Here is a 248,024-nt window from a genome sequence, read left to right as displayed (position 1 = left end):
TTGCTACAAACAGGGTGGATAACAGGAGACAGTGGATGTAGTTTATATGGATGTCCAAAAGGCATTTGATAAGGTGCTACATAAAAAGTTACTGCACCAAATAAGATTCCTTTAGGTTGGGCTGATGTATCTACCTGAAAAGGGGAGAGGCCATTTTAGTGAAAACTGAGGGAAGCCTATTTCTTTTGGGAGGGAGATAAGCAAGAACACAAAGGCCTACTTCAGTTTAGTGTTGGAATGAGCAAACAGCCAGAGACTCTGGGATCAGTGTCAGAGGCCCAAACGTATACTCTCACTAATAACTTGGTGAAGGGACCAGATGAACTGACATGACGTTCAGTGATGGCTCGAGTGCAGAGAGCAGTAGAATCAACAGTTCACTGAGTTTTAATAAGAACTATAGGAACCAAAGCGGAAAAATGCTAGACCAACAGGGCCGCTAGCTAAAGCTCTCAACAGAAAGAGTGGGGTACGACACTTCCTATCAGCCTCTTACAATGCAGTCCTAACATCTCTACCCCAGAGTCTCCACAACAGTTAACACCTCCATTCATGCAAAGATAAGACTAATGGCTCTCTCATTATCTCTAAACGACCCTCCAATGATCGCTATACCTTTAAACAACTCACAGAGTTTATAAACTGGAAAACTACCCACCATGGATCAGCCTCTCGGATGATTGACGAAACGTCTTCTCGACAACACAGCAAGTCCAGTTGCCTTGATTAGCTACTGCTTGATATACAATGACCAGGATAACTGAAAACCTTCGTAGAAATTCGCAAAGCCGACACTGCCACTTGGAAGCAGTAATTTAATGCTAAACTCATACCACTCCTTTGCAGTGTCAATCTACATCTCCGTTCCCAGAATGTGAACTAAGGAAGCAGAGAGCTTTGGTTTAGACTCAACAAGCCAGAAAGGAAGGGAGTTAAATAACACCACAATGAATCACTAATTGGCTTGAACATGTACCCTCACCAGTGTGATGGTCAACCCCACTCGGCTGTCTGCCTGTGAGGGTGACCAGACCGTGGCAGAGTCCGTGGCTTTGACAGGGCCCCGTCCCCTGGACAAAGCTCCCAAGGCACCAGACACCTGTGCCCTCCAGAAGTCCTGGATGAGAGATGTCCAGGATGTCATGAGCTGATATCTCTGCGCCATACTCCTCAGTCCACGAGGTAATGGACCCTACCTTGCACCAAGAATAGACCAGGCACCCATTCACCAAGTGGGGAGGAGGGGAAGGGGGAGGTGACTGGAGTAAGGTGGGAGATGGTAGTCACTGGTTTAAACTGCAAAACATGGAGCGCTGGATGAACTTTCATCGGAGATGGCAAGCACAGTATTTAGGAGACTCTTGATAGCCTTCTCTACTACTAATGGTCCCACATAACATATGGCCAACTTTCAAACCACAGGAGCAGAATTAGGCCATCTGGCCCATCAAGCCTACTCTGCCATTCAATCATGGCTGATCCTACTTTTCTCCTCAACCCCACTCCCCAGCCTTCTCCCCGTAACCTTTGATGCCCTGTCCAATCAAGAACCTGTCAATCTCTGCCTTAAATACACCCAATGACCTGGCCTCCACAGCTGCATGTGGCAACAAATTCACCACCCTTTATCTAAAGAAATTTCTTTGCATCTGTTTTGAAAGGTAGCCCCTCTATCCTAAGGCTGTGTCCTCTTGTCTTAGACTTGCCCACCATGGGAAACAACCTTTCCAAATCTACTCTGTCTAGGCCTTTCAACATTCGAAAGGTTTCAATGAGATCCCCTTTCCTCCTTCTGAATTCCAGTGAGTACAGACCCAGAGTCATCAAATGTTCCTCATATGATAAGCCTTTCATTCCTGGAATCATCCTTGTGAACCTTCTCTGGACCCTCTCCAATGCCAGCACATCTTTTCTAAGATGAGAGGCCCAAAACTGTTCACAATACTCAAAGTGAGGCCTCACCAGGGCCTTATAAGGCATCAGCATCACATCCTTGCCCTTGTACTCCAGACCTCTTGAAATGAATGCTAACATGGCATTTGCCTTCCTCACCACCTTCAGGGTGTTTCTGCACAAGGACTCCCAAGTCCCTTTGCATCTAAGATTTTTGGATTTTCTCCCCGTTTAGAAAATAGTCCGTACATTTATTTCTACTACCAAAGTGCATGATGTTTCAAAGGAAGATCTCTTGATGCCAGCCAGATTTTCTCCCCTGGCGTGAGCGGCCTTGCCTGTCAGCTGAACCGACCAGCCTGCCGAAGAGTGGTGGCTGGAATCCTCTTTGGTATTCAGAAGGGGAACATGACAGTGGAGGGTAACTGCAGGCTAATGTGGGCATTTTCTGCCCAAATCACTTAGAAGCTCCAACTGAACACTGATTTCTTGAGCTTTCGGTAATGCCACCCCAGCCCTCCTTCACCATTCCCCATCCCCTTTTTGCTCCCTCACCTTATCTCTTTACCTGCCTATTGCCTCCCTCTGTTGCTCCTCCCCCTTTTCTTTCTTCCATGGCCTTCTGTCCTCTCCTATCAGACTCCCCCTTCTCCAGCCGTATCTCTCACCAATCAACTTCCCAACTCTTTACACTACCCCTCCCCTATCACCTTGTGGGTTTCTCTCTCTCTCTCTCTCTTCTCCCCACTTTTTAAATCTACTCATCTTTTTTTCTCCAATCCGACTGAAGGGTTTCAGCCCAAAGCATCAACTGTACTCCTTTTCATAGATGCTGCCTGGCCTGCTGTTCCTCAACCATTTTGTGTGTGTTACTTGGATTTCCGGCATCTGCAGATTTTTTCGTTTGTGATTGGGAGCTCTAGGACATGGGTTTGGAGGAGAAAAGGCATCACAGGGTTATCTCCAGCTCCTTCTTCACTCTTTCTGTCTGGCCGTTAGATTGGGGGTGGAAACCCGATGAGAGGCTGGTTGTGGTTCCCAAAAGAGAACAGAAAGTCTTCCAAAAACTGGACATGAACTCTGGTCCTCAGTCAGACACTATGTCCTGCGGGAAGCCATGCAGCCTGAACACATGCTGAACCATGAGGTTGGTAGTTTCACAAGCCGACAGGAGCTTGGGGAGAGTAATGAAGTGGGCAGCTTTGGAAACCAGTCCACAACAACTGGAATGGAGGTGTTTCCATCTGATAGAGGCAGACCGGTGATGAAATACACTGAGAGGTGGGACCAGGGGCAGTGAGGCACAGGCAGTGGGAAGACAGGGTACTGATGTGATGTCTTCTTCTGTGGATAAGTGTGGCGGAGACAAAACCATCAACATCCTGGGACAATTCCAGATTCCGTTGATTTTCTGGAAGGCCAAAGGATGGGAAGAGTGACCCCTCTCCAACACACTTGGGCGCACAGTGGCAGGGGCAAACACCTGAGCCTGGATCTGACTGTTGGGTAACCCTTACCTCTGCTTCTGTTCCCCAACCCAGCAGAGCAGTAAGGAAGGATGCGCTCTGGAGTGACATTGTCCTCAGTGATTTCAGACTGGTGGGAGAGAGCATCAGCCTTGGTACTCTAACTCCCAGGACAGACGGTGAGGGTGGACTTGAACCGGGTGAAGAAGATAGCCCAGTGGGCTTGATAGGATTTGAGTATCTTGGTGTCACGGATGTAGGGGAGGTTCATGTGATCTGGCCACCTGAAAGGGGTGACACCCTCTCAAGCCAGTGTCACCATGCTTCCAGGGCTTCCTTGATAGGCAGAAGTTCTTGGTTCCTGACATCATAATTGCATTCTGCAGGAGTTGAGCAACAGGAAAGAAAAGCAGCTGATTATCTACAGGAGGGTGCTGGGAGACTACCGCTTCATAGGTGCAACTGATTATCTACAGGAGGGTGCTGGGAGACTACCGCTTCATAGGTGCAACTGATTATCTACAGGAGGGTGCTGGGAGACTACCGCTTCATAGCTGACATCTGATGCAGCAACCTCAACGATGGACATGATGGGTCTAGCTGTTGCTGCACAGGGACCATTTTAGTTCTGAGAATGTTTGTTCTGCTTCACAGGAACATAAGGTCCTCTTGGTGAATGCATTTATAGGGGCCACAGTGTAAATGAAGTTTCAGTTGAAGCGGCAATGAAAGTTTGCAAACCCCATGAAGCACTTCATCTGTTTGACCATAGATGGTTTGGACACTCTCTGCCTGCCTGAACTTTACTTGTGTCTGCACGAACACTGGAAAGGGTGAGATATAGCTCAAAAACAACAGCTGTTCCTTGTGGAACTCACACTTCTCCCGCTTGGTGTAAAAATTATTCTCGAGAAGCAATCTAAGAACCCTCCAGACGTGCTGGATGTGTTCCTGGCAAGAACGGGAATAGGTAAGAATGTCATCCCAATACACAAAAACAAATTGATTTAACATGCCCCTGTGTACATCGTAGACCAGAGCATAAAAAAGGTCCGCGGCATTGGCCAAACCAAAAGGCATCATAAGGTACTCATAGTGGCCGGTGGAAGTGTGGAATGCTGTCTTCCATTCGTCCTCTTCTCAGATGTGAACCAGGTTGCAAGCATTGCATAAATCTGTTTTGGAGAATATGGTTGCTCCCTGGAGATGTCCAAATGCAGAGGCAAGCTGGGGAAGAGGGAAACAATTCTTCACTGTGATGTTGTTGAAGGACCTATCAATGCAGGGAAGGAGCTTCCATCCGTCTTGCTCTCAAAAAAGAAGCCCACCCCTGCTGGCAAGGTTGACAGACAGATAAACCTCTTCTTTGTATTCTTTCACAGCCACCATTTCAGGATGAGAGATGGAAAAGAGCCACTCTCAGGAAGGACGAGGGCAGGGTAAGAGGTCAATGGTGTAAGATGGAGGGAGAGCTGTTCCTGATGGTTGCCTCCTAGCATGGAAAGGTAGATCTTGCCTGGGCCCAGAGGCTGACCTTTCAGGGCCTTGACATCGATAGTCTCTCAATTGTTAAGTGGCAACTCCCCATCTTTGGCTGGAAAGATATTCATGAAGTTCCCAGCTGCCACAGAGTCAATAAATGCCTGATGTTCATGGGTCTGAGACCATCACTACAAGGAAGTTGGGAACATTATACGATTAGGGAATAAAAGGCATATAGGGAGAACCAACCCATCAGAATTCTTCCTGCTGATGGACATCCTTTGTACTGGGCACTTGAGACATGATGCCTGGAAACGTCCTGGATCACCACAGCAGAGGCAGGAACCCGTAAATTTGTGGCAATCTCATTCCTCCTGAGAGAGGTGCATCGCCCCACCTGAATAGGCTTCTCCTTGGACTGTGTACTGCACGATGATGAGGGAGAGGATGAACTCATGGTGAAGAAAGAGCAGGAACTCTGGACCACTCAGTTGCCCAGTTGCTGATTTGAATGGCCAGACATCAGGTCATCCACACTGTTCTGTTCATCATGCACTGTGATCTCCTGCTGAAAACAACCCCCCTCCCCCACCACCCCATGTTCAGCCCAAACTGGAAAGCAGTGATGACACATTTCTAGTTTCACCCCATCTCAACTGCAAGTATATGGAACTTTACTGCAGAGACCCTCACTCTCCCTTTCCCTTGGTGCAGGTCCAGGAATCGGTGGGTTGCTTCCTGTACTGGAAGATCAAACACCCTCTTGAACTTGTTGGAAAGACTGGGCTGCAGGAGAATCTCGTTCTCATAAAATGTTGAACAGCCTGAATGGGGGGTCCTTCTAGGAGATTCACTATGTAAAACCAGTTTACAGGCACATCACTGAACCAATCTGACTGGGCTCACACTGGGTAATAAAGTTTCTGCAGCTGTCAGGGTCTCTGTAGTATCTGCCTGCTGGAGGAATACTTGGTTCTGATCTGGAAGCTGCCAAGGGAATTGGAATATTAGTGGCTGAAGGTGATGAGACGGCTTCAGAGGAAAATGTGGGAGATGCTGGGAGAGGGACAGTCCTGGCTGAAGACAGCTGCCACTGAGTATCGGTAGTGAGAGTGGTAATGGTTGCTACCTGATTCTGGCTGCCAGTAGTGAGCTGCTAAACCATAGCAGTGAGAACAGGAATGGCTACCTCCTGATTCTGGCTGTCTGCGGTGAGTTGCTTAGTCGGTTGAGTCTGCTGACACGATGTTCCGTGATAGTCCAAGTGCAGAGGGAGAGTCAGTGAAAGAATCAACTGAGTTTTAATAAGAACAGTACAGAACCAAAGGGAAGATAATGCTAGGTCAACGAGGCCCCTAGCTAAAAATCTCAAACTGAAATCTAAAGCCATCACTGCCACTTGGAAGCAGTAACTTAATGCTAAACTAATATGGCTCCTTTGCAGCATCAATCTACATTCTTTCCCGGAATGTGAACTAAGGAAGCAGGGAGCATAGCTATCACTGTGCTTCGGTGAAGACTCGACATGCCTGAAACAAAAGGAAGGGAGTTAAATACAATCACAATGAAACAGTAATTGGCTGGAATGAGCACACTCATAGAGTGATTGTCGACCCTGTTCAGTGGCCTGCCTGTGAGGGCGCTCAAACTATGCAGCAGAGCCCTTGGTTGTGACAGGATAAACCTGCTGATGATACACAGGTGGAAGGTCAGTAACAAGAACAGGGCCTATGGTAGGACACTGAGAGCGGTGGACAGGTTTAGTGAGTGGGCAGGGAGTTGGCAAATAGAATGTTATTTGGGAAAGAGACAGGTTCTCCACTCTGGGAGGAAGGATGAAGAAGCAAATTATTGTTTAAATGGAGACTACAAAATGTTGAAGTAGAGTGATCCAGGGGTCCTGGTGCATAAGCACAAAGAGATGGCATGCAGGGACAAGTGGCCAGGAAGTTTGATGGAACCTCTAGAGACGAGGGTGGGGAGGTTTTGATGTGGCTTTACAAGGGCATCAGTGAGGCCAAACCTGGAGGACTGTGTACAGTCATAGTATCCATATCTAAGGAAGTACATGCTTATGTTGGAGGCAGTGGGGAGCAGACACCCGGAATGAAGGGGTTAATGAATGAGAGAGGATGAACAAGACGGGCTGAAACACAATGGAGTTTAGACGATTGAGAGGGGATCTTATTGGAACATCAGATTCTGAGGGGGGCTGATGGTGAGGGAGCTGAATGCAAAGCCCATTGAAGCAGATGAACTCTGCCTGGAGAAGAGAGGCTGAGAGCAGAGGCATGGAAAATGGATGAGGTGCGGTCAAGGTTTTTCTTGAACAATGGTGGAGGGAAAGCTCAAGTTCAGGGTGACATCTGCACAGTAAGTATCATCATTAAATACAAAACAAATACACAGATGAAGGATTGAATAAAGTCTTCCCAGGAAGCAGGGTGGGATATGCAGTCATCAAGATGGCTATGGGCTTTTAAAGGATGTTAGTAGTTCGCCTCCCCTGAGATGGAGACTGAAATCTGGAGAAGGAAAGAGTCTGGATGCCCTCCACACAAGTCATTTTATTAGGTTAGTGAGGGCAGGGTGGAAATTGGCAGCAAAGGTGATGGAATTGTTGAGTTTGGCCACTGAAACACAGACTCTTCCACATATCCCACAAAAAGGCAGGTGTAGCCTGGACCCTCCAATGATCCGGAGGAAGTGAATAGAGATGTTGTTCAAGATGAGGCCAAATTTTGCCAGGCCATTGAGCGTGCTGGTAGAGGGAAAATTGTTTGAGGAAGAAGCAGTGGGCCCTCAGACCACACGGATGTGGGACAAAGGAAAGGAGAGATTGTTTATCCATGGTGATGATGAGCAGGTTTGGATGAGGAAATTGGAAACTGTCAAAGTGGTAGAGGGCACTCAGTGTGGGACATAAGTGGTAGAGGACTGGCTGGAGAGAATGCAGTCGGGGTCTTGGAGTAACATCCACAGATCCTCAGGTCGATCAGGTGGTTAAAAATACACACTGGACATTTTTGTCTATCAGCAAGGCAAAGAACATTAGAGAGCAGGGAAGTCATGCAGCAATTTGCAGGCCAAAGCAGAAGTACTGTCTCCAATTCTGTAAGAACAAGGCTGCAAAAGACAGAGTGCCCAAAATCGCGTGGAATGGGGGTGTTTTATTGGGAACTGAGGAAGCAAAGTGTCCATTCTGTTTGCATTTAGACTTAACCCCACCTTTCCATATATTATACCTCTTCAAATGTCTTTTAAATATTGAAATTATATCTGCTCCTACCATCCTCTCTACATAAACTCATCACTGTGTGTGTAAAAACTGACCCTTTAAATCTTTCACCTCTCACTTGAAACCTATGCTCTCTCATTGTAGATTCTATTACCCTGGGGGAGAAAGATTGTTTACCCAATCTATGACCTCAATGTTATAACTCTAAATAAGGACACCCCTCAGCCTCCTGTGCTTCAGCCAATCCAATTTCTTCCTGTAACTCAGGCCAGAGAAAGTGCCAGACTACACCCTATACTGGTAAATGAGCGTGATTAGGGATTGGAGATATTTGGGAACATTGATCATAACTCTTATATTTTCAGAAAGTTATAGGTAAGGATAAGACTGGACCTCAGGGAAAAGTGGGAGAAGGCCAATTATAATTATTATGCAGTAAACACACACAAAATGCTGGTGGAACACAGCAGGCCAGGCAGCATCTATAAGGAGAAGCGCTGCCGACGTTTCGGGCCGAGACCCTTCGTTAGTCCTGATGAAGGGTCTCGGCCCGAAACGTCGACAGCGCTTCTCCCTATAGATGCTGCCTGGCCTGCTGCGTTCCATCGACAGCGCTTCTCCTTATAGATGCTGCCTGGCCTGCTGCGTTCCACCAGCATTTTGTGTGTGTGGCTTGAATTTCCAGCATCTGCAGATTTCCTCGTGTTTATTATGCAGGAGTTGGGTAGAGTAGACTGGGTGCAGCTGTTATTGGGTGAATCCATGTCTGACTTGTGGGGAGTTGTTTGAAGACAATTTGGGCAGAGTTTAGGACCAAATGCTCCCATGAGGAAGAAAGACAAAGATGGCGAGATTCAGGAATCTTGGGTGCCAAGAGACATTGTAAATTTAGTCAAAGAGAAAAAAGGAGACATTTCTAAGGTTTCAGAAGCTGAAATTGGATGGAGCCTTCAAGGAAGATAAAGGAGACAGGAAAGAATTTAATTAGGGAATTAGGAAGGCTGAAAGGGGCCATGAAATGGTGATTAGGATTAAATAAAAAACAAAGGCATTTTATACAAATATTAACAACAAAAAGTAACTGGGAAGGACAAACCACTCGAGGAGAAAGGTGAGAATTTATGTCTGGAGCCTAATGAAGTGGGAAAGCTAAATGAGGACCATGGGAGCTGTACACACAAAACGCTGGAGGAACGCCAGGCCAGTCAACATCTATACAAAAAAGTACAGTGGACGTTTCCGACCGAAACCCTTTGGCAGGACTACCATGGGAGCTGCTTTGATTGTTACAATTGTATCTACTTCTACCAATTTATTCCATATAAACACCACCCTCTGCATTAAGAATTTGCCCCTCAGGGTACCCTTTAAATCTTTCCCTAACACCTTAAATCTATGTCCCCTAATTTTGAACCCCACAAACATGGGGAAAAGACTGATCACTCACCCCATCTATGATTTTATAAACCTTGAAAAAGGTTACCCCTCAAGCCCATGCTCCATGGAAAACTGTCCCAGCCTTTCTCCTAATAACTCAAGCCCTCCAGTCCCAGTAACAGCTTCCAGAATATTTTCTGTCCCCACACCAGTTTGGTGACATTGTCCTGTACCCAGGCCCCTAGAACTGCAGACTGTACTCCAAATGCAGTCTCACCAGCACCTTGTACAGCTGTAATATGATGGCCAGAATCTTGTACTTGGAGATGGGATAAAGAACCCATGTCTGTGCTGGATGACTCTGCAACTGCCCTGCTTCATTCCTCGGCACTGTTGGTGTCTGTCATCTGACCTCCTAGTCTCTCAGGGTGATCCTCTCTGTCTGGGATCTGAGTGGATATCCCTATTATTGGCTCCGTATGCCACTCACGCATCCTTCATAAGTCAAGTGTTATTTCTGTAAATATTTTAAACATTTATTCTGTAGAAATAAATAGCAGCGGTCACAAAAATCACGAATAATTTTATTTACACCCAGTAGTAATACAGTATATCACTGTTACTACTTCATCACTGGTTCTAAACCCTGGAACTCCCTCCCCACTGACTCTGTGGGAGCATCTTCACCAGTAGGATGGCAGTGGCTCACTCCCACTGTCTCAGGGGTATTCAGAGGTGGGTTATAAATCTGGCTCGCCAGTGATCCCCACACATGGAGCCTGACCATTAGACATGTTCCCATGAGGGAAACAGTCTAGTCCCCCATCCAACCATCTGAAACCCATTAACCCACAAAGGTTAACTGATCCCACTGGATGTTGCCCTGTCAGATGTCAGCACGCTGGTCACCGGGTCGATAGTCTCTGTTGTATCAGCCTGTAATGGTTCAGGTCCTGCTGAGAGACAGATGGTTGGAGGGTGCTGAGGGCTCGGTCAAAGTCCTCGGGCAACAGGGCTAACTCTGAGTCCTCAGTGTCCAGGCCTGCAACACACAGGGGGCCAGTAAATCTAGGGCGAACATCTGAGACAACATGGGTGGTGGGAGAGGGGCAGTGGGAAAATAGAGGAGTAAAGGGATAAACAAGGAGTAATGTGGATTAAGGTGGTGGAGCGGGGCAGAGAGAAAGATGGAAACAGGTGGGGAGTTGGGGATTCACAAACCTTGGTCGATGCGGATAATTTTGCGTTTGACAGCCGACATCATGGCCTCACTACAGAGGGAGTGCAGGTCGGCTCCGCTCAGCTGGGGTGGGCATTGCTCTACCACGTGGGGCAGGCTGACAGCTGCGTCCAATGTGAACCTGTCAGAGAGAAGAGAAAGAGATGAACAACAGCATGCTTGCCACCCGCCCTGCCCAATTCCCTCAACCCTGGCTGAGTCTGGACGATGGTGCTCCCAACTCCTCACCATACTGCCCTCTCCAACCAATTCCACCCCAACTCTCTGCTCCCAGTCCTCAGTGGCAATGCTGGGCTGACATTTCAATGCAGGACACATCAGAGCAGTGCACAGATCTTGAACAATGCCAGAGTGCAAGGGACTGGAGCGTCCCCTCTGCTTCAGTACATGAGACCTGTGCTGAGGCACTGAATTGAGAGAGATCCCCACAGCCTCAGTGCACCTCCCACAATGCAATGTTAAACTTGGACTTTGAGACCTTTGATAAGACACCAAAGATGCAGTGGGCAAGCCAGCTGATGGAACAAAGATCAGTAGACTATGGGGGATATAAAACTGAACATTTTGGAAACACCCAGCAAGTCAGCAGAGAAGAAACAAAGTTAATGGCTCAGGTCACAGCTCCTTCATCAGATACAGGCAGATGAGGTGAACAAGCCCTGATGTGACAGAGGTGGACAAATGGTAGGTCACTTACTTTGATAAAGAGTAGGATGGAGTATTGTTTAAATGGAGTGTGCAGAGGGACCTGGGTGTCCATGTATACCACTCACTAAAGGGTAATGATTAGGACAGCAAACGGTACCGACTTTTATTGCAGAGGGATTTGAGAGGATATCAACTATATCATCTACTGCAGTTCCTCAGGATTAAGGATGCTCAGACTGGGTCTGTTCTGGAGAAATGGATCAGGATATCTCCTGTCCCACAGTGGAGCGCTCCCTCAGCAGAGTCCCTCCCACATTGAATGGAACTATCCTCCCTATCCCAGCATGTCACTGCACTTTTCTCCTTATTTCAGACAACCCTCTGCAAATGCCACTCTCTCAAATACTCATGGGTGAAAGGCATCAGAGGGATAGAGATGGCACTGGAGATATCTGATGGGCTTTTTCACATCCCTCAAAGGGAGGCGTCACTGGTCTCCAGGCGGTCCTCTATTAACCAGAGAATAGATTGCTCAGCCCCATGCTAGTCTGGAGAGCACACAGTGCCGGGGCAGTCACAGTACTTACTTGCGTGTGATGGCCTGGAGCACACGGAGCTGAGACTCCCGGTCTTCATTTAGCCCTACATACAGCAGTTTGTCCAACCTGCACCAGAGACAGTGGAGACTGAGCATCAACAGCTGGGAACCGAGAGTCAGACGGCACCAGAGACGGAGGGGAACGAACGCCAGACGGTGGGGACCGAGCGCCAACGGCTGGGAACCGAGAGTCAGACGGCACCAGAGACGGAGGGGAACGAACGCCAGACGGTGGGGACCGAGCGTCAACGGCTGGGAACCGAGAGTCAGACGGCACCAGAGACGGAGGGGAACGAACGCCAGGCGGTGGGGACCGAACGTCAACAGCTGGGAACCGAGAGTCAGACGGCACCAGAGACGGAGGGGAACGAACGCCAGGCGGTGGGGACTGAGCGTCAACGGCTGGGAACCGAGAGTCAGACGGCACCAGAGACGGAGGGGAACGAACGCCAGGTGGTGGGGACCGAGCGTCAACGGCTGGGAACCGAGAGTCAGACGGCACCAGAGACGGAGGGGAACGAACGCCAGACGGTGGGGACTGAGCGTCAACGGCTGGGAACCGAGAGTCAGACGGCACCAGAGACGGAGGGGAACGAACGCCAGGCGGTGGGGACCGAACGTCAACGGCTGGGAACCGAGAGTCAGACGGCACCAGAGACGGAGGGGAACGAACGCCAGGCGGTGGGGACCGAGCGTCAACGGCAGGGAACCAAGAGTCAGATGGCACCAGAGATGGAGGGGAACGAATGCCAGACGGTGGGGACCGAGCGTCAATGGTTGGGAACCGAAAGTCAGACGGCACCAGAAACGGAGGGGAACGAACGCCAGACGGTGGGGACCGAGCTTCAACGGCTGGGAACCGAGAGTCAGATGGCACCATAGACGGAGGGGAACGAACGCCAGATGGTGGGGACCCAGCGTCAACGGCTGGGAACCGAGAGTCAGACGGCACGAGAGATGGAGGGGAATGAATGCCAGACAGCGCCAGAGATGGCAGGGCTTGAGTGCCAGATGGTTCCACAGATGGCAGGGACCGAGTATCCGTCAGCACCAGAAACAGTGGAGACCGAGGATCAGACAACGTCAGAAACGGTGGGGACCGAGTATCAGACATGTCAGAAACAGTGGAGACCGAGGATCAGACAACGTCAGAAACGGTGGGGACCGAGTATCAGACATGTCAGAAACAGCGGGGACCGAGTATCAGACATGTCAGAAACAGTGGAGACTGAGTATCAGACAACGTCAGAAACGGTGGGGACCGAGTATCAGACATGTCAGAAACAGCGGGGACCGAGTATCAGACATGTCAGAAACAGTGGAGACCGAGGATCAGACAACGTCAGAAACGGTGGGGACCGAGTATCAGACATGTCAGAAACAGCGGGGACTGAGTATCAGATAATGTCAGTAACAGCGGGGACCGAGTATCAGACACGCCAGAAACAGCAGGGACCGAGTATCAGACAGCATCAGAGACGGAGGTGAATGAACATCAGACTGCGCCAGACAATGGAGACAGCCGGATTGCCAGAATACCCTCCAAACACCCCAGCCGTTCCATGCTACCCTCTTCCACCCCACCCCAACCCTTTTCTACTTCCCACTTCTTGCCTCTAAGCTCATTGCCCTTCTCTTTCCACCCCACACCATACTCCTTCTCCCCATTCCCTCAACCCCTTTATTCTCTCCCGTTCCTGTTGGCCCACTAAGTGTTTTGTGCTCCACTCCTCCGACACTGTGACACCTGCTACCCACCGGACCTCTCCTGCGCCCCTACTCACTCCCCCTTACTGACAGTGATCTTATCAATCCACTCAACCTCTCCCTCCTCTTCTCTGCTCACTCCCACTTCCCCCACTGACCTTTTTGACTTCCTGACCTGAACCAGTCCATGCACCGGATTTCACTAGTCCTCAGTAAGCAGCCAGTACTGCCACTGCCGGATCACCCCACCCTATCACCAGACCTCTCTTCACCCCCAACCACAGAGGACTGTGGCTGATAACCCCTCCCATCCTTTCCTCAGCAGTTCTCAGTGCATTCCTATACCTGCTGACATACCCTGCCCTTCCTGTCACCCCAACTGCCTCTGTTATCCTTCCCTTGGTCATGTCCACTCCTTCAGCATCCCAGGCATGCTCTTCTCCCCACTGCCCCCGTCAGATCTCTGCAATCCAGTTCCCCCAAATCCCCAGAGCCTCTGCCCACATCATAACCGTGCCACACCTACCGGCCAGGGCGGAGGAGGGCTTGGTCCAGAAGGTCAGGTCTATTGGTGGCTCCAATTACAAACACGTCAGACGAGCAGTGAAGACCATCCAGTTCAGCGAGGAGCTGAGACACCACCCTGTGATAGGAACAGACTTGTCAGTCCGCTGCTGTTCCACACCAATCCCATCCAGATCTCTGCAGTTCCACATCAGAACTCAATGTTCCTCTAGCTTGAATTTAGCCTGACCCTAGCCGTAGAGGAGACCAAGGACAGACAGGTTGGTATGGGAATGGAGAGAAGCTCTAGGCACCCACAGCAGATGGAGTGCAGATAAAGCTGTTATCTATCTTTGAACATAGATGTCCACAATCTTCTGACTGCTATCTCTCCATTTGCGCACATCTCCTGACTGGACACAGGACCGACAAGTCCAGAATTCTTCTCTAAATACCATACTGAAGTGTATAGTTTTCATGCTTGGACAGCACCTGGCCTTGCAGTTCAATTCACTACCAGATATTGCCATGATTAATTTTAGTGAGCCTCTGTGCCCGGTTCCGTGTGGTTTTTCTCCAGGTGTCGGGCACGGAACCCGCTTCTATGACACTAAAAAATGACAATCATAAGGAGGGCACGTGCACCTAATGCGCCAAACAGCTGCCCGTGTCTTTCTTCTGAGTTTCAATTGGCTCAAACTTCTTGGCAGCTGTGGTTCTATCCTTACACAGACAAGCGGAGAGTATTGCAGACAGTGATAACGTGTTGGGGTGTTGGAGGCGAGTCGCTCAGCCTGACCTGCTCTTGTAGTCACAGGATTTATGGTTGACCTGGTTAAATTTGTGCTTAGTAACCTGTGAATGTCGATTGTGGGAATGTTGGGGATGGGAATGCTATTGAACATCTGTTGGTGGAGGTAGTCCCTGCCGGGCACTTTAATGACCTGTACATTACCTGCCACACATCAGCCCGTGTTTGAACGTTGTCCACATCTTGTTGCATCCAGAACTTACTGCTTCGTTAGGGAAGGGGCAGATATGGGAGGTGGGGGACAGGGGAGGAAGAGGGAAGGAGGCTGCCCATTGATAAGACAGAGACAGCACAGGGGTTGTGCAGTAACAGTGCTCAGTCAGGTTTGTGGGACGGAAGGGACAGGGAGGCGTAGTGAATGTACCTGTCCGTGACACCCCCAGAATCTCCACTCCGACCTCGATTGGGGGCCAGCGAGTCCAGTTCATCGAAGAATATGATGCAGGGGGATGCAGTCCGTGCCCGGCTGAACACTGGGGGCCAGAAAACAGGAGAAGTTGGAACCGTTTGCTGTACACTACTCCGGCAGCCCCAGCTTAGCCCAAACCCCCATACCAGGAACTGCATGCTACTCTGCTCTTGTCACCCCAGTTCAGCCTATCCCCAGACACCCGCCCCCTAAAGCTGGACCCTGGTCCTCAGACCCACATGTTATAAAATACTCTACCCCGGCTCCTGTCCCTACCCTACACCTAACACCCCCGAGGGGAACCACACTCACCCCACAGCATGTACCCCTGCTCATAGCTCTGACCCCCATCATGCAATGTTTACTGTACATGGTCAGAAAACACCCTCTGGCACATCAGCACAGGATCACCCCCAACCTCCACTATCCACAGGGTCAATCCCACCACCAAACCACCACCAGTAGGGATACCCCACCCTACACCTGCAGCCCTGTTCCCGGCTCATCTCTCCCTCCTCCACAAGGCACATCACAGGCTGACACTTCCTCCTTTGCCCTGAGCCCCAGCTTACCTAACCACTCTGCACATCCGCTGTGTCCTTTTCCTCTCCCACCACCCAACCCCAGCCATCGAGCCCCTTACCCTCTCGTACGTTCTCCTCGCTCTGCCCCACGTACATGTTGATCAACTCTGGTCCCTTCACACTAAGGAAGAGAGGGAGAAAGATGAGCACAGTGCGAGGGAGGTGGGATAAGGGAAAAACAGAGGGAGAAGGTACAGGAGTCTCAGAAGATGGAGGGGAGGGGAGGGGAAGAATGGAGATGGTGGATTGAAGGGAAAGGAGAGATGAAGGAGTGGGAGCTGCAGGAATGGGGTGGCTTAGCAGTCCCCTCTGCAACCAGATCCTCGATTCCTGACCAAAAGATTGCAATAAGGGAAGTCAGCACGATTATCCTCAACACTGGTGCCCCACTGCACCCCCTACCCTGTTCCCTACGCACTCACAACTGTGTGGCCAGATTCTGTTCTAAATCCATATACAAGTTCGCAGATGCACCACAGTAATGGGTCATATCTCAAATAACTATGAGTCAGAGTACAGGAAGGAGAGAGAGAGAGAGAGAGAGAGAGTCCTGACAACAACTTTTACCTCAATGTTACCAAAACAAGAGAGCTGGTCCTTGACTTCAGGAAGGGGCGGGGGGGCTATGTACACCACCTGCAATGGTGCTGAAGTCCAAAGGGTTGAGGGTTTCAAGTTCCTGGGAGTAAACATCACAAATAGCTTGGCCTAATCCAATCAGGTAGACACCATGACCAAGAAAACACACTAGCACCTCTACTTCCTCAGGAGGCTAAAGAAATGTGACCTGTCCCCTTTGATCCCCACCAGTTTTAATCAGATGCACCATAGAAAGCAACATATCCAAATGCATCACAACTTGGCATGGCAACTGCTCTGCTCCTGACTGCAAGAAACTATAGACTCATAGACACATCACAGAAAACAGCCTCCTCTCCAGGACCGTGTACACTCCTCTCTCCCTCGGTAAAGCAGCCAACATAAAAACAAGCATTGCATAAAATCATTTGTGGCAACGGAGGGGATTTCACAGGTCCACTGCCCAAGTAGAAAAGGGAGCAGCGGGCTGCTACAGCAATAAAGAGCTTTGACCAGCAACTAATCGGCATTTGGGATTGATTAGCAAGAGCACATTAAAGGAAGGCAGGGGCAAGCGCAGCAGCCGCTGTAAGAGTGGACAGAGTCAAGCTGGTGATCTTGAGGTTTCAGCTCTTCGAGTCTTCAGCAAAGAGAGGCTTTAGTCAGAGAAAGCAAAGAAAAGCTCTATGTTAGGTGCCAGGCAGGATAGTGGAATGATCCCCATTCCATGGGAGACCTCCAGTATCCCTGACGACAACAACCGCGAGAAGTGCATCCAGCTGCAGTTTCTAATGATCTGTGGTAAGAAGCTTGGCTGGAACTGGATGAATTCCAGATCATTTGAGAGGCTGAAGGGGACATAGAAACATCGACTGTATACTCTGTTGCATAGATACTGTCTAGCCTGCTGAGTTCCTCCCCTTTAGCATGTTGTATATGTTACAGAGGCAATGTGAAGTGAGGAGAGACTGGACAAAATTGAAAAAGGTGAATACAGGACTGAAGGTGTTAGATTTGAATGTGCACAGTATACAGAATAAGGTAGATGAACTTGTTGCAGTTACAGACTGGTAAGTATGATGTTGTTGGCATCACTGAATCATAGCTGAACGAAGATTATAGCTGGGAGCTTCATGTACAAGGATACATATTGTATTGAAAGGACAGGCAGGAAGGCAGATCATTAGACAGAGGTGACATAGGGTCAGAAGATGTTGAATCATTATGGACAGAGCAATGGAACTGCAAGAGTAAAAAGACTCTGATGGGAGTTGTATGCCAAAAGGGCAATGTTGCAATAGTCATGACAGATTTCAATATGCAGGTAGATGGGAAAATCAGGTTGATGCTGGATTACAAGAGGGGAATTTCTAGAGTGCCTACCAGATGGCTTTTTAGAGCAGTTCATGGTTGAGCCCACTAGGGGATCAGCTATTCTGGATTGGGTGTTGTGCAATGAACCAAAATTGATTCATAAACTTAAGGTAAAAGAACCATTAGGGGTAAGTGATCATAATATGATCAAATTCACCCTGAAATCTGAGAAGGAGAAGCTAAAGTCAGTTGTATCAGTATTACAGTGGAGTAAAGGGAATTACAGAAGCATGAGAGAGGAGTTGGCCAGAATTGATTGGAAAAGAACACTGACAGGGATGATGGCAGAGCAGCAATGGCTGGAATTTCTGGACACAATTTGGAAGGCACAGGAATATATACATCCCAAAGAGGAAGAAGTATTTTAAAGGAAAAATGACACAAATATGGCTAACAAGAAGTCAAAGTTAACAAAAGCCAAAGAGAGGGCATAAATTAGAGCAAAATTTGTGGAATGTTAGAAGACTGGGAAGCTAAAGATGGAATACAAAGGTAAGCTGACTAGTAATATTAAAGAGGATACCAGAAGTTTCTTCAGATACATAAAGGGTAAAAGAGAAGTGTGAGTGTATATCAGACTGTTGGAAAATGATGCTGAAGAGTTAGTAATGGTGGGGGAGGGGGGAGGAATAAGGAAATGGCAAACGAACTGAATAAATATTTTGCATCAGCCTTCACAGTGGAAAACACTAGCAGTATGGTGGAAGTTCCAGGTGTCATGAGTCATGAAGTGTGTCAAGTTATCATTACTGGAGAGAAGGTTCTTGGGAAACTGAAAGGTCTGAAGGTAGATAAGTCACCTGGACCAGATGGTGTACAAGGTTCTGAAAGAGGCTGCTGATGAGATTGTGGAGCCATTGCAAGAATCACTAGATTCTGGGATGGTTCCCGCAGACTGCAAAATTGCAAATATTACTCCACTCTTCAAGAAGGGAGAGAAACAGAAGAAAGGAAACTATAGGCCAGTTAGTCTGAACTCTTCAGTTGGGAAGATGTTGGGTGTTGATTATTAAGGATGAGGTTTCAGGATACTTGGAGGCACACAGGCCTTAGTCAGCATGGTTTCCTCACGGGTAAATCTTGCCAGACAAATCTGTTGGAATACTTTGAAGAAATAACAAGCAGGATAGACAAAGGAGAATCGGTTGATGTTGTATACTTGGATTTTCAGAAGGCCTTTGACAAGGTGCCATACATGAGGCTGCTAAACAAGCGACGAGCCCATGGTACTACAGGAAAAATTCTTGCATGGATAAAGCAGTGGCTGATTGGCAAGAGGCAAAGAGTGGGAGTAAAGAGAGCCTTTTCTGGTTGGTTGCGGGTGACGAGTGGTGTTCCACAGGGGTTTGTGTTGGGACCGATTCTTTCTACATTATATGACAACGAATTGGATGATGGAATTGATGGTGTTGTTGCAAAGTTAGCAGACAATATGAAGATAGGTGGAGGTGCAGATAGCTTTGAGGAAGTAGAGAGGCTACAGAAGGACCTGGACAGGTTAGAAGAATGGACAAAGAAATGGCAGATGTAATACAGTGTTGGAAAATGCATGGTCATGCACTTTTGGTAGAAGAAATGAAAGGGTTAACTATTTTCTAAATGGAGAGAAATTACAAAAAAACTGAGATGCAAAGGGACTTGACAGTCCTTGCGCAGGATTCCCTGAAGGTTAATTTGCAGGTTGAGTCTATGGTAAGGAAGGCAAATGCGATGTTAGCATTCATTTCAAGAGGACTTTAAGCAAGTAATGTTGAGAATTTATAAAGCACTCGTGAGGCCTTCTGGAGAACTGAGAGTAGTTTTGGGCCCCTTATCTTAGAAAGGATGTGCCAAACTGGAGAGGGTTCGAAGGAGATTCACAAAAATGATTTCAGGATTGAACTGGTTGTCATATGAAGAGTGTTTGATACAGGCTCTGGGCCTGTATTCACTAGAATTCAGAAGAATGAGAGGTGACTTAATTGAAACCTATCGAATGGTGAAAGGCCTTGATAGAGTGGATGTAGAGAGGATATTTCCTATGGTGGGAGAGTCTAAGACCAGAGGACACAGCCTCAGAATGGAGGGGTGTCCTTTTACAACGCAGGTAAGGAGGAATTTCTTTAGCCAGAGAGTGGAGAATCTATGAAATTCTTTGCCGCAGGCAGTTGTGGAGGCCAAGTTTTTGTGTAAATTTAAGGCAGAGCTTGATTGATATTTAATTGATCAGGGCATGAAGGGATACAGGGAGAAGGCAGGAGATTGGGGCTAAGAAGAATATTGGATTGGCCACGATGAACTGGCGGAGCAGACACGATGGGTCAGGTGGCATAATTCTGCTCCTATATCTTATGGTCATATGATCACAGATACCTCCTACCCCAGACATTCTCTTTTCTCTCCACTCCTACAAGCCTGAAAGCAGGTACCACCAGGCTCAAGGACAACTTCTATCTCAATGTTATAAAACTACTGAACTATCCCTTAGTACAATAAGATGGGCTCTTTATGTTACAATCTACCTCAATCAGCTCTTGCACCTTCCTGCTTGCTTGCACTGCACTCTCTCTGTAACACTTTCTTGCTTTGTACTACCTCAATGCACTATTATAATGAATTGATCTGTATGAACAGTATTGAAGATGTGTCAGAGTTACGGAGTCATAGAAAAGTACAGCACAAGCCCTTTAGCCCATCTAGTCCATGCTGAACTATTTAAACTGCCTACTCCCTTCAGCCTGCACCCAGACTATAGCCCTCCATACCCCTACCATCCATATACCTATCCAAGCCTTTCCTAAACATTAAAATTGAGCTTGCATGCATCACTTGTGTTGGCAGCACCTTCTAAACCCATGACCCTCTAAAGTGAAGTTTCCTCTCATGTTCCCCTTAAACTTTCCACCTTTCACACTTAACCCATGACCTCTAGTTGTAGTTCCACCCAATATTGGTGGAAAAACAAAGGCAAGACCTCACCAAACCCCACCTCAATCTTCTTCATTCCAAGGAATGAAGTCTTAACCTACTCAAGCTTTCCTTATAACTCAGGTCCTCCAGCCCTGGCAAAATCCTTGTATTTTTTCTCTGTTCTCTTTCAACCTTATTTACATCTTTCCTGTTGATAGGTGAACAAAACTGTGCACAAGACTCAAAGTTAGACCCCACCAAGGTCTTATACAATTTCAACATAATGTCCCATCTCCTGTACTTGGTTCATTGATTTATGAAGGCCAATATGCCAAAAGCTTTATTAACAACTCTATATACTTGTGCCACCACTTTCAATTAATTATGGACCTGTGTTCCCATATCCCTTTGTTCTACTGCACTCCTCAGTGCCCGACCACGCACTGCGTAAGACCTACCCTAGTTGGTCCTACCGAAGCGCAACACCTCACACTTGTCTGCATTGAATTCCATTTGCTCATTTCCAGCTGGTCCAAAACTGCAAGCTCTGATCATTTTCCTCACTGTCCACTACACTCCCAAACTCGGTGTCATCCACAAATTTGCGGATCCAATCAACTACATTATCATCCAGGTCATTGATATAGATGACAAACAACAACGGATCCAGCACCGATCCCTGCGGCACTCCACAAGTCACAGGCCTCCAGTCAGAGAGGCAATTATCTACTACCACTCTCTGGCTTCTTCCACAAAGCCAATGTCTAATCCAATTTACTACCTCATCATGAATATCAAGTGACTGAACCTTCTTGACCAACGTCCCATGTGGGACCTTGCCAAATGCCTTACTAAAGTCCTTGAAGACAATATCCACTGCCTTGCCTTCATCAAATTTCTTGGTAACTCTCTTAAAAAACTCAGCAAGATTGGTTAGACATGACCAACCATGCACAAAGCCATGCTGACTATCGCTAATCAGTCCATGTCTATCCAAATACTCATATATCAGGTCCCTCAGAATATCTTCCAAAAACTTCCCCAGTACTGATGTCAGGCTCATCAGCCTATAATCTCCTGGTTTATTTTTAGAGCCTTTCTTAAACAGCAGAACAACATTTGCTATCCTATAATCCTCCGGTACCTCACCTATTGCTAAGGATGATTTAAATAGCTCTGCTAGGGAACCCTGTAATTTCTGCACTTGCTTCCCACAGGGCTTGAGAGGTCCCTGCCAGGCTCTGGGGATTTATCCACCCTAATTTGCCTCAAGGCAACAAGCACCTGCTCCTCTGTAACCTGTATAGGGCCCATTACCTCACTGCTGCTTTGCCTCACTTCTATAGACTCCATCTATGTGTCCATCTCCTGAATAAATACAGATGCAAAAGATCCATTTAACATCTCTATCTCTGTTGGCTCCATGCATAGATTACAATTCTGATCTTAAAGATTCTACCCCGAATATAAAAGTAAGGATGTAATGTTAAAGCACTAATGAGGCCTCATGTGGAGCACTGAGAGCAATTTTGGGCCCCTTATCTTAGAAAGGATCTTAGAAACTGGAGAGGTTTCAAAGAAGGTTCACAAAAATGATTCCAGGATTGAATGGCTTGTTGTATGAAGCGTGTTTGATGGCTCTGGACCTGTACTCGCTAAAATTCAGAAGAATGAGGGTGACCTCATTGAAATCTATCAAATGGTGAAAGGCCTTGATAGAGTGGATGTGGAGAGGATGTTTCCTTTGGTGGGAGAATCTAGGACCAGAGGACATAGCCTCAGAATAGAGGGGCATCCTTTTAGAATGGAGATGAGGAGGAATTTCTTCAGCCAGGGAGTGGTGAATCTACAGAATTCTTTGCCACAGGCAGCTGCAGTGGCCAAGTCTTTATATATATTTAAGGCAGAGTTTGATAGATTGCTGATCTGTCAAGGCGTAAGGCATACAAGGGAAAGGCAGGAGATTGGGGCCGAGAGGGAAAATTGGATCAGCCATGATGAAATGGTGGAGCAGACTTGATGGGCCAAATGGCCCAATTCTGCTCCTATATCTTATGGTCTTCCAGAGAACCAATTTTATCTCTTGCAATCCTTTTGCCCTTAACATATCTGTAGAAGAGTCCCTTAGGATTCTCCTTCACTGTGTCTGCTAAGACCTCAATATCTTTTAGCTCTCCTGATTTCTCTGTTAAATGTTCTCTTGCAATTCTTATTCTCCATAAATACCTCATTTATTCCTGCCTGCCTGCACCTGCTATACACCTTTTTTCTCTTAACCAGGGCCTCAATATCTCTTGAAAGCTAAGGTTCCTAAAACTTGTTATCTTTATCTTTTATTCTGAAGGGCACATACAAGCTTATTATCACAACCTTATGTTTCCATATGTGGAAAGTTAAAATCTCCTACTATAACAATCTTATTTTTCTTGCAACAATCTGTGATCTCTCTACAAATTTGTTCCTGCAGATCATTGAGTGGTCTGTAATATAGCCCCATTAATGTGGTCATACCATTATTATTCCTCAGTTCCACCCGTAAAGCTTCACTAGACAAGCTCTCCAGTCTGTCTGATTGAGCACTGCCATGATATTTTCCCCGACTAGTAACACCACCCCTCCTCCTTTAATCCCTCCCGTTCTGTCACGTCCAAAACAATGGAACACTGGAGTATTGAGCTGTCAGTCCTGTCCTTCTTACAACCAAGTATCACTAATGGCTACAATTCCATGTGTTGGTCCAAGCCCTGAGCTCATCTGCCTTTCCTATGATACTTCCTGCTTTGAAATATACATTGACTCCTGATTTTGAGGTCTTAACAACATCTATCTCCACAACCTCTCCACTACCTGTTCTGGCACTCTGGTTCCCGTCCTTCTGCAACTCTAGTCTAAACCCCTCCCCCTTTACAGCACTAGTGAAGAGTTCTTCACTGTATCTCAGTACATGTGGCAGTAATAACACCATTTTACCCAGCTTTCCAGGGCCCAGCTCACCTGAGGAAGGTCCTGGCACACTCGGTGGCAACAGCCTTGGCCAGTAGTGTCTTGCCTGTCCCAGGAGGACCGTACAGTAACAGTCCGGTGCGGCGTAGACCTCGACTCAGCAGCTCGGGGTGCTCAATGGGAAGCTGCACTGTGTCCAGGATCTCTCGCTTGACCACCTCCAGTCCTCCCACATCCTGCCATTTCACTGCTGGAATCTGTGGACAGGGAGCAGCATGGTAGGTCAGGTCTGCCATTCTGCCCCAACTGGCTCCTAGCCCAAAGTTCTTTTCTACAGCAGAATGCAAGAGTCTGGAAGAGGGTAGGAACAGATTTAACAAGAATTCAGCCCATTAAAAGAGACAGAGTTGTGTAATGTACAAACAGACTCTTGGACCCTACAAGTCAATGCTAGCCATCAAAGACCCATCTGTACTAATCTCATTTATCAATAATTAATCCACACCCTTTTTTGATTCAAGTATTCATCCAGATACTTCAATGTTTTCAAGTGTCTCTGCCTCCAAACCCCCTCAGGAGGTGCAAACCCCTCTGGGAAATGAACCCCTTCCCCTAAAGCCAAACATGTGCTCTGGTCTTATACAATCTTGCTATGTTGAAACATTTTCTACTGTCTGCCTTATCTCTCCTTCAAATCATTTCAAACACCTCCATCAGCTCCCATCCCATCCTTCAATGTTTCAAGGAAACAAACCCAAACTATCCAGTCCCCTACCCATTTCCCCTCAGGGATGGTGATTTGTAAGGAGTCAAGGAAGATCCCCCCCACACCAACCTTGGGAGCTCCGATAGCCTGTGAGTGCTCTGCCTGCAGCTCCTCCAATGCTCTGTGCATGTCTTCCTGTAGGATGGTCACCCCGGCTGCACACAGCTCCAGCTCCTCCTGCTCACTGGGAATAATTCCTGGAAAGCTAGGAATGTGAGAAAGTCATAAAAGTTCTGAGTGGAGCATTGAGCAGGTGGGAATGTGGGAGAAAGGAACAGGAGAGAGAGTGCTGACAGAGTTCTGATGGGATAGAAGTAGAAACGGTGAGGACTGCTTCCTCCTGACCCTCTCCCACCCCTACCCCACACTCCCCTCCCTGACACAGATTACGTATGAGCTTCATCCACCGATTTTAAGGATCCCATCTCTCACTCCCTTCCAACCCCTCATCCCCACCTTGTCCCCTGCAGCTCCAATCTACACCCCCCCGTCACTCACCGGCATCGGCGCAGACGTCTGCATGCAGCACGACCAGCACGGTTCAGCAGCGTGCACAGGTCACTGAGGACGTAACCCTGGCAATGGAGAAAGCCATGTCAGTACCCAGATAAGGGTTACACTCTCCAACCCCAATCCCAGCTGACCCCATGCCTTCTGATCCTGATGAACCCCAGGTGCTCCATCTCTGATACAGAAACATTCCTGCTCTGATCCCATTTCCTCCGTCACCGACAATATCTGACCTCTCATCCCCTAATGACTGACTCAATCCCAGCTGACCCCATGCCCTCTGATCCTGATGAACTCCAGGTGCTCCATCTCTAATACAGAAACATTCCTGCTCTGATCCCATTTCCTCTGTCACCGACAATATCTGACCTCTCATCCCCTAATGACTGACTCAATCCCAATGACCCCAAAGACCCATACCCCAATGACTGATGCCACACCCTCAACCCCAATGACTGATCCCATGCCCTCTAACCCCTGCCCTTCTCTTCCCCCATATTCCATCAACAGGCCCTTTGCCTCGCTTCGTGGCGACTCACCGCAGTCAGCTTGGCGAGCTTGGCTAGGTTCACGTCCTTGCCCAGGGGCAGGCTGCTGCTGAGTGCCCTCACCATCTGTTTCCGCTGTTCTTCCAACAGGGCACCTACCGCCAACTCATGAAGGAAAACTGCTTGTAGATCAGCTGACACATCCCTCGCTCGCACTGCTGTCCCAACCACCACTACCGGGTAGTTGCTGCAACCAATCAGAGAGAGGACAACCAGGTAATTGGGGGCGGCTCGAGATTGGGCCAAGGATAGTCTGGAGCAACCGAGATTATTTTCCATTAAGAGTAGACTGTTGTGGGGTGAGGGGGGGGGGGGGTGGTCCAGACTGTGAGGCTCCCATTGGCAGAGGGATTGAGGAGAGGTCTCAGGCATGAAGGGGAAGAAAATTACAAGTGACATGAGCACTGCCTGTTGATGGAGGCAGTTTCAATGGTGGCATCCAAAGAAGAAATGGGATACAGTCAGGAAAAATTTAAAGATGCGGAAAAGAGACAGGGGTGAAAATGACAAACACACAAAATGCTGGAGAAACTCCATCACCTGCCTATGAAACCCCTTCCTTACCTGGATCACCTGTAGGCTATTGCTCCACCTCTTCCCCACTTTTTTTAATACTGTCCATCTCCCCTTTCTTTCCAGTCCCGATGAAGGTCTTTACCCTAAATGTCGACTGTTCATTTCTCTTCATGATGCTACTTGACCCACTGACTTCCTCAAGCATTTTGTGCGTGGCCCCAAGTTTGTGGCATTTGTACTCTCTCTTAAATGAAAGTGGGTTGTCTTGTAGCAATAGCACAGACAAGATGGGCCAAATGGTATCCTTGTGCACTGCAATTACACTGCTACCTTGTGAATGAGCAAAGACACAAAAGGTGGAAAATGTAAGAAAGATAGAAACAGGTGGAGCAGTAAAAGACAGGTTGGAAGATGTTGGTGTTCCAATGGAGTTAGGTGTCCCTGCACACAGCTCACTGAAAGTTGATGTGCAATACAACAGGTCATTTCGAAGGCAAACAAACAGTTGTCCTTGATCAAAATAACAGAACTACTGTAGAAACTCTGCAGATCAGGCAGCATCTGTGCAGGCAGACATTTCAGCAGGATTGCAACAGGATTGGCATTCATCATCTGCTGTCTCAAAGCTGGCCTTTACTACAAGGATGGAGTACAAGAGCAAGAATACCTTGGTTCAATGACAGTATTCATGGCCCTGGGGAATCCATATCTGGAGTATTGTGTGCAGGTCCTCTCACCCTTTCTAAGGAATGTGGTTGCAGCATGGGTGCAGGGAGGGTCCAGCTGGCCAATTGCTGGGATGGCAGGTAAATTAGAGTCACAGAACACGTACCATAGAAACAGGCCTTTTGACCCATCTAGTCCATGCCAAACTATTAACCTACCTAGTCCCATCAAACCGCATCTAGACCATAGCCTCTCAATCCCCAGACACTTCCCATTCATGTACCTATCCAAATTTCTTTTAAATGTTGAAATCGACGTCGCACCCAACACTTGTGCTGGCAGTTCCATCCACCCTCTCATCACCCTTTGAGTGAAGAAGTTCCCCATCATGTTCTCTTTAAACATTTCACCTTTCATATTTAACCCATGATCTCTAGTTCTAGTCTCACTCAACCTCAGTGGAAAAAGCCTATCTATACCCCTCATAATTTCATATACTTCTATCAGATCTCTCCCCAATCTTCTACATTCTAGGGAATAAAATCCAAACCAATTCAACTTTTCTCTGTAACTCAGGTCCTTAAGTCCCAGCAACTTCCTTGTAAATTTTATTTGCACTCTTTCAATCCTATTTACATCTTTCTTGTAGTTAGGTGACAAAAACTGCACATAATACTCCAAATTAGGCCTCACCAACATCTTAAGCAACTTAAATATAACATCCAACTCCAGTAGTTAGTACTTTGATTTATGAAGGCCACTGTGCCAAAAGCTCTCTTTATGATCTTACCTACATGGAAGCCACTTTCAGGAATTATGGATCTGTATTCCCAGTGTGTTCTACCGCACTCCTCAGTGACGTATTGCTCACCGTGTAAGACCTACCCTGGTTTAGTCCTCCCAAAGTGCAACACTGTGCACTTGTCTGCACCAAATTCCATCTGCCATTTTTCAGCCCATTTCTCCAGCTGGTCCAGATTCCTCTGCAAGCTTTGATAGTCGTTCTCACTGATCACTATACACCCCCAATCTTAGTGTCATCCATAAATTCTGATCCAGGTTACCACATTTTCGTCCAGTTCATTGATATAGATAACAAAGAACAATGGACACAGCACCGATCCCTGTGGCACTCCACTAGTCACAGGCCTCCAGTCAGAAAAGCGATCATCTACTACCACTCTTTGGCTTCTCCCATAAAGCTAATGTCTAATACAATTTACTACTTCATTTTGAAAGCTAAGCAACTGAAACTTCTTGACCAACCTCCTATACGGGACCACGTCAAAGGCCTTCCAAAAGTCCATGTAAACAACATTCACAGTGTTACCTTCATCAATTTTCCTGGTGACTTCCTCTAACTAACTAAGGTTGGTTAGAATGACTTATCATTCACAAAACTATGCTGACTATCCCTAATCAGTCCCTGTCTATCCAAATACTTGTGTATCCGGTCCTTTAGAATACCTTCCGAAAACTTTCTCGCTTCTGATGTTAGGCACACTGGCCTATAATTGTGTGGCTTATTCTTAGAGCCTTCTTAAACAACGCTGCACTAGCCTCCCACCAAGTCAGAGGGAACATATTGTTGGTGGGGATTTATCCACCCTAATTTGCCTCGAAGCAGCAAACTCTTCCACCTCTGTAATCAGTTTAGAGTGCGTGAGCTCGCAGCTGCTCTGGCTCAAATCGACAGACTATGTCCACCTCCCAAGTAAATACTGATGCAAAAAATCCAGATCTGCCCTCTCTTTTGGCTCCTTACATAATTACCACTCTGATCTTCCAGAGGACCAATTTTGCCCCTTGTTATGCTTTTGCTTCTAATATATATGTAGAAGCCCTTAGGATTCTCCTTCACCTTGTCTGCTAGAGCAATCTCATCTCTTCTTTCAGCCCTCCTGATATCCTTAAGTGTTCTCTTGCATTTCTTTACTCAATGTACCTCATTTGTTTCTGCCTGCCTATACCCGCTATGCACCTCCTTTTCCTTAACCAGTGCCTCAACATCTCTCGAACACCAGGTTCCTATTTCCTGTTATCTTTGTCTTTTACTCTGGCAAACTCTGTATTCTCAAATTTCAATTTTGAAAGCTTCCCACTTACCAAGTACAACTTTGATTTAAAAAAAGCAACCTGTCCCAATTACATTTGCCTGATCCTTTCTGAAAGATCATCAAAATTGGCCTTTCCTCAATTTAGAATCTCATCCCGAGGACTATCTTAATCTTTTCCATAATTCCCTTCAAACAAATGGCACTATGATCACTAGATGCAAACTGTTCCCCTACACAAACTTCTGTCACCTGCCCTGCCTCATACCCTATGAGGAGATCTAGTATTGCATGCTCTCTAGTTGGGCCTCCTATGTACTGACTAAGGAAGCTTTCCAGAAAACATTTGACATCTCTCTTCCATCTAGTCCTTTTACAGTATGGGAGTCCTTGTCATTAAGTGGAAAGTTAAAATCACCTAGCATAACTTTCAGAACTTGTATCTGGGCTAGTAAAGCAGATGAGGCCGATATACTCCTCAGTTTAGAAGAATGAACAGGCAAATTTCTTCCAAGGCTTGTCAGGGTAGATGTGGAGCTAATGTTTCCAATGGTGGGGACTCTAATACCATCTTACATCGTGGCCTGAGCTGAGAAGTAACTGCTTCATCCAGGGAGTAGGGAATCATTCAAGAGGAAAGGGCCGCTGAAGCTCAATGACACAATGTATTCAAGAAAGACTCCAGGGTAACCAACCAAATTCAGGGAGAAGTGATCAGAGCTGGACAAATGTTTGGGGTGGGGGTTGTGGGATTGGGTGGGTAATAATGGAGGGGCTTGGAATGGGATTGGGGCTGTGGGACTGAACTGGGGATAAATGGTATGGAAGTGGGGGGGCACAGAACGGGAATGGGAGGGTGTCTGGGGACAGGAGTGGGGGGTGTGTCTGGGGACGGGAGTGGGGTGTGTGTCTCGGGACGGGAGTGGGGGGGGGGGGTGTCTCGGGACGGGAGTGGGGGGGGTGTGTCTCGGGACGGGAGTGGGGATGTGCGTCTTGGGACGGGAATGGGGATGTGTGTCTCGGGACGGGAGTGGGGATGTATGTCTCGGGGCGGGAGTGGGGATGTGTGTCTCGGGACAGGAGTGGGGGGGGGTGTCTCGGGACGGGAGTTGGGGGGGTGTCTCGGGACAGGAGTCGGGTGTGTGTGTCTCAGGACGGTAGTGGGGGGTGTGTCTCGGGACGGGAGTGGGGGGGGTGACTCGGGACGGGAGTGGGGTGTGTGTGTCTCGGGATGGGAGTAGGGTGTGTGTGTCTCGGGACTGGAGTGGGGGTGTGTGTCTGGGGACGGGAGTGGGGTGTGTGTCTCGGGACGGGAGTTGGGGGGGTGTCTCGGGATGGGAGTGGGGTGGGGGTGTGTGTCTCGGGATGGTAGTGGGGTGGGCGTGTGTGTCTCAGGACGGGAGTGGGGGTGTGTGTCTCGGGACGGGAGTGGGGGGGGTGTCTCAGGACGGGAGTGGGGGTGTGTGTGTCTCGGGACGGGAGTTGGGGAAGGTGTCTCGGGACGGGAGTGGGGTTGTGTGCCTTGGGACAGGAGTGGGGGTGTGTGTCTCGGGACGGGAGTGGGGGTGTGTGTGTCTCGGGACTGGAGTGGGGGTGTGTGTCTGGGGACGGGAGTGGGGTGTGTGTCTCGGGACGGGAGTGGGGTGTGTGTCTCGGGACGGGAGTTGGGGGGGTGTCTCGGGACGGGAGTGGGGTGGGGGTGTGTGTCTCGGGATGGAAGTGGGGTGGGCGTGTGTGTCTCAGGACGGGAGTGGGGGTGTGTGTCTCAGGACGGGAGTGGGGGTGTGTGTGTCTCGGGACGGGAGTTGGGGAAGGTGTCTCGGGACGGGAGTGGGGGGGGTGTGTCTCGGGACGGGAGTGGGGGTGTGTGTCTCGGGACGGGAGTGAGGTGTTTGTCTCGGGACGGGAGTGGGGGTGTGTGTGTCTCGGGACTGGAGTGGGGGTGTGTGTCTGGGGACGGGAGTGGGGTGTGTGTCTCGGGACGGGAATTGGGGGTGTGTGTCTCGGGACGGGAGTGAGGTGTGTGTCTCGGGACGGGAGTGGGGGTGTGTGTGTCTCGGGACTGGAGTGGGGGTGTGTGTCTGGGAACGGGAGTGGGGTGTGTGTCTCGGGACGGGAGTGGGGTGTGTGTCTCGGGACGGGAGTGGGGGTGTGTGTCTCGGGACGGGAGTGGGGTGGGTGTGTGTGTCTCGGGACGGGAGTGGGGGGTGTGTGTCTGGGGACGGGAGTGGGGGTGTGTGTCTCGGGACGGGAGTTGGGGGGGTGTCTCGGGACGGGAGTGGGGTGTGTGTGTGTCTCGGGACGGTAGTGGGGGGTGTGTGTCTCGGGACGGGAGTTGGGGGGGTGTCTCGGGACGGGAGTGTGGTGTGTGTGTCTCGGGACGGGAGTGGGGTGGGTGTGTGTGTCTCAGGACAGGAGTGGGGGCGTGTGTCTCGGGACGGGAGTGGGGGGGGGTGTGTCTCGGGACGGGAGTGGGGTGGGCGTGTGTGTCTCGGGACGGGAGTGGGGTGGGCGTGTGTGTCTCGGGACGGGAGTGGGTGTGTGTGTCTCGGGACAGGAGTGGGGATGTGTGTCTCGGGACGGAATGTGGGGGGGGGGGTCTCAGGACAGGAGTGGGGGGTGTGTGTCTGGGGACGGGAGTGCTGTGTGTGTCTCGGGACGGGAGTGGGGGTGTGTGTCTCGGGACGGGAGTGGGGGTGTGTGTCTCGGGACGGGAGTGGGGGTGTGTGTCTCGGGACAGGAGTGGGGGTGTGTGTCTCGGGACGGGAGTGGGGTGGGTGTGTGTGTCTCGGGACGGGAGTGGGGTGGGTGTGTGTGTCTGGGGACGGGAGTGGGGGGTGTGTGTCTGGGGACGGGAGTGAGGGGGTGTGTCTCGGGACGGGAGTTGGGGGGGTGTCTCGGGACGGTAGTGGGGTGTGTATGTCTCGGGACGGGAGTGGGGTGGGCGTGTGTGTCTCGGGACGGGAGTGGGGTGGGCGTGTGTGTCTCGGGACGGGAGTGGGGGTGTGTGTCTCGGGACGGGAGTGGGGGTGTGTGTCTCGGGACAGGAGGGGGGTGTGTGTCTCGGGACGGGAGTGGGGTGGGTGTGTGTGTCTCGGGACGGGAGTGGGGTGGGTGTGTGTGTCTGGGGACGGGAGTGGGGGGTGTGTGTCTGGGGACGGGAGTGAGGGGGTGTGTCTCGGGACGGGAGTTGGGGGGGTGTCTCGGGACGGTAGTGGGGTGTGTATGTCTCGGGACGGGAGTGGGGTGGGCGTGTGTGTCTCGGGACGGGAGTGGGGTGGGCGTGTGTGTCTCGGGACGGGAGTGGGGGTGTGTGTCTCGGGACGGGAGTGGGGGTGTGTGTCTCGGGAGGGAGTGGGGGTGTGTGTCTCGGGAGGGAGTGGGGGTGTGTGTCTCGGGGCGGGAGTGGGGGTGTGTGTCTCGGGACGGGAGTGGGGATGTGTGTCTCGGGACGGGAGTGGGGGTGTGTGTCTCGGGAGGGAGTGGGGGTGTGTGTCTCGGGGCGGGAGTGGGGGTGTGTGTCTCGGGACGGGAGTGGGGGTGTGTGTCTCGGGACGGGAGTTGGGGGTGTGTGTCTCGGGACGGGAGTGGGGTGGGCGTGTGTGTCTCGGGACGGGAGTGGGGTGGGGGTGTGTGTCTCGGGACGGGAGTGGGGTGGGGGTGTGTGTCTCGGGACGGGAGTGGGGGTGTGTGTCTCAGGGCGGGAGTGGGGGTGTGTGTCTCGGGACGGGAGTGGGGGTGTGTGTCTGGGAACGGGAGTGGGGGTGTGTGTCTGGGAACGGGAGTGGGGGTGTGTGTCTCAGGACGGGAGTGGGGGTGTGTGTCTCGGGACGGGAGTGGGGATGTATGTCTCGGGACAGGAGTGGGGGGTGTGTGTCTGGGGACGGGAGTGGGGGGGGGGTGTCTCGGGACGGGAGTGGGGATGTATGTCTCGGGGCGGGAGTGGGGATGTGTGTCTCGGGACGGGAGTGGGGGTGGGGTGTCTCGGGACGGGAGTGGGGGGGGGGTGTCTCGGGACGGGAGTGGGGGGTGGTGTGTCTCGGGACGGGAGTGGGGGGGGTGTGTCTCGGGACGGGAGTGGGGATGTGTGTCTCGGGACGGGTGTGGGGGGGGTGTGTCTCGGGACGGGAGTGGGGTGTGTGTCTCGGGACGGGAGTGGGTTGTGTGTCTTGGGACGGGAGTGGGTGTGTGTGTCTTGGGACAGGAGTGGGGTGGGGGGGGGGGTATGTCTCGGGACGAGAGTGGTGCAGGTGTGCTGTGGGATTCAAGGGATACCAAAGCACATATGGAGAAGGAAAAAGGATAATGGAAGTGCCTTACGTGGGGATGGATTGCACACCCTTCATGAAACGCTGCAGTGCAGAAATCAGACGTGAGTCCTGTCCCACTCCATCGCGTTCCCTCCCAACTATTGTAATGTCACACAGCAGTAGAATGCATGGACGATGATCCTCAACCCGTGAAAAGGCAGCTTCCAGTTTCGCTTCAGAGGCTCCAATAGAGTCGGCACAGAGGCATACACAGTCCACCTGGGGACGAGAGGCACAATGTCAGCAGAAGGGGACAGATGTGTAAGCATATCACAGAGGTGAAGGAGTAACAGGAACCAGTGGTATACAACAGGGATCAGTGGAGACCCTTACTGCTTGTCATACTCGTTAACAAACTGGATATGAATGTGGGAAATATGGTAAGTCTGCTGATGATATGAACATTAGTGGTGTTGCCAACAGCACGGCAGATAACGTTGGACTACAGAATCATATTAACAGTTGGTATAATGGGATTTAATTCTGATCAGTGTGAAACAATTCACTTTGAGAGGTTTGAAGGGGTAGGACACACACAGTGAGGAGTCTTGGGATCAGAGGTAACCCTGCTTGGTACACACACAGTTTCTGAGGAGGCACAGGTTCAGTAGATACACAGTCCTTGGGGATAGTGTAGACACATAGTCGCCGGGACAGTACAGACACATGGTCAGTATATACACAATCATTGGGGGCTGTACATACACACACACTGCCCAGAGACAGGCAAGAGTCCCTCGGTGACCCAGGGCAGTACACACACACGATCTCAGACTGACACCACCCCCTCTCCTCACAATGATTACTCACCTTCACCAAGTGTAGGTTCATCCTGCTGCACACAGCCCGCACCACCGTGCTCTTCCCACAACCGCTCGGTCCCCACAGTAATACACTGCATGGTCTATCGAGAAGGGGTGGCCTGAATGCATGAGGAAGGACAGTAAACACACATCATTTATACTCTTCCCTCTCATCACACACTCCTAGGGTCTAATACAGACTGAAGCTCCTTCTAGCATCCCATCACACACAGCTGGGGTCAAACACAGAGTGAACATCCCTTTACACTGTCCCATCACATTCCCAGTGCTGGGAAAGGATTGGTTAGACTCAGTGAAATGCTCCCAGTTCCCAGGCACTCCATAATTTCCTGTCAGACTTGTCCTTTTCTCACCCTCCCACTTCCTGGAACCTGTCAGGGGCAGTGGGCTCCCAGGATCTGCATCTCACCTCACTGCAACGGCTTCTTCAGTCAATGCTGCTATCTGCCTCCTCTCCATCTGGCCTTATCCTTTCCAAATCCCTTTGTTTAAATATTAACTGTCCTGTCCTTTCCTGACCTCGTACAATGAAGGACTTGTGAATACACTGGCAATGCTAGTGGTTCGACGGGAAATGGGTAAGTATCAGAGAGGGCAGCAGTGGGCCAGTCTCACAAAGAACTTTGATGGACACACTTGACCCAACTACTTCCTGTCTCACTGTTAGTACGTATCAGGTTATCATCCCATTCTACAACTGTGCTCAGAACCAGCTCCCCCAACCTGGATGTGCTGTACCTGGCCCAAATCAGGTGCCAGTCTCTATCTCTAAGCTTATTGCCCCTGTGGATGGAGAACCACCCATTCAATACAGCAGCCACAAAGCAGGATGCAGAACACAGCACCGATGCTAACCCACTGCGCAGGTACGGCTCGATGATGTTGCAGAGAGTATCGACAGTGCTGGACAGCCCAGGAGGAGAGACACTGTCCCAGAACGGGTGACCACCACTCATTACAGCACAGGGAACGTAGCTGTTGCCACAGCCATCCTGGGAGGAAAAACAGATGTCAAAACACACAATCAGTCAGCGGGGCAGGATATCACCTACACAACACAACCCATCAGCAACCTGTGAACACTGATCTCAACGCCGTCTTATCTTACCCCTGACCTCAGTGTGGCCTTGGCTTTGTCAAGAACATGGGAGCTGAGTGAGACTACCTTCAATATAAAGGGCGGCCTGGGAGATGAGACCACAGTGACACAGGCTGGGTCCATTCCCCTACCCCACACTACTGAATGTAATGACCATGAATGTAAAAGGTTTGCACTGTTTCTTCTTCTGTATATTTTTATATTATAAATAAAGTCTTTTTGAAAAAAAATAATCTTCCCTCTGTTTGAACATAGAATGTCAGTGGCTGGAAGCAAATCTCTCAACCTTGGTATCACTGTCTGAAACCATGGCAACTGGTATTTCAGTTCATCAACATGAGGATTAGCACCAGGAGCAGGGGTCCCAGGTCTCAACTCACACCACTGCTGGACAAGACAGAAGCAGAGAGGTAGGAGCTGCAGGCAAGGCTGGGGAAGAGCCTTCTGGGTGTTGGGGGAGGGTGGCAAGAAGGGAGTGTCTGGGTGTATGGAGGGAGGCCGTTCCATGGGACAGAACACCAAGTCTGTGTGTCTAACCAGATATCTTCTGCAGTGAGCTGCAGATGGAGAGCCAGGTACTCACCAAGTAAACAGACGTGTGCTCTGTATCGGCCAGGTAACCAGGTGCTGCCTTGGAATCTGCCCCTCCGCTCACCGACCTCACCCTCAGGTAGATCACAGGCCATCTGCAGCAAAGGTTATCAACAGTTCAGAGGAGCACTGTTTACCAGGGATGAAGGACAAGGGGGTGGGGGGAGGCCAAGATGTCATGTACAACCTCTGGGCAGCACAGGGAGAGCTCTGCTCCACATACACAGCTTTGATCCTGACCTCCGACACTGTGCACAGTTTGCACTTTTTACCAGTGACCATATGGGTGTCCTCCCACCTCCTAAAGACGTGTGGGTTGGTCGATTAATCAGCCACTTTAATGTGCCCCAGTAGGTAGAACCAAAAGTACATACAACAGTACATCACAGAAACAGCCCTTCAGCCCATCAAATGTGCCATCTGCCCACACCTGGTTTGTATCCCACCATTCATCACTTGTTCACGTGTCTGTCTAAAGGACTCTTAAATGTCACCATTATATTTGCTTGCCCCATTTCCCCAGGTAGCATGTTCCATGGGCCAGGTCTCTATGTAGCATAAATCATCCTGCATATCTTTAAACCTTTTCCCATTCATCTTAAACCTACGTCCTCTAGTACTTGACATTTCTACCGAGGGAAAAAGACTCTATCTACTCTATGTCTTTCATAATTTTAAAAACTTTTATCAGGTCTCCTCTCAACCTCTAACACTTCAGAAACCAAGTTTCTCCAACCTCTCCTTAAAGCTAATACTCTCTAATCTAGGCAGCATCTCTCTGAGACCAGAGATGCAGAAGTCGGAATCTGGAGCAACACAAAACGCTGGAGGAACTCATAGGGTCAGGCAGCATCAGTGGGTGGAAATGGACAGTCGACATTTCTGATCAATACCTTCATCAGGACTTAAAGGGGGAAAACAGCTGGTACAAAAAGGTGGTGTGAAGGGGTAGAGCAAGAGTTGGCAGGGAATATTCGGGTAAACCTTCTCTGCACTCTCTCCAAAGCCTCCACATCCTTTCTGTAATGCTGGACACAATACACTAAAGTATCCTACCCAAGTTTTACACAGCTGCAACATAACTTCCCAACTTTTATGCTCACAGCTCCTACCAACAAAGGCAAGTATTCAGCATGTGAAGCCATTTTCAGAGAGCTGTGGACTTCTACATCCTTCCCCTAGTACAGCAACCCGAACTTACAGAATATTGCATATGTGGTTCTTTAACATCTCATACATCAGTTACATGACAACCCAACTCCTGTATTTAGCAGGAGACTAGTCCGATGAAGACCAGTGTGCCATATGCCTTTCCAGCACCACATCTGCCTACGTTGCCAGTTTCAGGGAGTTCTGTACTGCACCCCTAGGTCCTTCTGTTCTAGAATCTCATCCAGAGCACTGCCATTGACTGTGGAATTCCTGCCTTGGGTTAACTTCCCAAAATGTATCACTTCACATTTGTCTGAGTTAAATTGCCCCTACCATTTCTTTGCCTGGGGAGGAGCTAAGATGGTAGCAGAGGGTGACTTCTTTGAGCTCATCTATGAAAGAGCTTAAATTGCGTTCTTTAATATCTCCTCTTTCTTTTTCAAAGTGACTAGGGTTCTGTCGGAGTCTGTGATCTCCAGCTGCACTCAGTGTGTGGTTCTTCATAGCAGTGGGTTCCTGCCCCCAGAGCTTGCTGACCAGGCCTTTCCAATATCTCCAGGAGCAGCCTGGGAAATGTGCGCCTTTGGGATGCAGCCTTGCATGGCCCTGTGGTCTCGATTCCTCACCAGTGTTGCCAACTGAGGTGTCACTGGAGATTGGAACATCCAGACAGCAGGTATGGCTGTCAGTGGCCTCTGCACGTGAGCAATTGGGCTCTCTCTCTCTTTTTCTCGTTAGGGGGAGGAGAGGGAGCCTGCTGGTTCTTGAGGTGGGTGAGCTCAACTAGACTGTAGACTGTAATATCAAAACAGCGAGTTGTTAGTCTCCGCTCTTGCTGTGGAGAGGGTGACACCTCTCTCTCCATTGCTAGTGAGAGAGCCTGTGCATGTCAAAATGCTGGGTTATGGACGACAGTTTTGGCAAACCTAGATCATGGTCTCTTTGGGGCTTAGCTATTTCTTGCATGGAGAGTGTTTGTGGGGGGGGGGGGTGTGATGCTTCCTGCTGGAACAAGTTGGGGGAGGGGGAGGATTGATGTTCTGTTGCTGCTTGTGCATGGGAGGGGTGAGGGGGCTTTGGGGTTCTACCATTTCTATATCATTCATTCTTCGGGGTTTCCTTCTGTTTTGTGGATGTTTGTGAAGAGTAAGGATTTCAGGTTGTATACTGTATACATTCTCCGATACTAAATGGAACCATTTTTCAGGCTGAAACCCTTCATCAGGATTTTGTGCGTGTTGCTTGAATTTCCAGTATCTGCAGATTTCCTCATGTTTGCATTATTAAGATGTCAAACAACAATAATCCTGATCCCTGTGACACACCGCTAGTCGCAATCCTCCAATCCACACACAAACCCTCTGCACCACCCTCTGACTACTTCCACTCAGCCAATGGCCAGCTCACCCTGGATCCCATCTGATCTCACATTCCTGACTACCCTACTATATGGGACTTGTCAAAAGTGTTGTTAAAGTCCTTGTAGACAACATCTATTTCCCTGACCTCAAAATCTTCTTGGTCACCTCCTCAAAGTCCCAGTCAAATTTGTGAGACATGATTTTCCACCTGGCTTTGACACTAGTAAAACAAGTTGATTAAACAACTTAACATTCTCTGATATGTTACGGCCACTGAAACTCGCCACTGGAGGTGGGACGTTCTGATTCTGTACCACTCTAACTACATAAGGGAAGACAACAGACAAATGATTGTTAATCAAACCTCATTGAAACGGTTTCTGATTCTGTTTACAGACAGTTCTCAGGATTAAAACCCTTACACGACCCAGGCTGTATTGTGAATAGCACTTTTTTCCTCCAGAAATATTTGCTTCATCTGGCTTCAGCAAAGGGGCTACTCACCAGCAAGTTTCTCTTAAACACAACTGAGAAACTCCTCCGCTTTTTGACCCTGATTCTATCCCTATCGGGGAGAGGAAGTCCCCCACAAGCACTGTTGTGTGCAGCTTCTCAACTTCTTAGCAACTTCCTTGCACATTTGCTCAGTGTCTGTCCCACTAAGTAACAGCTTGCAGAATCAGGCTACTCAGACCAACTCATCCATGCCGACCACGGTGCCTCCAAGGCTAGTCCAATTTGCCCACGTTATGTCTCAATCCCTCTCCAGCCCCATCCATATGCTTACCTAAAAGCCTTTGGAATGTTGTACCTGCCTCAGTCACTTCATTCCCACCCTCTACATGAAGTTGCTGCCCCCCCCAGGTCCGTTTTAAAATCTTTCACTTCTCAACTTAAACTGACATTCTCATTTTTGATTCCCACTCTCTCTGGGAAAAAGATTACATGCATTCCCCTATTTATACCCCTACAACATGACCCCTCGATCCCCTATGCTCCTTGGCCAACTTCTCCCTTTAACTCACACTCCCAAGTCTTGGCAGCAGCCCAATAAATCTTCTCTGCACTCCTTCAAGTTTACCGATGCTTTTCCTATAACAGGACGTGAATAAATGTAGATCAGGACAAGGATATGATCCCATTTTTATAGCTGTCTCAGAACATCCTCTCTCCAGCACTGAAATGTTATTCATTGGAACAGACTGCCCCTCCCCATCACTTTTTCTCCTTCCCCACTGTAGAGCCGGAGTCATAGAGAACAGAAGCAGGCCTTTTGGCCCTCATGCCAACCTTTCCAACTACATTCATCTTGCCACATTGGTAGCATATCTCTTGCTACTTAAATATCTATATTAATGCTTCTTAAATGTACTGACTGTATGTGATTTCACCATCTCCTCTGGCAGTGAGTTCCAAATATCAACCACAGTGTTTGAAAACCTTATCCCTTGGGTCCCCTTTAAAACTCCCTCTCACCTCAAGTCTATGCCCTATTCTTTTTGATACCCATACCAAATGAGCCCACGTCCCCTATGGTGTATGAGTTACAAATGATGACACTGACTACACTCACAAAATGCTGGAGAAACCCAACACATCTCTGGAGAGGAGTTAACAATCAATGATTTAGGCTGTTATCATTTATCAGGACTGGAAAGCAAGATGGGAGAGGTTAAGGAGTACAAGCTGGCAGGAGATAGGTGAAACCAGGTGAGGGAGAAGGAAAGTGGGTGGAGAAGAGAAGATGAAGTAAAAAGCTGGGAGATGATAGTTGGAAGAGGTAAGGGACTATAGAAGAAGGAATCTAATAGAAGAGGACGGTGGAAAATGGAGAAAAAAGGGGAAGGAGGTGATAGGCTGGTGAGAAGAAGGGAGTGAGAGAGGAACCAGAATGGGGATAGAAAAAGAAAGAAGGAGGAGAAAAACTACTGGAGGTTAGAGAAATGATCACTTATGGTCCAGAACACAGGAAGTGCTTTGCATGGTGCTGAGCAACACTGCCTCTACTTACCAGATTTGTTCAGCTAAAAGAAGTAGTATTCTTGAAATATTATTACAATTAGCTTATTTACTGCCCTGTTCTGAGGGAACTTAAATTTCCTGCTACCTGTTTGAATTATTTCCGGTTTGAACTCTCTGTAATTGTTTACTGAACTTCCTTTATTGAACATGCCTCTGCCCCTGTGCTCACTTTAAACTCGACGGGCCCTATACCCTGTACCGTTTTATTCACTGGGCTTCTAGCTCTTGCATCAATACTTTGGTCAGTGAAGTGGAGGGTGAGATGAAATTCCAAAGGCAGGGAGTAGTGAGAGCAAGGAGAGATTAAAACACAGGACAAAAAGTTAACAGACCGGCAGCTGGGTGAATGAAAAACAGATTCACAGGTTCAGACACACATGCATGGACACATGGTCAAATGCAGAGAGGGGGACACACAGGCAGCAGACAAAGATGGACACACAGAGATATGGGCAAACAGATTTCCACGTGCAGCATGACCCTTACCTGACACGCCTCTCGGTACAGCTCTCAATGAACTCTGGTTTGCCCTTGGTCTTCACACACAACATAGCTCCTTCGTGACCAACCTGTGGTGGAAATACAAAGCTGCACTGACTGTCCATGGATTGGGTGTTTGCTGACAGGATGGACATTCCTCATCCGAGTACAGTTCTGGCACCTCACTGGGCAGAGAAGAGGTAACTAGTTAATTTGAGGTCACACACAGAACTAATGCAACCCCAGGAGTGTTGGGTACCAGCATCAACAGTAACCATGAGGATGTTGACTCGGGGATCCAGAATGTCACTAAGAATGGCAGACTCCAGGGTGCCCAGTAACAGGAGGAGGAAGGGCCAGAGTTTGAACACCCACCTGGAGGTCCTGAAGTGCTGGAAGATCAGTCCATCATAGTTTGCCCGTGAGTCATAGGTGGGAGAGTGCACCACCTCCACGTGTAGTTCCTCTGCCACAGGAGGCTCACACAGTTCAGAGTGACTCTCCCCCTGCTCCTTCTGCAATTCTGGCCCCTGGTAAAAGCGCTGAAACACGGAAAAAATACCTTTAGGACATATTCTATTGAGGGAGGGAGAGTGGGATGTGGGTGCATGGGGTGAGAGATGTGAAGTGGGAAGTGGGAACGGAACACTTGGCCATAGGATATGGAGGATGATAGTGGAGGGTTGAATTTGTGATTGGTACCCTTCAGGGATCTGTGTTTGGATTCTTGTTTGTGAATGTCTGAGGTACGATTAATCAATCAGAAAACAAACTTTTGTAGTGTCACACACACAAAATGTTGGGGGAACTCAGCAGGCCAGACAGTGTCTATGGAAGAGACGACATTTTGGACCAAGACAAGTCCTGCTGAAGGGTCTCAACCCAAAACAGCAACTGTACTCTTTTCCATAGATGCTGCCTGGCCTGCTGAGTTCCTCCAGCATCTTGTGTGTGATACTTGGATTTCCAGCATCTGCTGATTTTCTCTTGTTTGTGATTTGTAGTGTTGTTGCTAATGATGAGTTGGTAAGATGAGCAGAGAAATGTCAGACAGAATTTGAACACTTAAAAACATGAAGGATGATTTGGGAAGGACTGATTAGGATAGGTACACAGAATGAATGGTGTGACCCTTGGAAGTATCGGGGAACAATGGGATCTGGGTGTAGACGTCCAAGAATCTCAACCACACAGATTGAAACAAGACCTTTGGTCCACTATGTCTATAAGAAACTATTCATTCTAACCCCATTTATCAGCAGTTGGTCCCTAGCCTTCTTGATACTTAATAAATGTCGTGAGATTCTGCACCTCCATTAACTTCTCCAGCTGTCCATCTGAGATTCCAAGCACCCCCTACACTCCCCCACCCCACCCGGTCTAAATTTATACCCTTTGGACACTTTCTGCCATTGGGAAAAGATTTCAACTCATAGAAACATTCCGAATGTTAAAAGGCCTCAACAGATTAGACATGACAAAATTATTTCCCATGGTAGGGGATTCTAGGGCAAGAGAACATGACTTCAGGATTGAAGGATGTCTTTGTAGAACCGAGATGTGGAGAAATTACTTTAGTCAGAGGGTGGTAAATCTGTGGAATTTGTTGCCACAAGCGGCTGTGGAAGCCAAGTCATTGGGTGTACTTAAGGCAGAGATAGATAGGTTCTTGATTAGCCAGGGCATCAAAGGGAACAGGGAGAAGGCAGGGGAGTGGGGATGACTGGAAGAATTGGATCAGCCCATGATTGAATGGTAGAGCAGACTCGATGGGCCAAATGGCCTACTTCTGCTCCTATACCTTATGGTTCAACTATATCTCAATGCCTTGAACAATTCTGCATATCTGCCTTAAGGGCAGAAGGTAGGAGATAGCTCAGTGCTGACTGGATTCTTTTTGATCGCTACCAGAGAAGGGATCTGAGTGGCCTATTGTTTCGTGGTTTGCAATGGCATGCAGGTTGGCCTATCTGCCCCGTTTGGTGTCCCTCTCTCAATGATGCCATAGGATGGTATCGTGGTTCAATGATTTTTATGGATTGAACTACTGCATTAGGTGGCTTTTTCGGACTTATGGTTTTTATATTCTATGTTTTTTTATCACCTGTAACCTTTTCTGTTCTGTTGCACGAGGGGAGGGTGTTTGGGGGGTTGATGTTCTGTCATATTTTTTTGTGAATTGATGTTCCTGTTCTGTTTAGTGCGGGGGGTGGGGGGGGGGGGGTTGATTGGGACGCCGGTCTGTTTTGTGCAGGGTGGGTTGGGTTTGGTGTTTCTCTTTGAACAACTCATGTTCCTTCTTTGTTTCGTGGCTATCTGGAGAAGACAAATCTCCAGACTTGTATATGGATACGTGCTTTGATAACAAATGAACCTTTAAATCTTTGAAATACACCAAGTGACTTGCTTCCACAGCCGTCTGTGAGAATCATTCCACCAAGGGCACAGTGACCTCCTCCATCTCTATAACTGCCTACACAAACCGCTTTGGGAAAATGACTATGTGTTTTCATTCCGTCAAAGGAAAAATGTTTAAGATCAAAGTTGAGAGACTTACAAGGGACATTAGGGGCAGATTTTTCATGCAAAGGGTGGTGTATCTTTGGAACGAGGTGGTTGAGGTGGGCACATTAACAACATTTGGAAGGCATCTAGATAAGTACATGGATGTAAGAGGTTTAGAGGGCTATGAGCAAAGAATCAGAATCAGAATCAGACTTTAATCTCCAAGTACCTGTGCACATACAAGGAATTTACTTCCGGCAGATGTTGTCTCTCTGCTCATAACAGATGATAAATATAGATGAAAATATAGATTAGATGGGACTAGCTCTCTGGGCAACTCCAGTTGGCATGGATGAACTGAGCTGAAAGAGCCCATTTTCATGCTGTTTGACTTTATGATTTATGTTCCAGAACAACTTCTGCTGCTTCCCTCAAAAGCTTGGAATATGTTTCAGCAGGTCCTGGTAACTTATCCATGGCTGAAGATGATGGAACATTACAGAAGTCAATGAGAGAAGCTGTCAGGGTCAGGGCAGGACTAGTCTAGAGATTTCAGTAAATTTTAAATGCACCTACCTTGACTCTCAGTGCTCTGTGGGAGGTAGGCACTGGGGCCCCCTTGGAGATGTTGAACCACATAGTGTGGGAGATTGCTGCCATGTCCTGCCCCAGCTCCAGACTGGCCCCCTCACCCCCCTCCAGCACCAGCACACAGGCCAGGAATTCAGTTACTGGCCGCCAGACAGTGCTTGGCCCCTGAACTCCTGCTTCCAGCCTAGGAGACTTGAGCTCTGACCCGAGCTGATCTGCTTCTGTAGGTGGCTCTGGCATCGAGACAAGGACCCACTGGCAGTGGAAGAGGCCCAGACGGTACAGGGTCCGCCTGTTAAGCAGAAGACAGCTATCCAGGTCCAGGGCCCTGTCACCAAGCCTCAGCTCACTGCTCGAGGCCAGGCCTGGCAGGTCAGCCACCGTCACCTCCAGCCTGCACTCCAAGGCCTGCAGGAAGGACTGGAAATCAGTGGGCCTGTCAGGCTCCAGACTGAGCCCCGAGGCCCAGAGACCACGGACGTAGTGGGCAAAGTCAGAGAGGCACAGCGGTTGCAACAGGTGGAGTGGCTGTGCTGGGGGCAGCTCACCAGGCTCCCTGAAGTCAGTCAGCAGCAGGCAGGTGGACACACTCAGGACTCCCTGCAGCACAGGCTGACACTCCAGGACCACCAGCTCCAGAAGGCGGGCCAGAACCGTCTCACTATCTTCGCCCAGTAAGGGGTGGTAAGGTACGATGGGAGCGTCACCCTGCCGCAGAAGAACTGGCTGCCGCTGGCAGGCCAGGACCAGTAGCCCATTGGCAAACGCAGGGGAGCTTGCCCAGCGCAGGCTGACTCTAGTGCGGGCTCCCAGTACCACCCGGCTCAAGCTCTGCACTGACCTCACCAAGGAGGCCCGCAGCAGGGCTGGGGCACCATGCCGTGGGGACACCGGCCCTTCCTCCACACCCTTTCCCAAGGTTTCGTCCTCACTCACCCACAGCCCATAGTGTACAGGGAAGAGCTTACTGGTGTATATCTGGAATGGCCCAATACTGGGGCTCAACCCTTCACTCTGGGGCCCGAGGGGGTCCTCACGCTGTACCTTGAACTCAGTGGCCCCCTCTGCTGCTGCTCCAGACCCGGGGATCCGCGTACCCCTCGCCTTGAACTCAGTGACTGCCTCCCCTGCTGCTCCAGACCCGGGGATCCGCGTACCCCTCGCCTTGAACTCAGTGACTGCCTCCCCTGCTGCTCCGGGCCCGGGAACCCCCTCACTGTGGACCGTGGGCTCAGTGACTCTCTCCCCTCCGATCCCGGGGACGCCGTCATCCCGGATCCCGGACGCGCCCGCCTCCCTCAGGGGCTCATCCTCGAAGACGGTGGCGGCGGTAAAGAGCGCGGGCCCAGGTCCATGCCCGGAATGCAGTGACAACACGCAGGCGGTGCCGCTGTCTGGACCGGGCCCCGGAGTGAGGGCAGCAAAGGTGGCTTGGGGAATGAGGATCTGCAGCGGGTGCATGTGAGCCGGGAAGTTCCGGCAGAGCCTCAGTTCGACCGGACAGCTCATGGTGAGGGGCTCAGAGCCGCGGTCACAGGCACCACCTTGGTGAAGGGGGCGAAGCTTCAACCGACATCTTGGTGAAGCAGCGCAGGCGTAGAGTGGACAGCTGGAACTATTCGCACGCGCACAACTGCTCCTCCCGCTGGGCTCGTGCATGAAGTGAATCAGGTTTAATGTCGGGAAATTTGTTAACCGAGCGGCAGCAGTACACATGATAATATAGAAAAATAAGTAAGCAAATCAATTTCAGTAAGTATATATAGTTATATTAAATAGTTCAATTAAAATAGTGCAAAAACAGAAATAATATAAAAAAGTGAGGTAGTGTTCGTGGGATCAATGTCCATTTAGGGGAAGAAGCTGTTCCTAAATCGACGAGTGTGTGCACCTCCTACCTGACAATGGAATGAGGGCATATCCGGGGTGATGTGGGTCCTTAATAATGGACGCCGCTTTTCTGAGGGTATCTTGGATATTATGGAGGCTAGTACCCAAGATGGAGCTGACTGTATGTGTATCATTCTGTGCAGTACCACCCCCTATGCCATACAGTGTTGCAGCCTGTCAAAATCCTCTCCACAGTACATCCATAGAAGTTTTCGAGTGTTTTAGGTGACAAACCAAATCTCTTCAAACTCTTAATGAAATATTGCCGCTGTATAGCCTTCTTTATAACTGCATCAATATGTTGGGACCAGGTTAGATCCTCAGAGATCTTGACACCCAGGAACATGAAGCTGCTCACTCTCTCCACTTCTGATCCCTCTGTGAGGATTGGTTGTGTTCCCTTGTCTCACCCTTCTTGAAGTCCACAATCAGCTCATTCGCCCTACTGATATTGAGTGCAAAGTTATTGCTGCGTAATGGCTCAACTAGCTGGTATATCTCACTCCTGTACATCCTCTCGTCTCCATGTGAAATTAGGCTGCTGCCATGTTGATAAAGGACCTGAATGGGCAATGGTGCCATTGTTGTAAAGGAGGCTGTTGAGTGGGCAACGAAGGAACACCTTCTTTAAATGTAAAGTGTTTCTCTTTATACATAAAGAGAATGTATTCCCCATTCTTGTTCCCCTTGTACCCATTCTCTTCTCCTCAACGGCCTAGAACTTACCCTCCTCTTTCCTTTCTCTCATTGTTCACTCTCCTCTCCTATCAGATTCCTTCTTCTTCAGACCTTTACTTTTTCCACCAATCACCTTCCAGCTTCTCATTTCAATCCCCCTTCAGCTGTCACCTACCAGTTTGTATTCCTGCTCTCCCCCATCTTCTTATTCTGGCTTCTGTCCACTTTCTTTCCCATCCTGAAGGGTCTTGACCCAAAATGTTGACTCTGTCCATTAATGCTATCTGACTTTTTGAGTTCCTCCACAATTTAGTGTGTGTAATTCTTTATACACATGTTGCAGGAACTTTCAAATATTGTTCTCACGCACTTTCCTGTATTTTCAACTTGGGAACACAGAGGTGTAGACACCGTCTTGGTAAGGGAAACTGGTCAGTGGGGCAGAACTATGGGCGCCATCTTGGTAAGGTAATAAGGTGATGGAAAAATGCAGCATCTGGAGAGGCTGTTTGTGTGTAAAGGGAGGCCTAGGAAGTGGGAATCTTTTAAAAATGAGATTGGGGGAGACCAGGACCAGCATGCTATTTTCAGAGCGGAAGGTAAAGCTGGCAGGAGTGGCTTGGTTAACAAGGGATATGTAAGTTCTGGTCTGGGGAATATCGACAGGTGGAATCTCTTGGGAGTATAAGGGATGTATGAGTACATTTAAGTGGGAAGTCAGGAGGTCAAAAGGAAGACATGAAATATTTCTGACAGGTGAGATCAAAGATATGGCATTCAGCATAAGGATTTTCACCTGCCCTCGAGCAGAAGATACAAAAGACCGAAAGACAGCTTCTATTCCACCATTACAAGACTTTGTATGAACCTCTTATGCTAAAAATGAACTCTAATCTCCCAAAAGACTGTACATTGTGGTGGCATTGCACCTTGTTGTCAGCCTCTACTGCAATTTCTGTTTTCCTTTAGTACAACCTCAGTGTAATTATGCATGAAACCTTAAACAAAACCTTTACAATGTATCTCAGAGAATGTGACTATAAACCAATTACTAAATATATCAAGAGCAAGAGTAATGAGGAAAGGTATAGCTCCCCTTTGGCTATTTCCACTCTTTGCACCTAGATAGAGGGACTCAACCCAAAACGGTCTATTTCCCCCCATTGCTGCTGCTTTTCAGCTCCGTGGTGGGTTGCTTTAGCTTCTGCAGTCCCTTAATGCTCAACACATAGTTGATCACTCTGACCCATTCTCTCCCTATTCACCTTTCTCTCTTAATATACTTGGGGAGTCTCTTGGGATTCTCCTTTGCATATTTGTCAAGGATACCTCTTGCCCTTCTTTTACCCTCCTGATGTCTTTCGTGTGCTCCTGTACCCCTTGTAACTCAAATGATGCACCGATCGCAGTTGCCTTGACATGCCTCCTTCCTTTTCCCTACTAGATCCTTGATATTCCTCAGCATCTACAGTTCCCTACCTTGCCAATCTTGCCCTTCACTCTAACAGGAATATGCTGTTCCTGAACTTTGCCTATCTCATGTTTAAAAGCCTTCCACTTGCCAGGCATACCTCTACCTGCCACTGGTCACTCCCAACCAACCATTGCAAGTTAGAAACATAGAAAACCTACAGCACAATACAGGCCCTTTGGCCCACAATGCTGTGCCGAACATGTACTTAATTTAGAAATTACCTAGGGTTACCCAAAGCCCTCTATTTCTCTAATCTCCATGTACCTATCCAGGAGTCTCTTAAAAGACCCTATCGTATCTGCCTCCACCACCATCGCCGGCAACCATTCCATGCACTCACCACTCTCTGTGTAAAAAAAAAACTTACCCCTGGCATCTCCTCTGTACCTACTTCCAATCACTTTAAAACTGGGCCCTCTCATGTTAGCCATTCAGCCCTGGAAAAAGCCTCTGACTATCCACATAATCAATGCCTTTCATCATCTTGTACACCTCTATCAGGTCACCTCTCATCCTCCGTCACTCCAAGGAGAAAAGGCTGAGTTCACTCACCTTATTCTCATAAGGCATGCTCATAGTAATTCCAGTAATTCCAGTCTAATGGCACATTGTAAGTTGCCCCCAGTGTGTGGGTAAGGCGATGGGTGGGGTGGGGTGGTGGTTGAAGGCACATGATGAGAGTGAGTGAGTTGCAGGGGAACAATAGGCGAGGATGGTGTTTGGATTACTCTCCTTTGGGGCTGGAAAGGGCCCAATAAGCAAAATAGCCTCCCTTGGTTGTCAGTTTACATTTTGTCTCCGGGTTGGGAGAGGTTCTGTGATGGGGGTTCAGGGACCCTTATGTGAGGTACAGAGACTTCTGGTGGGGCTTCTGTGTCAGATTCTGATTGATTTACTTACCCCATCTCATGTACATCGAAACAAACAGTGAAATGCTTTGTTTGTGTTAACAACCAACACAACCTCAAGATGTGCTGGGAGCAGCCCACAAGTGTTGTTGTACATTCTGATACTACACTGCATCCCCACTATGTTCAGCAGAACAACTCAACAAAAACAAAGCAGGCCAAGCCCCTTTCCTCCCCTCCACTCACCCACCCACACAGACAGGCCTCCAACCCCAGGACAGGCCACTTCCAGATCTCCACCCTCCAATCCAGTGGACTCGCAGATACTGGGCTGTCGACTTCCTCAGTGGGCTGGCAGACTCAGGGCTTTGGCCATCGTGCCATGAGCTCCAGACTCACTGACTTCAGGCTTCAATCTTCGCCGAAGATGAGGTCCTGAATTCTAGACACACCAACCTAGTGGGTCTTCACAAGCCTTCGTGCCCCCTGCCCCCACTGATCTCTGATCCCTGGACCCACCGACCTGAGGGGTTTCACTGACCAATCTGGGGATTTACCAGACCTCATCCTCACTTGTCTTTATTCATGGTGCTTGCTGACTCGACATCTGGTCATAGGGATCACTGACCTTTGACTGCAGGGCACTCCAACCTGGACATCCTTGTACCTGACCCCGAACACCCCTTGCTCTGTCCCCAAGACCATCCCTATGAACCTACCTAAAATATCAATCTGACCCATGACCTCAGCAGACATTGCAGCTGAGTGTCATCCTGTCCCTCACTCAAAAATGAAAACACAGACACACACGTCCTTCAGTGAGGTTTTTATTGATCAGTGTGTAGGGTCACATGCCCTCTGTCTCCACAGTGTCGGCTGGACAGTCTCCATCTGTCCATCCTTCTCCCTCAGCGTTCCCCTCTGCTTTCTGCTGCTTACTGGCACTGAGCGACCTCAAAGGAACTTTGTTTCCATTCTCAGTGGCTGCAGCCTGGTGTCTGAGAAACAGATACAGGTTTCACATAAGGACATAGACGACAGGTCATGGCGATAGAATCATGGAGTTGTACAGCACAGAAACAGTCCCATTGGCTCACCTCATCTTTGCCCATCTACACTAACTCAATTTGCCCACGTTAGGACCATATCTGCCTATGTCTTGACGATTGAATTGTCTGTCTAGATGTCCCATAGAACTGATTCTATCTCTGGCAGTGAGTTCCAGATATCAACCACTCTCTGGGTAAAATTCCTGTGGAGAGGATTTGAGTGTGTAGGGGGGATCCGGTGGGTGAGTGCGTGCGTACGTGTGTGTGTGTGTAAACCCCATCCCCAATGAGGGACAGTTTGTTTGGGATGCACTGCTTTATAGTTTACCTGACAGTACATTATCTTTGTACTACTACGGTGTGACCACAGCACCTTGCCCACAACCCACCTGTTTTCGATGTCCGCAATGCTCTCAGGCAGGGGGATATGTGCCGTTTCAGGGAGCAGGAAGGCCACAGTTCCGGCCATGACTGTGATGCTGGTGAAGATCAGGTACGGCAAGGAGTGCCAAAACTCATCGAGCAGCATGACCAGTGGAGTCAGGGAGGCTCCCATCCGTCCCATGAACATGGAGTACCCCAGCCCGCTCTGTCTGTGGAGGGAAGAGGACAGACATCAGCGCCTCACTCTGTGGGGGACAGGGAGAGGGAGAGGGAGGGTGGTACCTTCCTGGGAGAAAACATTGCCAATCTGCACTCCCTCGCTTGCCAGCCTCTTCTACCTCGGTCAGAAGACCAGACCTGCACAGGTTCCTCAGTGAAATCCAGTCTCTCCTTTTGCATTCTACAAAGGCCTAAACACCATTTGCCTTCCTGAACTGCCGACTGTGCAGTAAATGTCAGTGACTGGTGGACAAGTGTACTGTGATAGCTCTAAACTGCAGCACCTCACAACCTTTCACTGTTTACCCCCTATCCCACAATCTCTCCAGCCTGTAGCTTTCAGCCCTCCATCCAATGTTTTATGTATCTTCTTCCATGAGGTAGTACTGAGGAATGGAAGGATCTGGTGTGCAAGTGCTAAGATGTGTGAAGGTGGCAGGGCTGCTGGCTATGTGGTTAGGGAGCTGCCTGGGACACCAGCTTCCATTTCATACAGAAACAGAGGGTGCAGGGACAGCGTGTCAGTTATTAGGAGAGACTGGATCCACTGGGATAATTTTCCTCAGACTGGAGGACACTGAATGCGTTATACAGAATTCTGACAGACTGATAGGGTAGATAGTGGGAAGTCTTTCTCCATAGTAGAGGTGTCCAGAATTAGATTAAGAGGGAAATAGATAGAATAGAATCCTGTTGTTGGAGAAAGATGCACATATAAAATTGCTGGTAGCAGAGAGCACCAGTTTACTGCTGAATACGCTGTGGTTTTACTTGGTCTGACCATGTCAACAAGGGTTAGGGAAGATCAGGACAAGGTGTTGCCTGCCTCTCATGCCAGTATATCTGTGGACTTGCAGCTGCCTGAGGTGCGGAAGGCCCAGTTGAACTGGGTCATTTATGTCTGAGTTAGTGGCACTGTGGTACAGTAAGGCTACTGTGACTGCAGATGGTGTGTCACACAGGTAGATCACCATAGCCACAGGCAATGCTGTGGTACAGGTAAGATCATCGTGGCCACAGCAGAAGTGGTCTAATACAGTCAAGTCTGGGGTGTCTGACTGGATGAACAGCCAGGAGTGAATGGGACAGGGTGAATGGGATTCCTTGAAGTGGGCCCTGCTACCAGTGCTGGAGCTGTGACCACACAGAATACTGAAGAGCAAGTGTTGTAGGACAGCACGCAAACTGTGATCTGGGTTGTCCTGTGTTCGGACAGCGTGGGTCATTCTGTGAAGTAGAACAAAATGGTGAGGCTCCCCTCTCCCCACTCCCTCAGTGCGCTTCCTGACTTTTGTTGTCATGTTTACCGTGCTTACCGAATCGGTGTTGGGTAGAGTTCAGTGGTGAAGAGGACAGCCGTGGTGAACGCTGCCTCAGCACAGCCCTTGGCGACAATCCCGACCAACAGCTGAGGGATGGGCAGACCTGGAAGGTGCAAAAGAGTCAGTGAGGGAGACAGGCGGGGAGATGAAGACAGTGGGCCAGGGAGACAAAGGGATGTGGAGAGGGGATACAGCAGGGGAACAGGGAGGTAAGGTGGGGAGACGGATGGGAAACAGGTCCCCCTGGGCCAGACTAGAAATCACTCAGCTTTGTTCACTTTACCTGGTTCTGTATGTTCCTTTTGGCCCAGCCACTGCCCCCCAATGCCCAGCCACCACCCCTCACATGCCCAGACACTGCTCCACTTACACTTTCTGTGCCTCCTCCCCATAGCTCTGAGGAAGGATTGCTGACTTGACATGTTTCTTTCTCCACAGACACTGCCTGACTGCCCAGGGCGAGTTTCAGTTCAGGCCCCAACGCCTGCAGCCAATCATGTTAAGTAGACAGATCGGGGTGTGGGGGGGGGGGAACTGGACCGAGTGTGGAGAGGAGTGAGATATCAAGGGAGGGAAGGTCAGAGACTGAAGAGGGGAAGGAAGGATGCAGAAAGAGGGGTGGGGAAGGAAGGATGCAGAAAGAGGGGTGAGGAAGGAGAGAGGAGGCGAGGGAGGGAGAAGGGTGGGACAAGAGCTATGGGGTGAGAGAAAGGAGTAAGGGAGACAAGGCATGAAGGGGGAGAGAAAGAGGGGGAGGGAGTGAAACAGGGAAAGAGTGGATAGGTCATGCAGTGGGGGGGGGGATGAGGTGGGAAGACTGAGTCCGAGGGGAGCAAGTTGGTGGCTGTGAGGAGCGTCTGAGGGAGGGGAAATGGACCCCGAGGGTGGGGGAAGGGTGAGGGACCCTGAGGAAGGGATACTTTGAGAGTGGAGTGGTGGATTGAGAGAGTCTGCAGGGAGCAGATTGGAGGGAAGGAGGGAGGGAGCCCAAGCTGGAGGCAGTTTGAGGAGCCCACATCAGGGACTGAGTCCAGTTCCCACCCGACACTGTGGGGTGGTGGGTCGAATCAGAGAATGGAGACACTGGGTTTATGTGCTACAACACAGGCCATTCACCCCACCAGGTGTATACTGGCTCCCAGGGAACAATCCCATCATTCCCACTCTCTGATTTCACTGATGAGGCTATTGGGTGGGATCTTCTGGTGGAAGGTGGGTCCCCTCACTTACCTTTGGGAAGGACATGTCTGAGCGTCATCAGCAGCCCAGTCAGCAGGAGGAATCCGCCCTGGGTTTGGCGCCGTCCCACAGTGCTCAGCAGCAGATAGGCCAGCAGCTTGCCAGGCAACTCGATGGCCCCGTAGATGAAGTGTGTCAGGTACATGTCGAGTCCGAAGCCTCCCACTGAGTAACTGATGGAGTAGTAGGAGAAGGCAGCTCCGAGCCTATGCTTAGTGAGACAAACATGGTAAGGACAGAGAGCGTGTAACAAGCAGACCACTTCCCCATCTTGTCACCGAGTTCCTACATCCCACAGCCCATACACTCTCCCCATTCTTGGTAATCCCTCCGTCCCCTAGATCTCTGCCTGTCTCTGTAACATCCTCTGGCCCTCTACAGCCCTCCCTATGTCAGTAACCCCCTCCAATCCCTTCAGCCCATTCATCAATAGCCCCCTCCAACCCCTTCACCCCACTCATCAATAGCCCCCTCCAACCCCTTCACCCCACTCATCAATAGCCCCCTCCGACCCCTTCACCCCACTCTGTCAATAGCCCCCTCCAACCCCTTCACCCCACTCAATAGCCCCCTCCGACCCCTTCACTCCACTCATCAATTGCCCCCTCTGACCCCTTCCCACTCATCAATAGCCCCCTCTGACCCCTTCACTCCACTCATCAATAGCCCCTCCAACCCCTTAACCCCACTCATCAATAGCCCCCTCCAACCCTTATACCCCACTCATCAATAGCCCCCTCCAACCCCACCCCACTCATCAATAGCCTCTCCAACCCCAACCCCACTCATCAATAGCCCCCTCCAACCCTTTCACCCCACTCTGTCAATAGCCCCCTCCTACCCCTTCACCCCACTGTTAATAGCCCCCTCCGGCTCATTCACTTCAATGGCCAGTAGCCCCTCTGACCCTTTCACCCTACTCATCAATAGCCCCTCTGACCCCACCCCACTCGTCAATAGCCCCCCAGCCTCTTCACTCCACTCAATAGCCCCCTCCAGTCTTTTCACCTCTTTCATTTCTCTTTAACTGCTTCAGTCCCCTCATCTTACAGTCGCTAACCCCTTCCCATTCTCGATAGAACCCTCCAACCCTACACACATCCCTGTAACCCCCTCCAACCCCTACACCCTTCTCTGTAGTCCCCTCCAACACCTACACCCTTCCCTGTAACCCCCTCTGACCCCCACACCCTTCCCTGTAGTCCCCTCCAACACCTACAGCCTTCCCTGTAGCCCCCTCCAATTCCTACACTCTTCCTGTAACCCTCCAACCCCTACACCTTTCCCTGCAACCCCTTCCATCACCTCCACCCTTCCCTGTAGCCTCCTCCGACCCCTACACCCTTCCCTGTAACCCCCTCTAACCCCCACACCCCTGTAACCCCCCTCTGACCCCTACACCCTTCTTTCTGCGGCCCCTGCACCCTTCCCCGTAACCCCCTCCAACTCCTACATCTGTCCCTGTAGCCCCCTCCAACCCCTACATCCTTCCCCATAACCCCCTCCGTCACCTACACCCTTCCCTGTAGCCTCCTCCAACCCCTACACCCATCCCTGTAACCCCCTCTGACCCCTACACCCTTCCCTCTGTGGTCCCTACACCCTTCCCTGTAACCCCCTCCCGCCCTTACACCCTTTGCTCTATAATTTTCTAATCTCTGCCTATCTTTGTAACTCCCTCTTCCCCCTACACCATTCCTATCTGTGTAACTGCTGGCGGTCCCTTCCCTCTCTGACCCCACCAAGTGATGTTCATTTCTGGGTGCCCTCACCAGACGATTCCTGAGTAGACAGTGATTCTCCTCATTTGCGAGGTGTTTATAAGGTCGCAGATGGAGCTGGGTGTCCGTGGACGATCCATTCTCACAGCCTTCTCTAGCTCCTGAAGCAAATAGTGAATGGCAGCTCCAATTATTGCTCTCGATTGGAGCCCCGTTTCCACACATCCTGCTATGGACACATTATCCCCAGATAACAGGAGCAATTCCTAAGAACTGGTGTATATTCAGCCCATCAAATCCAAGCTAGCTCTTTGCATAACAATGCTATCTTCCCCATTCCCTATCAATCATCTTCTGCTTTGGCTCTGCCTCCCAAGCAGTGGATCCCACACCCAGTACAGAACCCCATCCCCTCCAACCCACCATCTGAACCCTCTGTCCCTGCCCCATGGGTCCAGTGGGAACACGTTCTCTCCACTCACCCTGACCAAAGCTCCATCCCTTCCCTTCTCCCCTGCCTCCCCAACAACTGCCCCAGCTTTTGCTCACCCACGGTATCTTAAACCTCCCACTCTCTCCCAGGACAGCCCCCTTCCATCCCTCCCCCCACCGTTCCCAGCGTGGGAACCAGACAGGACAAGAGTGACCACCCAATGATGGATTGGGGCCAGCTTCAGCTCCTAGTTATCCTTCTCTCTGCCGTGGTCCTGAGGCCCAGCGTCTGTGTGATTCACTCCCCAGCCTGTCCTATTCCTCACTCCCACGGATCCTCCCCCACCACCTTTCATCTCTGTGTTTCCTCCCTGTCACAGAGCATCCTTTCACCTGCTCTGCATCATTCAGATATCCCCCTCCTCCAAAAACACCTCTCCCCATACTCAGGACATAAGAATGGTTGGGAGGGGCTGGGCACCTCCCCCCACAGCTGGATGTCCGACAGCCTCTCGTTTGTCAGTTGGATTATTGCAAGGTCATCGGCAGGCTTCACCCTCCTCTTCCTCAGCCCTGATACATCTGACCCAGACCAGTGGGCCTGTTTACTTTCACCACTGCCCCACAGGGTGATTAAAACCCAGGCTCTGTCTCTGCCTCGCGAGGATCTGGCCCAGAGCAGGGGTCAGCCAGAACACTCCCAGGTCCAGGGATGTTGAGTACGTGCTGGTTATCCCGGGTACTGGGCACTGGTTGAGTATCCCCAGGGCAGGGGCTTGGTAAATTGGTTTATATTGTCAAATGTTCTAAGTGAGAGCATTTCACCACATCAGTACAAGAGAAAACAACAATAGCTTTCAGTCACTGAGTGCAGGTGGTGGTAAATGCCACAACGAGGTGAATTGTGACGCCTCATACAAGGAAATTGTCTTATGACAGGGAGCTAGAAGCTGTCCTTGAGCTTGGTGTCATGTGCTGTCAGGTTTTAGTATCTTCTGCCTATTGGGGGAGAAGGAGAGAGCGTGCACAGGTAAATAGGTGCGTTGATTATGTTGGCTGCTTTACTGAGGCACGAGAAGTGCAGAGTGAGTCCGTGGAGGGGAAGGCAGTGACAACTGCTGGGGCTTCCTTTGGCAGGGGGACTGGGTATGGATAGGGTGCTGCTTCCCCACCCTCTCTGCTTTCACTCACCTGTAAGGAGAGGCAGGAAATGGGGATGCTCACGCTGTTCCACCGGGCACACCTCTGCAGCCCACGCTGGGCCTGCTCCAACTGTGCGGCTGCCAGCAGCCATCTGACCGACTCTGGGATCCACCTGTGCATCGAGGAAGGGAAGGGTGAGTGCTGAGCACGGGGTCACTCCACTGAGTAAGAAACCTGCCTGGCCCTCCCCCCCCATCATATCCTGCGAGCCTGTCCCTCACCATGAGGGACCCTCTTCGTCCCCAGGTATACCCCCATCACATCTCGGAGAACCACCCCACCCTACAGCCCTGGGATCCCACCCCACCACAGGCCAGGAAATCATAACACCCCACTCCCCCCTCAATGCCCACCCAGTGCTTGTGAGTACAGTCCTCACTCCTTAGCAAGTCCTCCTCACTACCGGGGAAGCCTCCCCCATCCTCACAGCACTCTAGGTGACCAACCCCCTCTAATCACCCATCACACTGGAAGCCTCTGCCCCATGGTGAGTCACCCTGTGTCGGGGCGCTGTGGGTCATGTTGAAGTTGTGTCGGGTGTGAGACGTGTCGGGAGGGTGTGGGTTGTGTTGGAAGGGTGTAGGATCTGTCAGGAGGGTGTAGGTGTAGATTCTGTCGAGAGGGTGTGGGCTGTGTCGGGAAGGTGTAGATTCTGTCAGGAGGGTGTAGGTTGTGTCGGGAGGGTGTGGGTTGAATTGGGAGGGTGTGGGATGTGTCAGGAGGGTGTAGATTCTGTCGGGAGGGTGTAGGATGTGTTGGGAAGGTGTAGATTCTGTTGGGAGGGTGAGGGTTGTGTCGAGAGGGTGAGGTATATGTCGGGAGGGTGCAGGATGTGTCACGAGGGTGTAGGTTCTGTTGAGAGGATGCAGGATGCATCGGGAGGGTGTGGGATGTGTCAGGAGGGTGTAGGTTCTGTCGAGGGGGTGCGGGTTGTGTCGGGAGGATGTAGGATGTATGGGGAGGGTGCGGGTTGTGTCAGGAGGGTGCGGGTTGTGTCGGGAGGGTGCGGGTTGTGTCGGGAGGGTGCGGGTTGTGTCGGGAGGGTGCGGGTTGTGTCGGGAGGGTGTGGGTTGTGTCGGGAGGGTGTAGGAAGTGTCGGGAGGGTGTGGGATGTATGGGGAGGGTGCGGGTTGTGTCGGGAGGGTGTAGGATGTATGGGGAGGGTGCGGGTTGTGTCGGGAGGGTGTAGGATGTATGGGGAGGGTGCGGGTTGTGTCGGGAGGGTGCGGGTTGTGTCGGGAGGGTGCGGGTTGTGTCGGGAGGGTGCGGGTTGTGTCGGGAGGGTGCGGGTTGTGTCGGGAGGGTGCGGGTTGTGTCGGGAGGGAGCGGGTTGTGTCGGGAGGGTGTAGGAAGTGTCGGGAGGGTGTGGGTTGTGTTGAGAGGGTGAGGGTTTTGTCGAGAGGGTACAGGATGTATTGAGAGGGTGCGGGATGCATCGGGAGGGTGCGGGATGCATCAGGAGGGTGGGGGCTGTATCGGGAGGGTGTGGGTTGACCCGAGTACTTACAGATGTGTGACTGGGACACTGGGTGACTCACCAGCACAGGGCAGCAATCAGCAGACAGGGAGTGGAAACGGTGAAGACAAGCCAGTGCCAGTCCCGCAGCAGGTAGGCGATGAGTGCCAGCGACATGTTACCCACACTCCAGGCTAAGCTAGTTATGGCACCAAGCTGGACACGGTGCTTCACGTCCGTCCATTCTATTGCTGTTGGAGGGGTGGGGGAGCATGTGGAAGAGGTAGCCAGGGGATCGAGGTTAAGGGAGGGAGACAGGGGGTTCAGGGTGAGGTGGGTGTGGACAGGGAGTGGAGGGGTCAGTACAGGCAGTGGTCAATGTGATCAGTGTCTTTAATTCCCCACCACACCCCCACCCCATTTGCAGTCCATGCTTCTGTCCCTGTTCCCATCTCTCATCTTCATCCTACTCATCTGACTGCAATCTCCATTCCTGTCTCCCTGCCCATCTCTCATTCCTGTTCCTGTCTTCCTGCTCATTTCTCGAAGCTGTTCCCATCTCCTCACCCATCTGCCATGACCGTTTCATCTTCTCACCCATCTGCTCTCTTCCATCTCTGTTCCAACTCCCTGCCCTTCTGGAGTCCCTATTCTCATCTTCTCACCTGTCTCTCCATCTGTGTCCCATCCCTGATCCTGTCTCCCCATCTGCCTCCTGTCCCCAATCCCTTCTCCACGTCTGTCTCATATCCCCAAACCCATCTCCCCATCTGCCTCCTGTCCCCAATCCCTTCTCCACGTCTGTCTCATACCCCCATCTCCATCTCCCCATCTGCCTCCTGTCCCTAATCCCTTCTCCATGTCTGTCTCATATCCCCAAATCCATCTCCCTGTCTGCCTCCTGTCCCCAATCCCTTCTCCATGTCTGTCTCATACCCCCAACTCCATCTCCCCATCTGCCTCCTGTCCCTAATCCCTTCTCCACGTCTGTCTCATATCCCCAAATCCATCTCCCTGTCTGCCTCCTGTCCCCAATCCCTTCTCCATGTCTGTCTCCCATCCCTGATCCTGTCTCTCATTTATCTTTTGTCCCTGATCCCATCTCCCCACCCGTCTCCTGTCTCTGATCCCGTGTCCCTACCAATCCATGGTCTACAGCCCAGCCCTTTCCCTGGTGCCCCCCACCCCAGCCCCCTTACCCAGAGTGATGGAAGTTGTAGAGATAGCTGACAGTCCCATCCCACACAGGAGCCTGGAGATGCTGAACATGGCAAATGTGACAGAGAAGGAGGCAATGATGCCAAACGTAGCTGTCATTAGGCAGCCCAGAAGCAGAACCTTCCGACGGCCACACCTGGGGTAAGGACACAGCCCAGGTCATGCTCAGCTTCCAACCTTGGCCCCTAACCACAACCCCATCCCGTGATCCCAACCCACACCTGGAGCCAGGTCACAGCCTGGGTCACATTCAGCCTCGAGCCAGACCCTGACATGACCACCAAATCCCACTTATTCACAGTCACTTTTTAGTTTGGTTTCAGAACTTGCTTGGCCATAGAAGACAGAAGGTAGTGGTTGATGGGGCTTGTTCTGACCGGAGGTATTCTGTAGGGCTCTGTACTGGGACCTCTGCTGTCTGGGATTTAATGTAGGTGAATGACTTGGATGAAAACATGGATTGGTGGGTTAGCAGATTTGCAGACAATATGAAGACTGGTGATAGTATGGACAGTGTAGAATGTTCCTAAAGAATACGAGCAAGATACAGATTAGTTGCAGGTACAGACTGAGAAATGGCAGATGGAATTTAATCCTGTCAAGTGTGAGGTGTTGCAATTTGGGAGCTCAATTGTAAAGGAATATTATAGTTAATGAAAGGATGCTTAACAGTGTTGATGAACAGGGGGATCTTTGGGTTCACAGTCTGAGGGCTGGTAAAGGAGGCAGATGCTATGGATGCCTTTATTGATTGAGGCATTGAGTTTGACTAAGGAAATCACACAGTTTCAGTTCAGTTGCACTTGGAGTATTGTGTACATTTCTGGTCATTCCATTACATAGGCTGTACAGATTGTGGAGAGAATGTAGAAAAGCAACACGCACAAAGTGCTGGAGGAACTCAGCAGGCTAGGCAGCATCTATGGAAAAGAGTAAACAGTTGATGGTTTGGGCTGAGACCCTTTGTCAGGGTGCAGAAAAGGTTCACCAGGATGCTGCCTGGATGAGAGGGAGATGCTGGGCAAACTTGGGTTTTCTCTGGTGCGGCAGAGAACGAGGGGAGACCTGATAGGTTTATAAGAAGCATAGATAGAGTAGACAGACAGCATCTTTTCCTCAGGGATGAAATCTCAAATACCGGAGGCAAACAAAATGGTGGGGTAAGTTTAAAGGAGATGATTTACACAGGGAATGGTGGATGCCTGGAATGGGACCACATCATGAACCCTTCTCTAGTTTGTGTTGTAACCCCATCCCACTCCCCAAATTCTCCTCTCCCCTTCAACTGCCCCCCACACTGCCAATATTCCCTCCATACCTGTCAGAGAGGTATCCAAAAAGTGGTCCTCCCAACATGACGCCCAAGAAGAAGGTGGTTCCGGCAGCCTGGTTCAGTTGCCGCCGCTCACACACTAGGTCCCACTGTGGGAATACACAGGCTGTGGGACATCCATCACTTCACCCTTTCCCCCCTCCATTCCCCTTTCACCCACCCCCTCTCATCCAGTCACCCCTTCACCTTACTCTCACTGGCCCCTTACCCTCATACCTCAGTACCCCTCACTCCACAATCCTACCCCACACCCCCTCACCACCATCCTCCTGACCCCCCTCAACCCCACTCCTTTAACAAACCCCTCACTTCACGCACCCACTTCTCCCTCACATCCCTGGGTTGAGGGGCCAGGGGGTGAGTGAGTGGTGGGGTGGTGAGAAAGAGGGGTGTTGATAGGGTGGGATGTGTTTGGGTCAGGTGGGTGTGGGGTTATCAGGCTGGGATTCTAGTGGAGCTGGGATGGGAGTGGATTGGCTTTAGCTTTGGGTCAGGTACGGTGTGGAGATGGCAGGTGTCAGACATCATTCAGCACAGATTCAGACCCTTCAGCCCAACCAGTCCACGCTAACCAAAATGACCATCTTAGTCCAAATTGCCTGCATTTGGTTCACATCCTAAACCTGTCCTACCCACATACCTGTCCAAATTCCTTTTAAATGTATTTGCCTCAACTGCTTCCTCTGGTCTCCCATTCCATTAACAGACCACTCTCCGGGTGAAAACGTTCCCTCAACCCAATCCCAGTCCACAGAGCCCAGACTCAGCTCCACTCTCCAGACGGCACTCCCAGTTCCCCTAACCTGGGCATTGCTGAGACAGAGGGAGGCTGTGCATCCTGCTGGGGAGAGAGCTTAACTTTATTTGTCACATGTACATCAATGCATGAACACCATTGTTTCCATCAGTGACCATCATAGTCCAAATAAGTGCTGGGTAGTCTGCAAGTGTTGACATGTTTCCAGCGCCAACGACTTTCTAACCATAACTCTAACATTTTTGGAATGTGGGAGTAAACCAGAGCACCCAGAGGAAACTCATGTGGTCATGGGGAGAGCATACAAACTTCTTACAGACAGCAGTAGGAATTGAACCACGATTGCTGATTGCTGGCACTGTAATAGAATTACTCTAACCTCTATGCTACCGTACTGTAGAAGTAGTGATGCTCCAGCAAAAGTTCCAAGGCTGCAGTTCCAGCCTGTCCTGGGGTGAACCCAGTGTTGTTGGTGGGTGCCCCGGTGAATCCAATTTCCTGTTGTGCTTTAAAGGAGCTTTTTTTGGTACTGTCCTTTATTTCTTTAGACCCTAACACTACTTGTTCCGAGTCAGTCTCTCCCAATCAAATTCCCCCAGCCCCAGCACTACTGACCTTCTCCTGCTCCATCAATTCTGTTTCAGTTTGAGCCATGGTTTCGCACTGAACCAGGTCACATTGAAGGCTGCTGGAAGCCTCCGTTGTGTGGTCACCATGCCCCAGAGACCCCAGTTGAACTGAATCATCCATCAACTGTCAGACTGCACATGACAGGACTCATCCCAATTTGGCCTGGAATGGCTACTTCACATTCCCTGTGTCCAGTCTGCATGGGTAAAAGTCTCCCAGGTCAGTGTAACCCCACCACACCACCCCTTATCTCCTATTTTACAGCCACCATTTTCTACTCCACCAACCTCTGCCCTTCACTCTTCCCAAGTTCCACCCAAACTGTCCATGGTGGCTGTCCGGTTGCCAGTCATTTTAATTCCCCCCAATTCCCACAGTCTCCTTCACTGCCTGGTGAAAGTAAACACAAAGTAAAGGAACAGCCTCTCAGATTCTGCTTGGATAGTCATCTTCAATAGGACCCTACCACCAAACACATTTTTACCTCCCCCAATTCCGCTTTCCGCAGAGATTGCTACCTCCATGATTTCCGTGTCCTGTCATCCCTCTCCACTGATCGCCCTCCTGGGACATATCCCTGCAAGCCACAGAAATGCTACACCTGCCCATTCACCTCCATTTACGTCCCCAAACAGCGTTCCTGCTGGACAACCATTTTACTCCCTATCTTCATTCCTGTTCTGACATGTCGGTATGGCCTCCTCTTCTGCCAAGAATGAGACCATTCTCAGGATGGATAAGGGCACTCTCAGATTGGAGGAGTAACACCTCATATTCTGTCTAGGAAGCCTCCAACCTGATGGCTTGAACATTGATTTCTCCAACTGCTGGTAATTTTTTCCAACCCTCTTCCCTTTTCTTCTATTCCCCACTCTGACCTTTTACTCCTCCTCACCTGCCTATCACCTCCCCAATGCCCCCTCCTTCCCTTTCTCCTATGTCCATTCTCCTCTGAGTCCCTCCAGGGTAACAATCTCAGGATTGTTACCTGTGCCACGTGCGAGTGAGGCAAGGAACAGAAGGATTATACAGATTAATACGTGGCTGAGAGGAAGGTGCAGGAGGGAGGGCTTCAGGTTTTTAGATAATTGGGCTTTGTTCCAGGGAAGGTGGGATCTGTTCCGACGGGACGGTTTACACCTGAACTGGAGCGGTACTAACATTCTTGCAGGAAAGTTTGCTAGTGCTTCTCGGGGGGGGGGGGGGGGGTTAAACTAAATTTGTAGGGGGCAGGGATCCAGAATGCAAGAGAGGATAGCGAGATGAAGAATAAAGGACAGGTGGGGACTATTAAGTGTGTAGTAGAGAAAGGTGAGGCGGAACAAGTGATAAGGAGGACACACGTACAGAGGGATGGTCTGACGGAACATGGAGTTAAATGTGCAGAAAGAATAAGTAAATTCAGGAAGGACAACAAAATTCAAGGAGTGTATAGCCCGATGGGAGTTCAGGGAGCTGGGTTAAGCACAATAGGCAGTGATTTAAACAGAGAGGAGAAATGGGTTAAAAATTCTATATCTGAATGCACCAAGTGTCAGAAATAAGGCAGATGAGCTTGAAGCTCAGGTGCAAATGGGTAACTATGATGTTCTTGGGATAACGGAGACATGGCTGCAGGGAGCTCAGACCTGGGAAATGAATGTACAAGGGTATACGTGCTATCGTAGGAACAGAAATGTGGGCAGAGGGGGTGGGGTGATCCTGTTGGTGAGGAATGAGATTCAGTCCTTTGCAAGGGGGGACATAGGATCAGGAGAAGTAGAGTCTGTGTGAATAGAACTGAGGAACAGTAAGGGCAAAAAGACCCTAAGGGGTGTTGTCTACAGGCCACCAAACAGTAGCATGGATATTGGGTGCAAGTTGAATAGGGAGCTAACATTGCCATGTGGCAAAGGTAATGTTTCAGTAGTTACGGGGGATTTCAACATGCAGGTGAACTGGGAGAATCAGGTTGGTGCTGGACCCCAGGATAGGGAGTTTGTAGAGTGCCTACGGGATGCATTCTTGGAACAGCTTGTAAGAGAGCCGACCAGGGACAAGGCTATTCTGGATTTAGTGTTGTGTAATGAACAGGATTTGATAAGCGATCTTGAAGTAAAGGAACCATTAGGAGGTAGTGACCATAATATAAGTTTTTATCTGCAATTTGAGAAGGATAAGAGCAGATCGGAGGTGTCAGTGTTGCAGTTGAACAAAGGAGACTATGGAGCCATGAGGGAGGAGCTGGCCAAAGTTAAATGGATGGATATCCTAGCAGAAGACAGTGGAATAGCAATGGCAGGTATTCTTGGGAATAATGCACAAGGTGCAAATCAGTTCATCCCCCAGAGAAGGAAGGATTCAAAGGGGGGAAAGGGGCCACAGTGGTTGACAAAGGAAGTCAAAGATTGCATAGCATTAAAAAAAAAGGAAGTATGACAGAGCTAAGGTAAGTGGGAGGTCAGATGATTAGGAAATTTTTAAGGAACAACAGAACTTAAAAAAGGCAATACGGGGAGAAAAAATGAGGGACGATCGCAAGCTAGCCAGGAATATAATGGAGGTTAGCAAAAGCTTTTTTTTAGGTATGTGAAGAGAAAGAAGATAGTTAAGAACAATGTTGGGCCCTTGAAGAATGAATTGGGTGAAATTGTTATGGGAAACAGAGAAATGGCAGAAGAATTTAATGAGTACTTTAGATCTGTTTTCACTAAGGAAGACGCAAGCAATCTCCCAGATGTATGGATGGGCCAAGGACATAGGGTAACAGAAGAAATGAAACAAATTGACATTAGGAAGGAAACGGTGATGAGAAGACTGGGACTGAAGGCTGACAAATCCCCAGGTCCAGATGGTCTGCATCCTTGGGTACCAAAGGAGGTGGCCCTGGAAATTGCGGATGCATTGGTAATCATTTTCCAATGTTCCTTAGATTCAGGATCAGTTCCTGAGGATTGGAGAATGGCTAATGTTATCCCACTTTTTAAGAAAGGAGGGAGGGAGAAGACAGAGAACTATCACCCTGTCAGCCTAACATCAGTAGTGGGGAAGATGCTAGAGTCCGTTATTAAAGATGAAATAGCGGCATATCGAGGTAGCAGTGATAGGATTGGGCCGAGCCAGCGTGGATTTACCAAGGGCAAATCATGCTTAACTAATCTATTGGAGTTTTTCGAGGATGTAACCAGGAAGTTAGACAAGGAAGATCCAGTGGATGTAGTGTACCTCGATTTTCAGAAGGCATTTGATAAGGTCCCACATAGGAGATTGGTGGGTAAAATCCGAGCTCATGGCATTGGGGGGAAGGTATTGACATGGATAGAAAACTGGTTGGCAGATAGAAAGCAAAGGGTAGCGGTGAATGGGTGTTTCTCCGAATGGCAGGTGATGACTAGTGGGGTGCCACAGGGCTTGGTATTGGGACCACAGCTGTTTATGATTTAGACGAAGGCATTGAGAATAACATCAGCAAGTTTGCTGATGATACAAAGCTGGGTGGCAGTGTGACATGTAATGAGGATGTTAGGAGAATTCAGGGTGACTTGGATAGGCTGAGTGAGTGGGCAGATACTTGGCAGATGATGTTTAATGTGAATAAGTGTGAGGTTATCCACTTTGGGAGTAAGAACAGGAAGGCAGATTATTATCTAAACGGTGTAGAGTTAGATAAGGGAGAAATACAAAGAGATCTAGGAGTCCTTGTTCATCAGTCACTGAAGGTGAATGAGCAAGTGCAGCAGGCAGTGAAGAAGGCTAATGAAATGTTGGCCTTTATTACAAAGGGAATTGAGTACAAGAGCAAGGAAATCCTTTTGCATTTGTACAGGGCCCTGGTAAGACCACACCTGGAGTATTGTGTATAGTTTTGGTCTCCAGGGTTAAGGAAGGACATCCTGGCTGCAGAGGAAGTGCAGCGTAGATTCACAAGGTTAATTCCTGGGATGTCCGGACTGTCTTACACAGAGAGGTTAGAGAGACTGGGCTTGTACTCACTGGAATTAAGGAGATTGACTGGGGATCTGATTGCAACATATAAGATTATTAAGGGATTGGACAAGATAGAGGCAGGAAATATGTTCCAGATACTGGGAGAGTACAGTACCAGAGGGCATGGTTTGAGAATAAGGGGTAGGTCATTTAGGACAGAGTTAAGGAAAAATTTCTTCTCCCAGAGAGTTGTGGGGGTCTGGAATGCACTGCCTCGGAAGGTAGTGGAGGCCAATTCTCTGGATGCTTTCAAGAAGGAGCTAGATAGGTATCTTATGGATAGGGGAATCAAGGGATATGGGGACAAGGCAGGAACTGGGTATTGATAGTAGATGATCAGCCATGATCTCAGAATGGTGGTGCAGGCTTGAAGGGCCAAATGGTCAACTTCTGTATCTATTGTCTATTGTCCTTTTGTTTCTGCCTCTCGTCTTCTCCACCTATCACCTCCCAGCTTACTTCGTTAACCTCCAACCCCCACCCACCTGTTGCCTTCCCCTCCCTCCATCTGGCATCTTGCTCCCTCTAATGAAGGGTCTCAGCCCTAAACATCAACTGTTTATTCATTCCCATAGATGCCACCTGACCTGCTGAGTTCCTCCAGCATTTTTTATGTTAGTCTACAACTCACTGGCATGAACAATACTTTTGTTTCAAGTAACCTGCTCCCCCTTTCTGGCTTTTTTCTCTCTATCTGAACTACCCAGTTTCTCCAGATGCTGCCCAACCTGATAAGTTCCTTCAGATGTTTGTGTGTTGCCCCGGATTCCAGCCTCCAGAGTTTCTTGTGTCTCCAGAAAAAACTGCTTTAAATTCTGTGTCATAATCTCATAAATTTAGTATGTTATTGAATACTCTGAGAAACTCAAAGTACTTAGCAACTTGGTGAACCTCTTCTGCACCCTTTCAATAGCCTTCCCGCTGCCACCCCACTTGCCTCCGTGTCCAGCACATAACTCTTCGTATCTTCCACCATCTGCAACAGGATCCACTACCAAGCACGTTTCTCTCCCCCACCCAACTTTCTGTTTCCCACAGGGATCGCTCCCTACTTAATTCCCTTATCCACTCGTCCCTCACCACTGATCTCCCTCCTGTTACTGATCCTTGCAAGTGGAACAAATGCCACACCTGCCCCTACACCTCCTCCCTCACTACCATTCAAGAACCCAAAAGGTCACCTGTGAATCTGTTGGGGTCATATATTGTGTCTGGTGCTCCCAGAGTGGTCTCCTGTATTTCAGTGAGACCCGACGTAGATTAGGAAACTGCTACACCAAGCACATATGCTCCATCCACCAGAGTAAAAACAGGATCTCCCGGTAGCCACCTATTTCAGTTTTACTTCTCACACCCATTCTGACATGTCAGTCTATGGCCTCCTACGATGTCACGATGAAGCCACACTCCGGATGGAGGAGCAACACCTTAATATTGTTTCTGAACACTCTCCAGCCTGATGGCATAAACATCAATTTCTCAAACTTTCGTTAATTGACCCCCCCTCACTATTCCTGTTTCCCTCTCTCAGCTTTTCTCCTTACCTGCCCATCAACTCCCTCTGGTGCTGCTCCTTCCCTTTCTTCCATGGTTTTCTATCAGATACCCCCTTCTCCAGCTCTTTGTCTATTTCACCAATCAACTTCCCAGTTCTTTGCTTCACCCTTCCTCCTCTCCTGGTTTCACTTATCACCTGCCATGTTGTACTTCTCCCTCCTCTCCCCACCTTCTTGCTCTGACCTCCTCTGTCTTTCCAGTTCTGATGAAGAGTCTTGGCCTGAAACGTCAACTGTTTTCTCTTTTCCATAGATGCTGCCTGGTCTATTGAGTTCCTCCAGCATTTTGTGTGTGTTGCTTTGATTTCCAGCATCTGCAGATTTTCTCTTGTTTGTTATATCCTACAATCTTCTACACTATTCACTACATCACTAATCATTGTACCAACTGCAAACTTACTAACCCACCTATCAATGTTTTCATCATGTAGCATCACTTAGGACACCTAGTCATGGATGTTCAGCCAGATTAAGTGTCATCGACCACTATTGCCTGTCTTCCATGGGCAAGCTAATTCAAGATAAAAATGGCCAAGTCACCATACATGACCAGCCCCACACAAAGTCATGTTGGCAGTCCTAAATTAGGCCATGATTCCTCAAATGCTTGTAAATGCTATCTCTAAGAATCCTTTCCAATAGCTTTCCCACCAATGACATGAAACTCACCAGTTTAGAAATACCAGGATTATCCTTATTTTCCTTCTTGAATAGTGGAACGCCATTATTGAAGATAGTGGACAAGGCCCAAGCAATCTCATCTCTTGCCTCTCTGAATATTGAGGTGTGAATATTCTATCACACCTTTAGGACTTAACCATCTTAACATTCTTTAAGAGACACAACCTTTGCCTTTATTTCAGAATTCCCTAGGGGTGGTGAACCTATGGCACACAAGTCTAAGATTATGATAGGCATGTAGTTCCACCCTTAGATTCTTTGAACTCCACCTGTAATTAAAAAAAACTACCAAATGAAGCAGCGTATGATTTTTACAACCTGGGAGCAGTGAAATGTTTTCATAGGAAATATCTCACACCTGCTTGGTGCCAGCTAGACAGTTGGATGATACATTTTGAAATTCTTGAAGACCTGGTGTACACACCAGTATTTGGATAGTAACTGGTTACAATAACAATGCTATTTAGAAATTATCTTATTTTTCAATTGTCTCTTCAAAATATTAACAATTTTTATATGTTTTCTAAAATGCTTCATTTATTTCAATCTGTTATATTTTAATCAATAGAAACAATAAATACACTTAAGCAACAGGACTCACCCTTTTTCCTTGAAAAAAAGTCCATAATTATTGTTACTAATTCGTTGATCAATGATAACTTCTGCTCAAAATTACCACTGTACATGAGATGTTTTTTTAGATTATCGCCAATTTTGGTCACATGCTCTTGAAAAGGTTCACCACCCCTACCCTAGAAATAAACAAACTGATTTCATAATCCTCCATGTCCTTTTCCTTGCTAAACATTGACACAAAGTACTCAATTAAGATCTCACTCACACCCTCCCCCTGCCTCCAAGCTCATGTTCCTTCCTTTATCCTTGAATTGTTCTGTCCCCTCCCCAGTAATTCTCTTGCTCTTTGTGCATGTATAAAATGCACTGGGATTCTCTTTAATGCTACTTGCAAAGTATTTTTCATGGCCCCTCTTAGATCTGCTGAGTTCTTTTCTAGCTTCTTTACAATTTCTGAAGCATTTGATTTGAATTAGCTCCCAACTTCCTTTACAACTCCTCCCTTGGAGTGTCAGACACCCTGAGCCAATAGGCTGGTCCTGGACTTATTTCCACTTGGCATAATTTACTTATTATTATTTATGATTTTATATTGCTATATTTCCACACTATCCTTGGTTGGTGCAACTGTAACAAAACCCAATTTCCCTCGGGATCAATAAAGTATGTCTGTCTGTAAACCTTACATATGCTTCCTTTTTCTACTGCACTAGATTCACTACTTCTCTCAATATCTAAAGTTCCCTTATCTTGCCATCTTTGTCCTTTTTTAACTGGAACATATCTGTGCATTTGCTCTTTAAAAACCCTCCATATGTCAAGTTGGTTGCATCAAAGTCTGGTATGGGAATTCCAAAAGATGGTGGACTCAGCTAGTTCCATCACTACATCAGGGAGGAGATACAGAAGTCTGAAGACCGAGCTTCTTTTGCTCTGCCTTTAAATTTCTCAATGCTCCATGAACACAACCTTGTTATTCCTTTTAATGGCGCTATCTATTTATTTTGGTAATTTATAATGTCTTTGTAAAACTAATTTCACATTATTGAAGTCAGCAGTAATAATTATGATTCTGATGTCTCAGGAAAGCAACATCAGCCAGTAAGGACCCATGCCATCAGGGCTAAGCCTTCTTCATTTCCGCCATCAGGCGGGAGTACAGGAGCTTTTAGATCTTCACCAATAACAGCTTTTTCTCCACTGCCATTAGGATCTTGAACCAACCTGACCAACCCTAATGGTATCTCTCACCATATTTCCCCTGACTTGCACTCATGCCATTATGCTTTTCTTTCGTTTACTTTGTCATGTAAGTTTAATGTAATTTGTGTCAACTTGTTTATGTTAATGTTTGTACTGTATTGTGCTGCTGCTGCTAAAAGCTGATTTTCATGGCATTTGAACCCCAGATGTTTTTTTTGGCAACAAACTTGAACTTGATCCTGATAAGGTGGGTTAATGTCCCCCCGCTGCCCTGACCTTCTTCAGTATTAACAGCACAACATAATTTCCCCAAACACTGTTGCCAGTCACACACCTCTCCCCCGCTTCACCTCATCTTTCCCCTCCTTCCTTTCAACTTCTCCCACCCCTTGTCCCCCTCCCTACCTTCCCCTCACCCCTTTTCCCGCCTTCCTCAGCTCTTCTTCCCCTTCCTCCCTCCCCTCTCCCCTCCATACCTCAGTGGCGATGGTAGAAGTGAACTGGGACGTGTCATAGTCCCAGCCGTTGGTACAGCCGATGGCATTAGACAGGTTGTGCTGGCTGTCTGGGTGTGCCTCTAGCAGCTGGAGCTGGGGGCTGGGGTACATGCGGCAAGAGCTGTAGGTGCCGTCGGACTCCAGAGGGGAGGTAGTATGCAGCCGCTGGGCCTGGCTCAAGTTGGCCAGGCTGGGGTGGGGGGATCGACAGTGATGGGTAGGAACGGCCGATAGGAAGATATGCAGCAGGAAGTGCCAGGGCAGAGGCAGGCGGGCAGCCCACAGCAGCACCAGCACCAACAGCTGGAATCTGCCAAAGCCTCCCAGCCCCTGTAAGATGCTATCCATATACATACTGGTGCACAGCAGCAGGGAGACTGAGCTTGCAAGGACCCTGCACACCGCCTGACTCCAATAATCTGCCAATTATGTGATTGGGGTGTGGTGAACAAAGCTGGTGTTCAGGGAACACAGTCCTTCACTATCCAACTATTAACCAGACTGGGCTGGGCAGACCCAGGAACATCCCCTTGGAACCCACACTCACCAGTGCAGTGCACCAGCGTACAGTGATGACAGGACTAACAAATTAATGCACAGCACATGATCCAGACATGCCAAAGCTTGGGAGGGGCAGTAAGGAGAGGGAGATGGGTGGGGGGGGGAGTGGTGGGAGAGGAGGAGAGTGTGATGTGCGAGAAAGAGGGAAGTGGCAGCGAGGGAGAGGGACAGGAGCACAAGGAGGAGGGAGAGCAAATGGAGCACGAGGAACTGATGGGAGGGTCATGGGAGAGAGGAGGAATGGAGGAGAGGGACGGGGTGCTATGAGTGGGAGAGTGAGAGAAAGCAAGAGAGCGAGGTGGAGAGAGGGTCTGGCAGATAGGATGAGGAATAAAGACGGAGAGAGGGTAAGGGCTGGGTAGGAGAAGGAAAGGATGGGCGGAAGGAGAGCGAGGACAGTTGGAGGGGTGTATTGGAGGCCTGTGACCAGTGGTGTACCACAAGGATCAGTGGGGGCCCTCACTGTTCCATTTGGATGTGAATGTTAACGTGTGATTAGTAAGTTTGCAGATGGCACAAAAATAGTTACAGTCATAGTTGTACAGCTTAGAAATGGGCCCTTTGGTCCATCTACACTAGTCCTAGTAGGACAATATCACTCTACGCAGTGGTACTCAAGATGCATCTTAAATGTAGTACTGTACCCCCTCTGGCAGTGTGTTCCAGACAGCAGCCGCTCTCTGTGTAAAAATTATCAGTCAGATTCCCTTTAAAACTCCCTCCTCTCACCTTAAATCTGAAGCGCTTGATTTTCATACCCCTTCTAAAAAGATTTCAATGATCTGCCCTATAAATACCTCTCATTACTCTATCTATTTCTACCAGGTGACCCCCTCAGCCACCTTCGCTTCAGGATAAACAGGCCCAGCCTATCCAATTTCTCCCCGTGACTACAGTCCTCTGTCCCAGGTGATTCTCCTCTGCACCGTCTCCAGTGCAACCCCATGCCTTCTATAACATGGTGACCAGAATCCCGTGTGTATGTGCAGTGGGTCGTCGTCTCCTTGCTGCGTTGTTTCTGCTGGATTGCACTTCTCTCCTTCTGTCCAAGCGACTCAGTCAGGGCTGCACCATCTGTAGGACGTCCCGTGGCCTCTGTCTTCCCAGCTGCTCAGAACTAAAGGAGCCATTACATTCGCACAGGGATACACTGGAGTGCTGGAGTATGGATCAATGAGATCAGGCTCAAGGTGTAGTCGCAAACATTGGAACAGCAGGGCTGATGTGACAGGGCAATGAGCTCCTGCTCCCGGGGTGCTGGTCAGGAGCATCCACGCCTCCCGAACCCCACCTGCCCACCACTACCTCCCGATAGACAGGGTCTACCCCAGGTCATCAACCCTACCCTCCCCCCACCACAGCCAGGGTCACTGGCCAACCCCCTGACCCTCCAAGCCAAACCCTAACCCTGCAGGGTCACCAGGCTGACCCCTGACTCCTTAAGTTCACCAGTTGCCCCTAAACACCCCAGGTCACCACCACAGAGTCAGTGGGCTGACCCCTGACCCTGGCTTGGGTGACGCTCTCCCCTTCAACTGGGTTTGTGAGTGATGACGTCCTTATAGATACGTGTGAGTCTAGGTGTCTCGGTGCCACATCGTGACCGACAGGAGGCTAGGTCCAACCACAGAGAGGAGCAAGCAATCAGGGTGTTTAATTAAAGTTCAGTGCCAGTGACAAGTGATGCCAATGGCCTGGGCCAAGCCAGAATGCCTGCCACTCACACCCACTGTGCCAGGGCAGGGACAAGAGCAGCCAGTGCTGGGAGGAGTCCATCGGATGCTCCTGGTGAGACACAGAGGGCTGGCCACCGCTGTGCTGCAGAAATCGAACGCATGCCATCGGTCGGAGCCGGGAATACAGGTGCCATGCAGCATACATCACCCCCCATATCTTACAATATAACTGCAAATGTGTAAACGTTAAGGTAACTGCTTTGTAGAAGCCGTTAAATATTCCGGAGGAGTTCCTGGAACCCTGCTTGTACCAGCCGTCCTTCACCAATCCAGGGCGTAGAGGCTTCACGGGCAGAAGATTCGCCGCTCGGCTGAACTGGTCACTGAGCTGGGGACACAAGATGGAGCATCAGATGGGATAACTCAGACCAGATCACCACAAGCACCTGATCTCACACATTCTCCACACGGGTCAAATGTAGCAGGGAAGTTTACAATGAACGACCAGACCATTGATGTACAGGAAATGGAGAGCAGGACCTTATTCTCTAATAGTGGATGGTAAGGCAAGGCAACATAAGGCAAGCTTGCTTTCATCTGTTAGGGCCTCGTGTATAGAGTCAGGAAGTTATGTTACATCTACACAGTCCAGGAGGGATGCGGAGGCTTTAGAGAGAGCGTGAAGAAGTTCACCAGGGTTGTTTTGATTTGAGGATAGGAGCCATATGGAGAGGTCAAACAAATATTTTTATGCAGAGCAGGTGGGTGCCTGGAATGGGCTGTGGGTGGGTGCTGGTGGAAGCAGATATGATAGTGGTGATCAAGAGGCTGTTAAACAGGGGATGAGGGAGATGGTCAGTATGCAGTTTAATTTGGTATCATGGTTGCCACAGTGCCTGTTCCTGTGTAGTATTGTTGCATGTTCCCTATTGTGTGACGATGAAAGTATCAGCCCACCACCCCGAGCAGGGTTCTGAGCCCAACCCCAGACATCACCCCCACCACCCCTGTACCTGGCTGCCCGCTGCCTGGCTCTGCTGACCACGCACTGGGCCCTGGCCTTGGAAGAGGGGGCTGGGGGACTGAGCTGTGGCCTGGGACCAGCCCCAGACAAGGGTGTGTGCTGCCTCCAGTTCTCCAAGGTTGCCCTCCTGACCCGGCAGGGTGACGGGCTGTCTGTCCTCGACTGGGGACGCATCCTAGCTGAGGCGCTGAGGCTGCGGGAAGGGAGGGCTGGACTCTCGGAACAGCGCAACGTCCCTCCCTGGGAGCAAGGGCTGCCCGCTGCCAATATGGCTGCCTTCATAGCATCCTCAGTGGGTGAGGCAGGAACCAGGGCGGGGAAGCTGGTCCTGTGGGAGAGCACAGAGAAAGAATGTAAGGCTGTAGAAATGGGGAGGGGGGTGTAGGGGCTGGAGGGGTTACAGGGACGGGAAGGAGTGTAGGGGATGGAGGGGGTTACAGGGATGGGGAGGGTTGTAGGGGCTGGAGGGGTTACAGGGACAGAAAGGAGTGTAGGGGTAGGTGGGAGTTAGAGGGACAGGGAGGAATGTAGGAGTTTACAGGGACAGGAAGAGGTGTAGGGGTAGGTGGATGTTATAGGGATGGGGAGGGGCATTGTGAATCATGTTCTGAGCTGTTACAGAAACCAGTTAATTGAATTTTCACACTGTAACTGATATCCTGTCTGTACAGAGCCGCCCAACTCTCCTCTTAGTTCTGACTCAGTCTCAATTCAAAATGGACAATTCCTTCCCCCACAGGTGCTGCTCAACCAGCTGAGTTCCTCCAGCAGGCCATTTGTTGCTCCAGGTTCCAGTGTCTGCAGGCCCTGATGTTTGTATTTATCCCAAATGTAAGCTGATTTTTGAGGATAACACAGGAAAAATCCCTCAGCCATGAAGATTAAACTTTAAAAACAAAAGGTATTCCCTGCTCACTCAGTTTACAGAACTACTGGTCAGTCACAATGCCTGGTGCAGGACACCAGGCTCTGATGCACACTCGGGGAAGCTGAAGATGTAAATATTGTCCCCTCACTGGTCACTACTGTCCACAGACATTCCCTGTCCCCTCACTGGTCACTACTGTCTCTCTATGTTCAAAGTAATTCCCTGTCTCTGTCCCATTTCCTACACACACACACACACACACACTGCTCAGCCGCTGCTTAGAACTGTATCAGGTAGAACAAGGACATGGCTGGGGTCTCACTCTGTTGCTGAGTACAGAGATGGGGGAGTGTTGGTTGGAATCTAAACCTTCCTGGGTTCTGGAACAGTTCCATAGCAATGGAAAAATGCCACTGTTCAGCCAAGGAAGAGAGAACTCAGGAAAGGACAGGCCAATCAGTTTAGCATCTGTCACTGGTGAAAGCAGGTTACAAAGGACAATTGTCATTGTGAATGGGAAGGAGCAAGGTGGATCCGAGCAAATGTAGATGTTGGGTATTTGGAGATCCAAAATCCCACATAAGCAGTTGGTGGCAGATCTATTGGTAACACCGTTAGACATGGGCGAGCTATCAGAAGCCAGAGGGTGAATAATGTTATGTCTTTCTCCAAGAAGGGCTACGAGGCCAAGCCAGTGGAACTACTGGCTGGTGAGTGGTGTGAAAGTTAATGGGGGGGGGGGGTTTCTGATGTATGGAGTTTTGACAAGGTTCTGCATGGTATGCTAGTTTGGAAGATGAAATCACCCGTGATCCAGAGTGAGTAGGCATATTCGACACAAAATTGGCTTGGTGGTAGGGGACAGAGGGACAGAGGGTTTTTTTAAGACTAAGTGCCTGTGACCAGTAGTGTGCCCCAGGGATCAGTGCTGGGTCCACTGTTGTTTGTCATATATTAATGACTTGGATGAAATGTCGTTTGCTGGTGACACCAAAATGGATGGTGGTGTGCGCAAGATTACAACAGAATCTAGATCAACTGGGAAAATGAGCAAAGATATGACAGATGGTATTTAATTTAGACAATTACGAAGTGTTACACTTGGGAAGTTAAACCAGGGCAGAACTTGCAGAGTAATTGACAGGGCTTTGGGGAGTGTTGTAGAGCAGACGGAGGGATATAGGTACACAGTTCTCTGGAAGTGATGACAAGAGTACACAGTGTGGTGAAGAAGTCACTTGGGTGATTTGCCTTCAATGGTTAAGGGACTGAGTACATGAGTTGGACATCATGTAACAGCTGAAAAAGATGTTGAAACCTCACTTGTGTGCATTTCTTGTTTTCCTAGAGAATGGCATGAAGCTGAGGGTAGAAAAGTGGCTGTTTTTCCTCAGGTGGAGGAATAGGGAGAGTTTGATCCAATTTTCTAGGTGAATAGAGATGGCACCAATTTTAAGGTCAGTGTGCGGTGAGCAGAGCTGTCAGTGGTCTTTCAGTCTGACTCTGTGCACGACCCTGTGAGCCTCCAGCAGCCAGAATTTGTTCTCTGTCCATCCCACTGATTCAGGGGCACAAACACTGGGAGGAGACTGGAACAGGACAACGTCTGTGTCAGGAGGCCTTTTATCTTCAAACTTCTGTGCAAAGCTGTTGTTGGGATTACATAACTAATGGAGATGCTTCTTTCCATGATAAAATCAGAACATGCTGGAAACACTCAGCAGGTCAGGCAGCATCTGAGAGCTCCCATCACCATACTACAGGCTCTCCAGGGGCTGGACTTGAGGAGTGGCAGCCAGAATCCCCTTCAAGCTCTTCTCTGATAACAATGCCTACTCTGCACCCTTCTCCAACCTACCTCCCAGCACTGATCCCTCCAACACCTCTCTTCCACCAGTTTGGCTGCCCTAACCATACCAGTGTCCCACATTTATTCCTGCCTCACTGTCCCATTCCCATCCCCACTCACCCTGCTGCCAATCTGTGCCCATCCATATCTCCCAACACACTTGCTCTGCCCCACCAGACCTGTGGCCCGTCCATCACCGCCCCCCCCCCCACCCCCGCAGCCTCTCCCAGGCTGTGCTGGTCCGTACCTGTGCCCTGTTCGTGTTGGGCTGTTCTGTGCCAAACTCCTTTCCCAGGGGCTCCGCGGGGTCTTGGCGGGGCTGATAGGCCGTGGGATCCTGCTGTGTGGTCTGCGGCCGGGGGTCCGGTGCAGGGAGGTGTCAGAGGCCGTGTCCTCCTCAGAGGCAGTGGGGGGCTGCTGGTCGCCAGGAATGCGGGAACCCTGCCTGCGGCCTGCCAGCAGCCGGGCCAAGCTGGAAGGGGGCCGGCTGCCCCTTTGGCCCAATCGCTCCCTCAGTGAGGCAGAAGCTGAGGCTGAGTGCTCAGAGCCTGTATCCTCCTCGGGCAGCAGCACAGGTATGCGGCTCGGCCGGGCAGGCTGGCAAGGAGAACGAGGGCCACGGGCCCTCCTCCCCCGGCCTAGTGTTGGCTGTGGGCTGGCCGGCCCATTTTGCAGGCTCTCCCCCCCTGGCTCCAGGGCCTGGAAGAACTCATAGTGGTCGTGGGGCAGGAGGTGCCCACCCGACGACATGACGTTGAGGTGGCTCTTCTCAGCGATGTGCAAGAAGGTGCGCTCCACCTTTGTGAAGGGGCAGGATGCAGCGGCTGGTGGTGGGCCCAGTGGCCTGGCCTCCGATTTGATGAGGGAGGAGAGGGTGCCGGGCTCAGACACGTCTAGCTGGCTTCCCAAGGGCTGCACCCTCTCACCCTGTGGGGTCAGGGCAGCCAGTGTGCCCTGCTCGCCCTCCTGGGCCACCTCGGGCAGTGGCGATCGCTGGGCATCCCCCGGTGAGAACAGCACTAGAGTCCTGGATCCCTCCTCGGGCTCAGCCTCACCTTCCAGCCCCCGACTTGGCCCTGGACCCAGCCCTGGCCCCCGGCCCTCCTCTGCCAGCAGGGTGGAGGCTGCTGCCTCCTGGCTGCTCCCACTGCTCCTGCTGCTTTCCTCTGAGCTCAGCTCACCCTGCCCTGTGCCAGCCCCCTCCTCTGGAGCCCCTCCACTGGCCAGCTCTTCGCCCCTTGACCCCGCCTCATACTGCACCAGGTGCCAGCCCACAGGGGTGACCCAGAGCTGGGGGGGGCTGGCAGAGGCTCCTGATACCCCAGGGGGTGTCCAGTCCACAGCGGGCATCACCATCTGCAAAACAAAGACCCTGTGTTAATCATCTACCACTTAACCATCCCACCTCACCCCTAATCCCCCCCCAACACCCTCAACCTGACCCAACCTCTTACCCACAGCCTTGACCCAACCCTGATCTCTAACCTGTCAAATCTCACCCCAGCCACGATCTTCAACTCATCGCTTCAACTCAAGCCTGACCTCTGACCCACAGCTCACCCAGTCTCTCGAGCCCACACAGTCAGTGCTGTGTGTGTGAATGGTCAGAAGCCAGGGCGAGAGCTGAGCAATAGAACACGAGCCCAGAAGTGATGTGGAATTGTGTGAGACCCCAGGGAGCCCACACCCACCCTGGGACGGTAATGGATGAGAGATGTGGGATAGATGGGAGTAGGTGTGAGGAGATGTAGCATGGGTGAGGGTAAGGGATGAGGGTGTGGGATGGTAGTTCTCCCTCTGTTACAGTGGGGTGGGAAATTACCAAACAGGCTGGAACTATGAGTGGGGTGTTTTTCCTTTCTCAGTTCCGTAGGGAGAGGCAAGGACTCTCCAGTGTCTGTAGCACTACCCACTCCCTGATCTCCCTCCCAATGAGGGAGAGACTTTGCTGGGTCTGAGGACGCAGGGGTTGGAAGCCAGGAGCAGTGCCCATCACTGGGACAGTTAGAAAGGAGGATCTGGGGAGAGGGTGAGGGTGTCAGAAAGCTTTTTCGGGATCCTGGTGACAAGGGATTACAACCACAAGGTGTAGGCAGAGAAGCTGGAGAAATGTTCCTCATATGGACACAGTGCTGAGGGATTGGATCACAGACCGTAATTCAATTGGTTTTAAAATAGTTATGTAAAAAGATAGCACTGGTCCGCAAATTAAAATCCTAATTTTATGGAGGCTTTTCCAGGGGCTCTAGCAAATGGAAGGCTTTAAAAAGTAGGGAGAGTTCACGGTCAGCACCTTCCTGCTAGAGTGAAAGGCAAGGCTGGCAGGTATAGGATGAAGGATACGAGGCTCTGGTGAGGAAAAAGGAGGAGGCATATATCAGACAGAGACAACTGATACCAAGTGAATCCCTTGAGGAGTACAAAGGATGTAAGAGTACACAAATGGATATCGAGTGGGCAAAAAACTGACATGAGATATTCTTGGCAAATAATGTAAAGCAGAATTCAATTTTAGGAGTAAAAGGGTCATCTATGTGTAGGAGACAGATGAGAAGCTAAATAAACTTTTCTTGTTTTTAGTTCATAATCAGGTTTATTATCACTGACATATGTCATGAAATTGTCATGGAAACTAAGTAATTCAGAGAAAGGAACAGTGATGCCCTAAAACATATCCACATTACAAATGATGGCAGAGTAAAGGTGGATTAATCTGCAGGAACTGACCCAATGTATCCTAAGACATTGAAAGATTGGAGAGAAGAAATTGCTGGGCCCTGGCAGAGATACTTGTATCTCCATTAACCACAGCTGAGGTATCCGAAGACTGAAGGATGGCTAATATTGTGCCTTCATATACAAGCATGGAGACTACAGGCTGGTGAGCCTAACATCAGTGGTGGCAAAGGTACTGCAGTGGATTCTGAGACAGCGCCTGCCAGCATTTGGAAAGGCAAGGACTTATTTGGCATAGTTCATATGGCTTTGTGTGAGAGATTGTGTCTCATGACAGTTTTTTTTTGAAAAGGTAACAAGAGCAATGATGAGGGCAGAGCAGTAGATATTACCCAAATGTACATGAGTAAGGCCCACAAAGTTCCACATTTTAGGCTGGGCCAGTAGGTTCGATCACAAGAGATGCAAGGTGGTAAGAGGAAACAGAGGGCTGTGGTGGAGGCTTTTTCCTGGATTGGAGGCCTGTGCACAGTAGTGTGTCACAGGGCCCTTTGATGTTTGCCATCCATATTAATGATTTGGATAAGAATGAGGATGGAATGATTCAGTTTGGAACACAGAATATGAAACAGTACAGCACAGGAACTGGCCCCCTTCAGCCCAGACTGTCTGTCCCCAAACACGATGCTGAATCTCTTCTGCCTGTACGTAATCTGTATTGCTCAATTTCCTGAACATTCTCTATCTAATAATCTCTTACATATCACTCTTGTATCTGTTTCCACCCCCTCTCTCTGCAACCCATTCTATAAATCTACTGCTCTGCAACCCTTTCTATAAACTTGCCCACATATCTCCTTCAAATATTACGCATGCTCTCTAGTATTGGGCATATCTGGAACAATTGTTTATCAATGCCTCTCATATTCTTATAAATGTCTATCCAGTCTCTCCTCAACCTCCAACACTTTGGTATCCTGGTGAACCGTGTCATTTCCAAAACCATATACTTATTGTAATGGGATGACCAGAACTGTACACACAGTACTCCAAATGCAGCCAAATCTAAGTTTTATACAGCTGCAACATGTTTTTCTTACTCTAATGCTCATGCCCTGACCAATGAAGGCAAATATGATGTTTTCCTTCTTTATCAGCCTACCTATTTGGGTAATTCAGTGAGTTATGAACTTTGGGCTCCAAGATCGCCAATTTTGTGGGTGACCCCAAATTGATGGTGTAATTGACAGGTTGTCTTCTTGTAAACTGGGAAAGTGGGCAAAGGAATGGCAGATGGAATTTATCTCAGACAAGTGTGAGGTGTTGCATTTTGTAAACTAAACAGGCCAGGACTTACACAGTAAATGGTAGGACCTGGAATGTGCTATAAACCAGACACCTAGGGTTCAGGTGCATAGCTTGCTGGAAGTGGTGACCACAGACATCGTGGTGAAGAAGGCATTTGACACTTGCCTTCATTGGTTAGGGCAATGTTACAATTGTACAAGATTTTGTTGATACCACACACACAGAGTACTGTGTGCAGTTCTGGTCACTCAGCTATAGGAAGCATCTGGTTAAGCTGGAAAGGGTGCAGGAAAGATACACGAGGATGTTATTGGAACAGAAGGGCTTGACTTTCAAGAAGGCACTGATTAGAAGACTGACTGGCAAGAGACGTTTTCTGCTTGGCTACAGGTGATTCGTGGGGTTTCATGCTATACGTCAATAATTTGGAACGAGGGAACGTCACGTGATGACGTAGAATCGAGACGTGGAAATCCAGCTCTCCCGTAAAAAACCAGTAAAATAATGTTAAAGTGAAGAAAAGTTAGTAAATACTTTTTAAAAATTACTTATAAACTACTCAGGATTGTCTTAAGATATGTCTCCTAAACAGAAGCAGAAGAAAACTACTACTTTGAAGACAACACAAGTTGGAAAAGAATCAAGGCCAGCCGCCATGAAAGAGCCTCAGGCTCAAGTGCATTTTACCTCCGGCGATACAGAACAGGAAACTGCGGCAACATCAACCGTTTCCAAAAAAAAAAGAGCAACAGGAATTGCGCATGCATGAAGGAAGGGGCATGCGCAAACATGAGCAACCCAAACTACAAATCCCACCTATGATTGGAACTGAAAGTGAAAGTGGATATGAGGTGGAATCAGATTCTCTGGATAAATCAGATGAAGATGAAGAGACAAAGAAGAGCAACAGGAAGAGGTTGGAGGTGATATTGGAGACATTAAAAAATCTTTGGTGCAAATAATGCATGAATTAAAAGCATTAAAAGTAATAAAAATATGAAGATTATGTTTGATAAAATGATGAAAAGACAGGACAAAATGAACAAGAAAATTAAAAACTTGGAAGAAACAACGGGAGACACCATTGATAGAGTGAATAAAATGGAAGATAATATTTCTGCCTGGACATCAGAAAGAAAATGGTTGTTGGAAAAAGTGGATGTACTTGAAAATTTTAGCAGATGAAATAATATTAAAATTGTTGGACTTAAAGAAGGTATAGAGGGAGAGGATCCAATAAATTTTTTTCAAAAATGGATTCCAGAAATTTTGGAAAAGGAAGAAGGAACCCAGTTAATTGAAATTGAAAGGATTCACAGAGCCTTAAGATCAAGACCTCAAGTGATCAAAACCCACGATCAATCTTGAAAAAACGCTTAAGATAGTAAGATAAAGAAAAGATCCTGAAGGCGGCTGCCCAACGTGCCAGAAAGAGAAACGAGCCATTGATGATAGAAGGGAAAACAGTTCTTTTCTACCCTGATATAAGTTATGACCTTTTGAAGAGAAAGAAGGAATTTAACCCAGCAAAAAAAGTTTTATGGGAAAAGGGCTATAAATTTATATTGTGCACCGGGCAACCCTGATAATTTTTTTGGATGACGGGAAAAGATGATCTTTTACTGATTATCGGGATGCGGAAGAATTTGCTCAAGAACTTCCAAATATTCGCTAATCACAGCCAAAGATTTAAAAGTGAAACTGGGATTAAAGATAAAGACAGGGACAGTAAATGGAGTTGATGGATGTTTAAGGACAGAAGAATATTTAAATATATTCTTAATTATATGATACAGGGGAGAAAGGTAAAAATTTGAGAAATATTAATCAAGAGTAGTGATATTATTTTTTCTTCTCTTATATATACTTTTTTATGTTACGGGGGAGCTGGGGGAACTTCAGATCGATTGCTATGGGATTCACGTGTGTAATCATGGCGATTGCCATGACCCGCACAACGGAGGGGGGTAATGTTGTGTTTTTTTATTCACAACATTAGTAGGGGGGTATTTTGTTATTTTTTTTCTTTATGATCTATTTTTCTTTAATCTTTCTTTCTTTGCCTGGACAATCGGGGGTGGGGGGGAGAGACACATAGCAACATGGAGAATTTTAAAAAGGTTCCCCAAGGCACTACAAAAGTTGAAAAGTTAGGTATTACTATAGACTGGAGTAACCCTGTTAAAAATAATGACTAATTTACTGAATTTTTAAAGTTTTAATGTTAATGGGCTTAATAGACCAGTGAAAAGAAAAAGAATTTTAACATACATTAAGAAAATGAAAATAGATATAGCTTTTAGCTGCATTCCATTTGAAAAAATTACTTATAATTTAAGAGATAAATATGAAATATTTCTGAAAATTTGGTGCCCTTATTTACAAAAGATAGGATTAAATATATAGGTGCTCCAAAGATAAAATTATTGGTTTTTGGGGAAATAAATAAATAAATATACTAAAGCTATTATGAACTCTGTGGAGCATGTGGGGATCTTCCGATATCCAGGCATTCTTTCTTTCTTTCTTTCTTTTTTTCCCTCTTTCTTCAGGGATATGTTATGGGGGAGGGGGAAGGGTTGATAATTTTTTTTCCTTCTGTAACCATTTGAAAATTCAATAAAAAAATTTTTTAAATGATTTGGAAAGACAGAATTGATGGCTTTGTGGCTAAGTTTGTAGATGACACAAAGGTAGTATCGAGGAAACGGACTGCAGAAGAATAAATTAGGAGAATGCATATAGAAGTGGCAGGTGGAATATAGTGTAGTCAAGGAGTTTGGTAGAAAGAATAAAGGCATAGACTATTTTCTAAACAGAAAAATTCAGAAATCAGAGGTACAAAGGGACTTGGGAGTCCTTGTACAGGACTCTCTACTACAGGTTAACCATGCTAAGGAAGGCATATGCAATGTTGTTAATTCATTTTGAGAGGAATAGAATAAAAAAGTGAGGATGTAATGCTGAAGCTTTTTAAGGCATTGGTTAGACTACACTTGGAGTATCATCAGCAGTTTTGGGCCCCATATCTAAGAAAGAATGTGCTGGTATTAGAGGGGGTCCAGAGGAGGTTCATGAAAATGATTCCAGGAATGAAAGGGTTAACATGAGGAGCTGGCTCTGGACCTGTACTTGGAGCTTAGAAGAACGAGGGGGAATCTCATTGCAACCTATCAACTACTGAAAGGCCGAGATAGTGTGGAAGTGTAGAGAATGTTTCTTATTCTATTTAGAGAATTTTATTTAGCCAGAAGGTGGTGAATCTGTGAAATTCATTGCCACAGATGGCTTTGGAGGCAAAGTCATTGAGTATATTTAAAACAAAGTTTGATTGGTTTGTGGATTAGTTAGGACATCAAAGGTTATGGGGGAAGGCAGAACAATAGGGTTGAGAGGGATAATATATCAAACATGATGGAATGGTGCAGCAGACAATGGGCCAAAAGGCCTAATTCTGCTCCCAGGTCTTATGGCTATGGCTGTTTTCCCTGGAGCAAAGGAGTCTCAGGGGTGATCATATGTAAAGTCATGTGGGGCAAGTGAACAGCTACAGTTTTTTCCCCAGGATAAAGAAGTCCAAAACTAGGCATAGGTTTAAAGTGAAAAGGAAAATGTTTAAAGGGAACTGGAAGGGCAGGTTTTACCACACAGAGGAGGATGATGGTTATGTGGTATGGGCTGTCAGGGGAAGTATAGGTGGTGAGTACATTTACAGCTTTTACAAGACAGGTGAGCAAGGTTCCCAACCTGGGATCCAAGGATCCCTCGGTGAATGGTAGGGGTCCATGGCATAAAAAAGGTTGGCAACCCCTGGTTTAGAGGGATATGGGCTAAACACAGGCAAATGGGATTAGTTTGGTGGCACCTTGGTTGTCATCGACCAATATGCCGTTTGAATACAGTGGAGAGATATGCGGTAGTTGGACAGGGTGGGTGAAGGGAATATGTTCCTAGCAGAGTTGGAGAACGTGGACATGGGTTAGAAGGTGGTGAGGTGTGCTGAATCTGGGGGTAGAGGGTCAGGCTGTGGGACTCACTGTCTGAGTGCGGAGCTGATTCCCTTGTGCTCTGCTACAGGTGATGGAGAGCAAGATTCATGGGATTGTGGGAAGAACAGGATTACTGTACACAAGGTCATTAGTGAATATGTCTGCTGACAGCACTGTTGAAATTACAGTATGCCACAATGCTGGTGGAGAGGGAGTTCCAGGCTTTAGACTCAGTTACAGAGACTGAGTGGCGAGATATTTCCCAGCTGGGAGGGGAACCATCTTCTCTTGCCTGAGTTTGGGAGGATCTGACCGGGTACTGGTGGTGTGGAGAGGGGGTGGATGGGGAAACGATCGAGCAGCTCTCTTGGATAGTGTTGAGTTTGAGAGTTGTTGGAGCCGCACACATCCCGGCCAACGGGTGGTGTCCATCACCCTCCTGACTTGTGCTTTGTGGATGGGGTGTCAGGAGGTGAGTCACTCACCACAGGATGGCCAGCCTCTGACTTGCTCATGTGGTCAATATTATTTTTGAGGTATTGTGTACTACAATGAGACCGTTAGCATACTGAGAGATTGTGAGAGCCCCTAGGCTGGTTTCAGAGCTGACCACTTCCACAAATCCACCTGTCCACCAATATCCCCTATCCACCCACCCTTTGCCACGTCCAGTTCCCTGGCTTTCTTTCCAAACAAAGATTTGGAACAGCCAAACTTTGAAGGTGCATGTGTTGGGGTTGGACCTGACTGGGGCCTGTACACTGCAGTGTTGGGTGTCAGGGGACATGATGCTAGGTACTGTGCCCAGCCAACGCTTCCAGAGGTCTGGTTGTCAGACTCTCTGCTATCTCACCAGATGGTGTACAGAAAGGGTGTTTCTTTCCAAAGACCAGATGGACAGTGTCCCTGGCCCTGAGCAAAGGGCCCACTGTGGGTGCAACCACCACACAGCAGGTATACTCTTCAATGTCCCAGAGAGGCGAGGTTGGACATCACCCCAATTTCACTCTGCAGCTAACTGTTCCTGTAGCTGGTGTCAGAGAACACTGAATGACTGCCTACCACCTCATCTGGAACTTGCATGGCTATGCCTCGCCTACAAGGAGCTGGGGATCATTCAGCGCTGCGTGCTGCCTGGTAAATGGCGAACAGCGAACGTAATGTGGTAAGTTGCCTAACCTGGGTCTGTAGGTGACAGAGCCTCAGTACTCGGCTCTGGCTGGGCCTGTGGAGCCAGGAACAGCTGGATCACTCTCAGCACAAGGAGAGAATGGATCCCATCCCATCACAATGAGCGTATCTGACCCAGAACTTCTTCTGGAGGTGGCCCACACATGCACTGACCTTTAGAAACTCTCTCTGTGCTGTTCCGCCAACTGTTTTCTGTGCAGGAAGGGTCCTGCACACTCTCCACCTCCTGACTCTTGTTTGCTGTACAGACACCCGAGATGGTCTGTTCTACCACTGGGGTGTGCCCAGTGGAAGAAGGCCTGTCTTCACAGGATTCCTTCCACTTTACATTGTGGACTTGGGGTGGAGAGCTTAGGACAAAACAGTCCCATGCAACAGGTTTATAGGTTGGATCACAGACTCCCAGTGCACTTGTCAATTTGACAGTCTGGAATGGTCAGTGTTCCACAGAGTGGTCAAAGCTCCAGTTGTGGTTTATCTCAAGGGGCTGTTCTTCAATTTCTGGCTGAACTTCAGCCCCAAGCTCCAGCCCCAAGCTCCAGATCATTGGGCACAATACCAGGGCAGAGTGCAAAACTCCCTCTACACTGTCCCAATACACACTTCCATGGCACAAATTAAAACAGAGCATGAAACTCCCTCTACACTGTCCCACCACGTACTCCCAAGGTCAGCCACAGGTAAGCTTCCTCTTTACAGTCCCATCACACACTCTTAGGGCACCGGTCAGACAGACTGAAGCTCCCTCTACACCACCCTATCACACACCCCCAGGGTTAGAAACAGAGTGAAGTTCCCTCCTCACTGTTCCACCACACATTCCCAGAGTTAGACAGAGTGGAACTCTCCCTACACTGTGCTCTCGCTGGGGTAGTGGCAGGGGTAATGACTGAATGGGTTGGAGTAAATCCCTGTGTGCCTGCATTTTGCCCTGAAGGTGTGTACTTGCTGTCCACTCTGGGTGTGGACACTCCCCCTTGGTTGCCCAGCAAAGGGCTGGGCCCCAGTGGAATGGGCCTTGTGGGTCTGGCTCCCTGTGGGAAGGGTGGGGGACTGACAGCATCTCTGGATGAGAGCTCTGCTGAAAGCAGCAACAGTTACACCTGTGCGAGGAACGCGGAGACTGTAAGAATGAATTTGTGCCTTTGCTGCCCTGCTGTGTGGAGTGGGGGGCTGCTGGTCCATGCACCCACCCCACAGCCCCTTCGCCTGGCCAGTGAGGCTGCTCTGTCACCACTGCTCCCGGTGCCCAGGTTGGCCCTGCTGTCTGCCCTGTGGTCTGAGCGTGGAGCTGGGGGTCAGTACACCGTGCCCATCATTCACAAAAGAGACAGATGAGACTACAAAGAATCAGAGGCAACTGCAGACGAGTCTGATCTCCAAGCTTTAATGACATCTGGGGAAATATACAGCTGCCATTGCAGATGTTTACACTCCATACAAGGGCAAAAGGCACAAATTCAAGTTTAGAGTTCCGTCTGAATCCTCGCGCCACTCTGCATAAAGCCGCTCAGTTAGAAATTACAATTTACAATCCTCAGCCAGTATTTACAGCACGTTCCATGCAGAAGGATACTGCCCGTCCACAGACAGTTCCGTATAATACAGTGGCTCGTGGTAAAGCCAGTGAGCAGCCTGAGTTACATGCAAAGACCCCCCACTCCCCTTTATTCACAGTAGTAAGAATTCTGATTAAAACTGCATTATACAATGAATTCAGTGCGCTACGCTTCAAGTTAAAAAACCCATGGGCGTAAAGTTGTAGTGTAGTGACTAATCTAATTGCCCACAACTGTGGGAACACTTGTAACATGGTCTTTCCCAGCAATAATTGGCTCCATATCCCTGCTCCCAATCTGTGGAGAGCCCCTCGGTCAACATCAGCCTAAAGAGGGGTGGGGCTAGCCTGTTGTCTGGACAGTCGGGGAAAAAAGGTGGGCTCTTCGCTGGGTGAGGGGAAGAGGCAAACCAGGGCGATCGGGTGAAGCCGTGAGGAGGGTGATCCGGTGAGGCAGAGAGCAAAGTGGTGGAAGAGTACTCAGGTCCACGTGGACTGGAAGCTCAACACCCAACGCGATACAGGCATCACTATCCAACACAGAAAGTCGTCCAACCAGACCAAGGCAACAGTCAGCTAACATTTGCACTAGTCCCCAGTGACTACCTCCAATCAGTCCGACCATCTACCCCTGATATTCAGTAACAATCCCTTCACCAAGTCTCTCACCATCAATGTCCTGGGGGGATCACCGTTCATTTAACACAACTGGACCACCTACTCAGAGACTGTGACCACAGCAGCTGAACAGACACTGGGGTTCCTGTGGTGACTGACACCCCAAGGCGTTTCCCCATCGCCAAGGCACAAGTCAGGACAAAGTAGCTGTACCCTATCCACACTCCCTCCCCACACCAGTGGTACACAGTGACTGCAGTGCTCACCATCCAACCCTCAGCCCCTCTCACTGGGTCTAAACCCTGGAACAGCCTCACCACCAGCACCAGGCGCCATGTAGTGGCTCATTCCCACTCTCTCCAGGGTAGGGTGGGAGGAGGACAGCAGTCAGTACTGGCCTTGCGTACACCGATTCTACCACTGTTGACTGTACCAATGTGTGATAGAATCAATAGAAAGCTAGCAGTATTGGCCGCTGCTGTTCTGCCCAGTTTTCTCTGTCATGATCAAAGCAGAGCGCTCCCTACCTGTTACGGCCTCCACCTAACCCATCTCCCAGAAAAGGGTGGGTATCCTCAGCTATACACCTAGGACTGTCTGAAAGTGGTGTCGGTCTCTGCTCTTCCCATCCTGTCAGGTAGAGCTCCAGACCTCACCTATCTCTGGGGCAAGAACAAACCCTTCATGTCCACTCTAATCTCTGCTCCATTGCCTGCCCTCAGACCCTCCGTGCTGAGGGACTTCACTCCTCAGGCCTGCCCGTGGTGTCCCTGGTATATCATACAGACCCATGCCACCTCCGGCGTTTTGTGTTCTGACTCTCTCTTCTCTCCCTGACCAGCAGGGAGCTGTGCTCCTTCACCCCACCCTCCCTCCCAGGGGAGTTTGCACGTGCTCCTGATGACTGTGTGGGTTCCCCCCAAGTGCTCTGGTTGACTCCCACATCACAATGACACACAGGCCGCTGTCAGCTGTCCCGAGTGAGTAGGAGAATGTGGTGGGAGATGGCGGGGAAGTAGGAGAATAAAAAATATTCTGAGTGTAGCATTAGTGTCAGCACAGACATTGAGGTCTGAAGCAACCACTTTCAGTGACTAGAATACACCAGCCCCCAGTCTTTCTCTAGATTGAATCTAGTCCCACCTTTCACCCCCAATCTGGCCCCTTGGCTGGAACTCCACCCTGCCCATCTCCCACACTTACAACATTGGTAACTCCCATTTGAACCCAGGTGTTTTGTGTGTAGCTGAGAGGGCAGAGGATGGCGCTGAGCTCTTACAAGTGCTGTACCACCAGCTCCCTCTGTCCCAGGACCCTCACTGACCACCCTCCCATCCCAGGACCCTCACTGGCCACCCCCCCATTACTAGGCCCCTCCCTGATCACCCCCCCCCCCCGTGCCATGCTCCTCACTGACTACTCCCCCATTACAAGGCCCCTCACTGACCCCCCCCACATTACCAGGCCCCTCACTGACTGCCCCCTCCCCCGTTACCAGACCTCTCACTGATACCTACACCAGCATCCCAATTCTGTCATCAAAATTAGCCAGTGAACAAACTTCGAGTTCCAGAATAAGCAGTCTGACCTTCCCTGATTTATCCTCGCCTCTCCGAGCACTGACTAATGCCAACCCTCAGATGTTTTCAACAACGTGCCCATCTCAGACATCAGGCAGACCAACTCTACGCACAGGGTCACAAGTGGCAGCAAAGAACACTGGTGCTATAAGAACACCAGACAGTGACCATCTGCAACAACAGTCTCAGTGGCAAGCCCATTGCTGAGTCTCCCAGGGTCAGCACACGGGGGGGGGGGAGAATCACTGTTTACCACAAACACCGGACCCATCATGCAGGCTGGGCAGCCTGTGGGAAGTGACTGACCTCCCTGCTCCCCAAGGCCTTTCCTCTTTCTACAAAGCACAAGTCAGGAGAATGATGGACTGACTCCCCATGGCTCCAACAACTCTGGTACTCACTTCATCCAGGACAAAGTAGCTGAGCTGCTTGATCGGCTTCCCAAACACTACCACCACCTGACAAAGCTCATCTATTCCCTCTCTCCACCATCAGTGTACCTCAACTAGACACATCTCATCGTCACTTTACTAGATCCTGGAACTCCTTCCCCACCAGCATCGTAGCAGCACCTTCACCAGAAGGGTTACAGAGGTTCAAGGAGGTAGCTCACCCCCACCCTCTCCTGGGCAGTGAGGGAGGGACAGTGACGACTTCCTGGAGCGAGGTATGCAATGGTTTGAGATGGAGGAAAACAGGATGAGAGCAGCACACTCAGCAGCACCCTCTGCCAGACGTTCCTGGAGAACATGTCTGCTCCCAGCCATGGGACAGGATACACCAAAAACCCAAAATTCTGCAACAGCCCAGAAGGGCAGGGTGATATAGAAGGAATTGGTTCACCCAGGAGGGGCCATGGGCGGACATAGTGGGTGGGGCAAGGGAAGTGCAGAGGAGGAGAGATGGTCATGGGATGGGGCCACACAATTATAAGGGTGGGAATGTGGATGTTCAAAGCAAAGGTGGGAGGAGAAGTTGAGCTGAGCTGGGGGGGGGGGGAGAACATACACAGCTTGGCAGGTGTGAGGGGTCACAGAGGTTACTATGCTGGGTAAGTTGTAGGGACTGCAAGGGGTGGGGGCTGTGGGAAAAGGCATGAGGAGTGCAAGGAAGGGGAGGGGGGCATGAGGGGCATGGCGTACATGGATTTAGAGGGTGTGGGCGGGGGCACAAGCAGTTGGGGAGTGGTGAGGGGTGGGTGTGGACGGGGCAAAGTACGAGAAGCGGGTGCAGGGGATGTGGATCGAGGGGTGCCACTCCACCTACACTACGTATACAGTGACCGGTGTGTTCCCCAGACAGTCGACAGGTGCTGCCTGGATATACAAGCAGAAACTGAGGGCCAGCCTGGGGGCACTTTTACCCACCCACCTGCCCCACCACTACCAGCCCACACCAGGTCCCTGCCCCAGCCTGGGACATGGTTACCCACCCACCTGCCCCACCACTACCAGTCTGCTCCAGCTCCCTGCCCCTGCCTGGGGGCGAGATGGGGGCTCAAGTCTTGGACAGGAAGCGGGCCCAGACCTGCTGCAGTTGGCTACGGGAGATGCGGAGCACTGAGGGCATGAGGCGGTGGTTGCCAGAGATGAGGGGCAGGTGTCTCCGCGAAGCCGGCTGGCGGGCAGGGCTGCTCTCCGCCGAGCGGCTCCGCTGCAGGAAGGTAGTGCTGGCATGAGGGTAGTGCTCCGTCTCCAGGGAGGAGGAGGAGAAGACGGAAGAGGCCAGTCTGCGCAGTGGGCTGTACCGCGGCACCGTCTGTGGGGTGGAAGATTCCTGGTCAAACTGAAACACAAACAGGGTCGAGGCTAGAGTCAGATGCACAGCCACAGGGGCAGGGAGAGGGCACACAATCAAAAGCAAAATGTATTTCACAGCTTGTGACTGACAGCTCAGACACAGGAAGGGGCTGACATGGTGGAAGGGAGAGCAGGACTCTCATCTCAACGATCCACGACAAGGCCTTTAGGGGTGACAGATGTGGCAGCGCGTGGACAATCCATCACTGCAGGATGGGGCAAGTCATCCCCCAAGTCTCTGCAAGTGAGGTTAAAGGAGTTCAGAAAGAAAACACAGGCCAGTCATGGCACTGGTAGTGCACTTCAGATCCTCCCAGTCAATAGGAGATAGAGGTGGATGAGAATGTACAATGCATGCTCAGTTAGTCTGCAAATAACATTAAAACAGATGGTATCACAGTGAAGATAGTTATTGAAATTGCAGGGAGATCTTGATCAGCTGGATAAATGGGCTGAGAAATGACAAATTGTGTTCCATTCAAACTAGTGCGAGATGTTGCCTTTTGGGAAGTTAGATCAGGGTCGGACTTCACAGTGAACGGTAGGGCCCCGGGAGCTGTTGTATAATGAAAGACCTTGGAGTCCAAGTACACAATTCCCTAAAACTGAACTCTCCGGTAGACTGGGTGCTGATGTTAGCCTTCATCACTCAGGCCATTGAGCATAGGACCTGTGACGCTATGTTGTAGTTGTACAAGATATCAGTGAGGCTGTACTTGGAATATTGTGTTTGGTTTTGGTCACTTGGTTATAAAAAAAATCATTTGGCTGGAAAGAGCTGAAAGAATATTTACATGAATGTTGCCAAGACTCAAGGGATTGATTTACAGGGAGGGGTTGGGCAGACTAAGACTTTATTCCTTGGAGCATAGGAGACTAAGGGGTGACTTTATACAAGTATGTTAAATCACGAGGGGACGATGTTTAGGGTGAATGTGTGTAGCTTTCTTCCCAGAGAAAGAGAACTAAAGAAGGGTTAGAGTGAGGGGGAAAGATTTAAAAGGGCCCTGATGGACAACTTCATCATGCAAAGGATAGAAAGTAGATGGAATGAGCTGCCAGAGGAAGTGATAACAGTGAGTACAACATATAAAAAGAAATATGAATGTCTGTGGATAGGAAGGGTTTAAAGGGATACAGGCCAAACACGTACAAATGGGACTAGTTTGGGTAGCCTGGTCAGTATGGACAAGTTGGGTTGAAGAGTCTGTTTCTATGCTGTATTACTCTGTGCCTAGGTTTCAACTTCCCCAACGTTAGCTGGGGTCACCTCAGTGGAAAGGAATCACTGAGGTGATATTTTGAAAGTGCAAACTAGAGAACACACTGTGGCAGTATATTAATAGTCCTGTCATCCTAGAAGCTGTGGCCAGGCAAGTGGATAAAGTATCAGTAGGCAAGCTGTTTGGGGATAGTGACCATAACTACACAAGGTTCAAGGTAATTAGAGACAGTGGGTTCAGAAATTAAGGGCCTGAACTGGGGGAAGGCAGATTTCAACCTCTTAAGACCAGGCAGGTCTTAGTATGAAAAAGAAGCATATGCCAGGTAACCAGTGAATGATTGGGGCTCAATAAACTAAAGTGGCTATCTGTGTGTGGAGCCCCAGGAAGTGGGCAAGGTCTTAAATGAGCACTTCCATGCTCATTACAGAAAAGGACATTGCAGCTGGAGATTTTTAGAGTATCGACATCTCTCTCCCTAAAATCTCCAGCTGCAATGCCTTTCTCCATAGTGAACACAGAAGAGCACAGTATCATTTAAATGAAGGTTTTAGACACAGGGTGCTTAAATCCGTGGGTCTATGGTATATGATTGAAAGTCCTGGACCACAGGGACAAGCAGGACCTTTACAATTTGTTATATACATTAATTATTTGGATGTGCGAAGTATGATTCATAGTTTCAGATGGTTGAAAATTGGTGCCGTTGCTGACAGTGGGGAAGATGGTTGTAAACTGCAGAATGCAATGAAATCCTGGTCAGTGTGAGGTGATGTACTTTGGAAGGACTAAAGATAGGACATGGACAACAATGTTAAGGTAACAGACAGTCTACGAAACACAGAAGGCAGTGGTACAGGTAGATAAGGTGCTGGAGAGGAGGGGTAGATAGGTCAGAGGAAGGGAGGGAGAGAGGGGTGGGTCAGAGAAAGAGAGAGCATGAGATCAGGACAGAACCCAGGTCTCTGGATCTCTATACACCATGTGTGTATGTACAGCATGCATGTCTCTCATACACACACACAGATGGAGAGCAAGGCACGGTGTCCCAGCAGATACAGCTGCTGCCCCACAGCTCCAGAGATCCAGAGCCCTGGGTTCCATCCTGATCCTTAGTGCTGTGTGTGCGGAGTTTGCTCGTTCATTCCATGACTGTATGGGCTTCCTGAGGGCTCCTGTTTCTACCCACATCCCAAAGGAACATGAGGTTGGTGGGTTAATTGGGGGCTGTAAATTGCCCCTCATGTGGGCGATTTACACACTGAATACGGGAGAGAGTTGATGGGAATCAGGGCTGGTTAGCTTGTCAGGGTGCTGCCTGCCCTGCCTCTGGTGGTCTGTGGTGGGGTGTACCTACCTGTGGGTGGGAGGTTCGGGTACCTACCTGGTACTTGGGGGTACAGCTCGGACTCGTGGTGGGGTTATGCGTGGTGTTTGTGGATGTGGTTACCTTCCTGGTACTGGGAGGTAGAGAGTTCTAACCCTCAGGGAGGTTTTGGGTGGGGGTTGTGGTTGTGGGTGTCGGTGCGAATACCTACCTGGTGTTCGGAGGTGGAGAGTTCTGACTCACGGCGTGCGGTTTGCGGACCCGGCTGTGAGTGGTGGAGTGGTGAGCGGCCGGGACTGCTGGCTCGTAGCTCCCTCCCACTCTCTGAGGTGGAGGGGCAGTGGGCTGTCCTCCTGCTGCCCTCCTCCTCCAGGACCCTGGGCCGGGCAGCCTCTGCCCCCTCCAAGGGCCGCAGTTCCTCGGGTTCCTCATCGGTAGTACCAGAAGAGCTGGCCTCCACGCCCGGCTGGAAGTCCTTCAGCTCGGTCTTATCGATGATCACCCACTCCTTGCTGTCGAAGTCTTCCTCCTCGGCCAGTGGCACTGACCGGAAGGCAGTACTCAGAGCCTCCTGCTCCGCTGAAGCAGAGACCTCCAGCCGTCCACTCACTGGCCTCTCGGCCCCTGCCTGCTCCTGGCCCGAGCTCAGCAGCACCACCTGGGCCTGGCGGGATGGGGAAGCCAGGAGCTCCACCCGGGACCTGGGGAACAATAACACTGGCTCAGCCTAGGATAACACCTCCAGCCCCAGTCCCGAGTGATGGGACAACAATCCCCAGACCCGGACGTGGGATGTGGACCCCCAGTGGGACAGAGACCAGCTTTCCCCAGCAATGGGGCAGGGACCCCAAGACCTACCCATGGTACATGGACCACAGCGGGACAGGGACTCCCAGCAACTCCACTTTCGGCTTGCAGGATGAGGAACAGGTCAACATCTCTTGCCTTGGCCACCCAGACACGCCTGCCAGAAGCTGTGGTCCAGGAGCAGACAGTAGCTGTCAACGCTCTCTTTCAGGGCAACAACAGCAACATAATCCCAGAAGTCTGCCTCCCCATTCCCTCACCGCCTCTGCACTCAGCCCACATGGGGAGTCTGGAGTAAGTCACGGTTTGGTGAGGGCTGAACAGTCACATGCAGTGGGTGGTGGGAGAAATGCTGGGGTCCAAGGGTAAATGATTGGTTGAGGTTTGGTGTTTCCCTGGGCCAGTTGGGGGTGGTGGTGGGAGAGGGGGGTGGAGTAGGGAGATTTCAGTGGGAGGGAAGAAGTAGGCAGGGAGGAAGTCAAAAGGGAGGGTGGTGCCCAGTGAGTGTGGGTTGCAGTGTTCCCTGTCAGTGGGGAAGGTGTGTTCTGGGGGGGGCGGGGGGGGGGGGGTCAGGTACGGATGGTGCAGAGGATTCTTGGCCCATTTTCGGAGGGTCCAGGGTAGATGACTCTTGGTAAGTGGGGCTGGGGGGAGCTGACCACAAACTCACCGTTTGTCCACAGCCTCGCCACGGGCATCAGTGGTGGAGAGCCGGTCAGATTCAGGACTGTTGACGCGGCGATATCGCAGGGCGGTCTGGCTGCTGTCAACGGCCCCTCGGACTGGGGAGCTGGGGCATGGAATACGACTGGGCTCGTCCTCCAGCACACAATGCGTCTGTAGAGAAGAGAGATCGAGATGAGGGGGGACAGGGAGAAGCGGGAGACGTGGGGGATGGGAGACAGACTCTATCCCCAATAATATTAATCCAGTTCCCTTACACCATCCCTTGGTAACCCCTCTCCCCCATGTGGAGATGACTGACCAGTGGACCTGACTCCTGACCTTGCTCATGCTGATCCGCAGTTTGTTGCGATTGATGTCGGTCTCATCCCAAGCGTCCGTTTCCAGGGCCAGATTGGGAGGTGCCCCGGAGAGGTCCGTGGGCCTGCCGGGGATCATGGCTGGTGCATTCTCCTGGTCACTGAGGTGCTCGTCCTGCAGGACGTCGTCTGTGTTCTCCCGCTGAACGTCCCCAGGCACTGGAGTTACATTGATCACTCTGCAACACAGACACACAGCTGTTACCCCAACCCATGGAGCACCCAGTCCCAGAGACCCACCCAACTCTCACTGTGACTCAGGGACCCCATCCCCACACCTTGCACAACCCTTCGATCTTTAACAGGGACCCACCATGATCCAGTAGGCCTTGGCCCACAGACCCTGCTCCTGTGGCACGGACGACCCTTACCCAGGGGCTCCTGTGCACCGAGTACCCTGCACCACACCTCCCGCCATAACCTCCACGTCTTGATCTTCGCGACCTCATACCCAATCTCCTATTTGAACCTTCCACCCGCTCCAACCCCGACAGCCTGATTAAATGAAGGACTGACCCGAACATAGCAGCGGTCTGTTTGGTGTGCAGCTGAGCTTGGGTGGGGGTGCTGGTGGACAGCAGAGCGTCGGTCCCCCCCTTCTCCCAGTCGAAGGCCTCGTTCTCCGTGATACAGCGCTCCTTGGTGCTGCTCTCCAGTACCGACATAATCAGCTGCCGGGGAAGGCAGGAGCATCAGATCAGGAGCCAAAGACAGGTCCCATACCTCCGAGAGATCTCCCCATACCCCTGAGGGATCGCCCCGCAGCTCCCGAGGGATCTGTAGGATAGGGAAGAGTAGGTGCAGGAAGGAAGTCCAAGCCCGGCTCACTGTCTGGGGGTATGGAGCAAGCCACATGTGACTGAGGCGGGGAGAAATGACTGCACCCATAGAGTAGTGAAGGAAGCCTTTGAAGTCAAATCATGAAATGTATTCCAAGAGGAGTTGGGTACGGTTCTTAGGTCAGGGATATGGGGAGAGAGCCGGAACAATGGACAGAATGTGGGTGATGAGCAGAGCTGATGTTGAATGGTGAAGCAGGCTCCAGGATGTGCCTTTCTCTACTCATCTCCCGAAGGGAGAGCTGGAGCTGTGGACATTCCACTGCAGCCAGCACCTACAGCATGCAGCTGTCAGGCAGCCACAGTGCGTGGCGGAGCCACCTTCAAGGGTTTGCCCAGGTACCTGATAATCTGGTTTGGTGAAGTAATCCAAAGTGGAGACGTGGTCGAGGAACAGGTGGAATTCTGAGGGCATGTGCTTCAACAGCATCCGATGGTCATACTTCTCCTTAATCAGCCCGACCTGTTCCTGTGGGCAGTCAGGGGGCAAGTCTCAGCACCTCCAGTAAAGACACACACCCACTCTAGCCTGCACACGTATCTCCTAACCCCACCCTTGCACGTGCTCCCCCTGATCCCACCACCATAAGCACACACACTGACACATGTGCAGACTCACCTCTTTCTCCTATCTTCAAGGAGCAAGTGTGATGGACACTCCTCACTGGCCTGGGTGAGCATGGCTCCAACAACTCCGGATTGCAACACGGTCCAGGACAAAACAACTGCTCAATCGCTTCCCCAAACACCCCTTCCCTCTGCCTTCCCAAACAGCCCCTCTCAACACCACAGTACACAGTGTGCACAACCTCCAAAATACACTGCATGTACTGACCAGGGCATCTCTGATAGAACCTCTCAAACCCAGACAAGGGAGAGGATACAGGGACACACCCTGACCTGTGTTCCCTTCCCAGTGCCACACCTTCTCACTGGCAAATATCCCACTATCAATGGGTGATTCCCTCCCCCAAACGCCTTCTCTGGATGACCTGCAGCAGTTCAACCTTACCCTCGTCCAGGCAGGGAAAGACCACCCTGGCCAGCAGCTCCATCCTGAGGTCAGGACAGTCCCAGACATCACCACCTGGGTGACGATAAATGCCCATTGACTTGTCAAGATAAATGCCCTCTGTCAAGGGTAGGTTCCCCCATTACCCATTATTGGAGAGGTGCAGGAGAGAACACACCCACAGACAGGAATGGGTGAAGGTACCTTGTCCTTGATTTTTCTCCAGGGTAGCTGACCGACGGCAAACTCCACCAGCATGTAGAACAAGGACCATAGGTCATCGTGTCGGCCCATCTCCTGGTGAAAAAGGACAGAGGGAGGATTAGGGTCAAAGGGAGGAGAAACTGCCCCTTGCACTATCGACCCCACATACAGTAATCATCACACTGGCACTGACTCTGGGACCTCACACCAGTGAGGCTTCAACCACTGACGCTCAGACTAGTGACCCAATGAACTCCACACCATCTCCGAACCACGCATCATTGACCCCGCAATCGCAAAACATCGCCCCAGCGAACCCGGGTCCCCAGCTCTGGTGACCTACACCTCCTCCCTGCCGTACCCGGTTTTTGTGAGCGTTGACAGATGCGTAACGAACCGTCCCTCGGAATCCAGCCACGGCACGGGGCTGCAACAAAGAACAGAGAGATCAGTGTGCGAATGGTTGGTCCACTTTCACCATGGGGTCAAATAATCACACCCCAGTCTGACCCCATCTTCATAATCAGTGTTCACCCATTGTCTGTCATCCCCAGGGTCAGTGACCCCAAGATCAGTGTCAGTCTATCCATCCAAGGTGTCAGTGTGCGTCCACCCATCCCCGGGGTCACTGTTTGTCCCTGGTGTCAGTGTGCGTCCACCCATCCCCGGGGTCACTGTTTGTCCCTGGTGTCAGTGTCCGTCTGCTCGTCCCCGGGGTCACTCTCTGTCCCTGGTGTCAGTGTCCGTCTGCTCGTCCCCAGGGTCACTGTTTGTTCCTGGTGTCAGTGTCCTTCTCCCCATCCCCAGGGTCACTGTCTGTCCCTGGTGTCAGTGTCCGTCTGCTCGTCCCCGGGGTCACTGTTTGTTCCTGGTGTCAGTGTCCTTCTCCCCGTCCCCAGGGTCACTGTCTGTCCTTAGTGAGAGTGTCCGTCCGCCCATCCCCAGGGTCACAGTCTGTCCCTGGTGTCAGTGTCCGTCTGCTCGTCCCCAGGGTCACTGTCTGTCCCTGGTGTCAGTGTGCGTCCACCCGTCCCCAGGGTCACTGTCTGTCCCTGGTGTCAGTGTCCGTCTGCTCGTCCCCGGGGTCACTGTCTGTCCCTGGTGTCAGTGTCCGTCTGCTCGTCCCCGGGGTCACTGTTTGTTCCTGGTGTCAGTGTCCTTCTCCCCGTCCCCAGGGTCACTGTCTGTCCTTAGTGAGAGTGTCCGTCCGCCCATCCCCAGGGTCACTGTTTGTTCCTGGTGTCAGTGTGCGTCCGCCCGTCCCCAGGGTCACTGTTTGTCCTTAGTGAGAGTGTCCGTCCACCCGTCCCCGGGGTCACTGTCTGTCCCTGGTGTCAGTGTCCGTCCGCCCATCCCCGGGGTCACTGTCTGTCCCTGGTGTCAGTGTCCGTCCGCCCATCCACAGGGTCACTGTCTGTCCCTGGTGTCAGTGTGCGTCCGCCCATCCCCAGGGGTCACTGTCTGTCCCTGGTGTCAGTGTGCGTCCGCCCGTCCCCGGGGTCACAGTCTGTCCCTGGTGTCAGTGTGCGTCCACCCGTCCCCAGGGTCACTGTCTGTCCCTGGTGTCAGTGTCCTTCTCCCCATCCCCAGGGTCACTGTCTGTCCTTAGTGAGAGTGTCCGTCCGCCCATCCTCAGGGTCACAGTCTGTCCCTGGTGTCAGTGTCCTTCTCCCCATCCCCAGGGTCACTGTTTGTCCCTGGTGTCAGTGTCCTTCTCCCCATCCCCAGGGTCACTGTCTGTCCCTGGTGTCAGTGTGCGTCCACCCGTCCCCAGGGTCACTGTCTGTCCCTGGTGTCAGTGTCCGTCTGCCCGTCCCCGGGGTCACTGTCTGTCCCTGGTGTCAGTGTCCTTCTCCCCATCCCCAGGGTCACTGTCTGTCCTTAGTGAGAGTGTCCGTCCGCCCATCCCCAGGGTCACAGTCTGTCCCTGGTGTCAGTGTCCGTCCCCCCATCCCCAGGGTCACAGTCTGTCCCTGGTGTCAGTGTGCGTCCACCCGTCCCCAGGGTCACTGTCTGTCCCTGGTGTCAGTGTCCTTCTCCCCATCCCCAGGGTCACTGTCTGTCCTTAGTGAGAGTGTCCGTCCGCCCATCCACAGGGTCACAGTCTGTCCCTGGTGTCAGTGTCCGTCTGCTCGTCCCCGGGGTCACTGTCTGTCCCTGGTGTCAGTGTGCGTCCGCCCGTCCCCAGGGTCACTGTTTGTCCCTGGTGTCAGTGTGCGTCCGCCCGTCCCCAGGGTCACTGTTTGTCCCTGGTGTCAGTGTGCGTCCACCCGTCCCCGGGGTCACTGTCTGTCCCTGGTGTCAGTGTCCTTCTCCCCATCCCCAGGGTCACTGTTTGTCCCTGGTGTCAGTGTCCTTCTCCCCATCCCCAGGGTCACTGTCTGTCCCTGGTGTCAGTGTCCATCTCCCCATCCCCAGGGTCACTGTCTGTCCTTAGTGAGAGTGTCCTTCTCCCCATCCCCAGGGTCACTGTCTGTCCCTGGTGTCAGTGTCCGTCCGCCCATCCCCGGGGTCACTGTCTGTCCTTAGTGAGAGTGTCCGTCCGCCCATCCCCAGGGTCACAGTCTGTCCCTGGTGTCAGTGTCCGTCCGCTCGTCCCCAGGGTCACTGTTTGTCCCTGGTGTCAGTGTGCGTCCGCCCGTCCCCAGGGTCACTGTTTGTCCCTGGTGTCAGTGTGCGTCCGCCCGTCCCCAGGGTCACTGTTTGTTCCTGGTGTCAGTGTCCTTCTCCCCATCCCCAGGGTCACTGTCTGTCCTTAGTGAGAGTGTCCGTCCGCCCATCCCCAGGGTCACTGTTTGTCCCTGGTGTCAGTGTCCGTCTGCTCGTCCCCGGGGTCACTGTTTGTTCCTGGTGTCAGTGTCCGTCTGCTCGTCCCCGGGGTCACTGTTTGTTCCTGGTGTCAGTGTCCGTTTGCTTGTCCCTGGGGTCACTGTTTGTTCCTGGTGTCAGTGCCCTTCTCCCCATCCCCAGGGTCACTGTCTGTCCCTGGTGTCAGTGTCCTTCTCCCCGTCCCCAGGGTCACTGTCTGTCCCTGGTGTCAGTGCCCTTCTCCCCGTCCCCAGGGTCACTGTCTGTCCCTGGTGTCAGTGTCCTTCTCCCCGTCCCCAGGGTCAATGTCTGTCCCTGGTGTCAGTGTCCGTCTGCCCGTCCTCAGGGTCACTGTTTGTCCCTGGTGTCAGTGTCCATCTGCTCGTCCCCAGGGTCACTGTTTGTCCCTGTTGTCAGTGTCCGTCTGCTCGTCCCCGGGGTCACTGTTTGTTCCTGGTGTCAGTGCCCTTCTCCCCATCCCCAGGGTCACTGTCTGTCCTTGGTGAGAGTGTCCGTCCGCCCATCCCCAGGGTCACTGTTTGTCCCTGGTGTCAGTGTCCGTCTGCTTGTCCCCGGGGTCACTGTCTGTCCCTGGTGTCAGTGTCCGTCCCCCCATCCCCAGGGGTCACTGTCTGTCCCTGGTGAAAGTGTCCGTCCCCCCATCCCCAGGGTCACTGTCTGTCCCTGGTGAAATTGTCCGTCCGCCCATCCCCGGGGTCACTGTCTGTCCCTGGTGTCAGTGTCCGTCTGCCCATCCCCAGGGGTCATTGTCTGTCCCTGGTGTCAGTGTCCGTCCGCCCATCCCCGGGGTCACTGTCTGTCCCTGGTGTCAGTGTCCGTCCGCCCATCCACAGGGTCACTGTCTGTCCCTGGTGTCAGTGTCCTTCTCCCCATCCCCAGGGTCACTGTCTGTCCTTAGTGAGAGTGTCCGTCCGCCCATCCACAGGGTCACAGTCTGTCCCTGGTGTCAGTGTCCGTCTGCTCGTCCCCGGGGTCACTGTCTGTCCCTGGTGTCAGTGTGCGTCCGCCCGTCCCCAGGGTCACTGTTTGTCCCTGGTGTCAGTGTGCGTCCGCCCGTCCCCAGGGTCACTGTTTGTCCCTGGTGTCAGTGTGCGTCCACCCGTCCCCGGGGTCACTGTCTGTCCCTGGTGTCAGTGTCCTTCTCCCCATCCCCAGGGTCACTGTTTGTCCCTGGTGTCAGTGTCCTTCTCCCCATCCCCAGGGTCACTGTCTGTCCCTGGTGTCAGTGTCCATCTCCCCATCCCCAGGGTCACTGTCTGTCCTTAGTGAGAGTGTCCTTCTCCCCATCCCCAGGGTCACTGTCTGTCCCTGGTGTCAGTGTCCGTCCGCCCATCCCCGGGGTCACTGTCTGTCCTTAGTGAGAGTGTCCGTCCGCCCATCCCCAGGGTCACAGTCTGTCCCTGGTGTCAGTGTCCGTCCGCTCGTCCCCAGGGTCACTGTTTGTCCCTGGTGTCAGTGTGCGTCCGCCCGTCCCCAGGGTCACTGTTTGTCCCTGGTGTCAGTGTGCGTCCGCCCGTCCCCAGGGTCACTGTTTGTTCCTGGTGTCAGTGTCCTTCTCCCCATCCCCAGGGTCACTGTCTGTCCTTAGTGAGAGTGTCCGTCCGCCCATCCCCAGGGTCACTGTTTGTCCCTGGTGTCAGTGTCCGTCTGCTCGTCCCCGGGGTCACTGTTTGTTCCTGGTGTCAGTGTCCGTCTGCTCGTCCCCGGGGTCACTGTTTGTTCCTGGTGTCAGTGTCCGTTTGCTTGTCCCTGGGGTCACTGTTTGTTCCTGGTGTCAGTGCCCTTCTCCCCATCCCCAGGGTCACTGTCTGTCCCTGGTGTCAGTGTCCTTCTCCCCGTCCCCAGGGTCACTGTCTGTCCCTGGTGTCAGTGCCCTTCTCCCCGTCCCCAGGGTCACTGTCTGTCCCTGGTGTCAGTGTCCTTCTCCCCGTCCCCAGGGTCAATGTCTGTCCCTGGTGTCAGTGTCCGTCTGCCCGTCCTCAGGGTCACTGTTTGTCCCTGGTGTCAGTGTCCATCTGCTCGTCCCCAGGGTCACTGTTTGTCCCTGTTGTCAGTGTCCGTCTGCTCGTCCCCGGGGTCACTGTTTGTTCCTGGTGTCAGTGCCCTTCTCCCCATCCCCAGGGTCACTGTCTGTCCTTGGTGAGAGTGTCCGTCCGCCCATCCCCAGGGTCACTGTTTGTCCCTGGTGTCAGTGTCCGTCTGCTTGTCCCCGGGGTCACTGTCTGTCCCTGGTGTCAGTGTCCGTCCCCCCATCCCCAGGGGTCACTGTCTGTCCCTGGTGAAAGTGTCCGTCCCCCCATCCCCAGGGTCACTGTCTGTCCCTGGTGAAATTGTCCGTCCGCCCATCCCCGGGGTCACTGTCTGTCCCTGGTGTCAGTGTCCGTCTGCCCATCCCCAGGGGTCATTGTCTGTCCCTGGTGTCAGTGTCCGTCCGCCCATCCCCGGGGTCACTGTCTGTCCCTGGTGTCAGTGTCCGTCCGCCCATCCACAGGGTCACTGTCTGTCCCTGGTGTCAGTGTGCGTCCGCCCATCCCCAGGGGTCACTGTCTGTCCCTGGTGTCAGTGTGCGTCCGCCCGTCCCCGGGGTCACAGTCTGTCCCTGGTGTCAGTGTGCGTCCACCCGTCCCCAGGGTCACTGTCTGTCCCTGGTGTCAGTGTCCTTCTCCCCATCCCCAGGGTCACTGTCTGTCCTTAGTGAGAGTGTCCGTCCGCCCATCCTCAGGGTCACAGTCTGTCCCTGGTGTCAGTGTCCTTCTCCCCATCCCCAGGGTCACTGTTTGTCCCTGGTGTCAGTGTCCTTCTCCCCATCCCCAGGGTCACTGTCTGTCCCTGGTGTCAGTGTGCGTCCACCCGTCCCCAGGGTCACTGTCTGTCCCTGGTGTCAGTGTCCGTCTGCCCGTCCCCGGGGTCACTGTCTGTCCCTGGTGTCAGTGTCCTTCTCCCCATCCCCAGGGTCACTGTCTGTCCTTAGTGAGAGTGTCCGTCCGCCCATCCCCAGGGTCACAGTCTGTCCCTGGTGTCAGTGTCCGTCCCCCCATCCCCAGGGTCACAGTCTGTCCCTGGTGTCAGTGTGCGTCCACCCGTCCCCAGGGTCACTGTCTGTCCCTGGTGTCAGTGTCCTTCTCCCCATCCCCAGGGTCACTGTCTGTCCTTAGTGAGAGTGTCCGTCCGCCCATCCACAGGGTCACAGTCTGTCCCTGGTGTCAGTGTCCGTCTGCTCGTCCCCGGGGTCACTGTCTGTCCCTGGTGTCAGTGTGCGTCCGCCCGTCCCCAGGGTCACTGTTTGTCCCTGGTGTCAGTGTGCGTCCGCCCGTCCCCAGGGTCACTGTTTGTCCCTGGTGTCAGTGTGCGTCCACCCGTCCCCGGGGTCACTGTCTGTCCCTGGTGTCAGTGTCCTTCTCCCCATCCCCAGGGTCACTGTTTGTCCCTGGTGTCAGTGTCCTTCTCCCCATCCCCAGGGTCACTGTCTGTCCCTGGTGTCAGTGTCCATCTCCCCATCCCCAGGGTCACTGTCTGTCCTTAGTGAGAGTGTCCTTCTCCCCATCCCCAGGGTCACTGTCTGTCCCTGGTGTCAGTGTCCGTCCGCCCATCCCCGGGGTCACTGTCTGTCCTTAGTGAGAGTGTCCGTCCGCCCATCCCCAGGGTCACAGTCTGTCCCTGGTGTCAGTGTCCGTCCGCTCGTCCCCAGGGTCACTGTTTGTCCCTGGTGTCAGTGTGCGTCCGCCCGTCCCCAGGGTCACTGTTTGTCCCTGGTGTCAGTGTGCGTCCGCCCGTCCCCAGGGTCACTGTTTGTTCCTGGTGTCAGTGTCCTTCTCCCCATCCCCAGGGTCACTGTCTGTCCTTAGTGAGAGTGTCCGTCCGCCCATCCCCAGGGTCACTGTTTGTCCCTGGTGTCAGTGTCCGTCTGCTCGTCCCCGGGGTCACTGTTTGTTCCTGGTGTCAGTGTCCGTCTGCTCGTCCCCGGGGTCACTGTTTGTTCCTGGTGTCAGTGTCCGTTTGCTTGTCCCTGGGGTCACTGTTTGTTCCTGGTGTCAGTGCCCTTCTCCCCATCCCCAGGGTCACTGTCTGTCCCTGGTGTCAGTGTCCTTCTCCCCGTCCCCAGGGTCACTGTCTGTCCCTGGTGTCAGTGCCCTTCTCCCCGTCCCCAGGGTCACTGTCTGTCCCTGGTGTCAGTGTCCTTCTCCCCGTCCCCAGGGTCACAGTCTGTCCCTGGTGTCAGTGTCCGTCTGCTCGTCCCCGGGGTCACTGTCTGTCCCTGGTGTCAGTGTGCGTCCGCCCGTCCCCAGGGTCACTGTTTGTCCCTGGTGTCAGTGTGCGTCCGCCCGTCCCCAGGGTCACTGTTTGTCCCTGGTGTCAGTGTGCGTCCACCCGTCCCCGGGGTCACTGTCTGTCCCTGGTGTCAGTGTCCTTCTCCCCATCCCCAGGGTCACTGTTTGTCCCTGGTGTCAGTGTCCTTCTCCCCATCCCCAGGGTCACTGTCTGTCCCTGGTGTCAGTGTCCATCTCCCCATCCCCAGGGTCACTGTCTGTCCTTAGTGAGAGTGTCCTTCTCCCCATCCCCAGGGTCACTGTCTGTCCCTGGTGTCAGTGTCCGTCCGCCCATCCCCGGGGTCACTGTCTGTCCTTAGTGAGAGTGTCCGTCCGCCCATCCCCAGGGTCACAGTCTGTCCCTGGTGTCAGTGTCCGTCCGCTCGTCCCCAGGGTCACTGTTTGTCCCTGGTGTCAGTGTGCGTCCGCCCGTCCCCAGGGTCACTGTTTGTCCCTGGTGTCAGTGTGCGTCCGCCCGTCCCCAGGGTCACTGTTTGTTCCTGGTGTCAGTGTCCTTCTCCCCATCCCCAGGGTCACTGTCTGTCCTTAGTGAGAGTGTCCGTCCGCCCATCCCCAGGGTCACTGTTTGTCCCTGGTGTCAGTGTCCGTCTGCTCGTCCCCGGGGTCACTGTTTGTTCCTGGTGTCAGTGTCCGTCTGCTCGTCCCCGGGGTCACTGTTTGTTCCTGGTGTCAGTGTCCGTTTGCTTGTCCCTGGGGTCACTGTTTGTTCCTGGTGTCAGTGCCCTTCTCCCCATCCCCAGGGTCACTGTCTGTCCCTGGTGTCAGTGTCCTTCTCCCCGTCCCCAGGGTCACTGTCTGTCCCTGGTGTCAGTGCCCTTCTCCCCGTCCCCAGGGTCACTGTCTGTCCCTGGTGTCAGTGTCCTTCTCCCCGTCCCCAGGGTCAATGTCTGTCCCTGGTGTCAGTGTCCGTCTGCCCGTCCTCAGGGTCACTGTTTGTCCCTGGTGTCAGTGTCCATCTGCTCGTCCCCAGGGTCACTGTTTGTCCCTGTTGTCAGTGTCCGTCTGCTCGTCCCCGGGGTCACTGTTTGTTCCTGGTGTCAGTGCCCTTCTCCCCATCCCCAGGGTCACTGTCTGTCCTTGGTGAGAGTGTCCGTCCGCCCATCCCCAGGGTCACTGTTTGTCCCTGGTGTCAGTGTCCGTCTGCTTGTCCCCGGGGTCACTGTCTGTCCCTGGTGTCAGTGTCCGTCCCCCCATCCCCAGGGGTCACTGTCTGTCCCTGGTGAAAGTGTCCGTCCCCCCATCCCCAGGGTCACTGTCTGTCCCTGGTGAAATTGTCCGTCCGCCCATCCCCGGGGTCACTGTCTGTCCCTGGTGTCAGTGTCCGTCTGCCCATCCCCAGGGGTCATTGTCTGTCCCTGGTGTCAGTGTCCGTCCGCCCATCCCCGGGGTCACTGTCTGTCCCTGGTGTCAGTGTCCGTCCGCCCATCCACAGGGTCACTGTCTGTCCCTGGTGTCAGTGTCCTTCTCCCCATCCCCAGGGTCACTGTCTGTCCTTAGTGAGAGTGTCCGTCCGCCCATCCACAGGGTCACAGTCTGTCCCTGGTGTCAGTGTCCGTCTGCTCGTCCCCGGGGTCACTGTCTGTCCCTGGTGTCAGTGTGCGTCCGCCCGTCCCCAGGGTCACTGTTTGTCCCTGGTGTCAGTGTGCGTCCGCCCGTCCCCAGGGTCACTGTTTGTCCCTGGTGTCAGTGCCCTTCTCCCCATCCCCAGGGTCACTGTCTGTCCCTGGTGTCAGTGTCCTTCTCCCCGTCCCCAGGGTCACTGTCTGTCCCTGGTGTCAGTGTCCATCTCCCCATCCCCAGGGTCACTGTCTGTCCTTAGTGAGAGTGTCCTTCTCCCCATCCCCAGGGTCACTGTCTGTCCCTGGTGTCAGTGTCCGTCCGCCCATCCCCGGGGTCACTGTCTGTCCTTAGTGAGAGTGTCCGTCCGCCCATCCCCAGGGTCACAGTCTGTCCCTGGTGTCAGTGTCCGTCCGCTCGTCCCCAGGGTCACTGTTTGTCCCTGGTGTCAGTGTGCGTCCGCCCGTCCCCAGGGTCACTGTTTGTCCCTGGTGTCAGTGTGCGTCCGCCCGTCCCCAGGGTCACTGTTTGTCCCTGGTGTCAGTGTGCGTCCACCCGTCCCCGGGGTCACTGTCTGTCCCTGGTGTCAGTGTCCTTCTCCCCATCCCCAGGGTCACTGTTTGTCCCTGGTGTCAGTGTCCTTCTCCCCATCCCCAGGGTCACTGTCTGTCCCTGGTGTCAGTGTCCATCTCCCCATCCCCAGGGTCACTGTCTGTCCTTAGTGAGAGTGTCCTTCTCCCCATCCCCAGGGTCACTGTCTGTCCCTGGTGTCAGTGTCCGTCCGCCCATCCCCGGGGTCACTGTCTGTCCTTAGTGAGAGTGTCCGTCCGCCCATCCCCAGGGTCACAGTCTGTCCCTGGTGTCAGTGTCCGTCCGCTCGTCCCCAGGGTCACTGTTTGTCCCTGGTGTCAGTGTGCGTCCGCCCGTCCCCAGGGTCACTGTTTGTCCCTGGTGTCAGTGTGCGTCCGCCCGTCCCCAGGGTCACTGTTTGTTCCTGGTGTCAGTGTCCTTCTCCCCATCCCCAGGGTCACTGTCTGTCCTTAGTGAGAGTGTCCGTCCGCCCATCCCCAGGGTCACTGTTTGTCCCTGGTGTCAGTGTCCGTCTGCTCGTCCCCGGGGTCACTGTTTGTTCCTGGTGTCAGTGTCCGTCTGCTCGTCCCCGGGGTCACTGTTTGTTCCTGGTGTCAGTGTCCGTTTGCTTGTCCCTGGGGTCACTGTTTGTTCCTGGTGTCAGTGCCCTTCTCCCCATCCCCAGGGTCACTGTCTGTCCCTGGTGTCAGTGTCCTTCTCCCCGTCCCCAGGGTCACTGTCTGTCCCTGGTGTCAGTGCCCTTCTCCCCGTCCCCAGGGTCACTGTCTGTCCCTGGTGTCAGTGTCCTTCTCCCCGTCCCCAGGGTCAATGTCTGTCCCTGGTGTCAGTGTCCGTCTGCCCGTCCTCAGGGTCACTGTTTGTCCCTGGTGTCAGTGTCCATCTGCTCGTCCCCAGGGTCACTGTTTGTCCCTGTTGTCAGTGTCCGTCTGCTCGTCCCCGGGGTCACTGTTTGTTCCTGGTGTCAGTGCCCTTCTCCCCATCCCCAGGGTCACTGTCTGTCCTTGGTGAGAGTGTCCGTCCGCCCATCCCCAGGGTCACTGTTTGTCCCTGGTGTCAGTGTCCGTCTGCTCGTCCCCGGGGTCACTGTTTGTTCCTGGTGTCAGTGTCCGTCTGCTCGTCCCCGGGGTCACTGTTTGTTCCTGGTGTCAGTGTCCGTTTGCTTGTCCCTGGGGTCACTGTTTGTTCCTGGTGTCAGTGCCCTTCTCCCCATCCCCAGGGTCACTGTCTGTCCCTGGTGTCAGTGTCCTTCTCCCCGTCCCCAGGGTCACTGTCTGTCCCTGGTGTCAGTGCCCTTCTCCCCGTCCCCAGGGTCACTGTCTGTCCCTGGTGTCAGTGTCCTTCTCCCCGTCCCCAGGGTCAATGTCTGTCCCTGGTGTCAGTGTCCGTCTGCCCGTCCTCAGGGTCACTGTTTGTCCCTGGTGTCAGTGTCCATCTGCTCGTCCCCAGGGTCACTGTTTGTCCCTGTTGTCAGTGTCCGTCTGCTCGTCCCCGGGGTCACTGTTTGTTCCTGGTGTCAGTGCCCTTCTCCCCATCCCCAGGGTCACTGTCTGTCCTTGGTGAGAGTGTCCGTCCGCCCATCCCCAGGGTCACTGTTTGTCCCTGGTGTCAGTGTCCGTCTGCTTGTCCCCGGGGTCACTGTCTGTCCCTGGTGTCAGTGTCCGTCCCCCCATCCCCAGGGGTCACTGTCTGTCCCTGGTGAAAGTGTCCGTCCCCCCATCCCCAGGGTCACTGTCTGTCCCTGGTGAAATTGTCCGTCCGCCCATCCCCGGGGTCACTGTCTGTCCCTGGTGTCAGTGTCCGTCTGCCCATCCCCAGGGGTCATTGTCTGTCCCTGGTGTCAGTGTCCGTCCGCCCATCCCCGGGGTCACTGTCTGTCCCTGGTGTCAGTGTCCGTCCGCCCATCCACAGGGTCACTGTCTGTCCCTGGTGTCAGTGTCCTTCTCCCCATCCCCAGGGTCACTGTCTGTCCTTAGTGAGAGTGTCCGTCCGCCCATCCACAGGGTCACAGTCTGTCCCTGGTGTCAGTGTCCGTCTGCTCGTCCCCGGGGTCACTGTCTGTCCCTGGTGTCAGTGTGCGTCCGCCCGTCCCCAGGGTCACTGTTTGTCCCTGGTGTCAGTGTGCGTCCGCCCGTCCCCAGGGTCACTGTTTGTCCCTGGTGTCAGTGTGCGTCCACCCGTCCCCGGGGTCACTGTCTGTCCCTGGTGTCAGTGTCCTTCTCCCCATCCCCAGGGTCACTGTTTGTCCCTGGTGTCAGTGTCCTTCTCCCCATCCCCAGGGTCACTGTCTGTCCCTGGTGTCAGTGTCCATCTCCCCATCCCCAGGGTCACTGTCTGTCCTTAGTGAGAGTGTCCTTCTCCCCATCCCCAGGGTCACTGTCTGTCCCTGGTGTCAGTGTCCGTCCGCCCATCCCCGGGGTCACTGTCTGTCCTTAGTGAGAGTGTCCGTCCGCCCATCCCCAGGGTCACAGTCTGTCCCTGGTGTCAGTGTCCGTCCGCTCGTCCCCAGGGTCACTGTTTGTCCCTGGTGTCAGTGTGCGTCCGCCCGTCCCCAGGGTCACTGTTTGTCCCTGGTGTCAGTGTGCGTCCGCCCGTCCCCAGGGTCACTGTTTGTTCCTGGTGTCAGTGTCCTTCTCCCCATCCCCAGGGTCACTGTCTGTCCTTAGTGAGAGTGTCCGTCCGCCCATCCCCAGGGTCACTGTCTGTCCCTGGTGTCAGTGTCCATCTCCCCATCCCCAGGGTCACTGTCTGTCCCTGGTGTCAGTGTCCATCTCCCCATCCCCAGGGGTCATTGTCTGTCCCTGGTGTCAGTGTCCGTCCGCTCGTCCCCAGGGTCACTGTCTGTCCCTGGTGTCAGTGTCCATCTCCCCGTCCCCAGGGTCACTGTCACTCCTGGTGACAGTATCCATCTCCCCGTCCCCAGGGTCACTGTCAGTCCTTGGTGCCAGTGTCCATCTCCCCGTCCCCAGGGTCTGTGTCTGCCCACATTCCCCTCCCTGGTGGAATCCCTCAGTACTATAAGGGCTGAGACAGTGACAAGCCATGTCCCCCTCCCCTCGATATGGTCATGCCTTCTGTGACACCTCGTCCTGCCCGTTTCCCCAACCCCAGGTTCAGTCGTCAACTGCTACATGTCAGGACACAGGGTGGGGAGGAGGGTCAAATTATAAATGAAACAAAGGGACAAGGACCTCCGTCTGCAGCCAACCAATATACACTGACCCTTGAAACATCCTGACCCCTGACCGTACACCAATATACACTGACCCTTGACAAATCCTGACCCTACCCCAATATACACTGACCCTTGACAAATCCTGACCCGACACCCCAATATACACTGACCCTTGACAAATCCTGGCCCCTGACCGTACACCAATATACACTGACCCTTGACAAATCCTGACCCTTCCCAATATACACTGACCCTTGACAAATCCTGGCCCCTGACCCTACCCCAATATACACTGACCCTTGACAAATCCTGGCCCCTGACCGTACCCCAACATACACTGACCCTTGACAAATCCTGGCCCCTGACCCTACCCCAATATACACTGACCCTTGACAAATCCTGGTCCCTGACCGTACCCTAATATACACTGACCCTTGACAAATCCTGACCCCTGACCGTTCCCCAATATACACTGACCCTTGACAAATCCTGACCCCTGACCATACCTCAATATACACTGACCCTCGACAAATCCTGGCCCCTGACCGTACCCCAATATACACTGACCCTTGACAAATCCTGACCCCTGACCCTACCTCAATATACACTGACCCTTGACAAATCCTGACCTCTGACCGTATCCCAATATACACTGAACCTTGACAAATCCTGACCCCTGACCCTACCTCAATATACACTGACCTTTGACAAATCCTGGCCCCTGACCCTACCCCAATATACACTGACCCTTGACAAATCCTGACCCCTGACCCTACCCCAATATACACTGACCTTTGACAAATTCTGGCCCCTGACCCTACCTCAATATACACTGACCCTGGTCAAATCCTGGCCCCTGACCCTACCCCAATATACACAGACCCTTGACAAATCCTGACCCCTGACCGTACCCCAATATACACTGACCCATGACAAATCCTGGCCCCTGACCCTACCCCAATATACACTGACCCTTGACAAATCCTGGCCCCTGACCCTACCCCAATATACACTGACCCTTGACAAATCCTGACCCCTGACCATACCCCAATATACACTGACCCTTGACAAATCCTGGCCCCTGACCCTACCCTAATATACACTGACCCTTGAAAAATCCTGGCCCCTGACCCTTCCCCAATTTACACTGACCCTTGACATACAAATCCTTACCCCTGACCGTACCCCAATATACACTGACCCTTGACAAATCCTGGCCCCTGACCGTACCCCAATATACACTGACCCTTGACAAATCCTGACCCGACCATACCCCAATATACACTGACCTTTGACAAATTCTGGCCCCTGACCCTACCTCAATATACACTGACCCTGGACAAATCCTGACCCTAGCCCAATATACACTGACCCTTGACAAATCCTGGCCCCTGACCCTACCCCAATATACACTGACCCTTGACAAATCCTGACCTGACCATACCCCAAGCAAACCTTCACCATAGGCCCAGACCGAACTCTCATCCTGACTCCTGATCTCTGCCCTGACTGACACCTTGACCAAACCCGCATAACCTATCGTGACAAAAACCTCGACCCCAACTCCAGCCCCTAATCCCAATTCCCACCCAGAACCTGCCTGAACATCACTCCTGACCCTGCTTAGTGATGACACGAGATCCCTAATGACCCACCTCCAACCACCAACTCCTGACCAAGCCCACCGACCTGCAGCCTGAGAACTGGTATCCCCCAACCACTGGCAAATGGCCTCACCCTGAGTCCTGGCAAACTGCGCTTACTGTGAGTGGGGGAGAAGGCATGGTGAGGAGCCGAGTGTTAACTCACCATGAAGCCTAGCACTGAGTAAAAGAGAGCGAGTTTGAATGTAGTGGCCAGTTTGAAAAGGGCAGTCTGGAGATTAAAGTGTGGGTTTTGGTGAACGGTGGGCGAGCATCGACAAGGAGAGATAAGGAAAAGATCCTTTCCCGTTTCCTCATTTCACTGGTTGTTAAAAGGGACAGTCGTATGGACTGATTGCCCCTCCTGTGAGAAGTGTCTGCAGGCAAATAGTCCAGTTACAGCTTGCCTTAAACATCATGGACCAGTTGGACTGAAAACTTGTACCACCCTTGGTACAAGGGTAATGTTGTCCCACTTTTCAAGAAGGGAGGGAAGGAGAAAACGGAGAACTATCGCCCTGTTAGCCTAACGTCAGTCGTGGGGAAGATGCTTGAGTCCATTATTAAGGACGAAATAGTGGCACATCTAGATGGCAGAAATAGGATTAGGCCGAGCCAGCATGGATTTACCAAGGGCAAATCATGCTTGACTAATCTGTTGGAGTTTTTTGAGGGTGTAACAAGGATGTTAGACGAGGGTAAGCCAGTAGATGTTGTGTACCTAGATTTTCAGAAGGCATTCGATAAGGTGCCACATAGGAGATTGGTGAGTAAAATCAGAGCTCATGGCATTGGGGGCAGGGTTTCAACATGATAGAAAACTGGTTGGCAGATAGAAAGCAAAGGGTAGCAGTGAATGGGTGTTTCTCAGACTGGCTGAAGGTGACTAGTGGGGTACCACAGGGCTCTGTATTGGGACCACAGCTCTTTACGATTTATGTCAATGATTTAGATGAGGGCATTGAAAACTATATCAGCAAGTTTGCTGACGATACTAAACTGGGTGGCAGTGTGACATGCGAAGAGGACGTTAGGAGAATACAGGGAGACTTGGATAGGCTGAGTGAGTGGGCAGATACTTGGCAGATGTCATTCAATGTGAATAAATGTGAAGTTATCCACTTTGGAAGCTGGAACAAGAGGGCAGAGTATTGTCTGAACGGTGTCGAGTTAGGTAAGGGAGAAATGCAAAGAGACCTAGGAGTCCTAGTTCACCAGTCAATGAAGGTGAATGAGCAAGTGCAACAAGCAGTGAAGAGGGCAAATGGAATGTTGGCCTTTGTTACAAGGGGAATTGAATACAAGAGCAAGGATGTTCTTTTGCATTTGTACAGGGCCCTGGTGAGACCACACCTGGAATATTGTGTACAGTTTTGGTCTCCAGGTTTAAGGAAGGACATTCTGGCAATTGAGGAAGTGCAGCGTAGATTCACTAGGTTGATTCCTGGGATGGCAGGGCTGTCTTACGCAGAGAGATTGGGCTTGTACACGCTGGAATTGAAGAGATTGAGAGGGGATCTGATTGAAACGTTTAAGATAATTAAAGGATTTGATAGGATTGAGGCAGGAAATATGTTCCAGATGTTGGGAGAGTCCAGTACCAGAGGGCATGGATTGAAAATAAGAGGTCAGTTATTTAAAACAGAGTTGAGGAAGAGCTTCTTCTCCCAGAGAGTTGTGGAGGTGTGGAATGCACTGCCTCGGAAGACGGTGGAGGCCAATTCACATTTCTTGCTTTCAAGAAGGAGCTGGATAGATATCTGATGGATAGGGGAATCAAGGGGTATGGGGACAAGGCAGGGACTGGGTATTGATAGTGAATGATCAGCCATGATCTCAGAATGGCGGTGCAGACTCGAGGGGCCAAATGGTCTACTTCTGCACCTACTGTCTATTGTCTACCCTAACATGGCAACCCACCACACCCTAGGGCACAGAGTAATATAGCCTCTTTAGCTTTCCTGATTTCTTTTTTAAGTTCTTTCCATTATATTTCTTAAAACCTGTTGAATAAATACTTTAAGTATATATGTGCATGGGGTAACTTGGGAGAAGATAGGACCATTCAAGTGCAAAAGGGATTTGGGTGAGGTAGTAAATGGACACCTCACAGAGAAGTACATGAAGTATAGTGAGATCAGACAGGGGTGTGCTTACATTCTCGAGCATAATGAGATGATAGTGTGAGAATCTTGAGGAGCATTAAGGAGGGGAGTCCCCTGGGCCTGACAGGATTACTGGGAAGAGATTACTGGGACCTTAATAGAGATTTTTCTATCCCAGAGGTCTACAGTAGCCAATGTTTTTTTCCCTCTCTGTTTAAGGAGGACAGTAGAGATAAGCCAGGAAATTACAGGCTGTGAGCCTTACATCAGTGGTAGGGAAATTACTGGAGAGTATTCTTAAGGATATGATATACTCATCTTTGGGGAAGTATAAACTTATCCAGGATAGTCAGCATGACTTTGTCCAGGGCACGCCATGTCCTGCAAACGTGACTGAGTTTTTGAGGAGGTAATGGAGATGATTGATGATGGTAGGGCAATGAATGAATGATAGTAATGGTATAGATTTCAGTAAGCCTTTCCTCATGGTAAGCAGATCCAGAAGACTAAGCCACATGGGATTCATGGAAACTTAGTAGACTGGGTTTAAAATTGGCTTAGTCATAGAAGCCCGATGGGCAAGTGGTGGAGGGGTGTTATTCTGATGGGAGATTTGTGACCAGTGGTATTCCCCAAGCATCAGTGCTGGGACATCTATTGTTTATTGTATATGTATAAGATTTAGGTGAATATATAGATGTTAGAAAATGGCAGGAAAAATGGTGGCATTGGGGATAGTGAGGAAGATCGCTAAAGGATTCAACAGAACTTAGACCAGTTGGAAATGTGTGCAGAGTGGCAGATGGAGTTTAACCTGGTTAAGTGTGAGGTATTGTACTCTGAGAAATCACATACAAGATAAAAGTATACAGTAAATGACAAGACCTTTTATTCATAGAGGGATCCTAGGGTGCAAGTCCATAGTTCCCTGGAAGTGGCAACACAGAGATAGAGAGGTAAAGAAGGTATTTGGCACACATGCCTCCATCAGCTGGACTCCTAAATCTAAAAGTCGGGAAGCCATATTGCAACTTTATAAACCTTTGGCCTAGTCACAATTCGAGTATTGTATGCAGCTGCAGTCACCACATTACAGGAAGGATGTGGAAGCTTTGTAGGTGGTTCACTAGGGTGCTACCTGGATGAGAGGGCTTGTACTGTAAGGAGGTATTGGACAGATGAGGATTGTTTTCTCTGGAGTATTGGAGGCTGAGGGGAGACCCAAAAAAATTATAAAATTATGAGTGGCATATTTAGGAAAGACATTTCCCCAGGGTGGAAACACCAACTGTTAGAGGACATGGGTTCGAGACAAGTTGAAAGGAAATGTGTGAGGCAGCTTTTATGCAGAATGGTGGATTCCTGGAATGGACTGCCAGGCGTGGTGGTGTACACGCACACACGGTAGAGGCATTTAAGAGGCTGTTAGGCAGGTACATGAATTTACAGGAAATGGAGAGATGCAGATCATGTGCTAGCAGAAGAGGTTTAATATAATTTGACATTGTGTTCAGCACAGACTTGAAGGGTTAAGGGCCTGTTTCTGGACTATAGTGGTGTTCCACCTAGACCTACCCCACAAACTCTGGCCACTTGTCCAATCTGTACGTAGCTACTGGCTCCACCCACACCAGGATCCACCCATCAACTCTGGACCCACCTCCACTAACTACATCCATTCCTCCCCCACAGTCCACATTCCTCTGAAATCAGTAATGACTGTCAGTCAAAATTGCGACTCCACCCACTCCCCTACACCTACCTGTGATCTCACCCTTGTGCTTCTTGGCTTGTAGAAGTCTACCACCACAACATTGACCTGTACACTGCCAACCCCTCACCCTCTCATCTGTAACCCAACTCCCAATCCTCCCTTCAATAATCCACCTGGAGCCCAAGTAACACTCTTGTACCTTCCTGATCCAACTGCCCTGTCCCATCTGTAACTGACTGCAGCCTCCATTTTCTGCCTGTATCTTCTCCACTTTCCTCCATCTCTCACCCTTCCCTTCCTTCATGTTCCACCTGTATCCTGACTGCAGCCATTCCCTTTTGCTCTATTCTGTAGCATTTCTCTTGCTGAGATTCACCTGTGTTTTGACTGCACCCAGCTCTACGTATTGTGCTGAGATCTTCCTGTTGTCTGAGTGTAGCCTGCACATTGTACAGCACAGCTGAGGTTACCTGAAATGCTGAGGCTGCCTCTGGGTCTCTGGGAGATCCCCGTCTATTAAAACATAGTGAAAGAACTGAAATTCAGTGCGAGGCTGATGGAAACTCACAGCTCACTGCACAACCTTGGACACATGCAGGGAATGGGAGATCTGACCATCAAACTAAGACTTCAAGGAACATAAGCATGAGTAATCCAACAGAAACTGTAAAACAAAAAGGAGAAACAAAACAGAACAAGCAGCAAAATTAATGAGAGGATTGTGCACAGAGGCAGCGGGACACACATCCAGCAGCAGGGAGAAGGGTCCTGCAGCAGGTTGCTACCTCTCCTGGCAGCACTCTTTCACAATATTCTCAACACACACACCTTGCATGCACACACTGTGGTTTAGAACAACCCTGCAGATGCTGCAAATTGATGTAACCAAAGGCTGAAAACACTCAGCTGGTCAGGTAGAATCCGTGGAAAGAGAAGCAGAGTTTCAAATCAAAGCCCTCTTGACAGGACTTCTCCATTTATCTTTGCTTTTCTTTCCTGACCCGCTGAATTTTTCCGGCTTTTTTCGTCCTTATTATGAATGCAGTAGTTCCCTGTTCCACTTCATACAGAGAGCCTTCATAAAACAATGCAGCATTCCCTCAGTACTGCCCCTCCCGCGACATTGCCCTTTTTTATTACAAAATACAAATTTGCATGAAGTAGGCTCGTCCAATGTCTCAGCCAGGCAAAGAGTTTTGTTTCCAAATCCTGCTAGCTCACCGGCCAAGCCTCCTCAGTGGAGTTCAGATAGACCAAGATAGAGGAGCGTGGTGCTCCATGCAAAGGGTCTTAACCCCTCCAGAAAGCAGTCCACCCATCAAAAGACCAGTACACTTTTCCCAGATGACTCTTGCAGAGAGGGTGCCGAGAAGATCTGCTAGCACTCTTGCATTATCTTTAAGTCAACAAGGTCAGTGACCGTGAGGAGGACATCACTGGTGTAAGCTGAAAGGATGACCTTTACGTCTGGTTTGCCTGGAACCAAACCCATCACTCTTAAGGAGAAGGCACAGGAATGTTTCCACATAAACATGGGGCGCTCCTGACACACACTCCTCCCAAACTGCAAGGGCACTGTCAAGGCCCCGTTGTCTTTAACAAGGCACTCCACAGCAGTGTACAGCAGCCCAGCAGAATCAAGAGAGATCTATTTCCATACAACATTCTCCCAGGGCTCAACAGGCTGGATGGATGTAGGGAGATGGTTTCCTCTGAACGAAAAGTCTGGTGGGGAGGTGGACCCCATCTTAGATTGAGATGTCAACTGTTGAATGACTGACATAAGGAGAAGCTCCTTCATTTGTAAGTGTGAAATTCGTGGTGTGGAGGTTCAGCCACTGAACACTTTCAATGTTCAGTGGAAGGGGATTCAAGGATATGGGGTTGATGCAGGAAACTGAGAAAAAGGTGAAAGATCTCTGATGGCATGATTGGATAGTAACAAGAGGGGGAATGGCCAATTACTATGTCTAATGTTCCTCTTTACAAAGGACCGAGCGTGGTACTCAGTGACAGTCAACAGGACTGAATGCAGTCCTTGACAGAGGCAGGAGGAAGGGTGGATGTGGCTGCCATGAACCAATTCTCCCAGATGGACTCAAGGGAATTCTGAGAAGGAAATTAAGACAGAAAGCTTAGATAAGGGACTCAGTTAGTGTTTCAAGATACTGGCAGGGGCCACAGCAGAGCAGCAGTGAAATGAGTTTCTAGGAAAGATGAGGAAGGTGCAGGATAGATGTATTCCAAAAACAAAAAAAAATTAAATCGTAAAATAATACAACCATTGCTGACAAGGGAAATCAAAGCTAATGTAAAAGCAAAAGAGAGGGCATATAAAACAAAGCAAAAATTAGTGGGAAGATAGAGGATTGGGAAGCTTTTAAAAACTTACAGAGAGCAGCCAAAAGAATCATCAGAAGGGAAAGAATAAATATGAAAACAAATTAGCAAACAATATCAAAGTGGATAGTAAAGCTTTTTCAAGTATGTAAAAAATAAAAGAGAGATGAGAGTGGATATAGGACTAATAGAAAATGAGGCCAGAGAAATATTAATGGGGGATAAGGAGATGGCAGATGAACTAAATGAGTATTTTGTATCAGTCTTCACTGTGGAGACACAAGCAGTGTGCCAGATGTTGAAGGGTGTGAGGGAAGAGAAGTGAGTGCAGTTACTATTACAAGAGGGAAGGTGCTCAAAAAGCTGTAAGAACTTAGGGTACATAAATCACCCGGACCGGATGAACTGCACACTAGGGTTCTGAAAAAGGTAATGGTAGAGATTGTGGAGGCATTAGTAATGATCTTACAAAAATCATTGGACTCTGGCTTGGTGCCAGAGGACTGGAAAAGTGCAAATGTCACTCCACTCTTTGAGAAAGGAGGGAGGCAGCAGAAAGAAAATTATAGAGCAGTTAGCCTGACCTCTGACCTCACTGGTTGGGAAGATGTTGTAGCCAACTGTTAAGGATGAGGTTATGGAGTATTTGGTGACACAGGACAAGATAGGACAAAGTCAGCATGGTTTCCTTAAAGGAAATTCTTGGCTAGCAAACCTGTTTAAATTCTTTGAGGAGATTACAAGTAGGACAGATAAAGGAATGCAGTGTATGTTGTATATTTGGACTTTCAGGAAGCCTTTGACAAGGTGCCACACATGAGGCTGCTTACCAAGTTAAGAGCCCTTGGTATTATAGGAAACTTATTAGCATGGTTAGAACATTGGCCGATTGGTAGGAGGTAGTGAGCGGGAATAAAAGGATCCTTTTCTGGTTGGCTGCCAGTGACTAGTGGTGTTCTACAGGGGTTGGTGTTAGGATTGCTTCTTTTTATGCTGTGTATCAATGATTTAGATGATGGAATAGATGGCTTTGTTGCCAAGTTTGTAGATGATACGAAGATTGGTGGAGGGGCAGGTAGTGTTGAGGAAACAAAAAGGATGCAGAAGGACTTAAGACAGATTAGGAGAATGAGCAAGAAAGTGACAAATGAAATACAATGTTGGAAAATGCATGGTCATGCACTTTGGTAGTAGAAATAAATGTGTGGACTATTTTCTAAATGGAGAGAAAATCCAAAAATCTGAGATGCAAAAGGACTTGGGAGTCCTTGTGCAGAATACCCTAAGGGTTGACTTGCAGGTAGAGCCACAGATGAGGAAGACAAGAGCAGAGCTGAGGCTTTATAAAGCACTGGTGAGGCCTCACCTTGAGTATTGTGAACAGTTTTGGGCTCCTCATTGAAGAAAAGATGTGCGGGCATTGGAGAGGGTTCAGAGAAGGTTCACAAGGATGTTTCCAGGAATGGGAAGATTATCATACAAGGTACATTTGATGGCTCTGGGTCTGTACTCACTGGAATTTAGAAGGATGGGGGGGGGGGCGGGAGGAATCTCATTGAAACATTTTGAATGTTGGATGACCTGAACAGAGTAGATGTAGAAAGGATGTTTCCCATGTTGGGGGAGTCTAGGACAAGTGGGCACAGCGTCAGGATAGAGGGGCATCCATTTGAAACAGAGATGCAGAGAAATTGCTTTAGCTAGAGGGTGATGAATCTGTGGAACTTGTTGCCAGAGGTGGCTGTGGAGGCCAGGGTGTTGGGTGTATTTAAGATGGAGCTTGATAGGTTCTTTATTGGACACAACATCAAAAGCTATGGGGAGAGGGCCGAGGAATGGGGCTGACGAGGGCATAAAAGGATCAGCCATGACTGAATGGCGAAGCAGACTCAATGGGTCAAATGGTCTAATTCTGCTCCTATGTCTTATGGCCTATGGTCTTACACTGTTATGTTGCCTGGATTGGAGGGCTTGAGTTATCAGGAAAGATTAAATAAATGGGAATAAATGAAGCTGTAACATGACAAAATAGTGGTATATAAAATTAAGCAAGGTGTAGATAGGGTAGATATGAAGTGTCTATATCCCTTGATAGGGGTGTTTAAAACTAGAAGGTGCAGGTTTAAGGTGAGAAGGAGGAGGTTTAAAAGAGACCTGAAGAGAATGTTTCTTCAGTTGATATCTGGAATGAGCTGCCAGTGGAGGTGGTACAGGCAGGAACAGTAACAACATTTAAGAGACATCTAGACTGGAATGCAAATGATCAGGGTATAGGCAGATATGGAATTAATGTAGGAAAGTGAGATTAAAGTAGTTTTGATGCTCAGCATAGATGTGGTGAATTGGAGTCCTTTTCTATGCTGCATAAAATCCAGCAAGTTGAAAAACTAAGAGAATCTTTACTGTAAGAAAAAGTGAGTCCAAAAGTAGGGAAATTATGAATGAGTTAGGGAAGTCACTGCTGAGACCACATCTGAAGTACAGTGTATAGGATTAGCCATCATATTTAAGGAAGGATATAGATGTTTTGGGAGCAGTTCAGTTTAGTGAAGAGATATCTGGAATGTTTGAGTGGTCATTCAGAAGAAAAGTTGGATCGGATCTGTGAATGTGAGAGCAAGGGAGAAGAGTTCCTGATAATCAATGAGTGAATGAGCAGACAGACAAGGAATGTCATTCAAGTTACCAAAGCCATCTCATTAAATGGTTCATTGGGCTGGAAGGGCGAGGGGCGACTCCTGTCTCTAATTTGATTGCTGGTATTGCTTCATATTCCCATTTCCCTGCCTAAGGTCAGGGTTAACACTGCTGCTGAAAGATGTCACACAGACACAAAGTGCATCAGTGAACTAAAGGGAAGTGGAGCCCTGAGGCCATTAACAGAAACTGCTGCAGTTACAGGAACACAAGTGACCATTCTCAGCTGCACGCCACCATCTCCTCCATATGTGCTCACCACCACTCCCTTCATCCAGACCTGCACAGGCATCTCTAACCCGGGCCTCCCAGAATGGTCCCTCAGCACCTGTGGGTGACAGGAGGAAAGTCCTTGTGGGGAACTTTCTCAGTCCCACACTGAGCATCTCCTCTGACTGGGAAACAAACAGCCTGGGAAGTAAAGTACTGGAGATTCTGAGCACACACATGAAGGATGCTCGCTAATCTGCAATACACAGCTCCAAACCTCAACATCCACATTGCTTCCCTTCTCCATTTCTCACTCATTACCAGCTGTCCCAGGACACCAACATTCTCCCAGTCACAGACACCCACTGCCCTTCCTCATCACTTCAAAACTCAACCCCATCAAATCAAACAGTCCCAGGACACCAACATTCTCCCAGTCACAGACACCCACTGCCCTTTCTCACAACAGTCCCAGGACACCAACATTCTCCCAGTCACAGACACCCACTGCCCTTTCTCACAACAGTCCCAGGACACCAACATTCCCCCAGTCACAGACACCCACTGCCCTTTCTCACCGTCTCAAAACTCAACCCCATCAAACAGTCCCAGGACACCAGCATTTCTCCCACTCAGAGACACCCTCTGTCCTTTCTCAGCATCTCAAAACTCAGCCCCACCAAACAGTCCCAGCTGAGAGCAACAGACACTGTCTATCCAGCGGAGGATCCCGACACTGGGGGGGGGGGGGGTCACGCACCACACACTCAGACCCTCACTGGGGGGTGGATCTCTCACACACACACACCTCCCCCCAGACCCTCACTGGGGGGGTGGATCTCTCACACACACACACACACACCGCCCCCCAGACCCTCACTGGGGGGTGGATCTCTCACACACACACACGCACCGCCCCCCCAGACCCTCACTGGGGGGTGGATCTCTCACACACACACAGACACACACCACCCCCCCTCCCAGACCCTCACTGGGGGGGTGGATCTCTCGCACACACACACCGCCCCCCAGACCCTCACTGGGGGGTGGATCTCTCACACACACCATCCCCCCTCCCAGACCCTCACTGGGGGGTGGATCTCTCACACACACCACCCCCCCTCCCAGACCCTCACTGGGGGGGGTGGATCTCTCACACACACCACCCCCCCCCCTCCCAGACCCTCACTGGGGGGGGGTGGATCTCTCACACACACACACGCACCGCCCCCCCAGACCCTCACTGGGGGGTGGATCTCTCACACACACACACCGTCCCCCAGACCCTCACTGGGGGGTGGATCTCTCACACACACACACACACACACCGCCCCCCCTCCCAGACCCTCACTGGGGGGTGGATCTCTCACACACACCATCCCCCCTCCCAGACCCTCACTGGGGGGTGGATCTCTCACACATACCCCCCCCCCAGACCCTCACTGGGGGGTGGATCTCTCACACACACACAGACACACACCAACCCCCCCTCCCAGACCCTCACTGGGGGGTGGATCTCTCGCACACACACACCGCCCCCCAGACCCTCACTGGGGGGTGGATCTCTCACACACACCACCCCCCCTCCCAGACCCTCACTGGGGGATGGATCTCTCACACACACCACCCCCCCTCCCAGACCCTCACTGGGGGGGTGGATCTCTCACACACACCACCCCCCCTCCCAGACCCTCACTGGGGGGGGGTGGATCTCTCACACACACACACACTGCCCCCCAGACCCTCACTGGGGGGTGGATCTCTCACACACACACACCGCCCCCCAGACCCTCACTGGGGGGTGGATCTCTCACACACACACACGCACTGCCCCCCCAGACCCTCACTGGGGGGTGGATCTCTCACACACACACACCGCCCCCCAGACCCTCACTGGGGGGTGGATCTCTCACACACACACACACACACACACACACACACACACACACACACACACACACACACACACACACCGCCCCCCCTCCCAGACCCTCACTGGGGGGTGGATCTCTCACACACACACACACTGCCCCCCCTCCCAGACCCTCACTGGGGGGTGGATCTCTTACACACACCATCCCCCCTCCCAGACCCTCACTGGGGGGTGGATCTCTCACACATACCCCCCCCCCCCAGACCCTCACTGTGGGGTGGATCTCTCACACACACACAGACACACACCACCCCCCCTCCCAGACCCTCACTGGGGGGTGGATCTCTCGCACACACACACCGCCCCCCAGACCCTCACTGGGGGGTGGATCTCTCACACACACCACCCCCCCTCCCAGACCCTCACTGGGGGTGTGGATCTCTCACACACACCACCCCCCCTCCCAGACCCTCACTGGGGGGGTGGATCTCTCACACACACACACACTGCCCCCCAGACCCTCACTGGGGGGTGGATCTCTCACACACACACACCGCCCCCCACCCCCAGACCCTCACTGGGGGCTGGGTCTCTCACACACACGCACTGCCCCCCCTCCCAGACCCTCACTGGGGGGTGGATCTCTCGCACACACACACCGCCCCCCAGACCCTCACTGGGGGGTGGATCTCTCACACACACCACCCCCCCTCCCAGACCCTCACTGGGGGGGTGGATCTCTCACACACACACACACTGCCCCCCAGACCCTCACTGGGGGGTGGATCTCTCACACACACACACTGCCCCCCCTCCCAGACCCTCACTGGGGGGTGGATCTCTCACACACACACACCGCCCCCCCAAGACCCTCACTGGGGGGTGGATCTCTCACACACACACACCGCTCTCCCAGACCCTCACTGGGGGATGGATCTCTCAAACACACACCGCCCCCCCAGACCCTCACTGGGTGATAGGAAACACACACACATACACACACACTTTCAATGGGGGCTGGGTCTCTCACAACCCCCCCCCCCAGACCCTTACTGGGGGATGGGTCTGACACAGACACTGCCCCTCACTGGGGGATAGGACACACCCCCCCCCCCAGACCCTCACTGGGGGTGGGTCTCCCTCCCTCTTTCTCACACACACACACACACACACACACATACACACACACCCGACCCTCACCGGGCGATAGGAAACACACACACACACACACACACAGACTCTCACTGGGGGGGATGTATCTTACACAGACACTGCCCCTCACTGGGGGATAGGACACACACACCTCTCCCCCCCCCACAGGGGGCTGGGTCTCTCTCACACACAGAGACTCTCACTGAGGGATGGGTCTCTCTCTCCCACACACACACACACACACACCCCTCACTGGGTGATAGGAAACACACACACAGACTCTCACTGGGGGGGATGTGTCTCACACAGACACTGCCCCTCACTGGGGGATAGGACACACCCCACCCAGACCCTCACTGGGGGTGGGTCTCTCTCCCTCTCTCTCTCTCACACACACACACACACAACCCTCACTGGGTGATAGGAAACACACACACTGACTCTCACTGGGGGAATGTGTCTCACACAGACACTGCCCCTCACTGGGGGATAGGACACACACACACACACCTTCACTGGGTAATGTATCTCACACTCACGTAATTGCTTTGTCTGTCACTCACCGGCCGAACCTCTCCGTTTGTGTTGGTGTACTGGCGTGCAAGGCCGAAGTCCAGCATGTAGCACTTTCGAAAGGTGGAGGGAAGACGCCCCATTGCAAAGTTTGACTGTGGGATGGGTGAAAGGGAGAGTGAAATTCATGCTGCACTGTCTACCCATCACCAATATCCACCTCTTCTACAGCTGCCCCGGGAACACTCAGTCCCACAGCACTGTTACAAAGGAAGCAGCCAATAGGCCCTTTGAAGCTGTCCTGTTTCTGTGCACAATCCTGTTGGTAGCAGCCCTGCAAACACTGCCCTCTGACACATCCCAGCTTCCCCTGAAATGCTGTAACCAAATCTGCCCCCACTCCTCCTCTCCGCAGTGCATTCCCAATCCAACCACAGGTTTGCCTCCCATCACTTTTGGCCCTTGTACTGCCACCTCCACTCAACTCATCTCCGTCTGACCTGCTGCCCAACCCCTACACCACTGGGATGTGTTTTCTGCTTCAATCTCTGCAATAGTTTCAGGGAGAACCACCCCAGGCTTTGCAGTCTGTCCACAGAAATTAATTCCCTCATCACTGAAATACCTTAGTGAATTTCTTGGTCACACATCCAAAGTCTCCCCACAGTTCCCAAAGTATGGGCCAGAAATGGACACAAACCTCCAGTATTTATCAGCAACACATAAAATCAAAGTCATACAGCACAGACACAGGCCTTTCAGCTCACTCAGTCCATGCTAACCTCTTTGCCCATCAAAATCACCCCCATTTATCCACATTAGGACTGTATCTTTCTACGATGCCTTGCCTATTTAAATATCTGTCTAAATGCCTCTTAAATGTCATCCAGCATCTTCTGGCAGTGAGTTGCAGTTATCAACCACTGTTTGTGTAATAAAGCTTAGCTCTCAGGTCCCTTGTAAGTCACCATCCTCTTACCTTAAACCTACATCCTCTTATTTTTGCTACTCTTATCTATGCCTCTCACAATCTACCAGCCTCCTTCACTCCAGGAAAAACAAACCTAGCCTATCCAATCTCTCCCCATAACCAAGCCATCCAATCCAGGCAACATCCTGGTGAATCTTCTCTGCATTAAACAACCTTGTTCACTGCCCACTGCAACAGCAATGCTGGTGTTACTTGCAAACATACTGTACAACTCTGTGGATTACTAATCATGTTCAACAACTGATCCCCACAGCACACCCTGGTCACAGACCTGCTAGTCTGTAAAACGACACTCCACGATCACGGTTGGATTCCCTCAATCAAGCTAATTTTCTATTCAAACTGCTAGCTTGGCATCCTGGATCCCATGTGACCCACCATGCAGGACCTTGTCACACAAATATTTACCTTGTCAATCCTTTTGGTCCATTGATCGAAAAAACTTAATCATATGTGAGGCCTGATTTGTCATGCATAAAGCCATGCTGACTATCCCAATTATTTGTTGCCTTTATACATACAGATAGATCTCATTTTTCTGGACCCCCTCCAGTACCTTTCCCATTGATGTTAGGCTCATCAGCCTGTCGTTCTTTGGCTTGACTATGCAGCTCTTCCTAAACAGAGGTACAGCATTAAGTATCCTCTAGTCTCATGGTACTTCCCTTGTGGCTAATGAAGCTACAAAAATCCCAACCAGGGCAGTGGAAACTTATAATGTTGATGCCAGGTATGAACGAGATACTGACTACTCCTCTACCTCCACAAACGTTGCTTTACCCATTGGGCTCCTCCTGCAGTTGTTTTCTCTTGCTTCAGATTACAGTACCTGCAGTGTCATGTTCCCAGCAAGTTCTTCCCTTACTTCTCACACTGTTCCAGGAGACACTTGGTCAGGCCCAGTGGATTAATCCACTTCTGTGCATTTCAAAAACACCAACATCTCCTCAGATATTGCTATGTTCCACGACTGTTCTCCCTCCTGAACTCGCTAGCTTCTGTGACTTTCTCCATGGTAAGTACAGATGAGAAGTATTCTGTTAACACTTGCCCATTTCCTGTGGTTCCACACACAGACAACTACACTGATTCTTAAGGGGACCTATTATCTCATTAATTACACTTTTACTTTTAATATACTTAATGGAATCTTCTAGTTTTTTAAACCCCTATTTGTTATATAACTCTTTTACCTTCCTGGTTTGCTAATGTACTCAAGGGAATTGTTTGATTCCCTCATCAACTAGAGTTCCCTAATCCTGCCAGCCTTGCCCTTCACTCCAACAGGAACACACTGAACCTGATCTCTACCCATCTCACTTCCCTTTAGCAGGCATCCTTTTACCTACAAACATCCTCTCCCAGATCAATCTTAGCAAGTTCCTACTTAATACCATCAAAATTATCCTTACCCCATTTTAAAATTTTAACTTACGGACCAGTCTTATCTTTCACCAGAAATATTTTAAAACAGTCATTGGTCCCAAAGTGCTCCAGCACTGAGGCTTCAATCATTTCCCAACAGGATGTCCTGTGTTGCCTCCTCTCATAAGGGCCATCTGCATATTGTTGCAGAAAACTTTCCTATACACATTTAACAAATTCTGCCCACTCTAAGCCCTTAACACAGTGACAGTGCTCAAGTGCAAACCTGGATGTTTTGTTCAATGTCGTGAGACTCCCCTACATGAACTACCCCCTCAAAGAGTGTACTCAAGACTGGGTGCACTGTGCAGGTTGTCAATGCCCTTCAGTGGTGCTGGTAGAGACACAGAACCTCTGCTCTACCCTCACCTCCAATGCCACAGCCTCAGTAGGTTCTCTGCTCGTCCAGCTACCCCCATTCCACCCACAACTCACCGGTTTGATGTCACGGTGCAGGAAGCCAACAGAGTGAATGGCCTCGATGGACTGTAGGATCTGCTTGCCCAGGCGCAGGGTGGTGCTCATAGTGAAGGTACCCCGTGGCTGGCTGCGCCTCAGGTCGGCAAGGTTACGGCCCTGGAGAACACAGTAAGTATCAGCATTGCAACGGAGTGGGGGGGGGGGGCTTTGTCTGCGTGGTAACACCCCCCCCCAACCCGACAGCCCTACTGCACCACTCCCTCCAGGTAGACACAGGAACAGGTCCAGAATCTTTTAGTGTGGGGGAGGGAGGGAGAGCTCTGTGTTGGAGTGGGAAGGAGAAGCAGTAAGGTGTTGTGCTGGGGAGGGAGGGTAAGTACTGTATTGGGGAAGGGGGAGGGGCTGTGATGGGGATGATGGGATGCAGAGGTAAGGGAGGGAGGGGTGAGTAGGTGTGCTGGGGAAGGAGGTGTGTTCAGGTGGCGTGTTAGGGAGGGAGGGGTGGGGAGGTGTGTTAGGGAGGGAGGGGTGTTTGGTTGGTGTGTTAGGGAGGGAGGGGTGATCAGGTGGCATGTTAGGGAAGGAGGGGCGGTTGGGTAGCGTGTTAGGGATGGGTGGTTGGGAGGTGTGCTAGGATGGGAGGGGTGAGGGAGCTGTGGAGGGAGGGGTAGGGAGGTGTGGAGGGAGGGATGGGAGAGTTATGTTAGGGAGGGAGGGGTGGGGAGGAGCAGGAGAGGTGTGGAGGGAGGGGTGGAAGAGTTGTGTTAGGGAAGGAGAGGTGGGGGGCATGCTAGGGAGTGGTGGGGAGGTGTGGAGGGAGGACTGAGGGAGGTGTTAGGGAGGGAGGGTTGGGAGAGTTATGTTAGGAAGGGAGGAGTGGGAAGGTATGTACAGGTGGCGTGTTAGGGAGGGAGGGGTGGTCAGGTGGCGTGTTAGGGAGGGAGGGGTGGGGAGGTGCGTTAGGGAGGGAGGGGTGTTCAGGTGGCGTGTTAGGAGGGGAGGGGTGCTTAGGTGGTGTGTTAGAGAGGGAGGGGTGGGGAGGTGGCGTGTTAGGGAGGGAGGGGTGGGGAGGTGTGTTGGGGAGGGAGGGGTGTTCATGTGGCGTGTTAGGGAGGGAGGGGTGTGGAGGTATGTACAGGTGGCGTGTTAGGGAGGGAGGGGTGGGGAGGTGTGTTGGGGAGGGAGGGGTGTTCATGTGGCGAGTTAGGGAGGGAGGGGTGGTCAGGTGGTGTGTTAGGGAGGGAGGGGTGGGGAGGTGTGTTAGGGAGGGGTGTTCGTGTGGCGTGTTAGGGAGGGAGGGGTGGGGAGGTGTGTTGGGGAGGGAGGGGTGTTCAGGTGGCGTGTTAGGGAGGGAGGGGAGGTGTGTTGGGGAGGGAGGGGTGTTCGTGTGGCGTGTTAGGGAGGGAGGGGTGTGGAGGTATGTACAGGTGGCGTGTTAGGGAGGGAGGGGTGGTCAGGTGGCGTGTTAGGGAGGGAGGGGTGGGGAGGTGTGTTGGGAGGGGTGGGAGAGTTGTGTCAGGGAGAGGTGGGAGTTATGTTAGGGAGGGAGGGGTGGGAGAGTTGCATTAGGTGGGGTGGGGAGGTATGGAGGGAGGGATAGGAGAGTTGTGTCAGGGAGGGAGGGTGGGGAGGTGTGGAGGGAGGGGTGGGAGAGTTGCGTTAGGTGGGGTGGGGAGGTATGGAGGGAGGGGTGGGAGAGTTGTGTCAGGGAGGGAGGGGTGGGAGAGTTATGTTAGGGAGGGAGGGGTGGGAGAGTTGTGTCAGGGAGTGGGGGTGGGGAGGTGTGGAGGGAGGGGTGGGAGAGTTGCGTTAGGTGGGGTGGGGAGGTATGGAGGGAGGGGTGGGAGAGTTGTGTCAGGGAGGGAGGGGTGGGAGAGTTGTCTTAGGGAGGGAGGGGTGGGGAGGTGTGGAGGGAGGGCTGGGGGAGTTGTGTTAGGTGGGGTGCGGAGGTGTGGAGGGAGGGATAGGAGAGTTGTGTCAGGGAGGGAGGGTGGGGAGGTGTGGAGGGAGGGGTGGGAGAGTTGTGTCAGGGAAGGAGAGGTGGGAGAGTTATGTTAGGGAGGGAGGGGTGGGAGAGTTGCATTAGGTGGGGTGGGGAGGTGTGGAGGGAGGGCTGGGGGAGTTGTGTTAGGTGGGGTGGGGAGGTGTGGAGGGGGGGTGGGAGAGGTGTCAGGGAGGGAGAGGTGGGAGAGTTATGTTAGGGAGGGAGGGGTGGGAGAGTTGCGTTAGGTGGGGTGGGGAGGTATGGAGGGAGGGGTGGAAGAGTTGTGTCAGGGAGGGAGGGTGGGGAGGTGTGGAGGGAGGGCTGGGGGAGTTGTGTTAGGTGGGGTGCGGAGGTGTGGAGGGGGGGTGGGAGAGGTGTCAGGGAGGGAGAGGTGGGAGAGTTATGTTAGGGAGGGAGGGGTGGGAGAGTTGCGTTAGGTGGGGTGGGGAGGTATGGAGGGAGGGGTGGAAGAGTTGTGTCAGGGAGGGAGGGTGGGGAGGTGTGGAGGGAGGGCTGGGGGAGTTGTGTTAGGTGGGATGTGGAGGTGTGGAGGGGGGGTGGGAGAGGTGTCAGGGAGGGAGAGGTGGGAGAGTTATGTTAGGGAGGGAGGGGTGGGAGAGTTGCGTTAGGTGGGGTGGGGAGGTATGGAGGGAGGGGTGGGAGAGTTGTGTCAGGGAGGGTGGGGAGGTGTGGAGGAGTTGTGTTAGGGATGGAGGGGTGGGGAGGTATGGAGGGAGGGGTGGAAGAGTTGTGTTAGGGAAGGAGGGGTGGGGAGGTGTGGAGGGAGGGCTGGGAGAGTTATGTTAGGGAGAGAGTGGTGGGGAGGTGTGGAGGGAGGGAGAGAGTTGCTGTGTTCGCAAGGGAAGGGTGGGGGTGAGGGGGAGGGGGAAGGTGGTGCTATGGGATAACAGAGGTAGAGAGGTCAATGAGAGAAGGGCACCAGGTATAGCTGGTCAGCATCTTCAGGGACCTGGCTCAGGCCCCAGGAGTATGTGTACTGGGGGAGAGAAGAGTCATGGTGGACTGACTGCTGATGGAAAGAGAAATCCTGAAGAAAACATGACTGGGAAACCCAAGCAACACAGCAGGTAGAGCCACTGCCTTCTTATCTCTCAGAAGGGCCTCGGGGTCCAAATGCGTAGTTCATTGAAAGTGGCTATGCAAATGGATAAGGTGGAAAAGGGGTACGAATGCTTGCCTTTACTGGTAGGGGTGTTGAATATAAGAGTAAGGAAGTCCTATTGCAGTGATATGCAACTTCAGTTAATCTGCACTTGCAGTATTGCATGCTGTTCTGGTTGCTCCATTACAGAAAGGATGTGGAGAGGATGCTGTCCGGATTAGACAGTATGAATTATAAGGAAAGCTTGGACAGACATGGCTTGTTCTCCTTGGAGTATCATAAGCTGAGGTTTTTAAAACAATGAGACGCATTAATGGGGTAAACAGTCAGAATCTCTTCCTCAGGTAGAAAGGCCATGTTTTTAAAGTTAGATGGGCTAAAGATAATGAGAGGAGCAAATTTTTTTTGTTACGTGGAAAGCAGTGGGTGCCTGGAATAGGGAACCGGGGTGGTGATAGAAGCAGGCAGCTGGGTACATTTCAGAGGTTTTTACGCAGACACCGAAGGAAATGGAAAGATATGAATGATACACAAAAGGAGGATATTTTGTAAAATTTGGCATCAAGATTGCTATAACATCATGGGCTGAATGGCCTGTCTGGTGGTGTACATTCTATGGTTTGATCCTGACCTTCAGCATTGTTTGTGTGGAGATTGCACATTTTCCCTGTGACCACTTTGGTTTCCTCCACACCCCAAGGACCTGTGGGTAGGTGGGTTAAATGTGAGGGTAAAGGGTAGAGTCTGGGAGGAGCTGATACAAGTGTGGGAAGAATTAATAAAACTAGTCTAAATAATTCCCAAGTACACAGTTCCCTGAAAGTGGTGCCACAGGTAGACAGGGTGGTGAAGGCAGCTTTTGGTATGCCGGCTTTCATCATTAGGAGCACTGAATATAGATTTTAAAACTATGCCTGATTTTAAACCTATGTTGCCTTGTTTTTAACCGCCCTCTCACTGAGAAAAAAACACTAGTGCCTTTTACACTATTTGTGTTCCATATTATCTTACATACCTCCATCAGATCACTCCTCAATCTCCTACATTCCACGGAATAAGATCCTAGAAGATGCAACCTTTCCTTGTAGCTAAAGCCCTCAAGTTGAAGCAATATCCTGGTAAATCTTTTCTGCACTTCCTGGTTTTAAAACATATCTCCTATATCAGGGCAACCAAAACTGTATACAATACTCCAAGCATGGCCTCACCAATGTCTTATATAACCGCAACAATATACTCCAACTCCTATATTCAATACCTTGACCGATGAGCGCCAACAAACCACCCTATCTAGCTTTGATGTTGCTTTCAGCAAACTGTGCATGTGCACTCCAGGAGAGTCCTACCCTCATTTCATCTTCCAAAAATGTTAACACCTCACATTTGTTAGGTTGACAGCTACTTGCCATTTGTTAGTCCTAGCTACCCCTATTACATGATCAGGATCTGCACCCCCCCCCCCAGTAATTTATCACAAACTTCTACTCTGCCTACAATATTGCCTATTTTAGTATCATCAGCAAACTTACTATCTATGTCTTGTATATTCACATCCACATTGTTACTATAAATTATAAAGGTCCCAGCATCAACCGCCATGGCATACCACTAAATACAGGCCTCCAATCTGTAAAACAACCTTCAACCATCACCCTCTGCTTCTTTTCACTGAGCCTATACATCCAGTCAGCCATCTTCCCCTGCATTCCACACAATCTCACCTTTTAGACTAGCCTGCCATGACGGATCTTGTCAAAGGCCTTGCTCAGGTCCATATAGACAGCACCCACTACCTACATCCTTGAAGAACTCCAAAAGATTTGGCAGACCCAACTTCCCACACACAAAGCCTTGCTGACTATCCCAAGTCAGACCATGTCTCTCCAAATGCTGGTTGATCCTGTCTCCCAGAATCCTAACCAGCAATTTACCCACCATCAACATCAGACTGTCCTGTAGTTCCCCAGTTTGTTTTTGCCATCCCTTTTGAAAAATGGGTCCACATTAGCCTATCTCCAATCATCTAAAAGCTCACCTATAGTCAGAGATAAATCAATTGTGGAAGTACGTGCATCCATAATTTCTCCTCTTGGTTGAAGGTGAGAAGGGAACGATTTATCGGAAACTTAAGGGGCAATGGTTTTACACAAAAGAATGCTAAGTATGTGGAATGAGCTTTCAGAGGAAGTGGTTGAAGCTGATACATTACAACTTACTAAAATCAGTTGGACAGTACATGGATCAGAATGGTTTTAGAAAGTTATAGGCAAAATGCTGGTAAATGGCAATAGCTTGGATGGAGCAGTTGGGTGATAGGGCCTAATTCTGTGCTGTGCCATCTTATGACTCTAGCGTCCTACAAGATCTGAGAATGCACCAGGTTCTGTCCTGTGGATTTACCACCTTTATAGCCTCCATCCTGCCAAATATATGTGTTCCAAACCACCATTCATTTCCCCCACTTCCTTCACTTCTATCATTTTATCAACAGAAAAACATAAATCAAAATATTTATTAAAAATCTCTTCCATTTCCTTGAGTTCAACACAAATGGCCATGCTGATACTTAAGGGACCTATTCCCTCCCATCCACCTTTTTACTCTTAATATAGCCATAGAATCTCTTGGGACTTTGCCTCAGTTTGCCAACCAGATCTCTCTCATTCCTCTTTGTGCCCTCCAAACTTACCCTTTATTGAACTCATACACTTCTTGTAGGGGGATCTTAAAAAAGTGTATAAAGTTACGAGAGGCAGAGAGAATCACTGGAAACAGTCTTTTTCTCAGGGTTAGGGAACTAAGAACTAGACGGTATAGACTTAAGATGAGAGGAGAAAGATATAGTAAGAATCTGAGAGGCAACACTCACATCAGCGTGCTCAGTAGTTAGCGGCCAGAGAAGGTGAATGGGACAGATACATTAATACTTAAAAGGTACTTGCACACATAAATAGACAGTAAAGCTAACGAGATGGCTCTATAAGGTAGTTTGTCGTTGAGCCTACTAGGGCATCAGCTATACTGGTGTACAATGTCCTGTGTATGTTACTCAAAATGGCTTCTTTGGTTTGTTACGAGTAGGAATGCTTCTTTGTTGGATATGTGTTTCTCTCGCCATTGTTTCGCTTTAGAATGGCTGATATGGTAATTGTATTCATTTGTTAATCAATGGGGAATGTTATTGTGTCTTGTGAGGCTGGGAACTTGGGGGAGGGGTTTTTGCGGGTTTTTGGTGTGAGGGGAGTCGGGAGAAAGACGCCGAGGGAGGTGGACGTTCGCTCGGAAGACCACCAGGGAGTCCGGGGTGGAAGACGTGGAAGTCAGAGGCAAGCGACGAAGGGTCGAATGGTTCGATGGCTGAGCTCCAACAAGTGCACTAAACAGACTGATAAGTTGGCGCTTTTTGTTTTTTTCCATATATATAGTATTGCCTAATACTCTTTTAATTTTAGTAAACTCTTTAAAATGTATTTCATAATGGTATTTGTTGTGGGTTTGATACTGTTAGCGGGCGCGAGGCATAAACTCGATTCTCACAGCACCAGCGCGAACGGGAGATGGGTTGGTGAGTGGCTGGATCTCCGTTTCCCCTAGACATATACCAGCCTTTTGGGTAAGTGTTACATTTGTGGGGTGCTCATCCCAGATTGGATTGTCAGGGGCTGTGGTGTCGCGCAGGCAGCAGAGCAGAGATGGACAGAGATAAGATTGTTTGTTGGTGCGAATTTGAAGGTGTACTGGTGCAGTACGCATGCGTAGTGAGCGGAGTGGATTTTCGAGTTTCAGGAGACGCAGTAGTGCGGGGGCTAAGTTTGGTAAAAGGTATTGGGCAGGTAGAATTGGTAGCTAGACGGTGTGGTAAAGAGGTGGAGTCTAGCTGGGTGTTGGTTAGTACGAGTGCTGACGTCAGGACGTTGGAACTGCCGGCGACGGTCAGTGTACCGGGGGAGGAGGGGCTGTGGAGGCTCCACTCCTTCTACAAGGATGAGGCTGAGGAGACATCGGAGGAGGAGCTAGAGCTAGAGGTGCCCGGCACTAGTAAAGGGAGGTGGGAAGAGGGAGTCGTGACTAGGCTCTGCCCCCCAGGTAGGGTGGAAGCCTCGGAGCTGGCAGCCGCACTTAACTCCCTGGTGGGGGTGGCCGAGAGGCCACGGCTGAAGCTGGGGGTGTTCTCCGGAGCCAAGCCTACTCCGGACGGGGAGGTGGACTATGAGACCTGGATCGAGCATACATCCTTGATGTTAGAGGAGTGGCCCGGCTCGGAGGAGGAGAAGAGGCAGCGATTGGTGGGAAGTTTGAGGGGTTTAGCAGCCAAAACCGTCCGGGAGTTGAAAGCTGAGAAGCCTGGGGCCTCAGTGGAGGAATGTATAGAAGTTTTGGAGGGAGCGTTTGGGTTGTCAGGGGAACCCTGGCTGCTTTTGGCAGAGTTCCAACGCCTGGAACAATGGAGAGGGGAAAAGCTCTCCGAGTACATATTTAGGATGGAGGGGATGCTCTTGGGGCTGCGGCGCCGGGGGGTAGTGAAGGCGACTGATGGGGCTAGCGTGAGGATGAGTCAGATATTCAGTGGCTCTCTGGAGGAGGACAAGGTGGCGTGGACTATCCAGCAGGTTTATAGGAAAGGCCCCCCTCCATCGTTCGGGCAACTGATTAGAGAGGTGCGCGAGGAAGAGAGAGCGTTGGGGCGGAAAAGGGGTGCGGGCCTACGGGAGCGATCCTCAGCAATACAGGAAGTGGTGGCTGGGTGAAGGAATGACAACCCCCTGGGGAGTAGGGAACCCCCCTCTGGAGGGGAGGGACAGGGGAGGTACCCACTCTCAGGGGCGAACAGTGCAGTGGATCGGGAGCGGGAGCCGTCCTGGGAGAGGAGGGGCGGCAGGCAGCGTGTGCTTTAACTGTGGGAAAGAGGGGCATTTCAGGCGGGACTGTGGGCGGCCGAGGGTGTGCTATAGCTGTGAAGAGGAGGGACACTTTAGGTGGGATTGTGAGAGACAAGGAGTCCCGCGGAGGACAAGCTCCCCACGACTAAAAAGGGAGAGGTGTCGGGAAACTTAGGAGAGGCTCAGAGAGGGAACGGACTCACATTCCCAGAGATCAGCCAGGGGACCACCGGGTGCCCACATTTCTATTCCGGATGGGCTGGTAGGACCCCGTGCCAGTGTGGGTCTACGGATAGAGGGAATTTATGCAAAAGCTGTTCTTGATACGGGATCGCAGGTGACCTTATTGTATCGGTCTTTCTACAACCAATATCTAAAGCATTTGCCCGTAACCCCATTTGACGCCCTGCAGATTTGGGGTGTGAGCGAGGTTGACTACCCATACGATGGGTACCTATCGGTGAGATTGGAGTTCTCGGAGGGCGATGTGGGAGTGTCGGAAGCTATTGAGACGTTGGTGTTGGTGTTGGTGTGCCCTGACCCGGTGGAAACTGGTGGTGCTGCCCTCCTGGTGGGGACTAACTCCCCTGTGGTGCGACGGCTCCTGGGAGCTTGTAAGGAGAAAGTGGGGGAAGACTTTCTGGAGACCCTCTTGGTGCATCCAGTGTTTCGAGCAGTGTTCGAAGAAGGGGTTCCCTCCCTAGGGCTGGACCCGGAGTGTAAACGAGGGACGGTGTGGTGTACGCAGGCGAGGCCCAAGGTGATCCGACCGGGGAGGTAGCACTAGTGATGGGGACCCCCAGATTCCCAGGAGTGCCGACGGGAGAAGCCCTGTTAGTAGACGCCCCAGACGATCTTGAAGGGGAGACATGATTTCCGGTGGGGGCACTGGTGAGGCCCGAAGTTCAGAGACCAGGGGTGGTACATGCGAGGCATATAGCTGTAAGTGTCAGGAACACCACGGCAAGAGAAATCACCTTTAAGAGGGGAATGCCGCTGGCACATCTGTTCCCGGTGACGGTAATGTCTAGCGCACCAGTGAGGACCCCTAACGGGGAGGGATCGGAGCATCGAAGGGAGCTGACCACTGAAGTCTTTAACTTCGGGGATTCCCCCGTGTCGCCGGAGTGGAAACACCGGCTAGTGGAGAAGATGCTGAAGATGGAAGCTGTTTTTCCTCGGGGCGAGTTTGATGTTGGCTGCTCCAAAAGCACTCGCCACACCATCCGGGTAACGGAGGACACCCTGTTCCGAGAGAGATCCCGGCAGCTGACTCCGGCAGATGTTGAGGACGTGCGACAGCACTTGTGCAAGTTGAAGGAGGCCGGAATCATAGCTGAGTCCCGAAGTCCTTATGCGTCCCCAATAGTGGTGGCACGGAAGAAGAATGGGCGAGTGCGCATGTGTGTTGACTACAGGACATTGAATCGGCGAACTGTCCCTGATCAATATACTGTCCCAAGAGTCGAGGATGCGCTGGCCTGCCTGAGCGGTGTGAAGTGGTTCAGTGTGCTGGATTTAAGAAGGGGGTATTACCAGATCCCAATGAGTGAGGGCGATAAAGAGAAGACCGCTTTTATCTGCCCGCTGGGGTTCTTTCAGTTCGAACGAATGCCCCAAGGCATATCGGGAGCCCCAGCCACCTTCCAGAGGCTCATGGAGAGAACTGTGGGGGATATGAATCTGTTAGAGGTGCTGGTGTACCTGGATGATTTGATAGTGTTTGGATTGACTTTGGAGGAACATGAGGAGAGGCTGTTGAAGGTGTTGGGCCAGCTTAATGAAGAAGGGTTGAAGCTTTCCCTGGACAAATGCAAGTTCTGCAAGTCGTCGGTTAGCTACATTGGCCATATCATTTCGCGAGAGGGAGTGGCTACTGATCCAACCAAGATAGAGGCCGTGACCACCTGGCCGAGACCCCAGAAAGTGGGTGCTCTGCGCTCCTTTTTGGGGTTATGTGGGTATTACCGGCGATTTGTGAAAGGATACGCCAAAATGTGTCACCCATTGACTCAGCTGTTGTGTGGCTATCCCCCGGTGGGAAAGAAGAGGACGGGGGACCAGAGGCAGGACGCTGGAGGATACTGGAACCCGGCGGAACCTTTTGGCTCGAGATGGGATGATCAATGTGAAGAGGCGTTCCAATCTTTGAAAAGGGCACTGACCCAGGCCCTGGTGTTGGCTTTTGCCGATCCCCAGAAGCCATATGTGCTGCACACGGATGCCAGCCGAGAGACTCTCGGGGCTGTTCTGTACCAGGAGCATGGCAAAGCATTGAGGCCGGTAGCCTTTGTCAGCCGAAGCTTGTCGCCATCGGAGAAACTATCCCACTCACAAGTTGGAGTTCCTGGCGCTGAAGTGGGCTGTGGTGGACAAGCTGGGCAATTACCTGTACGGAGCCAGGTTTGAGGTGAGAACGGATAAGAATTCTCTCACTTATATTTTGACTTCGGCGAAGCTGGATGCCACAGGACATCGGTGGCTGGCAGCCTTGTCGGTACATGATTTCAGCCTGAGGTACCGCCCTGGAAGCAAGAATGTCAATGCGGATGCTTTGTCTCGTCAGGAGCCTGGGGAACAGGAGAGGGATGAGGAGTGGGAGAGTGTCCCTGCCCCTGGAGTGAAGGCGATGTGTCAGTTTGTTATCACCGTGAAGGCCGAGGGAAGAGGGAGGCTGGAACGAGCCGTGGACCATTTGGGGGTTTTTGACGACGCCATACCCCTAGCTTACTGTGACCTGACCGCACTGCGGACTAAACAGTTGCCGGAACTGAGTCCGGGGGAAGTGGCAGCTGCTCAGCAAAATGACCCGGGCATTGGCACAGTGTGGAGAGCGGTCGAGAAGGGGGATGGGGCGTTGGCTGAGAAGGCGAAACACCCATGCGTGCCTCTGTTGAAGGAGTGGTCTCGGTTGAAGTTAAAGAACCAAATCTTGTACCGGGTAACGGCGCCTCCGGACCAACCCCACTGTTGGCAACTGGTCCTGCCGGAGGAGTATCGACAGGCTGTACTCCAGGCCTTACATGATGATTCTGGACACTTGGGGGTGGAAAAGACCTATGGATTACTCAAAGACCTGTTCTACTGGCCCCGGATGAGGGGGGAAGTCGAAGAATACTGTAGGGGATGCCATCGTTGCATCCAGAGGAAGACCCTGCCAGCGTTGGCGGCTCCACTGTCGCACTTGCAGAGTGCGGGACCTCTGGACCTGGTATGTGTGGATTTCCTGTCGATTGAGCCTGACACCAGCAACACCGCGAATGTCTTAGTCATCACCGATCATTACACTCGCTATGCTCAGGCATTTCCCACTAAGGATCAGAAGGCAATGACAGTGGCGAAGGTGTTATGGGAGAAGTATTTTGTGCATTACAGCTTTCCCAGGCAAATCCATAGTGATCAGGGGTGGGACTTTTAGAGCCGCCTTATCCATGAATTCCTGACCATGCTTGGGGTTGAGAAATCCAGGACTACCCCTTATCACCCACAGGGAGATCCTCAGCCATAGAGGTTCAACAGGTCCCTGTTGGATATGCTCGGGACACTGGAGATTGGGCAGAAAAGCAGGTGGAGTCGTCATATTGGACAATTGGTTCACTGTTACAATTGCACTCGCAATGATGCTATAGGGTATTCGCCCTATTATCTGATGTTCGGGCGGGAAGCGAGGTTGCCCATTGACTTGTGTTTTGGGGGTGGAGTGGGTGAATTATCCGGGAAGTCCCATCTAAAGTATGTGTCCGACATGAAGAGGGAGTTACAGCGGGCGTACGAGTTGGCCGAGGCAGCAGCTACCAAACAAAATCAGAGGAATAAGATGCGGTATGATCTAAAGGTGAAGTTTGTCCAATTATTGCCGGGAGACCAGGTCCTTTTACGGAATTTGGGACTCCCTGGTAAGCACAAGTTGGCAGATAGATGGGCAGCCAGCCCCTATGTAATAGAGCCAGATGCCGAACCTGCCAGTTTACCGGGTGAAACCTGAGGATGGGAAAGGGCCTATCAAGGTACTCCATCTGAATCACCTGCTGCCACTGGGTCAAGCGGTGCAGGTGGATAAGGAGTCCGAGTGGGAGGTTATGCCTAGTACAAGGACTCTGCGAGGGCACAGAGAAAGGGAAGAGCCTGCTGCTGAACAGTGGGGACAGGTCCCTCACCCGGGAATGGCTACCAATTCGGAAGAGGACGACTCAGATGAGTGGCCCCTGTTCCCATTTGCTGGGGCTCCAGTACCAGGAGAGGAGGCTCCTGGCCCTTCCCATACTGAGTTGGGTGAGAAGAGGGAAGGTCTTGAGGGTCAGATGGAGAGGCAGCCAACATTGGTGGGAGAGAGGGTGGAACCCGAGCGTGAGCCGGAGAGATCTCAGGTGAGGGAGGACCCCCGTGAGGATGGGGGTGAGGGTCTGTAAAGTAGACCTGGGGTGTCCAAGACAGTGGGTTCGCAGGTGACCAGGGAGCCCATTGGGGCAGAAGGGGTATGGAGATCTCAGAGGATTAGGCACCCCCCGGAGCGGTTGTGGTACCAGGAGAACCGAGTGTGATTTCTACTGCTCTGGGTAGTTATGTCACTGCGTTCTGCACCTGGGTTGGGTTGGGTTCCCAGCCTCACTAGACACAATAACATTCTCCATTGATTAACAAATGAATACAATTACCATATCAGCCATTCTAAAGCGAAACAACGGCCAGAGAAACACTTATCCGACAAAGAAGCATTCCTACTCGTAACAAACCAAAGAAACCATTTTGTGTGTTGCAAGAAGTTTGGGAAACTCTAGTAATGCCATGAGGGCATGACATTTGCTGGTGGGGAGAGAATGTACAATGTACAATGTACAATGTCCTGTGTATGTTACTCAAAATGGTTTCTTTGGTTTGTTACGAGTAGGAATGCTTCTTTGTCGGATAAGTGTTTCTCTGGCCGTTGTTTCGCTTTAGAATGGCTGATATGGTAATTGTATTCATTTGTTAATCAATGGAGAATGTTATTGTGTCTAGTGAGGCTGGGAACTTGGGGGAGGGGTTTTCGCAGGTTTTTGGTGTGAGGGGAGTCGGGAGAAAGACGCCGAGGGAGGTGGACGTTCGCTCGGAAGACCACCGGGGAGTCCGGGGTGGAAGGGGTGGAAGACGTGGAAGTCGGAGGCAAGCGACGAAGGGTCGAATGGTTCGAAGGTTGAGCTCCAACGAGTGCACTAAACAGACTGATAAGTTGGCGCCTTTTGTTTTTTTCCATATATATATTTGTATATATATATATATATATATATAGTATTGCCTAATACTCTTTTAGTTTTAGTAAACTCTTTAAAATGTATTTCATAACAGTATTTGTTGTGGGTTTGATACTGTTGGTGAGCGCGAGGCATAAACTCGATTCTCACAGCACCTGCGCAAACGGGAGGTGTGTTGGTGAGTGGCTGGATCTCCGTTTCCCCTAGACATATACCAGCCTTTTGGGTAAGTGTTACACTGGATTGGGTGTTATGTAATGAACTGGAGGTGATTAGGGAGCTTAAGGTAAAAGAACCCTTAGGGCAGTGATCACAATATGATTTGAGTTCATCTTGAAAGTAAAGTCTAATGTAGCAGTATTGCAGTGGAGTAAAGGAAATTACAGTGGTATGAGAGAGGAATTGGCCGAAGTAAATTGGAAGGAGCTGCTGGCAGGGATGTCAGCAGAGCAGCAATGGTGTGCGTTTCTAGGAAAAACGAGGAAGGTGCAGGATAGATGTATTCCACAAACAAAGAAATACTCAAATAACAAAATAGTACAACTGTAGCTGACAAGGGAAGTCAAAGCTAATGCAAAAGCAGAAGAGAGGGCATACAACAAAGCAAAAATTAATGGGAAGACAGAGGATTGCAAATCTTTGAAAACCCTACAGAGAGCAACTAAAAGAATCATTAGGAGGGAAAATATGAAACATGAAAGCAAGCTAGCAAACAATAAAGTGTATAGCGAATGTAAAAAATAAAGGCATGTAAAAAATAAAAGTGTATATAGGACCACTAGAAAATGAAGCCGGAGAAATAATAACGGGGGCTAAGGAGATGGCAGATGAACTATATGAGCATTTGCATTAGTTTTCACTGTGGATGAGGTTATGCTGGATATTGACAGGTGTGAGAGAAGAGAAGTGAGTACAGTTACCATTATGAGGGAGAAGATCCTCAAAAAGCTGAAAGACCTAAGGGTACATAAATCACTTGGACCAGGTGAACTGCACTCTAAGATTCTGAAAGAGGTAGAGGTAGATTGTGGAGGCATTAGTGATGATCTTCAAAAATCAATGGACTCTGGCATGGTGACAGAGAACTAGAAAACTGCAAATGTCACCATTCTTTAAGGCAGCAGAAAGGAAATTATAGACCAGTAAGCCTGACCTCAGTGGTTGGGATATGTTGGAGTCAATTGTTAAGGATGAGGTTATGGAGTACCTGGTGACACTGGACAAGATTCGCATGCTTTCCTGAAGGGGAAATCTTGCCTGATGAATCATTGGAAATTTTTGAGGAGGTTATATGTAGGATAGTTGAAGGGGATGTAGTGGATGTTGTATATTTGGACTTTCAAAAGGCCTTCGACAAGGTGCCACACATGAGGCTGCTTACCAAGTTAAGAGCCCATGGTATTACAGGAAAGTTATTGACACCGTTAGAGCATTGGCTGATTGGTAGGAGGCAGCAAGTGAGAATAAAACCAGATCCTTTTCTGGTTGGCTGCCAGTAACCTATGGTGTTCCACAGGGGTCGGTGTTGGGCCCACTTCTTTTTATGCTGCATATAAATGATTTAGATGATGGAATAGAACTTTTTGTTGCCAAATTTGCAGATGATACAAAGATTGATGGAGGGGAGGTAGTCTTGAGGAAACAGGTAGGCTGCAGAAGGACTTAGACAGATCAGGAGAATGGGCAAGAGAGTGGTAAATGAAATACAATGTTGGACAATGCATGGTCAAGCATTTTGGAAGTAGAAATAAATGTGCAGACCATTTTCTAAATGGAGAGAAAACCCAAAAATCTGAGATGTAAAGGGACTTTGTAGTCCTTGTGCAGAACACCCTGAAGGTTAATTTGCAGGTAGAGTTGGTGGTGAGGAGGTCTTAAATACAAGAGCAGGAATGTGATGCTGAGGCTTTATAAGGCACTGGTGAGGCCTCACCTTGAGTATTGTGAACAATTTTGGGCTTCTCATCTCAGAGGTGCTGGCATTGGAAAGGGTTTAGAGGAGGTTCACAAGGATGATTCCAGGAATTAAAGGGTTAGCATACAAGGAACATTTGACAGCTCTGAGTCTGTACTCACTGGAATTCAGAAGGATGAGGGGGAATCTCATTGAAACCTTTCGAATGTTGAAAGACCTAGACCGAGTAGATGCGGAAAGGAAGTTTCACAAGGTGGGGAAGTCTGGGACAAAAGGGCCCAGCCTCAGGATAGTGGGGTGTCCATTTAAAATATAGATGTGGAGAAATTTCTTTAGCCAGAGGGTAGTGAATTTGTGGAATTTATTACCACAGGCAGATGTGGAGACCAGGTTACTGGGTGCATTTAAGGCAGAGCTTGATGGGTTCTTCATTGGACATGGCATCAATGGTTAGGGGGAGAAGGCTGGGGAGTGGGGTTGAGGAGGGGGGAATAGAATCAGCCATGATTAAGTGCCATTACAGAGTTGATGGGCCAAATGGCCTAATTCTATTTCTATGTCTTATGGAAAGGTTTAGATGGGAATCTTGGTCAGCATGGAGTAGCTAAGTCAAAGGGCCTGTTTGCCCACTGGATGACCGGAGATCTGGGGCTGAGCAGCTCTCTGAGAAGTCGGCTGGGTGCAGCCTCATCTGATTCCCGTCAGAGCTCAGCCCATACCAGTACATGGGCGAGGGTGGGGAGCCAGCCCACCGTACAGCACAGGTTGTCCCGGCTGGTGTCTGGTGAAGGGGTGTGGGGATGATGGGAGTCATTACCTGAAGCTGCATTACCACGTAGTTAAACTTCTCATTCCGGCCACAACCGATGAAGCGGCACACGTGGTCCTTCCCTGCACATCAACACAGCACAGCACGGATCACTGGGAGGTACAGGCACACACTGGGGGAGCGGGGGTTGGGGTTATTGGGAGAGAGAGGAGGAGGGAGAGGGGTTGGGGAAGAGTGGGGAGGAATTGGGGTGGGGGATGGTGCTGGGGAGAGAGGGACAGTGAGAGGCTAGGTTGGGGTAAAGACGGGGCAGGGGTCAGGGAGAGAGGTGGAAGGGTAAAGGATGGGAAAGGGGTCAGGATGGAAGGAGGGAGAAGTTTGGAAGGGTACACGTGAGGGAGGATGGAGTGGGGAGAGCTGAGGCAACAGATTGGCTGAGTCCCTTACCCTGTAACTTCTTGAGCACGGCCACCTCCATCTTGAGTACCTGCTTGGGCTGCTGGGCGGACTCCACCTTCAGGGCTACATTCTCCCGTAGCAGCAGGTCTGTGGCCTCATAAATCTCTCCGAAACCCCCACCACCGATCTTCTTCAGCTGTGGAGGGGCACACAGCAGAGTGCTCAAGGAGACACCTACTAGTCCAGGGTTGGTCACCGCTCGTAGAGGATACACATGGAACGCAATAACAGGAATGGGAGGTAGAACAGGTGTGGGGAGTCAGTGAAGGGGTCCTGGGGAAGGAGTACTTACAGGGGAGGATGGCTCAATGTAGTTGTTTTAAAGGGGATAGGTGAGGTACGAATGAGTGTTGGTGAGTGATTGGGGGTGTCCAGGCATAGTGTATGGTCAGGATGTATAAGCATTGGTATGTGGTTGTGTTGTACAGCACTGATGGAATATACAAGCATTGCTGAGATGGTAGGGGCCGTACATGCACTGGTGCATGGTGGAGGTGTACAGGCATTGGCAGGGTATGGTGAGAATATGCAGGCATTTGTAGGATGGTAGAAGTGTACAAACATCAATGGGATGGTGAGGTGCTCACGTGTTTTGGTGCAGATACACAGGTACTGGTGTATGGCTGGGGGTGTACAGGTGTAGGTGAGATGTTAGAGGAGTACAGTCTCACTCACCACCTTCCACCGATCCTTCACCACAAATGCCACAGGTAGGATGTCAACTTGCTCGCTTCCTCCACTCATGTTTGCCTCTTCCTGTGCAGGAACTGCTAGGCACTGCATTGGGCCGCGTGCGAGGGGTCACTCATCGCCCAACCAAACCACTCCATTTACCTGAGGGACAGAGAACAAGTGGATTGTGAGGGTTTGTGAGATCTGGGTCAGGAGGAAGGGAGGAGCTGGTGAAGGAGTGCTTGAGGAGTGAGGCTGGAAGGGGTGGGGTGGAGCAGGGCACCCATTGGAAAGGGATTCCCCCTACCCAGGCCCTGCAGCTCATGGTAGTTCAAACGCTGGGGAGGGTTTTTGCCAGGCAGTGAGTTTCAGAACTCCTTCCACTCCCCAGTTCAAAGTAACCTACTTCTTCTCCCTCCTGACTCTCCTAACAACCACTTTAAATCTCTGACCTGAGTTCAGACTCATTTCAGAACAAAAGAAAGAAACATCTGGCCACAGCACCTACTCTACAGTTAGTAACATCAAGGCTGGTCAGACCTCAGCACCACCTCTCTGACCCTTCCACACATCTCTCAATGTCCATCAGTCCCATTCTCATTGACTCAGCTTGGTGAATGGAGAACCTTCCCCTGCATCTGTGCCCTTACTCTGCAACTGTGATATCCCAGCTGATGTAAATAACCCCTGCACCTACCCTGTCAAGCACCATAAAATCAGAGTTGCAGATTTAGAAATAGCCTCTTCAGCTTGACTTGCCCATACTGCTTGAGATGCCTATCCATATCAATCTCATTTGCCTGTGCTTGACCCATATCCCTCTAACCATGAACCTGTGCAAGTGTCATTTACTTGCACCTCCTTTGGCAGCTCGTTCCACGTAGCCACCATCCTCCGTGTGGAAAACTTGTATCTTGGTCCCCTTTAAATATTTTCCTTTTTACCTTGAACCTATGCCCTTTAACTCTGAGAAAGCTGCTGAATTTCTATTCAATTGGCCTTTATGATTTAAAAACCCCCATTAGGTCATTTTTAGCTTCCTTTGCTCAGACACAGACCCAGTCTGCTTCCTGTCCAATACCACCTCATTTCCAATAGATCAACCTAATGATCCCCACGTGCACTCCCTTAGTCACATCTCTGACCTTCCTTAGCAGCCCTGTCCACGGTATTCCAGGTGTGGTCTCCCCAGAGCCCTGAACAACTGCAACAAGATGTTTCCAGTCTTGTTTCTGCAATAAGAGACCCTCAACATCCGGGACATGCCCTCTGCTCGTACTACCAGTAGGAGAAGGTACAGGAGCCCGAAGACCCATATTCAATTACTTAGAAACAGCTTCTTCCCCTCTGCTATCAGCTATTTGAATAGTCCATGAACACAACTTCATTAACCATTTTTTGGTGCTATTTATTTTGTATTTTTGTGTTTGCACTTTACTGCTGCTGCAAAATAACAAATTTCACAACATGTAAATCAGTGATAGCAAATCTGCCTTCCTAATGACTTGCCAAGTGTTATCCTGAACATTACCATTCAGTGGTTAACACATGAAGACATTCAGGCCCCTCTGAACACCAGGGTATTTCAAGCACTCATGACTTAAACAAAACTCACAATTATCTTTTTTTCTACCAGGAAGTTCTACTTTTCCACATTATATTCTACCTGCAGTGTCCCTGTCCATTCATTCAACCTATTTACACCCATTTCTGCAATCTCTCTGCACTGATCTTTAACACTGTTGCATGTTGGGTGGTTTGAAGAGTGTGAAAACACCAAGTTTAAAACGGTACTCAAATCTTTGAAACTGATGCCCTTTCAGTTTCATATGAGAGAGTGGGGCAGGAAAGGGGTAATGCCAGAAATCTGTTTGTTGTTGTTAAGACAGTGCTATAAAGGAATTGGAAATGATCCTACATTCTTGTAAATAAGGCTGCAGAGTTTTCTGTTTTTAGTGGTCCTGTCTCTAAGCAGCAGCAAGAACACGAGACTCCACTCACTTTTACACTTCATGCATCGGCACAGTTCCAAGTTTTGTCTTACCGAGGACATTAATTGTAAAACATTTTGTAAGGAAGTCATTTGCAAAAAAAGCATGAGATTAAATTTGAAACAAAATAAGAACATATTGCAATACTTAGTGGGTCATTTGTGACCAGGATCCTCAGAGCTGAATCATTACCTCCGCTACTCACTGCCCATCCTTGCTGGTTCCATCATCTTCTTGTTTATTATTCTCATGCTGAGTTTTGTTATTTCTTTCCCATTTTAATTTTGTCCTCCTTTGTTTCTCTTTCATAGTGGTCTAATTGATTATATTTTTGGAATGAGTACTAGAGAAAAAAAATCGTGACCTGAATTCTACAATGACCATGTACAATTCTGGCTAATGTTATACATTATGCAGAAAATCCTTGCTCTAGATACAACATTCACACATATTAAGCGTGGGTAACTTGGAATTCTGAAAAGGTATTTCAGGAAGTAGTTTAAGTTTATTGATTCTAATCTCAGATGTAGTTTTCCTCAGCAAGGACTTTTCTCTTAAGAGCTCAGCCCTAATAGTCACGATTTTTGCAGCTCCAATGGTTGCTTGCCTGAGTGGAGTTTATGTGAGTTTCCATAAGTTACCCAAAAGGGTAAAAGATTAATGGATTAAAGATAGAAATGCTTTTCCACAGTGCTGGCTCTGACGAAAGCTTGTGCACACTGAGCCGGATACACTGAAGTGAAATACATCGTTACATTCTATTCTGGCTCTAGGATTTTATACAAAGGTAGACATAGATTTTCTAACATGATAACACTAAGAATTTAGAGCTTGCATTCTAAAGATCAATTTCAACCTTAAGTAATTAACACTTGTGTTTTTGAATTAGTGACTGATCTGCAAAACATCTCTTGTTTGATTTAATTACAGTTAACAACTACTTGCGATCTAGAATCAGTCAGGTTTATTATTGCTGACATATGCTATGTTATTTGTTCTACTGCAGCAGCTATACAGTGCAATATATAAAACATATTACAAATTACAATAAATATATTTAAAAAATATTAAATAAGTAGTGTATAAAATGAGCAAAATTGTGAGGTTTTGTTCATGGATTCACTGTCCATCCAGAAATCTGATGGTGAAGGGGAAGAAGCTGTTCCTAAAACAGAGTGTGTTTTCAGGGTCCTGTACCTCCTTCCTGATGTTAGTAATGAGAAGTGGGCATGTCCTGGGGGAGGAGGTCCTTAATGATAGATGCCACCTTTTTGAGGCATCACCTTTTGAAGATGTCCTTAACGGTGGACTAGCTAGTGCTCATGGTGGAGCTGGCTGAGATTACAACCCTCTGAGTCTTTTTCTGATCCTGTGCAGGCCCTTCCATTCCAGATGATGATGCAACCAGTTTAAAATAAGACCATACGATATAGGAGCAGAATTAAACCATTCAGCCCATCGAGTCTGCTCTGCCATTCCATCATGACTGATCCTGGATTCCACTCAACCCCATTCAGCTGCCTTCTTGCCACATCCTTTGAATCCCTGATCAATCAGGAAATGATCAACTTCCACCTTAAATATACCCACAGACTTGAACTCCACTGCAGTCTGTGGCAAAGCATTCCACAGATCTACTACACTCTGGATAAAAAAAAATCCTCTTTACCTCTTCTAAAAGGTCACCCCCTCAATTTTGAGACTATGCTCTCTGGTACTGGATACCTCCACCAAAGGAAACATCCTCTCCACATCCACCCTATCTAGTCCTTTCAACATTGGATCGGTTTCAATGAGATTCCCACCGCCCACCCCCACACTATTCTAAACTCCAGTGAGTGCAAAATCAAAGCTGCCAAACGCTCCTCATATGTGAACCTCTTCATTCCCAGAATCATGCTTGTGAACTTCCCTTGGACTTTCTCCAATGACAACACATCCTTTCTGAGATATGGGGCCCAAAACTGTTGAGAATATTCCAAGTGCGACCTGACCAGTTGCCTTGTGAACACTCAGCATTATATCCTTGTTGTATATTCTATTCCCCTTGAAATAAACAACAATGTTGTTTCCGTCTTCTTTACCACAGACTCACCCCATAAATTAACCTTCTGGGAGTCTTGCACAAAGACCCAAGTCCCTCTGCACCTCTGATGTTTGAATCTTCTCCACATTTAGATAATAGTCCACACTATTGTTCCTTTTACGAAAATGCATTATCATACATTTCCCAACACTGTATTCCACCCTTTTGCCCACTCTTCCGATCTATCCAAGTTCTGCAATTGTATTGCTTTCTCAGCACCGCCTACCCCTCCACCTATCCCCTCACCATCCACAAACTCTGCCACAAAACATCAATTCCATCATCCAAATCATTGACAAAATGTGAAAAGTAGTGGTCCCATCACTGACTCCCGAGGAACACCAACTGTCAAGCAAAAAAGGTCCTCCCCCCATTCCCACAATGCTCCCTGCCTATCAGTCATTCCTCTATCCATGCCAGCATCTTTCCTGCAATACCACAGGATTTCATCTTGATAAACAGCCTCGTGTGGCAAATGCCTCCCAAAAATCCATGTAAATGACATCCACTGACTCTCCCCCATCCACCCCGCCTATTACCTCCTCGAAAAACTCCAACAGAGTTGTCAGGGAAAATCTCCCCTTACAGAAACCATGCTGACTTTGACCCACCCTATCATTAGTCTCCAAGTACCTCAAAACCTCATCCCTAACAATAGACTCCAAAATCTTCCAAAAAAATAATCTCTATGGTACATCTGTAGAAATTTGCTAGAGTTTTTGGTGACATAGCAAATCTCCTCAAACTCCTAATGAAATATAACATTGTAAACTATCCTGCTATTTGGGAGGGACCTTGTCAAAAGCATTGCTAAAAGTATAGATAACCCCTGTCCACCACCTTGCTATCATCCTTGTCAAAAAAAAAATTAAGATGCATGAATTGCCATGCTGATTACCTTTAATCAGTCACTATCAAAATGTTGATAGATCCTATCCCTCAGAATTGCTCCCCCCCTCAGTAATTTCCCACTACATACATCAAACTTACTGGCCTGTAGTTCCCTGACACATTTTATTGCTTTTCTTAAATAATGGTACATTAGCCACCATCCAGCCATCATGGCTAAAAATGAAGCAAAGGGCCTCCAAAATTTCTTTCCACAAGGTCCAAGGATGTACTTGGTCAAGCCCTGGTTTATCCCCCTTTTATTCAGTCCTTTCCACCTACATACACAGCACTTCACAATGTCTTTATCTCTCAACAATTTTTAATTCTTTGGCCCTAATTGCCATATTTTCATCACGGATGTCCAGTCCCTAAACACTTCTATTCCCCCACCACAAAGAACTTACGGTTCTCCATGGTTTTGTGGACGCCAGACCCAACCAGTTGCCCTCCACCACCTTCCTTGCTTTTCTCGATCTCTGCCTCCATTTTGGGAGACAAATTGTCTACCGATATCTTTTATAAACACACTGACTCTCACAGCTATCACAACTATACTTCTTCCCACCCTGTCACTAGTAAAAATGTCATTTCATTTTTACAGTTCCTTCATCTCCACCACATCTGTTCCCAGGATGGGGCTTTCCTTTCCAGATCATCAGAGATGTTCACTTTTTTCAAAAAACAGGGTTTCCCTTCCTCACCCACAGTTCTTTGCTTTTCCCGGACATCCACTTCACCCCTTCTTCCCACCACCTTAACAGGGATAGGGTTCGTCTTGTCCTTAACTACCATCCAATGTGCCACCGCATCCAGTACAACACCCTTGGCAACATCCACCATCTTCAACATGATCCTATCACTAAACACACCTTTACCTCTCCCACAGCCCCTACTCTCTGCCTGCTGCAGGGATTATACTCTCAGAGATTACTTTGTCCATTCATACCTTCCCTCTAATCTCTCTCCTGGCACTTAATTCTGCAAGTGGAAGAAGTGCTTCACCTGCCTATTAACCTCCTCCCTCTCCTCCATCAGGAACCCAAACAGTCCTTTTAGGTGAGACAACACTTCACCTGAAATTCTGTCTGGGTCATCTACTGTATCTGGTGCTCCTGACGTGGCTTCCTCCACATTGCTGAGACCTGACGTAGATTGGGGGTCTGCTTTGTCAAGCACCTTCGCTTCATCTGCATCAAGCAGGATTTCCCAGTGGCCAACCATTTTAATTCCAATGCCCATTCTTATTTTGATATACACAGTCTCCTCTTCTGCCACAATGAGACCTTTCTCAGGGTGAAGGAGCAGCAACTCATATTCTGACTGGGTAGCCTCTAACCTGATGACATGAACATTGATTTCTCTGACTCTTGATATCACACTTTTAAAAGTCTTCCTCTTCCCTGTCATCCAATTACCATCAAACAGACTCACTTAATGAACCTTTGCAAGTTCCTGCCTAATGCCTCCAAGATGGGCTCTGCCTCAATTCAGGCTGTTAACCTGTGGACCAGTCCTACCTTTCTCCAGAACTATTTCAAAACTAATTATGGTCTATGGTCACAAAATGCTTTGTGACTAGCACTTCAGTAACTTGACCTAATTCATTTCCCAAGGAGAGGTCCTGTGCTGTCCCTTCTTTTGTATGGTCATTTGTTTATTGAATAAAAAAGCTTTCTTGAACATATTTAACAACTTCCACCGCATCTGTGTACTGTGGGTGGCCTAGTCAATATTAGGAAGGTTAAAACCTCCCACTGATACTACTCTATCATTCTTACATCTGCTCTCTCAGTACATATCTGCTCCTCCAATTCCCTCTGACCACTGGGCAACTTATAACTGTCCCATCAAAGTGATCACCCCTTCTTGTTTCTAAGATCTACACATATGGCATCACTGAATGAATCCCCCAAGAATATCTCTAAACACAGTTATATCCTCCCTCGTCAAAAAGGCAACTCCTCCTCCTTTCAATTACAGTGAATGAAATTGGAAAATATTCTCAGGAACTGTACTTTAAATGTTCTACAAGTCTGACAAAGAGTTTTCATTCTAAAACATTAACTCTATTTCTCTCCTCACATATTTGCCTGTTCTACTAAGCATTTTCAGCATTCTCTGATAAGCACAGGAGAACATGATCTTAATGTTGGCTTGGCAAATGGGGTGGCATGGTGGCGTAGCACAGTGATCACTGACCGGGGTTTGATTCTTCCAAATTCCTTATAGGCGGTGGCACGTTCTCCCCACAACCATGCAGGTTTCCTCTGGGCGCTCCGGCTACTTTCCACATTCCGGAGACGTACGGTTAGGTCTGGGCACACTACACTGGTGCCAGAAGCATGGCGATACTTGTGGGCTACCCCCAGCACATCATAAAAATAATGACACATTGTGTGCATATGACAAATAAAGTCAATCTTTTGGTGTACATGGTGAAAATGTCAGCATGTCTTGCTTCTGTCTACAACCCTGTGACTTGATTTCAGATTTTCGGAAGGCATCTGCAGTTTTTTCAAAATGTTCACTTTTTAAAAAATAATAATTTCAGTTCTGGGGAAGTGCATTTTAGTATGTGAGAGAGAAGGGAAGAGAAATTTGTGTAAAAGTTCTGGGATATCCAGGGATAAGTTCACAGCACCTAAGTGATAAAATGCCAACCTGCTAAAGGAAGAGCCGGTGTGAGAAAGCTGAACGATGGACCTGCAGCATCGGCGAGATTGTATGAAACCAATCATGCTGTGAGCGAGGGTGCAGTCTACTGGTGGCCGAACTGCAATAAACAATATGAAAGCAGATATTACCGTGAGCACAGTCTGAACCAAAACAAAGCAACAGCAATAAGGATGAAGGTGATGTATTAGTTAAATACACAATCAAAATCAATACTCAGACTGAAAGATCAAACTCCCTTAATGCGTCCAAAATAAATACAATGTCCCAAGAATCAGATGAAACGTCAGGATGCACCCTATCAGTTAATTTGACCAAGCTACCATAGCTGAGCTAGAACAAAAGGTAACCAACAACTTGCATAGAAACGTGGTGAAAAATTAATGGAAACACACTGGAGGCCAGTGAGAATGAAAACATGCCGCAGGTCTCAACCCAGAGGGGCAGGAGGAATCTAGCCAATGACATCTCAAGGAGAGCGGTGACAGATTTCATCTTGACAAAGCCATTTTATGAAAAGCAGCAGACTAAAATTTTACAGTAAAGCAATAGTTTAACATATCACCACGCTCCATTTTGCAAAGGTGTCTGATACTATTTTAGTTGCAAATGGAGAGATAGACCAACTCATATAGGAAGACTGAACAGTCAGCTCTATATGCAAGAACCAGCATAGAGCAGCTAATGATCAAACCAGCCACACACTGGAGGAGAGATGGAGTGGATTCACAATGAGCATTTAACACAACTGACAACTTATGCAAATTTGTGTAAATTACGGCAGTGAATTAAGCAATCTACCAAATGATCCAACAATGGCACTGAATTTTCCTCACTGCTTCCAACCATCACAGACTACCATGTTTGCAAAACTTCAAATGTATGATGACAAATGATAACCAAATACCAGGACAATTCTCCTTCCACAGGTCCTTACACCTCTACTGCTTTCCCAGACCCCGAAAGACTTGGCAATCCAACCCTTCAAACATGTGACTGGAGAGATGGGGCTGTGGATTGTCTGGAAGGAGAAAAATTGCACCAACCCTTAATAGTATGGAGTGTGGAAGGGCATAGGGTTGACAGTCAAAATCTTTCTGCCAGAGTAGAAACGTAAAGTACTAGAGGGCATAACTTTAATGTGGATCAGGAAATTTTAAATGATTTTAAGGGAATTTTTTAAAAAATATGGTAGGTGCCTGATACAGGGAGAAAGGGGTGGTGGTGGAAGCAGAAGCAATAGTGGTGTTTCAGAGACTGTTAGGTACACACCAATATATAGGATACAGGGAATGGAGGGATATCGATCAAGTGCAGGCACAGAAGAGATTCAGTTTAATTTGGTATCATGGTTGACACTGACATTGTGGGCCAAGGATCTGTTCCTGTGTTGTACTGTTGTATGTTCTATGTTTCTTAAAGCAATGTGAAAGAAAACTAAGGGTATGTTGTGACCGACATATGTAAGTGACCAAATTTCCTCTTATTCTCTGAAGAACAATGGACTTTTGAAACCTTGAACATGTGCCAAAAGTGTGACAGGACTCACCTGTACAGAGGCAACAACAGGAACAGCCCAAGAATAAGTGGGGGGGGGGGGAAGAGACCCAGTGATGGCAGGTAGCAGCACTCCAGCCCCACAGTTCCAGTGACCAGGTACAATCCTGACCTCAGCTACCGTCCATGGAGTCTGCACACTCTCCATCTCAAATGGCCTATAATACTTCATTAATCATGCAGAACCACCACCCAGAGCCCTCCCTCGATACTCAGAAACCTGAAACAATGCCATGACGGGGTGCTGAGAGCAGACTCCCACATATAAGCATTTAAACGTAACACAGAAGACTGTGACTGAGTACTGGTGAATGAGATTAGAACATGATAGTCGGCATGGATGACATGTTGGGCTGAAAAGCCTGTCTATGAGACTTCATGACTCGGTTATACCTCAATCACCGATGTACATCACGAGTGGCTAGGACCACAGCTCTGATTCCTGCAACACTCTCTTGTCACTGCCATTTATTCCTCCCCTCAACTTCTCTCTATCAGCTAATTCTCAATTGATAAAACATATTACCCAAGGCAGACGAACAGGGTAAAGATCAGCATATGGGACTGTGATAGTATACCCAGTGTAGAGTGATGGACAGGACTGGTAGCTCAGTGTTCTGGGGTAAAGATGCTGCAGTTGAGATGGAGATGGTGGGGGGGGGGGGGAAGAAGAGAGGAGGAGGAATTGTGTTTCTGATCAGGGAGAACATCACAGTAGCACTGACAAAGGGAACATCCGGTAGATAGAAACTGAAAATAAGGAGACGATCACTTTGATGGGATTATACTGCAGGCCTCCCAATACTCTGTAGTAACCACAGAAGCAAATATTGGATAGTGCAGTTAAGTGTCAAAATAATGGAGCTGTTAATAGTAGATAGTTTCAACATTCTTCATATTGACTGAAAGTGCCACAGTGCAAATGGACGGATGGAGTAGAATTTGTTAAGTGTGTCCAGGAAAGTTTTCTGAAACAATATCTAGATAGCCCTACTAGAGAGGGGACAACACAAGACCACCTGTTGGGAAATGAGGCAGAGCAAGTGACTGAAGAATCGGTGAGGGAGCACTTTGGGACCACCGACCATAATTTTATCAGTTTACTTATGTATTTAGAGACACAACATAGAATAGGCCTCTTCATCCCTTCAAGCTGCGCTGCCAGCAACCCACCGATTTCATCCTAGCATAATCACAGGACAATTTACAATGACAATTAATCTACTAACCAGTACGCCTTTCCTGGAGTAAACCTACGTGGTCACAGGGAGAATGTACAAACTCCTTACAGAGGGTGTTGGTATTGAACTCTGATGTCCCCAGCTGTAAGTGTCTTGCTAAGTTCTACGCTACTGGTAGGAAGTTATGGTTTTAAAAGTTATGCAAGAAGATATAACATAAAACAGCACAGCACAGACCATTCAATGATATTAATTAAAGCAATGACTCCCAATTAATCTGATTTCACCCTTCTCTGCATATTTATTTGCCTATCTAAGAGGCTCTTAACATGCCTATAGTATCTAATCTACAACCCCACCCCAGCAACGCATTCCAGGCCCCCAACACTTTCCTCATTTCATTTTAAATACATATTGTCTGCTACGAGACACTGCAATTTTTGAAGAAGGATATCGGCTGTCTACTCTAACTGTAGTTCACGTGATTTTATAAACTTCCATCTTATTTCCCCTCAGCCTCTGTTACTCCAGAGGAAACAGGACAAGCATGTCCAACCTTTCCTTAAAACATGTCTTCTAAACCAGGCAGTTCCCGGTAAACATCCTTTGCACCTTCCTCAAAAGCTCCACATCCTTCCTGTAATAAAGCAACCAGAATTAAATGCAATACTCTAAATGTGGCCTAACCAGAATATTTATGAATCTGTAACATAGCTTTATTGCTCTGGAATTCAATGCCTCAACTAATGAAGGCAAGCACGCTATATTTCTTTTACCATCTGATCAACTTGTACAGCTACTTTTAGAGAACCATGTATCTGGACCCCAAGAGATAGGACTGGTCCGCAAAATCAAATCCTAAATGGAGTAAGGTAAATTTTGATGGTATTGGTCAGGTACATATAAAAATAAATAAGGAGAGACTGTTTACAGGTAAAGGATATCTGGCAAGGAGATGGCTTTTAGAAGTGAGATAGGGAGAGTTCAGAGACAGTATGTTTCTGTTAGAGTGAAGGGAAAACCTGTAAGAGTAAGGAGCACTGGGTGCGGAAAATGGGAGCTCTGGTCAGGAAAAAGGAGACAGAAATCAGGTACAGTATAAGCAACTGAGATAAGAGAATCCTTTGAAAAATATAAACAATGTAGAGTATATGTAAGAGGACAGAAAGCATACATAAGATATCTTTGGCAGAAAGGGAGAATTCCATAAAGACCCATAAATATATTAAAAGCAAAATGGTAAGCAAAATAGTCCTGTTAAGGACCAGTGTGGTTATCTATGTGTGGAGCCACAATAGATGGGAAAGCATTAAATGAATATTTCTCTTCTGTACTTACTGTGGTGAAGTACGTTGTACCTCCTACATTCACATGCAAATATTTGCTTTGGTACCTCACAAATCATGGGCTTCCAATCACAAAAGCAAATCTCCTTAAAAGTCTTGTCAGTGCCCCAGCAATCTGCTCTTTGCCTCATCAAGCAGCTTAGGATACATCTTATCAAGATCTTTAAGCCTGCTAAGAATCTAATATCTCCTCCTCTTCAGTGATAACATGTTGTAGAATGTTACTGCCCCCTCCCCAGATTACCCACCCACAATATTCTTAGTGAATACAAATGAGAAGTGTTCAGAACTCATCTACAGCCTCTGGCTTCACACACAGTCTGCCTCTGTGGTCCCTAATGGATGGGTGTCCTTTTTTCAGGTTTCCCTCTTGCTCTTAATGAACTTGTAAACTGCCTTGAGATGTTCCTTAACCTTGCCCAGCAGTGAACTGTTCTGCACTTCTCTTTTGCCCTCCTAATTTTGGCCCTTCGGACACCAGCTCTGCTCCTGAGAGTTCCTCCTGTTTTATTCTTTATCCAACCCACAATCTCTCTCATGATCCAGGTTCCTTGCAATCGCTGTTTTTACCTATCACATTTATAACGACATTTTAGCCATGACCTCTATATAATTTCTGAACATCATACTTATAGAGTCTCAGAGCTCTCCAGCACAGGAACACACCCTTCGGCCCAGTGGCTATACCAAACATACTACCCACAACCATACCATCAACTTACCCATCGACTCCTCCCACATTCCAATCCTCACTTACACCCCAGAGGCAAAGCCAAAAAATTCACTTGGGCATAGAGAAAACATGCAAACCACATAGACAGCACCAATTTCATTTGACCTTAGTCCATGGCTCTACCTGCTTACACCACAGTGCCATCCTGTAGTTAGATTCATCTGTAGGTACAGCTGTAGCCTTAGCCTCAGCGACTCAGGTTTGCCACGCTCTGTTTCATGATATTAAAATTTTTAACCCAATCCAGAATCTTAGCTTCTGGTCTCTCCTTATCCTCCATAACTACCTTGAAACTTACCACAGCCCCACCGAACTGCTCTCCACAGACACTGCTTCCACCTGCCAAGGATACATTTCCAAAGATTAAATTCAGCATTACTCTTCTGCAGCAGGGTACTGGCTCAAAACGTGAAAGAGCCCAGTGGAAACTACCATTTTTTAAATAATACCTTTTATAAGATTTGTACTTTTAAAACAAACTCATGTATTTTTCACACTCACTGGCAGAAAGCAGTATACCAGCTAAACTAACAGTTTATCACCTTTCTCATTGGCTCAGTATTAGCACATTGCCTAGGTGATGTAATTGTTTTAATTATGCAGTCATTCCTATCTAATTCATTTCAACCAATTCATTCCTATCTAAGGAATTTTCCTTATCATATTATAAAAGTGATAGATTTTTCAGAGGTGCCATCTTGGCTTCTTTATTCTTTTGTCTTCACATCCATACACCTCTAAGCAAAATTTCTCAGCTCTTTATTGAGTTTGCTCAGTGCTTGGATGCTTGCTTTGACTCAAAAATAAACTGAAATCTTAGAATTCAAATTGCACATCATTCCTGACTCCCGAAAAATCAGAAAATAAACCGATCTCTAACAAGACCCACGAATTGTGGAGCAGTTTCAACAGCAGCATATTTCTGATCCAATGAGGAATTACTGGATCTGGTGAGGTTTCATTTGGGAGACCGGATTAACATCACAAGAGTTGAGTTAGTTTTGAAAAACTAGGAGCAATCCAAGATAAAGGTAATGCAAAGCCATTTTCAATGGGTAAGAGTGGATCTAGTCCAGATAGGATGGGCACAACACAGCAGGTGGAATTTAATGTAAGCTTTGGGAGGACATGATGAGAGGGTCATTTAAGGACAATGAGGAAGAACAGTGTACAGGCTCAAAGATTGCTGAAGGTAGACAGAGCAATGAATAAGGCATATTGGGATACTTGTCTTTATTTAGCTAGGGCACACAGCCTAAGAGAAGGGAGGTCCTGGTACAACATTGCAAAGCACGGATGAGGACACGGCTGGGGTACTGCGTCCAGGTCTAGTCACCACACTGTGGGATGTGATAGCGCTGGAGAGGACATACAGCTGATTCACCAGGATTTTGCCACAGAGCCATATAGCACAGAAACGTGCCATGGCAATGCTTTTGCATATCTACACTAATCCCACAAGTGGGGTGGGCTTGTTTTATTTGGGGAGGGGAGATGGGGGGTAAGATAAGGTAAGAAACAGATCAGTTTCTTCACTACAGCAAAGTGTTTTTAACCAGAGGGCATAGATTTTAGGTAAGGAACTTGAGGAAGTATGTTGTCCCTTAGGGTGGGGTTGGAAACTGGAATACACTGCCTGAATAGGTGGAGGAGGCAGAGACTCTCAACACAGTTAAATACATAGACTGTTATTTGAATAGGCAGCTGTGGGCCAAATGCTGGTAAAAGGGATGACTGAGTAAGATACTTCACACTTGTGAATCCAAGGGAAAACTCAGATATCAAACAAAGGAAATCAATGTGATTGTTGGGAGCCAATCTCCTCAACCCCTAAACATCTTTAACAAGATCCCAGGGAAAACCATCTTCAGCTATTTCATAAATGACCTTCCCTCTATCAGGTGGTTAGGAAGTTCACTGATAATGCAGTGTTTGTTCCTGTTCCTAACTCCTTGTCTAATGAAAGAGCTTGTGCTGAACACAGCAAGTCCTGGACAACATTCAGCCATAGGCAGATAACAATTATATCATAGAACTGCCAGACAGTGAGCATCTCCAACAAGAACCTGCCTTCTTATTCCGAAATTCATCAACAACCTGTTTGGGAAGGGAGGAGGGGTCACCGTTCAAGAGAAACATCTGGACCAGCCACTCAAACAAGAACAGACCAGAGAATGGGAATCATCTCTTAACATCCCGAGGCCTTTCCCCATCTACAAGGCACAAGTAAGGAGAATGATGGAACACTTCCCACTGATCTGGGTAAATGTGGCTTGAACTAGTTACAAACTCAACAATATCCAGAGAAAGCAGTCGCTCAATCGGGTCTGCATCCATTTCCAAAACTCATTCCTCCCCACCCTGTCTGTGGCACACTGTGTTTGCAGTGTGTACCATGCATTAAGTACATTAAATGTACGAGTCCAAGGTATTCTGATAGGACCTCGCAAATCCGTGACCCGTCCCACAGAAATGGTCAGGGGCAGAGAAGCAGGAGTATGTCACCACCTACAGGTTCCTTTCCAATTCTCACATCATCTCCACTTGAAAGGATATCGCTTTTCCTTCATTGGGTCTAAATCCTAGACAACTAGCCCACCAACCTGCAGAGCTTTGAGATGTGGGAGGACACTGGAATTTGCACCAGAGGGTGGGATCAAATCCAGATCTCTCTGGCACTGTGAGAGGTGGCTGGGGCCAATCTTTCACAATGCTTTCCAGGGATGGGTAATAATTGGTTAGCAGCATCCAGAACCCAAAAATACTAACACACAGAGAGAACAGAGGGGGCATGGATTGGAAAGAGGGAGATGAGCTTGAGCCTGGTTTGGAATTAGTGAGTGAGGGGAGGGGGCAAGGGTGGAAGGGATAGGGAAGGAGTGAGGGGGATGGAGGGTACGGTGTAGGGGAGGGGGAGGAAGAAGGGCAGGGAGGGGATGGGAGAGTGGGGAGAGGAAGGGGCAGGAGGGGAGAGCAGGAAGGGGAGGAAGGGGCGAGAGGGGAGAGCGGGAAGGGGAGGAAGGGGCAGGAGGGGAGCGGGAAGGGGAGGAAGGGGCAGGAGGGGAGAGCAGGAAGGGGAGGAAGGGGCGGGAGGGGAGTGGAGGAAGGGATGGGAGGGGTTGGAGGTGAGTGGGGGAGGGAGGGACCAGGGGAAGGGGAGGGTGGGGAGAGAGATGAAGAGTTGCGAGGGGAGGGGAGGAAGGGGAGAAGGAGCGGGAGAGGAGGAGGGGTGGAAGGGAAAGCGAGAGGGTATGGGAGAGGAGGTGAGAGCAGTTGGGCGTTGGGATAGAGGAGGAAGAGATGGAGGGGAGAGGGAAGGGAAGGAATGGAGGCGAGGGGGTGTGGAGGATGGAGGGAGGAAGGTGGAATAGAGAAGTGAATGGGAGGGGTGTGGGGGAGGGGGCACTGTCCCTCAGGTTGACCCCATCCATCCCACTGCACCACCTTCTGGTTGTTTTTTTTCACCAACCCTTTTATAACCCACATCCCCATCCACCGCGATCCCTCCCTTTTCTGTCCCTGCTCCCCCAGACCCTCCCTCCTTACTTTCCCCCGCCCACCTTCACTCACCCTCGGGCCGCCCGGGCCCGACCGCTCGCCTCCGCCGCCGCACTGCAGAGCGCCTGCACCTCCACAGACCACCAGCAGGGGCCGCAGGAGTCCCCAGAAGCACCGCCCTCCCATACCTATTGGACGGCTGGATGACAATCACAGCATCCTGCCATGGTGAGAACCCGCTGTTCCATAGCGCGCAGGTGCAAGACCGGCGAGGGCTTTCGGGAATTGTAGTTCTAAACCACCCATCTGAGGCTGTGGTCCAGTGCCGACCTTCCAGAAAAGATTTCGGCGGGGTCAGAGCCGGTGAGGTTGGTTTCTGTTTTACTGACACGACTACACGCCCTACTCCACCTCCATAATTCCTACACATTCTCCTTGCCCCTCTCCCCACCTACCTGGTCGGCAGATCACCGGCCGACATCCCAGCTTCGGTCGGCGCCCGCCCAGGGATACTCCCACAATGCACCGGCGCAAGGAAACTCCCACCTGGTGTTGGAGCGGGCGGGGGTGGATGTGATGGGTTGGGCAGAGGAGAGGAGTGTGAGGGGAGCAGTGTGCTGTGTGGGCGCGTGTATGGGGAGGAGTGCTTTGAGGGTAACGTGTGGTAGGTGGGGTGTGTATGGTAGGGAGTCTGTTGAAGTAAAAGTGTGTCAGGGAGTCAGGCTGTGTCTGAGGAGTGTGTTGGGGAGTCTGTGGGTCGTTAGTGTCTGGGGAAGGGTAAACTGTGTTGGAAAGGAGAGTCTGTGGGGCAGTGTCAAGGGTGGAGTCTGTAGGTTGTGCAGCGTCTAGGGATGGGGTCTTTGGGTCAGGCAGTGTCTGGGCAGGGCATGTGTAGGTTAGGCAATGTCTGGTGAGGTGACTCTTGGGCTGTTGGGAGATGTGTCTGCCAAAAACACTAAGGCAACCTAGAAAAGAAACTATTAGAACCCTGATGAGATAGTTGCATCATTAGTTATGGGTAAGATGCTGGTACTGGACCATGGTGAATATTATGACTTTATCTAAGAAGGCTGGCAAAGAAAATTCTGTGATTGAAAGATCACTAAGTCTCACATCCGTGATAGATAAGTTACTGGAGAAGATTTTGAGGGAAGGAGGAAAGATACTCAAGCATTTGGAAAGTTGATTTGGGATAGTCAGCATGGTTTTGTGCGTGGAAGATCACATTAACAAATTTGATAGTTTTTTTGAAATAACCAAGAAGGTCACTGAAGGCAGGATAGTAGACATAGTTATATGGACCTCAGTATGGTCTTTGATAAGATTTTGCATGGTAGGTTTCTCTTAAAGGTTAGGTCACATAGGAATCAGGGAGAGAGCTAATTTTATAGGGAATTGGTTTGACAGTAGAAAGCAGAGGGTGATGGTGGAAAGTTGTTTCTTGGATGGGAAGCCTGTGACTAGTGGTATACCCTGGGGCTCGATGCTGGACCCATTGCTCTTTATCATCTACACCAATGATTTGGATGAAAATGTACAAATATGGTAAGTTTTAGGATAATACTAAAATATTAATATATGGGATGCATTGGGGTTATTAGTATTTACAGAGCCCCTACACTCAGTCATCCCTTCTCTTAACCCTGAGCCTGTGTCTGTACTTCTATTTCTTCATCCTACTCCCATTCTGATCTATTTGATTCTGACCTTCTGTAGCGTTGCAATGGAGCCCAACAAAATCTGGAGGAACACGTATGGATGTGAGATAGCATTCTGAAGTGAATGTTGATTTCTGTCCTCAGTTATTCTTCTGTGATACTAGCCCAGTCTCCCTGGGAATGGAGGATATGCTCATCTTGACTTGCCAAGTATTTCACAACCCCTGCATTCTTTAGTTTGGGTTGTTTTGCCCATGTTTTCATCCTCTTGCTTTTCTCATACATCCATTGGCCATAATCTTGAGGATTGTAAAGAAGCCAGAAAAGTACTCAAGAATGGAGTTAGGAGATCCAGGAGGGGCCAAGAAAAGTCCTTGGCAATTAGGATTAAGGCAAATCCCAAAGCATTCCATATATACATCAGAAGCAAGAGGGTAACTAGGGAGAGGGTAGGACCACTCAAGGTTAAAGGAGGGAACATTTGCTTGGATGTGAAGGAAAGAGTGAGGTCTTTATTGAATCTTTACATCAGTATTTATCAAGAAGGGCATGAGTGATAGGGAGATCGGTGCTGAACATATTGATACGCTAGGGCATTTCTAGGTAAAAGAGGAGGTAGTGTCAGGTCTCTTACAGAATATTAGGAGGGATAAGTCCCCAGGGCCTGATGCGATATACCCCAGGTTGTTGAGAAAAGCAAGATATAAGACTGCTGGAGCCTTGACTAATATCTTCATGTCCTCTCTAGCCATTGTCAAGGTCCCGGAGGACTAATGTTGTTCCATTATTGCAGAAGGAAACCTGGTATAATCTTGGAACCTATAGACTGGTGAATCTTCCGGAGAGAATTTTTAGGGATAGGATTTATGGACATTTGGAAAACCATGGTCTAATTACAGAGAGCCATCATGGCTTTATGCAGGGCAAGTTGTGTCTTACTAACTCGATTGTGTTTTTTTGACGAGGTGATCAGGGTGATTGATGAAGGAAGAGCTGAGAATGTTATCTACATGGATTTGAGTAGGGTGTTTGACAAGGTCCATCCTGGGAAACTCAACCAGAAGATAAAGATGCATGGGATGTTAGGATTCAGAATTGACTTGCCCATAGAAGGTTGAAGGGACTTATTCTAGTTGAAGATCTGTAATTAATGGTATCTGTACTGGGACCTCTGCTGTTTGTGATGTATATAAATGACCTGGATGAAAATGTAGGTAGGTGGGTTAGTAAGTTTGCAGATGATTTGAAGCTTCATGATGTTGGGAATAGCATAGAGAACTGGCAAAGAATACAGCTCGATATAGATCAGTTGCAGATATGGGTGGAGAAATGGGAAATGGAATTTAATCAGCATAAATGTGAAGTGTTGCACTTTAGTAGGTCATATGTAAAGACAGTATACTGTTAAAAGGCAAGTCCTTTGACAATGTTGATGAGCAGAGGGATCTTAGGGTTCAAATTCATAGCTCCCGAAAAGTGGCTACACTGGTTGATAGGATTGTTAAGAAGAGAAATCATTTGGCATGCATACCTTTATTGGTCGAGGCATTGAATTGAAAAGTTAGGACGTTATGTTGCACCTGGAGTATTGCAACCTATTCTGGTCTCCCCATTATAGGAAAGATGTTGAGGCTTTGGAGAAGGTGTAGAAGAGGTTTACCAAGATGTTACCTGGATTAGAGGGCACGTGGTATATATAACGAGAGGCTGGACAAACTTCGGTTGTGTTCTCTAGATCAGCAGAGGCTGAGGGGAGACCTAATGAAAGATTTATAAGAATAAAAGAGGTGTAGATAGAGTAAACAGACAGTATCTTATTCTGAGGATTGAAATGTCTAATACCAAAGGGCAAGAATTTAAAGTGAGGGGGTGGTAATTTCAAAGGAGATGTGAGGGGCAAGTTTTTTACACAGTGAGTGATGGGTGCCCAGAATGCACTGCCTGGTTTGGTGGGAGAGGCAAATGTATTAGGGACATTTAAAAGACATTTGGATAGGCACACAAATGTAGGGAAATGGAAGGATATGGACATTATGTACACATAAAAGATTAATTTAGTTAGCCATTTTATTACTAATTTAATTGTTTTGGCACAACATTGTGGGCTGAAGGACCTGTTCCTGTGCTGTACTGTTCTATGTTCTATACAACCCACTATGTTTATGTGACCATGATGTCAAGTTGCACTAAATTGATATACCTGCACATGGTTCTTATCTAAAGACCATAACGTAGAGGAGCAAAATTAGACCATTCAGCCCATTGAGGTTGCTCTACTATTCAATTATGGCTGGTTATTTTCAAACTCCTTCTCCCACCTTCCCTCATAACTCAACTCCTTAACCAATCAATCACTCCCTCAAATACAGCAATGGCTTGGGCTCTACTGTCTTCCGTTGCAAAAAAATTTCACAGATTCAACACCCTCTGACTGAAGAAATTTCTCATCTCAGATTTGGAGAACGTCCTTTTATTCTGAGTGTGTGTCCTCAGATTTTACACTCTCCTACTGATGGAAACATTATCTCCACATCCACTCTATTCTAGGTCTTTTAGTATTTGGATTTCAATAACATTAAACTTGTCTTCTAAATCTCCTTTAAACTTCCTCTTTCTCATCTTAAACCTATTTGTTCTAGAGCTTGACATTTTGTTCACACTGGGAAAACAGTCTATCTACCCTATCTATGCTTCTCATAAGTTTATAAATTTCTATCTAGATCCTCACCCCTTATCTTCCAGCGCTCCAAAGAAAACAATTCAAGTCCAAACTCTCCAAATAACTAAAATCCTCTAATTCAGGCAATGTCTTCTGCACTCTCTCCAAAGCTTCCAGTAATATAACATATAACAATTACAGCACAGAAACAGGCCATCTCGGCCCTTCTAGTCTGTACCGAATGCTTTGTCTCACCTAGTCCCACTGACCTGCACTCAGCCCATAACCCTCCATTCATTCCCTATCCATATACCTATCCAATTTTTTTTTAAAATGACAATATCGAACCTGCCTCTACCACTTGTGCTGGAAGCTTGTTCCACACAGCTACCACTCTCTGAGTAAAGAAGTTCCCCCTCGTGTTACCCCTAAACTTTTGCCCCTTAACTCTCAACTTATGTCCTTTTGTTTGAATTTCCCCAACTCTCAATGGAAAAAGCCTATCAATGTCAACTCTATCTATCCCCCTAATAATTTTAAATACCTCTATCAAGTCCCCCCTCAACCTTCTATGCTCCAAAGAATAAAGACCTAACTTGTTCAACCTTTCTCTGTAACTTAGGTGCTGAAACCCAGGTAACATTCTAGTAAATCTTCTCAGTACTCCCTCTATTTTGTTGACATCTTTCCCATAATTCGGTGACCAGAACTGTACACAATACTCCAAATTTGGCCTCACCAATGCCTTGTACAATTTTAACATTACATCCCAACTCCTATACTCAATGCTCTGATTTATAAAGGTCAGCAAACCAAAAGCTTTCTTCACCACCCTAATCACCTTCAGGGAACTATTCACTATTATTCCTAGATCACTCTGTTCTACTGCATTCCTCAATGCCCTACCATTTACCATGTATGTCCTATTTTGATTATTCCTACCAAAATGTAATGGGGTAACTAGAAATGTACATGGTACTCCAAATGGTATTGGCATTCTGATGAAGCATCTCGGCCTGAAACATTGACTGTTTACTCTTTTCAAAAGATGCTGCCTGGCTTGCTGAGTTCCTCCAGGATTCTGTGTGTGTTGCTTGGTTTATTATTGTCACTTGTACCCAGATACAACTTCTGTTTGCATTCTGTAGATAAGTACATTGAAATAGTAAAAAGAAAAGAGAGTGCAGAATATAATATCACAGTCACAAAGAAAATGCAGTACGGGTAGACAAATAAAGTGCAAGGGTCACGACAAGCTGGTATGGACATTTCACTAAAAACTTTGACAAACTTCCTTGGAGAGTTTCTTAACTATTTAAATCACAGACTGGTAAGAAAATGCCAACTCCCAGGACCAGAACAGGCTACAGAAAGTGGTGAGTACAGGCCAGTGCATCACAGAAACCCTCCTCACCGTTGAGTACATTTACATGGATTGCTGCCATAAGAAAAGCAGCTTTGATCATCAAAGGCCCTCACTATCCAGGCCACGCCTGCTTCTTGCTGCTACCATCAGGTACGAGGTACAGAAGCTTAGGTCTCACACCAGCAGGTTCAGGAATAGTTATTACCCTACAACCATCCGGCTACTGAACTGGCAAGAATAACTTCATTCACCACTGTTCTGAACTGATTCTACCACCTACAGACTCACTATCAAGGATTCTTTACAACCAAGGGGCAGAAGCTGTCCTTGAGCCTGCTGGTTTGCATTCTCAGGCTTTTATATCTTCTACCTAATGAGAAAGGAGAAGAGAGAATGACTGGGTAGCAGAGGTCCTTGATAGTGTTAGTTGCTTTTCTGAGGCAGCAGGAATTGTAGATAGAGATAATAGAGGTTGATTTTATGCTGTGCTGAGCTGTGTCCACAATCCTGTAATTTCTTAAACACAAGGGATTCTGCAGATGTTGGAAATCTTGAGCAACACACTCAAAATAATGAAGACAGATGGATCAGTATTACAGTGGAGTAAAGGGAATTACAGAGGCACGAGAGTGGAGATGGTTAAAGCTGATTGGAAGGGACACCAGCAGGGATGACGGCAGAACAGCAATGGCTGCAGTTTCTGAGAGCAATTTGGTAGGCGCAAGGTAGATACATCCCAAAGAAGAAGAAGTATTCTAAAGGGAGGATGACACAACTGTGGCTGACAAGGGAAGTCAAAGCTAACATAAAAACAAAAGGGAGGTCATATAATATTGAAAAAAAAGTAGGAATTCAGAGGATTGGGAATCTTAAAAACCAATGGAAGGCAACTAGAAAGCCCACAAAGAGCAAAAAGATGAAATTTGAAGGTAAACTAGCCAATAATATCAAAGAGGATACAAAAAGTTTTTCCCCCAGATTTATATAGAATAAAAGAGAGGCAAGAGTAGATATTGGACCGCTAGAAAATGATGCTGGAAAGGTAGTATTGGGAGACAAGGAAATGGCATATAAACTGCAAAAGTATTTTGCATCAGTCTTCACTGTGGAAGACACTAGCAGTTTGGTGGAAGTTCAAGAGAGTCGGGGGCAGAAGTGAGCGTAGTTACTATTATTAGGGAGAAGGTAGTTATAAAGCTGAAAGTTCTGAAAATAGATAAATCACCTGGACCAGATGGACTACACCTAAGGGTTCTGATAGAGCTAACTGAAGGGATTGTGAAGGCATTAGTATTGATCTTTTAAGAATCACTAGATTCTGGCATGTTCCAGAGGACTGGAAATTGCAAATATCACTCCACTCTCCAAGAATGGAGGGTGGATGAGGAAAGGAACTTATAGGCCAGTTAGTGGTTGGGAAGATGTTGGAGTCAATTGTTAAGGATAAGGTTTAGGGGTTGATGCACCATCAATAACTCTCGGAGATGTGAGTCAAGGTAGGCTTTTGTTGGCTGGAAGAAAGCACCGTCAGCAGCAAGAGATCACCACACAACATCCTGGAGACTGAGGGAGGAGCAGTGCCTTCAATCACCTTTATTCCAGGGGTCAGTGGGAGGAGCCACAGCAGTCAGTTCACACAGTGGATTCCAGTTAATTGAGACACATCAAGAACAGTATCTTTTGACCCAATTAAATGGCTGTCCCAATTAGCCAATGCTTGGAAATAGTTAAAAAGTATAAAAAAGACAAACTGAGTATCAAATTATGTATTATAATGAAATACAGAGCAAATTAGAAAACTCTCAATAGTACCATACTACTATAAAACTGTATAGTTCCTAATAGTTATCAACGGAGGAATTCATCCAGTGCGTGCAATGTACAAAATCAGCGCAGATGCCTAGTGCGGATAATGGACTACTTTCATCCAATGCTATTGGCAATTACATTCTCCAAATCTTCACTTTCATTGTAACATTCAAGATGATTGTTGATACCTTCGAATTCTTCATAGTTCCTAACCTGATGAAGTAGTGAAATCATTTCATTTTCACACCCGCCTGTTTCTGGCATCTCCTAAGCCTGAATGCTAGAAAATCGCAGTGAGCAAAACATTTCAGAATTGTCTTACTCCTTGCCAGCTATCACTGTTTTTTTTGAACCAAAATACAAGCAACTACACTATTTAAAAACTGTTTGCTCTAAGCACGGTGCAACATCTAACCACCACACAACAGCATCAGTTGAACACACGTTAGAACGTGTTCAGTAAGTCTCCTGCCCCAGTTAAGTGGCATAGTGCCCCAAATAAATGAAGAGAATCCCAGCAATTTTCTCAATTTGTTTTTGTTCTATAAGAGTTGTTCCAATTTAGCAGCTGTTCCGATTAACCGAAGGCCCAATTAACTGGAATCTACTGTATAGATGACAAACAACAGGGCACACCAATGCTTGCAGGCCTTCAATCTGGAAAAAAAACAACCCTGCACTACTACCCTCTTAAATAAAGGCACCATTAGCCATCCTCTGGGTCTTCTGGTACCTGACCACCAACCCCACCCTGGCCCCCAACACCCAATGATGATACAAATATCTCCACCAGGGTTCCAGAAATGTCTTCCCCCAGTAGCACAGCAAGTCAGTGCAGCTCGGGAATTCCAGAATTTACTGTTCAATTCCAGTGCCATCCGTTAGGAGTTTGTACATTCTCCCCGAGACTATGCAAGTTTCCTCTTACAGTCCAAAGACATACCAGTTAGTGGGGTAATTGATTATTGTAAGTTTTCCTGTCATTAGGCTAGCGATACATCATTGGGTCAGAAGGTCTTGCTCCACATTGCGTCTCTAAATGAGTAAATAGATTCCTACGATGTCCTAGGACACACTTGATCAGCCCTCTGAAAATTCATCCACACCACTAGCATCTCCTTTTATGTAATGATATATTTGAAGACATCACCACTTCCCTGAATTCTCTAACTTCCACGGTCTTCTCCTTTAAATGAGAAATAGTTAACACCTCACCCGTCTCCTGTAGCTCTATACACAGACAACCACATTGATACATTGATCCTTAAAGGGTCCTATTCTCTCCCTAGTTATTCATTTGCTCTTGATATACACATGGAATCTCTTGGGGTTCTTCTTACCTTTTTTGCCAAAACTATCTCATGTTGACTTTTTGCCCTCCTGATTTCCCTCTTAAGTACTCCTAAGTACTTTTTTTGTACTCCAGGCATTCACTTGATCTTATTGCTCATACTTAATCCATGCCTCATCCATTTTCGTGACAAGAGCCTCAATATCTCTCATAAACAGCAATACACGGGTCCTGAACTCTCTGTCTCACTTTTAAAACCCTCTGGGCTGGATGCCCAACACATTTCCTGTCTGCAGATAGGACACCCTCCCCACCCTATGATGGTGCAGAATCCATAGATCTCAGAATGCAGTGCTCCCAAGAGTCCATTTACGACTGTGTCTCCATGGTAATGAGGGTTCATGAGCCCATTGTCTGTTCCACCGATGATCAGTCTGCACTCACACTGCTTTGTCCAACTCTGAGAGCCTCTCTCCAACCCCTCCCCTGCCCAACCACCTGATATATGCTTTGTCATTAGCCACTGGTGAAGCTCCAGAAGACTGGTGACTAATGTTGCATTGTTCAATAATGGTAGCAAGGACAGGCCAGGGAACTACAGGCCGGTGAGCTTGCCTTCAGTTGTAGGGAATTCTGAGGGGTAAACTCTATCATCACTTGGATAGTCAAGGCCTGATCAGGAATAGTCAGCATGGTTTTGTATGTGTGAGGTCACGTTTGACAAATGTTTGAGATTTCCAGAGTTAACTAAGGGGATAGTTGAAGGCAGGGCAGTGGATGTTGCCCTGGTCACCGAATTTTAGGAAAGATGTCAACAGAATAGACAGAGTACAGAGGAGATTTAGCAGAATGTTACCTGGGTTTCAGCACCCAAGTTACAGAGAAAGGTTGAACAAGTTAGGTCTTTATTCTTTGGAGTGTAGAAGGTTGAGGGGGGACCTGATAGAGGTATTTAAAATTATGAGGGGGATAGATAGAGGTGACATGGACAGGCTTTTTCTGTTGACAGTAGGGGAGATTCAAAAAAGAGGACATGAGTTGAGAGTTAGGGGGCAAAAGTTTAGGGGCAACATGAGGGGGAACTTCTTTACTCAGAGAGTGGTAGCTGTGTGGAACAAGCTTCCAATAGAAGTGGTAGAGGCAGGTTTGATATTGTCATTTAAAAAAAATTGGATAGGTATATGGACAGGAAAGGAATGGAGGGTTATGGGCAGAGTGCTGGTCGGTGGGACTAGGTAAGAGTAAGTGTTCGGCAGATTAGAAGGGCTGAGATGGCCTGTTTCCATGCTGTAATTGTTATATGGTTACATGGACTTTAGTTAAGGTCTCGCATTTGAGAAGGTTAGGTTTCATGACATTCAGGCGGAGCTAGCAAACTAGATTCAGAATTGGCACACTAACTGGAAGCAAAGAGTGACGGCTGAAGGTTAATTCTCCAACTGGAGGCCTGTAACTAGTAGGGTGCCCTTTGGGTCAATGTTGGGACCTCTGTTATTCAGTATTTATGTAAATTATTTTGATATGAATGTAGATGGCAAATTTGATGATGATGCTAATTTAAGAGATTTCATGAACAACAATGGATTGTGAAGAGATCTTGATCAGATATAGAGATGTGCTGAGGTCTGGCAATACATTTCAACTGAAATATGTGTGATTTTGGACAGTCAAACCAAGGTAGGACCGATTCAGTGAATGGCTGGGTACTGATGAGTGTTGTAGAACAGAGGGACTTGGGAATACAAATGTATAGTTCACTGAAAGCAGCCATCAAGTACAACTTGATGGTGAAGAAGGCATTAGGCATGCTGGCTTTCATCCATCAGAATACTGAATTTAAGAGTAGGGACCATATGCTGCTTTTATGTAAATTGTTGGTGAGGCCACTTTTGGAGTATTATGTACAGTTTTGGTTACTCTGTTATGGGAAAGATATCAAGCTGGAGAGGGTGTAGAAGACTTACAAGAATGCTGCATGGAATACAGGCCTGAATTACAGGGAGAGCTTGGCTATGCTGGATCTTCATTCCCTGAAGCATAGAAAAGTGAGGGGTGACCTCATAGATGTTTATAAAATCACAAAGAGTATGGATAAGTTGTTTATTAAATCATGAAGCATATAGATAAGGTATTTATAAGATCATGAAGGATATAGACAAGGTGCTTATAAAATCATGAAGGATATAGACAAGGTGTTTATTAAAATAATGAAATATATAGATAAGATGTTTATAAAATCATAAAGCATATAGTTTATAAAATCATGAAAGATAAGGTAGACAGTCATTGTCTTTTCCTCAGGGTTGGAGAGTCCAAAACTTGAGAACACAGATACAAATTAAGAGGGGGAAGGTTTAAGAGAGACTTGAGGGGTAACCTCTTTACCTAGAAGGTAGTGAGTACCCAGAACAGGCTGCCAGAGGCTGTGGTCCAGGTGAATACTATTTAAGAGGCATTTGGATAGGTAGATTCAGGGGAAGGGCTTGGAGAGTTATGGACCAAATGTAGGCATTTGGGACTAGCAATGAAGATGCTGTGGTTGGCATGGACTAGTTGGGCTGAAGGGCCTGGTTCCACATTGTATTTCCATAGCTCTATGACCCTTCCCATCTCCCTCATCATCTGGCACTGCTGACCCATCCCACCACTCCAAAGCCCTCACCTAGATTTCTCCACACGAGATGAGACCAGACGAGACGAGACAAGACTGTGCGAGGACTTGGTCCTTTATTGCTTTATTAAGATTGTTGGTTGGTGCTGGTCTCCGTCTGGTCCCCCAGTTTTGGCTGGAGAGACGGGACATCCCACCACAGACTATGTAATCCCACTAAGGGAGGAAGCTCGAGTATAGTTTGTGCCAGCCCAGGGACTGGCAGGGGTGTTGGAGGGGAGGGGTGGAGAAGTGGGGGGAGGGGAGTTCACACCATTTGATCCCAGGGTGGGGCTGATTCTCCCCAGCGTAACAGTCCATTGGAGGTGTAGTGGTTATAATCCGTGTATTGGCAGCAGCTGGGGCAGAGGTGGGCTGGGTAAACACCCTACATGGACCACTTGCTGTATGTGGACTTCAGAAACAGGCACTGACAGCACTAGTCCAGAGAAAACAGGCATGAGACCGAAGGAGGGACTGCTCAAACACTGGACCAGGTTGGCAGTGGGGCAGGAAGATGGTGGGGGGTGTAAGGAGGGAAATATAGAGAGTTTAGGGGGGGGATGAGGTAGAAAGAGGGTGGGCAGAAGCCAGAACTGGAGCTGAGGGACGCAGCACAAGAGACTAATGGTGCTGTGGGACTGTCAGATCCAGGCAAGCCATACCAGGGACTGAGTCCGGTTCCCATCCGACTCGGGGAGGGGTTTGAAGAGGAGACCAACGTCTACTCCACTGGGGTTAACACAGAGCAGGCCTGGTCACTGGTGGCTTCTCCAGTGCAGGCAAAGATCAGGGGACGAGGGGTTGGGAGGAAGGTACGGCGAGTCAGAATGAGTGGGTAGGATGCGAGGGGGAGGGTGACGGGTGTGAGGGGTGTCGAGACTTCTGGGTCGTACACAGCAGGGAGAGGGATCTGCATCATTGCGGTACGTTGTGAGGACACTGTCCGTCAGCAGCAGGCTCGGAGCAGGGCAGAGGCAGGCAGGGCTCTTGCTTCATCTTCTGCTCAGTCTTAGCCGGACATGGTCAGGAACAGCCACTGGCAACAGAGAGAGAGAGAGAGGGAGGGAGCTTAGTGAGACTGGAATATGGTGTGATGGGTCAGACCGGGGCAAGACCCTCTCACCACCCCAACCCTCAACCCCTCCCATTGACCCTGATCCCCAGCCCAGCCCCAGTGAGGGAAGGGCACATCCAAGACCCAGACTCTTCAGGTACAGGCCATTCCCAGCAGTGTTAAGTCCAACCCTGGCTCCCCTCACTCTGCACTGGCTCTTCCCCCTTCCGCCCCTGCCCTTATCCAGAATGTGGGCAACTCACATCTGCTTTGTTTATCTCCATCATTCCATCTTTCTGCAGGGCTTGGAACGATCCTGGGGAGGGGAAAGAGAGAATTACTGAGAATACCATCAGTATTATCAAACTAATCCATTGTCAGTCACTGCCCAATTCCAAACTGCCAAGCTAGGAGTGAGGAAATGGGGCATGGGGTAGGGAGAGTCAGAGGGCAAAGGCAGTGTATATATTGGTATCAGGTGCCAATGAGCAACAGAGGGCAGCGAAGTCAGTTGTGAATTATTGATCAGCTCCTGGGAATGTATATATATACACACACACACACACACACACATATATATACACATACACACACAACCACGCTACCCAGCAAACCCTGATTTAACCCTAGCCTAATCACGGAACAAGTTATAATGACCAATTAACTGACCGACTGTTATGTCTTTGGTCTGTGGAAGGAAACCCAACATGGTCATTGGGAGAACGTACAAACTCCTTACTGACAGCAGTGGGAATTGAACCCCATTTTCTGGTTCTGTAAAGTGCTGTGATAACCACTGTGCTACTGTGCCAGCCCATAGCCAAAGGAACTGTAGGAACTGGCAAGTTTAAATTCCAGGCTATGGAATCTTCAGGTGGAGCAAGGCACCTTGGAAACATTGATAATAACTCTTATTAGTTTTGGAAAAAGATAGGACTGGTCCATATTGTAAAGTCCTAAATTGGGCTTGAGTTAACTTTGGTGGTATAAGACAGGAACTTGCAGCTTTAAATTCCCAGGTGTTAATATGTCATATGACCTGTCCTGTCCTGGGCCCAGTATGTAGATGAAATCATAGGAAAGCAGGATAGGGTCTCTACTCTCTTAGAATGCAATGGAAGTACAGTTTGTCACCAAACACTCCATTAAACTACTACAGATGTACTCTTCACAGAATTCCAGCTGGCTCAGTGGTGTTATTAGTAAGTCTGAGGAATGGATTGCAAATGTCGGGGGTGGGGGGGGGGGGGGGTCGTCTTCATGAACCCAGGAAGACTATCTCATTATTTTATGCTACTAATGTATTTTTGTAACTTATAATCATTTTTAATGTCTTGCACTGCACTGCAGCCACAAAACAAAGAGTTCCATGTTATCAATAATAGATCAGATTCTGGTTGCATCATGGGCTGGTCTGACAATTTGAACGGGAACATAAGCTACAGGGAATAGTGGACGCTGCTAAATACATCACAGGCTCATCCCTTCCCACCACAGGTAGTATATACAAGAAGCTCTCCCTCAAGAAGTCCATCAAAAATCCCCACTGCTGGGCCATCCCAATCTCTCACAGGTACTATTAGAAACCACCAGTTTCAAGAACAGCTATCTCTCTTCAATCATTTAGTTCTTGAACCAATGGGCAGAAACCTAATCACTACATTTTAGCAACACTATGACCACTTTGATCACTTCACTAAAATTGATGGTTTTTTGTTATAATTTGGGGGGGAAAGGTGTATAATTTGTTTATTTTTTTGTGAACGCTGCTTACCTGAAGCTGCTGCATACAAGCTTTTCACTACTAGTGCAAACATGCCCATGTCCGGATGACATACTCGACTTTGACTTTGTAACGGTTAATAAGAAGTGACCATTTGCTGATAAAAGGTGCCTGGCAAGTAGGAGGAGAAAGGAGGTATGGGTCCAGATAGCTGAGATCAAACAAATCCCCTGAGGAATGTAGGAGTACACTTGAGAAGGAATCTTGAGACTTAAAAGAGAACGTGAAGTATCCTTTGCAAGTTAGGTAAAGATAAAGGACTTTAAAAGATTAAAAATTAGCTTTACTTGTCATGTGTAAAGTACTGTGTATGTCTGAGGGACATTATATACAACTCCCATTTCCAGAAAAGTTGGGATATTTTCCAAAATCCAATAAAAACAAAAATCTGTGATATGTTAATTCACATGAACCTTTATTTAACTGACAGAAGTACAAAGAAAAGATGTTCAATAATTTTACTGAGGAACAGGATCTATAAAACATTTGGTTGAACAATGTCTAATTAGCAGTAGTCAGCATGGATTTGTGCATGAAAAATCATGTCATGTGGCGACCCACTTCCCAGTGCACTCGAACCGGCTCACAAAGTAGCGCGCGCTGGCATTGAGGCCGGTCCCAAAGAGGGCGCCAAGCCTGCTTCATCAGCAAGGGGAAAAGCCCGCGCGCAGAACGGGACTGTGAATATGCATTCCCGCCCGGGGAGGGCGGGACCAGGAAGGCTTTAAAGCGAGGCCGCGAAGTTTGAATAAATCACTTTTTGCAACTGCAGCTCACTGACTCCGTGTTGTTATTTCAGCACTGCTGTGGAAAGCCAAGAAGGAGAGTGGGACATCCGTCGCACAGATCACCAGGCCACGCTCCCAGCAGCAAACCAGACCAGGCCCGGCCGCAGAGCCCACTAACCCTAGAGGCAGGGGTGAGGAGGCAAACGAACAATGGTGCCTCTACCACCAGTGGTGGGGCACAGAAGCCCGCCCTGCAAGTTCCTGGGAATCGCCAGGGCCAGCCGCCGCTGTTGGCTACGGCGGCTGGCCATCAGGATAGCCTCCTGTATGTGTAGGTCGGGACGCCGCTTTTTGGTCGACACCGGAGCCGAGATCAGCGTCTTACCTCTGACGAGTTACAACACCTGCAACAGAGCACCGGGTCCCACCCTGAGGGCTGCGAACGGCAGCACAGTAAGGACCTACGGCACCCGTACGGCGCGGCTACAGTTCGGCTCCAGCCAGTTCATGTGGGACTTCACACTGGCCACCATAGCCCAACCGCTCCTGGGCGCGGATTTTTTGCGAGCTCACAGCCTACTGATCAACCTGCCAAGGAAGAGACTGGTCCACGCCGAGACTTTTCAAACGTTCTCCCTGGGTGAAGCCCAGTTGCCAACCCCACACCTAGACTCCATCACGCTGTCTGACAATGACTTCACCAGAGTCCTGGCGGATTTCCCATTGGTTCTGGCACCGCAGTTCACGACAGCCATGCCCAGACATGGCATACAGCACCATATCCCGACACAAGGACCACCCCTCCACACCCGTGCTCGAAGGCTCCCCCCGGACAAGCTTCGACTGGCGAAGGAGGAGTTCAAGAGGATGGAGGAATTGGGGATCATACAGCGGTCCAACAGCCCGTGGGCCTCCCCCCTGCACATGGTGTCCAAAGTAACAGGGGGCTGGAGACCATGCGGTGACTACTGCAGGCTGAACGAGGCTACCACGCCAGACCACTACCCTGTGCCGCACATTCAGGACTTTGCAGCAAACCTGCACGGCGCACAGATCTTCTCCAAGGTAGACCTCGTCCAGGGATACCATCAAATCCCAATGCATCCGGACGACGCCCCCAAAACAGCACTCATCACCCCTGTCGGCCTTTTCGAGTTCCTCTGCATGCCGTTCGGCCTAAAGAATGCCGCACAGACGTTCCAGCGGTTAATGGACGTGGTGGGACGCGACCTGGACTTCACTTGCATCTATTTGGACGACATCCTCACAGCAAGCTGCAGTCATCAGGAGCATCTGTCCCACCTCCGTCAACTCTACGCCCGACTGAGTGAATACGGCCTAACAATCAACCCAGCCAAATGTCAGTTCGGGCTCGACACCATCGACTTCCTGGGCCACAGGATTACTAAGGACGGGGCAACCCCTCTGCCCGCTAAGGTAGACGCAGTCCGCCATTTCCCCTGACCCAACACAATCAAAGGCCTTCAGGAATTCGTGAGAATGGTGAATTTCTACCACCGCTTCCTCCCCTCAGCAGCCCGAATCATACGCCCCCTGTTTGCCCTGCTGTCGGGTAAGGGCAAGGACATTACCTGGGATGAGGAGTCCACCGCCGCTTTCGTTAAAATGAAAGAAGCCTTGGCAAACGCCGCGATGCTAGTGCACCCCAGAACGGACGTCCCTACCGCCCTCACAGTGGACGCATCTAACATGGCAGTCGGTGGAGTTCTGGAACAACTCATCATGGGTCGCTGGCAACCCCTGGCATTTTTCCAGCATACACCTATGACCACACGAGCTCAAATACAATGCTTTCAACCGGCGCTATACCTGGCAATCCGGCATTTCAGGTACTTCTTAGAAGGTAGGCCTTTCACCGTGTTCACGGACCACAAACCACTTACCTTTGTGTTCACGAAAGCATCCGACCCCTGGTCGTCCCGCCAGCAGCGACATCTGTCCTACATCTCCGAATACACAATGGATGTCTGGCATGTCTCGGGAAAGGACAATGTCGTGGTGGACGCACTCTCCCGCCCTAACATCCAAGACCTGTCCCGGGGGTAGACTATGAAGCACTGGCAGAGGCGCAGCAGGCAGATGAGGAGATCCCTAGTTACAGGACTGCAGTCTCTGGTTTGCAGCTCCAGGACCTCCCCCTAGGCCCAGATGAGAGGACCCTGCTCTGTGACGTAACCACCGGCCAACCCGCCCCGTTGTCCCGGCAGCCTGGCAGCGGCGCGTTTTCGACTCCATTCATAACTTAGCGCACCCTTCCATCAGGACAACCGTCCGGATGGTAGCCAACAGGTTCATTTGGCATAGACTCCGCAAGCAGGTCAGTGAATGGGCCAAAACGTGCATGCACTGCCAGACAGCCAAGGTGCAGCGGCACACCAAAGCCCTGCCGCAGCAGTTCCACCCCACCCACCGGCGTGTCGACCACATTCATGTGGATATCGTGGGGCCCCTGCCAGTGTCACGAGGAGCGCGGCACCTCCTGACTATCGTAGACCGGTTCACAAGATGGCCAGAGGCAGTCTCGCTCACCGACACCACCTCCGAATCCTGCACCCGAACACTTTGCAACCTGGGTATCTCGCTTTGGTGTACCGGCCCACATTACCTCCGACAGAGGCGCCCAGTTCACCTCCAGCCTGTGGTCAGCTAAGGTCAGCCTTTTGGGGACTCAGCTGCACCACACAACTGCTTACCACCCACAGTCGAAAGGACTGGTGGAGCGTTTCCACCGTCACCTGAAGTCAGCCCTCATGGCCCGCCTCAGGGGGCCTAACTGGGTGGACGAGCTTCCCTGGGTCCTGCTCGGAATCCGCACAGCGCCCAAAGAGGATCTGCATGCCTCATCGGCCGAGTTGGTGTATGGCACACCCCCGGTTGTCCCAGGAGAATTCATACCAGCCCCAAGGGGGCAAGAGGAAGAACCCGCAGCAGTCTTGAGCAGACTATGCGAGGGGCTTGGTAACCTGGCCCCCATACCCACTTCGCAGCATGGGCAGAACCCGACCTATGTACCCAAAGACCTGCAAAACTGTAAGTTTGTTTTTGTACGACAGGGCGGACATCAGGCACCACTACAGCAGCCCCTACGAGGGGCCGTTTACGGTGATCAGAAACAATGGGTCCACATTCGTGCTGGACATTGGGGGGAAAGAGGAGGTTTTCACAGTGGACCGACTCAAACCGGCCCATGTGGACTTGGCGCAGCCGGTCAAGATTCCGGCACCGCGGCGCAGAGACAGACCACCCAAACAGAGTCCGACCCAGACTGTGGACTTTGGGGGGCGTATCGCTGGTTCTGGGGGAGGGGGCGGTTATGTGGCGACCCACTTCCCAGCGCACTTGAACCAGCTCACAAAGCGGCGCGCGCCGGCATTGAGGCCGGTCCCAAAGAGGGTGGCAAGCCTGCTTCACCAGCAAGGGGAAAAGCCCGCGCGCGGGACAGTACTGTGAATACGTGCCCCCTACAGCATTCCCACCCGGGGAGGGTGGGAACAGGAAGGCTTTAAAGCGAGGCCGCGGTTTGAATAAATCACTTTTTGCAACTGCAGCTCACCGACTCCGTGTTGCTATTTCAGCGCTGCGTGTAGCACACCGCTACAGTCTCACAAATCTCTTTTGAAGAGGTAATGAAGAGAGCTGATGAGGGGAGGAAAGTAGGCATTGTCTGTCTGGACTTCGGCAAGGCCTTTAAGAAGGTCCTCCATGGAAGGCTAATCTGCAAGGTCAGATCACATGGGATCCAGGAAGAGATAGCGACATGGATACCCAATTGATAGTAGAAAGCAGAGAGTGATAGTGGAAGGTAGTTTTTCAGACTGAAGGCCCATGGCTATTGCTGTACCTTCATTGTCAGTATTTAGCTGTTTGTTATTTTTCATAAATAGTTTGGATGAGAATGAATGGAACGGTTAGTAAGTTTACAGTTGACACTAAAATAGGCGGCATTATAGAGATGAAGAAGGTAATCTAACATTACAGGGGCTGGGTAGGTGGGCTAAAGAATGGCAAATAGTATTCAATTTAGATGTGTAAGGTGCGGCATTTTGGTAAGTCAAATCCAGGTAGGACTTTCACAGTGATCAGGGGACTGTGTGTAATGGAGGAACCTTGGAGTACAAGTACATGAAACTGGTGTCACAACTAAAGAGTATTGAAGGTACTCTTCATCCGTCTAGGCATCGAATATAGAAGTTGGGATGTTACGTTGCAGTTGTACAATATGTTGGTGAGACTGCATTTGGAGTTTGTTTTCAATTCTGGTCACCCCCTCATAGGAAAGATGTCATTAACCTGGAAAGAATGAAGAGAGAGCAAAGGGGCTGAGTTATTGGGAGAGGTTGGGTAATCCAGTATTCTATTACTTGGAGTGTAGGAGAATGAAGAGGTGAATAAAATCATGGACTCTATTGATAGGGTGAATATGTGGACTTTTTCCCAGTTGGGGAATCAAGAACTGGAGGGCATATGTTTAAGATGAGAAGGGAAAAAGCTAGTAGGAAACTGAGAGGCAAAGTTTTCACTCAGAGAGTGATCAGAAATATGGGATGACCCACCAGGGGAAGTGGTTGAGATTGAGACAGGTACATGGATACATAAGGTTTAGAGGGATATGGGCCAAATGCAGGAAAATGGGTGACTTGCTTATTGGGAACATTAGTTGGCATGTAGGAGTTGGGCTGAACCGCCTGTTGTATGATTCTGACTGTGATGGGGAAGAGGGGAGTCTGGGCAGAAGGATAGGGGCTCACTTACTGATCATGGCTTCCAGTCTGACCAAGCAGGAGATGAAGTTGTCGAAGTCAACAGCCTCTCCATCAGCGTAACGTGACACGATGGCCTGGTGGATACGGTTGTTGATCTGGAATCCTGAAGGAAAGAGAGAGATCAATGTTGGTTAGGGGTGTTGGGGGGGGGAGAAGAGATGTGGTTTGGGGAGATATGGGATATTACCTGCAGAGTCGAGGGCGAGCCGCATTTCATAGGAGCTCATTGTGCCTGACTGATCCAGGTCAAAGTTTCTAAAAATACCCTGTGGGAAGAGAGAGATTGAGATGGCATGAGAGAAAGATGGCGGGAGTGATAGTGCAGTTTATGAGGGATGGCGCGGGACGAAGAAGGGAGTGTGAGTGAGATCGAGAGATACAAAGCATGAGAGCGCGCTTGAGATGTGGAGGATGTGGACAAGGAGAAGAAGGGGAAGGGTTTGGTGGAAAAGTGGAAGGGAAGGTTGAGGGTGAGGGAAAGTGGAAGGAGAGGTTGAGGGTGGGGGAAAGTGCAAGGAGAGGTTGAGGGTGGAGTAAAGTGCAAGGAGAGGTTGAGGGTGGGGTAAAGTGGAAGGGGAGGTTGAGGGTGGGGAAAATTGGAAGGGGAGGTTGAGGGTGGGGGAAATTGGAAGGAGAGGTTGAGGGTGGGGGAAATTGGAAGGGGAGGTTGAGGGTGGGGAAAATTGGAAGGGGAGGTTGAGGTGGGGTAAAGTGGAAGGAGAGGTTGAGGGTGGGGGAAATTGGAAGGAGAGGTTGAGGGTGGGGGAAATTGAAAGGAGAGGTTGAGGGTGAGGGAAAGTGCAAGGAAAGGAATAGGGAAGGAGGGATCCTTACCCACTACACAACTTTACTCACCAGCCACTTGCGTACTTTGTTCCACATTCGCTGGAATTCCAGCAGTCCCAGACGTCCACTGCCGTCTTTCTGTGCAGTTTGTGAAGGAGAGTTGAGAGTCTGTGATGGAGTGGGTTGGTGAGGGAGACGAGTTTTGGGGCGTATTTGGCGGAGATAGGGGTATTGGTTAAGGGGGAGAGGGGGGGTATTGGGGTGTATTGGTCAGGGAGTCCTGAGGTCAACAGGATAGGGGGAAGGTGCAAAGGGACACTAGTTTGAGGTCAGTCAGTGACCTTTTACCCCCAGCCCAGCCCAAATGGCCGCCATGGTAATGGTGCTGAAGGATACATCCAGGAGGTTGACCATTCCTCGGCACGAATCCATGCTGAAACCATCGGTCTTCAGGTCTCGGTCTGTAAGTGTGAAGAGAACAGTCAGTGAGGAGGTGGGATCAGGTCATTTGGGGGAGGGCTATTACCATGACCACCCGAAATAATCAACTGAATAATCAAGTGTGCATCTATGACAGTCCCACCCTCCCTCCTCACTTCCCAACCATCCCATAATACCCCACCCACCACCACGGCCCCCACTCACGTTTCGACAAGACCCGGTTGAGGATGGTGCGTAGCTCAAACACACTGATCTCCATGTCCTGTGGGGGTGTTGGGAAACAAGGTTAATCAGGGTCAGGGTTCAAGCTGGGTGGATGGGGGGATATTTATACAAAGGTTGCCTGTTAAATAGAACCAGCACAAGAAGGGACTCTCCTCCCCTGTCCTAATCCACCCAGAAGCCCACCACCACATATCCTACTCCCATTTCCCTTCATCCCTTCATGTTTGATATCTCTCCATCTCTGTATCGAATAAACTCGGTGAAGGGACCTCCCTGCTCCCTAAATGAAGGTATTCCTCCTCCTCTCCATTTGAATGGCCAAATTCTGTAATGGTGCCTTGGTCCTAGATTCTCCAGCTGACAAGACAATGTTCCAGTCCAAACCTAGGACTCATTTGTAGGTTTTGATGTGTTCTCTCATCTCTATACTCCAGAGCACATAGTCCCAGTGCTATTTGACCAGCTGAGTTCCTTCAGCAAGTTGTTTGTTGCTCCAGTCTCTTCAATCTCCCCTCAAGTGGTAAAGCCACTATCTGTTGAATCTACACTGCAGTCCTTCCTTGGGTAAGGAGCCCAGAGCTTCCGTCATACCCCAGATGCTTTCACAAGGACATTGTCTACTTAAAGTAGGCCATATGAACACATCACTCACTTCTCCAGCGAGCTGTGCAAACATGTTCTTGAAATTTTCCTCAACATCATCTTCACTAATTTCTTCCTGGAACACAAGAAGCCAAGAAATCAACTCTACTGAGAATTCAGAGCAAACAATTAGTGAGAAATCAGTTTACTGGCGTACACAGTTATGAATGTCATCCGAGTTTCAGGGTCAGGGATTGGAGGTTGTGGCTGGGAAAAGTTCAAAGGCATTTTGAGAGGTTCAAGTTGATCACGGAGTTTGGACAGGATCTGGATTTGGGTCAGAGGTCAGGTGGGCAGAGCTGGGCTAATTGGGTAGGATGGTTTATTGGGACCTGAAATTAGGCTAGAGGTTGGGCAGGCAGGTTGTGGGATGTGGTCAGAGGTCAGGCAGTCGGGTCGGGGACAGGAACAGAGGTTGGGTAGACTGGTTGGAGATGGGGGTCAGAGGCTGAGCAGGTGGAATAGCAATACGTCCTTGCCTCATCTTCCAGGTCAGCAGTGATCGGGTTGTCCAGCTCCCTGTGACAAACATGGAAATGGTGAGGAGTCAGGAGTAGTTCATTGTTGAATACCCACACCAAATCCCCACCCTCTCACAACCCACCTACAACACCCCCAAATCTCCCAGTAACAACCCCGCACCCACCCAACATTTCCACAATCCTAGAAGTCAGCTGATGCCCCTGGCAGTCTGACAGACGACTCAAATAGTTACCCCTGGGAAATGACGGGACTGATGACCTGACCACTAAGGAGGCTCCCCCACTTCTGTCTTCCCCAGACATTGGAAAGGAAGGAGAGACAGGGGGAATGGGGAGGCTGTGATCAGAGGTGTGGGCCAAGAGGTTTGTGTACATGAACGAGAGGATCTCATGTTGATCTAGCAGATGGAACATCATGTCGGATGGGGAAGTATCCCCCCTACTCACTCATTCTTCCTCCCCCATCCCCTGCCTCCTCCTCAACAATTTCCTCTCTAACTCCCCTCCCCTTCTTCCCCACTCTGCCTCCCTGCTCCCTCTCCTTCTCCCCAACCCAGCCCCACTCACTCGGACTCGGCAAGCTTCTCGGTGAAGACGCGGAGCACGAAGTCTGCCTCCTTGCTGGGCTCGAAGGTGGAAGGGACGATGATGTACTCGCCGGGTGGCAGGCGCTGCCGACTGCTTACCTCCCGTAGGTTGATGAAGGTCTCGGAACGGGCACACGAGCTGTGAGTTAGGAAGAAGTCCTTGCGCAGGTGGACTTGGTGCATGCCCCGGTACTGAGGGGAGAACATACAGTGAGAGCCCACAGAGTACCGTGTCCTGTGTGTGGAGTTTGCCATGTATGTGACCCATGATGTATATGTGCATGGGCACGTATGCACCACGCACATATACATCATGGGTCACGTCCATGGCAAACTCCACACACAGGACACGGTGTATAACCACAAACCGCGCACGCATACACAAACACACAATATGAATCCTATGCACAGCGCGCACACCGTGGTTCACACAGATCCCCACACACTCTCCTCACCTCCCTCTGCAGTTAGTGGGTTTGGGGGGGGTGTTATAGAGAGAAAAAGAGACAGAGGGACCGGGGGGAGAGGAACAGTTACAGAATCCCACCAAAAAATGATGTATGCCCCTAGTCTGGAGAGTAACCGACTTCACTAACCTCCTCGGGGACCTGTAAAGAGAGAGAGACAAAGGGTCAGAGGGGAGACATACAGATCAGTGAGAGGTTGCACACTGCCACCATTGTTCAGTCACAAGGGCTGGAATGGTCAGGATCCAAACCCTGCTCATGGCATGGCTGGTGACGTGCAGAGAGGGTCTGGCCAGGGCTTTGGGTCAGGGGTTAAGGGTTAGAGATCACCACGAATCTGGTGGTCAGAGTCAATGTGAGATGCAACGGTCAGTGTGTAGTATAGGGTTCAGTACGGGGTTACAGTCAGTGTGGGGTCAAGCCTGGGGTCCGTATTGGCATCTCTGGGTCAGGGAGAGGTCGGGTTCAGAGTAGGCCGGAGGCGAATGCACTGTACCAGGCTCAGTGGACAGTTCGGGGTGCAAGGGTCAGTGGTCAAAATTCCTACCTCATACACGGCGTAGCCAATGGTGTGCATGTCCTGTCCTTGGCGGCGGAAACGGCGACGGTCCTTCTGCATTAGGGCGCAGAGGAAGGTGCAGGCGACTTCGTCATCATCAGGATCATCATCCTCCTCCCTCAGGGTGATTTTAAACTGGGGGTTGATCCAGAACGTGGCTGCAGTGAAAGAAAGGGAGAGGGTGAGGGGGAAGGCAAAGATACCACGGCGGGGAAGGAGAGGGGGAGATGGATAAGGGGGAGGGAAAAGTGAGATGGGCTGGGGAGGAGGGAGAGGGATAGGGGGAGATGCAAACATGGAGGAGAGGGGGAGTTGGTGAGCAAAGGATAGGGTGAAATGAATGGGGAAAGGGGAGGGGAGTGGGGCTGAGTGGGGTAAACAAGAGATGGGGCTTCCGATGGATGAGAGCTGGGAAGTAGGGTGAATGGTGGGAGAGGTGAGGGGCATGCAGGCAGTCCGGGGAGGCAAGGGGGCAGTGGGCATGAAGAGACAGGGAAAGTGAAGGGGTTAGAAATATAGACAGTGAGGTGCAGCAGAGGATTAGACAGTCAGAGGGTGATGGGTAGACAATGAAGGGGAACAGAGCATGGAAGGAAAAAGTGGCGGGGTGTGGTGAGGAGGGAGTCTGTGTTTATGCACTGAGGGACAGGACCCAGAAGCACACCACACCCCCCAAACAACTCCGCCAGGGAGCCAGAGTATGGGTCAATTTATACAGCGACCTGGGTGATGGGATGTTCTGCTATTTGCTCAGTGCATTGCAGAGTATCCCCAGTAAGAGTAGAGGTGGGGGGCCGGGACCCACTCACCTGGATGGTTACGACAGCCCCCTGCTGTGCTTCCTCGCCGCCATGAGCCGCTGAACGTGGTTGTCTCCCATTTCTTCTGCTGGTCATCCTGCAGGGCATCTGGGCTCAAGTTACATATCTCCAGGCGGGAGAACTGGCGCAGGAACTCCGAGAATGACATCCTGAGGCAGGCAGCAACACCACGTCACACTCTGACCACTGGCTCCCAAACCCGGGCAGAGGGAACCCTGCACCATCTCATCTCATACCCAGGGTGAAGCTACCCTTACACTATCCCATCACACACCTGCAGGGTCAGACACAGGGTGAAGCCCCCTCTACACTGTCCCGTCACACACTTGCAGGGTCAGACACAGGGTGAAGCCCCCTCTATACCATCCCGTCACACACTTGCAGGGTCAGACCAGGGTGAAGCTCCCTCTACACTGTCCCGTCACACACTCTTGGGGTCAGACCAGGGTGAACCTCTCTCCTCATGGTCCTGTCACATACTTGCAGGGTCAGACACAGGATGAAGCTCCCTCTATACCATCCCGTCACACACTCTCGGGGTCAGACCAGGGGGAACCTCTCTCCTCATGGTCCTGTCACATACTTGCAGGGTCAGACACAGGATGAAGCTCCCCTACACCAGGGGTTCCCAACCTGGGGCCCACGGACACTATGCTTAATGGTATTGGTCCGCGGCATAAGAAAGATTGGGAATCCCTACTCTACACTATTCCATCACACACTCCCAGGATCAGACAGAGTGGAACTCCCTTTATACCATCCCATTACAAACTCCCAGTGTCAAACACTGACTGAAGCTAAGTGTGAGACAGTCCCTTCTGACCACCACCCAGTCTTCCCAACCCCACAGGAGGAAGCCTTGAATGCCCTACCCTCCTCTCATGCATCTCTCCCTCAACCCCACCGCCCCCCCATGCCAGTCTGCACTGCACTCACCAGAACTCCCCATCCTCCATTTGCACCATCCCGTCCCGCTCCTCGGGGTCGATGGAATCCCATTCCGAGGAACTGTGGACAACAGATTTGGGAGAGTCAACAGGAAACAGCAGTCTCAGCCCTTATCTGATCCCCATGATCTACACCACTCTGTCCCGTGTCCTGCTCCACCTTAGCTGATCTATGTGACCTGAACTGCCCAAACCCATCCATGCTTTCTAACCCACCCAATCTGATCTGTATGATCCACACTAGCTACTGATCTGTTCCAGTCTGTAAGATCCTCGCTGCCCACTCTGAACATCATACCAAGGATTCAGTATGTCATCTAAAACTTTGACAAACTTCTACAGATGCACTGTGAAGGGTATTCTGACTGGTTACATCACTGCCTGGTGTGCAAACACCAATGCCCTTGAAAGGAAAAACCTACAAAAAGAAGTGGATACGGCCCAGCCCATCAAGGGCAAATCCCTCTCCACCACTGAGCACATCTACAGGAAAGCAGCATCCATCAGGGGCCCCCACCACCCAGGCCATGCTCTCTTCCTGCTGCTGCCATCAGGAAGAAGGTACAGGAGCTTCAGAACCCACACCACCAGGTTCAGGAACAGTTATTACCCCTCAACCATCAGGCTCCTCATCCCTCAAACTTTCAAGAATCTTTCAACTTACGTTTTCAATATCTATTGCTTATTTATTTATTTTTAAATTCTCTTTGTATTTGCAGCTTCTTGTCTTTTGCACATTGGTTGTTCGTCTGTCTTTGCTGTGTGCAGTTTTTCACTGTGTGCGTTTATTTCTACTTACTGTGAATGTCCCATTTAAATCAATCTCACGATTGTATATGGTGACATACTGTATATGTACTTTGATAATAAACTTACTTTGCACTTTCTTGACCTGATACATTTAATCCATTCCACAAATCAATTCAGCTACACTCTGATCCAATCCAATCCCCTTAGCCCTGATCTCCAGTCCTTCTGTGCTCCACCCCCACTTCCTTTGTGCCCCTGATTCAGCCCAATTCATCACGGACACATCCCCCTCGCACCAATGGCAGTACCTACAGAAGACACTGCCTCCATCATACCATTTTTTCACAGCTACCATCAAGCATGAGGTACAGAAGTCACAAATCTCACACCACCAGGTTAAAGAACAGTTACTTTCCTTCAATCATTTGTTTCCTGACCCTAGTTGCCACAGTTTAGTAATATTTTGCACTAGGATGGACTTGATGTATTTTTTATAACCAGTTTTGTTTGTTCTAATGTTGTTCTTTTCTGTAAAAAAAATTGTTTAATTTGTTTTTCTTGTGAAAGCTGCTAATACTATGAGTCTGTGACGTTGGTTTTTATTGCACCTGCGCATGCATGTACTTGTGCATGACAATAAAACTTGACTTTGGCCCCTATGCACACCAAGACCCCTGACCCCAGACCACCCTCCTCCCACTTCGACCTCACCTGTCACTCCACGCTCCAGTCCACTCCACCTGACCCCAGGGATTCCTGATCCGGATCAGCCTCTCATTTCGTCCCCGATAGCTGACCTGTGGGGTTGATGATCACATAGGATCAGAGTCACAGACTCCTCTTACACAGCTGAGACCAGACCCGGGGTAGGAAAGGCCAAGGACTGAGCCGGCAGTGTCTGGGCACTCACTAGGCAGCGGAAGAGCAGGAGGGACATGAGCGAGAGAGAGACTGTCATTGATTAGAGCAGGGGTTCCCAATCCGGAGTCCACAGAACCCTTGGTTGTATTGTATTGGTCCACGGCATTGAAAAAAGTTGGGAACTGCTAGGTTAGATAGAGGGACAGGTGGATGAGTCACTGGTCAAAGAGAGGGAGAAAGCAATAGGATAGGTCATTGTTCAGAGTGGGGAGGTCCACTGGTCAGTGTGGTAAGGTGGAGAGATTGCCAGGGGAGATTTGTTCACTTTTATTTGATCCGTCCAATGGCTGGTTCCCTACACACAAATCTAACAGCTGGAAGAACTCAGTGGAGTGAGCAGCATCTGTGGGGGAGAAGGATGTTCAATGTTTTGGGCCAAGACGCTGCATCAGGTTGCATCAAACCCAAAATTCCTTCCCCCCCAGTAGATGCTGCTCAAGCCATTGAGCAGACTGTGTGTTAGACCACATTCCAGCAGTTGCAGTCTCCAGTGTCCTTGTCTACTGTAGATTCCAGTGTTGTGTGTGTCAGAAGTATTTTGGGGGAGAGTGGATGGGGACCGAATCTCAAGTGCGACACCTTCCCCTCCTTGTACTCACCTCTTTGACCCCTGTCACTGAGTAGGCATGGCCTTTGACCAACTTCTTAAAAGTCACAGCCTCCATGTCAAAGGCACTGGTAATCTGAGAACAGAAGGAGACAGATTAGAAGCTCAATGTAAATCCTGCACAATGGACTGTAATAGGGTCTGTAACAGGAGATGCATTGGGATCTGTAATGGACACTGTAGTTGGGTTTGTAATGGGATCTCTAATTGAAGGTCTAGCAGGATCTGTAGTGAAAATGAAGCAGGGATTGTAATAAGGAGTATAGAGAAGTCTATAATGGAAACTGGTAGTCTGTAATGAGTTCTGTAATGAAAACTGTAGCTGGTCCTGCAATAGAAACTGTAGCAGGTTCTGTAATGGGATCTGTAGCAGGGACTGTAATGGGTGTAGCAAGGACTATAGGATATGTATTGAGGATTATGTACCGTAATGGCACCATAATGGATGGACGGTGCAAAAGATCTGTTGCAGCTGTTGGAGAAAGTGGCGTTTTATGGTAAATCTCAGCTAGGTAGTGGTGTCTGGAGTGGTAAGACTTTAGTGGTCCAGATCCTGGACCTCAAACTTGGTGACAAGAGACCCCAGACCTGGGGCCTTCACGGTGGGGGGTATGTGTGGCAGACCCTCCAGTCTCCTTACATCAATGGAGCAGCCGAGCAGCGAGCCCCTCTCCAAGGCCTTCCTGATGATGGTGTAGAGGTTGCGCGGGGCTTTGCGCAACTCATACATCTCCGCCACGCCCCCTGTGAAATCCTCAAACCCCTCGGTGGTGCTGCCCCCAGACAGGGCCTCGTATGATCCATTCAACCTGTGGAGAGAGGGTGGAGTTACTGAGGCAACTGTATATTGTAACTGGGAAGCAGGAAGTGGGTGTGTGAGACCTTTACCAAGGAAGAGTGGGCAGTATTACTGGGGCAACCATAACCAGTTGTCAAAGGTCTTGTTAAAGTCCATATAGATGACATCATTACCCTACCTGCATCTATCGTTTTGGAAACTTCTGCAAAACCTCTGAAAGATTCATCAAGCATAACTTTTCACATAGCCATTTTCTGATCCTCTGAACCAGGTTCTGTCTGTCCAGACGCTGGGACATTTTGTTCCTTGGATTCCCTCCAGTAATTTTCTTGCTACTGATATCAGACTGTATTTTCTTGGCTTGCCTTTGCTACCCTACTCAAAGGACAGAACAGTAGCCAGCTTCCGGTCTTCAGGAAATTCGCCAGTACACAACACAGGAAATATTTCGCCATCGAAGGGTGTTCAAAGCAGGCATAGGCTTAAGGTGAGAGGAAGGAGCTTTAAAAGGGAGCAGTGATTAAGTTGTTTTTAAACACAGTGTCTAATATACAGAACAGACTGTCAGAAGAAGTGGGTTGGAATCAGATACAATTGCTATGCTTGAGGTCTTTAGACAGGCACTTGAATATGCGAGGCATAGAAGGCTATAGTCTTAATGTGGATAAATGAGATGGGTACAAGCCTAGAGACATCAAACTCTTCTCAAACATTAAGCCTTTCATTTCTGTGATCGTTATTGTGAACCTCTTCTTTATCCTCTCCAGGACCAACACATTGTTCCTTAGATATGAGGCCCAAAATGGTCATAAAATTCCAACAACACACACAAAATGCTGGTGGAACGCAGCAGGCCAAGCAGCATCTATAAGGAGAAGCACTGTCGACGTTTCGGGCCGAGACCCTTTGTCAGGACTAACTGAAAGGAAAGATAGTAAGAGATTTGAAAGTAGGAGGGGGAGGGGAAAATGCGAAATGATAGAAGACCGGAGCGGGTGGGGTGAGGCTGAGAGCCGGAAAGGTGATTAGCAAAAGGGATACAGAGCTGGAGAAGGGAAAGGATCATGGGATGGGACGCCTAGGGTGAAAGAAAGTGGGAGGGGAGCACCAGAAGGAGATGGAGAACAAGCAGAAAGAGAGAAAAAAAAGGAGGGGGGAAACACTAAATATATCAGGGATGGAGTAAGAAGGGGAGGACGGGCATTAACAGAAGTTAGAGAAGTCAATGTTCATGCCATCAGGTTGGAGGCTACCCAGCCAGTATATAAGGTGTTGCTCCTCCAACCTGAGTGTGGCATCATCTTGACAGTAGAGGAGGCCATGGATAGACAAAATTCCAAACACAGCCTGACTGATACCTTATAAAGTCTCAGCATTACATCATTGTTTTATTTCTAGGTCTCTCAAAATGAATCCTAACATTTGTCTTCTTTATTTCTGATTTAACCTGCAAATCAACCCGAAATGAATCCTGCACTAGGACGCCCAAGTGCCTTTCAACCCCCATTTCTCAATTCTATCTCCAGTTAGAAATAGTCTGTTCTCTCTAACAAAGTGCATAACCCCATATTTCCCCATCCTGTATTCCATCTGCCACTTCTTCCCTCCCTCCCTCACGTTGATCATAACCCCAACCTCTCCCTGACTTCTGCCGGATAAGGTGGGGGGGTGGGGGGTAATGTCAGTGGTTGGTGTTCAGGAATCAGCACTCACTTGGCATAGGCTTTCTCCAGCAGGGCACTCCAGAATTCATTCTGCTCGGCTGAGTGCACGAAGAGCAGCTCTCCATCCCTTGTTGGTAGTCGGTCATCGATCACCACGTCCACCCACTCTCCGAACTGCCAGAACTGAGCACAGGGCCGGGGTCGTCAGTACTGCTCCCCGCTGCTCAGCATCCTCTTCCCTCTCCCTACTCACCCCTCCATCCCCTTGCCCCACTCTGCACCTCCCCTTGACTGTTGTTCATTCCACCCTCCAAGGCAAGGTTTGCTGGTACGAGACAGGAGTTTGCAAAGGTTCATTGGAATGATGTATTTGCTGAAGACGTTGAAAGGTGAGGTAGTGAGAGCTTTATGTCTAGATGTCCATGTTAGAGTGAAGGGCACAGGCCAGAAAAAAAAGGTATGGGTCAGGTACAGGTATCAAGTGAATTCCAGGAGGGGTTTAAAGAATGTAGAAGTGAAGATGAAAATCAGAAAGGCTAAAAGGGGGCATGAGATAACTTTGGCACAGAAGATAGAGGAACATCCAAAGAGATTTTATAAGTATACAGTATTAAGGGAAAAAGAATCACTAAAGAATAGGACACAATGAATATTTCTCCTCTGTTTTTACCATGAATAAAGACATGGATACTTCAGAACTAGGAAAAGTAAATGTGGAGGTCTTGGGGATAATCTGCATTATAACAGAGGCCATGCTGGATGTTACGAAGCTAGACAAATCTCAGAGCCAGAGCAGTTTCTAAGAACACTGTTGGAGGAAAGGCAGGTTCCTTGGCTGAGATACTTACATCATCCTTAGCCAAGGGAGAGGTGCTGACAGACTGGCGGATAGCGACTGTTACGCTGCTTTTCTTCAACAAGGAAAAGTCTAAGAACTATGGACCAGTAACTAACATCTGTGACTAGAAAGGATTGCGAGGGATAAGCTATATGCACATCTGGAAAGATGGGCTGATTTGGGCTAGTCAGCAAGGCTTTTAGATGGGGTGATGGAAAGATGTTATTAAACTAATAAAAATGCAGAGAAGATTTACAAGGTTGCTGCCAGGACTACGGAGAGAGGACGGCCATGCAAAGACTTTATCCTGCAAGTGCAGGAGACTGAGATGTGATTATAGAGAGTTGTATGAAATCATGAGGGGCTTTGATACAGTTAATGCGCACAATCTTTTCAAATTGGGGTGTCAAGAACATAGATTTAAGGTGAGAAGAGAAACACTTAAGAGGAACTTGAGGAGCAACTTTTTTTTAAAAAAACACAGTGTGGATCCATGTGGAAACAGATTGCAGAGAGAATAGCTGAGGCAGAGACAATAACAACTTTAATTGACAGTTGGACAGATACCTGGATTGGAAAAGCCTAAAAACAATCGGCCAAGCACTGGCAAATGGAACTAGCTTGGATGGGCTATCATGAACAGAATGGACAAGTTGGGCTGAAAGGCCTGCTTCTGGGCTGTATGACTCTGTGGCACTTGCCCCTCTCCCTACCTCTCTCCCCTCTCCAACACAATACAACCTCTTACTTGTAGTCTATCTGCCCTCCCCCATCTGTATCAGCCACTCAGCCTCTCCCCTCAAACCCTACCGAGCCCCTAACCTTACCCCACCCCAGCCCCTTCCAACCCTTCCAAAGTCTCTACACCTCTTCCTCCCCACCCAGACCCCAAGCCCCCATACCACCCCACAATTCTCCCTCCCTTCCTTCCATGGGGAATGGGCTCCAGTGACAACCCCCACCTCCTTCACTCTGTACCTGGAAGTGGAAGATTCCAGCGTAGTCCTCCTGGAAGCTCTGCCCATGAGGGACCACACGGTGCAGTAAGTTTTCATTCAGAGTCAGTGAGGCGATGGCAGCGAGCAGCCAGCAGTCCCCTGGAGAGACAGAGAGGCTCTGACAAGTCAATAGGTTTCCTATTGATGGGCTGGAGAGAGTTACCTATCTCAGTAACCCTCTCCAGCCCACCCCTGTAATACTATCCGTCCCCCACAAACCATGTCTCTGTAAAGCCCTCTGACCCCTACAACCCTCATCTGTCACCCTCTCTGATGCCAACACCCATCCTCATCCATCACCCCCTCTGACCCTCACACCCATTCCCTTTGTAACTCTCTCCAGCCTCCATACCCCTCCCCATCTCTGTAATTCCCTCTCTCTATAACCTTTCCCGTCTTTCAAACCCCCTTCCCCTACACCCATCCCTATATCCACTGTCCCCTCCAGCTACCCCACTTCCCATCTCTTTTCCAGTCCCTACATTCCTTCCAGTATCTATAATCCCCCCCCCCCCCCAGTCCCTACTACATCTCTCCCTGTCTCCAAAACACCCTTGGCCCCTACACCCCTCCCTCCCTCGGCAAAGGAACCTAGTCAGGTGATTAGAGTTTCATTGAGAGAACATTTTGGGAACAGTGATCATAACTCCATAAATTTTCAAAGAGTTATTCGTTGGGATAAGAATGGACATGAGAGAAAGGCTAAATTATGGAATGCTGATTAACAGAGTAAGGCAGGAACTGGGGAGTGTAGTTTGGGAGCAGCTGTTACAGAGCAAGGACATTGGACACGTGGAAGACACAAGAGGCTGGAACCTGGAGGAGTCGGCAGGTCAGACAGCATCTGCGGAGGGAAGCGGGCAGTTGATGCTTTGGGTTGAGGCCATTCATCTGGACTGAGTGATAGAGGGGAGATAGCCGGTATAAAGAGGTGAGGGGAAGGAGTGGGGCAAGAGCTGGCAAACAATTGGTGGATCAAGTGAGGAAGGGTGATAGGAAGATGGGGGAAGGGAGAGTAGAAACAGCAATGGAGGCTGGCAAGGGATAAAGGGTTGTAGATGATGGAATCCCATAGGAGAGGAAGTTGAAACATGGAAACAAATAAAGAAGGTAGGGAGGGCAGATGGGAACTGTGGGGGGAGGAGACTGAAACATGATGATGGGGACCAGAGGTGTTTTGGAAGAAGGGTGTGTGTGAGTGACAGCAAGAATGAATGAATGAATCTAGGTAGATCAGTGGGAGAAAGGGGGAGCAAGTTACCTGAAATTGAATAATTCAATGTTCACACCATTGGGTTGTAGAGTTCCCAGAAGGAATACGAGGTGCTGTCCCTCTAGTTTGTGCTTAGTCTCTCCCTGGTAGGGGGAGAGACTGGGAAGAGGCATGTCAATATGGGAATGGAAGGAGGAATTAAAATGGTTGGCACCTGGGAGATCCAGACAGTTAAGGTAGACAGAGCTCAAGTGCTCGGTGAAGTGCTGCTTAGCTTGCCCCATCTTACTGACATCAAGGAGACCACGTTGCAAGCAAAGACAAGACTGAAATAAGAAATTAGGGACGGGTGTTATACCACCTGCAGTTACAGGAAAAATGCTACGGGGGGGGGGGGGGGGTGGAATCAATTGACCAAGGAGTTACGGAGAGAGCGATCCCAGTGGAAAGTGGAAATGGGTGGGGAGAAGGTGAAGTTGGTGGTAGGATCTCATTGTAGTTGGCAGAAATGACTTAGAATGGTGTGCTGGATGCAGAGGTTGGTAGGCTAGTAGGCGAGGACTGGGACTTCATCTCTGTTCGGTATGGGAGAGGTGGGCTGAAGCCAGAAGCTTGGGAAATGGAGATGCAGCAGTGGGCCCTGCTCAGTCACAATCTGGACAGGGAAGCCCCATGACCTGAAAAAGGAAGATATCTCAGATGTCTGGGAGTGAAGACAACATCTGGAGAGCTGATGTAACTGAGGTGGAGAAACTGAGAGTTCAAGTTTGATTGTCATTCAACCATACATGACCACCAATAAGTACAACCAAATGAAACAGCGTTACTCCAGGACCAATGTGCCAAACACAATACCTATAGTCATACACAGCACAAAGCACACATAGCACATCAGTAAAATAGTCACACAAAGGAAGTATAGTCCAAAACCCTGAGTCCACGAAGGCTGCAGCAGTCTACAGTCGAACACAATATGGTTTGTCTTCTGCCGAGTGAATACTTGGTGAGTGGGGAGGAGAGTGCCGCACCGACTCCAGCTTAGCCACTGTGCTACACTCCCCCCGGCACCCCGGTGGAGCTCACCAGCTCCAACGCCTTTCTCTTGGGTGACTGCAAACAGTCAACATCGCGGCTAAAGGCCTTTCCCGAGGCCATGCAGCTCCCCCACCATCCGCCAATGAATCAGCGAATCAGACTTCAGCATTCCACATTAACAATGTACAACATGGTCTTGCGATCACAAGAAAAGCGATTGAGGCGAACACTGCACACCGCTTTCGTGCACCAACTCTTGGACAAAAGTAGGCAGCAGCACTGAGTTCAGCTGCTTCAGTTCCTCTGTCAACGAGCAATTCGCTGATGGGGTAGACCTGCAGTACTTTACATTCTTAATATCCAGCAGGAGTATTAAAAAAAAACTTTTAAAAAAAACAATGGAAGCTGTTGCGACCAAGCGTGCCACCATCTTACCAGAGAAAATAATGGCATCCTTACAGAGACAGAGAGGGAGGAAGTGTCATCTGGGGAACTGGATTGGATTGGTGATCACAATTCTATCTCCTTTAGCATAGTATTGGACAGGGATAGGAACAGACAAGTTAGGGAAATGTTTAAATTGGAGTAAGGGGAAATATGAGGCTATCAGGCAGGAATGTGGAAACCGGAAACAGATGTGAAACGTATGGAAGAAATGTGGCAAATGTTCAGGGGATATTTGCGTGGGGTTCTGTGTAGGTACGTTCCAATGAGACAGGGAAAGGATGGTAGGGTACAGGAACCATGGTATACAAATCGTAAATCTAGTCAAGAAGAAGAGCTTATGAAAGGTTCAAAAAACTAGGTAATGATAGCGATCTAGAAGATTATAAGGCTAGCAGGAAGCAGCTTAAGAATGAAATTAGGAGAGCCAGAAGGGGCCATGAGAAGGTCTTGGCAGACAGAATTAAGGAAAACCCCAAGGCATTCTACAAGTACGTATAGAGCAAGAGGACAAGACGTGAGAGAATAGGACAATAAAGTGTGCCAGTGAAAAAGTGTGTATGGAACTGGAGGAGATGGCAGAGGTACTTAATGAATACTTTGCTTCAGTATTCACTGCAGAGAAGGATCTTGGCGATTGTAGGGTTGATTTGCAGTGGACTGAAAAGCTTGAGCACATATATATTAAGGAAGAGATTGTGCTGGAGCTTTTGGAAAGCATCAAGTTGGTTAAGTCACTGGGAGCGGATGAGATGTACCCCAGGCAACTGTGGGAGGTGAGGGAGGAGATTGCAGAGCCTCCGGCAATGATCTTTGCATCATTAATGAGGACAGGAGAGGTTCCAGATGATTGAAGGGTTGCACATGTTATTCCCTTGTTCAAGAAAGGGAATAGAGATAGCCCAGGGAATTATAGACCAGTGAGTCTTACCTCAGTGGTTGGTAAGTTGATGGAGAAGATTCTGACAGGCAGGACTTATGAACATTTGGAGAGGCACGATTAGGAATAGTCAGCATGGCTTTGTGAAAGGCAGGTCGTGCCTTACAAGACTGATTGAATTTTTTGAGGATGTGACTAAACAAATTGGTGAAGGTAGAGCCGTAGATGTAGTGTACATGGATTTTAGTAAGGTATTTGATAAGGTACCCCATGCAAAGCTTATTGAGAAAGTAAGGAGGCACGGGATCCAAGGGGACATTGCTTTGTGGATCTAGAACTGGCTTGCCCACAGAAGGCAAAGAGTGGTTGTGGATGGTCCATATTCTGCATGGAGGCCAGTGACCAGTGATGTGCCTCAGGGATCTGTTCTGGGACTCCTAGTCTTTGTGATATTTATAAATGACCTGGATGAGGAAGTGGAGGGATGGGTTAGTATATCTGCTGATGACACAAAGGTTGGGGGTGTTGTGGACAGTGTGGAGGGCTGTCAGAGGTTACAGTGGGACATCGATAGAATGCAAAACTGGGCTGAGAAGTGGCAGATGGAGTCAACCCAGATAAGTGTGATGTGGTTCATTTTGGTAGGTCAAATATGACGGCAGAATATGGTATTAATGGTAAGACTCTTGGCAGTGTGGAGGATCAGAGGGATCTTGGGGTCAGAATCCATAGGACACTCAAAGCTGCTGTGCAGGTTGACTCTGCGGTTAAGGCGTACGGTGCACTGGCCTTCATCAATCATGGGATTGAGTCTAAGAGCAGAGAGGTAGTGTTACAGCTATATAGGATCCTGGTCAGACCCACTTGGAGTACTGTGCCAAATTCTGGTCACCTCACTATAGAAAGGATGTGGAAACCATAGTAAGGGTACAGAGGAGATTTACAGGGATGTTGCCTGGCTTTGGGAGCATGCCTTATGAGAATAGGTTGAGTGAACTCTGCCTTTTCTCCTTGTAATGACGGAGGATGAGGGGTGACCTGATAGAGGTGTACAAGATAATGAGAGGCATTGATCGTGTGGAAAGTCAGAGGCTTTTTCCTCAGGGCTGAAATGGCTAGCATGAGAGGGCATAGTTTTAAGATGCTTAGAAGTAGGTACAGAGGAGATGCAAGGGGTAAGTTTTTTTTAAAAAAACGCAGAGTGTGGTGGGTGTGTGGAATGGGCTGACGGTGACGCTGGTGGAGGTGGAAACGGCAAGGTCTTTTAAGAGACTCCTGGATGGACACATGGAGCTTAGAAAAATAGAGGGCTATATGTACGCCTAGGTAGTTCTAAGGTAAGGACATGTTCGGCACAGCTTGGGCCTGTATTTTTTTTACATTTCTAGGTTTTTTAATGACATATGTACCCCAATACAGTAAAAGACTGTTGCAAGCTATCCATGCAGACAGAGGTACTGAAAGCCAAAAATACAGGAGAGAGTTGCAGTTCTGAAGGAAGTGAAATACAATAAACCACAAAGAACTGTGGCCCATGATGTTCTGCCAGGTTCATTAAACTAATTACAAGCCTAACTAAACAAATTCTTTGCCCACATAATGTCCACATCTTTCCATTCTCTGCACAGTTGTGTGCCTATCTAAGAGCCTCCTAAATGCCTCCATCGTATCTGCCTCCACTACCACCCTTAGCATTCTGTGTAAAAGAAAAACTTGCCCCCACATATGCTTTGAACCTATGCCTCTCTCACCTTCAGTGTGCAGTCTCTAGTATTAGTCATTTCTGTACTGGCAAAGCAATACCAACTGCCAACTCTCTCTGTGCCTGTCATAATTTTATGAACTTCCATCGGGTCTCTCCTCATTCTCAGCTGCTCTAAGAAAACTCAAATCTTTCTGACCTCTCATGATCTCTAAGCCTGGAAGCATCCTGCATTCTCTCCAAAGGCTCAATATCCTTCCTATAGTGAGATGACCAGAACTGAATGTGATAGTCCAGATGTGGCTTAACTAGAGTTGCTGAAACATAACTTCCTGACTCTTGAATTCAGTTCCTCGTCTAATAAAGGCAAATCTGGCTTATGTCATCTTTACCACCCCATCAATCTGAATAACCATTTTCAGAGACCTATGGACTTGCATCTTAATATCCACCTGTTAGGGTACTTGCTTTTTAACAGTGTATTTTCCTTTACATTTCAGCTCCCAAAGTGCAACATCTCACACTTGGCCAGATTAAACTTCATCCACCATTTCTCTGTCCATCTCTGTGTCCTCCCTCCTCTCCCTGTGTCCTTTGGTAGTCTTCAACACCATCAAACTTTGCATCATCTGCAGATTTATGGATCCACCACCCGCATTTTCGTCCAGGTCATTTATATAAAAGCAGAAGTACCAGTAGAAATCCCTGCAGAACACCACGAGGCACAAACCTCCAACCACGATAAGTCCCAGTTACCATCCTCTATCTTCTGTGGCCAAGCCAAATCTCAGTCCAAAAGGCCAAATCACCATGGACCCCATGCACCTTAAATCTTCTGGATGGCACTGGTGAGACAACAAAACTACAAACAATTTTAATATATTTTTTCAGGACTTTGAAGGATGAACCTGTGTTCGGCTCACTACTCAGTGAGGCTTTACGCCCTTCAGTGCTGAATTGATTCTTCAGCTGTAGCCATCGGCACTGGCTTCAGCACTGAAACTGGATCCAAAGCTGTGGCCTGCAGCCTTCAGGCTCCCGGACCAGCTGCACCACTGAACCTGGCTCCATGCCTATGGACTTACTTTTGGGAATTCTGCAGTTTATATTCTGTGGATTGTTTGTTTGAACGATTTGTTCCTCCTTTTTTGCACACTGGATGTTTGACTGTCTTGGTGGTGTAGGTTTTTTTGTGAATTCTATTGTGTTTTTTTGTTTTGTGGCTGCCTATATATCAAGGTTGTATATGGTATAGTACCTTGATGATGTGTTTTGAGGCTACTGTGAGGATCTTGTCAAGTGCTTTACTTTACCCCTAACTTTTCTAAAATATCAAAATATCAAGCAGCCAGTCCTGTCTCTCTCTTAACCAAGACTCTGTAATAGGCACAACATCATATTTCCATGTACTGATCCACACTCTGAACTCATCACCCTTACCTCTAATACTCCTGCCATTAAATAAACGCTCTTTAACTACAGGATCACAATGAGGGAGACAAGGAGATGATGAATTCATAGAAACAGAAACACAGAAAACCCAAAGCACAATACAGGCCCTTCGGCCCACAAAGCTGCACCGAAAATGTCCTTACCTTAGAAATTACCTCGGGTTCATCTCTAGGTTTGTTCAGATAGCTGGAGGAGTCAGGGGGTTTGTAGTAAATGTGAACGTCCCTGTTTGTGTATGGACTTGGGAGTTTGAGGTGTACTGTATAAGAATACTGGATCAGAATGTAAGCTTGCAGATGGCCCAGAATTTAGCGAGTTGTGCATAATGAGCTAAGTTGTCATAGATACAACAGCATACAGATCATTTAGTGGCTGAAGAAATTTAATAAGAGCAAATGTGAGGTGTTGCACGTTGGAAGGTCAAATCTATAGGCAAAGTATACAGTTGGTCCTCCTTATCCGCGAGGGATTGGTTCTGGGACCCCCGCGGAAACCAAAATTCGCGGATGCTCAAGTCCCTTATTCAACCTGTCTGAATGCGGTGGATCTTAGGACCCGGCGGAACCCCAGATCTTATTTAACCTGTCTCAGTGCGGTAGACATTAGGACCCAGCAGTGATCTGAATCCGCAGTGTTTCTGTTCATGAAAATAATCACGATCGCGATGGAAAATAAAGTGGAAATAATAAACCGACGGGAAAGAGGTGAAATGCCATCAGTCATTGGAAAAGCGTTGGGCTACAGTCGGTCAACATTAGGAACAATTTTAATGGATAAAGTGAGAAAGGTTCTGCCCCAATGAAAGCTACAATTATTACTAAGCAACGCAGTGGTTTAATTATTGGGTTTTGAGGTTTTGATCCTCACATCAACCCGCCACAGTGCAGAGCGCACTCGATAGCAGTCTGTCACTGGATCGAACTCGGGAAGAAGTTCCCGAGCCCGGCGCTGAAACATACGTTCTTAAGTGTTTTATATGCATAGAAAGGTGAAATATATACTAAGACAAACGTTTGACTAACTGGTGCTAAATAATACCGGATGGACCTGTTCTGACTTACTGAGTAAGAGAACTTCCGATTTCTTTTTGATCCCGATCCATGGTAACCCACGCATATCCTCCCGTATACTTTAAATCATCTCTAGATTACTTATAATACCTAATATAATGTAACTGCTATGTAAAATGGTTGTTATACTGCATTGTTTAGGGAATAACGACAAGAAAAAAAAGTCTGTACATGCTTGAACAACAAGCGCTGGAAGAGCACATCCGGGTTTCCGCGGTTGGTTGAATTCGCGCATGCAGAATTTGCGGATAAGCAGGGCCGATTGTAGTTAATGAAAGGAGACTTAACAGCATTGATGTACAGAGTAACCTTGAGGTTCAAGTCCATAGTGTCAAGAGCCACCGCGCACTTCGAAAGAGTGGTAAAGGCAGCACATGACGCGCTTGCCTTTATTGTTTGGGGTCAGGAGGTCACTTTGAAGTAGAATAAGACTGGTTAGGCTACTCTTGGAGTATTGTAGGTAGTTCTGGTCAGCACATCACAGGAAGGATGTGAAGGCTCTGGGGAGGGTGCTGAAATTATTCACCAGGATGCTGCCATTAATTGTAGAGAATGGATAAACACGAACTTGAACTATTTTCTCTGGAGCGTTAGAGGCTGGGGGGAGATCTGATAGAATTATATAAAATTAGGAAGGAGAGTCACAGTTTTGTTCCCAGGATGGAAATGTCAAATACTGGAGGATATAGCTTTAAGGTGAGATGGGGAAAATATAAAAGAGAATTATAAGGGAAGTTCTTTTTTAAAGCACAGAGAACAGAAGGTGCCTAAAATGTGCTGCCAGGGAAAGTGTTGGGAGTAGATATGATAGCACCGTTTAAAAGGTATTTTAGACAGGCAGGGAATGGAGAGAGATTTATCCTGTACAGGCAGATGGGATTAGTTTAATTTGCATTATGGTCAGCTCAGACATTGTGTGCTCTTCTTCCCTCTCCCATCAGACAGAAGATACAAAGCCAGAAAGCACGTCCCACCGCACTGAAGGACAGCTTCTAACCCACAGTTATAAGACTACTGAACAGTTCCCTAGTACAATATAATGGACACTTAACTTCACAATCTACCTCATTATGTCAGTGTACTGTTTATCAGCACTTTCTGTGTAACTCTAACACTTTATTCTGCAGTTCCAGTAAGATGGCAGTGTGCACAGACACAGCGACTTCAACGGGGCCAACTAAAGGTGTTATTGTCCAGTGTTAAAAGCCTTTTTTAACGATCGCTGAACATACAGAAATTCAAGAACTGCAGGTCTACTCCATCAGTGAGTTACTTGTTAGCAGAGGAGCTGAACTTGGTGTGGACTGTGTTGATGCCTGCTACAGAAAGGTGTCAAGAGTCAGTGCACAAAGGTGGTGTGCAGTCTATTAGCCAGTGACTGTCTTGGACGTTCACCTTCTGATTGTGAGACCTCGGTAATGTAGAACACTGCAGGTTTGGTTTACTGGGTTAATTGGTGAGATGAGGACGGGCGGACCTGCATGGCCTTGGTTGCAGTGCGGACTAGGCCATACGCCGCTGTGTGGCCTGTTGGAGCTGCCCCAGAAAGATGATGCCAGAAGCAGTGTGGAATGGTGCCTATGCTTGATTGAGGGCTGACACCACCCCACCCGCACCTCCAGTATTCACTCGGGGGGAGACAAACTGGATTGTGGACTGCTGCAGGTTTGATCTTGCTAATGGCGTCTATGGACTCAGGGACTTGGGCTCCATCATATATTTTTTGTGTGACAGTATGTTTACTGTATCTTATACTGTATGTGCTATATGTGCCTTGTGCTGTGTTACTGTGATTTGTACCTTTCCACCAGAGGAAGGCTGTTTCATTTGGCTGCATTCATGGGTATTCATTCATGGCTGAATGATAATTAAACTTGAACTTGAACTGTTATTGACTGATCTCACAGCACTGTTATAATAAATTGATCAGTGTTAAAAGGGAACTTCCACTGCACCTTAGTGAGTGTGACAATAATAAACTAATTAAAATTAACAATTACCTTTATTTGTCACATGTATATTGAAAAATACAGTGAAATGCATCATTTTGCATCTTGACCAATACGCAGATGATGTGCTGGTGCAGCCCACAAGCATGGCCACATGCCCGGCGCCAACATAGCATGCCCACAACTTACTAACTCTAACTGTACGTCTCTAGAACGTATGTGGAAACTGAGGCACCTGTAAGAAACCTACACAGACACCGGGAGAACACACAAACTCCTTAGACAGTGGTGGGAATTGAACCCTGATCAGTGAATGTGGCACTGTAAAACGATTGCGGTAACCTCTACCCTACCGTGCTGGACACCTCTTAATGAAATTAATCAATTTGCTAACTTAGGTAGGGTGCAGTGCAGGGTATACAACATTTGTAACCCCTTCCACAGCAAACACTATTTCCTGTCTGTGTCTTTACATTCTCCCTTGCCTCTGAAACCCGATTCAGCATCCCAACCTATGCTGTAGTTGAGGAGAATCTCCAGTGTTTTTACCGGGGTTTCTGTGATTCCTGCCCCCTCCCATACCCCAGGACTGGGATCTGTCTGCGGCCAGAGCTACTGGTCATCCAGTACTATGTTTGATTAACAAGTATCTCGCCTCCTCTGCTTGAAGCCTTTGTGGTTGGACACAGCACAGCAGCTCTGAGAATACCAGCAGTGAGTCATAGGCACACCCAGACTGCAGAAGGGGAAATTAGTCAGGGAGGTCCAGGAAGGGGAGGGGGGAGAGGGGGGAAATTATTTGTAGCTTTAGATTCCTCTACCCTGGTGTGGGGGAAACAATTCACTTTACCTACGCCCCTCTTTGATTTTACAAACCCCTACATGGTCACAGCTCATCCCCTTACACTCCAGGGAAAGCAGTCTTTCCCTACCAAGCGTCTCCTTGTAACTCAAATAATTTAGTAACATTTTTGTGAATCTCTTCTGAATTGTTTCCATCTTAACAACACCCTTCCTATCACTGAGTGGCCTGGATTATACACACTCGCAGAGGAGCCGATTGTTGACTTCAGGAAGGGGGAGGAGTTTAAACTCTCACTGCTCAACACTGGGTGTTTGGCAGTGGAGAGAGTCAGCAGCTTTAAATTGACATTGATATATCAGATGATCAGCCCCAGGCCCAGCACATAGATGCAATTACAATTCACGACAGTGTCTTTGCTCCCTTTGTTTAAGCAGCTTCAGCTCGACACCGAACAAACCCCTGCAGATGTACTGCTGAAAGTGTCCTGACTCATTGCTCCATGGTCTGGTTTGGCGATTTGAATGCAAATAGCTGCTGAGAGATGTGGACTCAGCCTAATACATTTTGGGCACACCCCTCACCACCATCAGTAATGTCCACAGAAGGCACCATCTATTATCAAAGATCCCGCCACCTGGGCCACGCTATCTTCTTGCAGCTACCACTGGGCAGGACGTATGAAACCTGAAGTCCCCCACCACCAAGTTCAAGCACAGCTACTTCCCTTCAACCAAATCATTCCCTCTGGATAACAACACGATGACCATCCTGGACAAACATGCGCTTTCTATTTCTTTGTTATAATTGATTTCGTTGTATAATTATGTATGATCGACACAGAATTTGTTTTCTTGTGAATACAGCTTACCTGATTCTCTGTACCTATGATGCTACTGCAAGCAGGTTTATTTTTACTACAAGTGTGCAGACACATACTTGTGCATTTGACAATAAACTGTGTTTCTCCATATTATCCCTTTCAGGGAAATGTATACCTGTACCACAAGGGCTCTCTGTTCTATAACACTTCCCAGGGCCAGACTGTTTACTGTGCCAATCCTGCCCTAATTTAACATAAATACAAGAGAGTCTGCAGATGCTGGAAATCCAGAGCAAAACACACAAAATGCTGCAGAACTCAGCATCTATGAAAATAATTAAACAGTTGATGTTTTGAGCTGAGACCCTTCATCATGACGAGTTTAACATCCTGTCCCATACTCCTGGGGTCCTGGGGAGCTCCCTTTTAAACGATCCCATCACACACTCCCACAGTAAGACAGAGAATGAAATTCTCTCTACATCAGTGGTCCCCAACCACCAGGCCGTGGACTGCTGTACGTCATCGATTCAACACTCCCAGGGTCAAACACTGAGTGAAGCTCCCTCTGCACTGTCCCATCACACACTCCCAGGGTCAGACACAGGATGAATCTCCCTCTGCACTGTCCCATCACACACTCCCAGGGTCAGACACATGATGAAGCTCCCTCTGCGCTGTCCCATCACACACTCCCAGGGTCAGACACAGGGTGAAGCTTCCTCTGCACTGTCCTATCACACACTCCCAGGGTCAGACACAGGGTGAAGCTCCCTCTAAACTGTCCTATCACACACTCCCAGGGTCAGACACAGGGTGAAGCTTCCTCTGCACTGTCCCATCACACATTCCCAGCGTCAGACACAGGGTGAAGCTCCCTCTAAACTGTCCTATCACACACTCTCAGGGTCAGACACAGGGTGAAGCTCCCTCTGCACTGTCCTATCACACACTCCCAGCGTCAGACACAGGGTGAAGCTCCCTCTGCACTGTCCCATCACACACTCCCAGCGTCAGACACAGGGTGAAGCTCCCTCTGCACTGTCCCATCACACACTCCCAGCGTCAGACACAGGGTGAAGCTCCCTCTGCACTGTCCCATCACACACTCCCAGCGTCAGACACAGGGTGAAGCTCCCTCTGCACTGTCCTATCACACACTCCCAGCGTCAGACACAGGGTGAAGCTCCCTCTGCACTGTCCCATCACACACTCGCAGGTAGGGAAGAGGTTATTTCAGAAGCACCTGTAGACACAGTGTAAGTGGAGCTGAAGACAAACAGTGGTTCTAAGCAAGTTTTGAAAAAGGGGCAAGCCATGGTTGTAATGTGTTGGCCGGTGACCAGCAGCAGAAAGTGCAAGTTTCTTCTACGTAGAGAATGCTGGCTGCTTGATAAGTGCTGCCTTGGATGGTGGTAAAAGCAGATGCTTTCAAGGTGCTTAAGAGGCTCTCTGACACACAAATATGCAGGGAGTGGAACATAGATCATATACAAATGAAAGTCGTCAGGTCAAGTTTATTTATACAGCACATTTAAAAATAACCCACGTTGACCAAGTTGCTGTACAGATCAGAGCAGATAGCTAAAATCACAAATACAAGAAACACGGACATAACCAACAAGGCAAACAGCTTCTAGAAGAGTTTAGACAAACTTTGATCGTCTTCTCTGCAGTGTGAGAAGCTGAGGGGAGACCTGACGAAGTTTTAGAGTCAGTAGACAGGGCATTTCTACTCCCTTTGCTCAGGGTAGAAATGTCAAATAGTAGAAGACATACATTTAATGTCAGAAGGGATAAGTTCAAAGGAGATGTACAGCTGGTGCCTGGAACATGCTGCCACGGGCAAAATGGTTGGAAGCAGATGTGCTGAAACCGTCAGACACATGAATGCTCAGGGAATGAAGGAACATAGATCATGTACAGGCAGACGAGATTCAGTTTAATTTGGCATTACATCAGCCTAGTGACCTGTCCCTGAGTCACACAGTTCAGCGTTCCATGTTGTATGACTCACCCAGGGCTCCCTGACACACATCAGTCCGTGACGCTCCTCCCACAATGAACTCTGGGTTTGCCACCAGCTCCTGTGGAGAGAGAGAGGCAGAAGTGGTCAGTCTGAAGGAGGGTCATGTGGTAGGTGGTCAACAGTCACTGGGGGTCATGGGGAGGACTATCGTGGCTGGGGGTTGCAGGATTCACAGAGGGAACAGGGTCATTGTCGTAGACATAGGAATCACAGGGCTCGTACTGGGTGATGATCAAAACAAGCTTCCCTGACTGGGTTCGGAGTGGGTCCATTGTTATTTGTCATCTATATAAACACTTTGGATGAGAATGCATGAGGGGCATTTGTTAAGTTTGTAGATGTAGGTTATGTAGATAGTAAAGAGGAAAAGCAAGAATTGCAGCAGGATTTTGAATGGCTGGGTAGGTGGGTTGGTGAATAACAAATGGAACTTAATTTAGAAAAGTGAGAAATGTTTCATTTTGAAAAGGCAAATCAAGGTGAGATTTTCACCTTGAGCGGAAGGGCCCTGGATACTGTTATAAAACAGCAGGACCTTGGAGTACTGGTGTGCAGTTCACTTGAAGTGGAGACAGGCACTGAAGAAAGCATTTGGCTCCCTGGCCTTCATCAGTCGGGGCTCTGAATATAGAAGCTGCAGAGGTATATTGTGATGTTGGTGGGGCAGCACTTGGAGTATTGTTTTATAGTAAGGATATGGAAAGGGTGCAAAGAAAGATTCATAAGGATTTTGCCAGGACTCAGGGGACTGAGTTATAGGTTGAGATTGGACAAGCTGCCTGTTCATTCCTAAGTGGAATCTCACAGAAGCGTATAAAATCATGAGGGGCAATAGGGTGAAAATAGAGTGAGAGGCAACATCCACCAGCTGGTGGTGGATCTATGAAACCAGCTACAAGAGGAAGATGGTGAGGCTGGTAGACTAGAAACATTTACAATGTGGACAGGTATATGGATGAGCCAAGAGGAATATGGCCAAGTACAGCGTGATGGGTCAAATGGGTAAAGTAGTGGAGTTATGGGGATAAGGCGAGTCAAGTTCTGGTGGGGTGGGGGGGGGTTGTAGATGTTGTGGTAGGATCACGGGGGGGGGGTCACAAGGACATGGGACTTCGGGTTCATGGTCTACAGTCAGGGCATATCTGAGGTTATGAGGTTGCACACAGGACTGAGTATTTTTGGGGTTGTAGGGTATTAAGAGTATTGCAGAGTGATGGGATTGTGGGATTACTGGGGCAATGAGATCACTGAGTTATGGGGTCACTGGACGACTGAGGGTGACTGGAGGGTGGGGTTGCTGAGAGACTGGGGTGACGGGATTGAGAGGTGACTGGCATAATTGGGTGTTGAGTGATAGGATCACGGGGCGATGGGATCACTGGTCGACAGGATCATGGGAGGATGGGTTACTGGGGCTGACAGTTTCGTGGGGAGTCGGAATCAGAGGGTGACAGGTGACTGAGGGTGATGAGGGCCCCAGATGGTGGGCTGACTGGATCATTTGATGACAGCTTCGTGCGGTTACAGGATGGGGGGGGGGGGATGGCAGATGAGATCATAGGGTGACAGGTGACTGAGGGTAATGGGACTGTGGGGGTAGTGCTCTCCTCACCGTTGGCCTCTTCCATTCAATATTCCGGGTCTTGGAGGAGTGTGGGCCCAGTTCCTTGTAACCAATGGAGGTGGGGGCGGCAGGGAACTGGCTATCCTGGAAGAGAGCCCCCTCCTCCTGGCACTGCTCCTTCAGCTGCTGGTAGTCCTGGTGCAGGAAGTGCACCGCCTGCTCGTTGGTGCCCATCCCCTGCTGCTTCAGTCGCTCCTGCTGTATCCGGCCTGACACACCCAGAAACATGGCGCAGCTCAGCCTGAGGGGAGGGGTAACAAATCAGAGGGTGACTAACTGAGGTCACGGGGCACCTGGGTCAGAGAACAAGTGACCAGAATCAAAGATCAGAGAGAGGGGTTGGGGGAAGTTGTAGCCAAAATGGGCAGTCAACTAGACACAGCCCCAAGTCTCAGCGACCATTAGTGTCAGTATGACAGCTAACCACTGAACACTGATAACCCTGGTCTGAGCCCTGACCCCTCCCGACTCTGGTCTGGACCGGGACTGAGCCCTGACCCCTCCCAACCACAGTCCGACCCCACAGACCCTCCCAATTCCAGAATAAACCCTTTTCATCCATGTATGCAGTCAGAGCTCCCAGGGGAACTGTGGAACACACCCCGCACGGATACAGGATAGCATAGAATGTCTTTGGTGAACACAATCTTCACCCAGCCTTCTCATCCCTTTTCTATTGAACCCACCCCCAAATCCTATCCCTCTTCTCTTTCTCTGCCTCCCCGTCCCCTTCTCCCGCCCCCTTCTACCGCCCCCTCTGCCTCCCCGTCCCCTTCTCCCGCCCCCTCTGCCTCCCCGTCCCCTTCTCCAGCCCCCTCTCCCTCCCCGTCCCCTTCTCCAGCCCCCTCTGCCTCCCCGTCCCCATCTCCCTCCCTCTCTGCCTCACCCTCCCCCACCCCGTCCCCTTCTCCCTTCTCCCTGCCTCCCCGTCCCCTTCTCCCTCCCCCTCTGCCTCCCCGTCCCCTCTGCCTCCCCGTCCCCATCTCCAGCCCCCTCTGCCTCTCCGTCCCCATCTCCAGCCCCCTCTGCCTTCCCGTCCCCATCTCCCTCCTTCTCTGCCTCCCCCTCCCCCTCTGCCTCCCCGTCCCCTTCTCCCTCCCCCTCTGCCTCCCCGTCCCCTTCTCCCTCCCCCTCTGCCTCCCCGTCCCCTTCTCCCGCCCTCTCCGTCCCCATCTCCCTCCCTCTCTGCCTCCCCCTCCGCCTCCCCGTCCCCATCTCCCTCCCACTCTGCCTCCCCGTCCCCTTCTCCCTCCTCCCTGCCTCCCCGTCCCCTTCTCCCGCCCTCTCTCCCTCCCTCTCTGCCTCCCCCTCTGCCTCCCCCTCCCCCTCCCCATTTCCCTCCCCGTCCGCTTCTCCCTCCCTCCTGCCTCCCCGTCCCCTTCTCCCTCCCCCTCTGCCTCGCCATCCCCTTCTCCCTCCCCCTCTGCCTCCCCGTCCCCTTCTCCCACCCTCTCTGCCTCCCCGTCCCCTTCTCCCACCCTCTCTGCCTCCCCGCCCCCTTCTCCCACCCTCTCCATCCCCTTCTCCCTCCCCCCTGCCTCCCCGTCCCCTTCTCCCGTCCCTGCTGCCTCCCCGTCCCCATCTCCCTCCCCCTCTGCCTCCCCGTCCCCATCTCCAGCCCCCTCTGCCTCTCCGTCCCCTTCTCCAGCCCTCTCTGCCTCCCCGTCCCCTTCTCCCGCCCTCTCTGCCTCCCCGTCCCCATCTTCTCTGCCTCCCCCTCCCCTTCTCCCTCCCCGTCCCCTTCTCCCTCCCTCTCTGCCTCCCCCTCCCCATCTCCTTCCCCCTATCTCCCTCCCCCTCTGCCTCCCCGTCCCCTTCTCCAGCCCCCCCTCCCTCCCCGTCTGCCTCTCCGTCCCCTTCTCCCTCCCTCTCTGCCTCCCCCTCCCCCTCTGCCTCCCTGTCCCCTTCTCCCGCCCTCTCTGCCTCCCCGTCCCCTTCTCCCGCTCTCTCTGCCTCCCCCTCCCCATCCCCATCTCCCTCCCCCTCTGCCTCCCCGTCCCCATCTCCAGCCCCCTCCGCCTCCCCGTCCACTTCTCCCGCCCCCTCCGCCTCCCCGTCCCCTTCTCCCGCCCCCTCCGCCTCCCCGTCCCCTTCTCCCGCCCCCTCCGCCTCCCCGTCCCCTTCTCCCGCCCCCTCCGCCTCCCCGTCCCCTTCTCCCGCCCCCTCCGCCTCCCCGTCCCCTTCTCCCGCCCCCTCCGCCTCCCCGTCCCCTTCTCCCGCCCCCTCTGCCTCCCCGTCCCCTTCTCCAGCCCCCTCTGCCTCCCCGTCCCCTTCTCCCGCTCTCTCTGCCTCCCCCTCCCCATCCCCATCTCCCTCCCCCTCTGCCTCCCCGTCCCCATCTCCAACCCCCTCCGCCTCCCCGTCCACTTCTCCCGCCCCCTCCGCCTCCCCGTCCCCTTCTCCCGCCCCCTCCGCCTCCCCGTCCCCTTCTCCCGCCCCCTCCGCCTCCCCGTCCCCTTCTCCCGCCCCCTCCGCCTCCCCTTCTCCCGCCCCCTCTGCCTCCCCGTCCCCTTCTCCCTCCCCCTCTGCCTCCCCGTCCCCTTCTCCCTCCTCCCTGCCTCCCCGTCCCCTTCTCCCGCCCTCTCTCCCTCCCTCTCTGCCTCCCCCTCCCCCTCCCCATTTCCCTCCCCCTCTGCCTCCCCGTCCGCTTCTCCCTCCCCCCTGCCTCCCCGTCCCCTTCTCCCTCCCCCTCTGCCTCGCCATCCCCTTCTCCCTCCCCCTCTGCCTCCCCGTCCCCTTCTCCCACCCTCTCTGCCTCCCCGTCCCCTTCTCCCACCCTCTCTGCCTCCCCGTCCCCTTCTCCCTCCCTCTCTGCCTCTCCGTCCCCTTCTCCCTCCCCCCTGCCTCCCCGTCCTCTTCTCCCGTCCCCTCCTCCCGCCCCCTCTGCCTCCCCGTCCCCTCCTCCCGCCCCCTCTGCCTCTCCGTCCCCATCTCCCTCCCCCTCTGCCTCTGCGTCCCCATCTCCAGCCCCCTCTGCCTCTCCGTCCCTTTCTCCCGCCCTCTCTGCCTCCCCATCCCCTTCTCCCGCCCTCTCTGCCTCCCCATCCCCTTCTCCCGCCCTCTCTGCCTCCCCGTCCCCTTCTCCCACCCTCTCTGCCTCTCCGTCCCTCTCTGCCTCCCCCTCCCCCTCCCCGTCCCCTTCTCCCTCCCCCTCTGCCTCCCCGTCCCCTTCTCCCTCCCCCTCTGCCTCCCCGTCCCCATCTCCAGCCCCCTCTGCCTCTCCGTCCCCTTCTCCAGCCCTCTCTGCCTCCCTGTCCCCTTCTCCCGCCCTCTCTGCCTCCCCGTCCCCATCTCCCTCCTTCTCTGCCTCCCCCTCCCCTTCTCCCTCCCCGTCCCCTTCTCCCTCCCTCTCTGCCTCCCCCTCCCCATCTCCTTCCCCCTATCTCCCTCCCCCTCTTCCTCCCCGTCCCCTTCTCCAGCCCCCTCTCCCTCCCCGTCTGCCTCTCCGTCCCCTTCTCCCTCCCTCTCTGCCTCCCCCTCCCCCTCTGCCTCCCTGTCCCCTTCTCCCGCCCTCTCTGCCTCCCCGTCCCCTTCTCCCGCTCTCTCTGCCTCCCCCTCCCCATCCCCATCTCCCTCCCCCTCTGCCTCCCCGTCCCCATCTCCAACCCCCTCCGCCTCCCCGTCCACTTCTCCCGCCCCCTCCGCCTCCCCGTCCCCTTCTCCCGCCCCCTCCGCCTCCCCGTCCACTTCTCCCGCCCCCTCCACCTCCCCGTCCCCTTCGCCTCCCCGTCCCCTTCTCCCGCCCCCTCTGCCTCCCCATCCCCTTCTCCCGCCCCCTCTGCCTCCCCGTCCCCTTCTCCAGCCCCCTCTGCCTCCCCGTCCCCTTCTCCCACCCTCTCTGCCTCCCCATCCCCTTCTCCCGCCCCCTCTGCCTCTCCGTCCCCATCAGCCCCCTCTGCCTCTCTGTCCCCATCTCCCTCCCCCTCTGCCTCTCCGTCCCCATCTCCCTCCCTCTCTGCCTCCCCGTCCCCTTCTCCCGCCCCCTCTGCCTCTCCGTCCCCATCTCCAGCCCCCTCCGCCTCCCCGTCCCCTTCTCCAGCCCCCTCTGCCTCCCCGTCCCCTTCTCCCGCCCTCTCAGCCTCCCCGTCCCCTTCTCCCGCCCCCTCTGCCTCCCCGTCCCCTTCTCCCGCCCCCTCTGCCTCTCTGTCCCCATCTCCCGCCCCCTCTGCCTCTCCGTCCCCATCTGCAGCCCCCTCTGCCTCTCTGTCCCCATCTCCCTCCCCCTCTGCCTCCCCCTCCCCATCTCCCTCCCCCTCTGCCTCTCCGTCCCCTTCTCCCGCCCTCTCTGCCTCCCCCCTCCCCATCTCCCTCCTCCTCTGCCTCCCTGTCCCCTTCTCCCGCCCTCTCTGCCTCCCCGTCCCCTTCTCCCGCCCTCTCTGCCTCCCCGTCCCCTTCTCCAGCCCCCTCTGCCTCCCCGTCCCCTTCTCCCTCCCCCTCTGCCTCCCCGTCCCCTTCTCCCTCCCCCTCTGCCTCCCCGTCCCCTTCTCCCTCCCCCTCTGCCTCCCCGTCCCCTTCTCCCTCCCCCCTGCCTCCCCGTCCCCTTCTCCCTCCCCCTCTGCCTCCCCTTCCCCTTCTCCCTCCCCCTCTGCCTCCCCGTCCCCTACTCCCGCCCTCTCTGCCTCCCCCTCCCCGTCCCCATTTCCCTCCCCGTTACCTCCTCATTCCCATCCTCATCTCTGCCCTCCTCTTCACTTCCTTTCCCATCCCAGCACCTCGACCCTCCCCCCATTCTCTACCACCTACCTATCCCCTTTTTGCCCACTCCACGCACGGGTTGAGTGAACGGGGATTGTCACAGGAACAGATACTTCCCCACCCATCCACTGCCAGAGGAGTTAGTTCACCACGAGCCCCACCCTGCCCAGTCTCTGGCACAGATTTCTCTCCCCACCAGCCACAGACTCTCTACCTCCCGATCCTCCAGGGCCCTGCCCTCCCTCCGCAAGCCCCCTCTCCCACCGCATTCCCGAGACGGGGCTGGGGCGCCGCCCTACCTCCTCGGCACAGATCAGACCCTGTGAGCTTCTGCTTGCCTGCGGAGAGGGTGGGCGGAGAACCTGGCAGACTCCAGGCCTGGCCTGCGTCTGGCCTCCTGTTAACTCTTGATGGGGAGGGACAGCTTCGAAGATGAGAGCGGGGAGGGCATGATTTGTGAGGGGGTTTGTGGGTAGTGGCGTCAGAGAGGAGTGTGGGGTAGGTGAGAGGGGAACTGGTGACAGGGTGTGCGTGAGGATATGTGAGGGGGTTGTGGGTGAGAAGGAGAGTGTAAGAGGGGTGGGTGAGAGAGGGCTGTATGAAAGTGGTGGGTGAGAGGAAGGTGTGTGAGGGGGGGGCTTGTTGGAGGGGTTTATAAAGGGGGTATGTGAGAAGGGGGTTGTGGGGGTGTGTGAGGAGGGGGTTGTGGGGGGTGTGTGAGGAGGGGGTTGTGGGGATGAGGGGTGTAAGAGTGTGAGAGAGGGGGTGTGGGAGGCGGGTAGTGCTGGAGGGGTATGAGGGTCTGAGGGGGGAGGTGTGTGGTAGGGAGTATGGGGGGGTGCGAACCAGATGGGGAGTAATCTATTCCACTCCACCCTCCCCCTCCCACCTGTTCTGTTACTCAGCCAGTTGTTGCTGTCGCTTCCGAACCTTCAACCGTGCCGTCTCTCCCCTTCCCCTACCCAGCCGCCTCTCCCCTTCCCCTACCCAGCCGCCTCTCCCCTTCCCCTACCCAGCCGCCTCTCCCCTTCCCCTACCCAGCCGCCTCTCCCCTTCCCCTACCCAGCCGCCTCTCCCCTTCCCCTACCCAGCCGCCTCTCCCCTTCCCCTACCCAGCCGCCTCTCCCCTTCCCCTACCCAGCCGTCTCTCCCCTTCCCCTACCCAGCCGTCTCTCCCCTTCCCCTACCCAGCCGCCTCTCCCCTTCCCCTACCCAGCCGCCTCTCCCCTTCCCCTACCCAGCCGTCTCTCCCCTTCCCCTACCCAGCCGCCTCTCCCCTTCCCACCTCGGAGTCACGCACCCCTTGCTGCGACCCCCGCCATCAGGGAGTCGCTTGGTGAGGCAGATCGTGGTGAAGGGAGAAGCCTGGGTACGGCGATTTTTCACCCACCCCCGACACCACCGCCTTGGTCCCACCACGGGTAACTTGTCCACTCTCTCCCGGACCCCCACTCCCGGACTCACGCTGCGCCATTCCGCTGTTAGAGGCCGACCACCGCAAACTCGTAGGGAAGGCACTGCCGGCAGACTTAGGACCCCAGTCTCCGCCCCTTCCCTCGCTCTCTCTCAACCAGCCCCCACGCCGATAGCGCAGCGCCTCTTAATGGAGACCCGTAGGGAGAAGCTGCGGCCAATCAACCCACTGACGCTCCCTTGACCGGTTCAGACCCGAAGCCCCGGATCCCTTATCCAGTCTACACACCTGAGGACCTTGGACAGGGGGACCCAGTCTAAACGCAGTCCCGGGTTGCCCGCTTGAACCCCGTCTAAACACTCCCGGAGATGCTCTACTCTTTTTAGCTCCAGACCTTAAATTAGTCCAGTCACGATCCCAGACTCTAACACAGATACAGTGTGAGTACAGGGTATGCACAGTTTCTGGGGAAGTGTCCAGACTCGGGAGGTAAAGATAAGATGTGCGTCTCACGGCAGGAAAAACATACCCTAAGTAATAAAATCCTAACCATTTCCACACGTAAAATGGATATTGTACCATTAACTTATAACTATTATTATTTGACAGGAACTTTATTAAATAGTAATATTTCTGATCATTAATAGTACAAATATACTTTATGAGTCGGGAAAATTGCTAAAAAACAACTAATAATATTAGAATAAACTTCATAATGTCCAGTAGTTGTCAACTTGCTTGAAGTCTTCTGGCTGGTTGGTGATTTGCTCACTCCAGCCCAGCCTTGTAGTAACCAAGAGGTTACTAGCACATGAACCACAACATTATGGTTGGATATCACTTTAGCTCGCTTGCAGGGACTGGCTTGTATCCACCTGCCTTCTACATTCACCCCCGAGTTGGTAATTAACAGCACTTGAGAAGGACCTTTCCATCCAGCTCCCAGTGGTTCCCTAATCAGGACCCACTCACCAGAAATCAAGGTGTGTCCTCCTTCTGTTGTGTCTTTCCAAGCTGCAGAGATCTGTTGAGAAGCAGACTGGACAGCTGGGGTTAAATTCACACAATAGTTAACTCAACTATTATAGTTAACTCAAATAGTTAACTCAGCCATAATGTGTATATTAGCCACTCGGAGATCAGGGGCTCCCTCTGTGACATAGGACATCCTGTACCCACCTCAAGTGGACTTTTAGTTTCCTTTTTTGGGGTTGCTCTGATGCGACGTAGAAGGAGCTGTAAGCTGCGGTACATCTTCCTCATGATACACAGTCAGTCAGTCATTCTTTGTTAGTTCCATTCAGTTGTTCGACTTGTTATGATATCTTTGGGTGGTGTGAACAATAGAAAGATCATCAGTCATGGTAATTTCTGACAAATTCTCCCGTTGCAGTACATCCCTTGGTCAGAGCAAATGTGATGACAATTCCCATCTAAGAATATAGTCCTTGATCAGAGCTTTTGCTGTGAGTGTGACGGTGGCTTTCCTTGTTGGAATAGCTTCCACCCACTTTGAAAACTTGTCCACAATTACTAGTATGTCTAAGTATCCTTGACAAAGAAATGTAGCCCTTTTGTAAGTGTAAAATTGGACCAGGTGGGGCAGGAGCTTTTCCACAAATTGCAAGAGCAATTGTGGTAGTTTTTCTGCTGTTCCAGGATTTGTTTTCTGGTATATCATGCATCTTTCAAATGTTTCTTGAGCTTGTATCCTGAACTTTGGATTCCACCACCACTGAGAGCATCTGTTGTTAATCTTTTGTACTCTGATGTGTGCAATAGAGTGTATTTACTGTGCCAGAAAATCTTGTATGTTCATCTGTGATGGAGTTCAACTTTGTTTCCATAATTCCAGTCATTGGATTCACTGCATATGTTCTTGGTACTTTATTTCATTTCTTTTACTTCTTCACTTGCTGCCGTTTTTGCAATTCATTCACAAATGCAGTTCCACGGCTTCCCATCGTGGTAATTTTGGAGTGACTTTTTGCATTTCAATACGGCAACATCTGACAGCAGTTGTATGACATCCATAAGTTCTTGTACTAGTTGGTCATTCTTGTTTGTGGTCCCTAAAGCCAGAAGAAATCCTATTTGTTTCCATACATTTCCAAAATCATGAACAACTTCAAAAGCATATCAAGATCAGTGTAGATATTAGTCTTCCTTCTGCCAACTTACAGGCTTCAATGAAAGCTTTTAGCTCTGTCTGTTGTGCTGACACCAGGAGCCATGCTTCCTGATGCCAGCACTTTAATTTCAGAAACAACTGCCCATCAATCATTGAGGAGCAGTTTCAGGTTCGATAAAGGCATCTCCTCGGAATATTATTGTACTAGCTCAGTCTTGATCATTGTAGTCTTCCAGGTCTGACAGTAACAGTGTAACTGGATTCGATGGGCTCACCATTGAACAATGATATTAGGTGCCTCAGGGACAGTAGACCACTTGGACAACCGAGCAGCAATTACTTGGGAGGCTCTATTCATAGTCAGTAAAGTGTGCAGACATTGAACATTTAAAACCAGATTCAGCCATGACTGCCAGATAGGTTGCCTGCACTGCTTGTAAACACGGCCCCATCCTAATGCTACATGATCTAATTTAGCAGAGTAACAACAAACAGAATATGGTAAGTCTCCATGTTCTAGAGCCATGTTTCTCAGTGACATACAGAGTAACTGGTCTACCCTTACTGGGGATTCCTAATATAGGTGCAGTATACAATGTCACCTTTAAAGGTCCAAACACCTCTTCAGTTGTTCTTCATTATGAGTCACAGGATCATCAAAATATTAATAGATTGTAACCAAATACCAAATAGGTTGATCCACCAACCAAACAGATTGCAACCAAATAGATCACAAACAAATAGATTGTACAACCACTATTTTCACTAGGTACTAAAATAGATCACTGTGCAACCAACCTAGATTGTAACCAAATAGGTTAGGACTAAATAGATTTTAACCAATATTTTCAAAGCTGTTTTCCTTTTTAAAGAGGCTCACAGCAGTCCACAATCCTGATTTCCATCCAGTATTCAAAGCCAGCACATACTAGAACTTTTCTTTCAGACAACAAAGGAAGCTCTTATCCATTTTGTTGCATGTTAAAAAATCATTCCTTTGTTTTCAATTGCAACAAATTCTAAACTTCATAATATCTTTGCCAACTGCACCACTTGATGGATTTTGATGTTTAAATCCAAGGTTCTTTTAGAAGATAAGAACGAGGCATAAAACTTGTTGCTTCACAATCATTTTATTAAGAGTTGATAGAGCAAAGGAAACGGGCAGAAGGCTTATAGACAAGAGACTAAGAAGATTAAGATGACATGACTTTATGCTTAGTTATTTTATACCCATAGAGATAAGAAAAACTTCATTTTAATTTATAGATAAAAATTAATCAGTTAGAAAACACTTTGTCAATACTGCAGTAAAAATTGACCAGTGAGAAAAAATATTTATTCACTAATGCGGTACAAAGAAGCTTCCAAAATTATATTTCCGTTAGAGGCATATTAAACCATGATGCATATAAAGACTACTTAAACTACAAGCAGATAATTAATCATTGAACTGCAAAGAAAATGACAGTTAAACAGTCAGATCCAGCAAGTTCAAGGGTCCGAAGGTTGTGTTAGAGCTTTACAAAACTCTGATTCAATTCTGGTCACTCCATCACAGGAGGGATGTGGAGGATTTGGAGGGGGGACAGAAGAGGTTTCTCAGGATACTCTCTGGCTTGTGCTACAAGCAGAGTTTGAGCAACTTGAGTTGTTTTCTCTGGACCACTAGTGACTGAGGACAGACCTGATAGAAGTTTATAAGATTTTGAAGGGGGCATAGACAGAGTAGAAAGTTGGTAACTTTTTCCCATACTGCAGGGTATGTATTTAAGGTGAGAGGGAGTTAGTTCTAAGGAGATATGTGGGGCAAGTTTTTTTTTTACACAGAGAGGGTGAATACCTGGAATATGCTGCCAGTTGGTAGTGGGAGGTAAATATGACCGAGGCTCTAAGATAGGTGCATGGATTGCAGAATCAAAATCAGGTTTATTATCACTGGCATGTGTCATGAAATTTGTTAATTTGCAGAAAATGAGGGAATATGGACCTTGTGAAGGCATAAGGGAGTAGTTTAGTTTGGCATTCAATTGGTGTGTCAGAAAAGGATGGGCTGAAGGGCCAGCTCCTGTGCAGACTGCTCCCCACTATAAATAAGTCTGAAAGAAAGGATATGCAGAAGTAGGTTAATCTGCATGCTGGGCTTATTTCAAAACAATAAGGGCAGGATAATATAACACTCCATGTGCCAGGTCACGACAACATTACAGGATTCAGTTGTTTCAACATGATAGAGGAGGATATAAAAGAGATCTTGCTGACTAAGATTCCCATCCAAGCTAGTCCTTTTTGCCGGCATTTGGCACATATCCCTCGAAACCTGTCCTACCCATGCACTCTTAAATGTCTTCCAACTGTCTTTCAAAATGTTTCTTCTTCTGTATACTTTCTTGTAAAAGTTTTATATAACTTTTCTTGTGAATGCTACTTATATGATGCTGTTTCTGTGATGCTGCTGTTGGTAAGCTTTTCATTACACATGCACACATGTACTGTATTTGTGCAGATGACAATAAACTCAACTTTGAGATGTTGTTATTATTGTTTGTAGGGCAAATGACTGAAATGATAAGATGTTGGCCGGGCTGCACCAGGAGTATGGTGTTCGGTTCTGGTCACCCTGCTATAGGAAAGGTGCCATTAAGCTGGAAAGATTTCAGTGAATCTTTTAAAGGGAGGTTGGACTTGATTCCTTGGAGTGTAGGAAATTGAGTGGTGATCTGATCAAGATGTCTAAAACCCGGAGGGGCATACATAGGGTGAATGCACAGTCTTTTTCCCAGAGAAAGGGAATCATAGGTTTCTGGAGAGAAGGGAAATGGACCTGAGGGAAAGCTTTTTACACAAGAGTGACGATATTGAACGAGCTGCAAACAAGGTATTGAGTGTAAGGGTAAGGAAGTCATGCTACAGCTATATAAAGCTTCAGACAAACTGCATGTGGAGCATCTTGTTCTGTTCTGCTTGCCCATTATAGGAAGGACATAGAGTTTATGGAGATGGTACAGAAGAGGTTTACAAGGATGTTGCATGGATTACAGTGCATGAGATACAAGGAAGGTCTAGACAAACTTGATTTGTTCTCCCTAGAGTATTCGAGGCTGAGCAAAGACCTGATAGAGGTTTTCAAAATTATGAGAGTCAGAATCTTTTCCCTCAGTGCAGAAATGTCAAAAACCCAGAGAATATGCTTTTAAGATTAGAGAGGGAAAATTTAAAAACAATTTGAGGGGTAAGTTTTTTCAGGTGGAGTAGTTGGCACCTGTAACAGTTTTCTGGGGTAGTAGTAGAATCAGGCTTTTAGAGAGACACATGAAAATGAAGAGAATAGATGAATATGGACAATATTCAGGAGATTTTAAATAAATTGGTAGCAAGGTGGGCATGTTTAGTGTTGTATTGTCCTTTGTTCAGAACTATAGATGATGAGAGATTTCTAGTTTGAGTAATTGAATTCTCTACATCTCCTTCATCCTTAATGTTTCCTAGAAACTTCTTCATGAGGAGGAGCCAAAGGTAGGTTACCTGGTTAAAGTTGATTCTTTTGATTTACATCTCTGCAGCAGTTGATATAATTTTATCGCCTTGCTCTTGCAGCCCTGGGTAGTATGTGATTTGGCTGCCATGCTTTGACTGTTCTTCATTAGATGTTCAGCACTAGGGCACTTCCTGATGTTCAGCAAAGCAGTGGTGTGCAGACTACTTTATCTCTATAACTGTTTTCTTTGAATAGGCTACCACTATCAGTTCCTTAAGGTTGCTATAGCCAGCGGTGGTAACGGGGACAAGCTCCCACTCTCTACCTATTAAATGCTCCCAATGGCATGTACCTCAAGTAGCTTCTGACAACCAAGCCCAGCTCCTGGTCTTCACGTGTGGCCTAGCTTCTAAGCCTGTCAGAACCGTTTCTACCGACAGGACAAGGAGCAAAGATGGGTTACTGGTGCTTTAAAACCTCAATAATGATTTTCCTCAATACATTATTACTTTTCTGTCTTCTAACTTTTAGAAAAAGATACAGGAGTTTAAAAGACCAGTGCGCCAATCTCGAGAACAACTTCCTCCCCATAGCTTTCAGCCATCTGAACCAATCAACTCTTTCATATCCCCTTCCCAGTGGTACTGCCACATTCCCAGACCCCTAGCCCTTCTGTTATTGTGGTGCTTTTTGCACTGCAGTACTCTGTACTGTTCTGTAGTTTTGCGCCCACTGCTGTACTTCTGGTTTATGTATTATTTATGTATAATGAGTAACTATGCATACTGGTCACCGGTGGCATTTTACACAATTACATTGCACCTGGTATACTTGACAATAAATCCCGCGGGACTTGATTCTCATATGTGATTGGAGATCATGGGACAAATCCTACCAATAGGTGGCAATCTTGTCTTTCAATAAACCAACTTGAACCCTAACCATAAACCATACACTGGAGCACAGAACGGAAGTTGCACGCTGCAATCTATAAATGCTGTCAGCAAGTTACCATTTGAGAACCACTTCCTCAATGGTGCTTTGCTTGGGGAAATCCAGAATTAAAACCCAGTGACCATATTCTCAGAAACTTTTCTGAACTAAGCTGGGAACCCTTAGGACACTTGGAGACTCTTAGCAATGCTGCAGTCCAGACAAGTGCATCCTCACAGGCCCACTCACTTCAGTTCAGCCGAAAGAACCGTGCAGAGAGGCAAGAATTTAAACTAATTGGGAGAATTATACTCATCGACAAAACCACTGTATTCAATTTCTGGCAACTTTTGACTCCATCAGCTACTGTTAGTTAAACACCCAAGAGGATTGATTTGAATCATATAATCAACATTGACCATTAACATGTACTGCAGCTTAGTATTAAAAATAAGAAAAGATTACAAATGCTTTAAATCTAATCTGCCAAGCCATTTAGATTCAGAAATTGTCTGAATTGACCGAGCACTTACACAATTCTAAGCTGATCTTATCTTTAACACTTGGGAACAACGTGGTATAAAACTATGTGTCTGGTTCTGGAAGTGGGCAGCTGATGTGCACATACAAATGATAGAAAAGAACCAACAGAATGGTGAAAATCAATGGATGGAAATGATACTTAATCGTATAGATGGATCAAAAAGATTGGTTGTATAAACCAGGCTTGTACTCTGTTCTGTTGAGAATGGAGTCGTTTGATCTGAATTTGTGAAGCTTTTATTTTGAATAGATCTATGGAGATGTATTGCACGGAAATTGACCACTCTGCCCATCACATTCAAGCCAGCCAATGGGAACCCATCCACACTAAAGCCATCTCCCAGCACTTGGTCCGTACTTTGCTATGGATAAGCAATTCGAGTGCCAGCAAGTCCCACCAGCAGTACGTTTCAGGCATTCATCATTCTCTGGGTGAAGAAAGTCTCCCTCATATCCCCTCCGAGTTTCTTCCCTCTTATCTATGCCCTCTAGTTATGTCTCCCTCTGATTAAGGGGAAAGTTTCCTGCAGAGAGGTTGGACTAACTCGGATTGTTTTCTCATGAATTTTATAAGCTTGTAAAGTAATGAGAAACATAGTTGGGGTAGATAGTCAGAGACTTTTTCCCCAGGGTCTAATTATAGAGGGTGTGGCTTTAAGGTGAGAGTGGGAAAGTTTAAAAAAGGGTGTATGGGGCAAGTTATTTACACAGAGTGTGGATGCCCAAAGCACATTGCTAGGGGTGGAGTTTAAGAAGCCACTAGATAGGCACAGCAACATGCAAACAAAGGAGAGATATGGATCACGTGCAGGCAGATAAGACTCTTTGAATTTGCCACCAGGTCAGCACAGATATTGTGGGCTGAAAGGCATGTTCCTGTGCTGTATTTTCCAAGTTCTAGATTTTGTGTTTATGCACCCTATCATTTATATCTTTCAATTATGACCCCTCTGCTTCAAGGAAAGCAGCCCTAGCTTCTCCAATCTCTCCTCATAACTGGAACCTCTATTCCAGGCAATATTCTGCTGATTCTCCCCTGCGGCCTCTCTAGAGCTGTCACATCCTTCCTATACTCCACTAGTCTAAAGTCATGAGTAAAATTAGGATACGGTAACTTGAGAACATTTGCTCTACAATCGTCTTGGAGGACGAGAATGGGGAAATTGATTGAGGCTTTGGGTGGCTATTTTGTGTCGGTCTATACAGTGGAGGACACGTCTAACATGCTGAAGAGAGATGATATGGATGTGATGGGAGGTGAGGACCTCGATACAATAGCTATCACTAAAGCAGTAGTACTGAGCAAATTTGTGGGCCTAAAGATAGATAAGTCCCCTGGTGCTTATGGAATGCATCCCAGGGTACTGAAAGAAATGGCAGAGGTTATAGTTGAGGCTTTGGTGATAATTCACCAAAAAAATTCTCTGGAGTCCTGATGGATTGGAAGAAGGTGAATGTCACGCCACTGTTCAAAAAAAAGATGTAGGCAAAAGGCAGGTCAAACACGAGGAAATCTGTAGATGCTGGAAATTTAAACAACAACACACACAAAATGCTGGTAGAACACAGCAGGCCAGGCAGCATCTATAGGGAGAAGTGCTGTTGACGTTTCGGGCCGAGATCCTTCATCAGGACTAACCGAAAGGAAAGTAAGAGATTTGAAAGTAGTGGGGGAGGGGGAAATGCGAAATGATAGGAGAAGACCGGAGGGGGTGGGATGAAGCTAAGAGCTGGAAAGGTGATTGGCGAAAGTGATACAGAGCTGGAGAAGGGAAAGGATCATGGGATGGGAGGCCTCAGGAGAAAGAAAGGAGGTTGGGGGGAGCACCAGAGGGAGATGGAGAACAGGCAAACAACTAAATATGTCAGGGATGGGGTAAGAAGAGGAGGAGGGGCATTAACGGAAGTTAGAGAAGTCAATGTTCATGCCATAAGGCAAGTCAGTTGGTTTAACATCTGTAGTTGGAAAATTGCTTGAATCTATCATTAAAAAAGCAATAGTGAGACATCTGGAAAGAAATGGATCCGTCAGGCAGATGAAGAATGGACTCAGCAAAGGCAGGTCCATTACCAGGGTTCTTTAAGGATATAGAGAGTGTAGTGGATAGAGGGGAACAGGTGGACACTATTTACTTGGATTTCCAGAAGGCTTTTGATAAGGTGCCACATAAAAGGCTTATCCATAAGATTATGGATGCATAGAGTTGGGGGTGATGTATTAGCATGGATAGAGGATTGGTTAACTAATAGTAAATAGAGAGTTGGGGTACATGGGTGTTTCTCTGGTTGGCAATCAGTGGTGAGCAGTGTGCCACAGGGGTCAGTGCTGGGCTCCAAACTGTTTGCAATATACATTAACAATCTGGAAGAGGGGACTGAGTGTAATGTATCTAATGAGATGTCCACAGTAGACCGGATAATTTTGAAAATGCTGGTTTCGCGTAAAAACAATAGGTGTCCACATCAAACGTTTTTGAAGATACCTCCATCCACATTAAAACAGGTATTTGGGTGAATCTCTTTCTACTGGGCATGCGCAGGACACATCTACAGAAAGCAGGCAATATGTTTGGTGTTGAATCTCGCTGCGAGACATGGTGCGCGTTTGTTCAGTTACAGACTAGAAAAACTTAAAAGGAAATTGCCAAACGACAGACAGCTGTTGGGTCTTGCGCAGGAGGACTTAAAACTAAAAAACAAACAAACACTGGAGCGTATGGAGGCAACTGACAGGGAGTTCACGGACAGATTGACCTGGCCGATGACAAACATTGAAAAACTGACTAACTCTGTGCATTAATAAAGCACCTTGTTATATGCATAAAACATGTCTGCATCAGTGTTATCTTGTATTTCCATACAATGTTACATTAGGCTGTTACACATCTATTGTCAGAGTAGTACTTGCATAAATGGTAAACCACCTTCATACGAGCAAGGACAGAAAACAGGGCAAAGTGAATATACTTATTTATTCAGTAAGTTATGGGACAAAGTATTTGTTGAGTACATTTCTAACTCTTCTGGCTTCAGTCTCGTTGACGTCTGTTCTGAAATTGTTAGGTTGTGTGGGGGGTTGCATTCAGGAAAACAATGGATTTCTGTGCTGCCACCACCATCTGTTCCGACACGTCATGACAGTGTTTTTAAAAATCTCCGGTTACCCTGTCCACACTACTCTGCCCAATCAGCGTTTTAAAAATTTACATACTCTGGAGGGTGTTTTAGAAAAACTCCATTTTTGGGGGAGGAAAACACCATTTCAGTGTGGACAGAGGGTCAAAACGAAGAGAAAAAGCTTCGGTTACAGATTTATCTGGTCTAGTGTGGACATAGCCTAAGTTTGCTGATGACACTAGATTGAGTGGAGAAGCAAATTGTGCAGAGGATATGGATCATCTGCAGAGAGAAGTAGATAAGTTATGTGAGTGGGCAAGGGTCTGGCAATTGGAGTACAATGTTGGTAAATGTAAGGTTTTCCACTTTGGAGGGAAAAATGTAAGATCATATTATTATTTAAATGGTAGAAGATTGCAGCATGCTGCTGTGCAGAAGAACTTGGGAGTGCTTGTTCATGCAAATGAAATGTTGGCCTTCATTGCTAGAGGGATTGAATTTGAGAGCAGGGGGGTTATGCTGCAACTATACAGGGCACTGGTGAGGCTGCACCTGGAGTACTGTGTGCAGTTCTGGTCTCCATACTTGAGGAAGGATATACTGGTTTTGGAGGCAGTGCAGAGGAGATTCACCTGGTTGACTCCAGAGGTGAGGAGGTTAAACTGTGAGGAGAGACTGAGTCGCCTGGGACTGTACTCACTGGAATTCAGAAGAATGAGAGGGGATCTTATAGAAACATATAAAATTATGAAAGGTGTAGATAAGATAGAGGCAGGAAAGTTCTTTCCACGGGTAGGTGAGATTAGAACTAGGGGACATAGCCTCAAGATTCGGGGGAGTAGATTTAGGATGGAGATGAGGAGGAACTGCTTTTCCCAGAGAATGGTGAATCTGTGGAATTTTCTGCCCAATGAAGCAGTGGAGGCTACCTCAGTAAATATATTTAAGACAAGTTTGGATGGATTTTTGCATAATAGGGGAATTAAGAGTTATGGGGAAAAGGCAGGCAGGTGGAGATGAGTCCATGGTCGATCAGCCATGATTTTATTGAATGGCGGGGCAGGCTCGATGGGCTGGATAGCCTACTCCTGCTCCTATTTCTTATGTTCTTATAGACTCATAGTCCTTTGACCCAACATGCTCCTGTAGACCATTGTACTTACTGACCTTCATTTGTCTGTAGTCTTCTTTGTCTTGACAATTTGAATGCTCACCTGAAAGCTACATAAACATTGTACCTGCATCTGCCATCTCCTCAGGCAATGCATCCTTAAGTCCAACTACTCTGTGAAAAAACATTCCCTTTGTATCTCCTATAAGCCTCCAGCCTCTCACCCATGATTTCTTATTTTACACACTCCTACCTTGATAGAAAGCATTCTCACCATCTACCCTATCTATCGCCATCATAATTCTTTAAATCTCTATCAGCCTTCTCCACTGTAGGAGAACAAATATACCATGGCAAACGGCTGACTCCTTAAGTGCCGTACGTTTTTGGTTCTCTGTCCAGAACTACGGAGAGGTAGGAAGCGGTTTTGCTGGAATAAATCCCAACTACCAAGGGGAACTTTTTTTTATATAAATGTTCTTTAAATTACATAGTTTCATTTCTGCTTTTCTATGTGATAAAAGCCAATTCAGAGTCGTTAGTGGAGGAAGCAAGATGGGAAGATTCTCCATTCAGCTGTTGGTGCTGCTGGGTTCCTCTCATCTAGTTTGTTCTTTAGTTTCTGGTAAGCAAATCGAATTTCATTTTCATTAATGTCTGTTGAAATACTGAGTCTTGGGAAACCTCCATGCTGAAGTGTTCTCTGGAGTTTGGTTTTGCCAGTGGCTTAGATTGGTGTGAACTTACTCGCTTGAGGTGAACTTATCTGGCCACTGTTACCGCAGGTGAGGTTTAAAAATAGTCTGTACAAATGGGCCATGGTTTTCCATTAGCTGAATTCCCCCAGTGAGTTGCTTAGTTGTCAAAAGCACATGAAATCAGAAAAATTACTTAGTTAACCAGCTCTAGCTGTACAAAGGACATGAAAAAGGTCAGACCAAATCCAGTCCCGGTGAAGGGTCTTGGCCCAAAATATCGACTGTTTATTCCTCTCCATAGATGCTGGCTGACCTGCTGAGTTCCTGCAGCACTTTGGGTGGTGTGCGTGTGCATGTGCGCACGTGTGTGTCTGTTGCTTAACATTTCCAGCATCTACTGAATCACTTGTGTTTATTTAAATAAATGCATATTTCTAACATGTCTCCACTGACCCATAAACTTGGATTGCAACGTTCCTAGGTCTCTACATAAACATTCTACCCTATAAACTGGATAATGAAAACACTTTAACTTAAACTCTGGAAATTTTCTCTCGGCATTGTCTACCATTTGTTGGGACATGTAGGGTAGAGTGAATTATGGGACTGGATCAGATGCTCCCTGTTTTTTAAATCATGATTTTGGAGTTCTCCCTTGAGAGTTTTAGTAATCTGTCAGACTGGACCCAAGAAGCTTCAGACTTCAAGGCTGTGAAGCTCCTGGAATCTTGAGGTGTCTTGTTAAGATGATTGCTCCTCTGTTTGCTTTGAACTTCAGTTTACTAATTTTTTACTAGCTCCCATTTTTTTTCAACGGAAACTTGGAGAATTTGTTATAAAGTACTTACATACTATTGGGTAACATGAACATTGTCATAAGCATGCATGTAACATTTTTCCTGCAATCATTGTCATATGAAGAGCTCTGGGCCTGTGTTCAGTAGAATTCAGAAGAATGAGGGGTAACCGCATTAAAACCTATCGAATGGTGAAAGGCCTTGATAGAGTGGATGTGGAGAGGATGTTTCTATGGTGGAAGAGTCTAGGACCAGAGGCCATAGCTTCAGATAGAGGGGCATCCTTTTAGAATGAAGATGAAGAGGGATTTTTTTAACCAGAGAGTGGTGAATCTGGGAATTCTTTGCCACAGGCAGCTGTGGAGGCCAGGTCTTTATTTATATTAAAGCAGAGGTTGATAGAGTCTTGATTGGCATGAAGAGATACTGGGAGAAGGGAGGAAGTTATGGCTGAGAGGAAAAGTGGATCAGCCCTAATGAAAGGGTGGAGCAGACTTGATTGGCCAAATGGCCTGATTCTGCCGCTATATCTTATGGTCTTACTAATGTGCCTTTCAAAAGCATGTAACAAACAAGACGCTAAATAGTAAAACCAAGATTTTAACATTTAGTGTTTGTTAAATGAATAGTATGTATGTATTAATGATTGACCTTTCTGTCAAAGCACAATTTTGGGGAGAAATTTCTGTTACCTGATCTCTGGTAATATTAAACACAAGAGATTCTGCATAAACTGAAAATTCTTGAGCAGATTTTTTTTTGGTGCTCTGGTGATATTTATCAATTTTATTCAATATAATCTCCCAAGTAAAGTGTTTCTAATTATTCTCACTTCTGTCTTACATAATATAAATTAATAGAATTACAAAATTACAGAGTTTGACAGAAGTTTGAAGTACAGGAGAGTCAAGCTATATGGGAAGGGGGGAGGTGTGGGGAAACTAGTACTGAGGCCAAGAATGGAACAGCCACAACCTCCCTGAATAAACAGACTCATACTTCTTATGTTTTAAGAGTAACTGTAACTTGTTTATAAAAAAAACTGGATTGTGTAACACAATAAATATGTTTAAAGAAGAAGACAAGCTTAATCTATCATCACCATCAGTAGTCTGCTCTGTCATTCCAGGTGTATGAATCCTGACAAGTTCACGGGATTTGGTGAGCTGGATAAATCAAATGCACATAGATAGACAAAGAATGGGCATGGCTTTTGAGTAGCAGGTACAGGTCACCAGCCAAAAGACGCAAGAACGTGTGGAATCAATTTTGGTTGTATGTTAATTAGAAGTTTTTTTTCTGTTTCTTAGTTTTATATGTTTTCCTGTCATAGGATGGCTGTGTAAATATGCTGTACTGTATCTGTTCTATGATATGCTGTGCTGCTTTGTAAAATAAGAATAAATAATAAAAATTTGAATTAGGAAAAAAAACATAAATAACATTTCCCAGGCAATTTGGGAGATCAGCGAAGCAAAGGAAAATAGCTGTAAATCTTGTACTAGCATCCGTGCTCCTTACCTGTCTCATCATTTAACATAACCAGTTCTTGTCTTGTCTTTAGGTCATATTCCACAGCCTCAACAGGTGAACCTCAAGTTTACTGACTTCTTCAATGTCCTACAATGACAGAAAGGCAGCTGCTATAACAAGAGTGCAGTTTATATCATGCAATACAAAATATTCGTTTCTATCACTGAGGTAATAGAAGAGTTTGTAAACATGTTTTGAAAAGTAGCCAGAAAAACTGGAAAGTACAAAATAGAAAGTAAAGGACCCTTACACCAATAGAGACTATAAGCACAATAAAAGCAATCAAATCAGGTAGATGGTGTTAGCCAGTTACTGGGGCCCAAAAAAGAGGAATAGACATATGTCGAAATATTGAGGTTGGAATCTGTGGGAATATTATAGGAGTTGATGGATACTGGAGAGATCCTGTACAAAAATTTCATCATATTAATCTAGCACCAGGTAAAATATTGATTCAAGTGATTGAATATATGCTTTAGAAATACTTGCATGATGATAACCTAATAAAGATTAGCCAGGAAAACTAGGGAGGTGAAGATGTCTTTTGACCAGTATCCTACATTTTTGTCAGGAAGTGATACACCATATAGGTAATGGAACACTCTAAAGCTTGGGGTATCTAATCTTCCAAAAGCAGTTAAAACATTAAATCTGTTCCCCTGTCCTTATTCCACCATGCCAGCTGACTGTTTGCAGTATCTTATATTTTTATAGTCTTTCAAAAGTCAGTTCTGAGAAGTGAGGTTTGAAAGACCAGACAAATTGAATTTCTGATTTACAGAGATGTGAACAAGATAAAAAAACAATATGAAAGAAATTGAAAATGTCTTTAATCTGAACCATTCAATTGCTCAAGAGAGCACAGGATCAAATGAATAAATTGCACATTATAGGGCTGATATTCTGCAGTGAGTAAAATTTATCAATGGGTAGCGATCATTTAAGAAATAGCTAGGAAGCCGATAGGAAAATGGGATAAGATTTCTCTGAATGGATACGGAGAACAGTTTTTATTGTATTTGTTCACTTTTTAATACTTGCAGAAGATTCATCATTTTAATATTTTTAAAATCTAATGCTGAGGTAATGAAAAGTAATATTCTCACTGACACCATTCACACTGGGGATAATTTTAAGCCACATTTCTGTTCCACGGTGGATGAAGCAGTTAGAGATTGGTCAACTTTGAATTATCAATCAAGTTATTACAATATATCTGGTCTTGATGCTTCTTCAGTGAGAGACCCTCATTCAGTCATGAAACAACCTGCAGCATTTAACCCAGTATTTCTGCCCTGACCAGCTAACTTATTCCACTTCCTCTGTTCACTAACCTCTCAGAATTCAACATCATTCAGAGCAAATATCCAAAAAAATGTCACCAAGTCTGTATGTATTCAATGAAACCCCGAAGTTGATTTGGTTCTGTTCTCTCTGAAACAAGGTTTTATCCATTGCTATTTCAAACCTTTCTTCTCATGGATTTAATCTACCAAAATGCCAATAATCCGTTTGATGCATACCTTATTTGATTCACCAGCACTTGAATCAGAGCAAGTTTTTCCATTGTAGGTCTGGAGGGAAGCAGTGGAATAATAAGACAGAATGCTGGAAGATTAGTCAGACATTTTGTGACCTCACACAAGAGATAAAATGTTTCATGGAGCCACACTTTGCAAGAGTTCAAGTCCAAACAGCCAACAACCAATCAAACTGGGCCTTGAGTGAAAGAATTATACCTTTTTGGGAAACTGAGTAATTATATTAATATGCTGAAAACTTACACTAAGTATTTCTGATGAATGAATCATGTGGGAGTTAATGTCAGAATTGATTGTTACCATTTAGCATATCTAATAGGGTGCATTAGAATTTATAGGCCAGTGTCCATAAGGGCCACAACTCAGTTGGGGTGATCATTTGTGCATGCAGTGACAGAGGTGGGGTGTAATCAAAAATCAACAATGGAACGAGAGCGAAAGCCTATCTCAGACAGAAAACTGGTTTTACTGCACCCATATGAGAAAAGCTGGGAGGACCTCCAGTGCTGATGAAGGGTCTCGGCTTGAAACGTCAACCGTTTACTCTTTTCCATAGATGCTGCCTGGCCTGCTGAGTTCCTCCAGTACTTTGTGTGTGTGTTGCTGTTGACTGCACCAACGCTGGTTTTAATTTGCTTTCATAAATCCTAAAACTAACCCAGAGAAGGATCAAGAAACCAGCCAGTCATTCGGAGAAACATAGGCTCATCTCCATTGTGCTTTGTAAGCGTTAGATAATTAAATTGCTTTTAGAAACTCCATACAGTATGCTGCTGAATCTTTGGAAAGTCCCAATAAATAAAATGGGACTGTGGGAACCTGTGGGTTTCCTCTGGGTGCTCCAGCTTTCTCCCACAGTCCAAAGATGTACCAGTTAGTAAGTTAATTGGTCATTGTAAATTGTGCCATGATTAGGTTAGGGCTAAATCAGGGGCTGCTGGGCTATCCGGCTCGAGGGCCCAGGAGGGTCTATCCAATGCTGCAATTTGAAATAAATAAATTAATTAAATTATCCATTTCAATGGAAAGAACTAGTAGAAGTGAGACAACTACTTATAATAGTAAGAGGAAATTAAACACAGCAAATATATATTTTTGTAGGTTTTCATGTTTACTTGCAGTTTTGTGACAAAATTGGAAAGGGGAACTGTTCTATCAGTTATACTCCGCTATGGCTGTGAATTAATTTGATTGTGGGGCATTCTGATAACAACCCAAAAAGCACTTTCCTTCACAACTGAATAATCTGTCACGTTTGTGTTTATATACAGTGATCTCAACCAGTAGGTAAAACTCTTCTGTGAAACCTGTTGCTGGAACTCAGGAAATACCAATGTACAATCTGTACATTTTTGACAGGCGAGGATACTAAGGCTGTAGAACTGAGGTCGGAAGGATGGACAGATTAGCTATAATTCAATCAAATGGTACAGTAAGCAAAAAAGTGGATGGGGGTGGGGGGTGAATGTTCTAAATCATGCTGCAGTGACAGATTCAGAACTTAACATGCCGCATTACTGCACGGCAGGGAAAAGGTTCTACCTTCAGCCAATTTGTCAGTATGAGACTGATAGAGGGAAACACACATTTATGGATTCCAATAGTCTCTGCAAGATATATACGAGGGGTGATTGATAAGTTTGTGGCCTAAAGTAGGAGTCAATTTTAGAAAACCTAGCACATTTATTTTTCAACATAGTCCCCTCCTACATGTACACATTTAGTCCAGTGGTCGTGGAGCATACGGATCCCTTCTTTGTAGAAGTCGGCATCTTGGACCTCTGGAAGTGTCCACAGCAGGGGTGATTGATAAGTTTGTGGTCTAAGGTAGAAGGAGATGAGTTATGATCTTCAAACTTTCTGCATTTTTACTCAAAGAGTTGAACTGCATATGGATGTAACAAGAGCTGTATAACTCATCTCCTTCTACCGTAAGCCACAAGTTTATCAATCACCCCTGCTGTGGACACTTCTGGAGGTCCCAGACGCCGACTTCTACAAAGAAGGGATCCGTATGCTCCACGATCGCTGGACTATGTGTGTAAGTGTAGGAAGAGACTATGTTGAAAAATAAATGTGCTAGGTTTTCTAAAATTAACGCTTTCTACCATAGGCCATGAACTTATCAATCATCCCTCTTAATATAGGGTCATTCACCCATCACTAAAGTAAAACAAAGCATTTCCCAGACAGGGAGCAGGAGAACAAAGATGGGATAGTAATTCGTTCAAAAATGAGAGTAAGGATCTTGGCGCACTTCTCAAGTTACACACAGCTTCTTATCTTGTGCAGAAAACTAAATTGTACACGGTGACAGATATCACCTTAAACATACAGAACCCAAAACCAAAAGCAACTTACTGTTTGTGCCCAGATTCAGATCCTCATTTTCAGAGTAAAGAAATATGTGACAACATTTCAGGGTAAGTCATAGAACATCTAAATGACAAGAAAATAACAGCTTTAGCATAATATTTTTTGGACTGGTTGGGTGTTTTCTTTTCCTTTTAAATTAATATAATGCAGGCTTCAATATTCATTTTGTTTTGTAAAACACTCAGCAATTTATTTCATTTTATCCGCACTCTCAATCCTTTTCTGACAGCGATGATACTAATTGCTTTGAACTTGCCACTTTGTCTATATGAAGTTCTGACAGGAGGTCAGGAAACATCTGTGAAAATTCTATCCTCAGTTTCTATTAGCGTGCTCTGATTTATGAAACAATTGCTCTTTTTCATTGCTCTCTAATGTAATTAATGGGTTAGTTCAACAAAGTGAAAACTTCTGTTTTCTGCCCAGACAACCAATAAGAAGTTGTAATCGGAAGGCAATGTGGAGGAGGACTGGCTTAATGTACTTTTATCAACTTTATGATCAAATCCACAAATAAATAAATTGAAAATTGTTTTCAAATTTTTATCAACAAAGGAAATGTACTGGCAACAGCTGGTTCAGTTCAGTTACATTTAGTATTAGTTTACTGAAAAAGTCTGTATTTTAATCAAAGTATCTGTTGAAATTTAATTTATAGGTGACTATTCTGACTGTGCTACAGATTAAGTGAAGCAGAGGCCTTTTGTCAAGGTTTACTTAAAATGGTCATTTAGACACAGTGGATTTATAAGTAATGTACACAATAAAATTAAGTTTGAAACATTATTGCATCCAAAGACTAATGTATTTACAAGAAGTGTTTATTCAACAGTTTCATCTTATGGTTCATTCAGAAGCACAATGCTTTATTTTCAGGCCCACTTCTTATTCTTCAGGCTACCAATAACTCTGCTTCAGAACGGAACCAATTTCTTTTCTATCCCTATTGCCAAGCACGATCCCTGGTAATAATTTACCGTTGCTCTTTCAGGATTCTACCCATTGCCAACTTAGTGTTTACTTCACAGGGAGAGCTTGTATTCACTATCATTATTGATTAGAATCTTAACCACTGGAGCAAGGGAGAGGTTAGATATTTACAGCACATACTGTAAGACTCCTCAAAATCTTTCCAGTGGCACAGTAGCAGAGTGTAACACTATTACAGCACCAGCAACCCGGAGTTCAAACCCACCACTGTCTGTAACGAGTTTGTGTCTTCTCCCTGTGAGGGGTTTACTCCAGATGCTCCAGTTTCTTTCCATCTTCTGTAATTGGTCACGAGTATCAGGTTAATTGGTTACTCATTCCCATAGATGCTGCCTGGCCTGCCAAATTCCTCCTGCATTTTGTGTGTTTTGCTTTGGATTTCCAATATCTGCAGGTTTTCATCTTTGCCCTCTTGTCGGATTACCCGCTGGCTCTGCCTGTTTGCTTTCAGTAACTGTTTCTCAACAACACCGTCGCCTCCCAAATCCAGCATGGGTTAAGGTGCAATTTTCTTTCCCTTTCTGTGGTGAGTAACTTCATGTTTATCCTCATTGTAGGGCTCTGTTTTGCCCATTTGCTCTTGGTGTTCCTCTGCATTTTCTAAACAATACACAGCCCATTGTGTTCAGTGTCTTCAGCAAACTCAGAGTCCTTTCTGCCAATATTACATAGAGCATAGATTCAAGGCTATTTTAATGTTACTTCCAGTACACAAGTGTAAAGGAAAACAAAATAGTTGTTTATTTGGATCTGATGCAGCACAATAAGATAGAGAACACAATAATTAAAAAACAATAAATGTAAATACATAATACATTGATGTCCATAAAGTGATGTTAGGTACAGGAGTGTTTGTCCATAAGATGACTGACAGGAAATGATAAAGCATTAGTGACTGGGGTGTGGAGGGGTGGGATAGTGTGTGGAGGTGTTGATCAGCCTTACTGTTTGGGGAAAGTACTGTTTTTGAGTCTGGTGATCCTGGCATGAATGTTACATAACCTCCTCCCTGATGGGAGATACATTACCAACAGCTGAGACCCAGAATTTAGAATTTATTTTATTTTTTACATCCAATGGATGTTGTGTTGTGTCTCTGTCACAATGTACAAGCATTAAAGAGGGGAAATGTGGGAGGGTATTGCCCAAACACTAAGATTGTACAGATAATTGTTTTGTGTACCTGTGTGTACAGTCAGACACACAATCAGATCAGTGTACAGTCCGATAGGCAATCAGATCAATGTGTATCGACATATCTGAATGCTGGCAATAAAAGCTTTACGGGAGCCTGTCGGTCCTGGCCTTAATGCTGCAGTACCGTTTGCCAGATGGAAGCAGCTGAAACAGTTTGTTTGTGGTTGGGGTGATGATCAGTCCCTGATGATCCTCTGGGCCTTTTTTATGCACCTGCTGCTGTAACTGTCCTGAATAGAGGGAAGTTCACATCCACTGATGCACTGGGCTGTCCATACCACTGTCTGTAGTGCCCTGCGATTGAGGGTAGGTCAGTTCCTGTGCCAGGCGATGACACAGCCAGTCAGAATGCTCTCAATGGTTTCCCTATAGAAAGTCCTGAGGATATGGGGACTCATGCTGAAATTCTTTAGCTGTCTAAGGTGTAAGAGACGCTGTTGTGCTTTTTTCACCACTCAACTGGTGTGTACAGTCCCGGTGAGATCTTCACTGATGTGTATGCTGAGGAACTTGAAACTACTCACCCTATCAACTCCAGTCCCTTTGATATCAATAGGTGCTGGCCAGTCTTCATTACTCCTGTAGTCCACGATCAACTCCTTCGTTTTCTCAATACTGAGGGAGAAGTTGTTTTCTTGACACCACTGTGTCAGGGCATCACCTTCTCCTCTGTATCTGCCTCGTCATTGTTGGAAATAAGGCCTATCAATGTCACTGACATTGTTCAGCAGATTGAAGCTGTGCGTGGCAACACAGTTGTGGGTCAGGCATTGATCCCTGCAGTTTCTAACTGCCATCCTGAAAATAAATCTCTATTGCAAGAGAATAGTGGATATTTCTATTCCCTGTTTCCTGATTGCCAAACAGAATTCTAATTTTGCACTGTAGTATTTTATGTTGGTCTTTGGTTTCTGAAAACCACACCCATTTGATTCTCCTTATCTAATCAATATGTTACACCCTCCAAAAACTCCAAGAATTTATTCAAACATGAATTCCTTCTCAACTTTATCCAACGTTAGATACTTGTGCTACCTTTTTGTTGATCAGGATGGATCATTTTTGCTCTGCATTCTTGCTAAGCAAAAAACCCTGTGCATATTCCATTAGGGCAGATTACACGCCCGACCCAGACTACACAGCGTTAGCAGCACATTATACAGAGGGGGTTAACCATCCATTATATGATGACATCTTGTCACCCTTTCAGACCATCCCTTTGATCTACTCATTACCTTCATGACCTTCTCTGCTGCCTGGACTAATCTGATTTTGCTCTTTATCATTTCTGAAGAAGGGCCATTGACTGTTCCACCCTCTGCAGATGCCTCACCTGGAAGGACTGTTTGGAGCCCTGAATGGAGGTGAGCGAGGAGGTGTAGGGGCTGGTATAGCACTTGTCCTGCATGCAGAGATAAATACCAGGAAGGAGATCAGTGGGGAGGGATGAATGGACAAGGGAGTCATGTGGGGAGTGATTCCTATGGAAAGTGGAGATTGGGGGGGGGAAGGGAAAGATGTTCTTAGTAGTATGATCCCGTTGTAGATGGTGGGACACAACATTACAGATACAGACAGAAATTAAATTAATTGAAATTGTTGAATTCAATATTAGGTCCAGAGGCTGCAACAAATCCAGATGAACGACGAGGCGTTCCTCAAGCTGGTGTTGGGCCTCATTGTGACAGTGTATGAGGCTGCAGATCCATAGATTGGAATGGGACAACAGGGTGGAGTGGGATGGAGAATTGAAGTGACTGCAATGGGACAACACCTGTTGTAACCAAGTGGTGTAGATGTTGTGGGAATTAAGGAAATGCAATGGCAGTGAGAATTGAAGGTGTCTGAGCATGAGAGCTACACGCACAAAATGCTGGTAGAACACAGCAGGCCAGGCAGCATCTATAGGGAGAAGCACTGTCCCGAAACGTCGACAGCACTTTTCCCTGTAGATGCTGCCTGACCTGCTGCGTTCCACCAGCATTTTGTGTGAGTTGCTTGAATTTCCCGCATCTGCAGATTTCCTCGTGTGAGCATGAGAGCTGTTGTGGAATTTGTCAAGCAGTGATGGGAGTATCTGAAGATGTGGAGAGGAGCATTGGGTAGAGTCAGATACAATCACTACTGTAAATGGTAGTTCATTATCAGGAGCTTGGCATTTGGCCAGACCCTAATTTGGGTTGAGTTTTGGATATGGGAATGGGGTGGGAGAGGGCTGGATCTGGGGTACTGACCATCTTTATATCAGGGGTTCCCAACCTTTTTTATGTCATAGACCAAAACCATTAAGCAAGGGGTCTATGGAACCCAGTTTGGGAACCCTTGCTTTATGTGGTGATAATGAATTCCGATCGTAATCCACTCCTATCCCACCTCTTGTAACAATCCCAGAAGTAGCCTTGACATAAGTCACACATACGAAATGCTGGAGCCAATTTTGTGTGTGTGTAGCATGCCTCCATTTTAGGCCTTTGTTTGTCAACATGAGAAAAGAATCAGCAAGTTACTGGGCAGAAGGCAGAAGGACATTGCATTCTAGTTCCACCTTTTGTATTTGACAACAATGTGAAAAAGGAAGCAATCAGACATTTCATGAACAAAGAAAATGAAAACAATTGATCATTGATGGGAGAAGGAGGCATTCTTTGTTTTACTGTGCCTGCTGTAGAACGTAAAGATGGCAGCACAGGAGAGGTGCTTGCTTTTGTGGCTCTTATTATTATTGGTAACAATTATCTGTGAAGGTAAGTAATCCTTTATAATAGTAAAAAGCCTACAGTTTGTTAGTATTCCAATTCTATTTTGTCTGTCTCCCAGGAGTTTTATGACAATTATTATTGCCCTTCTCCTTTATATTACTCGTTTCAGAATAATTTCAGTTCTGCCACAAGGATGTCAATTAATATTATCAGTCATTGTTTGGATACCAAGAAACGCTTGTGTGGAATTGTCAGTTGTTAACTTTTTAGTCTCAGTGGCCATGATGGGAATTATTTAATTCATTCACACTAATCAGGATGAAGTGAAAATAAAGAGCAGGATTTAGCATCAGTCACTTGTTAAACTTAAAATCACGGCCCGTCTGATAATGGAACTGTGTATTCTGTACAATATGTTTGTTAAGTATCTTAAGAATGGTATTAAGACTTATTATTTCAGTCAGTTCCAGATTAGTTGTGAGGATGTTGCCCTGATCTGTTGCAGTACATGGGGTGCACAATGTATCTACAATTTGGCATAAAGGAATCAAATGATTGGAATATCTTTCTCAAATATTTGCTCAAGTTGTATCTAAAATGAATCAACAGGATATAATTTAAATGCCAATATAGAATAGAAAGTCCGACTGTAGTCAACGACCATTAGGGACCCTAACGATCAGCAAGTCATTAAAATTTATCTGTCTGTATCTCTATTCATTTCAGAATCTGGAGCACCGAAGGATGTAAAATTCATATCCCAAAACTTACACAATGTTCTTCACTGGAAACTGGGAAATGGGACAGAAAATACCACGTACTTTGTACAGCACAAACAGTATGTGTTTTAATATAACTGATAAAAGCAGAAGTAATATCAAGATCTTTAATAGATGATTTACAAGGGAATAATCACTGCCGAATTTCGAATTATAGGTATGGACAGCCATGGTCAAACAAAACAGAATGTTGGGGTATCAGGGTAACTTGCTGTGACCTTACAGAAGAGACAAAACCATATTTTGAAAACTTCTTTGCAAGAGTAAGAGCATTTTCATTTAACAGATTAACAGACTGGACACAGAGTGAGACATTTCATCCAATAAGAGACAGTAAGTATATGTCTCTAAACTGTAAATCTGAACATAACATATTATTCCATCCTTTCTTTAGTTGTAACTGCCCATTATGCACAAGCAAGGATCTTACTTCTGAGGATTTTAATACTTACCTTAACATGACTCATTCATCAAAGATATCTTTCAATTGCCTGCTCAGTTTCCATCAATCTATCTTTGGGGAGTCCAGAGAACTGGGCAAAGAATTTATAGAGACATCTTGCATTTCGTAATCATTCTGTCAACCATTAGTTTAATAATTTGTACCAATATTATGCTACTTTTCAGAAGTTTAAAATAGAAAATTAGAAACCTTAAAGAAAGGTATCTTCAGATGCCAGACTATTTTACATTCCTGTCACTAATAGGTTAACATTGTGTCAGATGTTGCATAGTTAATGAGACCATCACCTGTCTGGTCTTATTGTCCTTAAACTAACTTTTAGTGTGTTGTGTTGAATTGGCTCAGATTCCTTGGTAGAATCTTTATGTATGTGATTAAGATCAAATAAATAGTTTTGTATTATGGCTACACCTGCATACTGTATTGACAATCTGATTACTTGATAAAGCTGAATATTAATTGATAGTTATTTAAATACCAATATTTCTTCTTTAGCTTGTAGTATTGACTAACCCAGCTGTACAAACAATGTTCGTTTTTCACCTAGCTGTTATCGGGCCTCCAGAGGTTGAAGTGATCTCCTCAGAAAAATCTCTTTTGGTTAAATTGATTGCTCCCCTCATAGCAGTCAATGGAAGCCTGTCAGTGAAAGACACGTATCTTGAAGTGAAATATAATATAATCTTGTCTGTCAAAGCCCAGGGTCAGGTGAGAGCCTTTTGTTGTGGTTTATTCTCTGTTCCTATCAAATTATGCACAACTGATTGAAGCTTTATTGCTCATTCCGAAACTACCAGGCCAATGTAGAGTATCAGAGGACTTACATCACAAACAACAACTCCTTTGAAATCCAGCATCTAAGTCCTGGAACATCCTACTGCGTTTCCGTTCAAACAAAGGTTTCGTACAATGATAACATTGGTGACCTAAGCAGGGAGCAGTGTGTGACTCTGGCAGGTGAGCACCACAATGTTTGCTATTTGCATAAATACACTCCTATAATATTTAAACTGTATTAACACGCTTGCTTTATCTGTCTTTTAATCCACAGAGCCAAGAATTAGAACCATTCAATCAGTGATTATCTGCTCGGCAGGTGGGATCATCGTCGTGGTTGCACTTTCAATTTATCTGTGCTTTAAATACAGGTGCATCGTTGCCCCCAGGCCTCACTACCCCGCAGTCCTGACAACGTGGAATAATAAAAAGCAGGAGTGTCTTGTATTTTATCCTCAAATAATTGAGCAACCAGATATTGACAAAGGTGAATTCATAGACATCTCAGACCATCCCTGTCCCTTGCTGTTGCAAAACAAATGTTTAACAAATTCACCTTATAGAAAATATATCAATGTTAAATCTCCAGGTAATTTGCAACACAGAGATTTTGATTCTAACTCGATGCCCCTGGGTACCATGGCATTCTGTAGTTACCTTGAAATGCTTCCGTTTTCTTGCTCGGACTATGTACGAACAATGGTAGAATTTGACTCTTTGTTGCCTGTAGACCAATCACATGAGAACATTGGATTACGTGGAATATCCAGGGAACACTGGCAGTCTCAGGTCTGTGTCCAAAATAAATTACAATCCCAAGATCAGGAAGGAGAAACTTTACAAACACAGACAGAGTTCTTAACTGAATCCCCAGAATATATCAATCAGGACATTTGGCAGAACCCAGATTTAAATAATCAGGAATTATTATAGTGGTAGCTGAAATAGCTCAGCTGCAGAGCATTAGGCAAAAAGTCTAAAGGTTCCTGGTCCAATCCCAGGTTTCGGCACTGATACCCCATTCTCCTCTCCTTTACTTATCAGATTCTGATCTGCAGTGATTCCCAGTCAGATCAGAGACAGAGATCCTCTTGTCCTTACCTTTCACCTTATGAGCTCTCCTTTGTCCTTTCTGCCAGCTGTAATGAAGTCCCACTACCAACCACATTTCCCCACCTCTTTCTGCCTCCTGTGACTCCCTGTTCTGCCCATGCTTCCAAACACATTCCTCCCTTACCTCAGACTCTTTCCCCGCCCTCACAGTGGACTCACACCTACTTCCTCACCACCATCCAGGGACAGAAAGCAGTCATTCCAGGTTTACTGGTCTACTGCATTTGGTGCTCCTGATGTGGCCTCCATAACACTGTAAGACATAGAGCAGAAGTAGGCCATTTAGCCCATTGAGTCTGCTCTGTCATTTGATCATGTCTAACGTATTTCCTCGCAATCCTATTCTCTTGCCTTCTTCCTGTAACCTTTGACACCCATACTGATCAAGAACCGGTCCTCCTCTGTTTTCAATCTACCCAATGACAGCCTCCATGGTTGTCTGTGGCAATGAATTCCACAGATTTACCACCCTCTCGCTAAAGAGATTACCCATCATCCCTGTTCTAAAGGAACTTCTCTTTATTCTGAGGTTGTGTCCTCTGGTCTTAGACTCTCCTGATGTTGGAAACAATTTTTCCATCTGAGCCATTCAATATTTGGGAGCCTTCAGTGAAATACCCCCTCATTCTTCTGAACTCCAGGGAGTACAAGCCATCAGACACACCTCATAAATTAACCCTCTCATCCCCAGAATAATTGTCACAAGCCTTCTCTGTACCCTCTCCAACACTAGTACATCTTTCCTTAGACATAGCATCCAACGTTCACAATAGTCAAAAAGAGGTCTGACCAGCCCTTTATAAAACCTCAGCATTACATCCTTGCTTTTGTATTCTGGTCCTCTTGAAATGGTTGCTAGTGTTGCAATTGCCTTCCTTACTACTGACTCAACCTGAAAGTTAACCTATAAGGATCCCCGCATTAGGACTCTCCCAATTCCCTTTGTACCTCCGATTTCTGAATTCACCACTCATTCAGAAATTAGTCTGTGGCTTTAGTGCATGACTATACATTTCCCAATCTTGTATTTCATCTGCCACTTGTAATCCCATTCTTCCATTCTGCTCAAGTCCCTGCTTCCTCAGCACTACTGCCTCTCCACCTGTCTCTGTATCCTTCATAAACCTGGCCACAAAGTCATCAATCATAAACCTGGCCACAAAGTCATCAATCATAAACCTGGCCACAAAGTCATCAATTCCATCATCTAGATCATCACCTGCCTCTCCACCTGTCTCTGTATCCTTCATAAACCTGGCCACAAAGTCATCAATCATAAACCTGGCCACAAAGTCATCAATTCCATCATCTAGATAATCACCAGCCTCTCCACCTGTCTCTGTATCCTTCATAAACCTGGCCACAAAGTCATCAATTATAAACCTGGCCACAAAGTCATCAATCATAAACCTGCCCACAAAGTAATCAATTCCATCATCTAGATCATTACCTGCCTCTCCACCTGTCTCTGTATCCTACATAAACCTGGCCACAAAGTCATCAATTCTATCTTCCGGATCATTAATATATACCATGAAAAGTAGTAGATCCACCACTGACCCCTGCAGAACACCACTAGCCACTGACAGCCAACCAGAAAGGCCTCCCAGTCTTTGCCTTCTGCCAGCCAATCTTCTACCCATGGTAGTACCTTTCCTATCCTATTTTGTATAGAGGCATCATGTGCAGCGCCTTGTCAAAGGCCTCTAAAAATCGAAGTAACAACATCCACTGACTCTCCTTTGTCTATCCTGCTTTTTATTTCCTCAAAGAATTCCAACAGATTTGTCAAGCAAGATCTCCCCTTAAGGGAACTCTGCTTTTTTTCACCTGTTTTTATCATGTGCTTCCAAGTAATCTGAAACCTCAGCCTTAACAATGGACCCCAACATCTTCCAAACCACTGAAGTCAGGTTCCAACCATACTTTGTCTTTTGTCTCACTCTCTTCTAAAAGAGTGGAGTGACATTTGTGATTTTCCAGTTACCTGGAAACCTTCCTGACTCTAGTGATTCTTGAAAGATCACTACCAATGCCTCCACAACTTCTTCAGCCACCTCTTTCAGAACACTGGGTAATCCAGGGGTGGTGGAGCTATGGTACGTGTGTCCAAGATGGTACTCACAAAAATTTTGTTGGCATGTCTCATGCAGTGCTGCCCCTCAATTCTTAAAATCCCACCCTTAATAAAAAGATATGTAGTAATTATCTTTACTGCCAAATGAAGCCGCAATTAATTTTTTTACAACCTAACAGCAGTAAGACATTTTTTTGGGAAATGCCTCACACTAGCTTAGTTCTAGCCAGATGGTTGTGAGAACATTTTATGTTGAATGATAAATTTTGAAATCCTCATTGACCTGGTAAACACATCACTATTTGGATGGTAAATGTTTATAATAACAATGCTATTTTGAAGTGATGTTATTTTCAATGGTGTTTTTAATATTAATAATTTTGAACAGTTTGCTAAAATGTTTCACTTATTTCAATCCGTCTCTGTTTATAAGTACTTCTATTAATAGTAAAACAATGAATACATGTAAATAAGCAAGGGGACTCAGCATTTTTACTTTAAAAGTACATAATTATTGTTATTAGTTCATTAGTCTAAGATAATCTCTGCTCAACATTACCATGGTATGCAAGAGAATGTGTTTTTAAGAAGGTTGGCGTCAATTTGGACTGATGTTTTCAAAAAGGTTTGCCATACCTGATAAACCATTTGGTACCAGTGACTTATCCATCTTCAGACCTTTCAGCTTCCCAAGCAGTTTCTCCTTAGTAATAGCAACTGTACTCACTTCTGCTTTTGACTCTCTCAAATATCTTGTTTGCTGTTGGTGTCATTCACAGTGAATACTGACATAAAATACTTATCAAGTTCATTATCCATTTCTTTGTTCCCCGTACTACCTCTCCAGCATCATTTTCCTGCGATCCAATATCCACTCTCGCCTCCCTTTTACTCCTTATACATTAAAAAAATACTTTTGATATCCTATTTTATAATGTTAGCTAGCTTACTTCTCACTTTTTGTCCCCTTGTTGCTTTTTTAGTTGCCTTCTGTTGGTTTTTAAAAGCCTCCAAATCCTCAAGTTTCTGCTAGTTTTTGCAATATTGTATGCCCTTTCATTTGCTTCTGTGACTTGGACTTCCCTTGTTAGCCACAGATCTTCCATTTAAAATGCTGTTTCTTCTTTGGGCAAATGATCCATGTTTTCAGATTTGTTCCTATAAACTCCTGTCATTGCTACTCTGCCATCATTCCTGTAGGGACATCTTCCAATCAACTTTGGTGAGCTCTTTTCTCCATAGTTACCTTTACTCAACTGCAACACCCATGCATCAGTTGCCATACCAAGCTGCAATGGAACCTGAAAGGATGTTTCCATTGGTATACCTAAACTGGTGAAGGTCAACAAGGACATGTCAAATTTTCTCGGCATTCGAAGGAAGTAGAGTCTGTACCTGGTTGGACGAGTATAAGCTATTGGTGATGTTCACGCCTACAAACTTGAAGCTCTCAGCCATCTCACCTCAGATGCATACAGAGGTATGTGCTTCTTCCTGCTTTCTGAAATCAATGACCCACACTTGTGTCTTGCTGACAAAAAAAGGAAAGGTTGTTGTCATGACACCATGTCATTGGCTCTTATTGCCCTCCCTGTACTCCGCCTCATTGTTATTGGAGGTCTGGCCCACTACAGTGGTATCATCTGTAAAACTGTAGATGGAGTTGGAGCAGAATCTGGTCACACAGTTATCTACAGCGAGTAGAATAAGATGCTGAGGACTTGCAGACCACCAGTGTTGAGAATAATAATGCCAGGGGTGTTGCTGCCAGTCCTTACTGATTGCTATCTGTTGGTCAGGATGTCAAGGATCCAATTGCAATGGGAGATGTTGATCCCAGGTCTAAGAGTTGGAGCGGTGTTTCGAATTATGACATTGAGGTGCAGCTCTAGTCTGTAAATAGGACTCTGATGTGGACATCTTTGTTATCCAGATGCTCCAAGGAAGAGTGTAGAGCCAAGGAGTCCACTGTAGACTTGTTCCCGTAGTTGGCAAATTGCAGAGAGTCAAAGTTGTCTGGAGATGACGTGTGCCATGATTAGCCTCTCGAACCACTCCACGATCGTAGATGTCGGAGACACTCTATGATAATAATTGAGGCACGTTACCTTAGTTTTATTTGGCATCAGGATGACTGTGGTCTTCTCAAAGCAGCTGGGAACCTCAGATTGCTGAAGGCAGAGGTTCAAAATCTACAAATACACCTGCCAGGTGATCCATGCAGGATGTGAGATGCAGCCAGAAACAACATCTGGGATGAAGGCTTTCCTCAGCTTCACTCACCAGAAGGCTGATCTGATGTCCCCAGTGGTGACTGAGGGGACATTGAATTGGATGCTGTCAGGGAAGTTGCAGTCGTTCCCCTTCTGTTCAAAGCCTGCATAGCTCATAGGGGAGGGATGCATGTTGTCAACAATGCTACATTTTGTAGCCTATTATAGAGAGCAGGCCCTGTTACAACTGACTTCTGGTCAGTGACTCACTTTTGGACTGGTATCTTTGCATCCTAGGTGGGTTTATGAAGGTCACGCCTTGACCTCCTGTACAGGTAAGGATCATCTGATTAGAACACTGCTGATCTGGATTTCAGTAGGGAGTGGATCTCTCAGGTTGCCCATGGTTTCCAGTTGGGAGATACTCAGATTGACCTCTTTGGTACACAGCCCTCTAACACTTGCTGATGAGGTCTGTGATGGTGGTGACAAACTCATTTAGGCTGTCCGTTGAATCCCTGAATATGGGCCAGTGCATTGACTCAAAGCAATCATGTAGAAGCTTCTGTTTCCTCAAACTAGCTCTGTAGGACCTTCTGTACCGGATCCTCCATTTCAGTTTCTGCTCCTGCTCAGGGTAAAGGTGCACAGCCTGGTGGACTGACTTACCAAAGAGTGGGTGGGTAGATCAGAATCAGGTGTATTATCACTGACAAACATCATGAAGTTTGTTGTTCTGTGGCAGTAGTACAGTGCAATACATAAAATTTACTATTAATACCAATAAGAAAATATAAAAAATAAATCAATAGTGTAAAAAGAGCAAAATGGTGAGGCAGTGTTCGTGGCTTCATGGTCATTTAGGAATCTGATGGCAGAGGGGAAGAAGCTATTCCTAAAATGTTCAGCGTTTGTCCTCCGGCTCCTGTACCTCTTCCCTTAAGTAAATCTGATGAGAAGAGGGCATGTCCCGGATGGTGAAAGCCCTTAATGATGGGTGCTGCTTTGTTAAGGCACTGCCTTTGAAGTTGTCCTTGATGGTGGGGAGATTAATGCCCATGATGGAGCTGGCTAAGTTTACAACCCTCTGCAATTTCTATTAGAAACACCATACCAGGCAGTGATGTAACCAGTAATAATGCTCCCCACTGTACATCTGAATAAATTTACTACAGTCTTTGGTACATACCAAATCTCATTAGACTCTGAATGAAGTATAGTAGATGTCCTTGATGGTCGAGGGTGCTCTCTTTGATCTTCTCCATTCTGGAGTACAGAAATGTGGTCTAGCCAGAGACCGGACTATGGGTGAAGTGGGGTGAGTTTCGGCCCTGAACCGCCTCTGACATTCTTCCCCAGATGGACAAACTGGATTATCTTCTGATGCTAGAAATCAAGAACAGAACCAGAAAGTTGAGGAAACACTCAGCTTTGTTTGGAGATGGAAGAGCAAACCAGCAAGATATAGAGGAAATAGTCGCCCTGAAATATTGAAAAAGGATAGGAGGGCTAGGTGTATCTGGTGTTAGAACACCCGTGTCTCCACATTCAATGGATCAGTTATGGAGGATGCAGAACTGGAGGATGGTCTGTTGAGTCTGGAGGCTGGTGGATGGAAGGGAATGACACGGGAAGCTGGTCAGACAACATGACCCTTTATCAGAACTCAAAGTGGGAAAATCATGCATTATATGTTGCAGAGAAAAGATTAAGTGGAGAGAACTGAGGGGATGCTCATTATAACATGTTAAAAATAATTATTTAATAAACCAACTGTTGGAGGCAGAAGCAAAATAAATGGAAATAATTTAAAACAGGAAAGTACAGCCAAATCTGTGGTGTGAAAGGAAAATGGTGTTAGATTCAGTATTTATTCCCAAATATTGCAACATATCCAGGTCATTTCTCGAGCTTATCTCAGGCACGACTGGAGGCCAACAACAGAGGGGTCAAAAAGAGAAAGGGATGGAGAATTAAAGTGATAAGCAACTCAGAACTCGTGGTCACCTTTGTGAATTGCATAGAAATGTCATCCAATCTGTGTTCTGTAGAGACAATATAGTGAGAACCAAATGGAATACATTGGATTAGAAACACAAGTGAACCATTGTTTCACCAGAGGTCTTTCTGGTCTGAGGCTGGTGGAAAGGGAGGAAGCAAAAAGAAAAGTGTTGTTTCTCCTGTGGTTGCGTAGGAAAGTGCTGTGAGGAGGTGAGTGATTGGAGGAGGTGGAAGAGCAAACCAGGGAGCTGTGGGAAAATAGTCTCTTTGGAATGCCAAAACAGGATGGGAGAGAATGATGCATCTGGTGTTGCAACCCCACCAATCTTCACATTCAGGGGGTCAAGATTCACTTATGGATGGTGCAGAATTGGAGGATGATTAGTTATATTTGCAGCTAGTGGGTGGGTGATGAAGAAAGGGGGAACCCTATCTTTATTCCATCAGGGAAGAGCAGGATGATGAGCAGGTCTGCAGGATGTAGAGGAGATGCAGCTGAGGACCATGTCAACAATAATTAAGGTGAAAGACAACAATATCTCAAATGTGTGGGAAGTTAGATGGTATGATGGGGAAACTTGAAGAATGGAATAGAGATATCACAAGCATCAGCGTGTGAGGAGATGTAGTTGAGCAGCTTTGGAAGTCAGTGGAATTATAATGGTTACTAACCTGCCCACTGAAATGGAGATGGAGATGGCACAAAAGAAAATAACCACAAGAATATGAAAATAGTGTAGAAACTTGCAGCAAAATGATAACATTTTCAAATTCTGTGTGAGTGCAAACAGCACCAAAAAGTAACTAATGTTGAGAGAGAGATCCTGAAATTGTCTGAAACAAGGACTATTCCAAATATAGGCTGTGCCAATATGTTTTTATAGTTATACCTTTAACTTGGAGAAGTTAGTGGAGTTGGTGGTGAAGTTGTTCAATGTAACAAGGTCGAGGAGAGCAGAATGGTGATAAAAGGGGGCTTGATAAACCTATCTGAGGGAGGAGTGAGGGCCTTCGGTGCATTCTGGAGTATATAGAGGAATGAGATGTTAAAGGAGAACGTGACCTGGATGGAAGCGGGAAACTGGAAACTCATCCACAGGTTTGACTGTATCAGGATTGATCCCCAGTGAACAGTGCCACAAGATCAGAGAGAGGTCGCTTGGAGTGAGTGGGAAATAGCAAAATAGAGGCAATGAATGCCACATTGGTAACTGGCAATGAAGAGATCTGGAGAGGGCATGAAGCTGCAAGAAGGGGTACTTGTGGATTAGGAATAAATTTCTTGCCTTCCCTTCCCTTCCCATTGTCTAGGGACTGGTAAAGCAGTGGTCACTTGTTTTTCATCCACTTCAGTGCAATGGTTTTAGTGTTAATGTTTGGCAAACCAAACACAGATTGAGTGACCATACTGGAGCACATCTGTTCAGTTTGCACAAGCAACTGTAAGTTCCCTGTTCCCTGTGTTTTTAGTTTCCCAACCCACTTCCTATCTGACCTCAGATTCTTACACTACTCCATCTGGCCAGAGAATTGCTTTTCCGCCAAAGAATTAATTTTACTTTCAGCACATGTTGGAACTTAATATTGAATTCAACAATTTTGCACTGTCTGATCAAACTGTCACAGCTCGTTAGAAATTGGTGGGCCAATCAAACGAGAATTTTCCCTTTGCAAAGCCTTCATGAGTGTTGAATAGTGTTGCTATTGTACAGAAACACTTCAGCATTAACATCCTATTTCAATCCTTTTTATTGCAGTCAAAGGAAGATTAATAAATCTACATTGCCTCTGTCCAATCATTCTTTTTCAATATATACACCACAATTGTGTTTTCAAAGTGCTGATACCACCATAGTTTTTACTAAATCCTCATAATACTTGTAAGTGTCTCATAAATCTACTCACAGCCTATCTGTAGCTGAAGTGATTGGTGTTTAGCACTGGCATCTGTCCTCACTGTCCAGTGGAAAAGTGCAAGTAAAATTGGACTCAATTATAAATGAATTTAATTGGCTTTATCTGGTTCACAGAGAGTATCGTGCTTACAGAAACAACTACAGGTTAATGTAATAAACACAGAGGTCGCCAGGTAAACCAGGGAAGATGCAAGAGGAAGAATTGGATGTTGAAAGACCAGAAGACATAGGAGTAAGATTAGGCCATTAGGTCCATCAACTCTGCTCTGCCATTTCATCATAGCTGATTAATTATCCCATTCAGCTCCTTTCTCCTGCCT

General features: G+C 48.7%; 6 protein-coding genes across 13 annotated transcripts; 2 read left to right on the top strand and 4 right to left on the bottom strand.

The window, feature by feature from the left end:
- Positions 1–9,996: 9,996 nt before the first annotated feature.
- pex6 (peroxisomal biogenesis factor 6) lies at positions 9,997–45,411 on the bottom strand. Its single transcript, XM_059983473.1, has 17 exons — positions 43,723–45,411; positions 40,828–41,183; positions 40,648–40,770; positions 35,619–35,721; positions 34,792–34,928; positions 33,923–34,034; positions 33,123–33,331; positions 25,558–25,753; positions 25,007–25,083; positions 24,578–24,713; positions 23,794–23,999; positions 16,017–16,078; positions 15,329–15,437; positions 14,176–14,292; positions 11,932–12,009; positions 10,678–10,817; positions 9,997–10,498 (listed from the first exon to the last, which is right to left on the bottom strand). Exons 1-17 carry the CDS (start codon positions 45,394–45,396, stop codon positions 10,362–10,364), a joined length of 3,972 nt encoding a protein of 1,323 aa, XP_059839456.1. The 5' UTR covers positions 45,397–45,411; the 3' UTR covers positions 9,997–10,361.
- Positions 45,412–49,474: 4,063 nt separating this feature from the next.
- Positions 49,475–72,191, bottom strand: LOC132401343 (solute carrier family 22 member 7-like). Its single transcript, XM_059983472.1, has 10 exons — positions 70,049–72,191; positions 60,189–60,292; positions 58,852–59,006; positions 57,735–57,903; positions 56,185–56,308; positions 54,613–54,722; positions 52,832–53,046; positions 51,596–51,704; positions 50,066–50,269; positions 49,475–49,625 (listed from the first exon to the last, which is right to left on the bottom strand). Exons 1-10 carry the CDS (start codon positions 70,421–70,423, stop codon positions 49,475–49,477), a joined length of 1,716 nt encoding a protein of 571 aa, XP_059839455.1. The 5' UTR covers positions 70,424–72,191.
- A 78-nt stretch (positions 72,192–72,269) lies between these two features.
- LOC132400937 (tau-tubulin kinase 1-like) lies at positions 72,270–159,905 on the bottom strand. Of its 3 annotated transcripts, XM_059982522.1 has the most exons (17): positions 159,843–159,905; positions 151,444–151,555; positions 143,818–143,976; positions 143,131–143,278; positions 142,732–142,805; positions 126,797–126,937; positions 123,996–124,100; positions 97,583–97,648; positions 97,222–97,314; positions 96,349–96,474; positions 95,683–95,837; positions 95,129–95,345; positions 94,794–94,960; positions 93,528–94,017; positions 76,295–77,403; positions 73,320–73,658; positions 72,270–72,694 (listed from the first exon to the last, which is right to left on the bottom strand). In XM_059982522.1, exons 3-17 carry the CDS (start codon positions 143,923–143,925, stop codon positions 72,652–72,654), a joined length of 3,381 nt encoding a protein of 1,126 aa, XP_059838505.1. In that variant the 5' UTR covers positions 143,926–143,976; positions 151,444–151,555; positions 159,843–159,905; the 3' UTR covers positions 72,270–72,651. The 3 variants fall into 3 exon arrangements, with proteins under 3 accessions (XP_059838505.1, XP_059838504.1, XP_059838503.1); XM_059982521.1 differs by lacking the exons at positions 123,996–124,100; positions 126,797–126,937; positions 142,732–142,805; ... (2 more) ...; positions 151,444–151,555; positions 159,843–159,905 and adding an exon at positions 115,729–120,759; XM_059982520.1 differs by lacking the exons at positions 123,996–124,100; positions 126,797–126,937; positions 142,732–142,805; ... (2 more) ...; positions 151,444–151,555; positions 159,843–159,905 and adding an exon at positions 115,537–115,633.
- Positions 159,906–171,261: 11,356 nt separating this feature from the next.
- Positions 171,262–227,584, bottom strand: LOC132400935 (calpain-1 catalytic subunit-like). 6 transcript variants are annotated; one of them, XM_059982515.1, is made up of 23 exons: positions 227,551–227,584; positions 214,194–214,245; positions 207,101–207,353; positions 205,477–205,546; positions 192,070–192,188; positions 190,303–190,436; positions 188,431–188,599; positions 187,783–187,866; positions 186,974–187,059; positions 185,502–185,573; positions 184,554–184,714; positions 183,733–183,902; positions 183,315–183,326; positions 182,699–182,910; positions 182,129–182,168; positions 181,660–181,725; positions 180,987–181,044; positions 180,738–180,802; positions 180,411–180,479; positions 179,743–179,821; positions 179,545–179,658; positions 172,524–172,576; positions 171,262–172,242 (listed from the first exon to the last, which is right to left on the bottom strand). In XM_059982515.1, exons 1-23 carry the CDS (start codon positions 227,567–227,569, stop codon positions 172,216–172,218), a joined length of 2,184 nt encoding a protein of 727 aa, XP_059838498.1. In that variant the 5' UTR covers positions 227,570–227,584; the 3' UTR covers positions 171,262–172,215. The 6 variants fall into 6 exon arrangements, with proteins under 6 accessions (XP_059838498.1, XP_059838497.1, XP_059838500.1 ...); XM_059982514.1 differs by lacking the exon at positions 183,315–183,326 and having other exon boundaries at positions 214,194–214,260; XM_059982517.1 differs by lacking the exons at positions 214,194–214,245; positions 227,551–227,584 and adding an exon at positions 213,272–213,417.
- LOC132400399 (cell surface glycoprotein 1-like) lies at positions 208,667–211,631 on the top strand (the record flags this gene model as incomplete). The annotated part of the gene is given in 6 exon segments (XM_059981341.1): positions 208,667–208,760; positions 208,894–209,378; positions 210,166–210,492; positions 210,495–210,822; positions 210,864–211,407; positions 211,409–211,631. Coding segments are annotated over 6 exon segments (2,001 nt in total), but the record flags the coding sequence as incomplete, so codon positions are not given.
- Positions 227,585–232,852: 5,268 nt separating the features above from the next.
- On the top strand, positions 232,853–240,806 carry LOC132400936 (interleukin-20 receptor subunit alpha-like). Its single transcript, XM_059982519.1, has 7 exons — positions 232,853–232,995; positions 234,961–235,030; positions 237,092–237,203; positions 237,302–237,477; positions 238,155–238,315; positions 238,405–238,564; positions 238,659–240,806. Exons 2-7 carry the CDS (start codon positions 234,991–234,993, stop codon positions 239,315–239,317), a joined length of 1,308 nt encoding a protein of 435 aa, XP_059838502.1. The 5' UTR covers positions 232,853–232,995; positions 234,961–234,990; the 3' UTR covers positions 239,318–240,806.
- Positions 240,807–248,024: the final 7,218 nt, after the last annotated feature.

The sequence above is a fragment of the Hypanus sabinus genome, chromosome 10 (assembly GCF_030144855.1).
Source record: "Hypanus sabinus isolate sHypSab1 chromosome 10, sHypSab1.hap1, whole genome shotgun sequence".
In the NCBI taxonomy this organism is placed as follows: Eukaryota; Metazoa; Chordata; class Chondrichthyes; order Myliobatiformes; family Dasyatidae; genus Hypanus; species Hypanus sabinus.
The sequence above is the reverse complement of the archived record's forward strand: the minus strand, read 5'-3'. Positions and strand labels throughout refer to the sequence as shown.

Coding starts and splice junctions, on each gene's coding strand:
- LOC132400937 (XM_059982522.1), bottom strand. CDS start 143,925: ATGCAGTGCCTAGCAGTTCCTGCACAGGAAGAGGCAAACATGAGTGGA. Junction 124,101..126,796: donor TGCACCGTGACATCAAACCG/GTGAGTTGTGGG, acceptor CCCATCCCACAG/TCAAACTTTGCAATGGGGCG. Junction 77,404..93,527: donor TCTCCACCTCCGAACACCAG/GTAGGTATTCGC, acceptor TTTGTTTTGCAG/ATGGTGATGCCCGCTGTGGA.
- LOC132400935 (XM_059982512.1), bottom strand. CDS start 211,932: ATGGGTGGGGAAGTATCTGTTCCTGTGACAATCCCCGTTCACTCAACC. Junction 207,354..211,855: donor AGTGGGCAAAAAGGGGATAG/GTAGGTGGTAGA, acceptor CCCTCCCCTCAG/GCTGAGCTGCGCCATGTTTC. Junction 183,903..184,553: donor GGGCTGTCGTAACCATCCAG/GTGAGTGGGTCC, acceptor CTTTCACTGCAG/CCACGTTCTGGATCAACCCC.
- pex6 (XM_059983473.1), bottom strand. CDS start 45,396: ATGCACGAGCCCAGCGGGAGGAGCAGTTGTGCGCGTGCGAATAGTTCC. Junction 35,722..40,647: donor TGTACCGAGAGGCGTGTCAG/GTAAGGGTCATG, acceptor CCTTTGCTGCAG/ATGGCCTGTGATCTACCTGA. Junction 34,035..34,791: donor GAGCCGTACCTGCGCAGTGG/GTTAGCATCGGT, acceptor TCATGCATTCAG/GCCACCCCTTCTCGATAGAC.
- LOC132400936 (XM_059982519.1), top strand. CDS start 234,991: ATGCCTCACCTGGAAGGACTGTTTGGAGCCCTGAATGGAG. Junction 237,204..237,301: donor TACTTTGTACAGCACAAACA/GTATGTGTTTTA, acceptor TTCGAATTATAG/GTATGGACAGCCATGGTCAA. Junction 238,316..238,404: donor CTGTCAAAGCCCAGGGTCAG/GTGAGAGCCTTT, acceptor CGAAACTACCAG/GCCAATGTAGAGTATCAGAG.
- LOC132401343 (XM_059983472.1), bottom strand. CDS start 70,423: ATGTATATGGATAGCATCTTACAGGGGCTGGGAGGCTTTGGCAGATTC. Junction 56,309..57,734: donor CTGATTGCTGCCCTGTGCTG/GTGAGTCACCCA, acceptor CTCGATGCACAG/GTGGATCCCAGAGTCGGTCA. Junction 54,723..56,184: donor TTTCCTGCCTCTCCTTACAG/GTGAGTGAAAGC, acceptor TATTTGCTTCAG/GAGCTAGAGAAGGCTGTGAG.